A 283353-nucleotide genomic window follows, 5' to 3' on the forward strand; every position below is an offset into this window, starting at 1 on the left:
CATTGGCACAGTATAGCGGGGACGTGGGTCTGTGAAGGGAAGGGTGTTGCACACTGGGCGGCCACACTCAGTGTGGGTCTCACGTGTGTGAGGGGGAAATGATAAGCTGGGGGCCAGGCCTTCCCCTACCCTGTCCTGGTCTACCAGTTCTTGAAGGGCGTCTGCCCACCATGGCTGTGGGGCCCCTCAGATCTCATCAGACACCCGGGGAACTGAGCCTACCTCCTGCTCGCCTTTTCCTCCCCTCTAGCCCCAGGGCTGCCCAAATCACACTTTGAGGCCTCCAACCTTTAGGGTTGCCTCCCTTGGAGGTTCCTGGCTCTTCCTATGGAACTTCATGTCCAGTTCCAGCTGGGGCTCTTTGAAACCCTGTCTGGCCTTTTTTTCCCAGGGAGCTGGCTCCTGCCTCTGTCCCCTGCTGACCCAACTCCCCTGTCTATGGAGACTCCCCTCTGGCCTGTGGGGATGCAGGCTGGAAGCCCTCTTGTGGTAGCAGAGCCTGAGCCCAAGGCCGACTGCCAGGAGGGGTGGAGGTGGTCCCAGGAGGAGGGCAGCAGAGATGAGGAGCAGGGAGAGGGAGCCAGGCCCACAGCAAGAGCCAGCAAGAGCCTGTGACCCTGAGGATGTTACGGTAGCTTGACTCCCGGGGGCTCTGGGTAGGGCATACGGTGCCTTTGAGAGTGTCCTTTCAAAGGACAGGGAATTGGGGCATTTATCACCTGGGTTTCTCCCCCACTGGTGGAGCTCACCCCCAGGGGTGTTAATGCCACCCTCCTCCTGGCAGACCCTGCAGTGGGCAGAAGTGACAACTGGTGCTGTTGTTTAGGGAACAAGCCCTGAGTCAGAAAAATAGAGACAAGGGCAGGCTCTGGTTTGAGGTGGGAAACAGCTGCCTACTGTGGAATCATCCACCATTGTTGCAGTCTAGGTGGCCAAGAGATGTCACCAAGGTGCCAACAGCCATGTTGTTCTCGTCTCATACTTGTGCCATCATCCTGTCTCTCATGGGTGGTGAACCTCCTTTAAAACCTCACATACGAGGTGGTTCTCAGCTGCCCACCCATACCTGAAGGGGCTTAGAGGCTCCCTACACTCAGGGAACTGACTTTGGTTGGGCTACTTATTGGGGGACACCCGATGTCCATTTCTTTGGGCATTTCTCTTGGGCTGGTCAGATGCTCCAGAGAAAACTTTTCTGTCTCCATGACTCTGCCTGAATGTTTTATGGCTGGAATGGAATGGCACGCAGCCTTTCCAGATTGGCTTCTTGCAGTTAATAATTCGCGTATAAATTCCTTCGTGTCTTTTCATGGCTTGACAGCTCATTTCTTTGTAGCATGGCATAATAATCCATTGTCTGATGTATTACGATTTAGTTATCCATTCACCGGCCGAAGGACATCTTGTTTGCTTCCAGATTTTGGCAACCCATGAATACAGTCACATGGACATTTGTGTGCAGGTTTTATGTGGACATGAATTTTCAACTCCTTTGGGTAAAAAAAGGAAGGAGCAAGAGAGGAAGGAGCCCCCAGATGCAAGCACTTCTCAAACCTCTGCCCGCATCACACTGCTAATGTCGCTGTGGCCAAGACATGCCTTGAGACCAAACCCAGATTTTGGGGTGGGAAAGTGTTGTGGAAAGAAATCACCTCCACACGGGTTGTATAAGGAGTGCCAAAGTCACATTGTTAAGACTTGTGCCTCCTGGAAAGGGAAGAATTTATGGTCATCTTTGTAATGAACCCCACTTTGGTGAGTGATTTTTTTTAATTTATTTTTTCACTTCTAGGAATATTTTTATTTCATCCTTCCACCAACTCGACAAATATTTGTTAAGCACATAACCTGGCACAGAAACCAGTCCAGGTGCTGGGGATACATTGAAGGGTACAAAACCGAACAAAACAAAACAAACAAAACCCCACAAAAATCCCTGCCTTTGTAGAGTTTCTCTTCCGGTGAGCCTGTTAGCCTCTAATCCGTCAACTGCGTTGGTGAGACCCGCATTTTAAGGAGTTATCACCAATAGGGAAACCAGCAGGTTGCCTGAGATGGTGGCAAAGCAGTCAGTAGTGGGATAGCATGATGGGGGTTGGCTTCCAAAGTCCAGGTTTATATTTCCCACAGGTGCTCTGTGGATTCATAATTTTCAGTGATTTCTGGACATTATGATATTTATTTTTAATTTTTTTGGTAGTTGTAGATGGACAGAATGCCTTATTTTATTTATTTATTTTTATGTGTTGCTGAGAATCAAACCCAGTGCCTCATACATGCTAGGCCAGTGCTCCACCACTGAGCCCCAGCCCTAGCCCATGATGCTTTTTTTGATTATACTTTGAAGTGTTTCAGGCAGCTGGCAGTTTGGCTTGCCGTCATGCAATTTATTAAGGGCCTGAATAGGACAGAAAGGCAGAACGTTGGATTTGCTCTCCCTCTTCCTGTTGATGGGAACCGTGGTCTTTTCTGGATTTTGGTGTTGCTGGTTCCTAAGTCTTTATGCTCAGACTGAAATCTACATCACCAGTGTTTGGTCCTTGGGCCTTAAAACGGCACAACTGGTTTTTGGGGGTCTCTGGCTTGCAGAAGGCAGCTCATGGGACTTCATAGCTTGCATAATTGCTTGAGCCCATACAGGGGCAACAGGTAAGCTGGGATTTCACCCTCTTTTCTTTCCCACTCTCCCACCCCCAGCCCTTTCCCAAACCTGGAATTCCTGGCCTGATCAGGGTCAGCATCTACCCCACCTCCAGGCCCTTGCTGTGTCCGGCATGGTTCCCAGAATCCTCGGGAAGTTTGTTAGAAATGCAGAACCACCCCCAGGGTCATCATAATGATTTTTGAATTCTTGATGCTTTGCTGAAAACAGCACATGGCTTGATGGTGAAGAAGAGCGACAACAGAAAGAGCCATTGGATTAGATGGCTTCAGAAACTTCTTAGTTCAAACGGCCAAGCAACAGGAAGTCTATCATGATAAGTTCACTTATTCGATTTATTCCACAAACACTGAGTGCCTGTCGAGCACTAGGGGTAGAGCAGGGAACCAGAGGGATGCGTTTCCAGCTTGGTTAGACTTTCTATTCCAGTGAGGGATGAATGGCAGGGTTGAGACAAAAGATGGAATCATGTGTGATGATGAAGGAAATGAATGAAGTGTGGTGTGACCAGGAACGGAGGGAGCCACAGGAGGGCGAGGACAGGGACAGGAAGCCTATGAACTGTGGTGGAGAAGTGAGACGGAGCCTGGACAGCAGGCTGCCCAAAGAAGTCCCCTTCTCTGTTGCTTCCTCCTCCTCCCTTTTCTATTTTTAGGTCAGTGCATCTCAAACCTGAGAGTATGTAAGATTCCCGGGGATCGTGTTAAATGGCAGGTCTGTAGGACTGGGGTTCTGCATTTGTTTTTAGTTCACCCCACTCCTACCCTTTGTACTGGGAATTGAACCCAGGGCCTCAAGCATGCTAGGCAAGCACTCTACCACTGAGCCACAGTCCTGCTGGGGACAATGTCAGATGAGGAGAGTGTGGTCAGGAAGGAAAAGGGCTGCCTGAGATCACTGTGTGTGTGATAGGACCAGAGCACGGACACCCTTGCATAACTTCTTCAGTGCAAAATACCTCATGTGTGGCAGGTAAGACCTACTGTGTGCCCCAAGGAGTCCACTGGCTGGTGGAGAAGGAAGCAGAAACAAAATGGTGGACACAGAAGCTTGCAGAATTGAGGTGCAATAGAGCCAGCATCTGGGCTGTGGCGGGGTGATGAGGGTAGTGGGTGGGTCTCAGAGCTGTTTAAGAGGAATCATCAAGAGGGTGAGGCCCAGAGGGTGACAGAGGAAGAAACTGCTCTGGCACCCATGAGTTAGGCATGTGTGAGGACACAGACAGAAGTGTCCTCATTGGGATGGAACATGGAGGAGGAGCAGGTCTGGGATGGGGAGTTCACCTTTGGACCTGCTCATTTGAGGGGCTTTGGGCCAGGCAAGCTGGAAACTCTTCAGGAGGCCAGAAAGCAAGTGGGGGCAGAACTATAGAGTGCTCTGTGGATGTGCTTCCAAAAAGAGCAGGTGATTCCCACACACCTCAGGGTGTATTAGCAGACACAGTACAGGTTCACCTGTCTTGTATTTTTCTTCCTTCCTTCCTTCCTTCCTTCCCTCCCTCCTTCCTTTCTTTTCTTTTTTTAGTATTGGAGATTGAATACAGGGACACTTTACCACTGAGCTACATCCCTAGCGTTTTTTTTGTAAATTTTTTTATTTTGAGACAGGGTCTTTCTAAGTTGCTGAGGCTGACCTTGAACTTGCAATCCTCCTGCCTCAGGCATCCCCAAACCCCAGTTACTAGGATAACAGGCATGTACCATTGAGCCCAGTTCCTTTTTATTCTGGTTCTAGGAATGGAACTCAGAGGTGCTCTCCTACTGAGCTACCTCCCAGCTCTTTTCATTTTTTAAAATTTTGAGGTAGGGTCTCACTAAGTTGCTGAAGTTGGCCTTGAATTATGATCCTTCTGCATCAGTCTCCGAGTCTCTGGGATTATAAGATATGCCACAGAGCCACAGCCTGAATCTACAATTTTATAGAGCCCCATGTGCTTCTTGAGTATATTTGAGACATACTGGCTCTTACCATAGACTCAATCTTGGCTGCACATTTGAATCACCAGAGCATCTAAAGTATTCATGCCTGGAATGTGTATACCCGGTTCTGATCTTATGGATCTGGGGTGAGGCCCAGGTCTCAGGACTTTTACAGCTGCCCAGGTGAGTCTGATGTATATCCTGAGTGAGGACCTCTGCCTCTCAACCCACCTTAGACCAACCAAACCAGGAAAGTGAAGGTGACTTGCCGGGTTGCATGCGACTAAAACACTCAGAGGTCACTCCAGGGGAACTGGGCTAATTGGGCTGCGCGAAATAGCCACACAAGAGACAGAAATACCTTTTTATTTTTCTTTGGGGGTGCTGTGACGGCTTCTCTGACCTTAAGGGTCCACAGCAGAGAGAGAGAGAGAGAGAGAGAGAGAGAGAGAGAGAGAGAGAGAGAAAACAAGCGAGCACAGGTGCTGACCCCTTTTATTGAGGAGAAGCTATTCAAATGAGGCAAGGGGTCAGGTTTCAAGGGGGTTAGTCTAGCTTCATGATATCTGCTGTCAGCAGGTGGACTGACATCTAGGTAGGCCACAACCAAGGGCACAGTAAGAGAAGGGGACACACAAAAGGGCATTTCCATGGAACATTCTATCCCAAACAGGGCAAGGGGTAATATTACAAAGGAACAGGTGAGCATAGCTCCACCCATGGGGTATAGGAAGGCACGCCCATGCAAGAGACACAGTCACTCGCACCCTAAAGATCAGGGCAATCGTCAGAGTGACCAACAATGCCGCACCGGGTCAGAAGGGGAGACAGACACAGTCACGTGCTAGTCGGTCTCCCACAGTGACTGACTTTGTAGAGAGAAAGGAGAAGAGTCCTATCACCTTGCACTTGGAAGCCTCCAGTTGGAAACCAGCAACAAACCCCCGCTGTGCCTGGCAGGAGCTCAGGGTGATGAGGCGGGCTCTCCATGAGGCGGGCTCTCCATGAGCCATGAAGATCTGCCTGGGAGGTATCTAGTTGTTAAAGTTTAGCAGCAGCAAACCCTCCTGGGGTCCTACTACCTGCCAGGCCCAAACAGAACTGTTGAGGTGAGGATTCTGGGGTGCTCTCAGGCCTCACCCTGAGAAGTAGTCTATAGAGGAGACTGTCCGGGAACAGAGGGAGGAGGCCCTACCATGCCTAGGGAGAAAGGGAGAGGAGGTTTTCTGGGTAGAGTGTTGGGCCCTCCTCCCTCTTTTGCCTGGAGACAGGAGCCATAGAAATTAGGTGTATCAATTCCAGGGTGTGCCCAGGAACCCCGTCATATCAGGGACAGATCAGAATTCAAGATGTATTCCTTACCACCTGACTGCTTAAGCTGGCCCTTGGATGGGTGATGTCAGTATTACTTGGGAGCTTGTTGGGAATGCAGAATCTTAGCCCTGCTGGGTCTGACCTATGAGATCAGAATTCCTGGTTTAACAAGACCTCTATGTGATTTGCAGGCACATTGGTCTAGAAAGCCTTGGCCTAGGACCACAGAGACAAAGTGAGGCAGAACATCAAAAAAGGCCCTGACTGTCCCAGGGCTTCCTTGCTCCTCTGAGTGGGTCAGCTCATGATTTCTTTGCCTGGAGAGCCCTGGAAGAACCTCTGGATGTCTAAAGGCAGCCTGAGCCAGACTCTGCCCAGGAGGCCTCCTGGCCCCTGGCTTCCAGGACCTCCTGCCCTGCACTGCCCTCTGGTGGTCATAGTGAGTCATTACTGCCTCACAGTGCCACATCAGCAGCAGGACACAGGAAAGGAACTCAGTCTGTAGCTGGTGGAGGAGGAAGGACTTGCTTGTTACTGTCCTCTGACATTAAGGCTCTGAGTCCCCCAAGAACAATGACAGGAGCAGTTTTGAAAACTGTTTTAGCAGCATGATGACAACTCTGGGGTGAGGCTGGTCTTTCTCCTGGGCGGAAAGCCCCCGTGCTCATTGCTGCCTTCAGCTGTGGGAAACTGCTCAGAGGTAGAGCATGTGCTAGGGAGGAGGGACAGGAGCCCTCTGTAGCAAGGACGTGCAGGTGAGAGGTCGCCCTCTCATGGTTGCAGGACTTGAGCAGTGTGGTGGAGGGTCATTACCAGGCTGGGACCTTACCCCTCAGGCTCAGGTTTCAAGCAGTGTGGAGACTTGACTGCATGTGCATGGTGCATCGGGAGGCTGCAAGGACCCTGGGGTTGGCACACTGTGAGCTGAGGGACGATGAGGGGCCACAGCACAGTTCCCAGAGCGCTAGAGAGCTTCACATAGGTCAGGCTTTGGTGGTGTTTTAGTCAGCTTTTTCTCTGCTGTGACTAAAGGACTCAACCATAACAATTGTAAGGGAGGAAAAGTTTATTTGAGGGCTCATGATTTCGGAGGTCTTAGTCCATAGAAGGTCGGCTCTGTTTCTTGGGGCTCAAGGTGAGGCAGAACATCATGGCAGAAGACTGTGGCGGAGGGAAGCAGCTCACATGGTGATCAGAAAGCAGAGAGACTCCACTTGTCAGATAGAAATATATACCCAAAGCCACGCCCCCTCCAGCCACACCCTAGCACTTCAGGCACCACTCAGTTAATCCCTGTCAGGGGATCAGTTCCTGATTAGGTTAAGGCTATAACCCAATCATTTCTCCTCAAACCTTCTTGCCTTATCTCACACGTGAGCTTTTGGGAGACACCACGTCTCAACCATAACAGGTGGAGAAATGCAGACACACTGCCCACATCTCAGAGAGAAGAGGTGAGCCCATGCCGAGAGCTGTCTGGAGCAGATTTGGCTGTTTGAGTAAGAATGTTGTGCAGAGACTTAACGACCTTGTGATGGTCCTAGAGATGTGACCCTAGGCCCTCCCAGAGGTCAGAGGCTATGTTCTTGGCCACATCCATGAAGCAGCCTGACTCCTGCCCTGCCCCATAGCTGGCCTCAGCTGACCACTCCCTGAAGCTGCATTGCCACCAGCTCATCATTACCTGGACAGGAGTCCAGGCCTCAGTGCTGGCTCTTTTGTGACTCACAGAACCATCTGATGGAGCCAGTCCCCTCCTCACACCGGGGGAGCAGGAACTTGGTCTAGAAGTCATATTACTCTGGCAGGTGCCTTTGGCTTTGAGAATCTAAGTCCATGTCCTTTTTCCAGGGGATCAACCTACCTGGAACTCCAGCCAGTGGCCCATTTCACGCCAGTTGCAGACACTTTTAGTGCCTCTTCCCTGTGCCCTGTGCATACTGGCTCAATTGCCCATGGCCAGCATCTGCAAGTCTTTTAGTTCTCTCTGGGGTGGCACTGCCCAATGCAGGCAGACCGAAGAGGCTGGGGAATTAACACCCCAATCAGCAGCCCTCAGCCGTGGCAACAGGAGTTGGTGTAGACCCACGACCTGGCTCCCTGGGTGGGGAAACCACAGACTGTGCTCTGCACCATCCCCAGAGGCCCTGGCATGACTAAGCTCCAGGCGCCTACGGTGGGAAGGGCTGGGTGATGCCCTCTTTCTCAGCTGCCCTCCTTCTCTGCTTTCCTTCCCATTCCCCTCTAGATGTTCACAGGTCCCTTCTCAACTAATGGATTTGCTCTCAAATCCTGTTTCAGGTCTGTTTCTGGGAGAAGTCAGACCAAGACAGTGTTCAGCAAGAGCACTTTAGTTCCGTCATCTTTGCTACAGGATAACAAGGAAGGAGTGTGGGTGACAGTCCCTGAGAAGAGTGTCAGAAGGGCCCTGCTTTTCCCTTGTGGCCTTGGGACCAGGTAGCAGGAATAAAGGGGTAGAGCAGCTCCAGCTGCTTTAGGGGGCTGTGAGCAAGATCCAGAAATGCTGGCTGTGACCACTAGGGGGCAGCTCTGCCAGGCTGGCCTCAGACCCTGGGGACTTTGCAAGGTGACAGCAAAGAAGATGTCCTCGTTAATGGAGCAGGCCTCAGAGTAGCGGAGCGGCTGGTGGTTGAACCTCAGCGCCTGGTGGTTGGCCTCCTGCCTGGCCTTCTCACTGTCTCCCTCTCAAAGAACTTTCTGGAGCCCATATAGTGCTGCGAATGCAGTGTGGCCATGGTGACCAGGTGCCCACCCGGCTTCAGCAGGCTGAAGGCTCTGCTGGTACATGTTATGTCTATGTCAGGACAGGTGCTCCCAGGCCAAACAGTGTCACTTGCAGCCAGGTGGAGATACCTAGGCTGACCTGAGTGGGTGCGACTGATCATGTCATACTTCAGCAACTGTGTGACCATCCTTCTGGGCCAGGCCTCCTCTTGCCACCTGCTCCTATGGGGAGGGTCACAGAAGTGAAGTGACCATCATAATGATCAGCTCATAACTGACAGTCTGATTATGATGAATAATGAATATAACAATAAAAATGATAATTGCAATATATTAAATACGATCAGTACCATTATCACCAACCCCCACCACCATCTTCTGGGCAGTGACTCTCTTTGAGGGTGATAATATTTCCCCTACTATACATATGAAGAAACTGGGGCACAGGCTTGCTCAAATCTCTGCAGCTATAGGGGACAGTGGATCTGATATTTGGTTATGTCCTGTTCCTGTTTGTCCTCCATCTTTTTCCCTTTAACAATTCCATAGCTTTAATATTCCAGTATCAAATTTTTTTTTTTTTTTGGTACCAGTGATTGAACCCAAGGGTGCTTAACTACTGAGCCACATCCCCAGCCCTTTTTGTATTTTATTTAGAGACAGGGTCTCACTGAGTTGCTTAGGGCCTCTCTGAATTGCTGAGGCTGGCTTTGAACTCATGATCCTCCTGCCTCAGCCTTCCAGGTTGCTGGGATTGCAGCATCTACATGAGGGCCTCACCAGATCCTTCAGTGATGGTAGGAAGGAATAAAGCCCAGGCTGGGTCATCTGTGCAGTCCCTGCAAGGCCCCTGCGCCTAGAGACCCTCCAGCCCTGGGCTCCAGGCTGCACCTACCTGCACCCATGCCCGAGGCCAGGGCAGGACTCTTGCGCTGCTCTCATCTTTGATGGCTTCAGCCAGGTGGGGACTCCTGCCTCTGTGCTCCTCTGAGGTGGGCTAGAGGCCACTCTCAGGGCCAGGGCCTTGATTTCTCCAGCTGTGCAATTGGATGGGAATTGCTCTCCCCTCAGGGCTCCAGTGGATGCATTTACTCTCTATGGACCCAGATGGGGACCATGCCTGTGGGGGGTCAATGCTATTTCTCTGTGGAGCTGGGCAACAGTGCTGAGGGGATAGCGTGGGGGGACTCTGAGCAGCCCGTGTCTTTCCATGACGTCTCTCGCACATCCCAACAGTAGATTCCAGTAGAAGCTGAACTATGAGCTCATTGTGGGTGGGGAGGCTTCCAGGAGGAGATGAGACCAAAACTGGTGCTATAGTCTGGATGGGAAGAAAGAAGTGGGGAGCAGGCAGGGCAACCCCAGGCAGCTCTAGGTGAGTCGGCCCTGGAGGGAGGGGCCCTGGCTGATGAGAGGCAAGCAGATCAGGGGGGAAGGGAGACGGAGGGTGAGGCGGGCTGGGGGCTCTGGTGGAGCAGGGACAGCTTGCAGGTACCTGTCTCCTGCCAGGTCTCACTCATATTGCACAGCTGGGAACCAGCCACAGGCCCCTGGCTCTTCTTCAGCCATTTCTCCAGCTCCCACTGGTTCTGCTCCGGGTTTTCCGTGGTGATGATCCTGAAAGGCCTCACAGGCTGAGAGCAACAGCTAGGTGTCAGGGCCAGTGTCCGTGCCTGCCAGGATGTCTCCTGTGCTTCCCCTGAGGGACATAGCATTAGGAAGGCCTGGAGATACCCAGCTCCCTGCCCCGCTGTGGCCGATGGAGAAGAACCCCGAGCCTCTTACCCCGTCCAAAGCGGGAGGCACAGAGGAGGCCTGAGCCTGCCTGTGAGTAGCTGCTGGGCCATGTGGGGCCCCAGACCCACAGCTGGGGCTCAGAGGAGTGAAGCTGGAGGGTGGCATAGCCTGGCTCACACACCACACCCTCTTGATGCCCTGGGTGCGGTGGGGAGCTGTGGGAGGTGGTGGGACAAGTCCTGGCTGCTAGACATGTTAGGATTGACTCTGTTGAAACTATTTCCAATGGGTTCTGACTCTGGATTGGAAATGGTGGGGAAAGTGATCAGAGACAGAGTCTTGGGTAAAGGCTGAGGACTGAGCCAGTGGGTTCATAACCAGCTCAGCTGATCAGGGGATGAGAGGATGTGGTGCTGAATTAGGAGGCAAAGGCAATGCCAAGTGCATACCCTCTAATCCCAGCTTCCTCCCTCCTCTGTTCTCTCTTAATATCCATCTATCTGTCCAAACCAAGTGCCAATATCCCTGTTCCAGGAAGTCTCAGATTTCTTTGGAAGCCTTTAGAGTGCTTTCCTCTGTGTTCCTGCGGGTGTTGCTTGATATATCTTACATGGCACCTATTAAAAGATTGGCAAGATTTTTTTTTGAGAGACTGAACAACCCCTCAGTCTGTGCAGTGTGCACCTGGCCCAAGTGTGCATGGCAATACTAAATTTAGTTTTGCTGTTGTTACTATTGGCTATCTGACCTGGGCTGGCTACCCTTCTCTCTCTCTCCCATACTAAGCCTCAGTCTCCCCTTGGGTGCGCTGAGGAACTTAGGAGTGAATCTACTGGTTCACCCAATGCCAATGTCCCAGAGTAAGAATCTGTAAACTGAGTGTTATGGTTTGGCTTTGGGTAACCGTAAGCTCTCCTTGTTTTCTGTAAAAAAAATTGAGAGTGTGTGCATGTGTGTGTTTGTGTGTAGAAAAATGTTTACGGGGATTCAAGATCCTATGAAGGCTACAAAGCCCTGTTTTTTTGTGTGTTTGTGGGGGGAAGGTGCTACCGGGGTTTGAATCAGGAGCACTTGACCACTGAGCCACATCCTCAGACCTATTTTGTATTTTATTTAGAGACAGGGTCTCACTGAGTCGCTTAGTGCCTCACTTTTGCTGAGGCTGGCTTTGAACTTGAGATCCTCCCACCTCAGCCTCTGGAGCTGCTGGGATTACAGGCGTGCACCTGGCCAGAGCCCTGATTTAAGGCCTTTTGACAAAGGAGGCAGGCCCAGGCACAGGACAGCAGGCATTGTGCCCCTGCCTGATCTCTTGTATTTCTCCAGCACAGGCCTGGGTGCACCACAGGTCTGAGGTTACCCTGCCCATTTTACAGGTGAAGATACTGAGGCAGATCGCCACAGATTCCAGCCCAACTCTTTGGCTTCCATGGCCAAGGGCTCCAGACACACCCGCCCCGTACTGGTAGAGGCCTTGTGGGTTGACTGACAGCCAGGATGGGGTGGGGCTGTTTCTGCAGCATCCTCACTACTTAGTGGCCTGGGGTGGGAGTGGGGGTGTCCTACTATCACCTGCAGCTCATTCTTCAGGTGCAGCCCCTTCTGCCAATATGGATCCCACCACTTACCTGCAGAGGAGGCTTGGAAGAGGTTCTCCAAGGTTAAATTTCAGGTGTCTGAGTGGAAGGCAGAGTCGGTGGCCAGGTAGTCTCCTCCCCCACACAGCCTGCCTTCCAGGCTCTCTGGAGTCCTGCTGCTCTGCCTGCTCCTTCAGCCAGGGCTGCCCACTTTCTTCTTCCCAGACGCTTGTACCAGGAGTTGGATCATCTCCTTGGCCAGGGCTCCCTCTCAGGAAGGGCTCAGATCCATGCAGAGGGAAGCCAGAACTTCTGAGTTGGTTTTCTGGCTGAAGTTTACCAGCTAATAAATTATCAAGAACGTAGGAATGAAACAGGGTCACAGATGCGTGTCCTTGGGTGTACTCCGTTCCAGTTCATGGGCGGTGGAGCTGGGGCTGGGGGAGCCAGAGACACCCACAGAGACAGACAGACAAAGAGATAGAGACAGAGAGACATAGGGTCAGCAAATGGCCCTAGCATGCCTCATTTGGTTGGAAAACAAGAAAGAATCAGAGGAAAGATCCCTTAGGGCGAAGAAACAGGATCCAGAGATGGCCAAGATTTCCCCAGCTGGGGTCAGTGAGCCTGCCCTGGAAAACAGCTTGTCCTTGACTTCGTCAAATATTCCCCCAGGCTTTAATCTTGTTTACTTCACCCACTTGCCGAATCAATCTTTTCTCTTCGATTAGTGCAGGAATAAACATAGGCAGGGCCCCTGAAAATCATGGGAGGCCCTATGTTTGGACATGAGAAGGACATGTGTCAACATTGCATCAAACTCCACCCCCACGTAAACACACACAGCAAATGCACACACACGTAGAACCAGTAGGTGGTATTGAGGTCAATGCCCTGGTTGTGATCTTGTACTACTGGTTTGAAATGTATTCCCATTGTGGGAAACTGGGCAGATGGTACGTAGACTCTCACACTCTTACAGCTGCACAGACATCTATAATGACCTCAAAATAAAGTTTTATATTAAGAAAAAATAGTGTTGTCAAATCCCTTTCCAAAAGTCACTTTCAAGGAAAGGCATTTCAGGCCACAAATTCTAGTACATTTTGCAAATGGGCAAGTCTGGTACACAGGCTGGTAATGAGTGGCTTCGCATAGTCCAAAGAGTGACATCAAGGAAGACACCTTGGGTGGAAGTCCCTGACACTTACTGTGCACCCACTGCATGCCAGCGTCTCCTGTCACCTTCACCTATGAAGTAGATCCTGACATGCTTCCTCAGTGACTAGAAAGGGGCTGTGCCTTGCCCACTGTGGCCTGGCAGCAATGATGGGGTTCATATTCAAATGCCAGGCCCCGAGCCCAAAGCTGCCTCCAAGCGGCCCCTCTGCCCATCAAAGCATGCCCTCCCGCCTGTCTTTGTCCCTTTGTCGAGCACCCAGGAATCATCCGGGATCCAGTGATGACACAGATCCTGCTTCTGAGATTCTGTCTCTCCTCCCAGCTCCCAGCGAGCACAGAGATCATCCCAGGTTGAGCAGAAGAGCCCTGAGTCCTGTCACCAGAACCAAAGGTGGTCCGCGGTGATGTTCGGGTTTCTAGTTAGCGGGAAAACATTTCAGAATATAAATTTCAATCCATCTTTCACCATCATTCTCATCATCAGGTTGAGTTACCTATAAATTTCCCCCTTTTCTGAGGTGAATGGGGCTTGGACTCTGGGGTGTTTCCAGTCGGTCAGTGAGAAAGTGGCGACTGTATACCAGACAGGGAAGGCCCGGCTGCCTGTCCAGCGGGGACAGTGAAATGAGACCTCTACTTAATTTATTAAAATGAACAGATGTGGGTCTGATGGCACACATTCCGGGGAGTTAGAAGTTGGTGCACTGAGTGCACCCTCGGCCCTGGAGTTCTCCTGTCACGACCCCTCCACGTGTGTGTGCCTTTGCACACTTGTGCTGGGCTGTTATCACGTGGGTGACCCGAGGGCCTGCTCTGACCTCCCAGCACTGACACAACATCCCTCTCCATCACTCTTCAAACTCTGGAAATGACAGTTGTTGGTGGCCAATGACTTCCCTAAGGTTGCTCCGTCCCCTTAGTGGTTGCGGGTAGAACATCACAGGTTTTCATGATAGAGGACGTGATCAGCATCATTGGGAATGCCCACAGCTTTCTCTGTGTTTTGGATCCTGGCTTTGAATTAGATTCCTATATGTGAGAATCCTGAGTCAGGGTCTGAAAACTTAAAAATAACTTAGTACAAGTGACTTAGGCAAGTAATTGTTAAATTAATCTCCCAAACGGAAAACAACATTATCTTTTGCCTTTTAATTATTTGTTTTTCCATAATAATATCATATATTACGTCATTTGAATGAGAATGATGAATCTCTTGTTTATTTCCCTTTAGGCTTCCTTCTCCTTCCCCTTCTTCTTCTTCCCCTTCCTCTCCTTTCCTTTCCCCTTTCCCCATCATCATTTCCTCCTCCTCCTCCTCCTCCTCCTCTTCCTCCTTCTTCTCCTCCAGGGGGATTGAACCCAGGGGCACTTAACCACTAAACCACATCCTCAGCAACTCCACCACCACCTTTTTAGAAAATTTATTTAGAGACAGGACCTTGCTAAGTTGCTGAGGCTGGCTTTGAAGTTGCATTCCTCCTGCCTCAGCCTCCCAAGATGCTGGGATTACAGGCATGTGCCACTGCCACCAGCTCTTGGGGCTTACTTCTAAGGTTAGAAAATTCTTTCCACCCTGAGCCTTAGTAACTAATCAGCAGTGTTGACGTCTGTGGTTGATACGATATATATATATATATATATATATATTTTTTTTTTTCACACGTGGAAGACACAGAGCCTTTTGGGTTTTGGGGTGAGGTGAGGCTTGCATCTCAGCACACAAAACAGGTCCTGTCTATATTTGTAGATTCCCCACTTCTGGGCCCGGCTCTTCCCTCTGAAGAGTGAAGCAGGAAGAACGGTGGCAGAGGTCACAGAGAGTGTGGCCTGCTGAGACCCTGGTTTTCCTAGATGGGAGGGGACTGATTTTTTTTTGTTGACTGGCTGACTTTTTAAATGACTCTTCCATTTTCTTGAAATTTGTCCATTGTTTAAAATTGTGGCCAAAGTCTTTTGAATAAAAATTTCCTAGAGCTATTTAAAAAAAATCACAGTATAGATAGATGCTGGTCCCAAAGTACTGCAGAGACAGAGGCAGGATGTGCACAGGTTTGAGGCTAGCCTGGACAATTTTGCAAGAGTCTGCCTCAATACAAAACAAAATAAATAAGATAAAACAAATAAAAAGCTTCCTGAAATGACACGCACATTCTTAAAAGGGACTGAAATTGCCTTGGCGTGAACAGAATGTCATCCAGTTGACGAGAGCAGACCTTAGGACAGAGATCTTCAGCTGGGGCAGTTTTTCCTACTAGGACACCTCTGGCACTGTCTGAAGACATTCTTGGTTGTGACAACTGGGAACTGGGTATTACTGGCGTCTAGTGGGCAGAGGCCAGGATTGCTAAAAATCCTACAGTACATAGTTCAGTATCCCCATCCCAACAAAGAATTATCTGGCCCCAAATGTCAATGGTCCCAAGGCTGAAAACCCCTTTCTTGGAATACATCCATGAGAGATGTATCTTGGAGCAGATGATCCCCCTGTGGACCGGACCAGGCTGGGATCAGGATGTGAGGTGGGCTATGGAGAGGCAGGTGGAGGCAGAGTGGGGAGGTGCTGGAATGCCCCAGGGTGGGGTGGGGAGGAGTTTGCATTCATTCCTCTGGGCAGCAGGAGACACTGGAGGCCTGGTGCTGGGGAGGGCGATCTTCCAAGGGCATCCAATTGCAGCAGGTGGATCGTTCTGGGAGGGATGTTCTCCTTCAACCATGCAGAGAGCCCTAGATGCCCCATCTCACTGCCGGGCTCTGGGCATCTCCAGGATGGTGTGTGCACCTTCTACTCCAAGTCTGTAACCGGGACTGGGATCCTGTGCTGTGCATCCACGTGTCTGTCAGCACCCATTCTCCTTTCTTCCCCAGCAGCTGTGGGCCTCTGGAGGCTATTTTAGGGGACCCCAGCTGCAGCCCCGTTGCCCTCCAGGTTTCAGTTGGACCCAGCAGGATATTGAGGGAGGGAAGAGAAGGAAGACTAGGAATTAATTCTTTAGTTTGGCTGCTGAAAGGGGGCTTCTCTACACAGCTCCATCTCAGGTCTCAGGTCTCAGAGAATAATGACTCCTGTCTGCCACTAGCCCTGAGTTACTGTGATATTTATTCTACGTGGCAACTTGACTCAGCTGTGGTGTCCAGATACACGGTCCATCATCATTCTGGAAGTTTCTGTGAAGTTTTATTTTTCTTTTATTAACACATTAGTTATCATGAGGGTGTTTTGATGGGGGTAACACTTCAGTCAGTGGATTTTGAGTAAAACAGATTGTCCTCCTAGTGTGGGTGGGCCTAATCCAATCAGGTGAAGACCTGAATGCATCAAAAGACTGGCCTTCTCTAATCAGGGAGGTGGTCCTAAGACTTCAACTATAATATCAGCTCTTCTCTGAGTCTCTAGCTTACAGCCCACCCTGCAGATTTGGACTTGCTAGCCTCTTTCACCCTGAAAACCAATTCCCTAAGACAAATCCTTTCTTTCTATGTACACATCCCATTGGTCTTATTTCCCCAGAGAACCCTGGCTAAAAAGGGGACCTCGTGGCTTCCCCCAGTGCCACTGGTGTCTTTGTTAGCACTGTCCCTTTTTAAAAACTCTTTTTGGGTTATGTAATCTGAACATAGCAATTTCCTGCCTGCTCAGCCACGGTCCCTGGCCTCCCTTGGAAGCCAGGGGGAGTGACCTTGGGTTGATCCTGCCTCTGTGGAGACTGCAGGCTGTTGGGGTTTATGGGAGTCGGAGTTGTTTGTTTACTTAAAGTCAGAAGAACACATTCTTTTCTCTCCCATTTCCAGGGCAGCAGGCCCGAACCTCCAGGGTGGCAGATTCATTTCAGTCTGGTTTGTGGCCAAGTCAGAACCATTTCCTGGTCCAAAAAAAAAAAAACAAAAACAAAAACAAAAAAACCCCAAAAAACAGAGGCTGAGTTTTTCTCTGTTTGGGGGAGATTTTACAACCCATTCCCATTTTAAAGGGAAGAACACTGAGGTACAGGGGTTCATGTACCCAGAGGCAACTTCTCATCTTCCCGTGCGCTCCCCCAGTGTTCTGCTCCCATCCCTGGGCCTGAACTAGGATCCTCACCAGGACCGGGCTGCATGGCGTAATGCCCATTGCCTGGCCTGGAGAGAGCCACTGGGCCCTGCTGACTTCCAGTGTCCAGGTGGGGACTTTCCTTTGTGCTGAGGCCCAGGATATCTGTGACCCAGGGGGATGCCTTTGATTCTTACAGCCAGTGAAGTGGGCACACAGATGGAGAAACGGTAGTCTGACACCTGCCCCACGTGCATGCGGGCGAGAGCTGCACCCAGGGCTGGCACCATCAGTTGCCCCTGACGGACACACATCACTTCCGAGAGGAAGCAGCTGCAGCCATCGTGGCTCTGGATTTAGAAGAGTGTCAGGTAGGGCATGCCAATGTGGTGGAGTGAGGAGGGTCTCCATCCCTTCTGCATCCTCCCAGAAGGAGAAACTCATGGACAGGCCAGCATGGGAGGGGCAAAGGGACGATTCGGGAATTCTGGGGGTGGAGTCTGAGGGATGAGCCCTTATAAGACTCTGGCAGGCAGGCAGGCAGGCAAAAGGATTGGAGCTGAGGGTCACCATGGAGGGCAGCTTCACCGGGGGTGATGTGTACCAGAAGCACTTCCTGTCCAGGGACTACCTGGCCACCTACTACAGCTTTGAGGATGGCCCGTCGCCTGAGACGGAGATGATCAAGTTTAACCTGGAGTGTCTCCACAAGACCTTTGGCCCAGGTGAACAGAGGTGGCCCTCGCCCCTCAGCTTCTTTCCAGGGACCCAGATGGGAGACAGAGAAAGAGTGTCCTGGGGAGTCCAGGCTCCTCTCAGGGCTGCAGACGTGGGGTGGGGTAGGACCCTGGGCCTCTCCAGACAACTGTATTCCTGGAGGTCCGGTCTGTCTCCCACAGACCTGAGAAGCTGAGGAGCTGTGAGGCCCAGGGCTCAGGATGTGCAGGGGAGGACCCAGCACCCTGTAGCTCCCAAACTGCTCTCCTGGAAGGCCTCAAGGAGAGGGGTGGGTGGGGAAGCCTCTCTGGATTATCACCAAGTCCAGCCCTGCTCTGAGGCCTGAGAAAGTCAAGGGCAAATGGACTGTGGTGACCTCGGGATGACACCATACCTGGAATGCATGGCCTGCTTGTGGCTGTGAGGACAGCCCTACTTGGGAAGTGCTGCATGGGGTCTCAGCCCTGTCACTAACCTGCTGGCAGGGCCCTCCGCCCAGCACCCTTGTCTGAACCGTCCGTAAGGTGGACCCATGGTGCTTGGCCATGTCCTCTTGGTTTGTGCAGTCGCGTCCTCACTATGGGTACTTGGCTGGAAAAAAGTGAGGGACAGAGAGTTGCCTGGTGGCCCAGGGGCAAGAGAGGACTTCTAGGCTACAAGGACTGATAGAGAAGGCAGGTGGGGAAAGCAGACCTCAGAGAGCAGAGAGGCGGCTCCAGCCTGGCTCTGCAGGGAATGCTGGGAGTCACGCTTCCCTCCAGCTCCAAGTGGGCCTCAACTCATTGGGGGTCTTCCCAGGTCATCTCCTCCTCAGCTCCCCGCTTTGCTGGCCCCACATTCCAGCCCCCATCAAGGAACCCACCTAGGTGGGGCTGATGACCAGGGAGTCTGAGACTGAAAGGGCCCTTGCCTGGGGACACTGCCGCCTGAATTCTTTCCAGAACAGGGCTTGGGGTTCCAGTTCCCAGTAAGATACGGGGCGAATTGTTGACCCTTTTCTCCGAGTCAGATTTCTAATGTGTAAAATGGGAATAACAGGAGTAGTTGCCCCACAGGTGGCTCTGAGCTGTAAATGGAAATTAATTTATGTCATGTGTGTGGTATGGGTCTTACCTGCTGGAAGCTGCCAAGCCAGAAAAACCCTCGTGCTGGGTGCTGCTTCCCCTTGGGGAAGGCCAGGGCGTGTGTCCTGCAGGCCCTTCTGTCTCTTTTAGGTTTCATTTCTCTTACCTAACCCCCCTCTCTCTCACAGGGGGTCTTCGGGGGGACACATTGATCGACATTGGCTCAGGCCCCACCATCTACCAAGTGCTGGCTGCCTGTGAGGCCTTTGCAGACATCACGCTCTCGGACTTCACTGACCGCAACCGGGAGGAGCTGGAGAAGTGGCTGAGGAAGGAGCCAGGAGCCCACGACTGGACCTCGGTGCTGAAATTTGCCTGCGAGCTGGAAGGGAACAGGTGGGGATGCAGCTTGGGAGGGTCCCCTGCTGCCCACCCCCCCCACGTCCTTCTCAGAGGGCTCTCTGGCCTCAGTTGTCCCTGACATTTTGAGGACAGTAGGACTCTCAAGAATGGGACCAGATGTCTTGGGGTGGGGATAGAGTAGATGGATCTCTGAGCTATAGGATCATAGGAGTGTTGAAGTGTGACATAGCCAAGTATGACCACTGAAGGCCAGGTGACAGGGCCCTTCCTCCCTCCCTCCCTCCTTCCTTCCTTCTGCCCTCTCTCTTTCCTTTCTCCTCCCTCCCTCTCTCCCTCTTCTCTCCCTCCCCCTTCCTTCCCTCCCCATTCCCTCCCTCCCTCTATTGTCTCCCCTGCCATGAGAGGCCTTTGCCCACCACCACCCTGAGCTTAGGCACAGTGAAGGTTCAACCATGCTTCTCCTCTCCTAGCTCCCTGCATCTCCACCTGAGAGAATCACTAATATGGATTACGTATTTCTCATTGCCTTGCTTTGCAAAAATAATTTTTATCACATAGTGATGTATGTCTAAACAATCTGTGCTTAGTTTTACAAACTTTTGAACTGTCAACCAAATAATCTGCTCCCTGTTAGCTTCCTGGATCTGCTTTTCATCTCCCCACACGGTATTTTTAAAATAGCCATACCACAAATCCATCTGCAGTTAATTCTTTAATTCATCCCTCCATCTCACCTTGCTGATCCACCAGCCCACACCTAGGGCTCTTCTTCCTTCCTGGGGATCAAATAAAGGGGGCTCACTGGAAGGCTCCTATCACTCCCTCATCGTTTTCCTGCTGGGGGACCAAGGCCTAGATTGTGGAAGAGCCACTGACCGGTCACACAGGGACTCAGGGACTCCCCCATCTGCAGTTCGCAGGGTGCGTGTGTGGGCAGGCGAGTTCCCTTCACAGCCTGGATGTGCCTTCCCTGAGCCCCGCCCTCTCTCCGCAGTGGCGGCTGGCAGGAGAAGGCTGAGAAGCTGCGGGCCAGGGTGAAACGTGTGCTCAAGTGCGATGCCAACCTGAGCAACCCGCTGGCCCCGGTGGTGCTGCCCCCTGCCGACTGCGTGCTCACCCTGCTGGCCATGGAGTGCGCCTGCTGCAGCCTCGACGCCTACGGTGCTGCGCTCCGCAACCTCGCCTCGCTGCTCAAGCCAGGCGGCCACCTGGTGGCCAGTCACGCTGAACATCTCGTCCTACATGGTGGGGAAGTTCAAGTTCTCCTGCGTGTCCATGAAGAAGGAGGAGGTGGAGCAGGCGGTGCTGGACGCTGGCTTTGACATCCAGCGACTCCTGCACAGCCCCCATAACTACTCCACCACCAATGCTCCCAACAACGGCATGTGCTTCATCGTGGCCCGCAAGAGGTCTGGGCCCTGAGCCAGGAGGGCCAGCACCTGTCCACGTGCTAGGGACGGATGGGTAGCATCTAATGCCCCTGCTTTCAGCACTCTCATCTTTTCTGAAAGTCTGAGATTCTAACATCCTCACTTTAGAGTTCTAAGTTTCCAACATCCTGTGTTCTAGGGTCCTGGGAGTGGAAAATTCCATTTTTCTAGTACACTAAACTATCTGACTCCCAGGGACTGTAGAGTCTCCTGGACATGGTTTCTGTCTTTACACAGGATGTCAGAGACAAGGAAGCCAGTAGATAGTGGTGTGTTGTAAATGCTTCAAATCCAGCTCTAAAGAGAGAATAGCACTGATTAGCAGTGATAGGCAATTTCTGTGGTGTGAATGATCCAACCATGGTTGATTTCAAGCTACCAGTGGTTTAACAACTCATAAAACTCCTAAAGATTTTGCAATTGGCTCTCATGAGCTGATAGGAGGTGACCTGAACATACCACTGCCTCCCCTTTGCAGATTTAGCAAATAAAACTACAGGGTGTCCAGTTAATTGAATTTTAGATGAATAACAATAATATATATATTTTTAAAAAAGAATAAGTATGTCTCCCAAATTGCCTAGTACATACTTATCCTAAATATATTTGGGTTGTTTATCTGGAGTTCAAGTATAACTGGCTGTCTTCAAGGTCATCCAGCAACCCAGATGCAGACCTATTTTTCTGGCTCCAAAGTGAGAAGAGGGGCTGCCCAGTAGCCAGTCTGCTCCCAGCACAGAGGAACTTTTGTGTGGGTTAGAAAAAGCTCTCCTACAGGTGAGTAAATGGCAGACAGGTATCTTCTGGGTTGAAAAGTTGCTCCTTGTCCCACTGGAAGGACTCTGAGAACAAGATGCCACTTCTGGGAAGACCAGTTGGAGAAGAAAGCCCCCTCCTTAAGGCCAACTTGGTCCCACCCCTGAGCACCTACCTGCTGCTGTCGTCTCCTGCCACCACCTGCACCTTTGTATGGGGCATATGCTGCAGAGCTGGCTGCAGCAACCCTGATAAGGTCTGGATTCTGGCCTCAGCCCTGCTCCATTGATCTGGGCCTTATTCCCTCTCTGTGGAGCAAGGGAAATGGGACCTCATCTAAATAATCTTCAAGAAAGTCCTAGGAGCAGAAAATCATTGATGTGAAAGTGCTTGAGAAGTAAAAGGATTTGCACAAATTGACCTATGGATATTATTTTCCCAAAGGGTTAGAGCTGGAACAGTCTTTCAAAATTGATTTTTTTGATGAACAAAAATAATACTTATTTTTAAGAATAAGTATGTCTCCCAAATTGCATGGAACATACTTATCCAATCCCTACTTTTCACAATCCAGGAAGCTAAGGGCAGTGGTTGCCTAGAGACACAGACAGCTGGTAACAGAGTTGGAAGAAGAACACAGATGTCCCGACTCTTGGTCCATTCGGTGCACCAGCTGTCTCTGGACCTGGAAGCACAGGAGTCCCCTTGCCCCATCTAGCACAGGCTTGTTTCAGCACCCATCCCCCCTCAGCATCCCTACACTTCCCAGCTTACACTTGCTCCAAGCAACACACAAACCCCAGCTCCTCTCTTCTGACTTGTCTGGAGGGGCACTGCATATGTTAGTTTTAGACATGCTCCTGGTGGAACCATCAACAGGCAGAGGAGGTAGGGGCCTGGCAGGCAGGGTCCAGGAATTGCAAAAATAAGGCCCTGATAGGGAGTTGTGAGGGAATATGAGGTTTCTGCCCAAAGCAGCCAACGAGGGGCTAGTTTCTGCAAGGTGGCCAACAGACAGTTGCCCTGGAGGAGGATTGCTAAGGAAAGGAAGCACCCCTTGTGACTTCCTTCAGTGTCAGGACTGCTCATGGAAAGCCATCTGGCCTGAACATGGGCAAAAGACACAGAGAATCCAAACACATGCCTCGCTCCCAGGGCAGCTTAGTGTGCAGAGTGGATTGGCTGCTGTGGGTGAGGTGGTGGGGAAGTGAGTCTTCAGGGGCTTTTGGTCCTGGGCCAGGCTCGATTGAATGGCTCTGCTGTGCACCTGCCACATAGCCACTGCAGATACTGTGTGCTTTCTACATGCCTTAATAAAACATTTTGTTTCACTTTAAGCAGCACGGAAACTGTGGTATGTTGGTAAAACTGTGGGGGAAGGAATCTTTAGAGGAGAAAACTTCATGTGACTTCTGTTTGGAATCAGGGTTGTTGGACTTTTATGGGTCATGACTCCTTTTATGTAGCAGTTCACTAAATTGCTGCTACATAGGGTATGGGGCAGGTTTCCGGATGTATCAGGAATGCAAACAATGCAAAACTCAACGGTAGTGGCTTCATCAATTTTTTTCCATTGAGGTTTCATAACAGTGCCAGGTATTGGTTCAGTGACTCAATGGTAACAGAGCTAGCATCTCTGCAATTAACTCAATCTTTTATCAGGGTGGCAAAATGGATGCCATAGCTCCAGGCACCATGCTTAGATTTAGATTTAAGGCAGGAAAATGAAGGCAAAAGGGACTTTATCTTAATCTCTGTCCCTCTTAGGAGGAAAGCAAAAACTACTCCAGAAGACTTCTGACAGACTTCAGTTATGTCATGTGATCCTGTATCAACAGCAAGGTAGTCTGGGAAAGGAAGCATGTCACTTTCCTAATCTCCATAGTGGAGATGGTCTGGGGAGAAGCAGATTGGCAGTCTGTGGGTTAGCCAGCAGCCAACCTCAACTGCATCCCTTTTGGGTTGAACATGGCTGGCTTTGTTTCTTCTCTCCAAACCTACTTGTCTGAAGCCCCTGGCCTCCTCCATTCCATTCCCTGTGGCATCTGCAGGAGAGCCCTCTGCTGGACAGGAGAGAGAAACCAGAACTTGCTGGGTCAACATCCTGGGCCTCTGGTGGACGCCTCCCCCAGGACCGGAGCTCCCTGGGATGGAGGTGATACCTTCATCCTGCACACATAGCTTGTGTCCCAGTGGTGGTATCATCTAACTGGCTCTGCAGGACTCAACTGCACACCAAGGGTCATTCTGCTGTCACCTGAATGCTTCAGGCTTCTTCTTCTTCTATGAGTTCCTTAGTGGGATCTTCTGCAGCTGGGCAAGGACTTGTTCTTAGAAATTGTGGAATCAACCTTCCCACCACCAATTCTAGTAAGCTGTGTCCCCAGGTGACTGCTGCTTTTTGGACACCAGTTTGGGAAGAGTAGGAGGCTGGGGAGAGGCTGAGTCCAGTATGGTGGTTGCACATACCCGTCCCCAAGCCTCTGAGGAGAGAAGGGGCCCCTCATCTCTCTTCCACACTGAGAACCTCTGACTCATGATGGACTTCTTGCCTGGTTCATCCAGGGAAAGTTTTATTCCTTGCTACCTCTCCTTGGGGGCACTTCTGACTTGGGCTCTTTCTTGCCATGTCTTCTCTACCCTCTTCACTGTGATATGCATGAATCCATCATCTTCTGGCCTCCTCTGCCCCTTTTTGGGTGTTTATTTCACCAGGGCTGATCTTGTTCAATGCCCGCCCTGGAGGCAGAGGTCAGATAACACACACATATACTAATATTCATAGTTTACTCAATCTGTTGACTAATTGCCAGTCATAGCCCCCAAAGTCCCAGAGTGGAATAAGAAGACAGATGATATAGGCTGTTGGTTACAGAATCCCAGATTCTACACTCTGGGTGGTACCCCCACTCCAGCCTGCCACTCCACCACATTAGGAGAATCAAGTCTCATGTATACCAAGCCAGACTTGGAGAGCCACTTTCACAATGATAACATAGGCTCAAAAGGATGTGGCTTTCCCAACCTCCCAATCCCACATCTTTACAGGAGTGGAGCTGGGGTGGTGGCCATATAGCAGGAAATGAGGGCCAGGACATTCAGATTTAGAAGCAAAACTTAATTAGTGGTGCAAAGGCCCAGAGGGATAATTCCCAAAGGCTGAGTCCTGAGTGTAGCAGAGCTTTAACTTTTATACATAAGCAAGTTTTGGGTACATCAAGGCAAGAGAGTTGGTGCAATTCTATTGGAGGTTGCATCTTATATTCTTTATATGGGTACAAGCTTGCCAACAGCCTAGGGACTCTTTGCTCATACAGTAAAAACTGCTCTAAGCCTAAAGGGGGACTGTTCTGGTCCACTATATCGTTCCCTGCTTCTGCTACTGCAGTTATCTGTTACAGCCACCTATTAGCCACTGCAAGCCTCTATGGTTAAATGTCAGTAAGCAGAGCTTACATATTTGCTAGTTTTAGCATTCATCAACAATTCGTGCTTGGATGAATGGTTATTCTTATTATTCTGATTGTCGAACAGTGATTGTGTGTCAATCAAAACCATAGCCTGTTAGCTTTTAAACTGCTAAAGTTGCCATTCTGTTCTTCTACAGTAAAAAGGCAAGATGAGAAGGAAATCTGTGACAAGTGACCCATGGCTGGCATCCTTTATCTGTGAGCACAGCCTCTCCCCCTGATGCATTCTAAGCCATCAGTGTTCCTTAGGCTCATGTGCAGAAGTGCGGCCTATCTGTGGCTCCCAGCTAAGCTCAAAAACTCAAAATCTATTCTTTTTCCCAAAACTCTGATAAAGGGTAAGGTCAGGGGACATGGTTGTTTAGCAGAGACATTTTAATTTGCTTATCTATAAAGGAAAGGAACAAAAGTTGGCCATCCTGGTCACAGCAGCTTAGGCAGCAGAAAGACTAGGAGACATTTCCAAATGAAACTGCGATTTCTAAAGGAAATGACCTTAAGACTTAAAGTAGTGGGTAGGTACAGGAAGGAGACAGACCCAGGCCTGTTAGAGGATCAAAGGCTGCAGGAGGTGGCTCTGAGCTCTTGCACACGTGGGTATGCTGTGTGTGGGGTAGTGCACAGGGAGACTTGAGTCGAGATCCTAATAGGAAGAACTGGAGGTTAAAGACACATGGATTGGAACAAAAGATCAGCCGCATGCCAGAGATGGCCAGTTGCCTTCCCCTGTCCGTTATATATCCACAACTCTTTCATGGTACTAGGATTGTTTGCCAGAGCACACAACTGCCCTAAACAAAGACTACATTTCCCAGTCTCCTTTGCAGCCAGACCAGGTGAGTGAGTGAGCCCTGACCAAAGGGGAGGAAGCAGACATCTTCTTGCCGGCTTTCAGAAAATTTCCTTAAGATGCGGTGCACATGGACTCTGCTGTTTATTCTTCACCCTCTGTTCCATCTTGCCACTGGGAACGTGGATGCTGCTATCTTGGGTTAGGAGGTCAAGTTCACCTGTGGTGGGGAAATGGGTCCCTAGTCATATGAAGTGCCACTAGGGACAAATAAATTTTCACCCTGTGAAAGTCATGACGACATTGCTTTGACCTTATTGTTGTTACTTAGGCAGGAATACCCAAGAAGTGGTGTTGTGTCTCTTTCAGTGCATGAGGTCCATGATGTTGACTGCCACCATTCTGGTGATGGTCACTTTGATCCTTGGTTTAATGTTGTCTGGCCAAACTTCTCCACTGTGAAGTAAATATTTCCCCCTTTGTAATTCAGCAGTACCTTACAGAGATATACTTTGATTCTATAAATATCACATATTTGCTAGTTTTAGCATTCATTGACAATTCTTACTTGCATGAATGATTATTCTTATTATTCTGATTGCCAACTACTGATTGCTAATTTTGTCATTCTTTCCACATTTATTAGTTAACATTCAAATGTTGGGAGGAAATTTCCACAGTCCTGTCTTTAAATGTGGACTCAAGAATTCCTATTTTATTCGGTGGTTATGAGGTCTGTTATTATCATTACTTACCTTCATGCACAAATTTGACCAGTAGGACCTCAGCTCCCTTATGGAGGATAATCTACTTCACTCAAAGTCTACTGATTTAAATGTTCATCTCATCTAAAAATTCCCTTTATAGTGGTGCCTAGACCAGCATTTGACCAAATAGGTGTCATGGCCTCACCAAGCTGACACATGAAGTTTACTGTCACTGGGGAGGAGAATGACACATCCATCTTAGACATAGTAGACTCATTCTCAAAGCCCCAGGAGATGCCTCTGTCCCCCTTACCTCTGCCTGGGTGGCCCCTGTGCACAGACCTGGGTAGACGCTGGGCTCTCCTCTTGAGTGTCTGGAGGTGTTCTGCTGAGAGAAAGGCTGTCACATCTCATCTTGCTGGATCCTGGCAGGACCCGGGACTCCTTCCTTCTCTAATCTTCTGTTGGTGGCCATAGGGACACTGCTCAGGAGCAGAGACTAGAAGGTGGTTGATGTGCTAGGGGGAAAGTGTGGATGAGCTGTTCCTTCATGTTGCTCAGGTTTTAGGGTTCGAATCTGGAATGACCCCAAAGGCTTATATGCTGAGGGCTGAGTCTCTTGGGAGGTGGTGCAAACTTTAGGAGATAGGGCCTTGTTGGAGCATGTCAATCACTGGGGGCAAGTCCTTGAAGGGTATATTTTGTCCACATCCCCTCTCCTCCTGGCCACCATGAGGTGAGCAGTTCTGTTCTACCGTATCTTTCCCACTGTTTTAGTCAGTTTTTTTTTCCCCCTGCTGTGACCAAAAGACCTAATAAGAGCAATTTCAGAGGAGGAAAAGTGTATTTGGGACTCATGGTTTCAGAGGTCTCTGTCCATAGATGGCTGACTCCTTTGCTCTGGATCCAAGGTGAGGCAGAACATCACAGAGAAAGAGTGTGGAGGAGGAAGCAGCTCAGGACATGACAATCAGGAAGCAGAGAAAGACAGCTTCCTTCATCATGAACAAAATATAAACCCCAAAGGCACACCCCCACCGACTTACCTCCTCCATCCACACCCTACCTGCCTACAATCACCACTAGTCGATCCCTATCAGGGGATTAATGCACTGATTAGGTGGAGGCTCTCATAACCCAATCATTTCACTCTGAACTCTCTTGCATTGTCTCTCACATGAGCTTTTTTTTTTTTTTTTTTTTTTTGTGGGGGGTGGGGGCACTTCATATCTAAATCATAATACCCACAGGACCAGGATCAAGAGAGCCAAGTGACCATGGACTGAAACCTCTGAAACCATGAGCCAAAGTAAACATTTCCTCCTTCTTTAAGTTGATTTTTTTTTCAGGCCTTGGCTGAACCACTTATTCTGACCTCTGGGTGCTGGTGGCCAGGCAACTGGGAAACTCTGCAGATGAAGTCACTAAAAGGACTTTAAAAATATTTTCCCAACCCAGCTGGTACAGACATGTTGCACCTGGTTAGATCTTGACCCTGGAGAGGGCATGGTTATGGGAACAAGCATGCATGCTTTTATTCTCTGGAAAGCCCCTGGTCCAGATAAATACCCAGCTCTGCCCTTGCCTCAAGGAACCTTGGGTTGGAGGGGATCCATTTGGCCAGTCCCTTTTCTAGAGCATCCTGTAGGAGGCGCCCCTCTATCCTCACACCGTTTTAGAAATTCTGCCCCATTGCCATGTGGCAGGCCTCACCTCCCTCTTCCAGGTCCCGTGAGATACCTCATGCAGCCTGGGCACCAGGCAGAATTCAGGGGCTTCATAAATCCTTGTGGTTAGACTCACACAAACTTAGGAACTCACTGACTAATAGATGGACCAAGCCACAGCTATATGGGGCTGTGTATGATTACACACACACCAAAACAAAACAAAACAAAACAAAACAAAAACCCAAAACAAAAAAACCAACCCCACTCCCACTCCTTTCTCCTCTGAAAGCTGTCTGATGTTGAGAACATCTAAATTGTCCTTGCAATATGATGTCCATTGAATTTTCCACTTTCTTCCCTCCTTTTCCTCTGTACATTAGGGGATTAATACATAATACATACATAGGATTATACATAATACATCTTGGATCGTGGCGTCCTGTCATTGTTGGTCTCTGCAAAGCCATTATTTATTAACCAAAGAATCAACAGAAATGATAGAACATATGAAACAAAGGCCCTCATGATACCCAGCACACTGACAATGACCTGTATTCACCTGTATGGGTTCCCCTGCCTACTGCTGTCCTGAGTCAAGTCTCCTCCACTCCCTTGATTTTATATTTATGAAGCTTTCCTGAAACTGTATTTCCCTACAAGTAATGATGCCGGTGGTTTACGTTTTTAAGTTTACACAAAGATGTTGTACTGTCTGTGTGTAGATGTGTTTTGCTATGTCTTAGATCTTGAATGTACCCCAAAGACCCCTGGGTTGAAGATTTAGTCACCAGCCTGTGGTTCTATTGGGTTGTGGTGAAACCTTTAGGAGGCGGGACCTAATGGAAGAAAGTTAGGTCATTGGGGGTGTGTCCCTGAAGGGGATGTTGGGACTCTGACCCCTCCTCTCTCTCTCTTTGCTTCCTGGCTATCATGAAGTGAGAAGCTCTGCTCTACCCTGTGCTCCCCTCCATGATGTTCTGCCTTGCTATGGTCCTAAAACAATGGAACAAAGTGACCATGAACTGAAATCTCTGAAAATAGGAACAAAAACAGTTTTCCTCCTTTTAAGTTGATTTTCTCAAGTATTGTGTCATAGCTATGGAAAGCTGATGAACACTGTAATCTTTTGGGAGTTTACTTTTTCACTCACAGCCTCGTTGCTAAGATTCAGCATGTAGTTCATTGATTTTCTGAGATGGTGAATGAAAAGGACTTCCAAGAGCGAGTAAGGCTAATGCCCATCTTGGCTAAATCTGGTTTGAAGTCAATGTGGGGGTGGAGAAATTGTATTTTCTGGGTACTGGGCAAGCATGCACTATAGTGCTTATTTATTTTGCATGCTCTGTTGGCTTATCCCTGTCTACGGTATTTGGAAAAGCATTTGTTTTTCATTGTCAGTGACTGTAGATTGCTATAGATTAGATCTTGAATGTCCCCCCGAGGCCCAGGTGTTGAGGGCTTGGTTGCTTGCCTGTGGTGTTAAGGGTAAGTAGTGGAACCTTAGGAAGGGGGCTTGAGTGGAAGGAAGCTAGGTCATTGAGGGTGTGCACTCAAAAGGGATATGGAACCCTGGCCCATCTTTTTACTCTGCTTTCCAGATGCTGCAAGGCGAACAGACCTCCACTGTCATGTGCTCCTGTCATGATGCTCTGTGCTACCACAGGCTCAAAGTAAGAGGTCCAAGTGGCTACAGACTGAAACTGTAGCTTTGAGCCAAAACAAACCTCTCTTCCCTGTAAGTTGTTTATTTCAGGTATTTCGTCACCGTGATGTGACGCCAACACACAGATACTTATAATAACTGGGTACTTATTTTAATGACCTTTTTGCTTGTAACTCCAGCATGGTTTTTAAAGAGTCCTTTGTGAGGGTCTTGACCACCACTCACACTCAGGCGGGAGAGCAGGGCTCCCATGTGATGCTCAGGGGGAATGTTCCCGCTCACGGGAACACAGTGGTGTGCAGTCAGGATGACTTGCAGAAAATCTGTGGACAAGAATGGAACCTATGATATCATCTAGTTTCTCCCCAGAGTTCTGGAAGGGTAACTTCTGGCCTTCCCACACTGACAAGATTGGCTTTTTCCCTTGACACCTTAAAGTTATTGCACCCCAAGGAGCCAGCTGTGTGTCTGGAAGAAGAACACATTCCTGCACTTCTCTTGCTTCATTGTTCCATTCCGATATGGTAGAAACTTCCAGAGCCAGGAAAATGTAGCACACACACACACACACACACACACTCACACTCACACTCACACACTCGCAGTCTAGCTGCATTTGACTTGGATCACTGATGGTTGCTGTACCAGTCTCCCGCTGCCCTGATTGTCCCTCTACAGTCTACCCTCAATGTAAGAGCCAGAAGGACCCTGAAAGAGACAAAATCTTGTCTCTCCTTTGCCCAAAACCCTCCAAAGGGTTCCCAGTTAGAGTAGAAGGTAAAGTATTTCTCTTGGCCACAGGCCTACAGGGCTGGGCTCTTGTTTTCTCAGATTCTCCGTTCCCCTCTGGCCTTCCTATTTCACAAGCCCACTGGGCTGGATGCCATCTCAGGGCCTTTGCACTGGCTGGAGTGCTCCTCCTGCAAGTCTCTGCATAGCTCACACCTTCTCCTGTCAGATATTTGCTGAAATAGTACAACATAAGCAATCTTACTTGATGAACTTTGGAAAAAACATGTAATACCTGCACCAAAATCTCCTCTATTTCTGTGCTTCCCCCCCCCATTTAAATCTGACTTTTTAAAAACATTTCTGTGCTCATTGTCTTTCTCCCCCCACCCCTCTGCTGCCCTCTGCCTGTCCCCACTCCTCTCTCTCCAAGAAGGCACACTTTTACGGTGTTTAATGCACGGTTGGCCTAGGATGTATCGGCTCAGTGGTAGAGCACTTGCCTAGCACATGTGAAGCCCTGGGTTCCATCCCTGGAACTGCAAAAACAAAACAAAAAGCAGATAAACTTCGGCTACATCCATGACACCCATACACTGGGCACAGGGAGGGGTTTAATTCATATTTATTAATGACTTATGAATAAGTGAATTTTTCTCTTTGCCCCAATTTCACCTTGCTCTCCATGGAGGGGCCTCTTCCCTCGCTTTGACTGATCACATATTTGACTTGATCCCTGGTCCCTTGAAGGTGTGACTGTCTGCCATATGTAATCTCTTACCTGAGCTAAATCTGTCCTGTGCTCTTCTTTATTATTGCACATCCATGAAGTGTTTTTGGACCTGGGACACGGGGTCCCCTGGATTAAGCATCGTGTCGTGTGCTGCAGCTCTGCCCCTCCCTGCTTTACACACATGTACCCTCTGAGCGCTCGAGGAGCCTTCTCAGAGAGCCCAGTCAGCTAAAGCAGTGGAGGCCAGCAATGATAAGCTGTCTGCCGTGTTGCAGTGATTTCCTTGGGAGACCATAGTGTGGTATGGTGGCTTCCCAAGTGCAGTACCTGTGCTCCATGGAGGAGGTTCCAGTGGGTACAAGAAGATTTTAGTTACATGCATACATTTCTGGTTTTGTATTTCCTTTATGTGATTTAATAAGCAATCAAACCCAAGGTTTTGTTGTTTTAGTGCTTGGGTATGTTAGGTAGTAGCTAACAATGGGCAGTGAAATGCACAGTAATGTCACAAAATGTCCTTTAAATTTCTTTAGGGTCTTCTTTAAACTACTTTCAAAGTGGATAAGAAAGCAAAGGGTGGTAGTTAATTTGTAGAAAATAAACAGAAGCAAAGGAACTAATGGGAAAATATGTCAAAAGAAAAGGATTAATGGGACTAACTCTTGACAGGGTCCATTGATGTTGATGTGAAGCTAGAAATTATGGCTGTGAGTGTCTCCATTTGTCTGGGAAGGGAGATTCCTTTAGTAGCCCAGGGGCACTAAGGTAACTTCTGATCAGTTACTGACTCCAGTGTCCACATTATCATGGGATTGACTTGTAGATGAAGTCCCCCTAAAGAGGAAGGCCACCATGACAGTTCTGGAGAGGACAAACTAAGTTCAAAGACCCCACCTCCTGACGTGAAGGAGGAGTTGAACACCTGATCGGCAAAGAGTGCAGCAGGTGGCACCAGGTCTCCTGGTAAACATCGAACAGTAATAAACTTGGAGACAGCGTTGTCTCCTTGTCATTCTCTGCTCAGAGACGGCTCACTCTCTCTCCCGAGAGTGCTCTCTGCTTGAGCCTCACTGTGCTCTTACTTTACTTTCACCTCACTTTCTCTTTACGTTCACTTATAATAAAGGTCTCTTGCATGACTTTTGGTGTCTGACTTCAAATTTTCTTGCGCTGGAATACAAGAGCCAGGGTAGAGTTTCAACTCCCTGCTCTCCTGTGACAGGAATACTTTCCTTTTAAGAGAAAGTTTAGAACATGTAAGGTCAGTTTAAAGAAAACCACACGTAAGTAACAGTATACATGTTGTGAGCTGAAGTGTGTCCCCCAAATTCAGGTGCTGGTGTCCCCCAAATTCAGATGCCAAAGTCTTGGTCTCTGGTCCCTCAGAAGGTGACTGTTTTTGGTGATAGGGTCTTTAAACAGACAGTGAAGTTAAAACTGGGTCATTATGGGGGGCGCTAGTCCTATGTGGTTGATGTCTTTATAAGAAGAAATGATTAGGACCTAGATACGTACAGAGGGAAGACGGAAGGACCAAGGGAGGATGGAGCCCAGGGGATAGGCCTCAAGAAATAACCCTGAGGACAAGTTGATGTTGGATTTTAGGCCCTAGGACTGTGCAGCAATGAACCTGCTGTTGAAGCCACAGTGTCTCGGCATTTGTTACATCAGCCCTTCAATTGCAAACCGCATACAGCGTCTGATGAGCAGCTGTGGGGATGGCTGAGAAGCTGTACCAAGCTCCTGAGTTTGGGGAAAACAGCACTGGGCAGACAGGGGCTTTGAGGGAACCCCAGCTTTTCCAGTCCCTAACTGCATAGCCTCCAGCAAAATCTGCCTTTCTGAATCTCAGGGTCTTGTTTTCGAGAATGAGGCTGGTGGTAGCCCTCTTGCCAGCAAGCTGTAAGGCTTGAAGGTGAGGTAACGTGTGTAAAGCTCTTGGTGCTCAATACATGGGGGGGTCTCATTGTGGGAAAGCTGGCTCCAAGGGGGCTAAAGGGACATGTCCTTTAACTGCAGCACTCAGGAAGCAAAGCCCGGCCTCCTTGCCCCATAGTCCAGGTCACAGAGCCAGGCGGGCCAGTGAACCAAGTGCTTCACTGTGGTTTTAATCTTCCACGAACAGGCAGGCGGACACACTTTCCCTTTTGTGTTTAGGGAGGTGGAGACACAAGTCGAAGCAACGACTTGTGCTAGGCCACCCACAATGACAGGCCCAGAGTCAGAGAGAGTCTGCAGCCCGTGGCCTAGCCCTGGCAGCCAAGCTCTCTCCCTGTGTCCTCCTGCTCCAGAGCAGCTAGAAGCAGGCTCCTCCTCTTCCTCCGCCCTCCTAGCCTGCTGGCTCCCAGGGAAGGGGAGGAGTTGTTGCTGGCTCTGATGCCACCGTCACCACGGCAACGCGGCCATACTGGGCCCAACGGACTAAGGGGCCTGGGGCTGCGGCCTATCGTGGCCTGGTGGGCAGAGCTGGCAGCATGGACACCCTCTTCGTGGAGGAGGTGGCCGCCTCCCTGGTCAGGGAGTTCCTCAACAGAAAGGTAACACCTCGCCCTCTCCAGAGCCCACGTGGTGGCTCCAGTCCTGGAGGGCAGCCAGTGGGGGGAGGCCTAGTACCCCTGGGGAGGGAGCGTTCCTGGCCTGCTGTCTGCTTCAGGGATGCCCCCAGGAGAGCGCCATTTTCCCAGGATGGGGGAAACTACATTTCCCAGGAGCCATTTCTGTGGTGGTCACCTGGCTTCAGCCAAGCAGGGCTGGGTCCCCCTGTCCTCTGCCCTCCCCTGGCATCCACTCTCAGTGGGTGGGCAGCAGCTGGGTGGGGAGGGGGGGTAGTTCCAGGGCTGAGCCAGCTCCTCGTGCAAAGATGGGGAAGCGGACCAGAGCCTGGCTGCCTGTCTCCATAGCCAGTCACCCCCAGGTTGTGTCCCCCTAGGTAGGGGCTTTCCACAGAGGAGCCCCAAGGGTTGAGGAAAGTTCTGGACAGTCAAACCTTTCAGCCATTTTAAGTCCACAGCAGGAATTCTGGCTGTGGCCTTCATTTTTTTTTTTTTTTTTTGTAGGGGGATTGTCTAAGTTCCCTCCTGTTTTGTCCCAGGAGAGTTTGCAAAGTGTTTACAAGTTGAGAAGGTCTTTAACGCTAATCCACCCTGACAGTGGAGATGGAGACTTGGGTGAGGAAGGCACATGCTGGTGTGTGTGTGTATTTATGTGTGTGTGTGTGTGTGTGTGTGTGTGTGTGTGTGGTGGTGGTGTCAGAGGCATCCAGTAGTTGATTCTGCATGAAGTGACTGAGAGCTATATGCTGCTGGTTCTGTGCTTATGGGGCACTTGTCTGGAAAGGAAATACACACATACACACACAAACACACACACACACACAATGTGTCAAATAGAGCAAAGAGAAAGGACTTTGAGATTAGATGGAAGAGGTTCAAGTACGTGCTACTAGTTTTCAGTGTGACCTGGGCACATTACTTGTGGCCTCAGTGTACTTATCTCTAAAATGGGAAAATTAAGACTCATGTTTCACAGACTCATGATGAGGGTTAACAATAACACACAGGCAGCTCCTAAGCATTATATCTGATGAGTAGATACAATGCACACATAGGAATTTAACTTCATACCTGCTTCCCCATCTTTGATACCCACCTGTTTTGAAAGTGACTTTGTGGGCTTTTTATAATTTGCTTTATTTTGAAAAAAAATTTAAATGCATTTAGCGTCATTGTATCTGCTTTGAGCTTCCATCACCAAATCCTGGCTGCCCCTTGGATTATCTGTGGCACAATTTAGGAGGTTGACCACAACCATCATTTAAGTTTGGACTAAGCGAAACCTCATAGAAGGCTTCCTCATGCCCTTTCTTTCCTGGGTACAAATGAAGCCCATAGTCCTTGCTGACAGCCAAGGGTGCCCTATAGCTGGACCTCAGGTTACCCTCCAACATCATTTCTTCCTTCCCCTCCAAGTTTTCCCCTGATCTACTCAGGGCCACCCCAAATTCCATTTCTTCCTGAGCGCTTCTCAGCTGACTCTGGCTGGACTGATCCTGGTCTGTGTTCTCTCTTTGCTCGTGTTATAGTCAATACATCTGCCTGAATCACCTCCTAAATGGGGCCACAGAGCTGATCCCCAAAAAGGATGGCACCTTGGGAATTGTCCAGTCCTCCCAGATTCCTGATTTCCATGTTTTATCTGTACACACTGAGGTCCTGAGAGTCGTAAGGTGTTGGCCCCAGTCACTTAGAAAGTCACAAGAGCCAGCTGCAGCCTAGGGCTGTGCTTTTCTCAGCACTGTCTGCTCCAGGGCAGAGATCCTGAGCTCCTCACAGGGCTCTGTATAGGCAGGTACCCAACAGTCTTGACCAAAAGAATTCCCAGGGTGCTAGGCACCTTCTAGATGCCTGTTTGTTTTCTCAAATCTTTAAGGCAGTCCTGAAAGAGAGGGAATTACAGCATTCCTTTTCATGCAAGACTGTTGTGAGACCAAGAGGCCGAGACACTTGCCCTGGGTGAGTAGGTCAGACCACATCACTCCTCTTCTCAAACACTCCACCGGCTTCCCAGCCTCAGTAGGCTACATGGCTCCCCATGTTCTGGCTGCCCCCTTGGACCTCCTCTGCCATGGCCTCCACCACCTTCCAGCCATGTGGGCTTGCTTGAACTCGCCAAATATGGTCTTTCCTCAGGGAGACTCATCACAGTCTTCAGGTGACACGAGCATCCAGAGTTGACACTTGGGTCTGTGGCCCCGCTGTGGCAGAGATATGCCTCCCTCTGACCTCTGTTACCATTTCTCACAGTCACGCCCTAGGAGTGTCTTTACCAGCCCAGCATCCTTTCCATCATTTCAGTTCCAAGCATCCCACCTGTTCTATGTCCAGCTCTTCCCACTTCTCCAGCCTCTCCTGCATCTGATTCCATTGCTCTTGGCAACCTTTCATGGTCCCCCAGCCCTACCGCCGCTCCTCCCATACCTTATCCACCTGTCATTAAAATTGCCTGCTCTATGATAGGCTCAACCCCCTTGATCTTCTCTCCCTTTGTTGTACTCCCCTGGTCTGGGTAAAATTCAACTCGGTTTACTCCATGCCTGCACCTGCAGAGCTGAGTGGTACTGGAGAAACACACCTCCATGTTGATAGCATCACTCTAAATCTACAGCCACTCACCCCTGAGATTCCGCAGAGGTTCCAGTCCTTACAGGAACCTCTTTCTCTTACACCTTCTTTCCCTTCAAACCCATAGCTCCTTCCCCATTTAATTTCTCAGAAAACAGAAGCAGTCATGAGAAATGAGCTATGTCCTGCAAGCTCCCACCCCCACACTTCCTGACCTTCCTGAGCCACGCTCTCCATCCTGTTCCTGTGAAGAGATTCTCCAGGCCCTGGGCAAGAACATCCCTGCGAGGGAGCCTGCTCCCTGCCGCATCTCAAGGACACAGCCCTAGTGATTGCCACCGTGCTCTTCTCCACACACGTTCCTTCTCTGCTGAATATGCACACACTCCTGCAGGACCACACCTTGACCCCCAGTCCCCCCAGCTACTAGTCTTTTTCTTCTCCTTTTTATAATGGAACCTCTAAAAAAACTGTGTATGCTCTGATTCTAACCCTTCTTTCCACTTTCCCAGACTCATCTGAATCAAGGTTTTTCTCCCACCAATTGATGGAGACCACTGTCAAGGTCATCAGTGACCTCTAAACCCCTTGCCTTTTTTTCTTTTTTGGTACCAGCATTTGAATCCAGGGATTCTTAACCACTGAGCCATATCCCCAGCCCTTTTTAGTATTTTATTTAGGGACAGGGTCTCGCTGGGTTGCTGAGGCTGGCTTTGAACTTGTAATTCTCCTGCCTCAGCCTCCTGAGCCACTGGGATTACAGGTGTGCACCACCACACTGGGCTCCTTGCCTTTCTTTCTTTATATTTTTTTAAATTAATTTTTATTTTTCTGTGAGAGTGGAATGCATTATAATTCTTATTACACATATAGAGCACAACTTTTCATATCTCTGATTGTATTCAAAGTATATTCACACCAATTCGTGTCTTCATACATGTACTTTGGATAATGATGTCCATCACATTCCACCATCATTTCTAACCCCATGGCCCCTCCCTTCCCCTCCCATCCTTCTTCCCTATCTAGAATTTGTCTATTCCTCCCATGCTCCCTCTCCCTACCCTACTATGATTTATTTAGCCTCCTTATATCAAAGAAAATATTCAGCATTTGTTTTTTTTTTGGGATCGGTTAACTTCACTTAGCATTATCTTCTCTTAACTCCATCCATTTACCTGCAACTGCCATGATTTTATTCTATTTTATTGCTGAGTAGTATTCCATTGTGTATACATGCCACATTTTAAAAAAATCTATTCATCTATTGAAGGGCATCTAGGTTGGTTCCACAGTTTAGCTACTGTGAATTGTGCTGCTATAAACATTGATGTGGCTGTGTCCCTGTAGTATGCTGTTTTTAAGTCCTTTCAGTATAGACAGAGGAGAGGGATAGCTGGGTCAATTGGTGGTTCCATTTCTAATTTTCCAAGAAATCTTTATACTGCTTTCCACCTTGCCTTTCTTGATCTAACAATTGTGCTCATCACAGTTGGTTGCAGCCTTCTTCTTGGCTTCTGAGAGACCACCTGTTCTTGGCTTCCTCCTCCTTCTCTGGTGGCTCCTTCTCAGGTCTTTGCTGGTCGCCCCTCCTTTCTCTGACCTGTGCAGTGCATGCTGGTGGCTCAAAGACTCAGTCTGTTGCCCTCTTCCCTTCCCTTTCTTTCTCTTCTTCATTCATTCTTGAGGCGTCTCATGCAGTCTTATGATTCCAATACCATCAATGTGTGCTGACAATTCCTAAATGCCTATGTTTAGCTGCTCTCTCCCTGAATCCTTTGAATTTTTTCCAACTTTGAGTGCTGCATTTCCACTTGGATGTCTAATTAGCATCTCCATTTGATATATACAGTGATGTTCCCACTCACAACATTCCCAACGCCAAATTGTGAGTTTTTCCCCCAACCAGGTCTTCAACTTTTCGGACACCAATTGAGTTTCCCACAATTCAGCTGCATTCTGACACTAGAGTTAGTGTAGACCCTGCAGTTAAAGACACTTATTTTCCTCGTGCCCCTCACATCCAGCCCATCAGCCCATCTGTTGGCTTTACTATCAAAGGGCATAGAGAATGCAGCCACTAATGATGCAAACACCCTGGACTAACCCTCTTCCACCTTTCATGGGAATGGTACTGTTCAGTAGCCTCCTAAATGGTTTCTGCTTAATCCCCTGCCTCTTATATTCTATTTTTAACCTAGCAGCCAACGTTCCTTTAAAAATGTTAGTCCCCTATGGTTCTGTTTTCAAATCCTCCTATATCCCATCAGAAGCATGGCGAAGATAATCTTTGCTTACCAGGCTCTGGGTGATCTCTCTGATCTCACCTTCTGAGACTTTCCCTATATAGCTGTGAGGTTCTAGATGCATTGGCACTTGCAGCTGTCACAGGGCCTTTGAAGCTGCTGTTCTTTGCCTGGAACACTCTTCTCCCAAGTGTCTACATGGCCTGCTCTCTTGTTTCCCTTCCATCTCTGCTCCGTTGTCACCTGATCAACGAACCCTTTCCTGATCACCTTTTATAAAATAGCAACCCTTCTCCATGCCACTCACTGCCTGGCCCTTTCTGTCTCACTACTCATATTATATATGTCCCACCCCCAGCATATTAGACTTGTCTTTTCCCCCTATAGAATGCAAGTTGTATGAGGGTGGGACTTTGATTCGTTCACCTCTCTGCCTCTAGCAGTTGGACTAGTAGACTAGGGGTTCCCTTCAATTCATAGATGGGGAAGTCAGGAGACAAGAGTGAGCTCAGGAATGATGCTCAATGAAACACTGTGCCTTGTCTTTGCATTCACCCTCCCTGTTCTATTTCCACAGTGGTGCGGTGAGCCGCTGCCCACAGTGTGCGTACCATTCATCAACGGTCTGCTTCCCACAGACTGTGAGCTCTCCCTCCTTCTGTACCTCCTGCATCTAGGACAGCCTGGCACACAGCAGGGCAAATGTTTGTTGAGTGAATGCAGATTCAGTGGCTGGATGGGACTGAAGGCTAGTTGACTCCTGAGAGCACCCTGGGACCCTACCCTAGTGGTTTTCAAATGTTGGTGTGCATCACAATGGGGGAGAGTAAGTGAACCTGGATTTGGTGATTGGAACTGTTGCTGAACATAAAGAGATATCCATCAGAGAGGAAGGCTCATATAGACCGTTCTTTATCACTTTATCAGTGAGGAAGCCATGGCGCAGGCCTGATGAGATGCAATGGTTGCTTTGAGGCCTGCCTCTCCTTCCAGTGGACACTCCCTCCTCATGCAGCCTGGCCACCTCTTTTCCACTGCACACATCCATATTTCTTTGGCCCTTCCTAGGTGCTCCTTTTCAATCTTTGGTTCAAGGTCATGTGTGTACCTCGTTTCCAAAATTGACCATCTTACCTAAATGCATGGCAAGCAGGGGGTTGGTCTTTTATGTGCTTTCCCAGCAGGTAGAGCACCAAAAAATTCTGAACACAAAGGCTGCGGGGAAGTCGAGGCTTGTCTAGTGTTGGGGGGTCCGGGATCCATCAAGAGCAAGAGATACTCTTGACCCAGGCTGAGCCCTTTGTGAGGATGTCCTCATCCTGCAGCCATGCAGGTCATGGTGGCTGGTGAAGAGGCAGGCAGTGGCTGCAAAGGAAGAACCCAGGCTCCTGCTGGGGACAGGGCTTCCCCGACTTATCATTGCCAGAATCTAGGTTTCTGGGCATTCAGGGTGGGATGATGGACAGCAGCTGTGCTGGTGACCCAGTGAAACTTTCACCCTGGGCTCCCCATGGGCCTGGGTTCCAGAATCATAAGCTCACAGGCTGCGGGGGTATCAGACCTGCTATATGATTCCACTATGTGGTCATGGGTCCCTCAACCCTGCCCCCTCCTAATCCATCTCAGGGGTGAAGGGAGTGAACGTTGGCCTTTTGTTATGTTTTTTTCTTTCGTTTACTTTTGAAGTTTCATATTCCATAGCCACATATCTACAGCCAAACTCCGGGCCCCCTGAGTTGGTCTTGGGTGAATCAGTTACCTGGATGTCACTCCTTACCTGCTGTCCAAAGGGCTTGACTGGTAGGGAATCCATGGTGAAGCCCGATGGACCCACAGGGCTACTGTAAGGAAATAATAGCTGTGAGGCTGGGTTATGTAAAAATGAATTCTTAACTTGCAATCACCTCATAAAGGCTGGCCAGATGAGGATGATCATAATCAACATCAGTTGGTTTTTGTTTACCCTGCGTCAGAGAACGGAAGGTTTTGATTTAACTTGAAGAAGAGTGATTCAGCCTTCTTCCCTCAGGGCTTAAAGAAGACGTGTGTGATCATGGACCAGGAACGCCCACGCTCTGATCTCAGCATAAACAGCAGAAATGATCTCCGCAAGGTTTTGCATCTCGAATTTCTCTACAGGGAGAACAAGGTGTGTGCTTTTTTAAGGAGTCGCTTGGAGCTGTGGAACTGAGCAGCACTCATGGGCCTGCAAAGATGACAGGGGTCTCAGGGGACTCCTGACCACCACCGCCCCCCGAAAAAAAAAATGGTGAGAAACAGCCAAAGCCAGTGCTGGCAGGGCCCACGGCTCTCAGCCTGGGCAGCCCCGTACTGCCCAGGGGCGGGCTGCGCTCCTGTGGTTGTTTTGCACTCATTTGTTCCGGAGCCTCTGGCTGTGCCCAGCTTCAAGTCGTCTCCTGTGCTCCCTCCTCCCAACACGAGGCATATGAGGCTATTTTTAGCAAGGCTGTACTTAATAATATAGTATTCGGTTATACTAAAATTTTCCATTCCCTGCCGGTGTAAGACTTTCCTTCTTGGGTTCTGAGTAATGCCTTAGTCTGCAGTGTACTGTGACATATCATTCAGGCAAAAGTGGGAGTTGGGTTCAGCTTAACCTAGGTGCGTTGGAGTTGGGACAGCAAGTGGCTGGCTCTTCCTTGGGTGGGAGGGGGCTTCCCTGATTCCCCAGCCTCAGTCCTAGGCACCTGCTGTTACTGGCTTTCATGGTGCCCCTTGGGTTTCTTTTGTGTGTGTTTGCCTCCTGGGTAATAGAAGAGTCGAGTGCTTCTTTCATTAGTATCTGTTTCCCCAGGCAGCCAAGGTGGTGACAGCCTCTGTTTACTGTTGTGTCCCTGAACTTCATGTTATCATCTGATGACGCAATGAGGCATCCCTTTGTGTTTGTGGAATAAATGAACGAGTAGAGGGAAACGCGTCTATATGAGGGAATGAAGCCACAACCCCGTCTTAATTAGTAGAATCTTCTAATTCAAAGAATGGGCTCTCGAGAATATGTTGCTCCGGGGTTGGGTGGAGTCAGAAAGAAACTTGATTGATCATGTATCAGAATTTTAAAAACAAGGCAATACAAAGACATCTCATGCAGAAGTCCAATATACAAAACAAAGAAAGGAAGGCACCTTATTGGAAGTGGGGAGGGAGGTCCTGCCTTCTGGGCTTTCTGGGTCAGACCCCCAATGCCCTGTTAAACAGTTTTTAAATCAGTGATGTAAGGGGATCCCTCCTACCTCCAGAGGGAAGCTGTGAGCTACAGAAAAGTGGCCGTCCAGGTTTCACGGTCAGTTATGGGGTACGGATTCCAATTCCCAATCCTATCACAGCAAAGGTGGTCAAGCATTTATTTATTTCTTTTTAATTTGTAATGCTTTTTTTTTTTACACACAAAATCTTAGCCGATTGGATTGTTATAGGGATGAGATCAAGGCTACTCCTGAGACACCTAGTGGGACCTCCAAACCACTTGGAAACCATCTAAATATGTATCGTGGGCCAGGAAGGGACTTAGGCCAGGTTTTCCTCAACAGAGCAAAGAACGGACTTTCAGGAAAATCCATACACCCCCACCAGCTGGCCTCAACTCACAGGTGCACCCGGTTGCCAGAAATTCTCATGCTTGCCTCTGAGGAGCAAAGGGTCATAGCATCAGAGGCTCAGTAAAGACATCACAGAGATGGCCTTCATCCTCTGCGTCTTGGGGTGACACTTACCCCCTTCGTTTCCTGTATGTTCCTGTTTACTCTTCTGTGAGCCATTCTGGGCAAGAAAACTGCTCACCCAGGCAGCAGATATCCCACGATCCTCCGTCTGCTGGATTCTGAGGCAGGAGAGTGGACTGTGCAGTTTAAGATTTTGCACAGGGGTGAGGTTTGTTGCCCAGAAAACACAATTGTCTGTTCTGATACAGTGGGATTTTATGGAAAATCACTTTTACCTAATTTATCAGAAGTATCTGTGCGATTCAAGTGATTTCTATTTCCTTACCATATTTAGCCTCCCTAAGATAACTGTTGTCCTAAGCTACTTAATATGTTTTCATCAGACTTTGGTAAGTGCCCTGATTATCTGATTTAAATAGTAGTCATTAGCTGGGATACAATGAATGAGAGTCTATATTTTACAGAAAAAAATGTGCTCATTAGTCTGCTTGTTGCATGCTAATTTTGACATTCACTCAGCCCAAAGCAATGTGATCCTGGAAAGCCCTATAAATTTAATGTTAATATTCCCAATAACTTGCTTTTCCCCCCACTGAGTATATGATAGATTAAAATGCCGTGGAAAATTGAGGTTTTGAGAAATGGTGTCTAGATTCACATAAACATAGGGTGTGTCTGTTGTGAGCCAAGTGATGTGAAAACCCTGATGTATAATTCAGACCCTCCAGGGCCCTCAATCTTCCTGATTGAGAGAAAAAGCATGCAGGCCGAAATAAGTTAAACAGATTAAATCTTTCCCTCATCTCTCTTCATTGTAAGCTTTAGACTTTGACAAATAATCTTTTTTTTTTTTTTTTCATCTTTGGTCTCCTACTAAAACAATGAGTAAACAAATGCCATTATTTCATTCCTCTGATATTAACCGTCTGATAAATCTGTTGAGTTTGGTCCTGGTCCATTGGCTGTGGGTCTGAGCATTCTGCGGCGTGGATCACAGGAACAGACAGGAAGGAGCTGACTTGCTCTGAGGGTGCTCTCGGCTCCAGGTGCCTGTCACATGGCTCACCACTCTGATTGCATGACCACTGGGCCCAGGTCAGGCCACCGCTCAGCAGGGCCTGGGTGGTTCCAGGTTCATGGGGTGGTGACTGAGGCATGGCAGCTGCTGAGGCCATCCGGTGGCTTGTGGCCATGTCTGTCCAAATCACTAGAGGGAATTTTAGGAGAAATCAGGGCTCTGATTCTTGCTATTTTGGCTTAGAGGGCCTCAGTGTGTCATGAAAATCTATATTTCAAAGAGAATATTTTAGTGCAGGCAGGGCTGCACTATCATTTATTTACAAAAACTGCTACTAAAAGTCTCATTTGTTTATTTATTTATTTTAGGGTTGGAGTGTAAACTGAGTCAATCTGACTGCCTCTCTCTGATTTTCATGTTAACCTTCTGTTCCAGTGGTCTCTAATCGCTGGTGTTTGGTGCTAAAGGGTTAGGGTACATACTAAGAACCCCAAGTGCTTATGAATCTATTAGTTAGTGTCCCTATGGATTAAGACTTTGTTTAAATTGAAGAATATATATTTTTTCTTCTTTTTAAATTTTTATTTGTTCTTTTTAGTTATACATGATAGTAAAATGTATTTTGACATATCATACATATATGGAGTATAACTTCCCATTCTTGTGGTTGTACATGATGTGGAGTTACCCTGGTCATGTATTCATATATGAACATAGGAAAGTTATGTCCAATTCATGCTACTGTCTTTCTAATTCCCATCTCCCTCCCCTTCGCCTACTCCCCCCTGTCCAATCTGGTGAACTTCCACTCCTCCCTCTCCCCACCTATTGTGAGTCAGCATCTGCATATCAGAGAGAACATTTGGCCTTTTTTGGGGTGGGGGGATTGGCTTATTTCACTTAGCATGATAGTCTCCAGTTCCATCCATTTACCAACAAATGCCATTATTTCATTCTTCTTTATGGCTGAGTAATATTCCATAGTATATGTGTATCATATTTTCTTTATCCATTCATCTGTTGAAGGTCATCTAGGTTGATTCTATAGCTTAGATACTGTGAATTGAGCTTCTATATACATTGATGTGACCTTGACACTGTAGTACACTAATTTTAAACCTTTTGGGTACATGCCGAGGAGTGGGATAACTGGATCTAATGGTGGTTCCATTCCAAGTTTTCTGAGGAATCACTGCTTTCTAGAGTGGTTGCACCAATTTACAGCAATGTTTGAATGTACCATTTTCCCCACATCCTTGCCAACATTTATTGTTACTTATAAAAGAATATGTTTTTTATAAAGTTGTTCCTAGGAGAAAAATACTAAGAGATTTACTTGGGTAATCCTAGTATGATTGTTCATTGAATTGCCAGAGCCATGCATTGGATGTTAGTTTTTCTGGGATAGAAATGTTGTCTTCACCTTTGCATCCCTGCCCACCCTCGGTGGGTGCCTGGCATATGTTATAGGCAGCCAGCTCATATTTTCTGAAAGTATATACAAGCGAGTGAGAAGTTGATAAGCTTATTTCAAAGAACTGGAATAGCTACTTTCCCACCCTTCCTTCCCTGGAAGCTGTTCACATAATTAATGTTTCTTTTCTTCTCTCAACGATAGGCAAAAGAAAATCCTCTAAAAACAAACCTTGAACTCATGACCAGATATTTTCTGGATCACTCTGGAAAAACAGATAACAATTTAACTCAAGAAACCCCGATCCCTGCACTCTCAGTTCCAAAGAAAATTAACAAATTGCCGTTGAGATGCTCAGAGACCAAGCTGGTAAATATATATGACCTTTCAGATGAAGACGCAGGATGGAGAACATCATTGACAGAAACAGGCAAAGCCAGGTATCTCTTCCCATTTACTCTGTGTATTAGTTTCCTATTGCTGCTATAACAAATCACTGTATACTTAGTGGGTGTATTGGTAAGGGTGGGCCCACAGCATATAGAGATACTCCCCAATTTGCAATGGAGTCACATTCTGATAAACCTGTTATAGTTTAAAAAAGTCCTATCAAAAATGCATTTAATTCACCAAACCTACAGGACATCATAACTTAGCAACACAGGCCACTGTGGAGTGTTGGTTGCTTCCTCTTGTGATGGATTGTGAGGCTGACTGTGAATTGAGCCTTATTGCCACTGCCTACTATTGAGAGAGCATTGTACTGCACATTAGTAGCAAAGATCAAAATGCAAAAATTGAAGCATGGATTCTACTTAGTGTGTATCATTTTCACACCATTATGAAACTGAAAACTTAAAAGTAGAACTGTTATAGGCTGAAGACCAACTATCTATCCATCTATCTATCTGTCTATCTATCTATCTATTTCAAAATAGCTTTGTTTTAAGGAGCTGGCTTATGCAATTGTGGCAAGTTTATAATCTGCAGAACAGATCTGAAGGCTGGGAACTCAGATGAGGTTTCGTGTACAATCTTAGGAATTCCTTCTTTGGGAAACCTCAAATTCTGCTCTTCAAGTCTTCAATGGATAGAGCAAGGCCCGCCTACACCATTGAGAATGATCTGTTCTCCTCAAAGTCAAATGGTTAGGAATGTTAATTGCATTTACAAGCCACCTTCATAGCAACATCTACACATAAGATGACTCAACACCTGGGCACCAGAGCCTAGCCAGATTGACATAAAATTCAACCACCCCAGTAGCATAAAGCCATGGGAATGTATTCCTTCACAATTATAGGGGTCAGGAGTTCAAAGTCGGTCTCTCTGGGTGAAAGGCAGGGTGCCTGTGGGCCCAGCTCTCTTTGTAGGCTCTGAGGGAAATTCCATTGCTTGTCCTTTCTTAGCTTCTGGAGGTCACCTTCGTTCCTTGGCTCATGGGCCACCTGACAGCATGCCACTCAGACCTCTTGCACCATTACAGCCCCTGACTTTACCACTAACTTTGATTCTCCCATCTCCTTCCAAGAAGAACTCCAGCAATGACACTGGGACCACCAGCTAATCCAGGGGGATCTCCCTATCTCAAGATCCTTAACATAATCACTTTGCAGTGTATCTCCTGACAGGGTAAAAGGGCACACAGACACACACATGCATATGCATACGGGCCCTTTCACCAGGTCAGGTGACAGATCAATGGATTCCAGAGATTGGGATGGGGACACCTTTGGAGTACACATTATTTGATTTCTCACACTCCGTTTCAGATATCTCTGTGATGGGACCCTGCTGTTTTCTTCTAGAGGCCAAGAGTATGGATCACTTTGGGATGGAGAATACTTAAGCTTCACATTGCCTAACTGAAATTCTGTGATTGATTAGGTTCAGGGGCTTTCTTTGTTACACTAACTTACAACCCTCATACCCTGCATGCAGTCAGTTTGATTTTTCTTAAGCACAGAATATAGTATTCTAAAAGGCAATTAAACCCTGTAGAATTAGAGAGGATCTAAAAGATCAGGTCTCTTGGAACTCTTTTGTTTATTTATTCTAATTAGTTATACATGACAGCAGAATGCACTTCGATTCATAGCACACAAACGGAGCACAATTTTTCACTTCTGGTTGTACCCAAAGTAGAGTCACACCGTTCATGCCATCATACATGTACCTAGGGCAATGATCTCTTGGAACTCTTGAAGAAAGTGAATTGGCATTCTTGATGGAACCTATTTTCTTGAGAACAGTTACACTAACGTACAACCCTCATACCTTGCACGCAGTCACCGATAGTGGATTTAACACTACTACAACTGTCATATATGGCATGGGGTCACCAGTCATGATTTCACTTCCAGGAAATGGGTCTTTTGTTCTGATTGGCAGAAAAGCATTTCCTTTCCTAAGAAAAGCTGGATCTCCAGGCACGGGTGTTTGGCTGCCGAAGGGCAGGGACCATCAAAAACAATTCATTCAATGGTTCAGATGTGAAAGGTTGTGATGGTGGAATGAAGAAGGTGGCCTCTCCCTCAAAGGCATTTATTCAGCTGGGAAATTAAATATTTCTGGTACAGTAAATAAATAAATAGCAGCAAGAAAATGGATGGAAAGTAGTTGAAGCTCCTGAGTCCACCCAGGTACCCAACTCAACACCTGGGTGTTCCCCTTCATTCCTTCTTCTTGCCATTTTCTTTGAGCTCTGTCAGCAGGTCTTTGTCCCTGATAATGTTAGTTGCTTTGCCCCTTCCCTGCCCAATTGCAAGGGTCTCACTTCACATTTCCCATCCCCTTTCCCTGCATAACTCCTGTGGGCTCTGCCTTGGCCTCTAGGCCTCTGGCCATCTTCTCCTTGAACTGAGATTGTGAGAGCGTTTTCCATAAAACAAGTGTGGCCAGGCCACTCCCCACAGCTTCCAGGAGAAAACCCCATCTCCTTTGGATAGTTTGCAAAACCCTACCCATGACCAGCCCCATGGCTCATCTGAGCACATCCCACAAGCTGGGGCCTGGGGCTCTCTCTTGGGGGTCTCCTGTTTACTCAATCCCTTGACTCAGGGCTACCCTTCCCTGAAAGCCCTTTTGCATTTCACCAGGTGGGTTCCAGTCCCTTCCTGTGCTTGCTATGCCCCAGTCACAGCATGCACGACTGTGGCTGTCATGTGTGACCCAGGGCTTGGCGTAGAGTGGGTGTCAGTACCCACCCAAGCCAGTACAGTAAATAGGCGAGCCTACCAGGAGAGCACTGGCTTTGGAGCCCTCCTGGGTGAGGTTCCTCTTCACCTGGGTTTCTTGCTTTGTCTTAGTCTTTCTTGCTTGCTTTGTTCTTTCTCACTCCTTGTTTGCTCTCACTGTCACCTTCTTTTGTTTCTCTCTCTCTCTCTCTCTCTCTCTCTCTCTCTCGCCCTCTGATTCTCTTTCTCTCTCTCTAACACATGCACACACACACACACACACACATACACACACAGACATACATTAGTACACATATATATGTTCCCTCTGTCTCTCAAGATAAGAAGCCACAGGCACACCTGCCCTACCTTCCCTTAACAGCTGGGGAATGCCAAGTTCACCACGAGCTTTCTCCACCCCCTCAGAGGACTACAGTGGGGCTGTATCCCAGGGCTCTGGTTTCCCCCTATCACACAGGTCCGGAAGACCAAGGATGTTCTTTTGTTTTAAGGCCTGGAGGGTTCCTATTATGGATCATCATCTCTGGCTTTATTTGTTTGATTGCTGGTCTTATTTTGTAAGCTGAACTTGCCCTGATACCAAAAAGTATTTCCTATTCTTGACCTTTCATGAGAAGGCTCGGGATCAGCCCCTATTTATGCGCGGGCTTGCTCCGAGTGACTGCTGACTGTGGACTTTCTTGTTGTTAATGGTTCCTCCTGGGGCATCTGTATTAGTGGAAATATTCCTTTTCTGCAGACATGACAATCTTGACGGGGATGTCCTTGGTCATCTTGTATCATCCAAAAGGCCCCACCACAAAAGCAAGCCCGTGCACTTGGTTGCAGGTGAAGGCCCCGCTTTGGTGTCTGCGTGGGAGAGGATGGACAAGCTTCACTCTTCAGAGTCTTCCGTGGACATGAAGAGGACAGGAGAGAAGACGAGGCCAAAGTCGGGTCTGATCGTCAGAGGCATGATGGCTGGGCCTGTGGCCAGTTCCGCACAGGTGGGGCTGCTGCTTTTTCTCCTGTTGTTAGAATGGGGAGCGAGAACTGGGCCGGAGGCGCTGCCTGGGCTTATCAGGGCAGCCCCAGGACAGCCCAAGAAGGGGGAATCTGTGCGCAGGGCAGGAAGATCATCTGCCTCTGTTCTCTCCCTGCCTCTATAGTCAATGACCTGTGGGTCCTTGGACAGGCTTCATCTCCTTCCCATCCCTCAGTTTACCCCTCTTGTAATGAGTAGGACACCTACTATTTCTTTACAGAATAAAAACACACAATCTCATTTCCATCTTTGGAATCCAGGAGAAGGGGACCTCCCCACCTCCAAAGAATATCTTCTTTAAAAAGATGATAGCTCAAAGGGAGTACACACCCCAGTCCTTACACTCTCAGTTGTTCTGATTTTATTTTTTTCTCTTTCAAAAAAGTTGCATTATTATATTATAATCTCCTTGAAGGAAGGACTGTGTTATGTTCTCATTAGACAGGGAGATGACACTGAATGAGAGCACTCATGTAAGAGGAATTTGAAAAACATTAAGTAGCAGAAAAGCAAAGCAACATCAAACAGCGGACTCCAGGGGCAGCGTGAGTCGTGTCCGGGAACCGGAGCAGACTGAAAGAGCACCCGTGGCCTGTGCCCTGCCCGATCATTCACCTGTGTGTGTGAATGTGGCTGGACATGCTGGCTCTATTCTTTTAACCCATTTAGGGTGAGGACAGAAAGAAGCAGGTCCTTTCCCTGCCCCTGCCTGGGTCCTGTGGGATCTTTCATCAAGGCTTTTATTTCTCTTGTCACGGAGGTGTCTGAGGCCCCCTCGGGCTCCGGGATCATGCATCTTGGTGTCCAGATCAAGGGAAAGAGTCTGCTCCCCTCTGTGGGGTTCAGGCCACACCTTGATGTCATGTGCCATCCTAGGTGACTTGTTAAAGAGAAAGAGTCATAAACTGCTCTGTGTCCAGAATGAAGGGGCTAGGAAGGTGAAGAGTTTGGAGAAAACTCTAAGATGGAGATATTTAATCTCAAAGTCTCACTGGCAGAATGGAAGAGGTTTCCTCAAATATAGGAATAGCCTCCTGCTTAGACCCAGGATGGCAAATATGTGGCTTTTGGACTAAGTCTCTGTGGTGCTGTGCCTGCAGCAGACATTATCAGTTGACCTCAGTTCTCTCTTTCTCTTTCTCTCTCTAATCGACCATGAACGAGACTTTAGGATCTCCTTGGTATCGGAGGTAGTGGCTCTCATCAGATGGATTGGAGTGGCATCTTTGATGAGCCTTATTATCCATCTTGGGTTTAGTCCATAAGCCTCCTGAGATCAGGGAATGCCATCACAGGTGTGTGGAACCCCAGGTGTGTGATGCTGGCCTTCGTGGAATTGAGTGGTGTAGACTTGCTTGGTGACTCCAGAGAACACAGTTGGCCCTGTGGATCTGAGGATCTCTATCTCTCTGGAGCCGCTCATCAGTGGACCAGGTTGTTTTGGAAGAGACTGGTCTAGTCGTGTTAAGGGCAAGCTACTTAGTTCATGAGATAGGGACAAGGAGATGTCGACTTGTCTGGTTGCAAGTTTAGACCACAGCATTAGTTCTGGGACTTTCCAGCCTCAGGATCTTTCCAGCCTCTTATGCTCTTAGAATTACTGAGGAACACAAGAGCTTTTTTTTTTTTTTTTTTTAAATGTGGATTGTGTCTGTTGACACTTATTTTTATTAGAAAGGAAAACTGAGAAATTAAAAATGTTCACTTATGAAATCATTAAAACAACAGTAGTGAACATATTATATTTAACACAGTGTATTTTTTTAATGAAAAAGTGATATTTTCCAAAATGAAAAATTATTGAGATGAGTAACATTGTTTTACTTTTTTTTTTTTTCAAATCTCTTTAATGTCTGGCTTATAGAACATAATTCAAGCCTCATTTTTGCTTTTGTATCTGGTCTGTTGCAATGAAGTGTTTTAGTTGAAGAATATGAAGAAAATTTGGCTTCAGATAAACAGTTGGAAAAGGGAAAAGGTATTTTCATAGCTTTTTTTGAAAACTAAGATATTCTTCTTTGATACTACCCGAAAACTATACAGGCTTTAGTTTCTTTTCTTTTTTGGGAGGTACAGGAACAATTTACTACTGAGCTATATCCCTAGCCCAGTTTTAAAAACCTGGCCTTGAATTTGCCACCCTCCTGCCTAAGCCTCTAGAGTTGCTGGGATTGTAGGCATACACCACTGTGCCTGGAAAAACTATAGATTCTTAATATGGAATCTTAAACCATATCAATAAACTTTTTATTCTTTATCAATTTCCATTGATCTGTCTTGCACTTTGAATATTTTGTCCCTGCATGATTTAATAATGTGATGCATTAGTCATTTGGAAAACATTACTGAGTTATACAGATCTTCCAATCATGGACACTTTTAATTATATAAAAAAAAAAAAATTGCATGAGAAGAATTTTTAAGTACTCTGAAGCCCTCATGCTCACAGTGGCAGATACAAGTTTTCCAAAATCCCAGTTTTTACCTGGCAGCTAATATTTTATCACTGACAACAATGTACCATTTGTTTGCCTTGATGTGACAGGCTCAGTTTTTTTTTCAAGAAATGCCTGCCAAATACCCAAATCTGAATCACTAGTCTGTCAGTGATTCCATGAAAATCAGCGAGTTTGCTCACACTTTAGAAAGCTGCCCAAGCGCTGACCACCATCCTTCACACTTTAGCAGAATGTGTAGGCATAGTTCCTATTTGGTCATACAGAAGATGGAAAAGGTGTGTGCTGCTCTGTCTAGATTGAATAAAGTCAACAATATTTAGGTTTCACCATGGATATTCTTAAGTGAAATTTGCATTGTGTTTATTCACTTTTATTGCAAGCAGATGGTGATGGAGAATACCTTGAACACCAGTGAAATTTGATGTCGCTGCCTTGATTCATGCTCAGGGCCAACAGTTTCCCTCACTATTGCTTTGTGTGTAAAGTCAACACCCTAAAAAGGCCCAAACATTACTGTCTCAGTCAGTTTTCTATTGCTCTAGCAAAATACATGATGCCGGTTAATCTATAGAGAAAAGAGATCTGTCTAATCAGCTCACAGTTTTGGAGGCTGGGAGTCCAAGGTGGGGAGGGCCTATCTACTTGAGCCTTCTGGCTGCATCACGACAAGGTAAGTGGCATTGTGACAGGACCACATGTGAGAGAGGCTGCAATCATGGAAGAGGGATTCAGAGGAGGTGCCAGGCTCCCTTACGACAATTCATTCTTGCAGGAATTAATCCAGTGCCATGAGACAAGGGTGTCCATCTCTTAAAGGGTGGTGTCCCTGTGACCTCATTACCTTTTGCTGGGCTCCGCCTGTTAAAGGTCCGACCACCTCAATACTGCCACACTGGGGACCAAGCTTGCAGGCCATGAACCCATGGGGGGTACACTGAAACCATAGACAAACCACAGTAATTAGTATGCACTAATTTGAGGACCAATGGACCAGGTGGTCACCAAGGTCCTGTCCCACCACCACATTCCAGCCAGTCAGTGTTGTGCAGTTGAGATGCTCTTGTAACTGTGAGGCGAGGGAGGTGGCTGGACTCACCTTACCACATGGTGTTTCTGCAAACTTCTCCTTATAGTAATTGTTTTGGAAGGTGAGGTTTTCTCCTGGGGCTTCTGAATCCTGTGAAGGACATGGAAGGATAGGTTTCCAGATTTCCTGGAAGGTGTTTTGTGTTTTGGCCGTATTTATTGGTTGCTCAAGAGAAAGAAGCCCAAGTGTGCCAGGCATTTCATCATTTTTTTACTCCTACATCAGCTCTGCACTGAGGGATAAAATAAAAGGCCAGAAGGTTTGAGTCTCATTGGGAATGGTGACTAATGTCTCATCCTAGGGAGGATGCCCCGGGCAGCTTTTAGAGCAGGTTTATAGTGTCTGGTAATTTCCACTAGGTCAGAATGTGACAGAATTAGCTCTCCTTATTCCAGCCCAGGCTACCATTTGGCCCTGAATTATTTCTGGATGTGCCGAGAAGTCCTAAAATCAAAATCAAGGAAAAGTCTCGTAGGTTTGTATTTGTCTCTCCCCACCTAATGGATCATGACAGGAGTTCCCATTTCCTTAGTTAATCATCAATAGGGAAGCAAGGACATTTCAGTGGACTCCTTTGGAATTTCTTCATTTTAAAAATTAAGTGCACCTTGAATGCTTGTGAGGCACTGGCGACTGAGCTGAGAGCTCTGTGGACGCCAGAGAGGAGTGAAGAATGGCCTCTGCCACTCCTGATCTACTGTTAGGGGTTGTTGACACCAGATGGAAATGGGGAGGGGGGGGCAAAAGAGGGGGCACTCCTATGGACTGCTATAGTACAAACTAGAGCCTCATTTAATCTGTATCAGGATTTCACAGGAGGTAAGTACTGCTGGCCGAACATCCCTCACCCAAACTTGTGGGCCTGCTGGGTCTTGAGATCTCGAGTGCTTCTTTGATTTCAGTAAGGAAGCTCAGCGCCTGGATCACAGCCATGTAACGCCCCTGGTAGCGGGATTTGCATTAGTGTCCCATAAGCAAGTACACAAGGCTTTCCGTGGCTAAGCATTCAAGTCACACTTAAAAAGACTAGAAGAAACCTCACTACCGTTGAAAAGCATCTGCCACGGGAATCCAACAGGAACTTTCATTTTCTGAGGCTTTAGGATTTAGAAATGGCAGGTGATGTACCCTGGACTGGTTGTATTACATGTGAGGACGTGAGGGACAGAGAAGTCCAATAACTGTCACAGGTGATCCAGCTGGTAGGTGGGGATGCAGGAATTAGAAACTAGAGTGGCAGCTTTCCCTGTCCGCCCACCCGCTGTCCATCAGGGGTATGAAGGAGGCCCGGGTGCTCTGGGTTTGTGCAGGTGGGGTGTGTTAGCCTGAGGATCAGGGCAGGAGTGGGGGCCAAAAGATAGGCAGGATTTTAGGGAAAAGAGTTGGTGACGGGGACAGACATTCCTGGGAGAGGGACCATTATGGGCCAGTGGATGAAGTATTTTTCCAGCTCCCTTGGAAGGGGACCCTCAGTGCCTCTATCCTTCCCATCCCAGGATCCTTTACGAAAGCGCTCTCTGAGGAGGTCCCCAGCCCCCAGCAGCAAGACCCACGCCCAGGAGGAGGAGAGTGAGAAGGTGCCTGAGCTCTCCACCCATACCCCAGCCTGTGCAGCCTCACAGAACAACTCAGCCTCCAGCAGAGGCTCAGTCTCCAGGAGCCCCCGGGGCCCGCCCAGTGAGCCATCTATGGAAAACTGCAAGGCCACTCCCAGCAGCCCTCCCCAGACTCCCCGCGCGGGACTGTCCCACTGGGACAAGACCAGACCAAGAGGTCTTTCAGAGGACAGCCCAGCAGAGAACGGTCCCATCGAGGAGGAGAAATCGCCCATGAAGTTGTACCTGCCTGGTGGGTTTTCCAGGGTGACCCAGGAGAGGCTGGAAAGAGCATTCAAGCGGCAGAGCAGCCAGCCCCCGCTTCTCAGGTGAGCACGCCTTGCAAAAAGGTGGCGCCTTTTCAAAAAGAAGTGCCACATCTCACGTGTCATCCAGCTCCTGATGGCTTCCAGGAGCCCTTCTTTTTTTTTAATTTCTATTTTTTGGGTATCAGGGGTTGAACTCAGGGGTACTCGATCACTGAGCCACATCCCCAACCCTATAGTGTATTTTATTTAGATACAGGGTCTCACTGAGTTGCTTTGCGCTCAATTTTGCTGGGGCTGTCTTTGATCCTCCTGCCTCAGCCTCCTGAGCTGCTGGGATTACAGGCATGGGCCACTGTTCCCAGTTCCAGGGGTCCTTCCTATCCTAGCCAGTCTATGGAGTAGGCAGGGCAGGGTTGATTACAGTCAACCAGGAAAGGAATGGAGCCCAGAGGTTGCACATCTGGGAAGCCTCAGGGCAGGGTGGTCTCCCTGGTCCTTCTCACCTCTTCCCAGAGGTGAAGAGCCTTCAGCAGATGGTCCCCAAACGAGTAGTGACACAGACTGCTGCCTAAGATGAGAGAGATGGCCTGTGTTTCTAGATACAGCCACAAATTATATCCAATCAAGCTCCTTTCAGGCATTATTTCTATTGCTTTTACCCTATTCTTTTTGTTTTTTTCACAACAGGTCTGGATAATTCCTACACTGATTTTTAATGTTAAACCAAACTTACACTCATGGAATAAACCCCACTTGGATATGATGATCTCTTCCTTTATCATTGGGTTTGATTTATTAATAAGCTGTGTAGAGTTTTTGTGCACAAGTTCAGGAATAAAACTGGCTGACAGGTTTCTCCTCTTGCAACAGCCTCCTGGGATTCTGGCACCTAGGTTATGTGATCAGTGGTCGCTGCTTTTCTGTTCTCTTGGGGCTGGGGCCGTTGCTCAGTGGTAGAGTGCTCGCCTGATATGGATCTTTAATAACTCATTCTCAACTTTCTTCTTTTGTAATATATTTTAAGACTGCATTCCTCTATATAATGCTTTGTCCGTAGCCCACAAGTTAATATGTTATATGTTCATATAATTTAGCTAAAATATGTCCTCATTCCCCTTGTGATTTCTTCTTTGACTCAGAGATTATTTATACATGTATTGAATAATTCTAATCATTAGGGGATATTTTTCTGGTTATCTTTTTTTTGTTTGTTTGTTTCTAGCTTGTTTCTACTCTGGAGATATAAATGTATTTTTTAACCATTTCAGTTTTTGGATATATCTGTTGAGATTTCCTTGTAGAATAGTCTATATTTAAATCTTATTTCATAAGCAGCATATACTTAAATTTTTAATCTGGTGTGATTTTTAAAAATTTTAATTGGAATAGTTATTATATTTACATTTTTCTTTTGCTTAAAAACTCTCTTTAGTGTTACATTTTTTTGACCTAGTTTTTGTTTGGAAGTGTTTTTGTTTTACCTTTACTTTTGAAGGTAGTTTTAATGGGTATAGAATTCTAGATGGATGTTTTGGTTGTTGTTGTTAACACTTTATGTCACTCCATTGTTTTAGACCTTCACCATCAAGGTTGGTAAATCAGTTCAGTTTTATTGCTCTCCTAGAGGTAATGTGACCTCTGACTATTGGCCTATCTCCAGTTTTTTCTAAAACTTTTTCTTTTACTTTGATTTTCAGTGGTTTGACAGTGATGTGGTTTTCTTTGATGTTTCTACTTGGGATAGATAGAGCTCCCTGAAGTTGTGAGTTGATATTTTACATCAGTTTTTTGAAAAAGTATTGTCTATTATCATTTTATTTTTTAAATTTTTTTGTTTCTTTGTTTTTTTTTAAATCTTTTAAAATTTTTTATTTATTTTTTATTATCATTGTAAATACTGTTTTTATTTCATCCTCTCTCTTTTCTCCTGGGACTTTAGTCAAAACATATAATAGATCTTTTTACTGTGTTTATGCTCTATAACTTTTAAATATTCTTTTCTTTTTTTTTTTCATTTTTTTCTTCCTTTCTGTACTTCTGTCTGGGTATTTCTCTTACTCTACTTTACAGTTCATGTTTCTTCTCTTCTATGATGTCTAATATGCTGTTAAACTTATCAAATACATTTTCAGTTATTTTATTTTTCTATTCTTGAATTTTTATTTTTTAAAAAAGATTTCAGTCCTTTGTAAAATTCTCTTCATCTCCTTTATTTTATGGAGCATATTTTTTATCTTAAAACCTCAGTTACCTAGTAACTCTGATATCTGGATCAGCTCTAAGTCTGCTGTAATGGTTGACTTTTCTTTTGCACTACGATAATTTTGTCCTATTCTTTTGAGTTTCTCATCATTTTGATTGAATTCCAAATGTTGCTTATGTGTAATTAATTTAATATATTAAATCCCCTTCCTCAAAGTGGATTTAATTTCCTTTTGGTAGGTAGTAATCTCTTGCTCATCTTAAAACATCTTCTCTCATTTTGTCGTTTGTCTATAACTTTGTCCGTCATGTCATTTACTGAACAGAAATCTTTAACTTTGACATAACCAATTTCTCATTTGGCACTTGATTTATATTTTTAAAGTTTACTTTATGAAGTTCTTTCTAGAAGTTAGATTTCAGTGATATTCTCCTGTTTCCTTTTTCTATTAACCTTGCAGTTCCAGCCTTCACGTTTATATATTTAATCCTTTATCTGCTGGGATGAAAAGATTCTTCTATTTTTTTTCTCAAGTGAGACAGTTTCTCAGCACCTTTCCCATGGATCGTGAGGCTCCTTCTCACTTCATTGAGCTCTGTGTCTGAGCCTCCTAGTTTGTTTCATGGTCTTCTTGTCTTCTTCCTCTGCCCTCCTTTCTGAGCCACATGCCCCCACTTTTGATTGCCTGGCCTTGTGGTTATAGCTAGGTATCTTGGTGGGGCCAGTCCTGCTCCTCCTGTTCTTCGAGGGTTGGCGTAGCTACATCAGGTTCTGATTCTTTCCAAAGGCCTTTTTCTATTTCAGTTGGCCCAACGCAACAAGCTTGTTCTGACTAGAGGGAGAATCTGCTGGATCCCTTGCTGGGAAGGCCCTGCTCCCAACCATCTCACCACCATCCCTTTCTTGTCTGTACTCAGAGTGGTTTTCTTTGAATGTCTTGGCCTCCATCCTGTTTGACGGTTTTCATGTCACCTGTCATTACTGGAGATTCTTCTTCTATTTTTGACCTCCATGAATGGCTACAGGAGTCAGGAAAGCAGGGAACTTTTTATTCCCTGCACTTAGACCCGTGCCACAGTGATGCTCAGTCTGACCTTGACCAATACCACCACTGTGACCCCTGACCATAGACAGAGCAGCAAGACCAGGAAACTTCAATAGTGGCCTATTTTGGACAAAACACTGTCTTTTAGGTAAATTTATTCATTTAATTCTTATAAATTAGTTCCATGTAGGAAATGCCATTATAACCTCCATTCTACAGAAGAGGAAATTCATTCAGAGAAGTGACTTTATTTGCCCCAGTTTATTTACACATCTAGGAAGAGACAGGGAAGGCATTTGAAACTAGCAAACTGGCTCCGGAGTCTGGGGAATACATGAATTAATGGTGCCACCTCTCTCCATGTGTAAAAATCCTCTGCACAGCCTTCAAATGGTGATCGGCTTCTGCTTGAACGCCCTAAAGACGAGGAACTCACTGCTTCTATGGCACTTTTGCGTGATTCAAACTATTAAAAAGTCTTCTTCAAGTTGGGTGCAGTGGCTCATGCCTGTAATATCAGTGACTCCGGAGGCTGAGGCAGGAACATCACGAGTTCAAGCCAACCAAAACAACTTAGTGAGGCCCTAAGGAACTTAGTGAGACTGTTTCAAAATAAAATATAAAAAGGGCTGGGGATGTGGCTCAGTAGTTAAGCACCCCCTGGTTTCAATCCCTGGTACCAAAAAAAAGGGCTACTTTACACTGAGTTAAAATCTTCTTGCCTCTGATCTCACTCAAAGAAGCTTGTTTTGCCCTTCAATGCCAGAACATGTTTACTCTGGAAAAGGGAAAAAACATCTTAAACCAAACAGGTGGGGGTGCATTCTCAGTCTGCAGCCATTGCATCAGGTGAGGAGCTCGACTGACCATTGCATCAGGAGGCCTGGGGCTTTAGTCTTTACCTTGTCTGCACTTGTCCCCACACTCTAGTTGACACTGGTTTGATCATTTTCTTTCTGAGTGTCAGTGTCTCTGGCTGTAAAATCTGGTCAGTGGTAGATGATTTCCAAGCACACTTTCAGCTCACACATCTTGCTGGCCTGAGATTCTTACTTCCAGAGTTATTCTGTACCCTCTGTATGAATCAACACATATATTTCCTGAGTACCTTCTGTTTACAGGGCACTTAGGAGGTATGGCACAGGGGCTCTGGAGTCTGACAGCCTGGGCTGGCAAACCAGCCTGCTGTGACTTTGGACCAACTGTTAAACCTTGAGAGATGGTATGAACTTTGCCTTCGAGGAAGAGGGTAGAGGTGAAAGTGCTTTCTCAGCAACTCTGCCAATCTCAGGTGAATGTCACCAGGGATGTTTAACATGTTCAGTAGTGTTGACCTTAGTGCTGATCAATCAGCACTCATCTCTGTGACTTCTTTTCTTTTTAAAAACGTATTCTCTATTTGGTAGGCATCATGCTGAGCATGCATATATTTTTATTTTCTCATTTGCTCTTTCTAATAATCCATTAAGATTATTATTGCTGTTGTTTTTATGGGGGGGTTTGCATTAAATAGTTTATTTTCCTCCTCCCAGGTTCTAAGCAAATTAATGAAACAAAGGATCTAAGGAGATTGGGGCTAGATGTGGAATCTTTGCAATTGTTGAAGGCTAAGAGAGAGGAAGAGTAAGTTGTGACTGGCCCAGGGCAAGGCAGCCTTCTGTAGCTCATCACAGGCTTAGGGCCAGTCCCCTCCCATGGCTGCATGGTGGGAGGGCCAGCCTGGAAGAGGAGCTCACTCCTGAGAGGACAAAGGGCCAAGCCTAGCATGCTCCTTTATTTTAACTCAGTTCATCCATCAGATAAGTCATACTTCCTCTCTTAGGGTGGAGTTAATGAAGGGGAGGAAAATGACCAGGAGAGGTAGACCCATAAAACTCTCTCCAAACTCCCAGAAATCTCTAGGAGTTGGCGATAATCCAACAATTATTCTCTCTATTTCACAGAAACAGGAAACTGAGGCAGAGAATTTAAGGAACCTGACAAGGTTCTGTCTGGGTGGACGCAGATCTAAGGCTCACATTTTGGAGGGTAGAGTACAGAGCTCGCTCTCGTCCCTTACCCAGGCATCTTTTTGCAGAGCACAGACTATACCTACACCCTGCGCCCTTGATTTGAAACCAGGGCTCAAGCAATCCCACTTGCTCAACATCTGCACTCCCTGTCATCCCCAGCCCCACCCCATCAGTGTCCTTTAATCCCCTGCTGTTTATTTAATCCAATTTGGTAACCTGGGTCTGTCTGAGTCCTCGTGTGTAGTGGGTCCTGGGAGCTCTGGCAGGTGAGACAGACACATGCATGTATACTACTTCTAAAGCACAAGAAAGTACACCCGACTTACCATGGTTCCATTTGTGATTTTTTTTTTTTGACTTTATGATAGCACAAAAGCAACATGCATTCAGTAGAAGCTGTACTTAGAATTTTGACTATCTAGCTTTTCTGGGCTAGCAATATGCAGTAAGATCCTCTGTCTCAATGCTGGGCGGTGCTGGTGATCATGAGGGGAAACAGCTGGAGCTCAGAGGTGCGCTGGGTTGCTGTCCTGTGATGCTCTGTAGTTTAGGTGGATTAAATGCATTTTTGATTTGCAATGTTTTAATTCCAGGATGGGTTTCCTGGATGTGCCCCGTCATAAGTTGAGGAGCCCCTGCACAGTGAGATGGCATTGGGACTGGCTCACACACACAGCACCTGCTCCATCTTGCTGCCCTGGGGAAGCTGAAGGGAAGGTAGCTACTTCCACCAGGCTGGGCCTTGCATCAGGCTCAGGACAGCCATGGAGGGCATACAGGGACAGAGGCGGGGGAGTGTGAGCCTTGTCCTGGAGGGAGGTTGCAGAGCTGATTTGCAGAGGTTGCAGAGGACATGACCTGCTAAGATGTCAGGAGACATGACTATATGTGAAGTTGGGCCTCCTGGCTCTCATTCATTAGGTCCGACACCAGGAACTGAAGGACCATTTTCTGGTTTGATTTTTGTTTCTCTTCTGTGTTCTTTGATATCAAGAGATGCTAGAAAATATGTCCCTTGGGCTCCCCACTCTTGGGGTTGTAGCTGTTTGGGGACATCTGTCTCTTGTCACTGGCTCATCAGGGTTGCCTTCTTGGGTTCCTCCCTCCACCTCTGAGGATGGGGCTTCAGATAGTGTTTGAAATTAGGTGCAGGCTGCAGGAGTTCCCGCCACTGGCTCTCTGCTCAACCTCCCACGTTCCAAAATTGAAAAGGCTTGTTGTCCTTCCTTGGGTCTCAACCTATGGGAGATGGTCTCTGCCACAGAAGCCCAGGGTCAATGCCACTGGACAAACCTGAACCCTCTCAAGTGGCTTATACTAGGTGCCTTGGGACCCAGGGGTACCAAGATGTGATGGCTCAGGTGGGGACGCCGAGACTTGGAGAGGGGCATAGACCTCTCCTGGGTCACATGGGCCATTAGTTAGGAGAGGGGACCCAATGGCCTGACAGCATAGGCAGATATGGGGTGTGTTACTTTTCTATTGCTGGTGTTACAAACTGTCATAAACTTGAAGACAACACGCATCTGGTATCATACAGTTCTGGAGGGCAGAGGTCTGAGATGGGTCTTACTGGACTGTGGTCAAGGTATCGACAGCCCTGTATTCTTCCTGCAGGCTTGGGGTAGAATCCATTGGCTAATTCTCCTCAGGCTGCCATCCTCTGGATCACCCCCTTCTGCTTCCCCCTTCCACTGCTCCGGACCCTTGAGATGACACTGGGCCTCCTGAGGAACCAGGCTACTCTCCCCATCTGGTCAGCTGATAGCAGCCTTGATTCCATCTGCAGCCTTATTATCTCTTTGCCATGCAGCCAAAGTGTTTAGGAATTATGGGACTAGGATGGGGACATTTTTAGAGGAGGAGATTATTATTCTACCTACTACAGAGGGCAGCTGTTTCTTGCTGCATTAAAAACATTGTGTGTGTGTGTGTGTGTGTGTGTGCGCGCGCGCGCCCGCAGTTTTTAAAGTGTCCACCTTCTGTCCTCTCGGTCTTCCTTCCTAAGACTCCCAGAAGCGTTTTTGTGGCTTGACCTTTTCCAGGGTTTTCTCTCTGACGGTATTAGCTAACTCTTTTTTAAAATTTGGGCCCTATGTGGGCCAGGAAGCAGAGAAACCTACAGCCACGAGTTCCTAGGGACAATAGGAGTGGGCAAGGGCAGCATTCTGGCTACCAGGCTGCCATGGTGGGTCCAGTGAGCTCAGGGTAGCTGTGAATTTTGTGAGTATTAATGCATGGATTTCATCTCAGGCAAAATTGGATATTTTCTCAGAATGCAGCTTTCAAGTCTGATAGAGTCCATGGAATGGAAGTTTAAGGTCATTGGACCCCCGCCCCCACCATTTTCAATTGAGTGCTGTAAAAAGCAGAATGGAATAGATGCTCCTTCAGGGTCTACTTAAATTCTTAACTTCCTAGGCAGTAGGGCTGGAGAGGCCCTGAGACTCTACGCCCTTCATTTGGTGGGTGAGGAATAGAGCCCCAGAGAGCGGAGGGGAAACCATTTGGGGCTTGGGCAGGTGCCGAAGGGCCTCCGTGAGCTCTGCTTCCACTTTCCAGTTAATGCTTCAGCTTCTTGGACTCATTACAGCCTCCATCACAGCTGCCAACAGCCCATGTGTGGTGTCCTGTTCATGGAACAGCCCTCCTGGCTTTGGGTAGGCTTGCTTTCAGATCCTCAGTTCCTGAGGAAAAACAAATCAGGGAAGAGTGATAGGGAGCCCTGGGTGGGGCTGCTGCTTTATAAAGGGGCAACCAGGGAAAATCTTTCAGCAAAGGGGACACCTGAGAGGAGGAATCCAGAAGGAAGACAGGGAACAAGCTGTTGGATCCATGGGAGCAAAGGGGAGGAGGGGCCAGGGCTTGCAGGGCAGCAGGTGGCTTGTTTGCTGTTACCGGAGCAGAGGAGAGAGTGAGAGAGGGAGCAGGGTTCAGGGTCAAGGGCCTTGGAGGCTGGGAAGCTTTTGTAAAGGGTATGACCCCTGGGGCATACCCAGGGGTCACTGGAGGTCGAGTAAAGGCAGGCTGTTATGCAACCTGTGTTTCCATAGGATTCCTTTGGAATGGACTCCAAGAGGCAAGTGTGGAAGCAGGGAGACCCATTAAAGAGGCCTCTGCCATAGTCCAGCAGAGAGCTGATGTGGCTGGAATCAGGGCAATGATAATCCAAGTGGTAAGACACGGACTAGGGTGTAGATTGGTATAGGAGATTGAACCCAGGGTGCTCTACCACTGGGCTGCATCCCCAGCCCTGTTTTAGTTTTTATTTTGAGACAGGATCTCACTAAATTGCCCAGGCTGGTCTTGAACTTGAGATCCTCCTGCCTCAGCTTCCTGAGCCTCTGGGATTACAGGTGTGTGCCACCATGCCTGGTTTAGGATGTTGCTTCTGTATCTACCCATCTCCCATTGGGATCTGCCCATGGATTAGATGTGCTGTGTTAAAGAGGAAGTAAAGATGACTCCACTTCATTTGTCTGAATAGCTATAGGAAGGAGGTTGCCTTTCCCTAGAAAGGTGAGAGATGGGGAGAAGCAGGTTTAGGCGGGGCTCATGGGCTACAACCTAGCCCACACCTCTGGTCCATCATGCTGCTTGCTATTGGTCCAGTGGTGTTTGTTGACTGGCCTCTGTTATTGAGGCCAGTGAGCAGAGAGCTGTCCCATGGTTCTCTATGCAGGCACTATTGCTGCTGTTGTGTCAGGATGGTCCCCTTCTGGCCTTGGGGTCTTCTGATGCTGATCAGAGACTGTCTCTCACACAAGGGCTGTTACTAAGGCTCCAGGTAATTGGATTTCTACGGTTCTTCTCTCAGGACAAGAAAAGAAATCCCTGCCTTGCCTTGAAGTCAAACACTTATTTTCCCTGCCTGCTGGCTGAATTCTTTCTTGATCAGGGTTCTGCGTCTCTCTGGGCCCCTGGGCACCTGTCTGTACATGAAACATTGGGTGCACTGCTCTACAGCTCCTTCATCTTGTACATCCCTTACTCTACCTTCTACACATGAACTTGGGCATACCTAGGCTAAACTTCTGACTTCCCTGTGACCCAAGCATCATGATCTTATCAGCCGACCTCTGAGGCCCATCTTGCTGAAAGATGAGCATATACACCAGGCATGGTGACTTTGGAGTCCCTCCTAGACTGTGGGTGCCTCTGAGCTCCTATAGGTGCATAGTAAAAATGCTTTGGGGCTTAGCAGCCTGGCAGCTGCATAACCTAGAACATGCGGGTCTGTTGCAGGAGGCCAAGTGACCTGTGTTCCTTGTCTCAGGGCTTTGAGTTGGGAGGCAGGCTGATGGGTGCAAGGTTACATTCTGCAGTCTCTGACCCTTTGCCTATCACTTGCTAGATAATTTCTACCTTTGGTCAGGTTCCCAAGAATGGTGCTTCTCAGTGTGGTCAATCCTGGCTCTGGAGTCTCTACCTCTCCTGGGAACTTGTTAAAGATACTCCTTGTCTGACTAACTGAGCAAGAATTTGGGGGGTCAAAGCCAGAAACTTATGTTTTATACAAGGTTTTACAAGCCCCCTGGGTGACAGAATATATGCCAAGGTTTGGAAATCAATGTCCTGGAAGTATATTCAGAGGCATGTGTTTCGGGGGGGATGGAGGAAAGTGGAACAGGGCAGGGGAAGGAGCTCAGCAGAGATGTGGGGGCTCAAACAGTCCCATGGGAAGATATGGATGGAGCATGAATTGTGCTAGGGTTGCTCCCACTTTTAAGCAAGGGGGTGAGTTTTCTGTCCCCCCATGTCAATCATTGGTTATGGGCTGCCTAACCTGTGGTGGGGTGGGCAGTGTTCAGCCTCCTAGGTGATTTGGGGGAAGGATAATTCTCCAGAAAAGGGTGCAGCTCTGAGCCCTTGGCAGCTTATACCAACAGCATCTGGGTGTGCCAAGTCCAAGGTATCTTGACAGGACACCAGTGGTTTCCACCTCTGTTCTCACCGTTTCTTCTATACTCATCCAACCCCCAGGTGTTACAAGAACAGTAAACAAGCTGCAAACCCCATTTGTGGATGTCACCTTTGGTGACATAGTGCATAGGATCACTGGTGAAGGAGGTCAAAAGACAGGCCAGGTTTAGACAGCAGAGGGGTTGACTGGGACAAAGCCCATTTCCAAGTTCATTGCCTGCTTCTCCTGCCATGACACCTGCAGCCCTATTTGCAAGAGTAATGTGTTTTACCTATTGCTGGCTTTGTGTCTGGGTCATGTCCCATTGTGTCAATGAGACAGGAGGTGACTCTTGAGCACCTCTTGGTGTCTCAGCTCTGCCAGGCCCTGGGGATTTGAAGTATGAGCCAGCTCCCTGCCTCCAGAATCCCAATGTGAAGCTCTATGGGATTGAGTGGTAAATTGCAGCTGTTCTGGTTTGGATATGAGGTGTCGCCACTCCCCCCCAAGATCTTGTGAATGAAGGATTACTAAGAGGTGAAATGATCGGACTATGAGAGTTGTGACCTAACCAGTCCATCCTAGTTTCGATGGACTGTGTGGTAACTGTAGGCAGGTGGGGTGTGATTGGGAACGTTCCCTTGGCCCTTTCTCCCTCCTCTCTCTTCTTCTTCCTGGCCACCCTGAGCTGAGCAGTTGTCCTCCATTGGGTCCTCCCTACCATGATGTTCTGCCTCATCTGAGGCCCAGAGCAATGGAGCTGGCCGACCGTGGGCTGAACCTCTGAAACTGTGAGCCAAAATAAACCTTTCCTCCTCTAAGTTGTTCTTGTCAGGTAAACAATGGAAGACCTAACACAATGGAAGACCAGGGAGCAGTTAGGGGGTGTTGTTGAGGGGGCAGGAGAACCTGGGCTTGGGCAGTTAGTGTTAGATGCAAAACAGTTCCTTGTGAACTGGTCACATTGAATGATAAATTGCTGTATGTTTAGGTCACAGACCCAGGACTAGGTTGACTTACTGATTCTGCTGGGGGGGGTCTCTGCAACTTTGAAACAGCCCTGGCCCCAAAGCTTCAGTGCCTCTGCCTTTGTCCAGCCAACAGTCAATTCCGGGAATTTAAATCCGAGGTTGTGAGGGGAATGGGAAAATAAACAAGGAGAGATATGAATTACAGTGGATGGGGTAGAGAGAGAAGATGGGAGGGGAGGGAGGGGGGATGGTAGAGGATAGGAAAGGTAGCAGAATACAACAGTTACTAATAGGGCATTATGTAAAAATGTGGATGTGTAACCGATGTGATTCTGCAATCTGTATTTGGGGTAAAATTGGGAGTTCATAACCAACTTGAATCTAATGTATGAAATATGATATGTCAAGAGCTTTATAATGTTTTGAACAACCAATAAAAAAAATAAAATAAAAAAAAATAATAATAATTTAAATCCCTCTGACGTTGAGACACCTGGCAGATTTTTTTATTTTTGCAGGAGCCTGGACAGTAGGTGGCAGCAGATCCTCATCCATCCTCAGGATTCTAGGGACAGTCTGGCTGCCCTTGCATAATCTCATTCAGCAGCACTCGGGAGGCCTGGTTTCATAAGCACGGGGTGGGTGGAGGATGAATGAATCCCAAACCCGCCTGAGGCCTCCAGTCCCTCCCAGGAACCCTCAGATCAGGAGCAGAGGCCGCAGAGGCACGCCTGCCACCATCCTGAGGGGGAATGAATACCACCAGCTGGGGAGGCTTAGTGGAGGATGTGGCATTTGTGGTTTATCGATTGCTCCCTTTACTGAGCATCTTGAGTCTGACAACATCTGTACCACATGGGAGAAGTAATGGGTAGAACTTCCATTTTAATTTGTCTCTATACATTATCTGGACTTTATGTCAGACTATGGAGGTTCCAAGTCGGCTGCCTTTTGAGATATGCAGAATACTTGTTGCTGTCCCACCTTCCCGCCATCCCATGGGAACACATGGCCTGCCTGGGCGCAGCCTCAACTTCAAAACTTGTTCTAGGGACCTCTCTTCTGTGGCAGGTACAGCTTCCCTGCACCACACATGTTTTGTACTTGGCCCATTCATCTCCCCACTTCTCAGCCTAGGGCTACATTTTACCCTACACGTGTGTCCCAATCCATAGCACAGCGCCATTCCCCTCTGAGAGATGAGTGGGGACAGTGGGAATGGTATTATGCAGATTCTTTTTTCTGGGTGCCTTTTTTCTCACTTTAAGATGCCTGTCTGCTGTTCTACCAGATAGCTTCCCATGGGCCCTGGCTATTGGAGGTCCCCAACAGAGACCCAGATAGAAGTCAGTAGGTGAAAGATGAGGGTGAGTAAGTGAGGCATGTAGCATGCAAATTTAAGGAGACTGTCACCCCCAAGGTTCTTGGCTGCAATGGGGAGGGAGCACCCAAGAAGGAGGGGCCCTTGAAATTCTGCACCCCAGGGTCCTTGCTTGTCTTATCTTCATCCAGGCTTAATTCTTCTTCTATATTGTTCCATCAGTATCATAAACAATGCTCAAGGTAGAGTACTGATTTAATAACTCATCTTTGCTTCTATGAATTTCCTGAGGTCTGGAATGGGGCCTTATTACATTGTCTTTCCCTAGCAATAGCCCTGAGCTTGGCAGTAACAAGTACTGAACAAATGAGAGAATGCACCTGAGCAAGGAGAGTGGAAGGGGAAACTTTGCCGATCTGTCTGGGACAGTATCATAAAACCTAAACTGGCACTCTCTCTAATAGAATTGGAGCAGTTAGAACTTTATCCTTGGTCTGCTTGTTGGAATTTCTTAATTTATTCATTCATTTTCTTGTTCATGCATTCATTTACTCAACTAATCCAATTAACCAAACTGCCGTCTCTCCATTCAACCAACGAACCAGCCAACCAACCAACCAACCCACCCACACATCAAACTGTGATGTCCCACATTTAAGTCATCTGGAATGTTCCCTTCTTCAGGTCCTGATCACTTCCCTGTTCCTGTACTTCGATTCTCGACACACGCCATACTAGAGAGAGTTGACAGGCTACTTTGTTTCTCCTGCTGGACTGTCAACATCTGAATGCGGGGATGAGTGGTCACTGACCCTACCTCCTTTAATGTGGCTCAAAATTGTTCCAATAGATAATGGTGGAGGTGCATTACTGACCTCACTAGGAATTGGGTTGGGGAGTGAAGTATGAGGTCTTTCCCTCACTCAAGAAGCTTACAGAAGAGCAGGATTTGTGACTCAGCAAATAGGAAGGGTCATCTAAAAATGGCGGCAGTATCTGTCCCAGATAGATAATGCTACTTGAGGTGCTATAGGATCTTAGAGGAGATGGTTTCCTGGATGAGGCAGGGCTGAGCTGAGCCTCAAAGGCCGAGTGGCATTTGAAGGTGCCAACAGGAGGCCAGTGACAAGTCTTTTGCTGGGTCTGGAACATACTCATGGCTCTTCTCCGCTTCCTCCTAGCCTAAGATTTGGGGAGAGAAAATTGGGCCTATATCACTGGGGTCTCATCTATCTCTGAAGACTGAGGCAGCTTTCTTTTTCTCCCTCAGCCCTCTTCTTGAGGGCCTGCCTTGGATTCTGCTACCTTTGCAGGCATTTTGGATGATGTACAGTTATGGTGGGCCATGGAGAAAGTGGCTAAACTCAGAGCTCCCCACAAGGATCGGAGAAGGGCATTGGGATTAAAAAAAAAAAAAGATAGACATTCTTGTTCCTATCCTGAGCCTAACAGATGGACCGGATACCCTGGGCTCTGGGGTGAAAGGAGCTGAACTCTTTCCCCTGGAAAGTCCTATCCCATCTTGCCGGAGTTGACACCTTCTCTCATGATTCCTAGCTGGTTTTCCCAAATGGTCTTCCTGGGATGGAATTCTGCTGTGACTCACTTTCAAGGCCCCACACTGGAAAGACGGCCTTTGAAGCTCACTTCTGTCAGGGGTGTTTGGGGCAAAGTTCTTCAAATCACAAAGATGGCCTGCCAGGGTAACTTCCTGTAGAGCTAGCTTCTGCATGTGTGCCTCATTCCAGAAAATTCTGCTTTGTTTTCTCTGCTCATTCCACAAGAAGTTACTAAAGCCATGGGATTTCTTTCATTTCCTGTTGAGGCCAGTTTTGTGGCCATGGGGCTCTCAGAAGTGGGGCTTTTTCCTGACAGAGTAAATAGTTTTTGATCTCAGTCTAATACATGGTATTTAATTTTGTTCAACTCAACAAAGCATTTATTGAGTGCCTCTTGCTTGTTCAAATGGTGTTGGGGAGCCCCTAGGAGGCTGAGACAACTGTAGACATGCATGCCACAGGATAGGGGGACTGGGGGGAGAGGCAGGTGACAGGGGGACATGGCAGAGCACCATACAGAGAGTCTGGATTGCATCCGGGGTAGTAAAGCTCTTGGTTCTACCTAACAGGCCCTGTTAAAAGAGCTTTAGATGTAGTATCTTATTTAATCCTGTCACCAACTCCAAGTGGGGTATTGGATCTACTGGACAGGTGAGGAAACTGAGGCACGGAATGTCCAACAAGTGTGCATTGATGCAGGCTGTCTGGCTCGAGAAGATTTCTGAGTCCACCATTATCTTCAGGCCCTGCCTGGAGATGGAAGTCCTCTTGGGGAGCTGAGCAAGGACCTGGAGAGAGAGAGAGAGAGAGAGAGAGAGAGAGAGAGAGAGAGAGAGAGAGAGAGTGAGTGTGTGTGTGTGTGTGTGTAAGGACCTGGAGGAGAAGGGTCTGGCGCCCTGGACAGGTGTCTTAGGAGCCAAGTTTTCTACTGTAGGTAACAGAAATAGAAAGGTCTTCTGCATTTTGGGTTGTGCTGTGGTTGTTCTCTTGCCTGAGGGAACCATGCTTCAGGAATAGTCATTTCAGGGCTGATGGCTGGCAGTGGGGCCCCAGCCTAGAAGGCAGGCAGGCTCTGACCTTACTGCCGGAGGACTGAGGAGGCAGGGATCTCAGAAGAGGCCACAGGATGTGCATGGGGTACAAGGAAGGTTGTGGGCCTGTAGGAGAGGGGCTGGGCACACAGCAGGGATGGGGGACTGGAAAGGGGAGACACTGGTTGGATCAGGAAGAGAAAAGGAGCTTGTTTGTGGACACTTTCAGAGAAGATTTTTTTTCTATAGGTCCCAGGGAACATCAGCTGAGATGCTGGGAGAGGAGGGCCTTTGGGAGGGGCTGGCTTGTGCTAATAGATGAAATACCTGGATGGGTGACAGTGCCACAAGTGATGGATAAAGGTGCCTTGGCTAGAATCCTGCAGTGGGGGACCCATGGGCTTGGTGTGGGACAAGGAACAGTAGTGGTCAGAGTAGGAAGAGGACTAAGGCGTCCTGAGTCCAGCTCAGTAGAGGTGAGGGGAGAGACAGTCTCCAGGAAGTAGGAATTTGGCAACTTTGGATAGTTAGGGGAGGTTAGGAAGGTCACTGGGTTGGTGTCAGGGGTAGGTTGGGGGATCCTCGTTGGCTTTGGAGAAAATACTTTGAATAGAGTCCTGGGAACAGAAGGTTGACAGTTGCGTTGAGGAGTAGGAGGGATGAGGACACACAGAATGGGAGCCCTTCTGAAGAGCCTGAAGGAGAAGGGGAGCATAGGGACCAGGTGGCAGCTCAAGGTGATAGAGTGTTAAGGGACAGGGCCCTTTGCTCCCGTGAGATGTTTGGCAGCCAACGTCTGGGCGCTAGCAGCAGAGCACAGAAATCTGCCATCCGCAGACCCTGTGGGGAGGCTGGGTGTGTGCTGGGGCAGGGTCCGTGAGGGGGCAGCGCCAACAATACTGGATCCATTATCTGCCGCCCAACTGTAATGATGGGCCTGGGGCATGAGGAGTTCCCAGAGTGCCTTTCAAATTTCCAGTGAAAGAGTCAATTCTGCTCAGCAGAGTTTCTGAGTCAACTCCGAACTTCAGTTCAATTAGGCAAAGCTTTGTTAAGTCCTTGAGAACTGCTATTTGGGAAACATTGCATCTTATTGTATTGCTGGACTTTGAAACTCAGCTCACCATCTTTAAGATGTTCAGTAATTCTTGGGGCGGTGAGATTGAAAGGGCCTCGGATTTAGAAATGGAACAGATTGGGGTTCAAATCCCAATTCTGCCACATATGAACAGGGTGACCTTGGGCAACTTGTTTTTTAACCTCTTTGTAGCTTCGTTTCTTCATCTAAAGGATGGGATGATAGCTGGGTATGTAGCGTGCTGAGCATGCTCATGGCTCTGGGTTCCATCCCAGAACTGGGTGGGAAGTGGGGTGGCGGGTGGAGGGGGATCTAATATAATATATATATATATATAAAGTGTTTGGCCCACAATAGTTACTTTAATAAATGTTAGCCACCTCCCTTGCTCTTTTGTTAATCAAAACACCCATTATAAAAGGAAAGGAATGGATTCCTGAATAGATGGGTATTCTAGAGGGAAGAAGCAGGTTGGCAGATCATGGAAGACTGTGTCAGTTAAAGAGGAATAAATGTTCAGATTCACCGTGAAGCTGTGGGCAAGGGAAGTGACAACCTGAGTTCCTCGTCCCTGTGACTCTGGGCAAGTCTCTCCCAAGGCTCCAGGCACACAGTAGGTCCTCCAGGAACATTTGTGAATCAAATAGATTGGCCTTCCTTGGGGCATTTCCTCTTCTTTGCAGTGAAGGTCAAGGGGAAGCAGGGTCTACTTGAAAGCTCTGGCCACTGGCACTGATGTGCCCCCTCACCCCTTCTCTTCCTGAAGGCCTGCCCCTGCCTCGGACACCAAGGCGTGGACCTCTGTCTGGCCTTACTGCTTCTGCCTCGGGTCCAGGGCTTTGTTGGCTTCTGTGAAGGGGCAGGCCAAACGGAGAGCCTTTGAGAGGAGGCTGGTGTTCCTATAAAGTGACAATTTGGCTCCCTGTGGCCTCTGAGTCACTGGGTCGAGCCTCTCCTCCTTTGAGTACAAGTTCTTTTGAATGGGAAGAAAAGACAATGGAGGCCCCAAAGGTGTCAGGGTTGTAAAGTGGACTCTGTACTTGCCCCGTCGGAGGCCCGGAGGCTGTGTTCCAAGTCTCAGAGTCACTTCATTTTTTCAGGTCCATCTCCTCACAGAGCAGCGACACTCTGTTCACATTCCACAGGCTGCTGTTAGGAGGGAAAATGAATTTACAAGGGCATTTTGAAAGGTGCCTAGGAGCCAGTCCTGGAGCTGCCAAGAAGAGCCATCCACTCCACAGACTTCTACAACCCAGAGTCTCCCCAACTCCCCCACCCAGCTCCCCAGTAAATCTCAAGTTGCTTTCTAGCCTGGAGGTGGATGATCAGAGATTCTTAAAAGTCAGTGCTCCCCAGGAGTATATTAAATGAAGAAAAGAGAAGTCAAAAGTATCCACCATAGACATAAAACAAAAGCAGATCTGGTCAATTTAATATTTAATAAAGACATTACAACTGATTTATTATTCTTCTTTTTGAAGAAAATAACTCCAAAAGGGCTCATGCCCCAGTTGCAGGGACATGGGAGAGCTTAGACAAGGCTCCTAGTTTGGAAAAGTGTTGTCATACAAATGAATCCCACGTAGATTATGCAGGAGAACATCCTCGTTCTTTGGGGTTCAGGGGTGGAGTGTCATGATGTTGCAGTTTGCTTTCAAATGGTTCAGTAGAACAAAACCCCAACCCCCCACAACCAGTTTGTGTGTGTGTGTGTGTGTGTGTGTGTGTGTGTTGAAAAAAAATGAGGCAGATATCAACTGTCACTGTAACTGGTATGCATTGTATTGTTGCTTGAATTTCCTTATTTTTTCAGTTTTCAAAATAAAGTAAAAGTAGAAAACACACAGAATAGATAGAGAAAATGAATAGTTCATTGAATCTCTCTCTTGTCTTTCTCTGGTAAGGATCATAAAGAGATGTAACAAGGTCAGAGTGTGTGTCATGAAGTGCTGGAATCTGAGTGGGTTGATGGAGTATAACACGGGCTGGCTTCAGAAACTCTCAGGAACCCCCGGATGCAGCCCAAGAGTACAATTATGGTAACTCCTTCCTTGGTTACATAGGAGCATCCGCAAGTCCTGTGACTTCCAAGGAGTCAGTAGCTATCAGAGAATCGACAGCACTCACATATTTTCCAGATGCACAGAAAGCAGCTCTCTCTTTCTGTGTTGTCTGGTGCTGATTCCCAACCTCCCTCCCCAGATCCAGCACACCCCATCCACCCTGCTAGTATTTGAATCCTTTCCTGACCCTCTGGATGTTTTCTCCAAACCCCTGATCCTTTGATTACACCCACATCATGAGGTTCAGTGTGACATTTCCAACAGGAGACTGCCCGATGTGGTTCTAGCTGCCTCACATGGTTTTATATTTGTTCTGGAAAGAGTTCCAGATACCTTTGGTCAAAGCTCTTCCTGTTGGCTGTTTTACTGGGGCTGCTTCTCGCCCACATGATCCAGAAGGAGCTGCAGTCTGTAGGTCCCTGCACATGACCCCATGGGAAGGGGGACCCTGGCTGGAGGGTGCAGCTTGGAGAAGCAAGGACTCCCAGGGAGTTTGCAGGTTGCTTCCGGCCTCAGCCCCTGTCACTTAGATCCGTGTCACTTGGGAATCAGGGACAATAGAACCTTGCTATAGGGTTTTATTCTGCTTTTTTTTGGAAAGGAAAAAAGGGGTTGTGTTGCTTAGGTTTGTTTTCCCCACTCTTAGGAAATCAGAGTGTTGGGGATCTGGGAGGGAAACCTGCCCTTGTGCTAAAATGTTGAATACCTCTGTCCTGACACCTTCATGAAGTCAGTCTCGTGTTCCCCTGCTTTAGGGCTCATGGAGTTTCAGCATTGATTTCCCCCTTGAATGGCTGGATTCCCACCTGTGATCCTTGGTGATCCTCCCACCTGCTGGGCTTCCACTCATGAGCTATCTGTGCTGAGCACCTGGAAGCCCTCTGAAGGGCAAGAGGCTGGTAACCTCAGGTGAACAGGAAGGGAAAGGACTCCCAGTCTGGGATGCAAGGACTCTCGTATCCCATTTCAAGTGAAAATGGCTGCCAGGAGAGGCATAGGAGGCAGCCTCGCTGGCTCTGGGACACATCTAATTTTAGTCCAGGGTGTGCTTCTCTCAAGCTGGCCCCCGGCTTACTCATGGAAATTCCACGGCTCTTGGGTTTAATGTGTGAGTGGTGTAATGCTCAAAGTTTGCAAAGCAACGCATTTCTCTCTCTCTCTTCTAAGAAATGCTCAGAAAACAGTCAGTCTTCTGTGTTTTGAGAGTAGGTCAAAATTTCCTGGAGATTCCTTTTCCTTGATGGGCAGTGTGGGGTGGATGGAAGAGCAGCCATAGGAGCCAGCCTTGGTGTGGCTTTTCTCTGTCCAAACTAGGGCAAGACAAGAGAATCACAGAGTCTCCATGTCTGAAAAGACCTTGGGTCATCCACTTGGTGAAATGGGTCATGGACTCTGGGGATTCATGGGTCAGTAGGATAAACTGATTTAAAAAATGCCAGAGGACTAAGGTCAGGTTCAGAAACAGATTCAGACACCCATGAAACTTATGCAATAGGGGTGGCCTCTTTAAGGGAAAGAATAAAGAGGTATCTCATTTTTGCAAATTTTCCAAAAATGCAAGACCATGTGAATACATTTCCAGATTGTCTTGGAAGGGAAGGTCCCTGAAGTGTAAGCCCCATTACCTGTGTGGTACAACAGAGATTATTCAGGTTATTATCTGCTGGCAAAGAAAGGACATTAAAACAGTTTCAGAAAACTTTTAAAAGTTGAAGTAGGAATAATCTTGAAATAAAGGGCCAACTTTTAAAATAGTGAACCAGTTAAGCTTTTTGAACCGTTTTGCTGTGTTGTTTTTTATTTTCGTTATGTGGTTGTGACCAGTGTGTTGTGGACTGGTTTGTGGACCACCGTCCACTGGTGGGCATGGACACTCTTCCCAGCCTCAGTGTCGTCCTCTGTAAGAACAGGGCTAGCACATCCCTGTGCTGCTCTCCTCACACGACATTTGTGAGAATTAAATTTAGAAATGTGCTCTGCAAGCACTTGGGAAAGGAGAAGGTGTTTTCCAGATAAACAATTAACTATTGTAAGGGCAAAACTATAGTACATATTTAGAACCCCCAGAATGTCACAAAAAGGGAAGTTGAAGCCCAGAGAAGGTGCACAGTTCCCAAGGCCACTTGGAGAAAGTCATGAGCTTCCAAAAAATAAGTTGTGTTAAGTATGTGCATCTTGACCTTTCTCAGAGCAAAGGGGCCGATGCTCCCCTCTTTCTGGATGGCTATGGGGCCAGCGCCGGACCCAGAGAGTGCTGCTTCAAATAGGTCGCACACAGCTCTTTAGTGAGTGCTGGGTTAGGGGAATGTTTTGTGAGTTGGAAATGAAAAGACTTTATCCTTGCAGTTGTTCTATGTTCCCCTTCGGCCTGTTTAACCAAATAGAACCTAGATGGGTTGGATGTTGGATGGGACTGGGAGAAAACCAGCCTCTGTCTTGGTGTAGATGTCTTCCATGGATATCTTGGTTGGCCTTTATCAGGACAGCAAAGGGCAAGTGCCCCAACGTGGTTTCTCTTGGTGGCTAAGCAAACATGTCCATGTAGCTTTCCTGTCCATGTCGCCACTGGTGGCCACTCTTACCTACCTTTTGGGCAGCCTGTCAGAATCTTCCCTTTCAAAACTTCAAGGATGACTTTAGACTCCTTGGGACAAGGCCAAATTCCTCGAGGCAATCCTTTCCATCTCAGGGAGGCAGGGCTGGGAACCTTTGTCCCTGGTACAGACATCCCCATTCCTTACTCCCTCGAGGCGGGAGGTCAAGCTTTCCAGGAGCCCCATCAGAAGCAGCCACAGTGATCCTGCTGGCAGGGTGTGCGGTTTGGGTTCTGCTTGCACCTGGGACCTGCGTGGTATGGGTCACATCTCCAGCAGTGGCCATGGTCTTTAGGATCATCCAGCATTTCATGGTGGGTGGACGTGGTTGACCCTGGTAGCCCATGCTAGCGGGCAGAGGGGTGGTGAGACAAAGATGGAGGGAATTGATGGGCTTGCACCACTGTGCTTGGTAAGCTGCCTGACTGAGGTGGAAGAATGCTTACTCCATGAACTTGGCATTGTCCTAGGGATGTACTCTGTAGATGACCACTTTTTCCTCAAGAAGATATTTTTCCTTGGGTGTGACATCACCTCTCCAAACATGCTCACTGTTGAGCAACTCCTGCCTCTGGCACTGGTCACCTTGTGGAGCTGAGCTCAGCCACACCCAGGAAACTTCAGAGATATGGGCTGGGAGGACCACAAAGTCCTGCTGGATTGCATCTGCCTCAGGGAAGAGCAAGGGACCTGTCCTAATGCATTTTGGGTCTTAAAGAAAATGCAAACAGTGTCTCTAACATCCAACCTGGGATGCATGGAAATGAACTCAGCTGAGGGTCTGCAGCCTGAAACCGTCTGTCTGGCTTTGCCTCCTGCCCAGAGGGCCTTGGGAAAGCTCTTCCCCCTGTCCCATCCCCACCAGGTCCAGGGCTGCTGGGTTAGACTCAGTGATCTGGATTGGCTTTCCAACCTTCCAGCTGGATGTGCTACATCTCAGGTGAGCTCTGAGTACTCCTTGGTTTCCAGAGGGAGCACTCACTCAGTATGCTGAGGCCTTGAGCCAAATTGGAAGAATGGGAGATTGATTTGAGGGAAGGTCATACCTAGTACAGTCTTGTTTTGCAAACTGTGTGCCCTCGAAGGAACCCTCTGAATTGAAGCCTAGGGTAAATTTCTTCTGTGTTCCTGGAATGTTCCAGAAGCCTGCCTTGACTCACGGAATGGATACACAGGAAGGAGAAGTGTTGGACATGGTTTCAGATCTTGCTCTGGCTCTGCATACTTCTTGTCCAGGGAGTGTGCCAAGGCCTGTCAGGAGGGACACATACGGAAAGAGAGTTATGCTGAGAAATCATCACCCCTGAAGAACAATGGTGCAGGAGGCTGAGTACAGTGTGTGTTCTCTCCAGCTCGATGGCCCCAGGCCGATGGCTTTTCCAGGAGAATGCAGGGAGAATGCAGGGCCATCAGTGGTCCCTGCCCCCCAATCTGTCCTCACCCGGCGATCTCTATCTTTGTCAACCTTCGTCATCATGGACCCGGATAAGAGACTTGGGTATGCAGCGTAATTCCCAATTAGGGATTTTCAGTAGTTTCAGGAAGATAATTTATTTAGGTTGAATTGTTAAGGCAGATTGTTTTTACAGTATTCCAAGCAGTGAGCTTTCTCACAGGAAATATCAGACCAGGCAATTATAGTCAGGTTTTCCACATCCTTAAAGAGCAAAGGAAAGAGAGAGAATTAAAAAAAAAAAAAAAAAAAAAGAGAGATTCCTTTTATTTTATTTTATGAAGGTCAGCAGTCAACAGTTGGAGAACTGGCAAGGCAGGGTGTCAAACTGAGCTCTGTTAAAGTCCCTAGGCATCATGACAGTGAGTGCCCACAGTGACAGCTCCGTGGCCTAACCCCTAATGAGATCTCATGGTCTTCATGACTTGATTTTAAAAATGTCTGCAGATTAAGGCTGAGGGAGGTGGAAGAAGCCCCTCTAGAAGCCTGGACACCTCCCATCCGCCGGGCTGACCGCCCAGAGGTGAAGACACTGGGGGGACTTCCTTCCTCTCCCCAGAACTTGGTATCCTTGTCGCTAACACCAAAGGTCCTGCTAAGTGACTTACCAGCGCCCCCAAGTCTAACCACACCCCTGTCCCTTGTCTTACCAATAAGGGGCTTGGCTGGGGCTCCATAGGAAGCAAAAGAGAAATGGGAACAGGAAAGTGAAAAGAAAAAAAAAATATCATTCCTTCTGTGGAGAACGTAGATGTTTTTAAAAAGTCCCTTTCCATCAACTAAGCCTTCAGGGATGCTACTCAGAAAGGCTTACTGCTTCTCCAGCGTTCCTGAGGGCTGTTGAAATGCAGGGGGCTGTGCATAGTTCCTGCTGGGAACACAGGGAAAAGAACACCATAAGCTGACCTGAGGCACCTCTGCAGTGCTCAGGAGGGGGGGGTCTGTAGGGTCCAGGATCACTAGATACTATGGTCCTTACAGCCTCTCAAAGATGGCCCATTCAAGGCAAGGGGAGACTCAATTATAATTTTCAATGGCCTGTTGATATCCATCTTCTCTGGCAGTCATTGGTCCCTTGCTTGTTTGATCCTCTGTTGGGAAAGCTGGACTCTGGCCTGTGGGCTCTCAGGTTTGCTTGTCTTTTTGGAGAGCCTCAAGGGTAGCTCCTGTATAACATTGAGCTCTGTGGGTACTGGGCATGCTTATCTTCTTACCACCTCTAGTGGGGGTCCATATTTATATATGCACATGTGTCTATCAAGTAAGAAAAAGCCTTCCCCTACCTTGGGCTGGCTAACTTATTATTTTTCATATACAGGTACTTGTTTTCCGCATCTTTGGAGATTATTTTGTACTTTAAAATTTCCAAACTGTTGATGTCAATAATATTATTAGATTTTCTACTGCCCTTTTATTTTTGTTGTTCATTTATTTATTTATTTTATGGTGCTGGTGATCCAACTCAGGGCCTCACTCGTGCCAGGTAAGACAAGAGATCCCACTATTGTACGGCCCCCTCCGCCCTTTTCTCAAATATTCTTACTCTACTCTTTGGTCACGATTTTCTCCAAACTCATGGTTGGTGCAGTTGTCTGTGGTTTTATTTCTATTTCATAATTAGGTGTACAAACATTAGGTTTTTGGAATTGAGGTCATACTAGAATGTTCTCAGCAGACATGTAGCAATTACAGGGAGTTGAGTACTAGTCTCAGCGTGTACTTGATATATTAACGCATTTGGTTCTCACAACCATCAGAAAACTAATGTGCAAAGGAGCCTGACCTTAACCTTCCCTGTGGCTGGTACTGCAGGCTCCAGTGTCCAAGGGCACTACATTCAGAATGCAAATTGGGGAGAGTTTCCTCTCTTTGGTGAAACATATCAGTAAAACTATTTGTGTGTATGTTGCATATTTTGGGGTGGGAAATGGGAGTGGATTTTAAATTAATTTTTTTAGACAAGGTATAGATATTTTGTTTTGTTTTGACTTTTTTGAGACAAGGTCTTACTAGGTTGCCCAGGCTGGTCTCAAAGTCATGGGCTCAAGTGATCCCCCACTGGCAGTCTCCTCCTGGGTAGCTGGGACCACAGGTATGTGCCACCACACCTGGCAGTGATTTTTAAAAATGAGTACAGATGGTTTCATATTTTCTGTTTGTTCTTGAATCAATTTTATGATCCTTCTAGAAAATGGTCCAGCCTGTCAATTTTCAAATGCATCGTTTGACCTTATTCATATTCTCTCTTCTTACTGAAAACCTTCTATTTTTAATGTTTGGTTTTATTCTTCCCTTGCACTTTTAAGATCAGTAATCATACCCTCCTTTTCTCGTAATCAATTTCATCAAAATTTTGTTCTTTATTAGTCTCTTCAAACAACAAGTTCTGAGGATTGCTGAATCTATTTATTATTAGATTTTTTTCCTCTTGTGTTTATTTTTCCTTCCTTTCTGTTCTCTTGGTTTGCCCTGTTGTCCTTGGGAGTTGGAAGCCTGGCTCCTCACTTATTTTATTTTTTTGGTACCAGGAATTGAAATCAGGGGCAATTAACCACTGAGCCACATCCCCAGCCCTATTTTATTTAGAGACAGGGTTTCACTGAGTTGCTTAGTGTCTCACCATTGCTAAGGCTGGCTTTGAACTTGAGATCCTCCTGCCTCAGCCTCCTAAGCTCCTGGGATTATAGATGGGTGCCACCACACCGGCCTGGCTCCTCACTTTTGACTCTCTGTAATTACAGGCCTCTCTGTGCTGTGTGTTCCCTTCTATTTACCACCTCAACTGCTTTCCACAAGATTTAATAAGTTATGTTTTTAATGCTGACTGCATTGAAATGTTTTCCAGTTTCTACTATTGCCTCTTTAAAATTTACTGATACTTAGGTTCTTTTGGGGACAGTGTAGAGGAGCTCTGTCTTTATTGCCACATCTTTTTAAATGTCTTTATAATAAAAAATGCAGTTTGAAATTTTTTGAGATGTGATTTGTTGCCTGCTGTATTACCAACTTTCCTAGGTATGCTGTGTGTACTTGTCAAGAATATGTCTTATTTAACAGTTGAGTTTATTGGATCAAGCTTATTATTTTGATGTTCAAATATTCTTTATTCTTATTCATGTTTTTTTTCCTACTTGATAGATTATTTGATGAGAGAGACATGCTAAAATTTTCCATCATGCTCATAGATTGGACGGGTTCATTCTACTTACTTTTTGGTTCTATGTTTTAAGATTCTGCTGTTAGGAGCATGGAGGTTCATGGTGGCTAATTTTTCCTATTGAAAATTTCCTTTTGTTTTTTTCTGTAATTACTAGAGGTTTTACTAATGTTTTAATTCCAAAAATATTTTAATCTGAATATTTAAATTAAATAATTTAATACTTAGCTATATGGGCTTCTAAGTGGCTGATGAAAATGTGGCATATTTCTTTCCCAGGCTTTTCAATGACACTTTTGTGTCATGTGTCTCTTGAAATAGCACATAACTAATTAGAAGCAAAAATCTCATCTGAGCATCTCCATCTTTTAACTGCAAAATTAATTGATGTTTATAGCAGTACAATTTCATAGGACCAAGCTAATGGAGCCAACCTAGATGCCCTTTGACAGATGAATGGATAAAGAAAATGTGGTATATATATACACAATAGAGTATTACTCAGCCATAAAGAAGAATGAATGGCATTGCTGGCAAATGGATGGAACTGGAGATTTCATGCTAGGTGAAATAAGCCAGATTCTGAAAAAGCAAAAGTCGAATGTTCTCTCTGATGTGCAGAAGCTAGTCCAAAATAAGAAAAAAAAAAAAAAAAAAGAAAGAAAAGTAAAGTGTGTGTGTGTGAGGCAATTCCACCAAAATAGAAGAAAGATAAATGGGGTAGAGGAGGGGATTGAAAGGGAGGGAGGAGGGGGAGGGATAGGGCTGAACAATTCGATGACTCTGACCTCACTTCTCTGTGTGCATATATGAACACACCACAGTGAGTCTCACCATCTTGCGCACCCACAAGACACAGTGGGAGAAAAAAAACCAGTAAGTAAATAGCAGAAAGATCAGTGAGTAGTGGGAAAGGAGTGGGGGAGGGAGGAGGGTAGAGAAGGGGCAAGTACTGGGGACCGAATAAGAGCAAATTTCATTCCATGCTTTTACAATTATGCCAGAGTGAATATTAAAGTCGTGTAAAACTAAAAACACCCAATAAAATATTTGTCTTATCATTACTCATATACTTGAATTCATTTGTCCTGTTACATTTTATACTTTCATTCTGCCACACTTTTTCTTTATTTCTTTTGTCCTCCTTCCTTTTCTTTTGAATTGGTCACTTGAAAAGGAACAGGTGAGTGGCATTTAGTGCATTCTTCCTGTTGTGCAACAGGTCCATCTGTCTAGTTCTGGGACATTTTCCTCTCCTCTGTTGGGCATTGTCAACCCGTCCCTCCTCCAGTCCTCCCTCCACTCCTGGCAGTCTGTGATGCTTCACAGAAAAGGAACCATCTCAGATAATATGTGACCTTTTGTGTCTGGCTTCTTTTCCTTAGCCTACTATGTTTGAAGTTCATTTGTAGCAAATATCGATTATTTCATTCCCTTTTGTGGCAGGGTAATATTCCCTTGTATGGATAGATGACATTTGTTTATCCACTCATGGATCAATGGACTTTTGGGTTGTTCCACCTTTTGCCTATCACAGATCATGCTGTGAACATCTACGTGCATGTATTTATATGAGGCCTGATTTTCATTCCTCTGGGACTAGATACTTAGTAGTACAACTGCAGAATCAGGTGGTAATGGTTAACTTTTTTTATGAAGTTTTTTTTTTATTATTAGAGCATTATAGCTATGTATACCGTTGGGTTCATTTTGAAAAAATTATACATGCATGGGATTTGATTTACTCCATTTCAGTCCGTGGTGTTCCCATTTAACTTCTGTCCTCCCCCACCCCCTTCTCCTTCTTCTACTCTGTTGATCTTCCTTTCACTCATTTGTTTATTTATTTATTTTCCATCCGTGATTTGTGCATGTACATAAGGGTGGAATTCACTGTGGTATATTTACACATGCACATAGAGTGATTTTGTTAAATTCCTTCTGCATTTCCTTCCCTTTCCAGCCCCTCCTCTCTTCCTCCTGATCTCCTTCCTCTACTCCACGGATCTTTCCTGTGTCCTTATGATATTCAATCTTCTCCTTTCCCTGTTTTTTCCTTGATTTTGCTCTAGCTTCCACATATGAGAGAAAACATTCGACCCTTGATTTTCTGAATCTGGCTTATTTCACTTAGCATGATGTTCTCCAGTGCCATCCATTTACTGCCACATGCCATTATTTCATCCTTCTCTGTGACTGAGTAAAACTCCATTGTGTATAGTGACCACATTTTCTTAATCCATTCATCTGTTGATGGGCAATCAGGTTGATTCCGTAATTTGGCTACTGTGATTTGTGCTATCATAAATACTGAAGTGGCTGTATCACGGCACTCTGCTGATTTAGTTCTTTTGGATATATACTGAGAAGTGAGATGGCTGGGTCATATGAAGGTTTCATTCCCAGTTTTTTGAGGAATCTCCATACTGCTTCCCAGAGTGGTTATGTAAGTCATTGTTGTGTATAGGTAATTGAACTGATTTGCAGTTCTCCCAACAATGTGAGTGTACCTTTCCCGGTACATCATCGCCAACATTTATTGTTGTTTGTATTCTCGATGATTGCCGTTCTGACTGGAGTTAGATGAAATCTTTGTGTAGTTTTGATTTGCATTTCCCTGATTGCTAGAGATGTCAAACATTTTTTTTTTTCATATTTGTTGGCAATTTTTGTTTCTTTAGAGAAGTGTCTCTTTTGTTCCTTCTCCTGGTATTGGCACACTGTTTGAAGGAATGCCAAACTGTTTTCTAGCAGCACTTTCTTGTGATTAACTGGTCTGTATTTTTTCTTTTCTTTTCTAATTTGGAAAATGTACATTATGTTTTTAGGGTCTTAGCAGTTATTTTTAAGATTTCGATTAGGATTAGTTGCTGTTGTAATTATTCCTGTTGTTTTTATTGTTTTCTCATTATCATTCAGGTTTATTTAAGTGTCTAGAGTTTCTTTTCTCACCATTACTCCTATTGTAGGCTTTCCTTCTAAGTTCAATTTCCTTCTTCCTGAAATAATTAAGCCCTGTAGCAGTTCACTTGGTAAAGGTCTGTGAAAGTAAACTTCTTTTGTCTTTGCCCCCAAATGTCTCTCCTCTGTCCTTATTTTTAAGGATATGTTGGCTGGGAATTTCCAAGTTGCCTGTTATGCTTTCTCAGTTCACTGATGATGTTATTTCATTGGTTTACAGCCTTTATTGTTGCTACTGAGGTCTGTTATGTAAGTCATTGTTGTTTATAGGTAATTGACCTTTTTGCTAAGATTTTTCTCATTCTCTTTGATATTCTGGTAGTTTTGATATGACTTGTGTAGATATGTGTTTATTGTTACATGTCTCATTGAGGCTCCGTTTGTTTCTGTGAGGATTCTTGTCTGGAAAACTCTTAGCAATTTTGTTTTCAACCTTTTCTTTTCCAAAATCCTCTTTATCTGTCCTTCCTTGTAAATGTACATTGGGCTTCAGTATTTATGTATTTAGATATACACACATTTTTGATGATCGTTTGAAAGTGAAATTCGGGTATCATAGCATTTCACCTGCAAATATTTCAGCATGTGTTTTTTTGTGGACGAGAATATTCTCCTACACAATCACAGTATAATTGTGGCACCCAAAAAACTTCACGTTGATTCAGTAGCATCATCTAACACATAACCCATAACAAAATTCCTCCCAAACGTCCGTCCCCTAAGTGTTCTCGGACTTATTTTTTTTTTTTTCAATCTAGGATCCATTCAGGGTTCACCCATTGTTTTAGTCGACTTGCATCTCAGATCTATTTTAATCTCATATAGTTTCAGTTTTTTACCAAGAGTGTTAACTTATTGTCTGAAGGATGCTTATATTCTAGATTTGCAGGTCTGTCTCCTTCCTAGGTTTACCTTAAGCACTTTCTGGGCAGAGATATGTGCTGCTGTGTCCTTCCCATCATGTCACACCAGGAGCTCCTAATGTCACTTTGTTTTATTCTTGGTAATACTAAGTAGGACCACTCATAAGGTGGTGAGGGTCAATGTCTTCATTGTCATACGATAATTTCCCCTTTGCACTTAGTAATTCATAACTTTCAGAATACCTTGTTCCTCAAACACCTTTCATCTAGTGGTATATATTGATGATCTTGTTCCATAAAGGATTAGATTGGTATAAAATGGTGACTTTTCCCATTTACCCTTCCTTCTACATTTGGTGATTGGCAGTGTTCTGTAGAGAAGGACTTTTCTGTTCTCTGTCTCTCGCACTCTCCCTCCATATTTCCTTCTCTCCTCCGAACGCAGAGGAACAGGGCCCTTCCTCCTGTCTGTGTCATGTTAAGAGCTGATGGGTTCCTGCTGAACCTTCAGGAGGCAAGAGCTTGAAAGACCTTCCACAAGACCTTGACCAGGGCACGCCACTCCTTCAGAGTCCCTGTGTTCCATGGTGAGTAGAGACCTCAGGCTTTGCCCATGGTACAGACCAAGAACCTGAAACCCACAGAGGGTAAGTGACTTGCTCAAGGCCATGTAGAGAGGGGAGAGCAGGGACAAGAACCCACGTCTCCTAGTGGCACTTTTAATTTAGCCAAGAACTCAGTCACTCAGGAATTGAGTCCTGTTCCTGTGTAGGCCTGAACACACTGCCCTAGCCCCAGCTTCTCTCTGTGGGGCACAGATCCGGCTTCTCTCTGTGGGGCGGAGACCTCAGAAAGAGCAGGGTGTCTGCTGCCTGGGCCCCAGGGACTTTCTAGACACACACTTTGACACACATCTCTGGGCCGTCTGCACAATTACACTTTGAAAGTGCATTTGAACCCCTTGATTCTTTTTGTCATTGTTGTTCATAATAGTGTTCACTCAAAGGCAAGAACATGCTTTTAAACTGACCTTCTAAACTCAAAGCTTACACCATAAAGGGACACATGAAAAGAACAATAAGCACAGTCTCCATGGGTAAATGTCACTTGAAGGCTCCTCCGGGGAGCTCTATGGGAAACAGGCACAAAGCTTCTAAGCTGCCCTCACAGCTGATGGATGGCCCTCTGGGTGGAAGTCTTGTGACCAGGGAGAGGCCCCGCTGTTCCCTCTGCGCTGGGAACATCATCCCCACCCTCTCCATCATGGCTCAGGGCCACCTGCCTGCCTTCAGGAGCCCAGGGAACAGTAGGGGTGGTTGCATTTTATCGCATGGAAGCTTCTGGGCAGGAGAAAGACATGCAAATAGGAGGAGAGAGGAAAGTGGAATATTTGAAGCCAGCGGCCTGACCCAGGGTCCTGGCTCTGTCACTTCTGAGTCGTGAGAACTTGTGTAAGTCACCAAGCTTCTGTGAGAGTCACTCGGGTGTCCAACACCCATTCATGGAACACTGGCCACAAGCTGGACCCCCGGGACCTGGGAGACCAAGAGAGTTCTTTCTTCCTCCATGGTGACAATTCTTACCAGGGGTTTTACTTGCTCCTCACTGCTGTAGCAGATTACCAGTGGCTTTACACTAGAATTTATTATCTCACAGTTCCAGAGGCTGACGTCTGAGATGGGTTACAGGGGATGAAGGAGCTGGCAGTCTGGCTGTGCTGGAGCCTTCTCACCCCTGACACCTGCCTGTCCTCCTCTGCCTGTGGCCAGTTCCTCTGCCTACAAAGCACAACACTCCTGTCTCTGCTATTATCATCACGTCTCTTTCTCTTCTGTGTCACATCTTCTGCCTTTTTCTTATATGGGTCTTCAGGACTCCATAGTTCCCTCCTGGAGAATCCAGGATGACCTTCCTCCCCATCACAAGATCCTCCACAATCCCATTTGCAAAATGGCTTTTGCCATGTGACATTTGCAGGCTATGGGGATTAGGACGTGTGTATCCTCGGGAGCCAGCCCACCACACCACGTCCTGTGCAGCTTATGTCTGTTCATCGTACACCTCTGGGTCTCCCCTGGGTGGGGAGATAAGCCTGCCTGATAACCCCACACAGATACTGGGAGGGTGAGTGAAGAAATGAGTCTTGACATGCTTTGGAGTTGAGAAGGAAGGAGGGAACATTCCAGGTAGGCTTTAGGGGATTAGTATGAGCTTGTCAAGGACATTCTACATGGAGTGAGCAGCTTATGGAAAGGTATAGGGGCCTGGGCTCAGATACTCAGCATAGAAGAAAAGCAGGTAGAGTAGAGTGGCCCAGAGGGCGATGAGGCTGGGCAGTAGGTGGCCAGGTCATGGAGAGCCTTGGAGGATACCCTCATGGACTGGGTTTTATTTTACAAGGAAGCTGTATGTGTGGTAGTTATTGCCATTATCTTAGGAGTCATTGTTTGAGTTTACACCTGTGCTGCCATTAATTTGCTATGTAATCCTGGAAAAATTACTAAACCTCTGTGAGACGCTGAAATATCTGCTTCGTCAAGCTGTTCTGAGAAGGAGATGAATTCTGAGGTTTGCAAAGCACTTAGCAGAGTGCCTGGAATGGTGAAGGGAGCCAGAAGGGATTTGTTGTTGTTCTTATTTTCTTAATAAATATAATCATCATTGTTAATGGCAATGGTGGTGGTGATGGGGAACCCTTGGAGCATTGCAGCCAGGCTGCAGTGTCGTGGTCAGACGTGCTTCGTAGAAAGATGACCTGTGGAGCTCTGGGGGGCTGAGGGGTGAGCCACACTCGTGGTCAGAAGAGCAGCAAGGTGAAGATAATCCGGGTGAGAGATGAAGAGGCTGAGAGCATCGGTGGGTTTGAGGGAGACACTGGTGGACGTGGGGTGTCCATGAGCAGTCTTTGCCCCTGTTGTCCCATGCCTGTATTAGAGGCCATCTAGTGCTGTTGCCTCTGTGCTCGCTTTTCTGACAGGGACACTGAGGCACAGCAAGGGGATGGTGCCTTGCCTTAGTCTCCAGATGAGACCATTCTGAAGGGACAGGTTAGGGGGCTCAGGTCCCCAGCCAAGTGTGGTGCAGAGGCTTCTGGTCACGTGCAGCTCAGTTCTTCCCCATGGCCATGGGCTCCCTCCCCCATGCCCCCACTCCTCCATGCCTTAACCCCTCTTTCCAGCCCATCCTCCTCCCACACCCCATCAAGAGCACCTGTAGACTCCTGGAGGTGTTGGACTGAGGGGATTTGGGGTTTTAAGGGAGGAAAATGGCAGGGCTAAGTGGTGAGGTCTAGTGGAGGGTGGGGCTGCCGGGGAGGGAGGTGGCCCGGGTTAAAACCAGTCCAAGAAAGCAGGAGTCCAAAGCAGCACGTGCTCACGGGTTGAGGACTGGATGTCCTCTGTGGTCTTCCATTCACACCCTCCATACATCTTCAGGAGGAAACCGGTTCAATAGAGTGTACTGTGGCAAGACTCCGATTGTTACTTCAATCATCTCTTACCCGGCACAGATGTTGGAGGAAGAGATATTTCAATGCCACGTTCAAAAGAGCCGTCATTTTGAAACATAGTGAATGGCTTTCAGAGAGTGATGTAATGATGTAATGTTGTTATTTTTAATGGAGTCTTTAAAAAAAATTATTTTCCTTTAGTGTAGATGGATGCATGCTCCAGGACAAAAATAATCTAAGGGAGCGACCATACAGGTGGACCATGTTAAGGAAGCAACAGGTATAGACTCAAATTTACAAATCAGAATCACAGGTCAAATTTTCAGATAACAGAGGGTTAGATACAGGGCAGGTTCCTTTAAATGTGTTGGTACATCTCAGAGGTCTCATACCTGGCAACTGACGACTTTGCAAGGACACTCGGGGAGAGAAAACAAACAAAAAGCTCATAGAGATTAGATGAAAAAAGTCTGTGCAATGATTAGAAGAACTTGATCTCTTTGTGTGTCTCCCTGCAGTATTCATAGTGACATCAGTGAAATGCGTTGGCATTCAGGGCTTGGCAGGTGTCAAATGATGGAGCTGACTGTCCTATGTTGGCTGGTGTGGGTGCCTCTTTGTGAGAACACAGCATTGACAGGCACCTTGGAGGCCATTGGGTGGTGTCATGCACATGGAGCCTGTGCTGAGAGAGGGGAAGCCACACTCTGGGTGACCGGGCCAGGGCTGGAAAGAACCCCCGCCACTGGACTCCCACCAGCATTCCTTCCAGTCTCCTCTACTGTTTGCATTTCTCTGTCACTCCCCAGCACACTGACCTTTTCTTTTTTCCAGGAAATATCAACCACTGGCGTCTGACAAGGTGGATGATGACCTGGGTGCCCTGCAGCTTGGTAGGTGTGGCCAGTGCCTCTCTGCTGTGCCCATCAGAGTCCTCTCTGATTGCTCTGCCTGGGGTGGTGGGTGGTAGGTGCTCTCTCCTGGCTGGGGCGGGGCCCCCTGTCATGTCTCCTGGCCTCAGGAAGCAGGGGCAGGCTTCTCTCCTCTCTGTCGATGTCTTCTTTGGCTACTGACTTTCTCTCCTGGAGAAATCCTTTTGGGAAAGCTGGTCACTTCTGGGTGCAGGCTGGGGTTGTGGGACCAGGGGAGCCCCTTCTGCATTTGCAGTTTCTTTTAAGACCATTCAGAACCTACTGAGGTTTTCAGAAGACAGTTCATGGTTAAAATAAGAGTATTGCTCTGCCTGGAGAGATTCATCCTTTTTAAAAATTTATAAACAAGGGGGAAGGAGACAGAGAGGGAAAGGGGAAGAAAGAGCGAATGAAATGGACCAAATTATCCTAGGCACATGCACGAAGATACCTCAATGCATCCCAATTTTACATGTAACAAGAAGGCATCAATTTAAATAGAAGTGCCTGGTGTGGTGGCGCACACCTGTAATCCCAGTGGCATGGGAGGCTAAGGCAGGAGAATCATGAGTTCAAAGCCAGCCTTAGCAACTTTGTGAGGCCCTAAGCAACTTGGCAAGACCCTGTCTCGAAATAAAAAATAAAAGAGCTGGGGATGTGGCTCAGGGGTAAAACACCCCTGGGTTCCATCCCTAGTACCAAAAATAAACAAAATAAATAGGAGGAAGACTATAGAGGAAAGGAAGGGAACAGGGGAGGGAGGAGAGAGGAAAAGAGGTAGTCCTGGGGATTGAAATGGAAAAAGCTGTGTTATATGCATTTGTGGCTATGTCAAAATAAACCCCACTCTTGCGTATACCTATAATGCACTAAAAAGTTTATAGACGTACTATCGAGGTATGGAATACAAATACCCAGGTGTATAAGGTGCACACACCCTCAGCGTTCAACCCTGGGCATTTCTCGTGAGGATACATTTGCGCAACTGCCCTCTGAGATCAAGATAGGGAACGTTTTTTTCCACTCTAGTTTTGAAGCAATTTTTTTCTCCCTCTGCAATTCTGTACCCTCCAAGATTGAGGGCTTGGCAAAAGCCACTGTAGAACTAAGGACAACGGGCCAAGGACTGGACGGGAAGGGATGGACTCCCGTGCTGTCGCCGCTTGCTCCCCTCCTGGAAGCCAGCCGGTTACCTACTGGGCCACTCTGGCTGACGAAAGCTATTCTCACATGCTTTTCTTCTCCATTTTTTAAGCATTCCCTTTTAAGCTGCAGGAAGAGAGCAATGCCCCCGTCAGAAGTTCCTCGTGTGAGACGTGCGCCTGACAGTCTGCTTTGATCAAGTTGAAAGCCAGGGGCAGGCCTCTGAACTGTGCAGGCAGGGCTTTGTTTATTCTGCTTAACTCCCTTCAGAGGTAACGGAGCCTCTGAGTTTTAATCACCAGAAATGGCTGGTGGGGATCACTGGGGCCTACCCAGGAAGGGCACGTTTCTGAACCTGGCTGTGCGCAGAGTGAAGGATGGAGACAGGAAGCCCTGGCATTCAAAGCCTTCTGGGAGGTGCTGTACTTGAAGATTTTCTGGTGAAAGCCACTCGTGTTTGGACACAAAGCAAAGCAGCTTCTGGCCTTCAGAACCCAGAGAGCATCTATTAGAAGGAAGGCCTTTAGCATTCTTAGAAGCCAGGTGTTTGAAGTGTGAGTGTGTGTGTGCACGTGTTTCCTGAGACAGGCAGACACCCTCTGCTACTGACTCAGCTAGAGGTATAGAAAAGGAAAAGGGAAAGAGACCAGTGGACCCCATCACTAAGAGTGTTGGTGGAGTTTTTTTTTTTTTTTTTTTTAAGTACTAGGGATTGAACCCAGGGGTATTAACCAGTGAGCCACATCCCTAGCTCTTTTTATTTTTTATTTTGAGACAGGGTCTCCCTAAGTTGCTGAGGCTGGTTTTGAACTTGTGATCCTCAGCCTTCCGAGCTGCTGGGATACAGGTATGCCACTGCACCGGGCCCCACTAAGAGAGTTTATGGGAGACAGAAGAGTAGAGTTGGATTGGGGGAAGGGGTTGCCACAGTGGTGTAGAAAAAGAATGTTAAATTTGGTTACTGGCATGGCATCCCCTTCCCCACCCTGATGCATTTTCTGTGGTTCAATTCAGTAAACTTTTGTTAGCAACTCCTGCCTGCCAGGGTGTGGGCGAGGCTCCACTGAGGGCAGACCCAGGTGAGCGAAGGACACTATGCCTTCTTGGAAGACAGAGTTGGGTGGGACCAAGGAGGAGAGGTGTCTTCTCACAGCAGTGCATGAAGCACATGAACAGTGTGCTTGGCTGCCTCAGCAGACATGGAAGCCAAGTCCTGTGGTGGGTTCTGGAAGTTTCCATAGTGAGGTGGCATTTAGATTGAACTTAAAGGATGGGCAAGGTCTTGCCACATAGGCAAGGGGCAGGAACCGCATGGGCAATGGCTTTTGGGGGGGGGGGGAGAGAGAGAGAGAGAGAGAGAGAGAGAAAATGAATGAATGGCTGGAAGAGAGTGACCTGGAGGGAAGTGGGTGGTTGGTGGGGACGAGGCTGGAGAAGACTGGGGAGGCAGAGAGGACTGTTTCTGTGCTAAAGGGGTGCACAGGAATTTGCTGGGCAGGAAGGAGCCCTTGAACATCTGTGCTGTGCCTTTAGGGCTCTATCTAATTTAGATATAGGATGGATTTTAGGGTAAGAAACCGCACACTGGAGACTGGAGAAGGGCTCTTGGGATAGTCCAGAGATGTGATGAGGCCCCTATTCTTTCTGGGAAGACCTCTGGGTACTTCAGGGGTCTGTTCAAATACCATCTCTATGGGACTCTTTGACCCTTTATGGCAGAATTCATTGTCTCACCCCTAAAACCTTGCACTCGTTCCTATTTCTGCACTTGACCCTGTTATGTTATAAGTTGGCACTGTCTCCCTCCGGGCAGGGGTGGTACTTCTTCGTCTCTGTACCTCCTCTGTCCCTCACAGAGTCATCCGAGAAGCACCCGAGACACTGATTCCCGTAGCATTGGAGGAAGGAAGGTGGAGGGCACACACAAGACATTCCGGAGGCAGAAAAATCCAGAGGCAGGAGCAATGCCGGGTGGGAGAGAGTTGCAGTTTCAGCCTGGGGCACTGGTGGAGGGCGATGGGGTCCTTTATCAAAACCAGAGCCTGGCAGATGGCTGAGTTTCTGATGTTGGATGCTTCTAGAACATATCTTGACCCACTAATATAGATGTCACATTCAAATTGCTCATACAGGAAAAGAGCTACGTAGCCCATTCTCTCTGTAGAATCCAAAGGATGAGCATCTTTCTCCTTGGTATCTTTGACTCCTACTTGAAATACCATATATATGTGTGTGTATATACATATGTACATATCATATATATATATATATATATATATACATATATCTATGTATACACATACACACAAAAAATTTTTATTTCATTTTTATTCCTCCACAGGGTAGATAAAACCATTTGTATGGGAAAACAAAAACCCTTGCTTCTTTCCTTTTCCACCAGACATTTATATGAGAACCTTAAAAATAGCATTTGCAAACCACTGGCTTTGTAGCTGGTTCAGTTGGCTTGGCCAACATGTCATTCCAGAGCGCTTTGTTTTTCCCTTGCACAGCGGTCTCGCCACGTCTGGGCCTGAGGCCTTCTATGTGGTCCTGAACCCGCTCCCTGCACTGGGCCAGTTCCTCCCTGTAGAAGCCAACGGAGGCTGCCTGCCTCCTCTTGCCTGTGCTTCATGGAGTCGGCTTCCTTGGGCTCCCAGCCTCCACCCCGGACCACTCTTGGCCTAGGGAGAGCGTGTTTCAGACTGGGCCTCCTCCCTGACAACCCCAGACTAAACAGAAGCCTCCAAATAGGCTTACATACCGCCGCTTCTGTGCCATCAGGAAGTAGCCTGGCCCGGTCACCACCAGGAGACCTTCTGGGCCTGGCAGTCACTAAGGTTACTCTGCCCCTTGTCTGGGGCCCCAGGTTCCCAGGGTGGAATTAATTACAGATCTCTGTTCTTCCAGCCAATGGTCTCCATGTCAACCTCTGCAAAATTCTGCCCATCAGCCTCCCTTCTCCCTCTTCCTTTCTTCCTGCTGATTTCTCTTTATCTTCACCAACCACTGTCTCTGGAACTTCTTCCTCCAGGAGCGACCATTGCTCAGGCTTTGCCTGTGTCTTTTTCGCTTGTGTATGTATTCTCACACGTGTGCGGCACTATAGCTACATGGTATTGTGTGCCTTGCTGGGTCTCTGACTTTCTCCACTGGGCACCATGTTGTTAAGAGCCATTTCTGTTGCTGGGTGAAATGAAGACATCTGTTCTTTATTATTTCAAGTTCCTTTTATAAAGCTATGGTCACACAGGGGTTGGGGTTGTGGCTCAGTAGTAAAAGCACTTGCCTAGCACGTGTGAGGCCCTGAGCTTATCCCCAGCACGGCCAAAAAAAAAAAAAAAAAGAATAAAAAAGCTATGGTCACAGGATAGCTTTTACAGAGATTCCCATTAAGATGGCGTCTCATTTAAATTCATCTTCTTGTGTAAATTCCAGACCTTTTTTGGAGAGGCTGTACCAGGGATTGAACTCAGGGGCATTCGACCACTGAGCTACATCCCCAGCCCTATCTTGTATTTTATTTAGAGTCAGGGTCTCACAGAGTTGCTTAGCACCTCACTTTTGCTGAGGCTGGCTTTGAACTCTTGATCCTCCTGCCTCAGCCTCCCAAGCTGCTGGGATGACAGGCGTATGACACGGTGCCCAACCCAGACAACTTCTTTTTTTTTTTCAGCCCAAAGGTAGAATCTGTCTCCTCATTCACCGAGTATCAGGCATTTGCCTTGTGCTATGGCTAATTCTCCCCTATGGGAAATAAGGAGGCTATAGAGGAAGATATAAGCTATGTGTCCTGGGGATATTGACCTGTTGACACCCCCCACTCCACAATAGGCCCACTCTAGCTGCATGTGTAGGGGACTGCATTCACAGTGCCCAGCCTTGGTGGCCCCCAGGAGTGCATCCTGCTCAGATCTGCCCTGCTCAGCTTCACCAGCACACTTGCCTTGGGATGGTTTCTCCCTGGGTCCCCTATCTGAGTGCTCTGGTAAATACAGTGGCAGTATTAGAAGGGCCGGTTTTGGGGGGCTGGGGGGAGGGTTCACCCAGCTAGAAATTTACAGGCTGGTGCTGCTGAAGACTTTGGCGGAGGCTCTCAGGGCCTCCGTTGCTCCAGCTGTAAGAGGACTATATCTGAAATCTGGCTTAGCATCTCTTCTGGCAGGAGATCCAGGACAGGTAGGAACTTAGGATGGCTGAATGGTTAGCAGTCGGCCTGGGTTTATATCCTGATATCCTGTCTCTGCCACTTCCCATCTGCCTGACTTGGGGTCAGTGACTCCCCAAAGTCTGTCGTTGGGGGTATTCATTTTATTATCTTGGGCTGAGGGTGCAGCTCAGGGGGAGAGGCTTGACTGGTGTGCATGAGGCCCTGGATTTGATTCCTAGCACTTAAAAAAAAAAAAAAAAGCACGATTCTTTTATTGGGCCATTATAGGGGTTAGGCGACACAATCCAAGAGGCCAATAATGTAAAGCACAACAGTAATAAACTATGACTAGAGTTGTTTTTGCAGAAACGTTTCAATTTCTTTCCTAATTCTGTCCTCCTCGCGTTTTTCTCAGGGTGAGAGATGTGTGCATCGTGTCTGCTGTGGGTAGGAGTGCCTCTGGGCTAGGCTTTTTCTTGGCCGGGCTTGGTGGCTCGGGTCCTAGGCACTCCATTCATGCTGTATCCCCACGTGGCATTTCCTAGTGGACCCGTTGCTAAGTATCACCCACCGGTCGTGTCCTTGTGGCATAACCAGGGAGGGATCGTAACAAGGAACGAGGTCCCTCTTGATCTGCTTTCTTTCCTTCTGCTGAAGCCCTGAGGCCTCTAGCAGAGGCGGGGTGGAGGCTGTAGGAGCCATCCTAACCCCCAAACCTTCTCTGGACTTGTCACACAGCACCATTGACTTTATGTTCTGTTCTCTGTGAGTCATGACGTGGTGTTTTTTTCTCCCCCACCCAGAGGATGTGGATGATACATTGATAAAGGAAGAAGTCATCCTGTCCCCAGCCCCATCAGTACTCAAGCTGCAAGTAGCATCAAAGCCAATTGACCTCTCTGTAGCAAAGGTAGGTGTCAACTTGGAAGTGTCAGGAGAGTTCCACGTTAAAATACATCCTGATATGGCTGCGGTGATTTTGATATTTTTGGTGCAGTCCTTCTCATTGTAATATCTTGATCATTGTTAAAATGGAAATTTGGGTGTGATGTAGAAGATAACCTTACTCAAGGGTCAGGAAAATGGTTCAGGTCCTGCTGAGCTTCCCCTAGATGGAGAAGGGTGGGTTACGCCCGCCCCGTCCAAATACCACAGGACCCAGTTCCTTGTGTGGCTCAGAGCGGCTTTACCGCATCCCTAAAGGACACCCCCAGAGTGGGTGGGATCAGGATAATTGTTCCCATGAGGTTGGCTCTGATCCTAAGCCACCCTCCCACACTGGGCTCTGGCTGGGTTGCTATGAGGGAAGGACAAGGAGGGCAAACGATTCCTCAGCACTGTCCAGGTTCACGCCTGGGGCCTCCTGATGAGGTCAGTGGTCACAGGACACAGGGTGCCCGTCCCTGGCCTTAGCGCCTGCTCTGCAGGCTGTCCTGGACTCCCTGCTGTGCTCAGCCACCAGCATGATCTCACTGCTCCCCCTGGCCAGAGGCTGTCCTTCATGGGCCTTTCAGCCAGGATCCAGGAGGAAAAACAGACCCTCCTGGGGACACAGCTGGCTTCCTTCTCTTCCCATTTACTACAGATTGACTCAGCACACAGGTCACAAAGTACAGGGTTTTCCTAGAGGTTTGTCCTTTCCTTTTCCATCTCCCTCCTCTCTGCCTCCCTTTCTTTCCCTTCCCAGAGGATGGAGACACACTTCAGGAGCCCCAAAGCGAGGAGTGGGTGCTCTGGCCTTATAACCACAAGGCCAGAATTCTTTGCAGAGGGTACTCCCTTTTGGGGTCAGACCTAAAGATCATGTCCAAAAGCAATGAGAAAAGGGGAGGCCGACAGAGAAGGCGGCTCAGGACCCACGGCCTCCACGGCAGGTAGAGCCCAGGATTGCAGGCTGTGGACTACACTGTGCTGAGCCTGAATCACTCTGTGGCTCAGATAATGGAGATGGAGGTTAGCCAGAAAATCCAAGTCCTTGTAGTTGCTAGGTTCTTGAGAAATGAGAAACGCAGTTTAAACACATGGGGGATTGTAGTTGGCACAAGAAAGGGAACTGGCCATGAAAGGCAAATTCATACATTCAATGTGTGTCATGGGCCCACATTTGGTGACACAGAGGCTTCTGCCATAGAGATTTCCTTACACTCAAGGAAAGAAATAATCACCAATTCTAGTGGAAAGTATTTGGAGACTATAGAAAAAGCCTGACCTGAAAGTTGGCTCAGGAGTGTGTTGGAGAATCTACCTGTGGGTCCCTGAGGCTTCAGGGTCCCCTTGGATCTAAAACCATGGCCATGAGAGGGCAGTCCAACATGGGGGTGGGGAGGCTCTGCCTTCCCCTCTGAGGGTCTGACAGTGGAGAGGGGTGGGTCCTTCCTGGGCTCTGGACTATGGAGCTTGGGTTGACGGGAGGTGGACAGTGAGCTCAATATCATCTCGGAATCTAAAGACAGGACTCTGAAAAATGAACGGGCTGCTGCCTTTGGAGCCCCTTCTTGGGGTGGTGGGGTGTTCAAGCAGAGTTCACTGAGGATCACTCAGAGGTGGCCCTAAAGGGCTAGACAATAGATATTTTTTACTTTGCGTGACCCATGGTCTTTGTTGCAAATACTCATCTCTGCTGTTGTAATGTAAAAGCAGCTGTAGACAAAATGTAAACAAATGAGCACCTCTGTGTATCAATAAAACTTCATTTACAAAAACATGGGGGCCAGATTTGGTTTGTGGGTTGTAGTTTGCCAACCCCGTACCACAGCACTGGTTCTCAGACCTGGCTGCAAAGTGGAATCACACGGAGGCAGTTTGAAAAGTACTGATAGTCGGGCAGGGGAGGTGGCTCGGCGTGGCATGTGGGGAGTTCTGGGTTTGATCCCCAGCATTACAAAAACAAAACCAAAATAAAAAACAAAGCTGCTGATACCAGAGTCCCTCACTCAGGAATTCAGACTTAATTGGAGGCAGGTTTGTCAACTTCTAGTCTTTCCTATAGAAGTTCAGAAGACTTCCAAGTCCCTTGCAAAATGAAAATCTTGTGTTTCAAGTCCTCTGTAAGGCACCTACGAAGATCTTGGCCCATGTCAGCACAGCCTTGTTTGGCTTACAAATGTGCAGAGGTGAGACCCTTAGGGCCGGGTTTCTCTTCCCTCAAATATGAGAAGAATGGGCTTGCAAAATAAAGGGAGCCCAGCTAGTGAAGGCACTGCCCTGCTATAATTTGAGTCCAGCTGAGCACCGAGCACTGCAGCAGTGTTTGCTTTTAAAACAACCAGTAAGACTTTCTCCTCTCCACAGGAAATAAAGACCCTTCTGTTTGGTTCTTGCTTTTGCTGCTTCAATGAAGAATGGAAACTTCAGAGTTTTTCCTTCAGTGAGACGGCTTCCTTAAAATATGGCATTGTGCAGAACAAGGCAGGTTGACCTTCGGGTTCTCAGGGGGCTTTCCGCTGGGTCACCATGGTCGGGATGGGGACATCCCCTAGCTGGGGAATGCCACAAGCCTTGGCTGGTTTATCCAGGGCTGGCCACTTCATGTTGGACAAGGTATCACTTGGTGCAGGAACTTCCCCGTGTGACTGGTGGGGTGAGAGCTGGAAATCCAGACCCTCTTCTTAGCAGTCATTCTAACCGAGCACCCACTTGCTAGGAGTGGTCCTGGGTGAGGGGGAGCAATAGGAGGCCCTCAGTCTGCTCTGGTGCACTGCAGGTGCTGTTGATGCTGCTCAGTTCCACAGACCCTTTTGGGAGGTGCTACAGGGGATTGAACTCAGGGGCACTCGGCCACTGAGCCACTTCCCCAGCCCTATTTTGTATTTTATTTAGAGACAGGGTCACTAAGTTGCTTAGTGCCTCACTTTTGCTGAGGCTGGCTTTGAACTCACGATCCTCCTGCCTCAGCCTCCTGAGCTGCTGGGATTACAGGTGTGCACCACAGCACCTGGAAATTTCATGTTACAGTATGGGAGGCGATAAAGTCACACCTGGAGTGCTGAGGTGACTCACAAGCTGAGCTCACATAAGCAGATGCTGCTGAAGGGGGCTCATTGTTAGCTGAGGTAGTCAGGAAAGACTTCCTGGAGGAGACGGCCTTTAGGATAGGTTTCAAGGGCTGGGTAGACAATTGTATAGCCTGTATACATTGAAGCATTTCCCTGGATGACAGGAAACCTATGGTGACACCTGTGGCTTCACACCTAGCTGGTTGTGAACAGCTAAGTTCCTCCCCTGGCACATTATAGACTAATCCCTCCTCTGGGGGGCCTTGTTACCCCCTCTCTGTGACTCAGGGTCAACGTTGACTGCAGACAGTCACATGTTAGGGTCCTGTTTGTGAGGGAACAGAGCAGGGGGTGCTTGAGCCCTGTAACTTGGGGCTGGGGGCTGGGGAGGTGGAGCAGAGCTCTGCCCTGGGCCCCTTGACCTTGGTGGTAACACGCGCTTCTCTGCAGGGCGGCCCCTGTGGGGTTCTGGCGGCCGTCCAGGGCTGCGTGCTGCAGAAACTCCTGTTTGAAGGCGAGAGCGGAGCCCGCTGCGCGCGGTAAGTCAGGGTTCATTCTGGCAATAGCTTCCTTTCCCAAGGCTTCTCCGGAGCATCCAGAACAAACAAGCAAGGAAGCGTGTGTGTTCCCTGATATTTCCCGTCTCCTGGAGGTCACGACAGGAAGGGGTCACGGCAGTGAGCTAGCAGGGTGGTGCTGGCCGTGTTAAATGGACGTGCGGGCATTCGTTTCTGGGCGCGGGGAGGATTGGAGGGCTCCCACATGCTAGGCACTGCTGGACAGTGTGGAAATGGGGCCTGCTGCCTCCTCGGAAGGGTCGATACCGTCCACACCCACGTCGATCTGCTGATCCGTGACCAAGTCTAGGGCTCCCCTCCCTCCCACGTTATCTCCCCTCTGCCAACGGTCAGAACCACACATTCCAGCACGTGGCTTCCTCTCCCTGCAGCTGTTTATTTTCCATTTTCCATGCTAAGTGCTTGCACCTGGGCACCCCCATCTCCTCCCCATCTTGCTGGAACACCTCTATGCAGGCATGATGGACGCCCGGGAGAACCACATGCATATCTCCTCCCCAGAGATGCACCATGAGGTAACCCTGTACCATGGTTGGTGCCAAGAGCAAAGGATGGGTGAGGTCCTGGCCGATGCCAGAGGCTGGCGAGGCCTCCCAGAGGAGGTAGCGGTCATACCATCTCCTCTTTGCATCCCAGTTCCTAGCTCATAGCAAGTCACCCCAGAGTTACCCCCACTTCTAGCATTCACCCTTTGTTTTTCCTTGTAGTTGAAAATATTATACATACAATTAAAAGACATTTTACTCTGATACCTGAAGGAGGAAGAGAGTCCTTGATTCCCCTTCACACGCGTCCTTGAAGGTATGCAATTTCTCAAGAGAGAAAACATTCCCAGGAGTCCCCTTGCTCCAAGTTACAGTCCAGTGGATTCTGAAGCCATAGCTTAGCTCTGCCAGTTCCTGAACTTTATTGAAAGATCCTTGCTCTTTGAAATAAGTATTAAAGAGCCTTTTAAAAAGAAAAAAAAAATCGGGTTAGGTCTTAGGTGTTGTTTAGATAACAGGACCCACTCCCCTTTACTCACAGGTGCCTGGGAGAGATTCCAAGCTCAGCTCTCAAAGGAGACACATTTCCCCAGCATGAATGATTTGACCTTGACAGGGTCCAAATGAGGGGAGCTTTCCACACTTACCGTTTTATAATTCTTCAAATAGTTTTACAAGATAATAGTCAGGTGGTTTCTGTCAAACCCAAAGGAGACTGCTAACCACAGGCACAGCCGCCATTGCAGGATCGCACCCCTCTTCTTGTGTCTCTTTGCTTCCCACCCTGGTCTGTGCAGGGTCCTTCCCCTCTGCCAGTTCTGGAAGATTGGCCCAGCAAGATGATGGTGGGCAGAGACTCCCGCCATTCATTCCTGGTGAGACCAACACAGTCCTCAATGCCCAAGAACACTCCTGACTGGGTGGCATCTGATAAGTGAGAGTCCTCTCTCTGGCTGACTTCAAAGGGTGCAGAGGCTCTGTGAGCACACGGGCCTTTCCTTCCCTCCCTTTTCTAATTTGCCCTGAGAGAGCGTGCAGAGCATGCCTTCCAGGTGTTTGGCAGGGCCCAAGGAGACACATGTGGCCTTCCCCTTGTGGCACTTAACGATTGAACAGGACAGGCGGTGAACGGGGACATGCAGGCTGCTAAGGGGCCACCCAGACGTGAAGTGGGTGAGTGCAGGCTTCCTGCAGGGGCACATTTTTATCTTAGTGATAGCTGAGGGAGGAACACAGCCTTGGATTCCCCATCACACACATCCCTGCACACTCTGGACCCCCACCCCTCATCTCTTCCCCTCCTCCCAGGCAAACACCCTCAAGTCTTCCAAGTCGGCAGGCCTGTGTGCTCAGATGCTCTGCCTGCCCGCTGCTCTGACCTTGCCCCTTGCCTGGTGACCCCAGTTAGGATAAACCAGGCCCCGCCTCCGGTAACTCCACCAAGCCGCATCCTGTTCCTCAGTGACCTTACCTGTCACCAGGTAATGTCTGTCTCTTCTTTCAGCAGAATACAAGTCCCACGAGACTTGTATTTGGGTTGCCTGTTCTACAGCGTGTCCCTGGCATGTAGCCCAGTGCCTGGTCCACGGGAGAGGCCCTCAGGATTTTTGTTGAATGAACACATGGACTGATGAATGAGTTATCCAGACAAACAGGGAGGGGAGGCGGCCTGGGCCTGGTATTCCAGTAAAGAGAACAAGATGTGCGAGGGCCTGGGGGCAGGGAGAAGAGCAGCTGGTAGCCTGGGGTGGCCTGGTGGTGTTTGGAGGGGCAGGGTGTGACCTGGGGCTGGAGGGTGGGATACAGCTGGGGCTGCCAGAAGGGCTCCAGGCTACGATCTTAGAGCCAGTTTACAGCCAGTCTTAGAGCCAGTTTAGAGCTGAGGAGAGATGTCCCATGACTCATTTCAGCCCGAAGCCCCTTCTAAGTTACTTTTGATCTTCAGCTTTGACATCGGGGAAAGTCATGGATCACTTCCCAGTAGTCAGGATGGAGCATTTCAGTAGGAAGGACCCATTCTGCCCAGGACCTAAGACTGGCTTGATTCCTTGTCACCCACCATCCCACTCCATTAAGGGATGCTGAGCTCTACTTTCTACACCAAAGAGGGAATGGGGACTTATGGGGACTTGGAAGGCAGAAGAAGCCCATCCAGCTTGGGGGAGCAAAGGGGGCTCTGGGTAGACAGAAAACCCTACTAGGCTGTGAGAAGGCATGTTCTTTTCCACCTCCCATGGCTGGCCAGTCTGGCTCCTGCTATACACTGACCCAGGCCTCAATGTCTATGAACAAGTGTCTGTTTATGCTCCTACTAGGCAGTTCCACCAGGGTTCTGCTGGGGAAGAGTGGGGGCTGCAGAAATGTGGCCTTTACCCCTGGGGCTCCCCATCTGCTGAGATCTGGGCTAGTCTGGTTCGCAGTCTCAGAGGTCAGGTTGCTTGTGTCCGTGTGTGGAGGACTGTGGGGCTCAGTAGGGTCCTGTGGCCAAGAGGGTGCTCAGGGGGGAGGAGGGAAGCTGCCACTGGGGTTATGTGATGTGTGACGGTTGCACTTCCCGACAGCTGGGAACTGGGCGGGAAGGCTGCCTGGCGGTCCTGGAGGAGACCTTTGCCAAGCAGCTGGTCAGGGCCGCCTTCTCCTCGAAGTCTGGAAGAATTCATGCTGTCCCTTTCCTTGGGGACCTATAACTCTGGGTGCTGCTTGTATCCCGCCCCCTGCCTTGCATCCCCGGCCTCTGCCGCCCCCAGGCCACACACACAGGGTGCTGCATCATGTGGGGTGAGCTCTGCAGGCCTGAGAGGTTTGGGTCTTGAAACCCAGTGACAGGGAGGTGTGGGAGCTTGGCTTAGTCCCTGCACTTTCTGACAGAGCCTGAGGGCACTCAGGGAGAGGTGGCAGATGGGGTGAGCTTGGAGGTCCCCGAGACCCTCTGTCTGACCCAGTTAGGACTCCCCTCCTCCTCATTGGTGGGTTGTGGGCAAGGGGTCCAAATGCCCTCCTCTGCCCTCCTACCTGCATCTCCTCCTCAGCTCCTCTCCCTGGGCCTGCTAGAGGGGCTGGAGGCAAGTAGGGAAGGGAGCAGAGCCCTCTGGGGGCTTGGGTTAGGCCAAAGGCTGGTGGATGAGGGGCTGCCTGGGGCCAGGTCAGAAGTCACAGGAGGTCCTCACTGCCAGATGTGCAAGTGCCCAGGAAGTGGGAGGAGGTGGGGGGGGGAATGGGGAGGCACTTGGGACCTGGATTATGGTGGGATGAACAGGGATCCCACTTTGCCACCCGTGAGTTAGGAAGTCATCTCTGGCCTAAACCCGACTCAAGATGAAAATACAAACAGAGCCCTTTGAAAATCTCCATGGGCTGTGTAAGCAAGACCATTGCACTGGGCGGACCATGGACCAGATGGGGAAACTGAGGCTCTGTGAGGGAGAGATGCTCGCTCAGGGTCACGCCTAGCACCGTGGCAGAGCTGAGCCGGCCCAGGAGCCTTGTCTATCACACCATGCTGCTGTCCCACAAGGGCCAGAGAGGGTAGGGGGGCAGAGGCTGAGGGTCATGGGTTTGAAACAGCTGATGACTGGGCACCCTCTGGACTCTTGGAAACCCAGGGTGGCTCTGTTAGTTGTTGGCAGAGACTGCCTTTTGCCCTATTAGCAAAAAAAAAAAAAAAAAAAAAAATCAGCCCAGTAGAAAAGAGAGTAACCGCAGAGGCGCGTGGGCAGGTGTGCTGGTACCTTCCTCCACTCCAGCTCCACGGCTCCCACCGACCTATTTGGACTGCGTCGATATGGACAGATCGGGCCATCCGGGTTCCTCCATGGGTGGCATGTGCTGGGCCGATCTTGAGGCTTCAGCCGCTCCCTTTACACTTGGAAATTCCAGGATTTCAGTAATGATGCAGCTTAAAAAAATTTTTTTTTAAAAAAGGAGGTCAGCACCTCTGCTGTGTTCGGGACACTGCCTCCCCGTGCAGACCCTGTGGTCTGCAGACCTTGAGGACAGGGAAAGGGTCCTGTGGAAGTGGAGCAGGGGATGCGCTGGCACCTCCAGGGAAGCCATGCTGAAGTAAAGGTCTCTTGGCCGCCGCGCTGTTCTCCTGCAGGACTGTCTGGCTTCATTAAGGCTCATCTATCAGGCTGGCAGCCCGCCTCCCTGCCATCAGCCAGGCAGAGCCGGGCGGTCGGCCACGGTGATTTTCCACTCGGGAAGGGCTGGAGCGGCTGGGCTCATGGGAAGAGATGAGGTCTCAATGCCCTGCAGGCCTGGAGAGGGCCCCAGACAGGGAGGCCCTGCAGAGGCCACCGCAGCTGGTGTGGTGGGGGGGAATCCAAGGATGGCATCCTCTTACCCCTGCTTTCCTCTCTGAAATGGGACTGAAGGCTCAGAGGAGGGAAGGCACTTGTCCTCGGACCCTCTGGACATTGGTGGTAGAGCCGGGCTTGGAACTCAGGCCCTGGGGCCCCAGGCTAGCCATCTTCCTGCCTTCTCTTGACCCTGGGAGGGAGCAGAGAGCAAGGACTCTTGGGCTTGCACACACTGGACAACTGTCTCCTGAATTTTCTATAGACTTCATTTCCATAGGCCCATCCGAGGGGACAGGTGAGGCTATTTTGAGATAATTGGGGTAGAATGTGTCTTCCCTCTCAAACACTCGGACAAACTCGGGACATATTATGGCCCTGCCCTCCCCCTCCCAAGACAGACCTCTTCAGGCTGCACTTCTCTTGGAGGAATTGGACTCTTGAAGAAACTCCTCCCCGCCTAAGAGCCAAGCCAGGCGCCAGATTCCTGGTAGGAGTGTGGCAGATGGGTGTCAGCCACACAGGACCTCCACAGTCACCAAGGTGTCCCTGTGAAAGCTACAGCGAGCTGTGTGGTGAACCTGGAGTGTGTGTGGTACAGGCAGGCTTGGGTGACTTCCACTGTCACCGCCTGTGGGACAAGAACTTGTGCCCTCACCCTCAGCCCTGTTGGCCCTGGGGTAGGTTACATGACAGATGGCAAGACAGGGTGATGCCAGGGCCATCTGACTCAGTGCCCATGTTTCCAGGTGAGCATGGAGGCCAGGGTGGTATGGGGCTGCCCCAGACCTGTAAGTCAGGAGTCAAACCCGGGCCTCTCAACTGTCCAACCGCTGCACACCCCAGCTCTGCTGTTTCCTGGAAAGTCACGTCTCAAACAGAAGAAGGGGAAGGCCCAGGAAGGGTGGAGAGGTCGGAGAAGTTACTCCACGGAAACTAGTGGAAAGAGGGATTTAGGAGTAGAGACAGGGAGGGTCAGAGGGGCGGCGAGCAAAGCCCCCCAGATGGGGAGCAAGAGCTCTTGGTCGTGTGCTGAAAAGACAGGCTCTGAGGCAAAGGGACATTGGCTCCTGAAACCAAGTGCCCAAGACAGTTGGTTCTGCTCTCCTGGCTCCCTTCCCTCCCTCCCTCCCTCCCTCCCTCCCTCCCTCCCTCCCTTCTTTCCTTCCTCAGTGTTTATTCTTTCCTAGTTCTTACCAACAGTGTGACCTTGGAAAGATCAAGTGTTGGGGCCTCAGTTTCCCCATTTTAAAAGGGGATGATAAAAGGTCTTACCTCATGGGGTGCTTTCATGATTTGATGTCATGATACAGAGCATATAACACCCACTCAATATGTGTTGGCTTTTATTTTTTATTTTATTTTATTTTTTGAGAAAAAAGGAAAAGAAGTTTTATTGCTTTTCTAGCAAAGGAGAAACAGAGGGGACTCCTGTCCCAAAGGCTGATTCTACCCATCAGCAGGAACAGGGGGCTTTTAAAGAGGTGATCCGAGGCTGCATTCCACAGGGTCTCTGTGGTGCGTTGGCTTTTTAGACCTTCCTTGTTGCTCCACTGACGTTTCCAACCGAGGATGACCTGCTCCGGTCGGTGGGCACAGAGAGCACAGGGTTCGGAAGGCTTCCCTTGATTTCAGACATGGAGGTTTTGCAGCACAGGTGTGAGCCACGCGCACCTTTGCTCAGCTCCTACCCAGGTCAGGTGTTCTAATCTGGAGCAGTGGCTATGCCAGGAGGGCTGTGTTGTTGCCAGAGGTCCCCTCCCTGGACACACAGTGAGTAGGCGTGACGGGGGCAGGAGGGAGCAGGAACGCTGGCGGGCACCATCAGCAACAGCTCAGCTGTGGACAGGGCCCAAGAGCAGGATGGATGTAAGACTCAGATGTGCGATCGACAGGACGTGGCAGGACATGGAATGACCCAGGGGATGTCAGAGACCACATTTGTGGGTTCTGATTCCAAAGAGATAAACGTCCAATTCTTTCTCCTTTGTCCCACAAGCTCTGCTCTCCTGGCCCTCTTGTCCTTGGCGTGGCCTCTCCTGAAACCTAGAGCAGTGTTTTCTCAACGTTGTTTTCCTTATTAGCGGGTGACCTGGGCCGGGGCTCCCGATAGCTCGGGTCGTCCGGTTTGGCGATCGCACCGTAACCGTTTCCTGTGAGGAACACGATGGGCTTCCTGAGCCCGAAGGAGCAGGCAGTGTGCTGGTTCATTTCCCTGAGTGCCTGAGTGCCCGTCTGAAGGGTCTCCAGGGGCAGGAGCTCGGGGCCAAGTTCACGCTGGATGCTGGGGGTCTCCCCTTCTGTGGATTTGACCCAAGCGGGGACTTGAGTTTTTTCACTGGACAATAGTGACAGGAACTGTTGGTGCCAGGTCTCGAGTCAGGGGCCTCCCAACCATCATCTCATTTAAAGTTCCCAGCACCAGCAGAGAGGAATCACTGTCGTTGCCCATTTCTGGATGGGGAAACTGAGGGAGCTGGGGTCCTATCGCCTCTTGTTTTACCTTAGTGGGGCCACAACAGCTTGTCTGTGGGTCCCTGGCTCTATGTCCCAGGCACTGGTCAGCGATGGCTTGCTGCTCACCATGGTGGCTATGTCCTGGTCTCCTGATTCCCTTCTTCTGCCCTGGACAGGAGGGAGAAACGCCACTACTGTCTCCCTTACACACTGAGGTATGGAGCTCAGAGAGATTTGGTGCCTGGAAACCTGGGACCCCCCACTTTGCACTCCTCTGACCCCAGGAGAGTCTTCATCAAACCCCTTTGTCTGTTAGGAAGAGAGAACCAGTCACACTAGCTTTTGTATGAATTTAGAAACAATTCCCAGCCTGCAGGAGAAGGCCAGACAGAGCTCTAACAAGCCCTGGAAATGTCAAGTGGAAAGAAACATCTATATTTGGTTGTCTCCCATCCACCCTCTCGTTCCCTCCACACACCAGGAACCTCTTAGTCACCATTTTTATTGCAAGAGAGCTCTGTAATTGTGTGTGTGTGTGTGTGTGTGTGTGTGTGTGTGTGGTGCTGGGGATTAAACCCAGTGCCCAGTGCCTTGTATATGCTAGGCAAGCCTCTACCACTGAGTACATCCCCAGCCCTTTCAAATTTTTTTTTTTTATTTGGAGACTGTGTCTCACTAAGTTGCCAGCCTGGACTTCAACTTGCGATCCTCCTGCCTCAGCATCCTGAGTAGCTGAAATTTCAGGCGTGCTATGCCGGTTAAAGTTCTTTTGTGCCTAGACTGTGCCCTGCCTGGTCTCCTGTTCTGCCCCACCCCTCTGACCCTTCCTTGTTGGCCTCCCTGGTACCACAAATGGACCTCATCCTTGGCTACTTGCCCCTTCTTCATCTTCTGTCTGGGAAATCTGTGCTGAGCCCCGCCCCCCTTCTGTAGTTCAGTGGGCCTGACAGTTCCACCTGGGGATCCACGTGCACCCCTTGCTCTGTAAGTCAGAGGTGCAGCGTGTCACCGCCCACCACATCTGCCTCCTCCAGCCACACGCTCCTTATTTCGGCTGGTGGCACCAGCGTGTAGCCCAAAGCCACAAGGGTCAACCTGCCTCCCCCTCCCCCTCCTCCCACACTCTGTATCTAAGCATCCAGCAAGCCAGGCTACACCACGTCTCCTGTCCTGCCGGCACCCTCCGGGCCCTGCCAGGTCTCCTGGGTCCCCTGCTCCAGTGCCTTGGCTGCCTCCACCAGCACCCGACTCCTGGGTCCTCCCTGGCTCTCATCCACAGAGGGCCTTCCTCCCCGGGCGTGGCCATGAAGTTCCCAGGCTGCAAGTGATCCTCTGGGAGTCAGGGGAGAAGAGCCATCTGCACAAGGGCCGCCTGGGCATCCCCATGGGCTGGGCCGCCTCTGCTTCTTGTGCCGTGGGCGTTGACGCATTCCTGCTTGTCCTTCTTGTTCTCAGGCAGCTGCAGCCTTCAGACACCCACAGGACCCGCTGCCTCACCCTGGCCATTGCAGACATCCTGTGGCGGGCTGGGGGCCGACAGAGAGCTGTGGTCGCGCTGTAAGTGGTTCCAAGGGCCACGCCAGCCGCGGTGGCAGGCAAGCTGTTTGCAGCTCTCCTGTCTGTGGGGTGGATGGACTGTGTTTGGGGAGCCCAGGGATAGGCCAGGGCACAGACCCTCTGCACAGCTCTGCTGACTGCACGGGCTGCAGCCCTCACCTGGGAAGGTATGCTCCTGTCTGCGCAGCCTGCCTCCTTGGGAGCTCTGGGAGCCCCTGAGAACCTGTGGCCCAGGTACCCACTTCCCCGCTGTATTCCCGGGGGCCTTAGAAACAGCCCCTCAGGTTGACCCAGCTGCTCTCCCTGGTCCCCCCAGGATTGGCATTTCCCTTGAGAGGTGAGCAGAGGATGGTGGAGCCCAGCCCTGGATGCTGTGCCCTGACCCACCTGGGCTCTTCCCTGTGGCCTCCGTCCTGCCCCACACAGTCCGCAGAGCTCACTGGCTGCCTCTTCTCCTCGACCCCTCAGAGCGGAAGCATCCCTTTGTCCTGGCCCTACCACTGAGGACATCCCCAGCCACAAAAAATTTCAATTTTTTTAAATTTGTGGCTTAACTTTAGCAAAGGAAGTAATTTTGGGGGCTAAGAAGCACACTCTGGGGTGCATGTTGGTCACTGTAGCATAGGGTTTATGAGAAGGAACTCTCTGAAGCTGTTGCTCGATGGCTATGTGACCTTAGGCAGCTAACTTCACCTCTCTGTGCCTCATGTTTACTTGTTTAGAAAATGAGGATGATGGTAATGATTACTTAATAGGATGGTTGTGAGAACTAAATGAGTCAGTATAAATAAATAATATGCAATAAATATAATAATATTATTCATCTGAATCATTTATCAGTATAAATTGGTGATAAATAATAAATATAAAGTGCTTAGGACAGCGCGTGGCATACACTAAGCATCACAAAAGTAGAGGTGAGATATCATCGTCATTATTGTTGTTGATGACCTTTTTAAAAAAATTTTTAATTGTAAATGGACACAATACCTTTATTTGATTTATTTATTCTTATGTGGTGCTGAGGATCGAACCCAGCGCCTCACACATGCTAGGCAAGCACTCTACCACTGAGCCACAACCCCAGCCCCTATTACCTGTCTTGTACTGTGTTCCAGGGAGCTTATTAACCTAGGCCCTTAGCATCTATTGCAGCAGCTCTAAGAGCAGATGAGGTAGGAATTGTATTTCTGCCTGTTTTAGAGATTCAGAAACAGAAGCCCAGAGAGGGAAGGTGGCTGATCCATGGCCACACAGCAGCTAGTGGTACAATGGGTCCCCAATCCGAGCCCTACACTTGTCCATGCCACACTGCTCTGCACACCAAGGGAAGTTAACCAAGGGGTCGCAGAGAGGAGGCTCCAGAGGCAGAGCTGGGATCCCCCATTAGTGGACACGAGGGCCAACGTTGCCAGCCAACATTCCCGTGGGCAGGCAATCCTCAGTTGTGGTGGGAGTCAGGCTTCCCACTGCCAGGGTGTGGGTTTGGCTATTCCAAGGGCACACCCTGCTCTTTTTTTTTTTCATTCTTTCTTTTCCCCCCTCCCCCGTGAGTCCCCTGGACCCAGGCTAGGAGGTGAGTCTGCAGCAGGGAAACCCGAGACACCTTTGGCTCCTTCTGTCCTCGGCAGCCACCTTCCATTTGTCCTCAGGGGAAGGCACATGCGGTCCTGTGCTGGCGGGAGGGCGTTCTTTCCTGGCAGAGGACTCACGCACCGTCTTTTCCTTTTTAGGTCTTCGGGAAGCGAGCAGTTCAGCCCAACAGGGAAATACAAAGCCGACGGAGTCTTAGAAACAGTACGGCTTTCTGGAAAGTTATCACGCAAACTTTGGCTTTGTTTGGGGACTGTCTCCTTTCCTATAAGTAAATCCTCCCACAGCTGGGGATGCCCGGGCCCTTCCTGCAGCCCGTGCCCACCGTGTCCACGCCCCCCGGGTTGGGGAGGGGACAGAGGTGTTTGGCTTTGGGGGTGGGCGGCTGCCAGCGCTGGTTCTGTGGCCAGTGACTCCCGACACCTCAGGGGCGCGCAGGCCTGGGGTCCCCAGCAGCCTGTACACAGCACCCCGGGCTGAGCCCCAGCCCTCCCCCAGGTCCCTCTTCCTCTTTCTCCAGCCTCTTTTCTAAGACCTGGGGGGTGGGGGGTACAATGGTGCCAGTCTGCAGAGGGGAGGCAGTTAAAAGGTGGGGAAGGACTTTGATAGCATGGAGCTCCTGCCACGAAGCCAGACGTCCATGGTACAGAGTGAAAAAATGGGAAATGTACTGTTGGTTATTTTGAAAATACAAAAGCTGTGAAGTTAAAAAAAAAAAAAAAGAAAAAGAAAATCCTGCCGTCTGTTTAGAATCTTCTGTTTTTACTTTTTGGCACCAGGGATTGAACTCAGGGGCACTCGACCACCGAGCCACATCCTTAGCCCTTTTCTGTATTTTATTGAGAGACAGGGTCTCACCAAGTTGCTTAGCTCCTCACTTTTGCAGAGGCTGGCTTTGAACTCGTGATCCTCCTGTCTCAGCCTCCTAAGCTGCTTGGATTACAGGCGTGCAACACTGCCCCTGGCTAGAATTTTCATTTTAACCCACTTGTTTTATTTGACCTAGCTTTGGGCCAATGTGACCCTGGGACCCTAATTAAGGGCCTCACTTGGCTAATTTTTTTTAAAGCGTTTTTTTTTTTTTTTCCCTCTCAGACCTGCCTGAGTAAACAAAAGGGACTCATATTTGCTGCTTTCCAATAACTCTGGACCTGGCCTGTTGGGCTCCCCTAGCCTGGCATTGTGATTTGGATGTGCTAGCCTCCTCAATCCCCGGACTCTTCTCAGCTATGACTGGCATGCAGGGTGCAGCCCTCCCTACGGCCACGTGCAATGCTGGGTCCTGTGCTTAGTCCCACAACCTGCGACATTCTTGGGGTTCTAAAGGTGGGCCCAGGGCTGCTGCTGGGCACTCACCCCCAGAGACCCTGGCTGTTCTGGGAAGCCGTGAGTTGCATTAGATGTGGGGCATGTCCCAGCGCCAGCTCTGCAGGTTGCTACTCTCAGCCTAGGGAGGGTCACAGTGGGGTGTGTAGTGGCTGAAGCCAGGGCCACAGGCTCTGACCGGGATTGGGATGGGCTTGGCCCCGAGGAAATGGCAGCTCACAAGTGTGTGTTCCTTCCCAGCTCACACTGCACAGTCTGACCTGCTACGAGGAGCTGGTGACTTTCCTTCAGTACAGCATTCATCAGGTATGAACCGTGGCGTCTGCTTGTGGGATGGGCAGTGTTGAGCCTTCTGGTTTCATTGTAGGAGAGATGCTGGTGACCTGGAGCTGTCCTCTCCATCAGCCAAGATGGCAGGAGGGCACGTGGGCCTCTGGGTGGTGCGTTGAGGATGATGGGTGATGTGTCTGGAGAAGGGTGGACTTGGGGCAGGGGTTCCAGGCTCTCCATCGCATCCTCGTGGGCTGGTCATGGACACAAGTTAGCTTTGGGGCTGCAAAGAGCAGGGCTAGGACTGGTGGGGTTGGAAGAAAGAGAAGCAGCAATTAGATGGTGGCTGCAGAGCTGTCTCTGTGTCCAGGAGCAAGCACCCTCCTCTGGAGCTCTGTGTTAATGGGTGTGTCCCGGGACCAGCTGGGAGAAAAGGAAGTGGCTTCCAAGTCAGGGTTGGAGGGCAAGCAGTGCCCATGGGGACACTGCTTGGGACAGGACCTCATCTGGTGTCCTGGGGAGGCTGGATTGGCCCAAGCAGGGACCCTGCAGTGTCCAGTCTGTAAACTGTACAGCCACTCTCTACTGTGAGCTAGGAGGGACGTGGCCAGGGTCAGGAGCAGTGCAGCCAGAGGGATCTTGGAGTTCCCAGTGGGGCTGTGGCAGCCTGGCTTTGCAGAGGAGGAGGTTACACTCTCCAAGGGCAGAGGACTCGGCCTCCAGAGATAATTGGCCTGAATTTGGATCCGGGTTAGCTCCCTACTAGCTCTGAGGCCTCAGACAACACATGGAGCTCCTCTGCCCCTCAGTTTCTCCTCTGCCAGACATGGGGAATAGCGGCATCTGCCTCAGGGCCTTGTGTAGCATGTCAGGACTTGAGCAATGTCCTCATTCATTGTGGGCGTCCATTGTCACCGTGGTTTAGGGCCACCTTGGGATGGGCGAGCCATAGACATGTAAAAACAAGAGGGAAATCTTACAATGTGAGCTAAGACCAGGAGACTGGACCCCCCTGCCTTCTTGCTTGCCCACATGCAGCCTTGCAGAGGTCCCTGGGTCTCAGTTTCCTCATCTGGAAGGTGAAGGACTGCAGATTCCAGCTCCAATAGAGGTGGTCAAGGAGAAACTTAAACACCGGGAGGCATGTTTTCCAAATGGAGTATAGGCAGTCTGAATCAGCAGGAAGGGGGCCCCCTGTTAAACCCAGAGTGCACCTGAGAGACTTATGAACCCAGTGTGGGGACTCCACCAGGGTGGCCAGGACTAAGGTCACACGTGTCACATCCTCAGATGAGGCAGGGCCTGGAGCTACCTAGTCAGGCAAGGGAAGTGATTGCTGAGGCTTATGGGGCCAAGGAGAGGCTCCAGGGAGATCATTCCAACGGCCCAAGTTTTGGAGGTCTTATAACTGTCCCCAAAGGTTCTGGCTGCCCAGCAGTGCTAGGGCCTCTGTATCCCTACCTGTAACATGGGTCTCACCCTTGGCCTGTGTCCCTGGGTTTCAGTGAAGCCTAGGCATGAAAATGACTGTGAAAGGGACTTGGAGAGTATGGCTGCTGCAGGGAGAGAGACACTCAAGGCCTCTGGCCTCGAGCTGTCCATCCCTGGCCAGCTTTGGCTCCCTGCTTCTGCCGGTCCATTCAGTATTTGGCCCTTCTCAATCTGGCAGCCAGAGTCTCCCCCTGAAGCTTGATTTATGTTTTTGCTGGAAGCAGCGGAGCTGCCTCAGCACTAGGTTCACCAAATCCATTTTTCATGGGCTGGGTCTCAGAGGGGCTCCTGGTGCCAGGCCTGGAAATGTACACCAAACCGTCTCTGCCCAAAATAAATAGCCTCCTTGCTGGGTTTTCATTACCGCTCACCTCTGGGTGAGGTGTCTGGCAGACCCCGGGCTGGCTCAGGGATACCCCCGCCCCCACGGCCCACTGAAGTCCTTTGGAGGGCTCAGGTCTCTCCAGGGCCGGAGATCTGGGGTGGAAGAATGGCCCCTTCTTCCCGAGTGGCACCAGACATGGTTCCGGCCCCTAAGTGAGGTTTCCGGACCAACTGCCTGCCGGGGCTCGCCTTTCCAGCCGGCGCCTTGCCCCGTGGCCTCCCAAGTCTTGGCAGCTTGAATTTGATGAGATAATTTTAATAAATGTTTTCAAAAGCAAAATGGAATATTGCTGCCATTCACTGTGTTCTGGCAAGGGCAGGAAGCCCCAGGTGGGGTTCATCTCCCCAGCCTCTGCAGAGGGCTCAGGGTAAAGGCTCTTGAGGGTGGGCCAAGGACTGGGCAAATGCCCACCCAAACCTCCCCATAGTTTCACAGCCAGCTAGGGCTCACCAGGACTTCCGTGTCCTTCCTCATCTCAGTCCTGTGGTCTGTAGGTATCACAGGCACGTGGAGGGGAGACAGACCTCAAAAGTACCAGGGCTTCCCCCAAACAAGGTGTGGGTCCATGGCAGCAGTGCGTAGGTATTCCAGAAGGAAAGGCCAGCATGCAGGTCAGCAGCAGAGCTGTGTCACAGGTCTGCAGGTCCAAGCCCCCCCACCCCACCCGCAGGTGTGTATCCTCTTTTGCAGGACATCCACATAACTCTGCAGTGGTCAGAACATGTCTGCAGACACTGGGGAAACTGAGAGTAACAGAAGTGAAGCAATTGGGTTGAGATCACAGAATTAAGGGAAGGGTAATTTAAGATGGACGTGGATCCATTCATTCATTCATTCATTCATTTGTATTTCCCCAAACTGGGCTCTTCTAGGCCCTAGCACAGTGAACTTGCCCGCTCTTGCTTTAGGGCCTGTGCACATACCTCCCATGCTATGAGTGGTGTTCACTTCTCTTCTGATTCCTGGGGTTTGTATTTAGACATCAGGCCTCCATAATACCTTCCTTGGGCCTCCTCCCTCCCTGAGCTTGATGTCTGTGGATATGCTCCGTGGTGTTCCTGTGCTTTGCCCCTTCTGTCACTTGGGCTGGTGCATCCCTATGATGAGGGGATCTGGCTGGTGAGACCTGCCCAGGGTCTGTCCTGTGGCCACCTGATGGGAGGCTGTGAGTCCAGGAGCCCCCCAAAGAGTGTCAGGCTGAGGGCTGGAGGTGTGTGGAAGGTACTCACTTCTCTCTCCTTTCCCAGTTCCAAGCAGGCCCCTATGGATGCATCCTGCTCACCCTGTCTGCCATCCTGTCCAGGTCCCTGGAGCTGTGAGTATCTTTCTCTGTCAACTCCCTGGGCGGGGGCTATCTGTGTCTCCCTGTGCCCCTTCCCCAGAGCCCAGGGCAGGGCTTGGTGCTTAGTGAGGCAGCAGAGGAGGGGAAGCGCTGGTGGAAGAGCAGAGCAGGCCCGTCCTACATATTCCAAGGTCCCCTTCTCTGTGGTGTCCCCACTTATGCTGGGCACAACTCAAGAGGGACCTCTGCAAGCTTGCATGTGACTGCTGTGTGCACATTTAAGGCTCTCATCCTTGCTACTTGTGCAGGGGTGGACAGTGAGGCTGAGACCTGGGAAATGGCTGCAGACCCCGAGTTCAGGGCAGGGTCTCTCTGTAGGCCAAGACTGTCCTGCAGCCGCCAGCAGGCTACTGGGAGTCCTGGGCGGTACCCAGAGGGAGAGGTAGGAATGCCAGTGGCCCTGACTTTCTTCTGCTGGACCCCGGGCTCCTAGGCTGCCCTAGAGCTGAGCCCTTCCATGAAACTGATTCCCTCGGAGCCTTCTAGGCCTCTTGTCTGTATTTACCACCTGGGCATCGTCCCTAGGGAGCACAGCAGGAGAATAGTACAGGGATAGTTTTGTAAAGTACACTTGGTGGTGGCATCACTTGGCAGGCAGGCAGAGCTTGAGATGGAGACCCAGAGGAGGGGACTTGGGAAGGTCCAAGGTCCAAGCACCTTGGGAAGGTGCTTTATAGGGAAGATTTCGGAACGACTCCCAGCAGGTTTGGGAACTGCAAAGTCCCTGGGCAGCTTTGAGGTGCACAGGCAGGAGAGGCCCTGGCAGAAGGACATGTTTGCCCTCCTGCCCTGGCTGGGCCCCGCTGGCCTGTGGCTGCTCCCCCAGGGTCTCTGCTGCAGGCGGGAGGAGGACTGCGGGGCTCTGTGGGACCTCGTGTGCTGGCCTGCCTGCTGCCTGCTGCTACTGACCTTATTAAATCGGTGTGTGCACAGCGCTTTCTAATGGCATTTTTCTTCTAATCCTGCCATAATGATATAATTCATTCCTGGCGTGAGCTCACGTGCATGGAGACCATAAGCCGCCGGCCCTCTCCCTGAGCCTGGTTTGCTAATCCCTGGGCTGGAGGTGTTGGGGGGGGGGGTTGTCTTCTGGCCTCACTGGGGAAGCCTGCACTCTCAGGTGGGCCAGGCTTGGTAGTGCTGGCCTCAGCTTCCCCATCTGTGCAGGGGACCTTCTGCCCTGCGTCTGGGCTCCGAGCTTGAGTGATCACAAGCAGTCTATTTATGTGCGGTCTCCTGTGTGGAGTCTTCTCCTTCTAGATGGGGCCTTGATGCCCCCTGTCCAGAACACTCTTCACATGGGTCAGAACTGGAGGACTTAGGCCACTGCTGCCCCTCCCTGTCCCATCCAGTGGAGCTGGGCAGCAGTGGTGCCCTGTCCAGATTGTGGCACCTAATGGGCATCAGGGTGGGGAATTCTGCCCCACAGCCTAGACTGCACAGCCTCATGTGCATGGCCTGAAGTCACAGTCCTGTCAACACACACACACACACACACACACACAGAGGCATAGACACACACACCGACACACATAGATACAGTCCAGCTGCTCCCTCAGGGCCCTGAGGACCTACTATGGGCCCTGCAGCAGGTATCCTGAGGCTCTGGGTGCAGGCTGGGCCTCCTCAGGCCTCTGCCTTCCAGAGGACCCAGATAGAGACCTGTGTGATGTTGGCTGCACAGGTTGGTTGTCATTCCTCTGTCTCTCGCCTTCCCCTTTCCTTAGAGGACAATACAGAGGAAGTCCTATTAGCAGTAAGGATAATGGCAACCAGCATTATGAAGCTCCCTGTGTGCCCAATCCTTTTCTTTGAACCTCTTGATCCTCCATGACAACCAGTTAGGCGGGTGCCACTGTGGTCCCCATGGCTTAGGGCAGGGAGTGGTTCCCCCCAAGGTTACACAGCAAGTGAACCTGACAAACAGGGTTCCCCCAGGTGATCTGGCCCAAGCCAGAGCTTTTGGTTTGTGCTTAACAGAGCTGAGCCTGGGAGTAAGACAGGTTCATTAGGCCTGGTCACTCCTCGGGCTCTTTCCTCGGGGAACCAGGTTATCACGGCTCCTGCAGGGTGGGAGCCTTTAGCAGTGGCTGCTGCAGGACCATGAGCTCGTGTGTTTTCCTATATTTTCTTGCCTCTGGCTTGTCTTGGTGTCCCAGGTGGAGGCTACCAGGCCTCCCCAGTAGATGCAGCCATGAGGATATGCCAGCCAGCTGGGCGTGGAGGTGCACACCTGTAATCCCAGAGGCTCAGGAGGCTGAGGCAGGAGGATTGTGAATTCAAAGCCAGCCCCAGCAACTTAATGACGCCCTGAGCAACTCAGCAAGACCTTGTCTCAAAATGAAAAAAAAAAAAAAAAAAGGGCTGGGGATGTGGCTCTGTGGTTAGTGCCCCTGGGTTCAATCCCTGGTACCAAACAAACAAACAAAAGGATGTCCTGAAGTTCATGGTGGTCCTCTGTGGTGATGTGGTGAAGTGGCAGGTCCTTCCTGAGCATCAGTGGGCTTCCCGGGCACAGAGTACCCTTGCTTGGTTGGACCCTGCTGAGGGGTAGATGGAGAGACCCAGCTAAGGACCTGGGGTAGAGGCAAACTTGAGCAACCAACTCTGATTTGTTCAAGTTCAAGAAAACATTTTGTTAGACTGAGGGCTTCAGGTAAGAACTCGACCTCAGGCCACCCAGGGGTCTCTGGGGCTGCTGCAGATCTGAGCTCTCTCGTGACCACTGTGCTCATGTCCACAGGGCTGCTCAAGATGGGGCATCAGCTGACCCTTCCCCCACCTGTGGTCCAGGGGTTTCCTGAGGAGGAAAGACAGGGATGACAATGAGCACAGGGACAGCGGCAGCCCCAGTGCTGGCCAGATCCTGAGAGTCCCCCTGAAGCCACTTCACATAGCACGCTTACATTCTTGGCACTCATAGAGGTTTCCTGTGAGGAAGGCATCCTCTCACCTTCCTAAGCGGAGTCCCTGCAAGCATCCTCTCCCTATTATAAACCAGTCACATTGCACAACCACGTGGGTCCCTCTGTCCCCTGGCACCCCACCTTGGCCCTCTGAAGGCTTCCTGTCGTCCATGGCGATGAGGACTATTCCTGAGACTGGGAGACCCACTTCCGGCCTGCTGCCTCCTGGTGAGCAACAGGCAAAGGCCTTTCTTATGGACACTGAGACTGGCAGGTGCCAGTGTCATCCTGCTCAGTCACCGTGTGACCTGTGCAGAGACACCCAGCAGGGTGGTGCGTCACATGAAAGCTTGCACTTGGTGACTTTGATGTAGCATCAGGATGTCTGGGTTCCCCTTCTCAATTCAGCTGCCCACAAGCCATAGGCTGACTCAACCTGTGTCTTAATTCTTTATTTCCAGAAGGACAGGGTTGGGCTAGTACTTTTTAGACTCCTTATTGTGAAAATCTGATTAGTTTTAAAACATCTATTTAAAGGTCAAGGAGTTAAGAAAATGCAACAGGATGACTTTGATGGGTGCAGATGTGATAGGGACGGGGAGGCCCCTGACTCCCAATAAGGCATCAACCTGCCCCCCGCCATGGCCCAGGGACCCCTCTTTGGAGAAGCCCCAGCTCTACAAACAACCCAGCTTCAAAACCTTGGGAGCAGATGATCAGACTCTCTGTGGAGTCCAGAGTCAGCTCTGCAGAGAACCCTTTGATGCTGCTTCCTACTGGCCTGTGATTACTTTGCACAGTAGTTGAAAACATGTCCTGGGAACCCAGCGAGATAGCAGAATCCAAGATCAAATGCTGTTCAGCCAGGGAGAAACGGAGTGGAGGGCTGGGCAGACCTACCTGATCCCTCCAAATGCAGTGTGTGTGGATGGGTGACATCGCGAGACTTGTGGCTGGATGGGAGGTGATGTGGGTGTGGATGGTCAGCTGGAGATTGGTGAAGGGTGACATGATTGTGAGTGTGTGACAGAGGATCTGAAGCCCGGAGGCCGCCCTGCACCAAAGTCAGTGCTCCTGGCTGAAGGCCACTCCTAAGCCAGAACAGAGCCAGGGCCGGGTGCCATGGCAGATGTAGTCCCCGCCGAGCACAGCCCAACCACTCCAAAGAACAGTCGAGAACAGGCCTTTGAGGTTTGTTTACTCGGGCTGTGTGCAGAGTCTTGCAAAGGGTTTATTTTTTTTCCACTTGATTTCAAGCCGTTTATTTTCTTTCTTAAGATCTCCAGTTGCTTACAGTAAATCTCATGCCTGATTTCATGTTCTTCTTGGTCTGCTGCTTCCCCCCAACACACATGGATAGAGCCTTCCCCAGGGAGCTCTCACAAGCCCAAGATGCTCAGGGCCCTGGGGGTCATGGCCAGCTCTGAGACAGGACCGGGCAGCCCAACACAGGGGGTGCAGCAACCCCCCGGGGGGGCACCCAGACCTGGCCTACCGTAGACTGATGCTCACGGGTGGCTTGGGCCTTGGTTAAGAAGGTGGGGAAGAAGCTTATGTAGAAGGCCTTCCCCATGCCCCTCGGCCTTCAGTCCAGTGACCACCCCAACTGCCCAAAGGCAATCTGAAAAGTCCACAAAGGATGTTAGCTTGTTATTGGCTGAAGGGTTGGGGGAGGACCCGTGCAGCATCTGCACCATGGTGACTTGCTCTCAAAACTCTTTTGAGAGATTAAAAACAACAGGGACAACCAACCAGTTTCTTTCTTTAAGGAAATAGCCCTAAAATGGATGACAACTATGAGAATTGGTTGCAAAAGAAAGTGAAAGAAACTCGCTTCTTACCAGTGCAACCAGAAAACAAAGCCACTGTTATCAAATACCTGGACTTCAGGAGTGGCTAGATCCAGGAAGTACATACTGTGCCTGGGATTTGTGTCCCTTCTCTATCTCCTCACTATTCTCCCCTGAGTCCCAGCTGTATTCTCAGGAAAGCCTCCTGCATGGGGACTCCAATAACTCCATAGCCTGCCAGGTGACAGGCACCGGATGCCATCACCATGGCTGGGCCTGGGCTGCACCTATCATGGGACTTCTGCAGGAATATGGCCCTAGACTGGCTAGGAACTGGGTGCTTGGAGTCAGGAAATAGAGGTGCAGGAGGTTTCACATGTAGGAAATGTAGGATGTGGGTTTGGAGATGGGCTTGAAAGAGGCCCCACAGGCTCTTTTCAGAAATGGAGGAAAGTGACCACCAAGATTTTCACTCCAGAGTGGAGGGGGTGCTCACCCATTAGAGGCCACCTGGCAGGGGCTGCTGGCTGGGGGTCTGTGGTGTGAGATTTCTTCAGGGGCAGCCATCATTGAGAATCCCCAGTTCTTGTCAGTTCCAGATGTGTTGTGCTGAACAGAAGGGGGTGCTCTGCGGTGTCCTTGGAACCCTGCCTAAGCTTTTCCATTCCCACAAAAATTAGGGTGTCAACAGAGTCCCCCACACCAGGAGCCCTGACTCGCAGGCTTGGTGGCCCTCTCTTGCCCGGTTTTCCCCATCACACATGAGGCTGGATCCAGTAGGCAAGGACCCTTCCTCCCCTGTAATAAACCAGAGGAAAAGGACTTCCTGAGTGAGCTCCAGCCCCATCGTAACAGTGATCCAGGTGATGGGAGGGTCCACGCTAACACTTCCAGCAAAAATGTCCCAGACCAACATGACAGGTGGAGGGGAACCTGTGTGGATGTCTGTCATGGACTGGCAGGCGCCCTCCTCAAGCCTTACTTCCTTCTGCCCCTCTGCCCACAGGTCCCCCATCAGGGGGGCACTATGGACCTTCTTGCCCTGAGCAAAGTGGTGGCTCAGCCAGACACAAGGCCCTCACTGCCACCCTGGGCTTTTGCAGTCTTGTGGCAACCCACAGGACAGGCCTGCAGGCCTAGGACCATCATCCCTCTTTACAGATGTGGGGACATGGAGAAGGGAAGGGTGAGTTAGTGGCACAGCCCTATCACCCCAGTCTAGTGGCTTGGTCTAACACCCTGTGCCAGCATCACCATCACCGGACCGGAAGGGGAGGGGTGATGCCTGCCACTCAGCAGGGTTCGCCCACATAAAATGGAAAATGAGGCCCCCAGTAGGCCTGTACCCGACTGGTGCTAGACCACCTCCTCGACCCCCTTATGATTTCAGCTGGCGGGGTCTGCTCTGAAACAGGCCAACACTGCTGGGCAGGTCCCCAGGCTGCTGAGAGGGCAAGCCACAGCCAGCGAGTGCACCCTGGGCCCAGCTGAGTACAGTCCTTCTCATGGCCCCAGCCCCAGGGCTGTTTGGAGGGGCTCATTCCCACACCTGAGGAGGAACCAAACTCAGGCCACTCTGGGGTTAAGTTGCAGGGCATCTCTTACCTCTGACCACTCACCTAAGGACTATCGCTTCTTGTTCCATGAAGGGTTTAGATGCTTAGATAAGGACAATGGGCCTTGGGAGGAGGGAGATGCAGGAACCTTCTAGAAGGGTTTTCTGGGCCAGATCTGCCTGAAGTGTGCTGGTGGGTGGCTCACTTCCACCTGCCTCCACCCCCCTCCTGGGCCCAGCTTCTGGAATCAGTCTCACGGGGCCTATGAAACCCACAGCCTCTCCTGGGATGGGGGTGGGAAGCTCAGGGTGGGGGTGTCATTTGCTTTGTGCACTTGTGTGCCTCATTCTAGGCTCCAGGGGACCAGACAGATATGACATTACCTGATCTCAAAGTCCTTGCTGTCCCGAAGGACAAGACAGGTGCATGGAGAAGAGATGGCATGGGCTCTTGGGAAAAGGGGGACTAAGGAGAGGAGAGATGAGCATTTCTGTCCCTCCTCTTGATGGAGGAGGAGGCACTAGGCAGGACTCTGAGGGGTGGGCAGCAAGGGTCTCGGCAGGTAGCAAGGACAGAGTGGGCACAAGCCACTGGTGAGGGTTTGCAGAGATTGATTGTGTGAGGTTGGGAGGGGCGGTCCCGGAGTTGGGGAAGATGGCAGGTGTTGAGGGAAGACAGCTTGGGAAGGGCTTTTTGGCCAGTGGCTGTGGAATCTGGGCTGCTCCTCTCTTCCTTCCTCCAGGCACAGTCTCCCACCAAGTTCTCACTGCCTGGACAGGGGGATTGACATTGAGCTCTCCAGCCCTGGAGCTGTCTGCCCTTTGCAAAGCCTTCTCAGGATCTCTTCCAGCAAGCCTCAGGAGTGGCTATTGTTATCTTCGTCAGGGAAAGACACACCCAAGGGCTCAGAGATAGAAAGCAATTTGCCAAGGCCATGCGGCACAGGTGGCAGAGGGGCCAGACACCCAGGTCTTCTGACTCATTGTCCCTTCCCTCTCTGCCTTCCTGGGAAAGCAGTCAATATCCGCTCTCTCCAGACCCTTTTCAGATATTCGCAGCTACATTTCAACCTCTTGGAGGTCTCGATTTATTCTGGGTTCTTGGCTGTGATACGAATAGTTAAGGTTGCAGGAATCATGACCTCTTGGTCATTGTTTTCTTGTTTTCATGTTGTTATCGTAGGAAAAAGGAAGTAACATTTACCAAATGCCAGATGCTTTATATAGTTCATCCCATCCAGTTCTCACAGTGATCTCTAATAGCAGGAGGCGTCCTCATACCCATCAGGCAGGTGGGGACACCAAGGCTCTGAGAAGGGGACAACCTGTAAGTGGCAGCACTCGGGTTTGAGCCCAGGGCTCCCTGCCTTTAGAGCCAGGTTCTCTTGGTCTACCACAGTTGCCCTTTCATAAGCCAGACGCTCCACCTCTGCAGCTGGGTAGGGAAGTGCTGTTGGGGTATAGCCTCTGGGAAGCCAGATTAGCTGATGCAGTGGGACGTAATTGCTCAGGGCTTGATGTCCCAGTGGACAGGTGGAGGCAGGTTGGGTCTTCTGGCTAATTACTGCCTATGAGAAGCTGGATGTCTTAAGATCAGAGTCAGGAACCAGACTCACTTGTTTGCATCCCAGAGGGTCCCCGGGGATCCTTTGCTCTAGGCCTCTGCTTCATCTAAATGAGGACTCAGGCTGAAAAAGAGGTGAGGACTTGCCTGAGGTCACTCGGTCAGGCCAAGGCCGAGCTGCCCACTGACACGCCTTGCGGACATTTGTTTTAGGTGAGTGGCTAGACACTGGCGCCATGCTTCTAGGCCACTTGGGCATATTTTTCTTCTTATTCAGAAACTTGTGTGCCAAATGCCACGTTCACACGGGGAGGCTTTTAGGTGAAGGGACCGGCCAACGGGAGCCATGGGCAGTGGAACCTGGGTGGGGCCTCAGGGCTCCTGGGCCTGCCTGGCGTCTGTCCTTCAGCTTTGTGCCTGCCTCGGGCTGTTCAAGAGTCCCCAGGACTGGCCTCCAGGGGAACTGTGAAAAGGACCCCCCTGCCCACTAGAACTGGGTGGTAAGTCGGTCCCGGGGAAGAGACTGCCGTGGTTTGTGGCTCAGGAGCCCAGAAGGGTAGGAGCCCAGAGCTTGGGGGCCCCTTGCATGGTTTCAGCTTCTGCTCCCAGGATGCGTGGAACCCAGAGGTTCCCCTGAGAAGCCACAGGGGCTGGTGGAGGGAGAAGGTGATGGGCAAGGCCCAGTACTGCCTCCAGCTAAGTAACACCACCCTTCATAAAACAGGCTTCTGCATATAAGATTTCATTTAAAGAAAGGGCTCTGAGTCTAAAATGACATTGGAGCCACTTGTACAGGTGTCGTAGGCCTGCCGTCACAAAGTGCCACCATCTGGGTGGCTTAAGCACAGAAATTGATTTCTTACACCTCCACAGCCTGAAGGCCAAGATCAAAGTGCCAACAGGCTTGGTTCCTACTGAGGCTCCCCTTCCAGGATTGCAGATGGCAACTTCTGACTGTGTCTCAGGTGACCTTTCCTCTATGTGTGCACATCCCAGGGGGATCTCTTTGTGTGTGCAAATTTTCTTAGACACCTTGTCTTATAAGGACACCAGTCCCATTGGATTAGGACCCACCTTAAGAGCCTCATTTTAACTCACTCACCCCTTTAAAGTCTTTATCTCCAGATGCATAAGCTTAGGTATGCTGGGGTGGGGCGGGGACAGGGACTTCAACATATTGGACAGTTCATGCCAGTACACCTCTCATCTTGTCCAAGACTCTGATGTTCCAGAAAGAGAGACTGAGGCCCAGGGGCAAGGGGTTTGTGGCCTTGCAGCAGGCCAGGGCTGGAACTAGGGTCTGGTGCAGATCCTGCCTGCAAGCTGACTGCCCAAGGACTCCTCGCGCTTAGTACGGCAGCAGCTCCCCTGGGGGAGGCCTGAGCATCCACATGTGCCAAAGTTGTAAATCTCCGAAGCCACGAGCCACTCCTTGGCGTCTCTCAAGTGCCCTGATGTGAAATACAGATGTTCCTCTCTTTTAAGATGCAAGCACACGTCTGAATTTCCCATCGTGTTTGCACCTAAGGATGCAATTGCCATTTCCTCCCATTGTCCTTTCTGCTTGTCCCTCTGCTCCCAGCTGACGCAGGCTCTCAAGCCCGCTGGGTGAACACGCGGCTGTGAGCTTATGAAGATCGGACCGCTTCTGAAAACTGCGGGTGGCCTGAGGCCAGCGATGCTTATCGGTCCACCCAGGACTCCTTTGAGGTTATTTTCTTCTCATCAGAAGATGCTTGTATACGCTGAGGAGAACGTTTCCATCAATTCTTCTGCCTGATCTAGCGCCAGCCGAGTTTGGTGCTCCATGAGTCACCCTGGCTGGCTCCCTCCCAGGCCTGCTGGGCTGTCTCTGGTGGGTCAGCCCTGAGGGCCTTCCCAGAGGACCCCACGCCTTTGCGGTCTGCAGTCCCCTATGACGGTGCTCCCAGGCCATCTCATGTGGGCCATAAACCTTCCTCATTTGGCATGGTCACTAAAAACCACAAGAAAGCATTATCTCTGCAAGTATTGTGGAGGCTGAATTTCTGAAGTTTGTCGGGAAAGGATACAGGGCCAGGGTGTCTGTTTTAGTTTTGTGAGCTTATGGCAGACCTTGGATCTAGAGCATAAATTGAGACCAGGTTCCCCTTCTCTTCCACCAAAAAGAAAAATGAGCGGTCTGATTGCTAAACCCTTCCAACCCCTGGTCACCGCGCAGTGCTCTCTCTGGGGTGTGGATAAAGGAAGCGGGCCAGGGCCGGGATACAGTGATGGGTGGTGGTGTGTCCCCCAGGGCCGTGTGCAGTGGTCTGGGAAGCAGGCACTTGGGACTCGCCTGGCCCCCAGAACCCAGCTCTCTGTGCTGCTCAAAAGAGTAATTCCCAATTCCCAGGGGTCCTAGAGGGTTGAAGGTGCATCTGCTGGATGCAGTCGGGAGACGGTAGCTCCTTTACTCTGTGCTGGTTACATGGCTCCGATCACAAGAATGCTTTGTCTCCTGGAGCTATTTAGCTTGAGGTCTTTGCTGCTCCTTTTAGGAATCACGTGCCACAATGGGCTTCCCAGCATGGTGACAAGCTGAGGAGGACTCTGAAGTTCAGGGAGGGCTTTTTGCCTCCTAATGTTCATCACTCACTCCTCATAGGGGACAGGGTCCCAAAGATAGGACACATCCTGAATTGTTCTGTCCCCACTGCTGCTCAGCCCTAAAATTCATTTCTTGTGGTTTGAGGAACTTACTCTGCCAAAGGGGCTTTTCAGTCTATGCCTTTTGGAGAACCCCCTTTTGAGGAAGGAGCCACAGGGGTAGCATGGAGGGGCTCTAGGCTTTGAAAAGAGACTGCCTGGAGGCCCTGGGCCCAGCAGCTCTGGGCAAACCTTTTTATTTTTTCTTTCTTCCTTTTCTGTGGTACCGGGGATTGAACTCAGGGGCCCTTAACCTCTGAGCCACATCCCCAGCCCTTTTTTATATTTTATTTTGAGACAGGGTCTCATTGAGTAGCTTAGGGACTCACTAAGTTGCTGAGGCTAGCCTCAAACTTGCAATCTTCCTGCCTCAGCATCCCGAGCTGCTGGGGTTACAGGCGTGTGCCACCGCACCTGGCAGCCAGCCTCTTTTTGAAGCCCCCATTATCTCCCTGGGTCTTGTGGAATGATGCCTGCGTGGTACTCGGTACGGGAGCTGTAGCACCGTTGTTTTGGAATCTGAGAAGGCTGTATTGGTCTATTTTCTATCGCCAGGAACGCCATCCCGCAGACTGTGGAAGTTTTAATGAGAAGAGGTTTATTTTGATTGATGGTTCTGAAGGTCCAAGGTTGAGGGCCACATCTGATGTCAGCCTCCTTGCTGGCAGAGTCTTGAGGAGGTGCAGGGCATCACGTGGCAAGAGACAGGGAACGTGTGCCTGTCTCTTCAGGTCTCCCTCCTCATATAATCTCCAAGATTCAATTGTGGTGGCTCCACCCCATGACCTTACCTAATCCTCATCTCCTCCCAGAAGCCCAGCCTCTAAATCATAGCTGAATTAAGTCTCTACCCTCTTAATATAAAAGGGAAATTAAAGGTCAACACAGAAACCCACGGGGGACACACTCAAGCCATAACCAAATCATCACAGAGCATTCGAGTCTGTTCCTTCCTCTTCACAGATGGGCGACTGGGGCTCAGAGATGGGAGAGGTTGCCCCCACCCCTACTGTTAATAGCAGTAGTTGGGATGTGAAGGCAGGATGTTGGATTCCCAGCACAAGGGACTTTCTGCTGTATCAGTCTTCTCTCGCCATCCTCTGGTGTGGCCAGAGGCCTGGGGAGGCCAGAATGGAAGTCGTTACCCAGGGAACGGGGTGATTGTGGCTCAAGAAGGCCTGGGTTTGAGCCCAAATTTCTTTGGAGCAGGGGCCACCTCTGTAGACAACGCTGAACACAAGATACGCAGGTTCCCACCCAATCTGGAACCCTCGGCCTGGGGCCTACGGGGAACACCCGATCACCCAGTGAGGTTTGCCCTGGAGGCTTGGGTCAAACAGAGGCTCCTTTCTGTGTTTTCCAGGGTTCGCCAGGACTTTGATGTTCCCACCACCCACCTGATTGGAGCACATGGATACTGCACACAGGTCAGGGGAACTGTGGGGCCCAGGGGCAGCCTGGAGGTGGTTCTTCTTCCTCTATCCGTCTCTCCTTTATCCCTACTGATACCCTCCCAGTGCTTTGGTGTGCCGACCTCTGCTGGGCTTCCTGGTCATGGAGACTTGGAAAGAGAGCTCAGCTTAGCTTCTCTTTGGGGAGTACTTGCTGTGCTGTAATCTGTGTGCTTGGACCCACGCAGAAGAGGTGGGATGGAGATCCAAGTGCTGCCCTGCCCAGAGCCCAGGCCACAGGGAGCAGTGCCCCTGGCATAAGCTGAGGACCCTGGCTCCAGATGGGGAGACAGCAGCAATGACACCCTTTATGTTTCTACAGGGTGTTGTCTTCATGACTACCCTTCCAGCTGCATTTCTACAAAGGGACCCCCAGGAGGTCTTGACGGGGTGCAGGAGAGACCCTGAGCACAGTTGCTTGTCCTGGATCCTCTCAGTCACTCACATGATACCAGGAAAGGAAACAGCTCCAGATCCAGTCATGTGAGCAGGAAGACTGGCAGCTAAATCCCAACCCTAATTTCTATCTGTGCTTTTTTCTGCATGGCGAGGGCTCCCACAGTGGCCACATGGACCACAGGGACCTCTGACTCTCAGTTCACACAGATTCAGCTGGATCTTCCAATCCGGCTGAAGACCCAGTTGTCCTGGGGTCCTGACTCACTCGTGCCCAGCTCTGGAACTGTGCCTGGTCACTATGCAGGTGCAAGCTTGGGGCTATGGTTTGTCAGTCAGCCACAGAGGGATGGGGTTGGCTGTTGTCCTCCTTTCTGGGAGAAGGTCTCAGGGGACAGGCTGCTTGGGGTAGCCCCACTCTCCCTCTGAGTGCTTTTCTACTCCATGGGAACTTCTCTTTGCAGAGGGCAGAGAGTGATGTTGGCCACAGGTGGGTGGCCATCACGTGTTGGCAGAGGATGCCAGACCAGAGTCTGGGGCTGGGTTCAAGGACTGTTTTCTGTTACACTCACCATATGAGCTGGGACATCTTCTTCCCCACCCCAAGCTGCTTAAGCTTTGACGTGCACACGAACCCTCGAGGGTCCTATTGTAGAGCAGGCTTGGATTCAGAGCATCTGGGCTTGGGCCTGAGGCTCTGGATTTCTAATAGGCTGCCCCAGTGCCCATGGAAAGGCAATGCTGCCGGTTCACAGACCACATTTTGAATAGTAAGGAAGTAGATGGGGAGTGGGAGATGCCCAGTGCTCCTTTCTTCCCATCTCAGGAAGGCTTTCTGCTAGGTGGAAGGTTCTGGACACACCCTTGATTAAGGAGCAGGGCCCTTTTTTCCTGTTGAAAACCAGATGGAAAAAACTTGAACCTGCCTGATCAAGGCTGTACCCTTCTGCCCCTGAGGTGCAGTATCTTAGAACAGATATTTCCTCCAAATTCTTTTCTCATTTCCTCTGCTAGGTCACAATGAGGCCCCTTCGTATCTCTGTCCAATGAGGACTCCCTCAGTGGCCATCAACCAAGACCTCTTTTACTGTCACTGGGGCAGGGGTGTTGGTGTTAACAGAGGGATTTATTAACCCCGGACGTTGTTTTCACAATTCAGGGGAAAACACTTTCATAAACTCTGCCATTTAGGAAAGGGCGGCCGTGGCCATTCCCACGAGCAGCGAGAGGGCTGCCTGCCCGCTTGATTCATGGGCGGTGCCAGCCCTGGTGGAGGTGGGTGAGACTGAGACCTGCCTGCCCAAGTGCTGGGGCAGCTTGCTGGACTCCTTCCCCAGGGGGCAGTGGGCCCTTGGAGGCCACCACCCTGCATCTTGAATGCATGTCCAGGCAGGGGCCTTCATGAGTGTAACGAGGGGTGGGGACAACTGAAGGGAAACCAGACAGATGTTCAGAGCCAACAGATGTGGGTGGAGGTTCAGTCCTGGCGCCCACTGTGTGTGACCAGGGCAAGTCCTTCTGCATCTGTGAGCCTCGGTTTCTCCATTTCTAAGAGGAGGTTGGACAAGGAGGCCATTGCATAAAGAAGGTCCCTTCCAGCCACAGTGATCCACCCTGGTGCAGGGGACACAGGCTGAAGGAGACTGCAAGAGAAACAGCGCTCCTGCTGCAGGTCCTAAGGTCATGTGCTTGTTGCCGGGCTGGATTGAGGCATTAGTGATGGGGCCACCGAGTACATAATACCCAAGGCAAGGTGAAGATGGGCTTCCCGCTGCCCCCTGCTTCTGCTCTTCCTGCCCCTGAGACATCTTGCCCTGCCCTCTCACCTCCACTGAGACCTTGCTGTTCCTGGTAGATTCAAATAAGCCTGGAGTGCAGGTGGCCCTGCAGCACTGTTTTATTTATTTATTTATTTATTTATTTTTGTATATTTTTAAATTTAGAGATAGGGTCTCACTGAGTTGCTTAGCGCCTCGCTTTTGCTGAGGCTGGCTTTGAACTCACGATCCTTCTGCCTCAGCCTCCCGAGCTGCTGGGATTAAAGACTTACCCTACCGTGCCTGGCAGTTTCCTGGTTTTACGTATGGCTCTGCTTCTGGAAGATGCTGTTGTTGGGGGAAGCTGGGTGAAGGGCACGAGGAACTCTATGAACTCTTTTTATGACTTCTATTGAGTCTAAAGTTATTTCAAAATCTAAAAGTCTATTTAAAAATTAACATCCCAGAAGTCAGTCTACAAAGCCACTTTTACTCTGTCATGTGGCCTTGTGTCCTGTCCATCTGGGCCCTGGAGTGCTCTACATGCACATTTTTTTAATAGCCCCAGTCACATTCTGTGTCATGCTTCAATCCCATGGGGACACACCTAACCCCCACCCCAGTCTGGACTGAGAATGGAGTCATGTCTTACCCTCCTGAAGTTCTCTCCAATGGTGTGGGTACTAGAACAGGGTCCTGTGTACAGTGGTGCTCAATGAATGCTTAGGGAATAAAAGTTGATGAGTGCCTGAGTCACTTAGATGAGCAAAGATGGCAACTTTCCCTGCAGGGCCTGCCTCTGATTTCCATCTCTCTCTCCTTGCTTGCTTTCCTTCTCCACCCCCACCCCCTTTTTTTTTTCCTTTTTCCTAGTCTCCCCTCCACAGCTGATTCAGAGACTTGACGTGGCTTCCCCTTCTCATCAACAGGAACTTGTCAATCTGCTCCTGACTGGGAGAGCCGTGTCCAATGTTTTCAACGACGTGGTGGAGCTGGATTCTGGGAACGGGAACATCACCCTCCTCCGGGGCATTACAGCACGTAGCGATATTGGCTTCTTGTCCCTCTTTGAGCACTACAACGTGTGCCAGGTACCCACACACTCATGTTCTCCAGACCCTGGGGAGCCTCGCTCCCTAGAACTGACAAGAAAAGAGCTCAATGGCAGGGAAGGAAAGCAGGACTGCCCTTCCCAGAGTGGCTGGAATTCAGGTCCAGCCTGAGTCACCAAGGATCTGGGAAGACGTGCAGTTTCCCTGCTGTCCAGTAAAGCACGCAATTCAGACCCAAAGCCAGTTGATGCTGAGTTCTGAGGAAGACTGTCTGGAAAGTACCTCTAGGAATTTATAGTGTGATTGTGGGTTGGCCTTGGCTGCCTCTGGGCCGTGTGTGTGTGTGTGTGTGCGTGTGTGTGTGTGTGTTTATGCGTGTGCACATGCACCATAGGAATGGGGGATAGGAACTTGAGGTCTGAGGCCTTGTATTACTTTCTTAGGGTTGTCACAACAAGATGCCACAAACTGGGTGGCCGAAGCAACAGAAATTCATTCTCTTACAGTTCTGGATGCCGTAGGCCTGAGATCAAGGTGTCTGCAGAGCAGGGCTCCCTCTGAAACCCAAAGGGAGACTTGAACCTTGTCTCTTGAAGTTTGGGGTGTTTTTTTGGCAATCCTTGGTGTTCCTTGGCTTACAGATGAATCACCTCAGTCCCTGACTCTGCTGTTCCACAGTGGCTTTCTCCCTGTGTGTCTAAGATTCTCCTAAGGACCTCAGTTGGATTAAGGGCCTACCCTCCTATAGGAGAACCTCATCTTAACTAATCCCATTGGCAGTGATGCTATATGCAAATAAAATCCCATTCAGAGGTCTCAAGTATCTTCTGGGGAACACTATTCAACCTCTAAGAGGCCTCACTGGGTCTCCCTGCCTCCTATCTCACTGAAGCCAGGGTCTCAGGTGCAGTTGGACAGTGTGTGATGACTGTACCCTCCAGGGAATGTGGACAGGGGCTGAGGAGGGCTGGCCGGGGGTTCACTGACCCTACCTGCTTGTCCCAGCTGCCATATAACCTTCTTTGAGCCCTGCTTTTCGTGACTGTTCTGTGGTGGATTATATGGGAGCATTGTCCTGAGGGTGGCAGGAGCTCTGCCTCTGCCTGCAGGTTCTTGGAGGGCTGAGCTAGGTCTCATGCATCATGTGTCCCAGAACCAGGACACAGAGACCCTCCTGATGGGAGCATCTGGAGAATGCTGGGAGGATGGATTTACCAGGTGGGAGGGGACCAGATTTTCATCCCACCCCCCTGCATAGCCACAGGTTCAGGTGTGCTGTCCCTTACTAATGAACCACGTGGTGCCACACTCTCCCCTTTCTGGGTGACATTCCCCAGCTCACAGAATGCAGAATTGTGGGATCAACCAAAGGCTGGGGGGAGAGCAAGGTGGCTCCTCCTGATTGTGCTGGTGTCGGGAGGGAGGCCAGGAATGTGGCCACGCGGCTAGTGAGGAGTGCCAGGGTGCAGGAGCATCAGACCCCGAGTGGACTCCCAAAATCTTCAGCCTGAAACTCTAAGAAAAGTGACCTTGGCCAGACTTGTGGACTCTCACCACAAGTCCTCATTTCATTCTTGCTGCTAGGGTGTTGGTTAAAAAATAAACTGCTTTCTTTGGGTCAATGGAGGGTAATTGATGGGACTCTCAGCCAAGATCATCCTTCCCCTACAAAATGGCGGAAGACATCCAGGCCCTCCAGCTCCCTTCCCTTTTTGGATTCCTAGGATCCACATAGACCCTTTGTTGTCCTTCCCTTGGCTGAGACTGGGAGTTTCATCTCCCTGCGTGAGAGGGTGTCTGGCAGACGTTGCTCAAGTCTGTCTGTGTGCGCCCTGGTCCAGCCACCAGTGCTGCTGGTCTGATACTGGTGACAGTCCGGCTGACTTCAGCTCCTGTCCCCACTCTTCCCAATCCTGTCCTTTTACGGAAGCCAGCGTGTCCTTTAAAAACATAGATCCAATCGTCTCGTTCCTTTCTCAACACTCTACCTCGGTTTCCCAATCCTCTGAGAATGTTATGAGCTCACTGTGTCCCCCTAAAACTGCCTAGTGAAATCCTCACCCCCAGGACCTTGGAATGTAACTGTCGGTGGAGACCGGGATGCAAGGCAGTGATTAAGTTAGAATGCGGTTCCTAGGATGGCCCTAATCCAAACGACGGGTGTCATCATAGGCAGAAGGGACTAGGACACTGAGGGAAGGCCTTGCAGAGACACAGGGAGAAGACAGCCATCTATGAGCCAAGGCAAGAGGCCTCCAGATCTAACTCAAATACCTCCTCCATCAGACTTCAGCCTCCTGAACTTGGAGAGAATAAATGTCCATTGCTGAAGCCGCCCCGTCTATGGTATTTGTTAGCCCAAGCTAACTGATACAGGGACTAAAATCCCAACATTCCCATGACCCTCACAGCCTATCCCTGCCTTCCTCTCACCTCACCCCATCGAACTCTGTCCCATGGGCACGGGCTTAGGCCACACTGCCCACCACCATCCCTGCTTCCTGGGTTCCTTCCTTCCCATTTCTGGGCCTTTGCACCTACTCTACCTTGCACCTGTCTTGCTTTTTCTGCTCTTCAAGTTTTTGGATTAAAAGTTACTTCCTAAAAGGAAGGGCTTTCCTTCCTTCAGCCTCACTCTGCCTGAATCAGGGTGTCTTCTCGTGCCCCCCACTCCGTGCACCTCTTGCCACTGTCATTCTCCATATCTCATTGCTTTTAGGAGGTAAACGTTCCCCATGTTAAGCATTTCTGAAATGATAATGTATTATTGCAATTGACAGCGTGCCAAGTGTGGTCAGCTTTCTGTCTTTCTTAGTGACACAAAAAACTGTGGCAATGCCGAGCATGGTGGCACACACCTGAAATCCCAGCGGCTCAGGAGGCTGAGGCAGGAGGATCACGAGTTCAAAGCCAGCCTCGGCAACTTAACAAGGCCCTAAGAAACTCAGTGAGACCCTGTCTCTACATAAAATATTTTTAAAAAGGGTTGGGGATGTGGCTAAGTGGTTAAATGCCCCTAGGTTCAATCCCTGGTACCAAAAAAAAAAAAAAAAAAGAAAAGAAAAGAAAGAAAGAAAGAAAGAAAATAAAAGTGGCCAATCTGGTGGAGTCATAGATTCAACGAGGTATATAGCACAAGCTCATTGTGGGTTAGATTATTTGATTCCTCTCTGTTATCCCCCTTAATCTGGTCAGTTCCACAAGGACAGGATTGTTCTTGTTTCCTTCCATGCTGTGTCCCCACTGCATAGCACAGTGCTGGGGATGAAAGTGTAGATCACAATGAGCAAGTGTCGCCCTTATGGACACAATGGTTATCCCTGCAGCCCACCTGGCTGTTGGTCACTCACAGCTTCTGCAGATTAAGACTTACCATTTGAAAGCAATCTCTGACTGTGCGCAGGCCCCTCCAGGGGGAAGACTGGACTATGCCGTGGGGAGTGTGGCCCCTTGCCCCAGCCTTTGGTTCCCTAAGAATGAGAAGGAAGCAGATTTCATCTCTGGAAAATGTTACCCACTTGGAAGGGACCTCCTGAATGAGAAAACTCATTGACAAACTCTTACCCTTAACCTTTTGACAATTATTTATTTGTGGCCAGCTGCCCTGGTGTCCTCAGTTGGAAAATTCAGCGGGGCTGATTGTGCAAGGGCCTGCTCCCTGCTTGGCTCGGGGCTCTTTTCCTGCCAGGAGGGAGCGCTGGATCCTGTCTTCCAGGCTCCCTGTTTGCGGGCAGTGCCAACTTTGGAAAACAGGACAGAAACCGAGTTGGTAGAGGGATTTGTGATTTCAGACATCTAATTCCCCCACACCCCACAAGGAGCAAGCCCTGAAGTCACTTGAGGGCCCAGTTGGTGAGGGGGGAAGGGATACTTGGACAATAAGAAAGTGAGGAGCACATTGTGAAAGATGGCCCTCCTGCCCTCTGGAGGAAGCCACTTTAATGGACAAGTCTCACTGGGACATTCTGAGCATGGCTTCTCTGCCCCTGCCACCTCTAGCCCAGAGTCACCTCTGAGTAGGGGCTGCCCAGCCACTCTTCTGTGTCAGGCCCTGGAGAAATTATGCCTTTCTCTTCACTGGAAAAATAATTCCCATTCTTTCCTTAATCCACAGGCAGCGGCTGTAAATACCTGAGCATGCAAACATCTCCCTGGGGCCCGTGGGGATTAGGCCTGAACCAGCCTGGACCGTGGCGTACACATGGAGGAATGAACCCGGGCCCCTGGTGGGGAAAGGCGCTGCCCAGGGGACTCACAGGGAACAGGGAGAGAGCTTGAGGGGCAAAGCTGACCAGGCCCTTGGGGGCCTCTCCCCTTTGCAGGGAAAATGGTGGCATTGCGTTGCAGGACCTGCTGCCTGCTCTGTTTTCTCTGCCATGAGATTCCCTGGCTTGGAACTTTTTAGAGAATCCCTCACCTGAAGGAAGTTTCCACTCCTTATTCTGGAACTAACCCAACCTCATCTTTCTTGCTCCTGTACTGAAGCAAGGAAGTGTCCCCCCTGTACCTCCGGTTTCTCTGGCCGTTCGTTCTTGGCATCGCCCACAGACTGATCACCCAGCCCCTTCCCTCCCGACTCCTGCGGCTCCCAGTTCTTCCTGTCTTTGAGGCACAGTTCGAGTTCAAGTCCCATCTTGCTCAGAAGAACCCTCGTTCATCAAACCACTCACACCTGGGCCCTTGCTGCTAGGGTATCATCTGGCAGGCTGGTGGGTGGGTGAGGCATCACGAGGCAGGGGATGCACTGTGGTGCTGTGGCCCAGGAATCTGGTTGCCAGGTGATGGGCCCCTGGGATCTGCAAGGAGGAAGTGATCACTGCCCCCTGATTGGGTAGTTTGGGTGATACAGGCTCTCCAAGGAGAAGAGAGCTGTAGATGATGGATAGAGAATGTGAAGGCATGGGGGCTTGGTTAGCAAGAGAAGCCTGGCAAGAATTGGTTAGGAAGTCATTGCCATGGTCCAGTGAGGCAGGGGAGTGGACCTGGAGAGGAGAGGTGGGAGCGAGGGAACTAAAAGATGCAGCATGGGCATCACCCTGAACTACTGGACATGGGGGGGGGCGAGGAAGGGATGATGCCCCTGTTTCAGGTCTGTGAGCCGCCATGCTGGGGGGTGGGGCAGCTCTGGGCAACTGACCAGTGGTGCTACTAGCAGGAATGGCTCCCAGCAGAGCACACATACAGGATTGGGCCTCTCTGAGGTCCATCCTGCCCTGGTTTGGATTAAGAAGCCCCAGCTCCTCTCTCTGGGGATGGCAGGTTCCATCAGGCCTCTCCCTTCTCCAGGTTGGCTGCTTCCTGAAGACCCCACGGTTCCCCATCTGGGTAGTGTGCAGCGAGAGCCACTTCAGCGTCCTCTTCAGCCTGCAGATGGAGCTCCTGTCTGACTGGAAGGCCGAGCGGCACTTTGACCTGTACTATTATGACGGCCTGGCCAACCAGCAGGAGCAGATCCGGCTGACCATCGGTGCGACACCCCCCAACCTGTACCCTAAAGGAGCTTCAAGACCCCTCACAGACACCAGACTTCACATCCCCCCTCAGGATGCTCGAGGACAGTGTAGACTTGGGTGCCAGGACTGGGTGATCAGAGAACAGATCTTAGCAGGGCCCCTCCAGCTGGAGGGATCCAGGGATGACCTTGACCCTTGATAGCATCAAGCATGTAAGGTGAAGTGGAGGCCACATGGGAAGAGCCCCAAACACTTTGCTGACAAGTCTGGATTTATTCTTCAGGCAAGAGGGAGCCATAGGAGGTTTTGTTTGTTTGTTTTTTTTTTGTTTTGTTTTGTTTTTAAGGGAGAGAGAGAATATGAATCTTTCTTTGTAGATGGCTACAACACAATGCCTTTATTTTTATGTGGTGCTGAGAATCGAACCTGGGTCCTGCCCGTCCTAGGCGAGCGCTCTACCGCTGAGCCACAATTCCAGCCCCCATAGGAGGTTTTAGAGCAGGGCATGATTGGATCAGATGTATTTTTATTAAGAAGATTTTGGTAGCTGAAGTAAGGCACAAAACTGGGATAGAGACTGGACAATGAGAGGCCTGTGAGTTGTCCAGGTAAGAATTTAGGGCCAGCCATGAAGGTGGATCCAGTTGGAATGGAGATGAAGGCATAGGTACTCAGAGGGTCAGGTCCCAAGAAAGTTGTCAACGCTGACCACAGGTTAAATGCAGAGCCCTGGAGTGACATGACTATGCCTCTCTTTCTCCCTCCTCCCCAGATACCACCCAGACCAGCCCCGAGGACAGCCACAATGACTTTGTCCCTCCCCTGGAGCTCTGCATCAGAACCAAGTGAGTCGGGCATGGCTCTGCCTTTTGAGCCTCTTCCTGAATGACCGGGAGGTGTGGTGGTTGGGTGCGTCAGGCCTGCAGGAAAGGAGGAAGGATTTCCAGATGGTTCCAGGCCAGAGGACTGGGGTAGGTGAGACCACTGCAGGCTGGAGAGACCCAGTGTTCTGGGGCTCAGGCGTAACCAGATGTCTTCCCTTGTCACCATGGCCCAAGTGGAGACATAAGTGACTTGCACGTCCCCATGGTGGGATTCCAGAGCCTCCCTTGAGCAGCCACTTGGCCTGACGAGTGCTGTCAGGCCTGAAGGAGGAGGGAGAGCTGTTCACTGGGCTGGAGCTGGAGGCTGAATCCAAAGTGGAAGGGGGGATGGCAGGGGCTGGTCCAGGCAGGGTGTGGCAGGAGGTGGCCTGGAGCAGGAGCACCCTCTGCTCCAGGAGGGGGTGGAGAGACAGCCTTGGCCACCATGAACACTGAGCAGAGGTGCTCCTAGCTCAGAGGCAACTAAACTAGGGACTCCTCCACCCAGCCCTCCTGCATTTAAGGGGAGGGGAGGGGAAGGCCTAGTTCATGGGGCCCGGTGGAGGCCATGTTCCCTTCCCTCATGAGTTCTCTGAGGGGCCCCAGGGCTGGGGCAGTGCTCTGGAGGGGCCCATGGGTTGTAGCTGTGGGGAACCCCCAGCTCTCTGTGGGTGGCAGGCCCTTGTCAAAGCCTGGGGGTAATGACAGGAGGCCTCAGTGTGCAGAGGGGAGAGCAGCTGGGAGGGAGGAGGTGTGGACGCTAGCTAGGTCCTTCTTCTAGGGAAGCAGCAGACACTGCAGTGGTGATGAGGTCTGGAGCCAGGCTGCCTGGGTCGGACCCCTGGCTCTGCAGCTTGCCGGAGGGGCGCTGTTGACTTCACCTCTCTGTACCTTGCTTTGTCCTCTGTCACATCACTAATGCCCTCTAACGTTCACTCTCAATAGGATTGTCTTAGCCACTCATGATTCAGTGTGGCCTCACGTGGAAACTCCGTTTTCCTGTGACATTGGGGGTGGGGGGTGAGGACACCACCCAGGCCCTGAGCTTCTGACTGCCTGAGGTCCCGATGGCACACCTGCAGCCCAGGGTCTCCGCCCACCTGTGAGAAAGAGAGAGAATGCCACGTGCTCAGGGGAAGTCAGGAAGGGGAAGTGGGAGGGATGCCCCCGTCCATCTGTCCGCTGGTGCCCGTCCCCCACTGGGCCAGGGACACAGCATTCTTACAGGGTCATGTGCCGGAGCTTCTTTCATCAGAGGATTAAGGGCGCACGCAGGTCACTGTCCTTTCATGTACAAAGCCACTCATTCAGGGTGATGAGAGAAGGGGAAAGGAGATGACCCTGGCCTGGGCACCTTGTACAGAACAGCACAGGAGGCCACAGAACACTCTTCCTGCAGGGGGGACTCAGGGTTCAAATTGCATCCTGGTCATAGCCTCTGCCACCTCCGGACTCTTGGGGCCATTGATGGAGCCTCCATCTGACTGTGTCTCTCTACCCCTCCCATGGCACACCAGCCCCTCCATTGCCTTTCTGGGAAGTAACTCTTCTTTTGCCAAAGGCCGTTCCACTACGTGACCACCTGAGTACCCCCCAGTATGGGCCCTGATTGGATTTCTTAGGCTCAGCCCTAATTGGTATTCATTTGAGAATGACTCGGGGTGGTGCCTGTCCCAGATGAAAGGTGGCATGATGTGGAGCTCAGGCCAAGCTCAGAGGATGGGCATGGGCCTTTTCTGTCACCTGCCTCTCTCCTAGGACTTCTTCCCTTCCCACACCAAACTCACCATTGCCCTGTCCCGGTTGACAGATGGGGAAGTTGGAGAGGCTGCTAGCATCAGGGAGTGAGCCTGGGCCTGGGAATGGATGGTTCAGGCTGCAGCTTGGCTCTGCCCTCACCTCTGCTCACAGTCATGGGCTTGGACAAGGTAGAGCTTGGCATCTCTTCCAGAAATGTTTACCAATTCGCATCACAGAGGCAAAATAACCCTATTTATGTAGCACAGAGTTAGGGACACCAGGTCTGGAGACTCTAGTTGTTCCAGACCCCACCCAGCTCCAGGGTGGAACCTAATATCCATTGATGACTCTCCAATTGGAAAGTCTTGCTCCTGAGCAAGGTCTTCAAGCTTCAGAGTCAGCAGAATTCTCTGGAGAATGAGTAAAAACACAGATCTCTGGGCCCTCCAGTGTCTGGCTTGCATGACATACTAGGCCAGGGGAACCTTCTTCCCAATACCAGTTTTCTTCCTGTTTTACGTCCCCATTGTGACCCGCCATGATGGATCCACTGGGCCATGATGAGATCTTTCCTTTTTTTTCCTAGTAATTCCTAGAAAATTTCCTAGTAATTCCTAGAAACACTGAGTGGTGAGTGAAGAGTGGGTTCCTGGGTCCCCTGCCCCTCTACCCATCAGATAACATGCTGCTATGATGGAAGACAGCAGGCTGGGTCTTCTGGAATCTTATTCCGAAGGGGTATATTACAAAGCCTTTGAGTTTTGTTTTCATCCCAGATTCTCAAATTGCTCAAAGGAGAAATTGGGGAAAGTGTCTCCTATGTCACTGTGAGGACCTGCTGGAATGGGTCTTGTCTTTGGGGCTGGCTGGAGGGACTCCTGCTGCCTGTAGGCAAACCCACCCCACAAAGTGGGTATACGTGGTGCCATGCTTTTGCTCAGTATCTCTAAGGCCAGCATCTGAAAGCTCATGGCTGTCCTATCTGTCCTGCTGATGGGTTGGGTAGACAGACAGACCACCTGGTGGGCCGATAGGTTCCTCCTCCTGTTACTTCAGCCCTGGGAACCTCTAGGTTGGAAGAAATGGCTGGATAAGAATTGATTCCTGCTCTTGGAGGATTCATAGTTAAATGGAAGTTAAGTTCAACATCAGTTCTGCTCTAATCCAGAGGAAGATGCACCACCCACTCTTAAACCCAGCTCTGCTGCCCTGCAAAAAGCCCCGACTCACAAATGACCCAAAAGAATACATCACCCAGCTGGCCATCTAGCAACTTCCTGGAATCTACAGAAATGTCCTTGGATACCCTCTGATATAGACAGAGAAGTGGGGTCTCCAGAATGGAGGTCTGTGTCCCAGCCACACTTCAATCATGAACAACTCAGTGTCCCAGCCCAGTGGAAGGTCACTGAGCGGGCAGTGTGTCCTCCCACCACCTGGCTCTGTTGCCATGGAGACATTGCACAAGCCCAGACTGCTGTGTTTGCCTTCGGAGAAGAGCATCCTAATTAGAACCATCCCTGGGTTCCCATGCTGTCGCTGCTCTTTGGCATGATGCATGTCTCCACCTCAGAAAGTCTCGTTATCTTTGCTGTGTCTGGAATGTGGGACATTGCTGTCCCCTCCACCTGCTGTTCTCCAACCATGACAGCAAACCTGACTCATTTAGGGTCATTTCCAAACAAGACAACACGGTGACCTCTCTCATGCTTCCATCCTCTCTGGAGTGAGAGAAAATGAAATAATTGTCAGCTGTCCAGAGAGAAAAGGAAAGAACTCACAACTGGGCTGGGGCTGGAGCCCACATGTGTCTCTCTGGAGGCTCAGACATGAAATTGAAAATGGAATTGCAGCTGGAATCCATGCCCTTGAGGGCCTGGGGCAGAGCACCCACCTCCGTCAGTGGCCCCTCCACCCACTGAGGAGCCCTGGCTTCTATCTTCATGGTGACACCCTTGCCTGAGTCCCTGTTCACAGCACCTCTAACCCATAGGAGGGACACTCCCTGGGGTTCCCACTGCTCCATTGTCACACCAAGTACCATCTGATACCCTGCTGCCTGCACATATCCACCCTGCCCTGTTTCCTGGCCTCAGTTTTCCCACCTGTCAGTCATGTCAGAATCCCTTCCCGGAGCTGTTATGAGGTTGAGGGAAGAACTCTAGAAGCAGTCCCTCTCCTTTGGAGACCACAAGGGGCTCTGCACATGTCAGGGAGGCAGAAAGATCAGGTAGTGGTAAGTAGGGCAAGGACCTGGGAAGAGGCGAGAGCAGGGGACAAGGGAGTTGGCAGTGGGCCGTGGGTAGGGTTTTGTGAGCACTTAGATCAAAGGGAAGGAGAGTGAAGTGAATGAAGACCCAGGTTCCCTGGTGGGTGCCGTGGGGGGCAGTGGGCTGCAGAGCAGGTGTCCAAGAGGAACAGCGGGTATGGATGGGGCATCCTTGTGCCATAGTAGCCCTGGGATGGGGGAGACCAGCTCTGTCCTGGGTCTGATCCTGGGGAAAAGGGGTCCCCAGGTAACCTGGCAGCCAGAGGAATTCTCAATTTGATCCTGCAAGGGAGCAGGTTGGGGAGGAGGATGGCCGTTCCAGGCAGAGGGTGGAGCGTAGGCCAAGGTTCACAGGTGAGCAATAGCCCAAGTAGCTCATTCTAGAACCTTCTTTGGTTTCAAATGGCTAAAGCACAGGAATATAAACTTGCACACAGGCCTTGTATCTCCATCAGTCAGGAGCTTTGAAAGCAGGCCTGCTCTCTCCTTGTGGATCTTATTAGGTATCTTTCCCCCAGTGAAATCCATCAGTTTTATCAATACTGAGAATCTGTGAGGGCAGGTAACGAATCCTCTGTTTGGAGGATTAACCCTGGGAAGGAAAGGGCCTCATTTGTAGCCACGATATGACCCTCTCTGTGATGCTGGGTCCACCTAAGCTCCAGGGACCGTGACATTTCCACCAAACTCAACCTTGAAGCAGGTGGTCCTCAACAGAGTGATTTGGCAAAGTTTGGGGGTGTTTTTGTAGTTGTCACATCCAGGGACAATGCATGGACTGATCCCCACAATAAAGAATTGTCCAGCTCAGATGCTCAAAGTGCCGAGGTTGAGAAACCCTGCTCTAAGCTGTCATGCTGTCAGCCACCTCCAGAATTAGCGCTGGTGAGCGAGCCCTGGCTCTGATTCTGCCTCTTCCGCTGTGCGCGCAGACTCCTTTCCTCCCCCTTCTCCATCATCCCTGATTGCTGTTGGTTGCATAGGAAGAGCTTTTCTTCCTTGTCCTTGTCATTGATTCACAGACATTCAGAACAACATCTGCCGTATCTCAGCCCTTTCAATTTTTAAAGACGTCTTTGATTTTCCGCTATCATTGCAAACTGCTTCTCTCTAGTGCTATTTCCTGCCTTTACACCTGTTGGCTAGGCTGGGAAGATTAGTTACCTCTGTAAACAGTCTCAAAACCAAATACAAATCCAACAGTCTGACAGTCAGGCTTAGTGACTGATGTGACATGAATGTTTTCTAGGGGTAGATAAGTATAACTCACCCTGCAGTCATACTTATAACTGCACATTTTGCCAAGATCCAAGAGGTTTAAGGACTCTTGGGAGGAACTTGGGTTTGCCTGCAGAGTGGGTAGGGATGGAGGGCGATATCAGTGAGGACCCTGAGGACAAGGCTGAAGGCAAGAATGTCATTCTCCTTTCTGCGTCCCTTCTGTCACCCTCTGGGGATCTAGATTCAGGAGTGTTCCTAGAGCCTGAGTCTTCTATGCTTACTTACAAATCTTAATTGAACAATAAAAGCTTTCTAATGATATACTTCAAAACTGCAAAGACAATCAACAGGAACAGTTGAACAACTGAACGTCTCAAATAGCAGGGTGGAATCCATTAAACCCTGCATTATGTTGCTGTAGATGGCTGAAGTACCATTAAAACAGATGTAAGAGATCAGCCCAGTCCTCAGGAACCTGAGGATCAGCATGAAGCCTTCCCTGGCTGTCTTACCTCTGGTACCTGCTCAGTTGTGCAAGTCAGAGCAGTGGCCATTGTCCCTGCTAGGTGGACTCATATTAACTCCCCTGGAACATCATCAGACTCCAACCCCAGGTAGCACCAGCAGCAGGCATTTACCACCCAGAAGCAGTCTCACTTTTCCAAGCCATGTCAAGTTGTCTCCAAATACAGTCCCAGGGTCTCTTCTTCAGGCAGTGAAGATGAATGCTCTGATGCATAGCTCAGCCCCAAAGTACCTGATAGATTCCTCTGGATCTGTCTGACACGTGCAGAAGCTCAAGAACTAGTCTAAAGCACCTGGAGACCACACAGTCTCTTAATTCTGCCTGAGAAAGAAAAGAGAAGGGAATTCAATGGAAGACTAGGTTATGTGATAAAGATGGAGGATGTTGAGTCTATGATGAATCATTACTAATAGTCATTCTTTGGTGTCTACAGAGGTTCAGTTCCAGGACCCCTTGAGGATACCAAAATCAAAGGATGCTGGAGTCCTTTCTAAAAACTGATAAAGTATTTGTATACACATCCTCCTGTATCCTTTAAATCATCTTTAGGTGACTTATAATACTAATACAATGTTAATGCCATTTATATAGTTGTCATATTGTACTGTTTATGTATTAATTAAAAGATAAAGAAAGGTTTGTACATGCAAGGAAAAATGCAGTTTCCTTCCTTCCTTCCTTCCTTCCTTCCTTTCTTCCTTCCTTCCTTCCTTCCTTTCCTCCTCCTCCTCCTCCTTCTTCTTTTATTTAGGTACCAGGAATTGAACCCAGGAGCACTTAACCACTGAGCCACAACGTCAGCCCTTTTTATTTTTCATTTTGAGACAGAATAATTCTAACTTGTTTAGGATCTTGCTAAGTTGCTGAGGCTGGCTTTTGAACTTGGGATCCTCCTGCCTCAGCCTCCCAAACCACTGTGATTACAGGCATGTGCCAGCTGTTTTTTTCTTTCTTTTTTTTCTTTTTCTTCCCTCTTCTTCCACTCCTCCTCCTCCTCCTCCTCTTCTTCTCCTCCTTCTTCTTCTCTTTCCCACCCCTTCTCCTCTTTCTTTGATCCTGGTTGGTTGAATCTGCGGATATGGAAACTGTGGATGAAGAAGACAACTGCACTGTCCCCGCCCAGTGCTCTCAGGCATTCTGTTGGGAAACACAACAGTGTGACAGTGTTACTTAGAGAGAACCTGCTTGCTCCCTGACTGCAGTTTCATTCTTAGGGACACTAAACTGCTGGCAGCTAAACTTTTCCAGGCAGGTATACAATTTCATAATTTCAGTAAGAGAGATGGCTTTCCTTTCTTCCTTCTCCATGGTGGTTAGGATTTTTACTTTAATCCTGATAGCTAGTTCTGCACAGGTGCCTCTACTGGGCCACTATTCAGCACCACTAGAAAGCAGCTGGGTCCAGATGTACACAGATCACTTACATCAGCTGAGGCCAGAGTGCCAGGCACCAAGTCACTCCTGTAGCAGGAATGAATGAGTCACCTGCCCTCTGTCTTCTTCATCACTCCCCAAGGTCCTGGGTGTATTTTAGGTTTTGAAAGCAACATTTCAGCTCCTTCCCCAAGATCTACACTTTAGAAAGCATTTATAAATCCCAGTCTCCCACTTGGAAGCCCAGCACTGCTGTGGAGCTATGCAACCTTGGTGGCCTGGTTCATACAGTCTTAGGTTCTGCATATATAGAAAATACCCAAAACCAGACTGACATAAATTCTCCATCTGCTGGAAATATGATTCTTCTTGAGTTATTTCAGAAGATCAGCATCACGAATTAAAATCAAGTGTTAGGAAATTTTATTCTCTCCTCTATAATAATTTTTATGTTGGAACTGAACTACTATTAACTTGTTTATCACCCTGGACTCTAGTTTAATTCTACTTGGTGCTTCTTAGGCTTCATAAAGCACATTTAAAAAAAAAATCTGTTATGTTCCTGTGGTGCTCCTCACCCTTCCCAAGCTTCCTGTGGCTCTTAGAGGAACTTCCAGAATCCTTACAAGGCTCTGCTGGGTCCCCGGTCCCCTCTTAGACCTCTCTCCCATCTCTCTGGGTTTCGGTCACTGGGACCCTCCTGTACTTTGGACATCCCAGGCTACCTCCATATCTAAGTCTGCACAGGTGCCTCTACTGGGTCACCATCTGGCACCACTGGAAAGCAGCTGGGTCCAGATGTGCACGGATCACATCAGCAGAGGCCAGAGTGCCAGGCACCAAGTCAGCCGTAGCAGGAATGAATGAGTCACTTGCCCTCTGTCTTTTCCATTGCTCCCCAGGGTCCCAGGTGTATGGGTGTATGTGTGCTTTGTAAAGGTATGGGGGGTGCCGGCCGTAGCACACCCCTGTAATCCCAATGGCTTGCCTATAATCCCAGTGGCTCGGGAGGCTGAGGCAGGAGGATCACGGGTTCAAAGCCAGCCTCAGCAACAAGGAGGCACTAAGCAACTCAGTGAGACCCTGTCTCTAAATAAAATACAAAAAAGGGCTGCGGATGTGGCTCAGTGGTCAAGTGCCTCTGAGTTCAATCCCCAGTATCCCGCCCCCCCAAAAAAAAGAACCCAGTAAGGGTATATGGGCTGTGCGTGAGTGTGGAGGGGCGAGGTGGGCAGGGTGGAACTGGAAGTTCTGAAAGCCTCTAAGACAAAACAGGACAGGGCTCCTGCCAGGGGCCCTGCATCTCTAACTCTCTTTCTCTGATTGATCCGTCTGTAGGTGGAAGGGGGCATCCGTGGACTGGAACGGCTCAGAGCCCATCCTGTGACCCTTGGATGCATCTAAATCCTGTGGCTCCACTGCTCATCACTGGGGTGACTCCTGAGACCTACCTGGGCCTCAGCGGCAAGTCTCTGAGAAGAGCGTCACCCCCACCCAGGCCAGCATGGCTATGGAAGCCTACAGGGCCTCTTGCCCCTTCTGTGAAGGGCTGCCCAGGACTGTGAGACAGGACAGTGTGCTGCTGAGTTACCTCCCAGCTGACTGTGACTGCCAAGGACAGGAAGGAGGCCACCAGTGGCTCCGCTGCCTTTTCACTCCTCTCTGGTTTCCCACTGGGTCACCCCTTGCCAAGGCCTCTGATGAGGGTGGCTCTGGGGACCCTGGTTATTTCTGGTAATTGGTTTTCTATAAAGCAAGTATCCAGCCCATGCAGAGGGCCAAGACTCCTCTATTCTGTGCGTGTGAAGGGAGCACAAGGTCGGGCTGTGATCCTCATGGGGATGGGAGGGAATGGTGGAGGCCCTCCTGGGTATCGTCTCCTATCAGAATTCTCTAGGATGGGCAATGCCCTCTGCTCCAAGCTGTCCAGTCTGCTCTCTCCTGTCTTCCTCTTCATCAACACAGGTCCAAGGCATCAGGCTACATAGACTGTGCTGCCAGGAACGGCCTAGACCCCAGGGACCCCATTCCAGGGCATATCTAGATAGTCCAAGAGGCTCCATGAGGATGGGTGGGCCTGGGGAGGCTGGGCCTGGTCTAGTGGATGTGGGAAAAAGAGCTGTCCAGGGAGGGGTCCGTGGAGCTAATGGGATGGGGACACTCAGAGGAACCGGGTGTGGTCCCCTATGTGGCTATAGGGAAACCTGTTGGGGCAGAACTGATTGAGTGTGTGGGTAAGGAGAGTTTGGAGCCCCTCACATTCCAGAGCAAAGATGGAGTGGCTGGATGGGAAGAATGCCATCCTCGCTAGTGAAGAGAAGCAGTTGGGTCTGAGCCTTGTTATTCCATGTATATCCCAAGGGCTTCACAGAGGAATGTGAGAGAATGTAGAACTGCAATGGGAGACTGGCAAGGAAGCTGGGGGACAGAGAGGGTCGAGTTGTGTCAGAACCAGAGTCAGGCACTGCTCTGTGACGGCTCATAAGAACCGGGTGGAGTTAAGGGGCCCAGAGGCACAGCACAAGCCCCCAGGAGTTCCTGTCACATGGCTGTCCTCTTGAGAAACTAGGAACAACATAATGACAAAGCCCGCCTGGAGCCGCCCCATCCCTGTATCTGACCCTGTCTGAGCCCAGCGAGCACCTTAGCCGTCTCTCTGGGCCATGCAGAGGTAGGTGTTTCCACATGGGGACCAGGAGGCACATTCCTACTGTCTGCTGTGGCCCAGAGAGAGGGCTAGGAGAGTTGCGAACATTGGACAGCAGCCTGTCCCCAGCCTCTGTGTGCCCTGACGGGGCTTAGGACACAGGCTGGTCTGGGGCTGTGTCCCTCTGCAGTGCTGGCTAAAAGGAGACCCCTTTGATTTGGGGAGCCAGGAATGAGACTGGCGTTTGGTGGTGACAGCTACAGAGTTTGTCTTGTGTTCCTGTGGATGGGGCACGTGCTGTGGCCTGGCTGTCAGTCTTTGGGGAGAGGCAGGGAGGGGGTCAGCCAGGCCAAAAGGAAGTGGGAGGGCCGGGACGGCTTTGTTCAGGCTGTGCAGAGGCCCCAGAGGGGTTTGCTATGTAAACGGCAGCAGCTATTCCCAGCAGGTTTCCAGCAGAAATGCTTCCTATATGTCCCCGCAGTGTTTGTGCCATTATTTTCCTTGGCCAGGGATGGGCCGCTCCAGCTGAGCACCCGGGCTCAGGAAGCCAATTTCCCTGCGGCCGTCTTATTTATCGACCTGGGGAGGAGAAGTGTGTCTTTTCAATGAAACTCACTTAACCTCCTGGCCAGGGTCTCCTTGGCAGGGCTACAGAAAACAAACTGTTCCCAGCATTGCTTGAAAAGTTCAGTTGCAACAAAGTACAAAGCAATGACTTTTCTAGAAGCCTACATGCAGGTGTGCTAAAGCGTGCCGTGTGCCCCCTGGAATGGAAAGTAAGCAGAGCCTAGCACCTCCTTCTAGAAGCTACAACGAATCCATAGTATCACTACCAAACACGCAGGTACATGCCCACCCCTCCTCACCTCTAGGCATGCTCTATTTGGGGTGTATTATTTTCTAGGGACATTGTGAGTAGGCTTTGGAGGGGCAGATTATATTAAAATCTTTGCATTCATGGACATATTCATTAAAGGTCCATAGCCTCCATTTTGGCCTTGAACTTGGAATTAGAGGATCCAGCTACCCTCCAAAAATGTTAAGAACCATATCCTAGAGTTGATTGGCTTTCCAAGGGCCAGTCCCAGGCTCAGCTACTCCATCTCTACCGCCCACGCACTAGGGACCAGTGTATTGAACATGCTGACCTCAGAGTACCACCAGAAAGTGGTTTTATTCTAATTACTGCCCAATGTATTCTCTCTTTCTCTTCACTGTTTCTTGGTCTCTGGAAGGTTATATAGCAGGCCATCATGAACAGTAAGGGACCCGTCTACCTGACATTTAACTCCAAACTCTCCTCAATATGAAGCTCTCCCTCACCCTGTGGCAGTCATCTGGGACAGGAAGTTGTGGCTGCTTGGACACTTTCTCGCCTTGCCCCAGGATTCCTCCCAGATCCCCAGCAGCCTCTAATAAAGACAAAGCACCAGATCCTGGGAGCTTCCTGCGGGGAAAAAGGTCAAGGAAGAAGTTTTCACCTGGGTGGTGCAGCTGTACTGGGTGCTACCCTGTGTCTGCTGGCACGCACATAAACAGTGCTGCTTCCATTTTTTCTAAAGGGACCTTCCATGCTAGGGATCTCTCTTGAGCCGGGGCACAGGGGTCATCTTCCATCTGCTGCTTATGGTAGATTCTCTGCAAGGGACAGCCTCCTGTCTATCCTCTTTGTAAGACACCCAAGTCTCCCTTCTGCAGGACCCACATTTGGACCATGCAAAGCCCTGGCACATCTCTGATCCCTGCACTCTGTAGGCTGGACCCTGTTGTATGCTAGGTGCCTGTCAGGAGCAGCGCCATCTTGGCTTCTCCCCTCACCCTTTCCCAGATGAGGCAGCCACCATTTTTGCAAGAACATCTCACATTTCATGGGAGCTCAGTTAAGTTTCCAAGCAATTCTCTTGAAGCTTCCCTCACTTGGCTTTAGGAGGTGAGATGTACCTCCCTTGTCCCCATAGCTGGAGAAGGGGCCCAACACACCGAGGCTTCTCTCCAGAGAATTCCTCACTAGCTGCAGGCCCTGCCAGCCAATAGTGTCTTCACCTTCCTCATGGCTGGGAGGTGTTATACACAGAGCCAGCACAGGCAAGAAGAGGAGTTTCCAGAAGAAAGACAAATATTCCCTGGAGGTCAGAGCTGGGCCAGGGCTTAGGGGATGTCCCAAGACAGGGGTGCATTCAGATTCCACCTTACTGCTCCCCAGAGTCTGCAAGTCTGAGCTCCAGGGGAAGACAGGGACAGAGGCAGGACCCAGACCATCCACAGCACCAGCCCTGGAGGAAGGGCTGTGGGGTCCCAGGCTCTAGTGAGGGCTGGGGAGTGAAGGGATGTGGCTACCACAGGTCCTCAGCTCTGCAAGCAGGTGATGGTGCTGGAAGACCCTTCTAGTCTGCTCTGCACTCTAGTTTCACCAAAGTGTGGTCCTTAGAGCAGCAGCAGCATCACTGCCTAGAGCTTCTTAAAAAGGCAGCCTCTCAGGCTCCACCCCGGGGCCTAGGGAGTCAGAATTGGCATTTTAACAAAATCAGTTGAATTAGGGTCAAGCTTAAGAAACTCGGCTCTAGGGCTTGTGATTTTCATGAAGTACAGCAGGACGCACCAGAGAGGTGCCTTGTAGGCACGCCAGCAAGAAGCCACACCAAGAGCAGGGGGTCGGGACTAGCTAGATCCACCACTTCTACTGCGTGGCCTTGAGTACTCCAAGGAAGCTCCTCCCGGCCTCGGTCACCTCATCTGTAAGGACGCAACCTCACAGGGTTGTCGTAAGGATGAAGTGAGTTAATACATTATGAAGCGCTTAGCGCAAGGCCTGGCATGTCACAAGGACTCAATAAATGTTTGCTGTCAGTCTTTCCAGTGGGGGTGGAAACTCCTTGGCAGAGGTTGCATCTAGTCTGGCCCTTGAAGGACAAGTGGAGAACTGGAGAGAAGAACAGTCCAGTGGGAAGGAACAGTGAGAGCGGAGAGGTGATGTCCATGATGTCTGCGAATCTCATCCTGGGAGAGCAGAGACTGGGAGACTTGGAGGACCAGGAGTCGGGCAGAGGGCAGATGCAGGGCCTAGATGGTGGATGGGAGTGGAACGTTTTCTAGAGAGGAGACCTGTTCATAGCTCTGCTTCAGACCTGGCAGAGGAGGGACACACAGGGGCAGAGTCAGGGAGTGGATTGAGGGGCTACTGTGTCCACCCAGGAAGGCAGCATAAGGTGACAAGTGGGGAAAGGATGCAAGAGAAAAATGGCCCATGGCCTTTGCCACCCTGTGGATGATCCTTACAAGGCCACGGAGACCTTAGAGCATCCAAAACATTGCCGGAGGCCATCAGGCTGCCAAGTCTCTTTGCAGGTATTTCTCTCCGCTTACCAGAGTCCTCCCTACTCCGGAATCATGCCCTAACCCTCATGGGGCTGTGGGAGCTGAAGTTACCAGGCAAAAATGCCAGGCATTTGTGATAATGGAGATTGCTTAATGCAGACTCCAGGGTGAGGGGGTGGGCTGGCTGGAAGGCGGGCAGTGGGCAGGCAGACTGCCCATAGCCAGGCAGAACCCTGCCGGGGTCTGCGTAGTAGGCAGGTATGTCTGCACTTAGCAGCCTCTTAGGCACACAGAGGGCTCAGGACCCCACCAAGCAGGCTGGTAGCTCCGGGGTTCCTGAAACCTGAAGGCTGCCTTTCCCTTCATGCTCCTCATGGTGTTTTATTCCACTCCCTGCCCGCATACGCAGTTACCCATTCTGTATCCTCCTCCAAGGAAGTCACCGAAGGCCTTATCTACAGATGGGGAAACTGAGGCCCAAGCAGAAATTCCTACTTAAGAGCCCTCCTGGAGCATTTTTCTTTCACTGGGGTCTTTTGGAAACCCATCTACCACACGGTCTTTGGACCTGAGGGATAAATCTGGTGGGGGACCAGAGGTGGCTGCCAGTCCTTCTTCCTGCTTCTGCTGCAGCCGTACTTGGGCTACACCCACCCCAGATCACAGCAGCGGCTTCCCTAGCGGGTGCTTTGCTGCTGAAGGCTTCCTTGGTGTTCTCGGATGCCCCTGCCCTCTGGCTCCCACGTCCATCCCACAGGCCCAGCTGCGAGCCCCTCCTTCGGGAAGTCCTCCCGGATCACTCCGCCACAAAGCTAAGCTCCACCCTCAGAGCGCCTACAGGATGGTTGGCTCCTCTAGCAGCATGGCAGATCCTGGTTGGTGGGTGTTGACCTCCGGTCACAGACGCCCCCTGTTGTCACACATACACCAACACACAGGCACACACCTCTGTACAGCAGTTTCCTTCTTCCTGGGCTCAGGGATCCTCCCTCCCCCCTCCCCTCAGGTACCTGTCCCACCTGGGATGAAGCCCAAGGTTCACACTGCCTCCTGGAAGGAAGCCCCTCCCCTGCCCTGTCCCACTGCCCACCTCCAGGCTGACAGCCTCAGTCCCTGAGTGTCTGTGGGAGGCGCTGCCTGAGGTCTCCAAACCGTTGGTTCCGGGTGTGGTTTTGAGATTAAACCTGGCGCCTTTCCTGTGGCCCTTGATAAGGGTGATCCTGGGTGCTTATCAGGCGTTTTCCGTTTTAGGGCCTTTTGACGTCTGTCAAAAGACCCTCCCTGTTGCGGAGCCTTCAGAGTTCTCAGTGATAAGCGCAGCAGTCGGCCACCTCCCTGTGGCCCGCTCCCTCTGGGGATACTTGAGACACTTGTTGTCAACACCATCCCCGGGGACCTGCCCTCTCTGCCCCAGCGCAGGCACTGAGCCTGGGGTACTATTAATGATTACATCAGGACAGTTGTGTAAACAGCAACTCGGTGCCTGGGAACCCGAGTCTAAAGAAGGATTGTTCAAGTATTGATTGGCCTCCCAGCCCCCTGTCCCACAAGCTTCTTTTTTTTTTTTTTATTGGTTGTTCAAAACATTACAAAGCTCTTGACATATCATATTTCATGCATTAGATTCAAGTTGGTTATGAACTCCCAATTTTACCCCAAATACAGATTGCAGAATCACATCGGTTACACATCCACATTTTTACATAATGCCCTATTAGTAACTGTTGTATTCTGCTACCTTTCCTATCCTCAAGCCTCTGACGCAGATGATTCTTGGATTTATTTGGGGCGTAGAGCTCAGAAGAAGGGACCCAGCATGGGCTGGAGCAGTCAGGGAGGCTTCTGGGCAGGGAAAAGATTTAGGCCCAACCCTAAGGAGAGGAGTGGGGAGGAGGGGCAGAGGGCACTCCAGGTGGGATGGACAGGGGCATGACTCTCAGGGGGAGGGGACCTGGGGCGCCTGGGAGTCACGGGAAGATTAAAGTTGTAGGACTGAATCTTGAAGGGCCGAAGAGCTTGAACTTCCTCCTGGGAGCACTGGGGAGCCATAGAGGGCTTCAGAGCAGAGCAGTGGTGGATCCTAATGTTTTCTGAAGACTGAATAGCCACAATGTGGAGGGGAGATCAGAGGGGAGATGCTGGGGCCATGGAGAGGAGGAGCAGGTGGGAGATACCCCGGTTTGAGTGATCCAGGAAGGTGGGAGGACTGGTCTCGGATCCCCCCAGTCTCCCTGCTTCCCAGCAGGCTGAGCTGGGCCTCCAGCAGCTGGTCCCTCTTTCTGCTCCTCTGTCAACACAGGGAGCTGCAGCTCTCTGAGACCAGCCGACACAACCTCCCTGCCTCATGATGAAGGTTTCCTCCATCCTCTGGCCTTGGCAGACCATGAAGGAGGGGCCTGAATGCGAGGAAGTGCCAGTCCTTTGTTCTGGCTCCGGCCATGGCTGGACCTGTTGCCCATTGTTTTCCATGCAGTTGGTGACCTTGGGCATTTGGATTGGACCGTCTTGCTCCCTTGGGCCACTGCCGACTGCACCGTGGAAGACAGCCAGGCTGGCAGGATAGTTTTCAGTCCCTTGGTGGCCTTGGGTAGGGTCTCTTCCCATGGGGAGACTCAGTGTCTTCAGGGTCTGGGACCCCATCTCTGGCCATATGGGGGTTCCAGGGGGCATTATGAAAGTGCTCATCTCCTGGGGACCCAGGAATCTCTACCAGGCAGGAAAACGAGCTCCCAGCCTTCAGACACATAGATCCTCCATCCTGCAGCCTGGCCCACCTGGGCCTGTGGGTCACAGACCCGAGCCTGTCTGTCTGCTGTGGTCACTTGGGGGCTTAGGGGGGATTCTTGCTTCACCTGTGTGCTGTTAGAAAAAAAAGAATGTGTTTATGAGCTGGTCCCTGGAATTTGACCTTTGTTCCTGTATTGTGTCCCCCAAATTACAAAGCAAATGGGCAAAATGTCCTTTCTGGGCCTCAGTTTCCCCATCTGTAAAATAACAGTAATAATAGTAGACACCTTATAAAGCCAGGGTGAGGATGAAGAACAGGACTTGGCAGCTACTACATGCCCAAGAGAGGGTGACTCCTGTCCTGAGACCGGCTGACAGAGTGCTGGGGCTGGAGCAGCTCAGCCTCACTGAGACCCAAGAAGTGTGTCTAAGAAGGGTGACCATGTCGGAGGCTGGGATGGAGTGAGGCCCACTGGACCTCACCCACTGTTGGCTGACCCCTGGAGACTGACCCACCCCTAGAGCTCCCCAAACCCTCATCTGAATAGCAAGTTCCTCCTCTCCCTTTCCCAACTCACACCAGCCCCACCTCTGCTCCTGGGCCACCCTCTGGTTCTCCCTGACCCTATGCTTTAGGTGATGGGACAAGGTGGCCTTATGTCTCAAGGTGGCCTTATCCCTCACTGTGACCACTGTGACCACTCAGAGATGGACCCTGGGGGCAGCAGTGGCAAGCGCTGTATGCAGCCCCTAGAGGGCTGGCACTCAAACTTCCCTGGTGACACAGGAGGAAAGTGAATCTCAGAGAGCCCGGGTAGTCACCCAGGGCCTGGGGCGAACAGGTGGCAGGTGCTTCCTCTGGGCTCCCCTGCGTCCTGGAAGATTTGCTGAGGTTCTGGAAGGTCTCGATACAGGGCGGGACTCCCTACGGCCCCGCCTCCCCTATCTTCCCTTATTTCCTGAGGGCCTCTGGAAATATCTGGAGTGTCTTGGTTTCTATACCCACAAGCTATTGTGTAGGAGCCCAGCCTTTCCTTCAATTCAGCCGTCTCCCCGAGGGTGAGCACCCAGAAGGAGTGATGGATCGGCACCCCTGTCTGTCCCACCCAGAAAGAAGCTGGCCTGGCCAACTGAGGTGCCGCCTTCCAGCTGCAGGGCCGCCTGTGAACCCCTTTCCTCTTGTCCCCCAAAATCATTGCAGAGAATACCAAGGGCTTTTTCCATCTTCCTGGTTAAGGCAGGCACACCTTGGATTTATTTGTCTAATGATTTTCCATTTCCTTTTCTGGAAAACCATCAGGATCATGCTGCTTTTACCACAAGGAGGCTGGGAAGAGAGGGGCACCTCCCTGGGAAGATGTGGCAGGGAAGGCCCGGAACCCAGGCTTGGGGACCCAGCTGTGTTCAGCCTGCACTCCGTCAGGCCACTTGTCATCCAATGTACCTGTGATACGAGTGAGGAACCCCGGCTGGGGTGGTGACTTCCCTAAGGCCCCTTAGTGTTTGGTTTCCCAGGTCTGTCCTCTCCCTGTCCTGCCGTGGCTGTGTCCACTCTTACCGTCAGAGGCCTCCTCATAGCCTGAGCCACGGCTTCCACTCCAGCTCCCACTGGGACTGGCCTGGGTTAGGTGGGGGGCTCCCTGGGGGCAGAAACTACATCATTGCTCCAAGGCAGACCCAGGCGTCCTCCTCTGCCCAGACCAGAGAAGGGGGAGCAGAGACTGCCCATGGCTCTGCTTCAGGTGGGGAGAGGAATCAGACTCACACCGGACATCCGGGGAGCACAGGATGGCGAGAGGGCCTGCCATCTTCCTTCCACTACTCTCTCCCTAAGGGTCAGAGCTGGCCATGGGGAGAGGGGCACTGAGGGAGACTCCCCTGCCCCTGTGCCCTTGCCATGGCTTGGAACCCCTGCCATGCCACCCCCTCCATTCCCTCCTGCCTGGACCTTCCTCTCCCCAAACCTCCTCCCTTCCTTTACATAAACAGACCTGTATGCCACATGCCCTCCTCCAAGAAGCCTTTCCTGATTACTGGGAAAAGGTGGGGCTCTTCCGTTGCCCACAAATCTACCACACCTCTTCCTGTGGCTTAGACCTGGGTCCCAGATGCCCCCCCGATCCCCCCAGAACTGCATGGTGGGGCACCCAGTAGCAGGTTTTCATCATTGGCAGGGACACTTGAGCCCGTTGGCATCTGAGTCAGTAAGAGATGGCAGGACGGCCCCCAGGCTGGGCACCAGAGGCCTGGTGTTATCGGAACCGTGACTGTACATCAGCGATGCACCCTACTCAAGTCTGAACCCTTCCCATAGAAAACCCTGCTGTGCTCCTAAAATGACCGACAGGCTTTCCAACTCTCCTGGCAGAAGTTCTGCCAGGTCGATTCCCTGGACAGCCAGAATCAGGAAAAGCCTTTCTACTCGGGACAGGCAGCTGTCTGTCATCTTGGAGGAAGAGCTAGTGAACGCCTCTTTCTTGCTGTGGCTCTCAGGAAGCTTAGGTGGAAAGTGATGCTCAGTGGCCATCTCTGTACCAGGAGTAGCTTCCTTTCTCTCTTTTGTTTTCACTAGACTGTGACTCACCCCTTATGGTCTCTTATGGCACAAAGTGTGGTGCAGAGACCAGCAGCAGCAGCAGCACCCAAGATTGTTAGAAATGCAGAATTCTTAGATGTTACTGAGACTTAATGAATCAGAGACTTCAGGGAATTTAAGTTTCTATAAATGTCTGAGGAGCACGGGAGAAATCCTCAGATGCCTTGGGAACAGAGGCGAAAGGTCCATCCTGATGCCTCCCCTCTTCCTCCCCTGACTCTCTGACCCAAGGCTTGAACTCACCCCTTCCAAACCAGCCCTTTCTCTTACTGGGCCCCGATCTCCGGCAGGTCAGATCACTGAGGAGTGTGGGACTTCTGCCCTCTTTGTGTTATTTTCTGGAAGGATGATGGTGGCCATGTGTCCCAGGTCAGGGGATTCTCCAGGAGCTGCCTGTCTACCTCCTCGAGGACTAAGGTCACACTTCTCCAGTGCCACTGGGGCAGGATCACCATGCCATGCCATACCATGCCATGCTGGGGCCCTGCACTGCCACCAGGGTGAAGCAGGAACAGGTAAGCCCCAAAGACCTGCAGTGGACCTCCTGAGAAGTTGTCCCCCCAAGGGGATGGGCCCTCGGGTCCCTGCTTCTGCTCCAAAGAGCCGTCACTAGACGGAGGGTGTGGAACACTGGGAAAAGTGGCAGCCCTGCTGGGAAGTGACATGGGGGGGATGACCCTCTAACCATCAGCACTGTACTACAAGGGGATAGGTGGCCTGAAAAGAAGATGTCACTGCCAGGGGAAGTACCCACATAGGGCCCAGTGGCCGTGTGGTAGGGATTCACCAAGGAGATTCCTGGGTCTGAGGATATGTGATTTCAGGCAGCCTTTGTGGTTCTTTCAGATCCAAGATTCTGTGATTCAAACTCTGCCTCCTCTGGGAAGGCCTCCATGACTTCTAATGCCCTCACCTACCAGCATTTCCCTAGTCAGCTCACAACCTTGCCCTGGTCTCTATTTGTGAGTTTACAAACCCACCAATCTGGGGACCATGGCCTGTGTTTCCTTGGGTCATCTGTCCTCTGATTGGCAGGGCAGGGGTGGCGGGGAGACCAAGGCAGGCATGTGATGCAGCCCCCCTCTCCTGAGTGGCTGTAAAACTGGCCAGTTCTAGGGCTTCCATTCTTGGGCCTGAGGGCCTGAGAGAGGACCCTCACCTGGCCTGGACTGCAGTTATCCTCCTCCATTAACCTGCATCTGGCCTGAGCACTTGGACTTCCTGAGTTCAGACCCTGCAGCTCCAACCCTGCCAGACCTGGCTCTCTGAGGTCCCAGCGATGTCAACCTGGAGTGGGGAGCAGGCAAAGAGGAAGGAGGAAGTCCTGCCTTTCTGCTGTTCCCTGCGTGGTGCTGCTGGGTCTGTGGGGCGGGAGGGCAGGTTGAGGCTGCAGGACACTGGGGTCACATCAGCCCATGCCTCAGTTTCCCTTGGTGCAATGGGGTCTTAATGACCTGAAGGGCCTGCTGTTCTAATGCCCTGGGAGTTCAGAGGTCTCAACACAGGTGATGGGAAGGCCCTGCCTGGAAGGGGCAGGGAGTCCATGGGAGGTAACTTCCCAGGACCTGTGGGTGGAGCTGTGGGGCAAGGCTGGGGTGAAGCTGCCATGCTGGTGCTGGGGACTCAGGTCCCCAGGGGCCATAGCAGGGGGCCATGTCATCATTTTCTCATTAGGCAAGACAGCGATCTGCCTGTGTGAGATGATCTTGCTGGCCCTGTGGGCTCCAGGAATGTTGGCTTCACATGAATAGAATCTCCAGACGGACACTGAGGGAGGGGTCTCTGGGTGGATGGGGGCAGGGGCCCTAGCATGCACCCCCGCCAGTCCGGCCCCTAGCATCAGAGCATCCAAAGAGACAAAAGAATGAACAGGGGTAGCCCAATAGGTGGCCCTGCCCTGTCCCTCTCCGTGGAGGTCAAGCACACCCTCCTGACCCTGGCTGCCTAGTAGGCTGGCACAGGGCTGATTCCATTCTGCCTGAGCTGCCTTGCACCCTGAGGCCTGCTCCCCACCTGGTTGTGTGCAGAGAGCTGTGTCAGACCCAAGCCCATGCTCACTCAGGGTACTGTCTGGAGAGGAAGAGAGACTAGCCAGGTAAGGTGTGTCCAAGAGAGGGACATGGAGCAATGTGGTCACTCGCTGCCCGCTGCTGCATGTCCTGCCCCAGCAACTCCCCACGTACAGGAGCTCCAGGAAAAAGAGATAAGATGAAGGAGGGGCTTGGATTATGAACAGCATGGGAGAGGCAATAACTCAGTGAGTACTCAAAGGGGACAGGGAGACAGGGGTGCAGGTAGCAGAGGCAACAGTGTGCATGGTGGAGGGTTTCTGAGGTGTCAGTGGGTTAGTGACCACCACGTGTGTCTTCCTCTATGCACATATTTGTGTGTGCATGCATGTGTGATATTTAGTGCACATGCAGGGTGTAAAACTTACATGTATGCATGCATGCTTGCATATGCATTATCCATGCATACGTCCTTGCATGTGAAAGCATGTGTTGTGTGTGTGCAGGTCCTGCTCAGTCTGGGGAGGAGAAAGAGACAATCAGGCCTCTATTGTGACCCATGAGGCCAGACTCAGACGGACAGGTAAGGGGGACTGAGGACCCATCCTGGAGGAGAGGAGGGTTAGGGACACCATCTGTCCCCAGGAGCTTGTTGAAAGAGCCAGCAGAGCACAGCTGGAGTGTCCACCTCTTGCTCCAGGCTGTGTGCTCCCAGCTGTCGGGGGTGGTGGTCAGGGCTGCCTTACCATTTTTGTGGGCCTTGGGTTCTTTGGCTTCCATGGACTTCTTCCTCCAAAAAGATATTAAAAATTAAATTTTATTAGCACATTGACCTAAAGATAACTCTATTACTCCTAGTGGCAAGCTTGTGAGAAGAGTGAGCGTGGTGTAGAGGAATGTCACCACAGAGCTGATGCCCTCCAGTAAGAGTTCACCGTGGACCCCTGAGGGCAAAGGAGGCCGCCTGGCCAGGGCCTCTGTTCTGCCCACTGGAACTCTCTGGGCTTTGTACCCTGGAAATGCCAAAGAGCCAGAGAGTCTTCAGTTATTGGAAGCCCCCAGCTTGTTCCAGCAGAAGGCCCCAGGGGATCCCTCAGAAGATAGAATTAGGCCAGGAGGTGTGGGAACAGTGTTCAAGGAGCACAGTAGTCCTGGATGGGGGTGGGGGTGGGAACAGGACAGAGGAAGTAGTTAAATAGTGACAGAGGCCAAAAGACCCAACAAAAGGATGGATCCAACACCAGGTCCAGATGGCATGGGGCCTTCAGGAAAGGGGCATGAGCAGGTCAGGGACACATTTTACCCGTTGGTCTGGAGTCCCTGGACTGGCCGTGAGCACCTGGACATGGCCTGTACAAACAGCTGGTCAGGGTGGGGGAGCATGAGAAACCTTCAAAGGTGAGCAGACAGCCAGGAGACTTGGGGACGGAAGACCATGACTCCCTGCTCAGAGATGCGAGCAGACCAGGTCCTGGGACCTGGGGGAGAAGACCATCTGCCCTGTGGATCCCTAGTAGCTAGCTCTCCAGGCTTCTTGGTTCCTGGTCAGGGAGAGAGAGCCCTTTTCTGTAACCTTGCTGCATAGTCTAAGAAAGAGGCAGCCTCCTGCCCACCAAAGAAGGGAGGGCGAGGAGGCAGCTGGGTGTGGCTACAGATCAGCCCTGCGACAGGGGCCCAGTCCTGACTCCACTCTGACCCATCCAAAGCCCCCCGGGGCATGTTACCTCTCTTCTCCGAGCCTCAGTTTCCCGGTGCACAAAACCAGGGTATGAGAGCCAGTGCTATCTAGCTCCTTCTTCCGATCTTGCTGCTCGATAACGTAAAAAGGCAAAGAGAAGAGACTTTTTGAGAAAGCAGAAGGGAGCAGGAAGGGAAGCTGCACCGGCCAGGCCCAGGGGAGAGGAGGAACCCAGTGTGAGGAAGTGTTCTCAAACCACTTACACACAGGACACTTCCTCCCAGAGAGCACTGTCCCGCCCTGCCGTCTCCACGGGTGTGGTCTGGCAGCCCAGCACAAAAGCCACCAGCAGCTTTTTCTGCAAGGGAGGGATGCCTGACCTCCCTCCCGGGCCAGCAGGGATTCCCACTTGCAGGGCTGGGCTGGGGAAAATGTGACTCTGCACATTCGTGGAGGACCTTCTCCAGCCCCAGATGGGTTGGGGTGGAGATGGGGGAGGACAGCCCTGTCTCCTGGGGTGACCTCATTCAAGTTCAGCCTGACTTTTGAATCTCTGCTTTTGTCCCTGGACACGGTACATGAAACTCCCGTAGGCCCCAGCCAGGCTGATGGCAGCATTTTCCTACCCTGTCCCAGAGGTTCCTCCTCGGTGGCATCAAGAATTGTGGGATATTGTCGTAGAGATGCTGGTAAAACATCAAATCAGAAAATCCTGCCTTCCAGAAATAGGTGTGACATTGTGCCCCACCCCTAGGACAAAAAGCCTAGCTTATTGCTCAGGGCAGCGTGGGTGGGGGCGAGGGTGGGGATGGGGAAAGGAGACATGAATGGGAGGCAGTCGCCTAGAAAATTATTAAATTGTTCCCTCTCGTGATTCACTGGTGGCCCCGCTAAATCCGTTTTTGATTTGAGAGAGATCGTGTGACACCTAAATGTTTGAGAGTCATCTGCCGGACAGGGAAGAATTCACATGCTTGGAGAGGTAGTGTCCATCTCTCAAGAACACGATGGTTGGGGACACAGCTTCCCAGATCATCCCTGGCCACACTTAGCCCTGTGGTGAGCTCTCTCAGGATGGGGCATGGGGAAGAAGAGGCCCAGGCCTGATTCTAGGGCCAGCCTCACCTGTGGGGCAATTTGGGACCCCCCAGGCTAGGCTGGGAGCCTGGCCTAAATCGAGAGTGCTGTGCAGGAGCTGGTGCATCTGGGAAGGAGGAGGGCCAGGCTCTGTGACAGGACAAAGTGTGGACAGTGACACCCAGGCACAGTGAGCCAGGAAGCACAGACCTCAGGGTGGTGCAGGGAAGGTGGGTGCAGCAGCCATGTTGGGTGGTGAGTGAGGAGCCTGGGGCCTAGGTATAGGAGCTGAGTTGGAACTGGCTCCTTTTGAAGTGGCACCCCCTTCCTCCACAGAAAAGTCTGAACTGGGCTTCTCCAGAAATCTTCACCATGGCCGATTTTAGGACTGTCAGCAAAGGACTCTCTGCAAAAGAGTTCAATGTAGATAACCTTCCTGTTTTCCTGATTCCCTGTTTTACTTGGCCACTGGCTGAGAAGATACCAGCAGTCCATGTGCTGGACACCCCCTTACTAGTTTTTCACAAACATATCTAGTATAGTACTTTATAGAAATGTGCACACAAGGCCTCTGGCCTCGAGATGGGCTTCACAGAGATATCTACATTTTTAAGATAAGTTACCAGTGGGCTCCATGGTAACAAATGGCAGGGAGAGGAAAAATGGGGAAAAGAAGCTCTCCCCTTCTCAGGTGTTGTCCTTGAAGAGTTAACTTGCCCAAAACAGTGAAAGAAAATGCTGCTTTTATGTGAACTTCTGCAGACTGTGAACATGTGAGCCCCCCCCCACCCCCCCTTACATGCTGGGTATAAAACTCTGAAACTACCTGAACTTGGGGTTCAGGGGTTAATTGATTACAGCAAAAGCTGTGCCCTCTGAGCCTGGCTGCAGCCAAATAAAACTGTTTCTTGCTCCTCTCTCCCTACAACACTTTCAATCCTGTGTGCTCTGGGCCTCAGCCCTTGCTCCCTCCTCCAGGGTTGGAGGGGCTGTCCTTGCTGCACGAGAAAGATGACCCCAGACTGGTACTAAGTTTCTGCTATGGCCATGGCCTCCTGAGGGCCAGGGCTGCCTGGCTGCATAGAAGCAGTGCCCTGTCAAAGAGGTTATCAGAGAGAGCAGAAGGCCCTGGTCAGGATTCTCAGAAGGTGGGCAGCTTTCTGATATTGACCACCCTTGGGGACTGTCCAGTCTTCCCATTCCCATCACTGCTCTCTGCCCCGATCCAGGAAAGTGATTCTAGAAAACGCATCCAAGTTGTTGGTAAGCAGACGGTGACTGGCTGGCCACACTTTCTGCTGCCTGTGTCCCCTCCCACCCTCCCACTCCATCTTCTTGGTGGGCCTCCCGGAGGGAATGAAGTCATTGCTTTCCATAACCGGGCAAGAAATCCCTGCTGGGTTCAGAAATAGGTTCCATTCCCTGTTGGCCCCTCTGTCCTGCACTCAACAGAAGTTTTAGGTTGGTGACAGCCATGGCCACACCCATGGGTGTCTTCTCTTCACACAGCCTGAGATTTGGACCCTTTAACAGCATCAGGGACTCTGTCCACCCACCTCTGGACAGAGCCCCCAGTGGTCTCTGTGGAGATGGCACATGAACCATCCTGGGAACAGCCAGCCCTCCCTGGAATGAGGCACATCTGGAAAAGCACTTGTTGAGATAGCTGCGGCCAGCAGGGCCTGAGTGGCCTCCAGCCCCGCCCAGGTCTCAAGAGCGGGGTGGAAGGGTGGGGGGTAGAGGGCACCCCCCCCCAACTCCTGCTTATTTAGCCTGGCTCAGGCCGTGGGCTGTGGGGAATGGACGGTGCCTCTGTTCATGGGAAGGATACTGGAGCCAGCACAGGATGAGGGGACAGTGTCTGACAAGTTGGGACATATTGGAGGAGGGGCTGAGATGGCCATGGCACCCTGCCTTGGGCCAGAATTCCCAGGGCTGTCTGGGACTGGCCACTCTCCCAGCTTCTCTGGGTGCTCATCTTGAACCCAGGCTGCTTTGCTCACCCAAGTTTTTCAGGGAAGTTGCAACTCACTCCCCCCTCACTCCTGCCCCTCACCCTCACCCCTGACCACCCTAGTCCCTCCTGGGGTCTGCAGCCTCAGCCCTTGTACTTCCTTCTGGGCTAACAGAACTGGGGCAGGTAACCAGGTCCCTGGGGGTTTTCAAGGGGAGCGGAAAAGAGAGCCATACTAGATGGAGACCCGGATCTATAAAAAGACCGCTCATGGGGCTGGAGTTGTGGCTCAGTGGTAGAGGGAAATGGTCTCGCCTAGCATGTGTGAGGCGCTGGGTTCGATCCTCAGAACCACATAAAAATAAATAAATGAAATAAAGGTGGGCTGGAGTTGTAGCTCAGTGGTAGAGTGCTTGCCTAGCATGTGTGAGGCACTGGGTTCAATTCTCAGCACCACATACAAATAAATAAAATAAAGGTCTATCAAAAACTAAAAAAAATAATTAAAAAAAGACCGCTCATGCTTCTCTCTTTAGTTAGATGAACAAAACCTCCATGTATGTTTGTACCAGACCAATTAGAACAAAACCATAATCAACTTTGATGTCACCAGATTCAAAGACCCACACAATGTGCCCACACAGTTTATGGCCAGACTCTAAACAAGAAGGAACATTTTGAGCTCCAAATATCAAATGTTTGACATGGGATTTGATTTACACAAAAGCTTGCCTGGGAATCTGCACTTGTCTTCCCAGGAAAATCCTATATACAGTCAGGTCAGTCCTAGGTGTATCACTCATCTCTTCTCAGGGACAAAGGGTGTCACACTCTGCCTTCAAGGTGTGAATATCTTTGTTTTGCCATCCTTTAATAAACCTTTGCTTGTGAGTTGCTTTAGGTGCATCCTGAGAATTTTTTTCCAGGCGTCTAAGTTAAGGACTGGACAGGCTGAGTGGAAGTCCTGCTGTCCTCTCAGAAAGCCCTCCTTGGACCCTTATCTAGTGACACTCATTGGGGGCTTGGGCCCTGGGATTAAGTGGTCCTGGGTTCTAATCCCAGCTCCCTCTTTCCTTGGCAAACCTCTTACATCATAAATCTTCCAGGGCTGTGGTAAAGATTGGCCTCAGCTGCATGCCGTTTGCTTTCATTCCGCCTCCTCTGGTTGGGCTGAATGGTGACAGACCAAGGAGAAGGCAGTGGAGGAGTCTGAGAACTGCCTGAACCTGAGGCTCCAGTCCCAAACCTTCCTCTTTCCCATCAAATGCTCAGGTCATGGCGGCAGAGGCCCCTGTGCATTATGGGAGGTGGGGAGGGAGGTCCACCTTAGCACTTCTAGGGACCCCTGCATTCTGAAGGCGCCTCCTCGTGTTAATAATGCCTCAGCTCAAAGGTATGGCACTATCCTGGTGGCATTAGGGCAAAAGCCATGCTGGCAAGGGGAGTGGTGTGGCTGGAGCATCGCCTTGACAACCTTCAGATGGTGAGAGGTTAGTAGTGCATAATTTGCCTGTGCAAAAGTGCTTTCTTAGCTTGACTCATTACCTTGGTCCCCTACCTCCTGCCCTTTTCCCCAGCAGGTGAGCCCCAGCCAGACACACACACACATGCTCCCTGGTCATAGTGCAACCAGCCATAGTCCATATAGACTAGGAGCTCACATGCCAGAATAGAAACTTCATGAAGACAAGCTGCTGATCTGTGTGACTTGCAGCCATCTCCCCAGCCCCAAGAACAGTGTTTGGCATGGCAAATATCTGCTGGGTACATTAGTAAGTCTCAAGGGACTCTCACCCGCATGCCCAGTAGCACACCATGTAACCTCAGCTGCACGGATCTGGACCTGTGTGGACAGTGTCACAGGCTCCTGGATCATGCATGGGTTCACACAGGCTCTGCTGATGGCTGTGTGGCCACACCAGCCTCTGGGTGTGGGGCTAGTTCTCCCCACCTCTTTTCTGGAGTCCTCTTGCCTGGGTCCCTATACCTGTCAGGGTCAGATCTTAGCCCCTGCACTGAGTACATTGTGAAAGCTGAGAGGGAGCCCCTCAGTGGACAGAGTCAGAAGGAGAAATCCTAGGATCCTGAAGGGAAATGGTCCCATTTCAGAAGAGTCTGGCCTGAGGGGTGCCACAGTCCTCTGGGACTTACTAACATGTCCAGCAAATATCTGCTTAGCCTGAATACCTGCCTAGAAGGGGGAACAGGGTTGTCCTCTGAAGACTTGGCAAGAAGGAACCCCAGCCTACAAAGAGAGCGCTGGTTCGATGCCCCTGGAGCTGACCACAGAACATACTAGAGGGGCTGTGCCAAGGCACAGGGCCAGGGGCCAGGGGCAAGAGGAAGCCTCCCAGGGCATGGAATGCTGAGCCAGGGCTGCCCAGAATAAAGGATGTGGGGGAGGTTCCGGGAAGCGGCCCAGTGGGGTCAGCTCCCTCTCTCAGAGGGTTAATAAGCCACTGATTACCTCCGGCTGCCCAGGCTGCACGAGCAGACAGGGCCTGTGGCCTCTGCAGTGACATCCCTCCTCTTCTTTCTGGTCTCAGGGGCACTTAGGCGCATGGAGCTAAGCACAGGCTTCCCAGCTGGCCACCTGCTCCCACAGACACACCCCTGTGATCCCTGGCAGTTCACCCTGAGTGCCAGGGCTTCAGCCGGGCAGAAGAGTGGCCAGGGTCATTCTCTGCAGCACGGATCTTGGACAGGAGGCACACGGCCACCCATGTGTACCTCCCTGTCCTGCTTCTAAAGCATGTTGAACTCAGAGACATCCTTTCCCTCTGGTAAGTGGGCAGGAACCAATGCTCCTGATTAGGACTTGGTTGGGGGAGTGGGAGGAGAGGGGCCTCCCTGATGGCCAAGGAGGGACCCTCCCTGCGGGCCTGGCTTGCCTTCCATCATGCCTCCGCGTAAGGGTGCCTGGCTGGCTCTGTCGCAGAGTCCGGATCCTTGCTCAGTTCCTTGGCTGCCACTAGGTCTGCTGGCTGGGGACACACAGGGCACAGGCTGGATTGTGGGGTCTGCAGCACAGCTGCTCCCCTCCCGCTGCTAGGGGCTTGGATGGCGCTTCTCCTTCCTCTCATCTTCTTTCTGCTTCTTCTCGGCTCTGGGTCCAGCCCCATCTCTCTGCAAACTCATCTCCTGGCCTCCTGCTCTTCCTGTCTCAGCCCCGGCCTGTCTCCCTGCCTCTGCCCAGAGAGCTTTCTTTCTCTTCCACTTTAGTACAACTCTGTTCCCTGCTACTCTGACTTTCATATTCTCTCTCTCTCTCTCTCTCTCCTCCCCTCAGTCTGCATCTCCCAGTCTTTCCCTCTCTCTGGTTTCTGAACTGGGCTCTCGTTTTACTATCTCCTTGGTGACCTGCTAGCTCGATTGCCTATGAGAGGAAAGTTCTAAACTGTCCCCATTTTCCCCTACCTACCTTCAAACCATTGGTTCAAAGAGCTGGGTCTTCCCAATGTCCCTGTCTGTTTCAGGCCTGCTCTTGAGACAGCAGGGAGAGAGGCCAACAGACAAGCTCGCTGTACTTTTTCAGTCCCCATCAACTGCAACCTGGCTGGTGTGTGTGTGTGGGGGGACATCCCTAAAGTGATATGCAGTAGTTGGGCCCAAACTGGGGTGTGAAAGACCCAGACTGGATCCCCGGAGCGGCCAACTTCAGACTCTGTAATGCCACTCTGCGGTGGGATGGGGATTCCAGGCAGTCGGGATCTCGGTGCCCGCCTCCAGGGAGGGCAACGTCCACCCACTGAGTCCAGCCTGCCCACCCCGCCCCCTTTGGAGCCCCGGCTCTGCCCTCAGGCACCCCCTGAGCTTTGCACACTGGGCGGGGACACCTGGATTTCTCTGGCCCCCTGAGTGGGGCCAGCTTGGAGGAATTTCCCAAAGCCTATTAGAGCAACGACTGCCTCCTGCCTGCCTCCTCTGGCTGGGCAGGGCTGAGGGCGGAGGGAGAAAGGGAGGGAGGGAGGGGGAGAGGAGGAAGGGAAAAAGTTGGCAGGCGGACAGCAGAGCCCTGTCTGCATCCATCGCAGAGAGGAGGCCCGTGCGGTGTGGGGCGGGCCAGGAGCAAGGAGAGGCCTTCCTCCCTTTGTGCTCCCCCCGCCCCCCCAGCCCTATAAATAGGCCCAGCCCAGGCTGTGGCTCAGCCCTTGGAGGGAGTTGAGCACCAGGCAGCCAGCGGTCTCCGGCCAAGCCCCCTGCCAGCATGGCCAGTGAGTTCAAGAAGAAGATCTTCTGGAGGGCCGTGGTGGCTGAGTTCCTGGCCATGACCCTCTTTGTCTTCATCAGCATTGGTTCGGCCCTGGGCTTCAATTACCCAGTGAGGGGGAACCAGACGGCGGTCCAGGACAACGTGAAGGTGTCACTGGCCTTCGGGCTGAGCATCGCTACTCTGGCCCAAAGTGTGGGCCACATCAGCGGTGCCCACCTCAACCCAGCCGTTACACTGGGGCTGCTGCTCAGCTGCCAGATCAGCATCTTCCGGGCGGTCATGTACATCATCGCCCAGTGCGTGGGGGCCATCGTCGCCACTGCCATCCTCTCGGGCATCACCTCTTCCCTGCCTGACAACTCGCTTGGCCGCAATGATGTGAGTGGGGGACCCCAGGCTGGGGGTGGTTCTAGAATGGTGCAGAGCAGGTACTGGTGCCATCCTCTACCCATTGCGCAGATGGGGACACTGAAGAATGGAGAGGACAAGAGGTTGCTGGAGGTCATGTAGAGAGCTGGGGCTGGAACTCAGCTATGTTGCGGCCCAGGACATGTTTTCTGCCAAGCACTGTGGGAATCAGAGAGCCAGAGAAAAATGTCGTGCCAAAGTCCCCTGCAGAGACCTTAGTGTGAGGAATGAGCTCTGAAGGCAGCTAACTTCAGGCTGTAGTTCTTCAACCCTTGACTGTAGTTTCTTGGCCCTCCTCAGTCCGGCCTGGGCAGCTGCTCCCCTCTCTGTAGCCCTGCACCTGGGCAAACTCTACCTGGCATCCCCAGCCAGGCTGAACGAGACGTCTGCATGTCTGCAGCCAGTTCTGCAAGTGTGTGTGTAGGGCATCCTCAGGGAAGCCCCCCACACTCCCACAGGTCCCTAAATCAACTTCCCCTAGGAAGCAGGGCAAGCGCCCCTTTCCATTCCTCTGCCCCTGGGAATCCGGGAAAGATAAAGGAATGAAAACTCTCCTAGGGTCTGTTTGCAGGTCGTTTTCCTGGATGGCAGTGAGGGTAGAAGGCAGGGCTGGCCCCACAGTTCCTGGGTGCTGAGGGGTGTGGCATATGTGTTTGTGTATGTAAAGTTGCAGGTGTGCATGTGTCTGTGGGCATGGGTCTCTGAGCCTGTGTAAGCTGTGTGCACATTTGTGTGTGGGAGTGAGTGTGTAACAGCATGTGCCTGTTGCTCCTGGCTTGGAGGACAAACAGATGTTAGCAACTGGGTGGCAGTTGCTGAAAATAATCACTCCCGGCTACTTAGCACAGCTAAGTGGCTGTTGGTGGCGGCTGCCTGCTGTCACAGACCTGGGCTTTTCCAGCTCCTCAGCCAAGTGCAAACACTGAGTGCCCTTGGGCCTCAACAGGGGACAGTTTGGCCTGTGTGGCTGCTAAGGCTTGAGGGATGTCTCTGAGGCAAGTAGGCAGTGGGTGGGGGGCACCCTCGCAGGAGGGAAAGAGATTCGGAGCAGAGAGGAGGAACTCAGGATAGAGGAATGAGGCTGCGGGGCTCAGCAGGGCAGGCAGCAGGTGCAGGATGTCGGGAGACAGCAAGGGCTCCTTGGAGATGGCAGCGGGCAATTACAGTCCTCTTGTGTCCCAGTCAAAGTTCAGGTCTTGGTGCCAGCAGCCAGGGAGGCTGGGTTAAAGTCTGGTGCAGAGGGAACTGGCGTGGCCCTGCCGTGGGGGATTAGCACTTCTTGTGTCACAGTGACACCTCACCAGCCCTCTTTTGAGCCAACCTCTGCTCAGCCCAAGATTGAAGATTAGCTCTGCAACTGGAGTTTAGACTTTAGCCAGGGAAGATGTGGCTGCAGCAGGTGTAAGGAATGGAGCTGGGGGAGGCTATGCCCCTCCAGGCTTCTGTCTCTCCAGCAGGAGCAGAGATGGGTGACCTCGGGTGCACAGGGTCAAGTTCATGCTGGGTAGGATGGATGTAGGCCCCACCCTTTTGCTTCTCCGAACTCAAGGTCCAGGCAGGACCCACAGAGTGGCTGGAGAAGGCTTTGCATCTCTAGTATGGGCATCTGAGGCAGGGGCAGGAGGGTGGGGTCCCTTATGCCCTCTCTGGCCTCCATTTTCCAGAGTCACCTCAATACCTGGGCTGGGCAGGTTGCAGATGGAGGAGAAAATGGAGCAGCCTCATGTGTGGGGCCCCATGTTGGGCTAGGAGGCAGGTGCCCTGGGTTTAAGTCCTGTCTGCTACTAACTGGTTGAGTTTCCTTGGAACTGACGTCCTAAGGCTCAAGAAGGAGCCTCGGTCTGGTAACATCATTGGCTGTGCCCAGGCTAACTGTTTCATGTTGGCTTAAGCTAATCACCCAGCCCAGGAGGGTTTGGTTAAGAGGAACCCCCTCAGGGTCAGTGCTGAATGTAAGGGGACTAGTCATTGTTGTGGGGATCTGGTGCTGCCTTGTTCAGACAATGGTCTTGGGGGTTCAGGAACACACGTCTAGGCTTAGAAACAGAGAAGGAATGCCCTCCCCAAAGAGTTTCCCCCCAACACTGGCCCTGGGGTCTGGCGGAGTCTTGGTGGCCTCCCTGACTCCAGAGGGTCAGAGCACAGTCATTAGAGCAGGTGACACACTCTTTCCTCCATGCCCCCGGGGAGGCTCTAGCAGCCCCTCTGTTCCCTGGCTCCACCCTGGCCAAACCTGGGTGGGGTAAGTGGTTGGCATGGAGATTTCCAAAGAAAATAGGGGAAAAAATGTGGCAGGAAGTGGTTGGGGTGAGTCAGGGGGTGTCCTCCGGGGACAACTTTCTCAATTGAGTCAGGGCTCAGTATATACCCTAGAAAGACCACAGCCTCCATCCAGCCTGTAGGGTCCTGGCTGGTCCTAAAAGCCAAGCCCCAATTTTGGCTAAGGGTGAGTAACTCTGAGGCTGACAGTTACCCTGGCCTGTCTCTGCCCTGACCCCGTCACTAACACCTATGTAAACCTTCACAACTAACTAGGCCTAGGTGACCCTGGTTCTGATCCATGATGGGACACAGCAGGGCGTAGCTGGCTTGGGAAGTGGAGGATGCCGAGGGCCTACAGCACTGGCCAGCTGTTTCCATTTTTCCCCTCCCGCCAGCTCCCTGCAGCTGGGGTTGCTAGGTGCAAGTGCGGGGCTGGGTCAGCCAGAGCCCACAGGCCTGGGGCAAGATAAGCCCTGTGCACAGCTGCCTATGATAGAGGGCAGCAGGCAGGTGTGATAAGAGGTGTCAAGGCGGGCCTGGGAACTTTTGAACTGGTGGGAGGATCAGGAGGGCTTCAGGGAGGAGGAGCCCCATGAACTTAAATGTGGAGATCTCCCCAGAGAGGGAAGGAACTCTAGGTAGAGAACTGTGTGTGCTCAGGCAAGGGGGCAGTGGAGGCCATGGCTTGGGAGCATTGGGTGTGGCCAGACTGGGGGTCAGAGTTGGAGTCTGGGGTTCCAGAGAGTGGTGGGCTCCAGATTGAGGCCAGGGTCTGACAGCATGTAGAGGGACTGCATTCCCAGAGCCTGTGAGTTCAGCCACCCTGGAGGCTCAGGCAGAGGGAAAACCTAACTTCTTTGGGACCATCTCTCAGCTCTGCTGATTTGGGGCCTAAGTGCTTGGAAAATGCTTCCACCTGTTGCTTCAGGGCCTCAGTCCTAAATGCCTCCTCTTCCCCAGGGTCCTGGGCCTCAGTTTCTCCAGCGAGGCCCCTGCTGCTTCCTCCAGGGCTTAGGTGTGGGCTGCAGAAAGGAAAACCAGAGTTCTAATGATCCTGCCCGGGAGAGGCTGGGGGCTGGCTGATGGTGCCCTAGCTGGGACGTATAATTACTGTTTCCAGCCAGAACCAGATGAGGGGGAGGGCATGGAGAGGTAGGAGCTTTGCGGCGGAGACTTCCCTCACTGTGGAAAATTCTGAGGCTGTCTCCCCCAGTAGAGCCCTCCCAGCAGCCTGGCCAATGCCAGTGTCACCCACCTGGATGCTTGGCCCTAACTAGGCTCACCCCGGGAGCCCCCATCCAAAGGGGCAATGCTCAGAGAGGGCACCCCACCCACTGGGGTGCCTTGTTAGGGGAGAACTTGCCCCCACCTCTCCCTTGGACCCCAGCCCCCTCTGCAGGTCAGGCAAGCTTCCAGAAGTGTGGGGTGGGGCTATAAGCTCATCACAATCCAACTTGGCAGTCCGGCCCAGCCAGACCTCAGGGCCCAGAGAGAGCCCCCACTTTGTCTAGGGCCCCACCCAGCAGGGATCGTCCAGCATTAGCCCACTAGGCCTTTCCCCAGGCAGATCCTGGGAGCTGGCTAGGGAGCTGTCCTGAAGGTGAAGGAGTCTTGGGTTCTTGCTGGCAGAGGCTCCCTGGGGTCCCTGAACCCTACCCTGTAGGAGCACCAGTGAATCTGGGGTCTTCCAAGCAGCTGAGATTGGAGCCTCACACTTGAAAATATGGACAGGAAAATGTTCCTGAGACCCTATGGGTGGTCAGGGTCCCCTCAGTCAGGCCTCTCCCTGGGGACGGGAGGAACTCCTCCCCTGCAGTGGCATGGTGCTCAGGGACATAGGGAGGAACTGTCTGCACTCATCTAAGTTACTGTCCAGTGAGGTGGGCACACCCCAAGGCTGGAGCCCACAACTCAAAGATGGCAGAAAAGGCTGGAAATGTTTGTTCTCCACCCCTGTAGCAGTTCCTCTCAGTGCCTGACATTCCAGTCAGGGATCCTTTCAGCAGCAGGTTTCTGCTCAGTGTAAAGAAGAATTAGTTTTCATTTGGGAAGCAGCTGCTTCTAAGTTAATAAGCTCCCTGTCCCCAGGGGTGGGCAAGATGAATCTTCTCAGCAGGGAGGTTGCTCTGGAGGTGCCTGGTTTGCAGAGCTACAGTGGAGTGGCAGGGAGGTTCTGTGACATAGGATCTGGGCTATGTCTGAGACCCGCAGAGGGGTCCTGCACTCAGGTTTCTGAATCTTGGCCTGGAGGGTGCCAGCCCGAGGTCAAGAGGGAGAAATCCTAGAGACTGCCTGGGGCTCCGGCCTGAGCCAAGGCCTCCATTTTACTACTGGGGAAACTGAGGCCCATAGATGCATGGAGACCAGTCAAGTTGCTCAGGGGGTTATGTCAGGGCAGGACCGTCCCTCCCGCCTCCTGCCTCTCTGTCCTTGATTGTTTTCGCTGCCTGGTGCACACACTCATGCCGCACAAATATACACACTAGTACATATGCATGTGGCACACACGGGGGGCACACAGGAGACTCACGGATGGATGTCCCATTCAGGCCCTGGGATCCTGGGGGGGGGGAGGGTTCTTCAGTGGAGCCTCTTCCTCTCCCTGCCCTGGAGTAAGGAAAAGGAGGAGGGAGGGAAGGGGGAAGCCATAGCTTTGTTTATTGTTTCTTGTCAGGAAGATGAAATGGCTTATGGGAGCATATAAAGGGCCCTTTGAGACTTGCTGCTTCTCACTTAAGGGGGCTCCTTCCCTTCCCCATCATCCACCTCCCCAGCCATTAGTGGCACCTGCAGTGTGTAAGTGTCACCAGACATGCATGCAAACACACGGTGCTGCCACCTGGGACCTCACACTGTGCAGACCCCTGCCATGCAGAGCGTGTCTGGCTAAGAGCTGGTGTCGTGTATGACGTGGTTCAGGGATGGGTCAGGCACACTTGGCCAGTACCTGACCAGTTGGTCTAAATGTTCCTTGTGGGCTTAAATAAAGTGCTTATCCTCTAATTTGGGGGAGCGGGTTTTTTTCTCTATTCCTTAGATCAAGCTTGTTAATTCTGTTCAATTCCTCCCTGTTCCTGTTATTAGCATTTTTGGATGGCTTTGTTCTCCAAATTTCTACGGGAGGATCGTTAAATTTTTTCACTCTGTGAGTGGATCAATCCAATGCTCCTTGTCATTCTGTCAATCTTTCCATTGTTTATTTTTAGGCCACAGTGTTTAGGGCACACAGGATTATGGATTTTTGTAGTTCTTTGACAGATTTTTTTAATTTAATTATTATGTAATAAATCTCTCATGCTTTAACAAAAAAGAGAGAGACTCATCCCTGGACACGTGGTTCTCAGTAGATACAGCAGACACTAATCAACAAAGACACACAGAGCACACGAAGCCATGGACACCCCCATATGCACGTGTGAACACTCACAGAGGTGGCACCGTAGGGCCCACAAGGCTCCCCTCCCTTCCCAGTGCTGAATCCTGCAGGCTCTGGGCGGGTAGAAGAGGCTTCTGTGTCTCCAGTTCTCTTTTCTTCGAGAGCAAATGCTCAGAGCCTGAGCCAGGTCTGGCTCCGAAGCCTGCTGCTTCCCAGGGATGGGGTGCCAGGGTACCCAGGCCAAGTTGGGTGCTCTGGGTCTTAAAAGCTACCCTGTCGGCCTGCCCATGGGTGGCAGGGAGGGTTCTGATCCCATTTCATGGTGAGGTCAGTCTTGGGCTGTTCTGGAGCCTGGGACACACTGGCAGTCTGTGGAACTAGCTTCCCAGCCCAAGCAAGGAACAACCAGCTCTCTCGATGGCCAGCCAGCTGCCTAAGAGTGTGGAGTGGCACCTGCAGGGGGTGAGGATCCTGGCTTTGCTTTCACCTCCCCGGGCCTCCACCTCCCCTCTGTCATCTCGCTGAGCCTCTGCACACACCAACTCATAAGGCCCCAGAGTCCAGTGATGGCTCTATCTTCTTCCAGCTAGAAAGCAAACACAGGTCCTGCATCCAGAGAATTCCCTGGAGCCAGTCTGCCTCTAGAGAAGCTGGGAGGTCCAGAAAACTAGACTTTTCTGCCACTTCTGTGAACACACATGGAGCTCCCCTCAGCTGGTTTGGGCAGGGCGCTGATGGAGCTCCCAACCAGAAGGAGATAATACACCCACCCCCTCCCTGGGGAACACTGGCTTCTCTTCCCAGGATGTGCAGAGTTCAATGAGGACATGGCAGCATGGGGCCAAAGTTAATTCCAGCCTGGGACCCTGGAAAGCCTTCCAAGGCTTGGAGCTGCTGGTTCTGAACGGGGCCCAGAATGATGAGCTGACACGGGTTCTAGGCTTGGTTGGAGAGTTTGTATATTTCTGACACTTCTGAAGAATGGTGTGGATTATTCTGTTATTCATACTGGCAGCCAGAAAACTGACTGTTAGGTTTTTACTTTAATCAATGTAATAGAAGAACCAGGCCAGGGAAAACTATGTGGGAATGTACAAACACACACACACACACACACACACTCACACACTTCCAATTACAAGTGACCACATATGATATTGGTCCTCTTTAAGCAATTGTTTCAAATTCAATGGGTTGAACACAGTCACCTAGGGCTCTAATCTTTTACCTGCTCTTTCCAGGACGTCAAGTTTCCATAAGCCTTTAACTGCCCCTTCCAATGATGAGTCATTAAGTTTTCCCAGATCTGATTAACTCAAGTGCATTCGGCAGTCGAAGAAAGGTTCAGCAGATATTGAAGGAATCAGGGGAGGCTTCCTGGTGGTGGCGGTGTGTTGGAAGAGGAAGGTGCCAGCCCTATGATTCTCCGTAGTCGGAAAGGGGGTTCCTTGTGGAGTTCACAGGCCAGGTGGCTGCCGCTTCAGAGCACTGGGCCTGGAACCAGAGCTGTTCTGCTCACTTAGCATGGAAAAGGCTGCCTTTGGGCAGGGCCAGGGACTCTCAGACCTGGTTAAGAACAGAGAAAGAGATAAGTGCATCTGTGAGAAGGGTGGGATGGGGAAGCACAGGAGCCACTTACAGCAATGTCTCCTTCATCCTCGAGGAAAGGCTGGTTTCAGGATTCCTGCCAGCTAGCAATTAGGCCGGCTCTGGAGAGCAGAGGCAGGAGCAAAAGAGGAGCCTGAAGTTCACAGTGGGCTCAGGCTCCCAGGGTGAGTGTGGATGAACCTGTCCTCACAGCTCCCCCCTGCCAAGCCATCCCAGCTCCGGGGAGGCCTGTCGGTAGTTCCAGCTACCCTCACTCCCATCTCTGTACCCCTGTGCAGGGCAGTCTTTTCCCCTCCTGCCTGTCCCCAAATCCTGTGGATATGATGAGAAAGAACCAGAGCAGGAGCCTCAACCACCACCACCCTGACCCCTCCTGCCTCTGCAGCCCTTTCGAATGTCGGAGAATGCCCCCATTGCCTTTGAGACTTCTCACGGCTCTAGAGGGGACCATTAGATCCATTTTGCAGATGCAGAAACTGACGACCAGAGAGAGTCGGTTCTTGCTCACATTGCCAGCAAGTAAAACAGCCAGACCCCGAACATGGGGCTTCTGCTCCCAACAGCAGACCTTGGGGTGGGAAGAGAAGTGGGCATTACCCTGAGGGCTGGCCAGCCAGAGGGGATGGAGCTCTGGGGTCAGCCAGAAAACACCTAGAGCTGGGGCTGTGAAGCAGGGGAGGGGATGTGAGTCATTCCCAGCCAGTGTTGCAGACAAAGGCGGGAAGAGAATTGTTCTTTGTGCGGTGGCCTCGGGCAGAGCTGGGAAAACCTCTGGAGTTGTGGAGGAGGTATGCCCCCCACCTAGGATTTTAGAGAATCCTGGGAGACACCCCCATGCTCTCAGGCTGGAAGCTAGGAGGTGAGACTTCCATCTCTGGCTTGTTTGGACAGAGCGGCCCAAGTGGCACATTTGGGCATCTTTGCAAGTGAGACTGTCAGCGTGGTCCACCTCTCTTGCGTGGGTGCACCTGGTCCCGGGAACCACCACATTTGGAATAGGTGCAGGGACTCCATGAAGAGGGGTCTTCCTGTGGCAGCTGCAGGGAGAGAGAGGGCTCCGATGACCTCATGGCAGCTTTTATTCTCTTCTTTTTCCATGAGTCATGTTTCTAAAAGTGGCCCAGGAGCAGTGGCAGCCAGACTGTAGTGGCGGGGGCCTATGTGGCCAAAGAGAGGGAAGGCAGGGCCAGGAAAGAGAGAGAGAGAGAGAGAGGAGAGAAGGAGGGACGAGAAGGGCAAGGCCAAAGGCAACAGGAGAGACAGGGAGTGGGACAGCCAACTAGAGAAAACTCTCAGCTGGGTGTGGTGGGACACGTCCTAATCCCAGCTACGCAGAGGCTGAGGCAGGAGGATTGCAAGTTCGAGGCTAGCCTCAGCAACTTAGTGAGACTGTCTCAAAATAAAATAACAGAAAGGGCTGGGGGTGAGGCTCTGTGATAAGTAGTCTCTGGTACTAAAACAAAACAACACTCTCCAAGCTCGGGGATTTTCTGATGTAGCAGGACATGGGGTAGAATGTTCTGGACTTTGGAGATGAAGCACTGTTCACAAGGCCCTCCTACCCACTTGCTTATCTTCTTCTATGAAAGTCCCTGATGGTCTTCCCCTGGACCTGGGACTCGCCCCTCGCCCCTCCCCATCCTTGGCTATTCGAGGATACAGGAGCCTGGAAGTCACTGATGCAGAGACCCTGCCCCACCCAGGCCTTGGGGCAGAGAAGGGCAGGGTCCAAAAGCACTGGGGCTGCTGAGCAGGAGCTTCATCAACAGTTGTGAGAGGGGACAAGGCCCTATTGCCACTACCTGCCCTGGTGCCTGGGTGGGGTCTGGCCCCTCTAGGCCCAGTGAGGAGCTGAGGTTCTGGTCTTTTGTGCCTGGTCCTGGGAGTCCTGGGGGTCTCCAGACACAGTTGCTGCCTGCCCTGCTCACTGGGCCTCCCTGCCCCTCTCCCTACAGCTGGCTATTGGTGTGAACTCAGGCCAGGGCCTGGGCATCGAGATCATCGGCACCCTGCAGCTGGTGCTGTGTGTGCTGGCCACCACCGACCGGAGGCGCCGTGACCTTGGTGGCTCAGCCCCCCTTGCCATCGGCCTCTCTGTAGCCCTGGGACACCTGCTGGCCGTAAGTGGGGAGCCTTCCCAGATGGGGTGGTGGTGGGGAGGGCAGGGCCAGGGCAGCTATGGGACCCCTGGGTGGAACTCCTGCCATGGGGTGAGGTGATGGGCAGTCCAGCTCTGGGGGTGCAGGTGCCCAGGAGAGGGACCTCCGACTCTCGTCCTTCCAGGTCTGATCATCCCTTCTTGCTGTACTTCCCTGATTGTTCTTTCTCTCTCTCTCTTCCCCCACTCACCTCTGACCTTGTCGCTTTCTTGGCTCCTCTGATTCGCCCCTCTCCTTCCCTGCAGATCGACTACACAGGCTGTGGCATCAATCCTGCCCGGTCCTTCGGCTCCGCCGTGCTCACCCACAACTTCAGCAATCACTGGGTAAGCCACCCACTTGCCAGGGAGGGTGGAGGAGGGTCTCATTTGGTGTCACATGGGGAGTCTGACCCTGCCTTTATGGTGTCCTTTCCCATCGCAGAGGCTCTGGGAGATATCCAGGGCAGAGGAAATCAGGAAACTGAGGCCTGAGATGAAGGGGTTGGTGGGATCAAATGGCAGAAGGATTTAGGCCCAGCCTCTGCTCTCCCGGCTTGGACCAGCCCCCAAGTCCTCTTAGCAGCATGGTGGGGAGCCTGGGGTTGAATCCCATTCCTGCTATTTTCTTTCTTTCTTTCTTTCTTTCTTTTGTACCAGGAATTGAACCCAGGGGTACTTACCCACTGAGCCACATCCCCAGTCCTTTTTTATATTTTATTTAGAGACAGGGTCTCACTGAGTTGCTTAGGGCCTTGCCAAGTTGTTAAGGCTGGCTTCCAATTCACGATCCTCCTGCCTCAGCCTTCCGAGCCATTGGAATCACAGGTGTGCACCACCACACCCGGCTCCATCTCGGCCACTTCTGATTCAGTGTGAGCTACCTTCTTAGTGCCTCGGTTTTTTGAGCTGTGAAGAGGGCATATGGTAGCTTCTCCCTGCCAGGGTCACCAGGAGCAGGGAAGGACTCCCTGTCTCTAAGCTGACCTCAGAACAAAGGAAGTGCTTTACAGTTTTAGCTCTAATTATTGCTGATGGGTGTGTTCCTGGCCAATCTTTTTTATTTTATTCTGTATCTGGGGCCCTTCTAAGGCTGGGGAGGTGGGCAATGAATGGCCTTCCTCAGGAAGTGTCTGGTACTGAGTCCCCACGAGGCAGGGGGCTGCCTGCTACCACACACCCTGGCCTGTGCTCATTCTGGGACACTGGAACGTCCCCAGGTTGGGATCAGCCCTGCCCACCTCTATCCTGGACACAGAAAGGAGAGAGCCCATCCACTGGGGTGGTGGGAGAGGATAACTCAGGAAAGCTTCCCAGGAGAGGGCCTTTGGTGGAGCTTCTGAGACCTGACCAGATGCCCACTGAACACATCTGCTCTGTTTCTAGATTTTCTGGGTGGGGCCATTCATCGGGGGAGCCCTGGCCGTGCTGATCTACGACTTCATCCTGGCCCCGCGCAGCAGTGAGCTCACAGACCGCATGAAGGTGTGGACCAGCGGCCAGGTGGAGGAGTATGACTTGGATGCCGACGACATCAACTCCAGGGTGGAGATGAAGCCCAAGTAGAGAGGGCCTGGCGCGGGCATCCGAGTGGGGGGTGGGGCAGGGACGGGCAGAGGGAGGGGAGGGCTGAGATCCATATCGTAGACACTCTGACAAGCTGGCCAAAGTCACTTCTCCAAACATCTGCTAGACCTGTAATGGTCAGGCCTCGTCTGGGGCATTTCTATTTCTTTCTTTCTCTGTTTCCTGGCCTCAGAGCTTCCTGGGGACCAGGTTTACCAATTCACCTACTCCCTCGATGCCACTGGAGGAGGTGAAAGAGAGGGACTCACCTGCTAGTTGTCCCCTCAGAGTGTGTTAGGAGGTGTGCCAGAAAGTCCCCCCTCATCCCAAAGTTGCTCACCACTCAGCTGCCGCAGGTGCCGAGTTTCCGCCATCATTGCCTAGTGCCTTGGGCACAGCCCTGCTGCTTCTCCCACGCACCTTGCCCCCCAGGGGTGCTTTGAGTGGGAAGAGATCTCAGTAGATGCAGTGGGGAGGGGAGAAGCTCCAGACAAGCTTTGCTTCTTTGGCGTGGCTTGCCCCAGGGCCTCCGCCTTGGACTTGCTGCCTGGCTGTGGGATTGTCCTTATCATAGGGCCTCAGTGATCTCTATCTGTGCAGTGGCAAGGACAGGGAGCACCGAGTGGGTTCTGTAAGGGTAGAACCCCATGGGTTCTAGAAGGCATTGTCTAGACCAGAGCATCACTTCAGCTACTTGCCCTATGCCCTTTCCCCGAGTCCAAGCCGGGTCCACATGTCTGTGTGCTGTATGCAGGTGCAGGCAAGCTTTGAAGGAAAGAGGGACAGATAGTCCAGGTCATTGGAAATGCTTGTTCCCCATGGAAGAGTGTCCCCATGCAGGGTCAGCTGTTACAGAATGAAGACCTGGAGAGGGTGAAGGAAGAGTGCCCGTGTTCCCTATTGGGTTTCAGTTGGTCTTTCCAAGTACCCCAGTATTGACTGGATCATTATGTCACCTCTTCACTTTCTCTTGCCAGTGTCGACACAGGAGAACATCATGTGGGTGGGGGCTTCGTTAAGAGCACTTGGGTTTTCCAAGCCTTGAGGATGGAATGATCCCGATGTGGAGGCAGATTCCCTTGGTGGACTCAGGGTTTGCAAGTCCCACTGATCCTGAGCAGGGACGACAATGCCCTCCCTTGTACATGAGCTTGTAATTAAAGGCATTGTGGGCAGCTGGGTGACCCACACAGGCATGCTGTGTGACCCCAAGCCACTGCCTTTCTTCCCTGTTGGCCTGGAGGACAGAGGTCAGCCTTGACCTGATAGCTCCTACTATAGCTCCAGGACAGTCAGAGCAGAGTCTTTTGGGGACCTGAGTCCATTCAATCCCACCGGGAACAAAGAAGTTTCACCACTGTGCCCTTAGCCATGATGCCAAAGGAAACCAAGAGACACAATTATGCAGGTATTTAGAAGCAGCAGGATTACCAAGAGGCCCTTAGTGTCCACCAACACATCACATCTGAACACTCTCTTCTTCATCCCCTAACAGGAACCTTTAAACAATTTAATAGATAAGGAAACTGAGGCCGCAGGTCCTACAGCTAGATAATGATTTGGTCATCCTTGCAACCAAGGCCATGTCTGGCTACTCCCTGGACTGTAAGGTGGACTCCTCTTATTCTCAGCTTCTCAGTTTGTGCCTGGGCAATGGCCAGGGACCAGGAGGGGTGAGGGTTGTGATGGTGGGGAGGGACAGACCCACCCCTGCCTGGTTCTGTCTGCTACATGTCAGGACCTTGCATCTGTCTGCTCTGCATATATGTCTCTTTGGAATTGGAATCTTATTATATGTTAAGAAAATAAAGGAAAATGACTTGTAAGGTCTTCTGACTTCCTGTAGTCTGTTTTGTTTTGTTTTGTTTTGGTGCCGTGTCCCTGCAGGGCTTCTCTGAGTTTGTGAGGAGACTGGTCCCACTGCTAGGGACCCATCCTGCCCTCCTGCCCTCAGAATCCTTGGTCTCAGGGATGGACATGACTTTACCACAGGACCTCCTCAAAGGGACCCAGAGTTTCTCTGCCACAAACAGGGAGACTTCAGGGGCCACAGGGTTGACTTTGAAGTTCTGGGGGCAGCTGAGGGGGGCAGGGGTTCTGACCAGTTAAATGGAAGCCATTTGGGGTTCTGGAGGACAGAAGGGATGGAGAAAGCAAGACTGAAGTCTGACAGTCCTATGAGCCCTCTCTATTCTCCTCAGATGAGGGCCCAGGAAACAGCAGTCTGCCAGACCACTCTTCTCCTTCCCTTGGCCTCTCTTGAGACCCCCACCTGCACCTGTGCTATGTCCTGGGCCCACAGTCTCTGCCCCAGAGAGCTGGGGCCCGTGGGTGAGAGACTGGCTCATCAGGGTCAGAAGATATCAGTGCTACGTTGAGCTGAGACCCGGTTCCTCCCATCCCCACCCCTACCACACACACATGCTTAGGCCTATTTTCTCAAAGGGGGCCAAATCTACTGAAAAATTAAATGCCTGGCAATAGGAAACAGGCAATGGGGCAGCTTGAGGCTTCCTCTGAGGCTCAGAGTCTGAAAGGCTCTAAGAACCATCAACCTCATGAAAATCTCTGTAGGCACATGGGCATGTATCACCATGGGTAGAGATCCGTGGTGGCTCCTGCCTCCCTCTGTGGAGGGCTTGGCTGATGACATTAGGGAGAGTTGGTCAGGTAGAGCCAGGATCACCCCAGGGAGGGCTGAGACAGCGTGGTTGCAACAGGCTTTCTTATTTCGGTGCACACTGGGTCGCTGGGCTGTCACAGCCTGTGCAAACTGCCCCAGTTTCTCCCAGGTGGAAGATGGGCTGGTGTGAATGGGAGAGGCACCATCGGGTTGCAGAGCACTGTAGAAGCTAGTGCCCTGCAACCTGGCCCTGCCTGTCAGGCTGTGCCGAGTCTCTCACAGCCCTTCCTGGCTTGTCTCCTTGTGTTGCCCTCTCCTCCCTCCCACTGTGAGGGTCTCGGCTACCTCAACCCTCACCCCTGCACATGCACCCCAGCTCCACCTTAATCCCTCCTCCATGCCACAGGAGAGCCTTTCTTATTGCATTGCTTCTAGGAGTTATGTCTTCTAGAATTCTAGACTCCAGAGGTAGGGCCTGAAGAAGAGGCCGGGAAGTGGTGTTTCAGGCGTTCCTACTGTGTGTGAGGAACCTCCCAGTGATATAACGTGCATTGTCCCCAATTTTCATGACAAATTTGGAAGGTGGAGAGGTTCACATTTATAGAAGTTGTTGAGGTCCCTGAAGATGAAACAATTTTCCCCAGGCCCCACAGAATTGAGAATTGAAACTGTTCTGTGTGGCTTCAAAGATTGGGTCTTTCCCATTATGCCATGGAGTGTTTTGTTGCAATGCCCCCTGTTACATTTAGCTCTGGGCCAGCGGAGAAGCCAGGCTATTCTGCAGCTGCAGACACTGCTGCAGAATGGTGAGAGGGAGGAATGAGGGAGGAAAAGGACTGGCTCTAGAGCCTCTGGCATCAGAAGTCCATTCATTCCAGGGCTGGCTAGATATGGTGTCCTGAGACCTATCGGCCCAACCAAGCTGAAGCTGCTTCCCTAGCATTTGTCCTACCCCTCTCTCTGGTAGCAAAATAGCTCCTAAACTTGCTCATACACCAGGGTTTATGAGAAATGGAAGGGCAAAGCTGCACCACCAGGCATAATAATGCACTAAAACAGGCCTCAGCTACTCATTGGGCCTAGGCACACTAACTTTGGGATGAGGCTGTTCCAGATTCCAGCCACAACCCAGGGGCTCAGTGTTCCTGGCCCCTATCTTCCTGGGGGTATTCCATCTCTGTTCTGCTCAGATTCTATTTGGCCCAGTACAGAGGAGAGAATTTGTGGAATAACTGGAATGGGGTGGGGCTCCCTGGACAACTAGAATCCTGTCTGTTTTGTTCATCAGAATTTAATTGAGAGTGCAAATTTCCTGGAAGTTTCCAGGACTCAACCTTTGTCCCTGGGTGGCTAAATATTCAAGCAACTGCCCATGTGAGGTGCCTTGGTGGGGTGCACCTCACCTTTTGACTGAGTCTCTACTGAGATTGACCACAATCATTTCCTCTGGCAGATTCCTCCAAGGCCCAAGTTTGAGACTTGCACATAGGGGTGGCTCAGCCAGCCCCCTAAAGTATGCCCTCTACAACTGGCTTACAAGGAAGCAGGATGTAATCCACCAGTCACCGAATCCTAGAATATTTGTCTTTTCATTAAACTCACAAGGGCAGAAAAGCTGCAGTTATACAATTGCCCCACCTATTCTGAAGCCCCTTAGGAACCTTGGCAAGTATGGAATATTTTCCAAGGAACATCAGCCAGAGCCCTGAAATGAACATTCTTATCAGCTTGAAGCTGGCTTTCAAGCACTCTGCCAATCCATCACAGGTTCTAAACATTTTGAAATCTGGGATCCTTGGAGACCCATATTTTCCTTCTTGATATATCATGTTCTCCTTCAAGATCAAGAGGATACCTTTCTCTGTGTGCTGGAGAGGTGCTGAGAGGTCTATGGGGAATAAAATGAATCTCCGAAGGCATCCTGGACAGGATCAGCCAACTGGTTGAACATAGATGGATGGAGCTTCCATGGGGTCAACCGCCCATGACCCTGGCCCTTACTTCAGTGCCATTATCCATCTCAAAGTTCACATGGGCTCAAAGAGGGCCCGCATGCAATTGGGTGGGCAGCTTAAGAAAGTCACTTCCCACTCTGACCCCAAGGAACTCTGAGGACTTGGTAGGTGCAGGAACGGCTCTCCCCCTGTTGGTGTTTCCAGGCTGGTCCTCAGTATCCCTGAAATTATAGCCGCAGATTGGGCTGGAAAAGCACTGGAGGGATTGGTGCCAGGGCCCCCACCCACAGCACGACCAGGCCTGTGTTGCCCGCTAGGATTTTTCCATCGCTCCTGTAGGGCATACCTCCACTGGTCAGAAGCCTCTCAAGGAGGGGACAGTGATTAATGTTTTATGGACGAGCTGCTGGGCATGATGCCTTGTTTTCTTTAGGTTTAGAATACAATGAGGACGATGAGTGGAATTTGCTGCTGAGCAGGGGACCTGGGTGAGGCCATTCTTAGGGCCCAAGGACCCAAAGGTGGCGATGTTTACTGTCCTTAGTTCCCAAAAGGGGGCAAATGCAAAGGTAGGAAAGGCAGTCCAAGCTCTTGCTCGCAGGGATGGTGTCATCGGCCCGCAAGAGAGAGTCAGTTCCTACTCGCATCTTGGCCCCTGTGTGCAAAGGGGCCTATGATTAAGGGTCTTCAGTGGACTCTGTGAGCTCATCCTGCCCAGGTGACTGACTACTTGATTCCAAGAAAACAACTTTCTTGGCATGTGCGATGTCATTTATTTTGCTGTTCTTTCTGGCATAACTTTCTGGTGTGGGGTGAGAGCACAACTCATCGGTAGTTATACAGGCTAACGCAACCTCACCTGTGCTTAAAATAGTGAAATACTTCTGGGTGAAAGAAAGCATTCAATTCATACGAGAGTGATGTCCATCCAGTGTTAGAAATAAGTATGTGTGCGTGTGTGTGCGTGTGTGTCTCTGTGTGTGTGTGTCTGTGTTGGTGTGTGGGGACAACTTAGCCTGTCATCCTCTGACCTGTTCTAAGAACCTCCCAAGTGATTCTCACTCACAGGATAGCTCTGATTTAGTTTTGGGGACTTGCATAGACCCAGGATTCTAAACTCTGGAAACCTTGCCTGCAACTAAGCTGGCCATGCAGTTGGAGGCTCGAGAAATGCCCTCTGCCCATAGTTGCACTGTCTACAATAGACATCACCGTGGGGTGCCACACTCAGTTTACCTGCCACCAGCCTGCTGCCCCTGTGGAATATTGGTCTGAGGAGGCCAGCCTGGTGGGGATTCATTACAGGGGAATTGGCACATGATTTTCAACTAGTTACCAAGTAGGCAAGAGATCCATAATTTGGAAAAGAGAGTCATCTATTCTTCCTCTGTAACATGAGAGAAGGAGAGGAAGAGAGAGACTTGATAAAGGAGTCTAATCCACTAAAAGCAAAACTAAAGAATTAAATAAGCATGGGAAGCATTCTGAAGCATTGGGGACCAAGGAATATACTGAAAGTCTTGAACATTCTGAAAGGGACCAACGTATCTCTGACACCTTACTTGACACAGCTTTCTTATTTTTTAAGTTTAACTTATACTTTTTACAATGCAACTCAAATAGATATAAATAACTTATGCCTCTAAAGAAATCAAACAGAAAATAAATAAAATAAATAAAACCTACAAAACCAAGAAAATTTATTTTAACTATGGAAGTTTAGGATTGATGGCTGGGGGTGATATCCAAGCCATACAAAATATTGATATATTTTGAATATCACTTGGGCATGTGTGTGTATGTGTATGTGTGTGTGTATGTGTGTGCGCCTACCTTTGTGTGGGGGTCCAGTTCCTCAGAGAGTGCTGTCAAACCCATAAGTAGGGACACCCATGCTGAATCCAAGCTGACTAGAACCAATTTAGGGTCTCCTGGAATGTGCTGGTGTTGTGCTTGCCTCAAAGTCCATAAGACCATAAGACCACCTCACAGCTTTTTGGTCAGATATTTGAGTTCCAGAGACCTTTTTTGGTAGGGGGTAGGGCAATAGGGATTGAACTCAGGGGCACTCTACCACTGAGCCACATCACCAGCCTTATTTTGTATTTTATTTAGAGACAGGGTCTCATCCAGATGTTTAGTGCCTCGCTTTTGCTGAGGCTGGCTTTGAACCCTCGATCCTCCTGCCTCAGCCCTCCTGAGCCACTGGGATTAGAGGCATGTACCACCGTGCCTGGAAAAAAATCTTCTTTTAGTCTAGCTTGAGTTTTTTAAAAAATGTTTTCCTGCAGTGCTAGGGTTTGAATCCAAGGCCTCACACATGCCAGGAAAGTGCTCTGCCACTGTGCTACTTCCCTGGCCCACCCCCCCTTTTTTTTGAACATTTTTAATTAGTTATACATGACAGTAGAATACATTTATGCACTTTGATATATTATACGTAGATGGAATATAACCTTCTCATTTTTCTAGGTATACATGTTGTAGAATCATATTGGTCATCAGTCACATGTATACATAAAGAATGTCTGTTTTGTTCTACTATCCTTCATATCCCCACTTCCCCTCCCCTTCCCTCCTTTCACTTCTACCTAATCTAAGGTAATGCTATTCTTCTCTACTGCCCCCTGCCTTATTGTGAATTTGCATCTGCAATTGGAGAAAACATTCGGCCTTTGGTTTTTAGGGATTGGTTTATTTTGCTTTAGCATGATATTCTCCAACTCCATCCATTTACTGGCAAATGCCATAATTTTGTTCTTTTTTAAAGTTGAGTAATATTCCATTGAATATATATACCACATTTTCTTTATCCATTTGTCTATTGAAGGACACCCAGGTTGGTTCCATATTTTAGTTATTGTGAATTAAATTTTGTTTTGAGACAGGATTACACTAATTTGCCCAGGATGACCTTGAACTTGCAATTTTCCTGCCTCAGCCTCCTGAGTCGCTGGAATTATAGGCCTGTGCCATTATACCTGGCTTAACTTGAGTTTTTGAACAATAGGTGGGCACCTACTCAGACTCAGTCACATCTCTGGTGCTGAACGATGGCAGTGATGTTGGCTCTTCTTGCTGGGAAAGCAAGTCCCTGGGAATCTCTCCTCTTCCTTGCTTGCCAAATCAGGCCAATGGTACCATCTTCTCTGCAAGATGTGATGTCTATACTCAGGTCTCTTCTTGGATGATTATACAAAATACCATTTTTCTTTTATTAATGAGAATTATTTCCAACTAGAAATGTCTCATACATTCTAAATTCGGTAGGAATGCTGGCAAGCCCTCTCTGTTTTCATTGATCATGCTCCCTCAACAGATGTCTCTTGCAGTCAGGCACTGGAAGATCATTCCCTGTCTAAGAAGGCAGGGTCTGGGCTGAGCTAGTTTCCTGTCACCCACAGGACAGGGGACAGGGCCTCTCAAGTCCTACCAGTCAACTGCCAAGCTCATACTATAGCTCTGCAGCCGGCATGCAGGGTGTTGGTTCCTAGCATTCTGAAGTTCTGGGTCTCACAGCAGAGACATGGATGCACAGGAATTTCCTGGTCCTTCTTATACTTTCATATTTTTGTCTCCTGCCTCAATTTACCCTGACTCTCTTCCCAGCTGCATCTCTGCAGACCTGAAGCAGCATCTCTGCCCCATGCCCTGCAGGAAGATTCCAGGGCCTTGAGGTGAGATTACTCTGTTAAACTGTTCGTGAAGTTCCCAGGAGTCATCGATGCGCCTGGATTGTGGCTGATGGGCCAGTGGCACCTTCCACCCGAAACGAACTCCAAGAATTCTGAGGCTGCCAGTGGCCTCCCTGGGCTGGGAGGGGCAGCTGCATCTGCCTCCAGGAATGTGGGGCCTAGAGACACCAAGCCCAGGAATACCTCCGTGGAGCCGAAGCTTCACTTCCAGAAAGTTCGGAGGGCTCCGGCCCCCTGCACCCTTCCCTCCTTCTCCCTGTGTGTGAAACCATCCCAGCTGGCCCTCAGAGAAATCTTCAGGGGAGAAAAATCCTAGAGAGTGTAATTTGAAAAGAAGCTTAGCAGCCACGCCACAGGGGTTTGGGCAGAGGCACTCCTGGCCAAGTCCTCGGCGGCTAAGCGTCAGTAGGTCCAGGAGGAGGTCACCTGCCCACTCTGATCCCCACAAAGTGACAACCCAGCACCTGGAGCTTAGGGCTGTTTTTCACGGCTGTGAGATATGTTTGGAAACCACATTACCCTCTTGGAGTTTCACTGTTTAAGTTAGCATAGCAGAAACTCTGACAAGCCCTGTTGTAAAAACTCACTTTATTTAAGCCAGTGTTCAAAGTGGTCCAAACACAGAACGCTCTTTTGGAAATAACTTGGAGTACTATTTCAGAGCTCTGGTTTTCTATCAAATACTTACGATAAGTGCTGGCCTGACACTATTCCTGAGGGCCCCTCTGCTTTCAGATTTCCTTATTTAAAACTCAAAGTGGTTCTGTTTATCAAAACCTCTCCTGGAGCAGCAGGGTGAGGGAAAGGGGGGGCGGGAGAGGGAGAGAGAAGAAGAAGAAAGAGGAGGGCTTGGGTGGGCTGGGTGCAGTCTTGCAGTCTGTGAGGAGTGTGAGGACCCTCCTACTTGGAGTGACCCTCCCTGACCAACCCCTGTCCTGCCATGCTGGGGAGCTTACACAGGGGCCAGCAGCAGGTGTCAGGCATTCTGAGAGAAACTCGCCCCCCCTCCAGGAACGAAGCCTCCATGAATCATTGACTGTCCTTCCCTCGTGCAGGAAGCAGCTGGGCTGGTGTCATGCCAAGCTCCAGGAGCTGCGGGCAAAGGTGGCACAGGCAGGGGATGAGCCCACACTGAGCCTCGCCTTGTCCAGACCTTTCACAGATGGACCCATTCGGGGCCATTTCAATGGTCTCAGCACCTCAAGGCTCCCACACAGCCTGAGCCACAGCCACGGAAGTGCAGTGCCCTCTGCGAGGGGTGTGGCCAGAGCTCCAGGCTCCCCCTCTGCCCTCCACTCACCAGGGCACCTTGCGGGAGGCTTTTCTCCCTCAGGGCCTCAGTTTCTCTATTCGTACAATAGAAATTGAATTTGAGGGTCCCTAAAAATGCTCTCAGGTCTAGGAAGTTGCCTAAAAGTTTCTCAAAACCTCCTGCCTGGAAACAGCCCAGGAGTGGGCCTTGAGGGCCTAGTCACTGGGACCCAGCTCAGGTCTCTGCACCTGCCCAGCTCTGTTGTTAGGGATGCACAGAAGACGGGGGACTCTGGCCTTTCCTTGGAAACTCTGGGGTGCCTGAGATCTCCATGACCAGGAGTATGTGGAGCCCCTTGGTCTCTGTTTGCCTCTGCGAGGTGCAAGCCGACACCTGGGGTCAATGTGTAAGATCCTCCCCATTTTGCCTCTGCCCCATTGTGGGGCCCTGGGCAGCCAATCCCCCCCACTTATCTCTCTATAACCCTACACTGGGAGGAAGGCCTGAAGTGGTTCACTGCAGGCTTGCCCCTGGTGGGGTCCCTCTCTGCCCCGGCTACAGGAAAGATGGCCAGTCCAGGCCCACACAGAAGGCCAGCGGCAGCCCTCGCAAGCCCGGGTATCATTCCACACGCCTTGGGCTTATCCCATAGAAACAGTGTCCGGGAACCTCAGCCCAACTCTTGGGGAAGCTGCCAGGCCCCGTGCCAGGGCTTAGCACTCCCAGGGAAACTGTTTCCAAAGCCCCGCCCATGGCCCACATCCCTGTCCACTCCCCTGCTGACACTAATCCTCTGAGGGCCCTGCAGGACAGGTTCTAATGGTTGAGAAGCTGCCCCTTAGCAGGCCGGGATTGGGGTAGAAGCTGCCTATTGGCACGGGAGTTCTGGGACAGCTGTGTCCATAGGTAGAGGCTTCTGGTACCTGATGGATGACATTACAAAGCCACACATGCTATCTTATCTGCTGTGCTGGGGAGCTTGTACGGGCACCAGCAGCTGGAATTGGACTTTGAGAGAAGGTCCCCGGGAAAGGAGCCTCCATGAATCATTGACTGTTCTTCCCTAGAGCTGGAACCAGCCTGAGCAAAGCCCCACCCATTATAGATCTGGGAACTCCAGACCAGAGAGAAAGCACCTAAATCACCTGGGGCTTAGTCCCAAATCGAGCACTAGAGTTCCAGCTGCCTGCTCTGGCCCACACCTCTAGTTTCCTTTGGCTATGGGCAGTTCTTTTTCAGGCCTTTCCCTATCTCTGGGGAGCAGCCCTGCCTGCTTCCTGCAGAGGCCTTTAGAGCCAGGACCGTGCTGATCATCGGCTCCCCACGTTCCTGTGCTGACCACAGTCTTCTCTACTCCCCAGCCAGCTGCCTGGCACCAGTTTCTCCCCTGGCACCATGAGTCCCAGACATACCAGTCATATCGGGTGGGGAGACATTTGCTGAACCCAGGAGAAGAGAAGGGTGTCTAGGAACCCAGGCTTCCCAGGGTGGACCCTGTAGGGAGTCCAGGGATGCTGTGTCCCCAGGTACCAAGTGAAGGCAAGGGCTGAAGGATTTGCTGGGGAGGGGTGGAGCTGGGATGCTCTGAGCATGCTCATTAGGTGTGGCACTCTGGGTGCCTGTGAGTTAAGAACAGAATCTGGTCTTTGGGGGCTGGAGATCCCTGATTTGAGCCTTCAGAGTGGTCAGTGAAGGGACAAGAGGAACCCCATTTGCAGTATCCTTGCCCGGTGTGTTCTGCTGTGCAGAACTTTCTCTGTACCACTTTTCTTGATAATCATAAATAAGCTGAGAGTTAGGGATTCACTCCTTCATTCATTCTATCAACATTTATTGTGTTTGTACTATGTGTCAGGCACTGTTCTGGATGCTAGGCATTGAGCAAATGAGACAATGTTTGTAATTTACAGATAAATGATATATCAGAGAAGTTAGGCAACCAGCCAAAGTTTGCACTACTGAAAAGCCAGGATACAAAGCCAGGGCCATGAGGTCTAGGACTAGACTTTCCATTTCTTTATTTTGGTTGGGCAAAAAGCCTTTGCAGTAGAGTGGAGAGAACCTCAAACTTGCCTTGCTGTGTGAGTCAGAGCAACTCACTTCCTCTCGCTGGGACTTCACTTTCTCAGTGGCCTTTGAGAAGCAAAGGCTTTGGGTAAGCAGTCTGAAATTGCTTCTGGAGGCAAAAACAAAAATTAAAATTTTATGAGAATAGCTATCTATTTTTGAGAAAGTTCTACACATCAGATCTTTCCATATCCACAGGGAGACATTGAAGTTTCCTGAGCAGGGAGAGAGATACACCAGAGCATCTCTGAACTCCACTTGCCCCTGGGCCCCTCCCAGTTCCCCAGGACCTCTCGTTCTTGGGTTATCAGGGGAAATAGCTGAAGCTTTGGACAAACAGTCGGGGCAGGCAGGGACACCGGGACATATGGTTTATAAATAAGGGGGTTGGGAGGGGTGAGTATAGAACAGGTGGGAAGGGAGAAGACTGGGCTGCAGAGCCAGGAGAGGCCTCAGGGGACATCCAACCCCTTCCACTGCCCTAGAGAGCCCCCTCCTCAAACCAGTACCCCTGTGCCCATCTCCAGGCTTAGCAGCTCTGAAGGAGGTACAAGGAACAGGAGCTCTGGCCCAGCCTCCCAGACCCTCTTGGAGGGGAGGGGACCAGGGCTGTTTCCCCCATGAAGTCTTCCAGGTTGAATGCCCCAGTGCACATGACCCGGCCACCTTGGTGTGCAAACAGAAATGCAGGACCTCAGGAAAGAGGGGCAAGGGACAAGGCAACTTCCTGGGAGGAAGGGTTTGGGTGGGGCAGAGATGGGGGCCTCCTATCTTTGGGAGCTTACTGTAGGACAGGGGCTCTGGCAGATGTGCCACCATCCTGAGTTTCCTCTGAACTCAGGCCCTAACCCTCCTACCTGGGACACTGTGACCTCCTCCCATCCCAGTGCACCTCAAATTTTTGTTTCATTGAAAAAAATAAAATACTTGTTACTTACACAATAAGACGTGGAGCTTGCAGGAAGGTTTGGTGCATGGACTCTGGAATCGGAGTGCCTGGGCTGGACTCTGGGGTCTGATACCAGCTGTGCCATCTCCAACCATCCCTGGTGACTCATTCCTCATCTGCCAAACAGAACCTGCTTCATGAGGCTGCGTTAAGGACAAGATGAGCTGATATATGTAAAGTGCTTATAAAGGCACATTGTAAGCCCTATAAAATTATTGATTATTAGAGATTTAAATGATATAATTTAATAATGTGATAAACACCCATTGTTCAATCTACAAAATAGAACATTTCCAAAGTTCATATGTAGCTATGTGCCACTCCCTGTTCTAATGTGGCAGAAGTTTTTTTTTTTTTTTGGAAGGCGCATGCTGGGGATTGAAAAACTCAGGGGCACTTGAGCACTGAGCCACATCCCCAGCCCTATTTTGTATTTTATTTAGAGACAGGGTCTCACTGAGTTGCTTAGTGCCTTGCTTGGGCTGAGGCTGGCTTTGAACTTGTGATCCTCCTGCCTCAGCCTCCCGGGCCAGGAGTTTTTTGTGGGGAACTTATAGTCCTTGTTTCCTCCCCGCAACACCCCCTCCTGGGGAAGCACAGCCTTCAAGACTTCAGACTCCACACCACAGAGCTAGCCCCTCCTCTGTCTCCCAGCCCTGGAGTCCCAGCTCGGCCTCTACCCAGGCCCAGGGCCACATTTTGTGGATGCTGCCCCTTCTTCATCAACACCTTGTCCTGGGAGAAGCGGCTGGCCAGGGGGCACTGGCCTGGGCCTGTGTCCTGGCCTTGCTTCTGACTGACTGCGTGACATTTATGGGTGGGGGTCTCCTGCCTCTCTGGTCCTCAGTCTCTACCTGTAAGGGAATGGGTGAAGTAGTTCCCCCTCTGCAATCTCTGCAGTCTCCCAGTCCTTCCTCAGCCTGGAGGGGCTGCTATGCCTACCAGGAATGCTCAGAGAGTGGGCAAGGTAGAATGGGATTCGTGGGGTGGGGGCACACCGCTCCTTGTTCCCTCCCAGCTGGGGCTCTGGAACACCACTGCTCTGGGGGCTCTTCTCCCTCTGTACCTGGAGTTTGTGTGCAACAGCTGCTTTAATGCCAAAATAAGCCCACTGCAGTTTTCAATCAAAATCTTAGTGAATGCCAGCAGGCCACTTGGGTTGCAGACAGCAACCAAAATCCTGGGGGCCTGAACTCCAGGCTTCTTTCAAGAATAATTTCCTATGCAAACCGGCTCCTTCCGTTCTTTCTCTGCAAATTAGAGGCAATTCTCTGTGCTGGACACATGCAAGGATTAGCTGGGTCTGTACATTTCACAGTGGCACTCAGGTCAGGCCTGGCGAGAGAAGGCTTGTTCCAGGGCAAGGGAAGGAGGGCAAAGTCTGAGGTGAAGTTTAAAGTTTATAAAGCTGCCAGTTATCCATGCACAAATCAAAGCTTCAGTCTTCAGTTGGAGGAAAACAAAGTGATGCATTGTTCTCACGTTTCCTGGCTGAAGACCAGGGTTCCTCCTCACCCTGCCACCCACACCTTGCCTCGCCCTCCCCCACCCCAGCAGGTGTTCTGCAGTGCTATCTGCAGGGGTTTGGTCTGCAGTGGGAAAGAGGCATTTGAGCACAAACCAGGGGCCTGGTGCTGGGGTGGGGTGGGCAGCCTTGGGGTTCAGGGGCAAGAGAAGACCCTTAAATAATGATCCCCAAAGAGGAATAAGAGATTCTCTTCCTCACTTTCATCATTTCTGTTCAGTTGAAAATTTACTTTGGAACTGTGAGATTGACAGTCTTAATAGAAGACTATTAATAGAAGAGATTGACTTGCCAGATCCCAAAGAATCTAAGTATCATTATCAAGGGTTTCCTAAGGCCCTTAGCCCTGGTTCTCATCCTGCTTGATCCTGGCCAGAGACTAGATCTTTCTTAGCCCCCTGCCTCATTTAGTGTTGCTGTATCAATATATCTGAGGCTGGGTAAATTATGAAGAACAAAGGTTTGTTGTTGACACTTCTGGAGGCCAGGAAGCCCAAGGTTGAGGATCCTGCATCTGTCAGAAAATTTTTGCTGCATGGTCCCATGGTGGAAGGTAGAAGGGCAAGAAGACACACACGTAAGAACCAAGAGGGGAAGGGGTTGATTAAATCAGGAACTCACTCCGGTGGCAATAGCATTTCATGTCCTCATCACCTCTCAAATGTGCCACCTTTGTACACTGTTGCTTTCTTGATTTGGTTTCCTGCACTTGAACTTTGGGGGACTCATTAAACTATAGCAGCCCCAGACTTAGCCCTCAGCTTGACTCCAAGTTTGACCTTCAACTCTAGCCCAACACACACTCCAATAAATCCCAGGCTGAGCTTTGACCCTGGACAGGAACTGATCTCCAAGTGACACACCTTGGAGTGCTGGGGCACTGCTGGGATGAATGTGAGAGTGGCCAGTGGCTGCCGAGCCACAGCTATGTGAGGGCTGAGGATGGGGCTTCTGTCTGAGGTCCCAGAGCCCCTGCTCCTCCTGCAAGACTATTTCTTTCCCCTGGAGGAAGACAGTGCAGAGGGACAAGCAAGGAGTGAAAACAGACAGGGATTGGGATCATTCTGTCCTTGCCCTGAGTCTCTCTAACTCACTCCAGAGCAACAAGAGAATTCTGGGCTAAATATCCAGAAACAGCTGCTCTCCAAGGACCACCAGCTCTCAGCTCCCAGTTCCCAGTTCAGCCCCCAGCTGCAGTGGGTAACAGGCTGTAGTTCCCAGCGTCACCAGCAGGGGCCTCAGGCACGAGCCTCAGGGAAAGCCCCGGGCTCAGTCCCCTGTGAGTCTTTTCCTCCAATTAAAATACTCAAGAGAACTTGTCAGGTTTTGCCACCAAGGAACCACCTGCTTATGAGATGCTCAGATGGATTTGACCCCGAAATCTTAATATTTCTCACCCGGGAGACAGAGAAACCCTCATACTAGCTACCATCAATTTAAAATTTAATTTTAATTATAGAAATAGTGTACAAAATTTTTTTTCTTGAAAATTAGAATATTAAGATTAAAAATAACTTCCCTTGGCCATTATTGATATTCCACATTCCCTGTCTCTTCCTCTTTTTCCTGTTTCTTATGATCTTTGATATGGGAACTTCCAGGGATTGAAAAAATACTTTTATATACACAGGTACAGGCTTTTTAAAAATAATAAAATAATTCCACATACCCTCTGCAAACTTTTTTTTTGCTAAAACATATATTTAATAATTTACATATTATAAAATTCACCAATATGTGTACAACTGGCTGCATTTTAACAAATATGGCCGATAGCATAACCATCATTATGAATTGCTGTGTAAAACATTTCTAACATCCCTGAAACATTCCCTCCCAACCTTAGCCCATTTATAACCCTTGCTCCTGGGCTCTGGCTTACTCTCACCTTCTTTATGTTGCTATAGTTTTACTTTTTCTAGAATTTTGTATGGAAGGAACCATGACTTCTTTCACTTAGCGTAAAGCTTTTGAGATTCATCCACATGGCTGAGTGTGGATAAGTGGGTTCCTTTTTATTACTAAGCACTATTCCATGGTATGCATATGGCACTATTTGCTAATCTATTCAGCAGTGATGGATATTTGGAGTATTCCAGGTTTGGATTATTGCCAATAAAGCTCTTATTATGAGCATTTGAATACAAATCTTCATGTGAATATGTTTTTGCTTCTCTTGGATAAATATGTACTTAGAAGGAGGGGTATTGGCTGGGGTTGTGACTCAGAGATAGAGCACTTGCCTAGCATGCTGAGGCACTGGATTCAATCCTCAGCACCACATAGAAAATAAAGATATTGTGTCCGCCTATAACTAAAAAATAAATTTAAGAAAGAAGGAGGGGTATTGGATTGTATAAGTGTATATTGACTTATACTCAACTGATCACCTGTTTTCTAGAGAGAGTTTATCATTTTGCATTCCAGAATTTTAGATGCTCCACATTTTTGCCAAGACTTGTATTGCCAGTTTTTTTCTAGTGGGTTTTTTCTAGTGGGTGGGCTGTGGCATGTCATGGTGAAATTTATATTTCTCTAATGGTTAGTGATGTTGAACATCTTTAAATGTGCTTATCTGCCATTCATGGCTTCTTTGGATAAGTATCTGTTTAAATCCTATCCATTCTTTTAAAATAAGGTTGTTTGTTTTCTTATTATTAAGTTGTAGGAGTTCTTTAATAGTCTGGGTCTGAGTCCTTTATGAGGTTTATGTGGCTGCCTTTTCTTAACTATCTTTTTCTTTAAAAAACCCTTTTTATTTGGGGTGAACTTCAGACTTACATAACAGTTGCAAAAAATAGTACAGAGAGTTTCTTTAATGGTAACCTCTTACATAATGATAGTACAATGATCAGAACTAAAGAAATTAATATTAGTATGATGCTATAACTAAGCTATAGACTTCAATCAGCTTCCATTAATGTCCTTTTTCTGCCCCAGGATCCAGTTATGTCTCTGGTCTCCTCTAATGTGTAATAGGAATTTTGTTCAGCTTTCTTCAAGCTGTTTGCAGATGCTTTCTTATTGTTAGATGGAGCTTATGGATTTGGGAGAAGAATACCACATGCCCTTCTCATGACATCATATCCGGGGGCACATCCTATCAGCATAGTTTATTACCTTGATTGCTTGGTGTCTGGTGGATAACTCTGCAGAAAATATGCGATTGTTTCCCCTGATTATGGGGATTGAATACAGAGCCTTACTTTTGCTAGGCAAGTGCTTTACCACTGAGCTACACCTTCAGTCCAAGATAACAGTTTTTCTCCTTTTGCATTTAATGAAACTTCAGGAGAGGCACCTTGAGTAGGCAAATATCCTTTTAAACTTTTGCATTCTTTGGTGGGTTTTCTAGCAGCAATTGCTACTATGGTGTTCTACTGGTGATTTTCTACTTCCCTCATTCCAGTCACCTTTATTAATTGGAACCCTTTTGCAAAGAAGAATTGTCTCTTCTCAAATCACCTAAGTGCATCCATGTGAACTCATGGATATTTATTTTATTCTTTGGGTTGCAATTCAAGACATCAGTATTGGTTTGCCCAACTGGCTGGACTTTGCTGTTGGGAACTCTTCTCAGCTTGTCCTGTTTTTGTTTGTTTGTTTGTTTGTTTTTAATTTTTTTTTGCCATTCCCCCAGATTCTCCTTGACTCTTTCTTTACTTTCTTTCTTTCCTTTTTTTTAATTGATCACTGGCATCATGAGATGCTCCAGGCTTATCTTGAATTATTCCTGCCCAGCCCGGAATCAACACCTCTTCAAGCAACCCAGATCTTCTTATTGAAGAATGGTATTTAGAGACCAAAATCTGGATGCCAGTTGCTACAGGGTTGCCACTGGTTTTAGGCCCTGTAATAGGACAGAGCTAGGAATTATATGAATGTGTACAAACCCATTCATATGCCAATTCTTCGTTGAGGATTTTTTTTGCATTTATTTTTGAGAGATAGTGATCTCCAATTTTTCTCCTTTTGAAACATCTTTGGTTTTAGTATTAGAATAATGCTGACCTCATAGGCAGGAATGAGAAATGTTCCTTCCCTCATTTTCCAAAAGAGATGGTAAAAAAAAAAGGCATCATTTCTTCTTCAAGTGTTTGGGAAAATTTACTAGTGAAACCATCTGATCTTGGAGTAGGCTGATTTGGAAGTGATTTTTTGAACATCGAATTTCTTAACTACATACATGCCTCTTCAGGTTATTAATTTCTCTTTGAGAAATTTTTACTAATGTCTTTCAAGAAACAAGTCCTTTTACTATAAGTTGTTGAATTTATGGGCATAAAATTTTTCATATTATTTCCTTAGTATGTTTTCAATGTTCTTAGGATTTCTAGTGATGTTCCTCTCTTTTGTGGCTGATAATGGTAAACTTGTGCTATTTTTCTTTTTTTTTTTAAGGCACTTTACTAAATATTTATCAATTTTATTGATCTTTCCAAAGAATCAGCTTTTGGTTTTATTAGCTTTATCTGTTGTTTTTCTGTTTCCTATTTCATTGATTTCTGTTCTAATCTTTATTATTTCCCTTCTTTGGCTTCTTTTCCTGTTTCTTGGGGGTGGTACCTTAGACTATTAGCATTGCTATTTTTTCCAGCTTAATATAAACATTGGCTGCTATAGATTTCCCTCTAGGCATTGCTTTAGCTGCATCCCAACTATGATGTTGACATGATAATTTTCTTATCAATCAGTTCAAAATATCTACTGATTTCCCTTATGATTTCTTCTTTGACCAAGCAGTATTTAGAAGTATAATTTCAGATATTTAGGGATTTCCTTGAAAATTTTTTTTATTAGTGGTTTTGATTTAATTCTGTTATGGTTAGAAAAATTATATGATTTTAATTCTTATGAATTTATTAAGATTTATTTTATATCTCACAATATGTCTATCTTTTTGAAAGCTCTATGTTACTTGAGAAAAATAGGTACTCTGCTGTTGTTTGATAGAACATCTATATATGTGTCAATTTTGTCAAATTGGTTGATAGTGTTGTTCAAGTTGTCTATAACCTTATTTTTTTTAAGTGAACTTGTAATTTTAAGATAGTTTTAGATTTAGATTTATAGAAAAACTGCAAGGATAGTACTGAGAGCTCTTCATCTTTTTTTTTTTTTTGGTACCAGAGACTGAACCTGAGGTGTGTTTAACCACTGAGCCACATCCCTTACCCCTTTTATTATTATTATTATTATTATTATTATTATTAATTTTGAGACAGGGCCTTGCTAAGTTGCTGAGGTTGAGCTTTGAACTTGCGATCCTCCTGCCTTAGCCACCGCACCAAGCAGTTTCCTCTATTTTTGACATTGTATGTTAGTATGGCGATATTGGTCACAACTAATGAACAAATAGTGGGATATGATTATGTGAATATTTTATTTAGATCTACTTCATTCTCATGCAGTGTCCTTCCTCTGTTCCACTATCCCACAACAAGCCACCACATTATACTTGGTCCCCATGTTTCCTCAGTCTCCTCTTGGTTATGGCAGATTTTTGGATTTTCCTTGCTTTTGATGACCTTAGCAGTCCTGAGGAGTACTGGTCTGGTATTTGTACACTGTAGTGATGCCATGGGCTGTGTATTTTTTCCTTCTTCCCCCAGATTCATATGTCGAAATCTCAACTCCAATGTGATAGTGTTTGGAGGGAGAGCCTTTGGGAGATGAATGGGCCATTAGAATTCTCAAGAATGGGATTAGTGACATTATCAAGGAGACCCAGAGAGTTCCCAAGTCCCTTTCCACCCTGCAAAGACACAGTGAGAAGACGGCTGTGTATGAACCCAGCAGCAAGCCCTCACCAGACACACCAGACACAGGATCTGCAGACACCTTCGTCTTGGATTTCCCAGCCTCCAGAACCATGAGAAATACATATTTATGGTTAAAGCCACTCTGTCTATGGTACTTTTGTTATAGCAGCCTGAATAGCCTAAGGCAAATGGACTTGTCTAATGTTTTTTCTCATGTTTAAACTGAATTTATGGGATTTGGAGAAAAAGACCACAAAGGTCAAGTATTATTCTTGTCACACCATATCAAGAGTAGGTACTAAAAATATAATTTGCCATTGTTGATATTAACTCTGATCCCCCCTGTTTGCCAGGTTTCATCATGATAAAGTCACTCCTTGCCCCTCCCTTTCTGAATTGTACTCTTTGGAAGGAAGTTGTTAAGGGAAACCCACATTTAAGGAGAGGGGAGTTATGTTCTACCTTCTTGAAGCTGGAGCATCTACGTAATTTATTTGTAAATCTTCTGCACTGGTCGTTTGTCTATTCTCCCCATTTATTTATTCAATCATTTATTTATATCTGTCTGGATTTGTGGTATATATTTTATATTTTGGTTATGATCCAATACTACTTTATTAATGTCATTGTTCAGATCTTCCTGGCTTTAGCCATCGGGAGCTCTTTCTGTGGACCCCTGCCTCCCTTTGACATAATTCATTATTATGGGACTTTCGAGTACTTCCTGACTTCCTGGAACCATAAAATACTTCAAACCCATCTTGTCTATTTCCTGCTCCAGTTCTGAAGTCAGTTATTTTTTAAGGTCTCCTGGTTCCTGGTAGTTCAGACATAAGTCTTGGACACTAGGTGTGCTCATTGCTATTGGGGGTCTCACCACTTCTAGGGTCAGAGAGGGGGAACTGAAAGCTTAGGCTATAATTTTGGATTTGCCTTCTTCTTTTAAAAAATTATTTGTGTATTTTGTTTTTGCATTTTATAGCTCTGTATTATGTATCCACACATGTAGATTGTTATGTCCTCCTCAGGTACTGACCACTTTATCATCATGAAATGTTTATATCGATACCTGTTGTTATTCTTTGTTTATTTTGTTTTATTCAAAGTTTACTTTGTCTGATATTAATGAAGTCTCTCTGGCTCTCTTTCAGTTACTGTTTATACAGTATATCTGTTTCTTTTGTTTAACTTTCAACCTATCTGTGCTTGATATTTAAAATGGATTTCTGACAGGCAGCATGTAATTGAGTCTTGATTTTTCTTTGAATCTGACAGTCTCTTTAATTCGGGAGTCACTTATAATTAATTTCTTGGTTAGGATTGTTGGGTTTACTGCTGCAACTTGGCTCTCTGACCTTTATTTGTCTCATCTGACCTTTATTTGCTTCATCTTTCTTCTTTTCCTTTAAAACAACCAGTCGTTTATAGATGATTCATTTTATCTCCACTATTAATTAATAACCATATCTCTTTATTTTATTTTCTGAAGAGTGGGATCCCAAGGAATTTCATCTTGAACTTGTAACAATTTACCTGAAGACTGTATTATACTGCAATAGAATAAGAACTTTAGAACCATTTACTTCCTTTTTCTTTCTCTAATTATTTTTTTGGTAATTTTCATACTCTTTACTTCTTTATACCTCCATAGTACATAACTATTACTTTTGCTTTAAGCAATCAATTATCTCTTTTTAATTTTTAAAGTTGTGGTAAAATATTCATTACATAATACATATCACTTTTTGAACTAATTTTTAATGTATAATTCTGCAGTATTAAACACATTCACATTGTTATGTAAACATCACTATTTCTAGAACATTTTCATCATCTCAAATAGACCCTGTACCCACTCAAATAACCATCTCCCTGGGTTGGGGATGTGGCTCAAGCGGTAGCGTGCTCGCCTGGTGTGCCTGCGGCCCAGGTTCGATCCTCAGCACCACATACAAACAAAGATGTTGTGTCCGCCAAAAACTAAAATAAATATTAAAAAAAAAAAAAAAAAAAAAAGAGCGGAGCAGGAGGGACCAGGTGCTTATTCCATTTAAAAAAAAAAAAAAAAAAAAAAATAACCATCTCCCGTTCTCCCATTGCCCCGGACCCTTGAAATTCCCATTCTGTTTTGTGCCTGTGAACTTGCAAGTGAGATCTCTCATACAATCTTCAGTCTTTTGTGTTTGGCTTATTCTATTAGCATAATGTATTCAAGGCTTACCTGTTTTGTAGCATGAAAGAGAACTTCATTTATTTTCAAGGCTAAATTATATTTATTGTAGATGTATATCACATTTTGCTTATCCATTTATCTGTTAATGGACACTTGGGTTATTTCTACCTTTGGCAATTGTGAATAATGCTGCATGAACATTGGTGTACAAGCATCTATTGACATCTCAGATTTCAATTCTTCTGTGTATATACCTAGAGTAGGGTTGCTGGGTCACATGCTGATCTTCCATAGTAATTGCTCCATTTATGAACCAACTGGCAATGGTTTTCTTCATCCTCATCAACACTTTCATTTTTCTTGAAAATTTTATAATTAGCCAGGTGCAGTGGCACACACCTTTAATCCCAGTGGCTCAAGAGGCTGAGGCAGGAGGATTGTGAGTTCAAAGCGAGCTTCAGCAAAAGTGAGGTGCTAAGCAATGCCTGTCTCCAAATAAAATACAAACTGGGGCTGGGGATGTGGCTCAGTGGCTGAGTGCCTCTGAGTTAAATCCCCAGTATGCCTCACCCCTCGAAAAATAAATAAAAATAAAAATTTTATATTTATCATAGCCATTCTGGTAGGTGTGGGGTTCTATAATATTATGGTTTTAATTGCCATTATTCTAATGACTATTGTTGTTGAACATCTTTTCATGTGTACCTGATATTTGGAGAACTGTCTGCTCAAGTCCTTTACCCATTTTTGAATTGGGTTATTGAGCTTTTTTTTTTTTTTGCTAGGTTGTATATGTTCTTTACATACTCTGAATAGTAGTCATTTATCAGATACGTGACTTACAAATATTTCCTCTCATTCTTTAGGTTGTACTTTCACTTACTTGATAGTGTTCATAAAGAACTTTTGTACATAAAGTACAAAAGTTTCTAATTTGGGTGCCATTTACTTTACATGTTTTTTTCTCTTGCTGTCTGTGCTTTTTGGTGTCTGACTTGAGAAACCGTTGTGAAATCCAAGGTCATAAAGATTCTACTTTTTATTTTCTCCTGAGAGTTTCATAGTTTTAGCTCTTAAATTTAGGTCTTTATCCCTTTTGAGTTATTTTTTACATAGGGTATGTAGTAAAAGTCCACCTTCTTCTTCTTCTTCTTCTTCTTTTTTTTTTTTTTTTGCATGTGGATATGCAGTTTTCTCTAACCATTTGTGGAAAAGGCTGTTCCTTCCTTATTGAAGGTCCTTGGCAGCCTTGTCAAAAATCAGTATGTGAGCACTTATGTTTGGGTTATATTTCTTCCATTGACCCATAGATTTATCTTTGTACTCGTATAACATTGTTTTGCTTATTTTAGCTTTGTAGATTTGAACTCCAGAAGTATGAGACCTCCAACTTTGTTTCTTTTCAAGACTGTTTTGACTTTTGGGGCCCTTTGTAAGTCGATATGAATTTGAGTAAGAGGTTTTCTATGTATGGGGAAAAAGTCATTGTTATTTTATAGAGATTGTATTGAGTCTATCCATCACTCTGGGCAATATTGTCATGCTAAAAAATCTTCCAATCCACGGATAATCTTCTACTTTTGTTAAAACTTCAATTTCTTTCAGCAATTTTTTGTAGTATTTTTTAAAAGATTTTTATTGTTGTAGATGAACACAGTACATTTATTTATTTTTTGTGGTGCTAAGGATCAAACCCAGTACCTCACCTGTGCTAGGCAAGCACTCTTAACACTGAGCTACAACCCCAGCCCCTGTAGTATTTTGTATAAAAATGTTTCACCTCTTTTTTTATGCTATTGAAAATAGAGTAGTTTTCTTAACTTTCTTTTCAGACTGTTCCTTGTTACTGTACAGAAGTACAACTGAATTTTACATGCTAATTTTGTATTCTTAAACATTGAATATGTTTGTTAACTCAAACAGTTTGTGTGTAATTTCTTTAGGGTTTTCTATAAATAAGATCATATTATCTTCAAACAGTGATAAAATTATTTTTTCTTTTCTGATTTGGATACATTTTATTTCTTTTTGCCTAAGCCTTTCATCTACAACTTCCAATACCTGAATACAAGTGGCAAAAATAGACATCCTGGCTTGTCCCTGATCTTAGGAGAAAAACTTTCAGTCTTTTACTTTTACAAATGTTGAGTAAACTGTGGGTTTTTTAGCTACGCGGCCTCCATGATGTTAGGAAAGCTGCCTCCTATTCCTAATATATTAAGTGATTTTTCACTTAAACGGGCAATTGGACTTTGCCAAATGCTTTTTATGTGTCCTTTGAGATGGTCTTTTTACTGTTGTTCATTTTGTTAATGTGATGTAACTCATTGATTGACTTGCTCTATCCTTGTGTTGTTGGGATAAATCCCGCTTGGCCATCTCTTTTATATACTATTGAATTCGGCTTGCTAGTATTTCATTTAAAATTTTTGCACCTCTATTCAGAAGGATCAATTATCTCCTAAACTATAAAATGAGAAAAAGGGGCTTTTACATCAATCATCTTCTGACCATTCCCAGTGTTTTTTTCATCCTTCATGTAATTGCAAATATCTATCTGTTCTAATTTTCCTTCTGGCTTGAAACACTTCCTCTAGTGCAGCTCTTCTGGCAATGAATTTTCTTGCCTTTGATTTCTCTTTAAAACTCTAATTTTGCCCTTGGATTTGAAATAGATTTTCACTAATAAAAAAATTCTGGTTTGAAAGTTTTTCTCTTTGGTACTTTAAATATATTTCTCCACTATCTTCTGTCTTGCATAGTTTCTGATGAGAATGTGCTGTCATTCTCATCTTTGTTCACAACATATATTTTTTGCTTTGATTGCTGACAAGATTTTCTATCGCCAGAAAGATTTCTCTGTGATACTGATTTTCAGTAATTTAATTATCACATATTTTTGGAGTTTTTCTTTGTTTATTGTTTTCCTCTCCCCTTCTGTGTATAACTTTAATCGTACATGTTGGTCTTCTTCATATTTTTCTACAATTCACTTATATTCAGTTCTTTTTTTTAAGTAGTTTTTTTTTGTTTAGTTTTTATCTAAATTTATATTTATTTTCTCCTTCTGTGTTTCATTCTGGATGGTTTATGTTTTGATATCTTCAACTTCGTTCCTCTCTCTGTTCCCTGGTGTCTGGTCTGCTATTAATCATGGCTGGTGGGTGTGTTTTCCCCCTTGATTTCAGATAGTGTAACTTTAATTTTAACAAGTTGAATTTGGGTTTTTAAGTAACTTCTTGTCTACTCACCATGAGTATGTCTCACTCTACCTTCAACGTGTTGAGCATGTTTGCTAGTGTAATTTCCCATTCTTGTGGTTGTACATGATTGTTTTCATATCTTCATCTGATAGTTCCATCATCTTTATTATTTCTAGATCTATTCCTACAGATTGAGGTTTTTCTTGTGGCTATGAGTTATATTTTCCTGTTTCTTGGCATGTTCAATTTTTTTATCAAATGCCAGTCATTGTAAAGTTTGCATTGTTGGTTTATGAATTTTGTTTATTTAAGAGATGCTGGCTTTTTCTTTTCCTAGTGAAGTTATGTTGTGACTCCTTTTTAGGTTTGCCCTTAAGTTTTTTTTTTTTTTTTTAATTTTTTATTGTGGGTTGTTCAAAACATTACAAATTTCTTGACATATCATATTCCACACTTTGATTCAAGTGGGTTATGAACTCCCACCTTCACCCCATACACAGATTGCAGATTCACATCAGTTACACATCCATTGATTTACAAATTGCCATACTAGTGTCTGTTGTGCTCCGCTGCCTTTCCCATCATCCACACTCCCCCCTCCCCACCTCTCCCCTCCGCTCCCCTCCTCTCTCTCTACCCCCTCCACTGTATAACCCTGAGGGTCTCCTTCCATTACCGTGCAATTTCCCTTCTCTCTCCCTTTCCCTCCCACCTCTCATCCCTGTTAAATGTTAATCTTCTTCTCCTGTTCTTCGTCCCTACTCTGTTCTTAGTTACTTTCCTTATATCAAAGAAGACATTTGGCATTTGTTTTTTAGGGATTGGCTAGCTTCACTTAGCATAATCTGCTCTAATGCCATCCATTTCCCTGTAAATTCTATGATTTTGTCATTTTTTAATGCAGAGTAATACTCCATTGTGTATAAATGCCACATTTTTTTTATCCATTCGTCTATTGAAGGGCATCTGGGTTGGTTCCACAGTCTTGCTATTGTGAACTGTGCTGCTATGAACATCGATGTAGCAGTGTCCCTGTAGCATGCTCTTTTTAGGTCTTTAGGGAATAGACCAAGAAGGGGAATAGCTGGGTCAAATGGTGGCTCCATTCCCAGCTTTCCAAGAAATCTCCATACTGCTTTCCAAATTGGCTGCACCAATCTGCAGTCCCACCAGCAATGTACAAGTGTACCCTTTTCCCCACATCCTCGACAGCACTTGTTGTTGTTTGACTTCCTAATGGCTGCCAATCTTACTGGAGTGAGATGGTATCTTAGGGTGGTTTTGATTTGCATTTCTCTGACAGCTAGAGATGTTGAGCATTTTTTCATGTACTTGTTGATTGACTGTATGTCCTCCTCTGAGAAGTGTCTGTTCAGGTCCTTGGCCCATTTGTTGATTGGGTTGTTTGTTCTCTTATTGTCTAATTTTTTGAGTTCTTTGTATACTCTGGATATTAGGGATCTATCTGAAGTGTGAGGAGTAAAGATTTGTTCCCAGGATGTAGGCTCCCTATTTACCTCTCTTATTGTTTCTTTTGCTGAGAAAAAACTTTTTAGTTTGAGTAAGTCCCATTTGTTGATTCTAGTTATTAACTTTTGTGCTATGGGTGTCCTATTGAGGAATTTGGAGCCCGACCCCACCGAATGTAGATTGTAGCCAACTTTTTCTTCTATCAGACGGCGCGTCTCTGATTTGATATCAAGCTCCTTGATCCATTTTGAATTCACTTTTGTGCATGGCGAGAGAAAGGGATTCAGTTTCATTTTGTTGCATATGGATTTCCAGTTTTCCCAGAACCATTTGTTGAAGATGCTATCCTTCCTCCATTGCATGCTTTTAGCCCCTTTATCAAATATAAGACAGTTGTACTTTTGTGGATTGGTTTCTGTGTCCTCTATTCTGTACCATTGGTCCACCCGCCTGTTTTGGTACCAGTACCATGCTGTTTTTGTTACTATTGCTCTGTAGTATAGTTTGAAGTCTGGTATCGCTATACTGCCTGATTCACACTTCTTGCTTAGCATTGTTTTTGCTATTCTGGGTCTTTTATTTTTCCATATGAATTTCATGATTGCTTTCTCTATTTCTACAAGAAATGCCGTTGGGATTTTGATTGGCATTGCATTAAACCTATAGAGAACTTTTGGTAATATCGCCATTTTGATGATGTTAGTTCTGCCTATCCATGAACAGGGTATATTTTTCCATCTTCTAAGATCTTCTTCTATTTCTCTCTTTAGGGTTCTGTAGTTTTCATTGTATAAGTCTTTCACCTCTTTTGTTAGGTTGATTCCCAAGTATTTTATGTTTTTTGAAGATATTTTGAATGGAGTGGTTGTCCTCATTTCCATTTCAGAGGATTTGTCGCTGATATACAGGAATGCCTTTGATTTATGCGTGTTGATTTTAAATCCTGCCACTTTGCTGAATTCATTTATTAGCTCCAATAGTTTCTTTGTAGAGCCTTTTGGGTCTGCTAGATATAGAATCATATCATCTGCAAATAGTGATAATTTAATTTCTTCTTTTCCTATTTTTATGCCTTTAATTTCTTTCGTCTGTCTAATTGCTCTGGCCAGTGTTTCGAGAACTATGTTGAAGAGAAGTGGAGAGAGAGGGCATCCCTGTCTTGTTCCAGATTTTAGAGGGAATGCCTTCAGTTTTTCTCCATTCAGAATGATGCTAGCCTCAGGCTTAGCATAGATTGCTTTTACAATATTGAGGTATGTTCCTGTTATCCCTAGTTTTTCTAGAGTTTTGAACATAAAGGGATGCTGTACTTTGTCGAATGCTTTTTCCACATCTATCGAGATGATCATATGGTTCTTATTTTTAAGTCTATTGATGTGGTGAATAACATTTATTGATTTCCGTATATTGAACCAGCCTTGCATCCCAGGGATGAATCCTACTTGATCATGGTGCACAATTTTTTTGATATGTTTTTGTATCCGATTCGCCAGAATTTTATTGAGGATTTTTGCATCTAGGTTCATTAGAGATATTGGTCTGTAGTTTTCTTTCTTTGAAGTGTCTTTGTCTGGTTTAGGTATCAGGGTGATGTTGGCCTCATAGAATGAATTTGGAAGTTCTCCCTCCTTTTCTATTTCCTGAAGTAGCTTGAAAAGTATTGGTATTAGTTCTTCTTTAAAGGTTTTGTAAAATTCTGCTGTATACCCATCCGGACCTGGGCTTTTCTTAGTTGGTAGTCTTTTGATGGTTTCTTCTATTTCCTCAATTGATATTGGTCTGTTTAGGTTTTCTATATCCTCCTGACTCAATCTGGGCAGATCATATGACTTAAGAAATTTATCGATGCCTTCACTATCTTCTAATTTATTGGAGTATAAGGATTCAAAATAGTTTTTGATTATCTTCTGTATTTCTGAAGTGTCTGTTGTGATATTGCCTTTTTCATCCCGTATGCTAGTAATTTGAGTTCTCTCTCTTCTTCTCTTCGCTAGCATCGCTAAGGGTCTGTCGATTTTGTTTATTTTTTCAAAGAACCAACTTTTAGTTTTGTCAATTTTTTCAATTGTTTCTTTTGTTTCGATTTCATTAATTTCAGCTCTGATTTTCATTATTTCTTGCCTTCTACTTCTTTTGCTGTTGTTTTGCTTGTCTTTTTCTAGGATTTTGAGATGAAGTATGAGATCATTTATTTGTTGGTTTTTTCTTTTTTTAAGGAATGAACTCCAAGCAATGAATTTTCCTCTTAGAACTGCTTTCAATGTGTCCCATAGATTCCGATATGTTGTGTCTGTGTTTTCATTTATCTCTAAGAATTTTTTAATTTCCTCCTTGATGTATTCTATAACCCATTGATCATTCAGTAACCTATTGTTCATTCTCCAATTGATGTATGCTTTTTCCTTCCTTCTTTTATCGTTGATTTTCAGTTTCATTCCATTATGATCAGATAAGATGCATGGTATTATCTCTACTCCTTTATATTGTCTAAGAGTTGCCCTGTGACATAATATATGATCTATTTTTGAGAAGGATCCATGTGCTGCTGAGAAAAAAGTGTAACTGCTTGATGTTGGGTGGTATACTCTATATATGTCAATTAGGTCTAGGTTATTAATAGTGTTATTGAGTTCTATAGTTTCCTTATTCAACTTTTGTTTGGAAGATCTGTCCAGTGGCGAGAGAGGTGTGTTGAAGTCTCCCATGATTATGGTGTGGTGGTCTATTAGACTCTTGAACTTGAGAAGAGTTTGTTTGACGAACATAGCTGCACCATTGTTTGGGGCATAAATATTTATGATTGTTATGTCTTGTTGGTGTATGGTTCCCTTAAGCAGTATGTAGTGTCCCTCTTTATCTCTTTTGATTAACTTTGGCTTGAAATCTATTTTATTTGATATGAGTATGGACACGCCTGCTTGTTTCCGAAGTCCATATGAGTGATATGATTTCTCCCAACCTTTCACCTTCAGCCTATGTATGTCTTTTCCTATCAAATGCGTCTCCTGTAGGCAGCATATTGTTGGGTCTTGTTTTGTGATCCATTCTACTAGCCTGTGTCTCTTAATTGGTGAGTTTAAGCCATTAACATTTAGGGTTATTATTGAGATATGGGTTGTTCTTCCAGCCATATTTGTTTATTTCTGTTACTAAACATTGTTTGTTTTCCTCTTTGATTATTCCCCCCCCCCTTTACTGTCCTACCTCCCACTGTTGGTTTTCATTGTTATTTTCCATTTCCTCTTCCTGTAATGCTTTGGCGAGGATGTTTTGAAGAGATGGTTTTCTAGCTGCGAATTCTTTAAACTTATGTTCATCGTGGAAGGTTTTAATTTCATTCTCCATCCTGAAGCTTAATTTCGCTGGATACACAATTCTTGGTTGGAACCCATTTTCTTTCAGTGTTTGAAATATGTTATTCCAGGATCTTCTAGCTTTCAGAGTCTGTGTTGAAAGATCAGCTGTTATCCTGATTGGCTTACCCCTAAATGTAATCTGCTTCCTTTCTCTTGTAGCTTTTAAAATTCTCTCCTTATTCTGTATGTTGGGCATCTTCATTATAATGTGTCTAGGTGTGGATCTCTTATGATTTTGCACATTCGGCGTCCTGTAGGCTTCTAGGATTTGGGATTCTGTCTCATTCTTCAAGTCTGGGAAGTTTTCTTGTATTATTTCATTGAATAGACTGCTCATTCCTTTGGTTTGGAGCTCTGTACCTTCCTGTATCCCAATGACTCTTAAGTTTGGTCTCTTAATGTTATCCCATATTTCTTGGATGTTCTGCTCATGGTTTCTTAACAGTCTTGCTGAGCTGTCTATGTTCTTTTCCAGTTGAAATACTTTGTCTTCATTGTCTGATGTTCTATCTTCTAAGTGTTCTACTCTGCTGGTAGTATTCTCCATTGAGTTTTTAAGTTGGCTTATTGCTTCCTGCATTTCTAGGATTTCTGATTGCTTGTTTTTTATAACCTCTATCTCCCTGTATAGTTGATCCTTTGCTTCCTGGATTTGTTTGCGTAATTCGTTGTCGAAGTGATCTTTCATTGTCTGATTTTGCTGTTTAATGTCTTCCTTGATACTCCAGATCATCTGAAGCATGTATATCCTGAATTCTTTATCTGACATCCCATCTGCTGCAGCTGTTACCTCTTCTAAAGTTGCGTTGACCTGCATTGCTTGTGGTCCTTTCTTTCCTTGTCTTTTCATACTGCTTGCGTATCTTTCCTGCAGGTGCGGGCGGCGGCTCTGCTCTCTCCTTATTCCAATTGGGGTGTCGTGGCTACCACGCCAGCAGGTCACTGGGCCTGTTCTGGGAGCTGGTGGCGGCTCTGTTCTGCCCCTACTCCAATTGGGGTGATGAGTGTACCACGCCGGCAGGCCACCGGGCCTGATCCGCTGGTCGGTTGCAGGTTTGCCTACCCTGCAGGCGCGGGCAGCAGCTCTACTCTGCCCCTACTCCAAATGGGGTGACGTGTCTGTCGTACCAGCAGGCCACTGGGCCTGTCCCGCTGGTCGGTCGGAGATCTGCCCACCTTTCGGGCACGGGTGGAGGCTCTGCTCTGCCCCTACTCCAATTGGGGTGTCGTGACTACCTCGCCTGCAGGACGCTGGGCCTGTTCCTGGCAAGGGAGGCGACTCTGCTCTGTCACTACTCCAATTAGGGTGGTGTTTGTACCACGCCGGCAGGCTCCTGGGCCTGATCCGCCGGTCTGTTGTAGGTCTGCCCACCTTGAAGGCGCGGGCGGCGGATCTGCCCTGCCCCTCCTACCATGCCTGCGGACCCCTGGGCCTGATCTGCAGGTTGATCACTGGTTTGCTCACCCTGCGGGCACGGGTGGCGGTTCTGCTCCGCCCCCACTCCAATTGGGGTCACGTGACCACCACACCGGCAGGGCCTGATCCGGGCGTGGGAGAAGGATCTGCTCTGCCCCTACTCCAGTTGGGGTGACGTGTGTACCACACTGGCAGGCCACTGGGCCTGACCCGCCAGGCTGTCACAGGTCTGTTTACCTTGCAAGCGCGAAGGGCGGCTCTGCCCTGCCCCTCCTACCACGCCCATGTACTACTGGGTCGTGGGTCTGCCCACCTGGCGGGTGTGGGTGGCGGCTCCGCTCCGCCCCCTCTCCAATTGGGGTCACGCGGTCACCACGCTGGCGAGCCGCTGGGCTTGCTCCGGGGGCTGGCGGCGGCCCGGCTCCTTCCCTCTGGCTCGAGGACAAATTGAGGAGACTTGGGTGACTGAGCCTCACCCCCCTTACCAGGAGACCAACTGCTTATGTCACCGCTGATATTGATGAAGATCTCTCCTCCACCGCTTTCTGCTGACATCAGATCTCTGCCATGTTGGTATCCTATGCGAATGGCAGCATTCCGTTCCCCTTGCCGGGCAACCCAAGCAACGGGTGAGTCCTGACCGGCCCTCAGCAGGACCCGGACCGAGACGCAGTTTTCGCGGGCTCCTAGCCCCGGTCCAGGGAAGTTCTGGGAGCCGGAACTCGGCCGCTCCGTGCTCGGTGTAAGCTCCTATAAGTGTAAGCTCCAAGAAGCAGTCCCCGCGGGCTCAGTTCCGGGAGCTGGAATTCGGCTTCTTAGTGCTTGGTGTTTGCTCTGATAGTAGCAGGGTCCAAGAAGCAGCCTCTGCAGACTCCGCAGCCCTGAGCCAGGGTGGTTCCAGGACGGTTCCGGGAGCCGGAACTCTGCCCTTAAGTTTTGTTAGAGTAGGTCCAGAGCAGCCTTACTCTAGGCTAATTTTCTTCAACTACTACAGCATTGCTATTGCATATTCATGCTCTGTGAGTTACAAGTTCTTTCCACTTGGCTGGTCAGCACACAAGATGTCCTCAGTCCTATGAGTTCCAAGAATTTCCTTCCTAGTCAATTGCAACCTTTTTTCTGCAATCTTGGTCTCTTTACACACATTCTTAGTTGGTGTCCAGGCAAAGCCTGAAGAAGGGGATGGTGGGAAGACCTCTTTGCAGAACTGCAAAGCCCTGTCTTTCTGCAGCAACTACTCTCTAGTATTTTGCATCACAAATTCCACCCAGAGTGGCCTTCTCAATCACAAGTCTCCATCTCCTTTACTCCTCAAGACCACTAGCCTGTGTTTAGGAGGCTCCTTTTTGAACTGTGGACTGGAAGTAAACTGGTGCATAGGGTTCAGCTTATTTGTTTTCTAATATCTACAAATCCAATGTTTTAGATATCTTGTTTGCACTTCTTGTTACTGTAGAAGGATAAATCAACCTCTGTCACTAAGTTTTGGCTGGAAGCAGAAATTCCTAAAAAATACACACACACACACACACACACACACACACTGGGGATTGAACCCAGGGTCACTTAATCACTGAACCACATCCCCAGTCCTTTTTTATACTCTGTTTAGAGACAGGGTCTTGCTGAATTACTTAGTGCCTTGCTAAGTTACTGAGGCTGACTTTGAACTTGCAATCCTCTTGCCTCAGCCTCCCAAATGACTGGGTTTACAGGCATGCACCTGGTCTCAAAATATATTTTTTGATACAGATTTAGCTCATGATTTTGCTACCCTGATTTTTTTCCCAGTGCCAGAGGGTTGAGCCACATTCCAAGTCCACTATAGGGCATAATTTTTAACTGCTATATAGTATTATATTGCATGAATAAATCAAAATTTGTTTATCTAGTTTCTTATCATTGAGCATTTATATTGTTTACTGGTTTTTATTATATTTTATAAACAACACTGCCCTCCAGAGACAAATATTCAGAAATAGAATTTCTGGTTACAGGATTCGTTCATTTATAGATGTAATAGGTAATTATTGAATTATTTTTCCAAGTAGATGAATAATATTAACTCCCAACAAGAGTATGTGAAAGTAACTCCTCACGTTATCTTCATAACATCATATTATCAGACACAAAAATTTTAGGCAATGTGGTAAGTGAAAGTGATAACTTATTACTCTTTTAACTTTCATTTTCTTGTCTATTAGCGATGTCAAGCACTTCTTCACCTGTTCTTTGGTCTGTGTATTTTACTGCTTTTCTGGGTGACCTGTGGATATTCCTTTGCTCCTTTACCTATTGGATTATTTTTCTCTTTATTGTGGATTTGTAGATATTTTTAAGATGTGTTTTTGGCACCAAGCCTTTGTTTGTTACTGTTGGTTGCAAACATTTCTTTCAGTTTGCAATTTGCTTTTAGTTTCCACCTATGGTATACTTTCTTGAGCATACATGATTTTTAATGTTGATGTGGCTAAACTTATTGATTTTTTGATATAGTCTTCATTTTATTATATAAGAAAGTCTCCTCTAAGATGATAAAATAAATTTACATTTTTTGAAAGGACCTTATTATTTGTTATTTTGCAATTAGGGTTTTGGACATTTTAGAATTTTTTTTTATAAACGTGAGCTAGAAATCCAATCTTATTTTTTTCTCTACAAAGAGTCAGTATTTCCAGCCTCATTTTCTGATAGTTAATTTATTTTATTTTTAATTTTTTTCTTGGAAGTAGTAGGAGGATGGTTTTATTTTTTATTTGTTCTTTTTAGATATACACGGCAGCAGAGTGCATTTTGACACTTTCTACATGCATGGAGTATAACTTCCCATTCTTGTGGTTGTACATGATGTGGAGTTTCACTGATTGTGTATTCATATATAAACATGGGAAAGTTATGTCCAATTCATTGTGCCATTTTTCCTATTGTTACATGCTACCATATGATTGTCCACTGGGAGCCGGGCTCCTTATGAGGTACTTTATGTGCCTTTCCTTGTCTACTTATCCCACAAACTCTATAAGGTACTACCATTATCCTCATTTTTCAGAAAGGTTAAATAACTTCCTCAAGGAATGATGGCTAGCAAGCAATGGAGGCAGAATTTGAAAACTACATAAATATGGAATGAGCTAGAGATGGGAGATCTGTGGGTTATTCAGAAAGATAAGCCTGGGAGGATTTGGTCGAGCACAAACAACTAGTTAGATAGGGTTTATTAAGCTCGTTCCTATTGATCATGGTCTGGATAATTCTTTACATGGTTGTGGGGTGTTTAACAGTGTCCCTGGTCTCTGTTCACTATATACCAAGAGCTCCTTGCCTTTCTTCCTCCCCATTCCCATTCCCTGGTTGTGATAACAAAAAATACCTTCAGACATTGCTGGGTAAAATTCCCACTGTTAAAATAATCACTTAACAGTATTCTCATTATGAAGAACCACTAATTTAGATAATATTAACGGTTATGAATTATCAATATCAATTATTAACCATCATTCATGCTAATGATATTGATACTGATTATCAATGGTCATTTGCCATAATTTCTTTCTGGTGCTGGTGCCTGTTTGTAGCTGAGGGACAGAAGGCTCTTGGTTTCCCTTTAAGTCACAGCTTCTCAGCATTCTCCTGGCTCAGCCTGCAGTTCCTTGCTCAGTCTGCCAAGAGGGGAGTCTGCTTCTCCTTGAAAATGTGCAGAGCTCAGGGTGGCAGGCTGCCTGTGCCAGGCTTGGGTGAGCTCAGGAAAACACGTGTGCAAGGAAGGGCAGGGGGCTCTGGGGCTTGGAATGGTTTCACATTTTCTTTTCAAAATATTTTTCTACATTTTGTTGACAATGTATAAAAGTGGAAAAATTAAGCTCTGTTGATGTCAAACAATCCAGCTGGGATTTAGTGTGGTGAGGAACCTTCCACATTCATGACATGCATCTGCTGTAAACATGTCTGGTATTTCCAGCGTCCAGCCCAGCACCCTCTGTGAATGGAGAGCTGCCCATGACCACCAGGACCCATTGGCTCCTGGAACATTCAGGGTCTCCAAAATACCGTGCATGATCCAGGTTAATTGAGAACAGTGTCTTTAGTCTGGTCCATTAAGATTTTAAATCCATTGCATTTTTAAAAATCTAAAACGATGATAAAAATGACCAGGTGGTAAATATCCAAAATAATTTGGGTGGGAACATGTAAGTCTGCTTTCTCAAGACACCTATCTTGCCTGATTCAAGATGGCCTAGTTCCATGAATCTCTTTTCGAGCCTCCTGATCAGTCACACTTTCCCCTCTTGCCTTGAGGATTGGGGGAGAGACTTTAATAAGCCCCATGTGATGTCAGGAGCCTTGACGTGCAGATGTCTCCTCCTCATTTAGGCCAGCATCTGAGCCAGGTGACAAAGCTGGGTCCTGCCAAGACAATACATCCTTTGGACAACCTAGGTCGGCCCTTCATGATTATTCTTCCTTCTTAAAGCTCATCCCAATTCTCCAGTCCCCACTGCCACTACCCCACCACTACTGGATCTGCCCTTTGGGGGGTCCCCCAAGCTCTGAGCTCACCCTTCAGCCTTGTGGATGAGGCTGGGAGCATTGGCTAACTTGGGGGCTCCCTGAGGGCCAGCCCAGGACTCCTTCCTAGTTTCTGAGGTTCTTTCCTTTTGAGGTAGGCAGTGGGGAGGGGTCTCCAGTTTAGGCCACCCTATTACTGGGCTCAGAGAAGAACATGGTAAGCACACTGACCAACTGGAGCAAGAATCATCCTGTGGTTGTCACCTCTCTGGGCCCTTGCTGTCAGGTCAGACTCAAAGTTAGAGGCAGAGAGGAAGAGGTGGGGCTGGAGCTGCGCCCCTCCCTGCAGAGGACATGGAGTCTCCCCCAGGACTAGGGCTGAGTGGGGAAGAGTGTGCTGCAATCTTGGTGAATATTCAGGGGATGTGTCCCTGTGGCTGGCTCCTGCCTATGCAAACAGTCACCTGGGAAAGGAAAGCAGACAGTCTAGTGGCAGTAGCAGGGAACAGTTGGGGAGGGAAGCAGGACAGTTCAAGAAGGCTGGCCGGAGAGAGCCCCTGCTGAGCTCCAACCATGGACAGCTGGATGTGGGGTGCCTGCATCCTCTGCCTGCTGAGCCCATTAGGAGTCGTGAGTAGCCAGCCCAGACCCTCCTGCCTCTTTCATGGGTTCCAGATCTGGGAGCCATGGGGCATTTGGGGGCCCAGCTGGAGATCCCTTTGTCCTTCTGCAAGGCAGGAGTTCTTCCCTGTGGCTTGGAGAACTTCTGATTTGCTGGCTCCCTCCCCCCTGTCCCTTCCCGGGCATTCTGCTCTGGCTACTAACAGTCCTTCCTAGGGTCAAGCCTAGCTCACCTCCCTGTTGCTTCTCTTAGGGTCTGGCTGGGCCTTCTTGGGGTCACAGAGACTGGCCGCCCTGGAACTGGGGCTACAAGATCAGGCCCTCCCCTTCATCACCCCAAATCTGCTCTTTCTCTAAGCCAGGTGGGCCGGCTGCTTCCACACATTGATGTAGATGGTCCCTGTGATGGTCCCAGACCTTCCCCACCCCCATGACTTCTTCAGCCATATTCCACTTTGGTGGCCTCCTTTACAGAGGGTATGGCCAGGGACCTAGTGGGGCCTGGGCAGTTAATGCCCACCAGCCGTTCCTGTCCTGATATTTAGAGGACTCTTCCTGTCATGATGCCCAAACTGGAGAAGCTTCTGGCAACCGACCATTGCTCCATGGCCTCGGAGACTGGAGCACGGGATAACAGGACAGAGAGCCAGCCCCGAAGTGCTACAAGTTCCCAGCTGCTCTTCCGAGTCACTGAGAGTGACAGCAAGGACTAGGAGGAGAGTCATGTAGTCCTGAGTGGGGCCTCACATGACTGAGGGCTTCTCCTCCCTTACCTTGTCAGGGGGCTGTCACTTTCCCTAGCACCTCCCTAGGGCATCTGGTCTTAGGCAGACCAGGCTTTTTCATAAATCCTGGAACCATGAAATTAGCTGTGTGACCTGGAGAAAGTCCCCGCTCCTCTTCCTGAGGCTCCCTTATCTCTTTTGTAAAAGAAAATTCCATCTGTTAATCAGGGCTTTGCACTGAGTGGGATGTGATTTGACGAGGGCTGAGCATGGGGTTGCAACATGGGTCCCTTCTACTACTGGCTCCTCCTGGGGTGGGGGACGTCCCCTTCCTCCCAACTGCGTGTGCCCAACTATGAGAGCTTTCTTTTTAGGAAGGTACCTTAGACCAGTAGGGGGTCATTCAGCAGCTGGAATGTGCATCAGTATCAGGACTAGAACTAAATCATTGTCTCTCAGAGTGGGCTCCAGTCCCCAGGGCCCCAAGGTGAATAGCAGTCATTGATGGGGAGGCCAGGTGTCCAGGGTGACGGATTGTCCCTTTAAGTGGGTAGGGATCAGTATGGTGTAAGTGGGGTGATTCAGCAGGAGCATTTGGGTAAATCTCAGAATAGACCATCTTTTCAGCCCCATCTCTTCGTCCCTCCCTGAAATCTCCACCTGGCAGCTGGTCCTCCCTTGGGCTTCCCTGAATTTGCTCCTTCTCTTAGGAAGTATGGGGCTTTGGGTGGAAGGCTGTTCACCTTGGGCTCTGGTTCCTACACAGACCATAAGAAGATGTCCTAGGAAGGGACAGGGGTTGCAGACAGTGGAGTAGGAAGGACAGAGATTGACACTTTCAAAGCACTGCAAGGTGACAGGATGCCTGTGTAAGAAAATCACTCTTATGTATTTGGGGCTCTGACCTGTTGGTAGGTCAGTTTTCATTTCCCTCCAGTCTGGGGATGGAGAGTGTTAGGAATTCCTGCCTTTGACTCCCAGCTCCCTAGAGAGCTAGGGAGTCTCAGAGCCACCACAGATTTCTGCACATGCATGGCTCCATCCTGCTTGGTCTCCTATTGGTTGATGAGGCTCAAATTCAGAAATACTGCTAGATTTCCAGAAAAACAACTTGTTTTCCAGATTCCTGAGAGCATTCCCTGTGGTCACTGGGAAGCACCAGATTCTGGGAATCATCTAGATTCTGGGAGGCTCCTAAAACTGAAATCCTTCATGTGTCTAAGCCACATGGGAAGGCAATTATCTTTCCGTCCATAAACTCACCCACACACCCACCCTGATATAGCACCTCATTCATCCACCATGCATCCAACCATCTGTCTCTTTATCTGTTTGTCTGTCTTCATCATTCAGCACAGCCATTATCCACCCATCCATCCATCCATGCATTACATTCATCTGCTTCTTCACTTTAGCTATGTACCTGTCCATGTGCTGATTTGTTCATCTGTACACTCTCTATTGTGTGTGTGTGTGTGTGTGTGTGTGTGTGTGTGTGTGTGTGTGTTGCTGGGGATAAGAACCCAGGGCCTCGTACATTCAAGGCAAGCACTCTACCAACTAAGTTATATCCCCGGCCCCATCTGTACAATCTCTGACCTTCTATTTCTATGCATTTACTTATGTATCCCTGCCACAGTATTCCTGAAAGCAGAGCCTGAGACAAAGCTCAAAGTCAAACATGGTTTTCAGTGGACTAAGATGGAGGTATTTGGTGGATCTGCATTTCTGGAAACTGCAGGGGAGAGTCCCTTCCCTTGCCTTTTCCTTGGCTTGTGGCCCCTTCCTTCATCTTCAGAGCCAGCAGTGTGCAGCCGTGTAGTTTCTTTTTTTATTTTTATTTTTTGGTGCTGGGTGATGAACCCAGGGCCTTATGCACGCAAGGCAAGCACTCTACCAGCTGAGCTATATCCCCAGCCCCAGGGTAGCTTCTTTACATCTCAATCTGACCCCCATCACAACTCTGCTGACTCTGACCTCCTGCATCTCTCCTATAAGGACTCTAGTGACCACACAGGCTCACTCCAATGATCAAGAATTTATCTCCTCCTCTCAAGATCCTCCACCCAATCACATCTGCAAATTCTTTTCACAATGCAAAACCGCAGCACCCTCCTGGGCTCTAGGGATTGGGATGTGAATATCCCTGGGGGCTACTGTTCTGCCTCCCAAGGTAGCTGATGCAGACTTGCTTCAAAGGAGCAGGAGGGCAGAGTGGGGGCAGGCGGGAGGGGGCGGGGGGAGGGGGGAGGGGACAGGGGGGAGGGGTAGGGGGAAGGGGGAAGGGGGAGGGGGAGGGGAGGGGATGGGGGAGGGGATGGAGAGGAGTTAACACAGGGAGGGAAGAAAGGCTATTATAGGGAGTGACCTGCTCACTGCTGTATCTCCAGAAGCATTTTGTTGAATGTGCCTCAGAACTTACTTCCATGGGACGGAAAGGAGAAGCATCTGTCTAGACCTCTGTCCCTCCATCCCACCTTCCCTTCCTTTCATAGGTCTGAACATCCATCCAATACACACGGAAGTCCTGTGATGCAGGCCCGTGTTTAGGATGGAGCCCAGAACTGAATCAGGCTTCATTTCTATCTTCAGGTCATTTGAGCCAGGACTCAGTGGAGCACAGGTGGCTCAGCTCATTCTGTTAACTCTTTCCTGCAGGTTCTGGGCCACGTGCACCCAGAATGTGGCTTCATCGCCCAACTGAGAGAAGATGAGAGGGCCTGTCTAGAGGCAGCAGAGGGGACTCCCAACACCTCCCTGAGTACGGGGCCTGGGGGGAGAGGTGCTATCCCCAGTTCCCTTACCTCCTCCAGCCTGGCTGCTCAGCGTGCCGGGCCAGCCGTCTACCCTGTGTCTCCCATCTCCCTGTCTAGGCTGCCCTAGGACCTGGGACGGGCTGCTGTGCTGGCCGGTGGCAGGCTCTGGCGAGTGGGTCACCCTCCCCTGCCCTGCTTTCTTCTCTCACTTCAGCTCAGAGCCCGGTGAGGACCCTGGGTGGGGTGGTGGAGGGAGGTGAGGTGATTTCATCTGAGGGGGTGGTGACCCATCTCTGGCTTCGGGTCCAGGCAGACCGGGATCACAGTGCCACCCTTCCTGCTTCTGGCATGACCCTGGGCAAGTCCCTCCACCCTGGTCCCCTACTTGCTGAACAAGAACAAGACACTAACCTCACAGGGGGAGGGAGGACCAGAGGGTGGAGTATGGAAGTACTGGACTTGAGGCCTGGCATCAAGCAAATGTTCTCCAGCCGTTAGCGGGAGAATAGCAAGTCTGTCTCCCTGGAGATGCTACCCGCTGTCTAGGATGAGAGGGGGGATGGCACCTGCTGTTCTGCCTCACTCCCTCTCTGGAGGGGACAGTCCCTCCAGGATTCTTTCCTACTCCACTTAAGATGTTGAGGGCCTAACTCACCACTCTCTGCCCCTCAAGGGCACCTGGGAGGCCACAGAGGGAAGACCCCAGGCTGTGTAGCAGGCAGGCTGGACCCCGAACCCAGGCCTCTCAGGGACCTCACCCTCTCTCTGTCCCCAAGCGCAGCCTGTGCAAATGCTACCAGGGGCATCAGATGCTCCAGGGCTCCTCCCACCCCTCCTGGGGGGAGGGGGTGTGCTGTAAGCAGAGCTTCTTGCTTCCCTCCCAGGGGCTGTGAATCGGGATTGCACCATCACCGGCTGGTCAGATCCCTTCCCACCGTACCCCGTGGCCTGCCCAGTGCCCTTGGAGCTGCTGGATGAAGAGGTAAGAGGCTCCTAGCCTCTTGGAGGAAGGGTGGTTATGGACATCTGTATGGGTGACAGACTGCACAACTGGGCATCTGCCATTCTCATTGCCATCAGCTGGAACATTAATTACAGCAGTCGCCCAGCAGCAGGCAGTGAAGAGTCGGGCAGAGAAGAAAGTCGCTTGCTAATTTGCTCAAGGGTGACACATGGGCCACTTTGCTTGGAGGGAGTGGGGCGTGGGGAGGCAGATGGGCTGGCTCCCATCTTTTTGGCAAGCCCTTCTCTGCCTGGCCCTTCCAAGAAACGGAAGCTCCTAGAAGCACCGGGCCAGAGACTCCCCTCCGTGGTCCTCCGTCTGTGGGACAGTGTCTGTAGGGTGTGGGTGAGTGGGAGGGGACTCGGCCTGGACGTGATGGCAGAGACCCCCAATTCCAGACAACACATCCCACACTGTGCATAGAGCAAGGCGCCTTGTCTACACTCAGACCCCGTTTCTCCCCGCCCTCAGCTCTGAAAGTTAAAGCAGGCGTGTGAGCATGTTTCCAATGAAAGAACTGCATCAGAGAGGGGCAGGGGCTGCCTGAGTTGCACAGGAGAGCTCAGTGGGGGATCAGTGATGGGGCTTCTGCTCCTTCCCTTTCCTGCATCCTCCATCTCAGGGCCTGGGAGGGACTCTGATTGATCTGAACACCCAGGCACGGAAAGAGCTTGTCCCTGCCTGCCCATGGCTATGCCTTGCTGCCCTGGCTGTCCCCTTTGTATGGGGACATTGTGTTCCCAAGCTGATGAGCACACTGGTTGTCAATAAATAGCCAATTTCCTCATGGGCTTTTGTCATGCCCCACGGATGGCTCTCTGCTGCGCCTCTCTGTGCCCCTAAAGCAGCCATGGGTGCTAAGCACCTCCAACCCTCACCTCCAACGTCAGTAGGACAGGGGAGGACAGTCTGCAGGCAAAGCCTCCAAGCACCGAGGAGCTTCCTGTGGTGCCCAGGGCCCTCTGCCCCAGATGGGGAGGGCTGGGGTGGAATCACTCATCACCGAGCCTCCCCTTCACCAAAGGCTGAGACTTGGTCTCTCCCCTTCCCAGAAATCTTACTTCTCTACAGTGAAGATCATCTACACCACGGGCCACAGCATCTCTGTTATCGCCCTCTGCCTGGCCATTGCCATCCTGGTTGCTCTCAGGTTTGCCATCCTCACCACCTTCAAGAACCTTCAATGGCTCCCTGTTGCCCAGAGGACCAAGTCGGATTCTTTGCCTGGCAGTCAGGAGGTGCCCAGATCTAGGCATCATGTCTGTTTCTGACCTTCCCTGCCCCTTCCCCACCACGTGGACCATGTCTTCACACACCAGAACCCCCTCCTCCAGCCTTGGCTCCTGTGGAACTCGTGATAGCAACACCTTCTTTCTTCTCGGTGCGCTTACATCTGCCCCAAGTTCAAAGCCCTGCTTCCATCTGCTTCCGAGGACTCTTTTTGCCTCCTGTGTTCAGTCCTTCTCGACTTCTTGTTCCAACCCTCTGAGGCTTTTTTTCTGTTTTAATGACTCTCCGGTGTTCAAAGTCTGAGTCCCACATGGGCCTGTGCTGCCATCTGCTCTGGGGCTGAGTCTCTGGTCACCAGGACGTGCCCACAGGCAGTTCGCTGCCATCTCTGCCCCTGCTACCCCGACTGGAGCTCTCTGAAGGCAGTGATTTCCTCTGTTCCTGCACCTCTGCTGCACCCAGGGCCATGGTTGGTCACCTGACCTGCAGGGCTACAACTCCAGGTCACCCGCTCCACTTATTTCTGCTTGACTTGCTTGGATTCAGTGCATCTCCCCCCAGCCCAGCCCAGCCCAGCCAGACCCCTGTTGTAGGAAGCCCAGACAGGTGCCCTCGCCCACCTGACCTCCCGTTCCTCATCTCTCTCTGTCCTTCCAGGAAGCTCCACTGTCCCCGGAATTACATCCACACCCAGCTGTTTGCCACCTTTATCCTCAAGGCGGGAGCAGTGTTCCTGAAGGATGCCACCCTCTTCCACAGTGACGACACCGACTACTGCAGCTTCTCCACGGTAAAGCCCGGGGGAGGGGCAGCCTAGAGAGCACTGTGCCTGCCCTGCGGCTGATGGCAGAGCAGGAAAGGGCCCCTCCCCTTCCTGCCCCCAGCTCAGGCCCCCTCCCCAAGCCCTCCCGGGACCACCGTGCCCATCCACGCCCCGGCTCATCCTCCCACCCCACTCTGAGTCCACACTCCTTTCCAAGGTCCACCCGCCATAGTTCTTGCTCTGCCCAGCCTCTCCTTTCTCTCCATCTCATTTCCCTACCTCCTCTGTCCGTCTGTGGCTGGGCAGAGCTGGGTCCCTTCTTCCAGAAGCACACACAGAGGGGACAGAGTGCACACACAGAGCTGGGGACTGCCAGGCAGAGAAAGCTGAGAGCTGGCAGAGAATGAGAGAGGGCTTCAGGGAGGAGGTGGCTTTGGAGCTGGGGCAGCAGCGACAGGGAGATGGGGAGGAAGAAGTGTGGACATGCTCTCAAAGATAGGAGAGCTGGGACATGGCCACGAGGCCAGAAGTCCTAAAGGGCGGTGGAGGAGCTGGGAGAGAGGCTACCCCTCTGCCCTGGGGCTGAGTCTCTGGTCACCATCACCGGGACACTCCCACAGGCTATAGAGGCTACCGAGGGAAGCTGGGTGCAGGGCTCGGGCTCAGCATCTGCAGGGTCTAAAAGTATACGGAAATGAACAGATAAGTGAACGAAGAAACCAACAAACAATCTGAATTAATTAACGGAACAATGAATAATTGAAAATAGTGAGCACTTATTATGTGCCGGGTATTGCACTAAGTGCTTTAGATGTATGATCTCCTTTCATCTTCAACACGCCTTGAAGACCGGAGCATCACTTCAATCCCATCTTTGTCCACGAGGGGAAACTGGCAAGGCTGCCCAGCAGCACAGTGGGGGAGCTGGGCCTGAACCACGGCCCCTTGGGCCCCAGCAGTGATGCTGTAGTTCACCACACGCCCCGCCCCTGACAGGGGTTTAAACTTGAACCCAGCCTCTCTGGATCCCAAATCTGTGCTCTCAGCCACCATGTGATCCCACCACAAGCCCTCTAGGGAAGCTCAAGCAGTCTCATGGCCCAGGCTATGGTTGGGGGTGTCTGGAGGTTCAGGGTCTCTTGGGCAGAGCTGGGTCCCTCCTTCCAGAAGGAGGTAGAGGAGATCTGGGTGCTGGCTGCAATGAGGTCTCAGCTCTAAAGCACCCAGGTCTCCTGTCCCCAGGTCCTGTGCAAGATCTCTGTGGCCACCTCTCACTTTGCCACGATGACCAACTTCAGCTGGCTGCTGGCTGAAGCCGTCTACCTGAGCTGCCTCTTGGCCTCTGCATCTCCCAGCTCAAGGACAGCCTTCTGGTGGCTGGTCCTTGCTGGCTGGGGTGAGTACCTGGGGCTATTCTGCACCCTGGGGGAGGAGGAGGGCTGGGAAGGCCCAGGGCGCTCACACAGAGGCCCTTCCCCCCGGTGGGGGTGACTGCAGTCCCAAGAGAGGAAGAGATGGGCCACAGTCCTCCACCAGGTGTTGGCGAGCAGGACTGGATCCCTGGACCCTGGGCCCTTGTCAGGTCCAGCCGTTGAGGCCAGCAGTGGTGGTGGGAGGGGAGGGAGGATCTCAGAGCCAAGGATGCAGCCCCCCTCACTCGGGTCTCCTCTGCACCCCACAGGGCTTCCCATGCTCTGCACTGGCACCTGGGTGGGCTGCAAGTTGGCCTTCGAGGACATTGCGTGAGTCTGAGCAGCCTCTCATTACACCCACACCTGGGGATCTGGGGTGTGGAGAGGACTGTCAAGGGAAGCAGCCTTTCTCCTCCAGAGTAGGAAGAGAAGGAAGAGGAGTTCCCAGTGTGGGTGGGGCTGGGAGGTGGGGAGAATGTCTGCAGATAACCCAGAAGGGGCAGTAGCCCTGGCAGAAGGGGCCCAGATTGCCAGGGTGTGGGGCTGTCAGTGTGTCCTCTGGAAGTTTATGGGCCACCAGGACGAATGTCAGAGAAGTCCATTCCTTCAGGTGAAGAGAAAGGCTGAGCCCAGCCCCAAGTTCCAGAACCACTGGGGCTTCTCTTTAGAAGGCCTATGTGTCTGAAAAAGAAGATAAGGTGGGAGAGAGGTGGGGTGAAAGACACCAAGGAGAGGAGCCCAGGAGTAGCCAGAGGAGAGAGGAGCGGGGTGCATAGGTTCCTGCAGAAAGGGAGCGCCCCCATCAGCCCTGGCCTGCCCTCTCCCTAGGTGCTGGGACCTAGACGACAGCTCCCCCTACTGGTGGATCATCAAAGGGCCCATCATCCTCTCTGTTGGGGTCAGTTCCTGGGAGCAAGGGTCCTTTTGCTTTATTCAATCAGCCTCCTTGGGTCCCCCAAGGGGCTGTACACAGCAAAATGCAACAGGAAACACCTCCAGGCTGGGAATCGGGAACCCTGGGTCCCACCTCCCCCTGTGCAGATTCTCTGGGTGTGGGGTCCCTGCCTCAGGATCAGATTCCTTGGAACAGGGACTCCAACAACACGCATGCTTCTAGCTTGGAGTCTCCAGGAGTCTGGGGTGCTGCTGGCTGCTGATTACGCGCTGTGGGGCGAGAGGCAGGGGTGGGGTGTAGGTGAAGCCTGTGCAGGGGAACAACCACTCCGGGCTCCCACTTGTAACACAGGACGGCAAACTCTATTTGCATGGCGCTGAGGGAACGAGTGAATTTTCCCCAACTTAGCAATTGTGCAAAGTGATGGCATCTGCTTTGAGGCAGAGAAGACTCAGAAGAGACTGGAGGCAGGTGGCAGGGCCTGCCCCTCCCACCTTTGCTGCCAGGTCTGGAGAGGGAGGGGACGTAAGCCTTTCATGTCCTCTGAAGACCTCACGTGGGAGCCCTAAGTTCCAGACCATGATCTGGGCACATCCTTCACTGGCACATCTCCGTGTCTCAAGGATTTGGGGTTTCCTGTCCCCAAAGGGGCTAGGGTTCCTCCTTAGGCCACCCAGTGATGCCCCTGACTCTTGCCCTCTCTCTTCCTGCACCTCGTTTCCAGGTGAATTTTGGGCTTTTTCTCAATATTATCCGCATCCTGCTGAGGAAACTGGAGCCAGCTCAGGGGAGCCCCCACACCCAGTCTCAATATTGGTACCTTAGGGGGTGGGGTGGGGTGGGAGTGCGTGCCTGCGTACACACAAGCTCATGCACCTTTGTGGCTGTGTGTGTGTGTGTGTGTGTGTGTGTGTGTGTGTGTTGGGGGACCCGAGGGAGGGCACGGAGGAGATTTCAAGCGGTTCTGTCTCATTCAGCAAGTGCTCACAATCCCAGCACTCTCCTCTTTCCTATGTCCTCAGAGACAATAGATCTTGTCCCTGCCCTCCAGGAGACCACAGCATGGGAAAGATGGGGGCCTCCCAACAGCCAGTTACCATGCCCATTAGGCGGAAGAGAGCCGGGATCCATTTCTTCAGGGGCCTAGAGATGGGGATCTTTCTAGACAGCAGGGAGAGGGGAGTCAGGGAAGATGGCCTGGAGGGGTGGTCTTTGAACTATATTTTGAAAGATGCATGGACTTTGGAATAAAATGGGACAAGAGACCTTAGCAGAGGGTACAAGAATAAGGAATCCCAGCATGAGTTCGGAAGGATGGGTGTCCCAGGTGGCTGGTGCCCAGGGTGGAGTGGGGACGCTGTGGAAGTGCGAGTGGGGAGAGCCGACGCCACAGTTTCTGACCCCAGCCTTGGGAACCTCGTGTTTGTCTTCCCTGCAGGCGCCTCTCCAAGTCGACGCTTCTCCTCATCCCGCTGTTCGGAATTCACTACATCATCTTTAACTTCCTGCCCGACGATGCTGGCCTGGGCATCCGCCTCCCCCTCGAGCTGGGACTGGGGTCCTTCCAGGTGAGGGTCTCCACAGGTACTTTCTTCCTCCAAGTACTTGAGCAGGAGGCCTTGGCTAGCTTCCTGATAGGGTGAGGGCCACTACTCTTCATCTATTCAACTACCCCCTGTCCATCTTCCATCCATCCCTTCATCTCCCTGTTCTGTCCATCTGCCCACCCACCCATGCATACATTCATCTCAGCTATTGAACATTTATTATGTTTTCATATTAATAAAGGAACTATTAATATGAATAAAGAAAATCAAGAAAAGCTGGTCAAGGTGTCACAAACCTTCTATCCCAGTGACTCGGGAGGCTGAAGCAGGAGGATCCTGAGTTTGAGGACAGCCTTGGCAACTTAGAACCTTTCTCAAAACAAAAAATAAAGGTCTGGGAGTGTAGCTCAGTGATAGTGCACCCCTGGGTTCGATCCAGGTCAGAGAAATGGGCTAATAGCACCGTCCGGGCAGGCTTGCTACAGCAATGATACGGAACAGTGTGCCTGGCAAACAGTAAGCGATGAATGCATCTAAATTCCCTTTTGGCAAACACCTGGCCCAAGCTGCAGCCTGGGGGTGATGGGGAGAGGGTAGTAGCAAGACTGTGGAGGCCTTGAGGCCAGGCCAAACTGTTCTTATGGAGTCCTTCCTCTCCGGTCCCACAGGGATTTATTGTTGCCATCCTCTACTGCTTCCTCAACCAAGAGGTATGTGATTCTTCTGGCTCTTCCTTGCTTATTGGGCTCCCACTGCCACTGAACCTAAGCTCCCCCACCCACCCCAGCTTAGGCTGACTCCTGTGATCCTTGACTCCTATGATCCTTTGTGGGAGTCTGTGCTGAGCTCCTTGATCAAGCGGAACCTGAATGCTTTCTGTAAATATCGTTCACCCATTCCTCCTCTGAGCGGGGCCAAATTCTACTGCCTGTTCAATAGGAGGGACAGGAGGTCCTTCAGGGGTCAAGGGAGAGAGGGGGAGGGAGTATGCCAGCTCCAGGGAGAGATGGTCAGAGAGAACAGACAGAGGAGTTGAGAGTCAGAGGCAGACATATGGAGACCTAGGGACACAGAGTCAGATTCAGACAGAGACAGAGAGGAAGATCCAGAGCAGAATGTGGGAAACAGAGAGCACCTAGAGGAGACACACAACTGGACCAACCAGAGATGGAGGCAGACACGAATAGACAGACCCGATGGCCCGGCTGCTGTGCACATAGAGGCACGGGAAAAATGGCAGGCGAGAGTGAGTGACATCCAGAAGACCCTGCGAGTTCCTGCCCTTAGGACAGTTTTGCTCGAGGGAGAGATGGGAGAATTTAGCTCTGAGCAGCTACTCCAGTCCCCTCTGCTGGGTGCGTGGTCGGGGTCGCGGGCTCCCCCTGGTGGCCATGGGTTTGCTTCGCAGCCCTGCTTCTAGTGGAGAGCAGGCTGCAGGTGCCCTGTGCCACTGTCTACCCGCACCTCTGCAGGCTAATGCTTCTTTCTCCTTGGCTCCCTGGGCTCCCAGTCCAGCCTCTCTGAGTCCCCCGAGCCTTACCTGGAGTCTGTAACGTAGACCCAGGCCTGCAGCGTGAGGGTGTGGCGGTTGGTGGGGGCTCAGGGCGTCCTGGGGGTAGCCTCTGCGGAGGCCAGTGGGGTCTGAGAAAGGAGTTCCCACAGGTAGTCCTGGAGGGATCTATCCCAGGAAGCAGCGTTGGGGACCGGACGCCGCTGGTGATGGGGAGCTTACTACCCACCAGCAGTGCTCTCTGTCTTCAGGCAGCTGTGGGGTGACATCCTTCTGTGAGCAAAACTCTGCACCCCCTTTTATCTTTATCGCAGCCCCAGCTCGGCTCTGCCAGGCAGGTCCAGTCCCTCAGCCCCCAACAGTCCCTCGGAGATGTGAAGATACAGGCAGCACCCGCCCCCGCTGGGGCCCCACCCCTGACTACATTTCTTTCATTTCTCTCAACTGCAGCCTCACACAGAGCTCTGAGTCCTCTCTCCCTTCCGCCATGTCCTCAGGACAGATTCCTACATTTGAGCTCACAGAATCGAGCCTAGTGCAGGGGTGATTAAAGTCACCCAGGGAGGACAGAGTAGTAATTTGGCAAGGACACTCAAGAAAGCACCCATAGGTGTGTTTAACTGGACCCAGACACAGGCAGTGCTAAAAGGCAAAGACAGAGCTTAAGGCAGTGGTCAGCAATACTCAGAGGAAGGAGGAAGCAGTATTATCCAGGGGCATTACCTGCGGTCAGCTGTGGCTTCTGCTGCCCTGTGTGTGCTTTTCCTACAGGACCTCTCCCTGCACCCCCAGTCTCATTGGGGTAAGCAGTGGAGTGGCCATGGGACCTTCCTAACATCCTCTCCCTTATCCCTGGAGGTGAGGACTGAGATCTCACGGAAGTGGCATGGCCATGACCCTGAACTGCTGCCAGCCCGGAGGACCTGTGCTAACTGGGCGATGCCTTCCCGCTCAGGGGCGAAGGTGCTGACGTCTATGTGCTAGGTGGGCCACGTCGTGCCTGGAGTCCATCCCTGAACTGGGGCAGCTACTCACCAGCCTTTGGAGGAGCAAGACCATCCTTCCTGCCTCTTGGCTTTTCTCTAGGTCCTTTTATGTCATTGCTAACTTCCTTGATCTGTGTCTCTTCCCAGTAGGTCCTCTCCCTCAAGTCTGGGGCCACAGCCCAAGGCTCCAAGGAGCCCATAAACTTATACCTGAATAGATACATGCTCCAGTGAACAATGTGCCTCTAAAGGGGAGAGCGTCTCCATCCCCTATTTGAATTTCCGGTGCAGAGTTGCATTTATCATTTCTGAGTTCATGCTGCCTTATCAGCATTTGTCTCTGCAGGGATCCTCATGTTTTATTAATTTTAGAAATGGATTCTCTCTGTTCCCACCCCACTCCCACGCCCCTCCTCCCACAGGCAAAGAAGCCAACATGTGCAATGAGATTCTTTGTGTTTCTGTGTCTCTTGCAAAACACGGAGTGTTTCTTGTGTTTCTTCTGAGAATTTACATAAATACTATTGGTTATGTGCTTCATCCTGCTTTCGTGTTTCCCCGCTCAGCACTGTGCTTTTGAGAAATCCACCCACGTTGCCATGTGTGTGTCTGGTCCTGTTTGGCCTCATGGTGCCACATGGGGCTGTTGTCACAGGTTACCCATCCCCCTCCCTCTGGGTGGACATGCACCTGATGTTCCCTCTGGACTGGTTGGTGTGGGCAAGCCTTTCTCTGGGACTCGTACCCAGGAGTAGGTACCTAGGACACCCGTCACGCCTCTTGTTGACGTGACATATTGTGTGTCTGCAAATTGGCGCTCCCGCCAGCAGCTCTCCAGGTTACGAAACACCTGCAGCCCCCGACACGTGGCACTTGCAGCTCGTTCGTGTTGGCAACCCATATGGATGCACGGTGGCCCCCCCATTGCTAGTCCTATGTGCATTTCCCTGATGTCTAACAAATGTGAGCATTTCTCCTTGTGCCCATTAAAAACTTCTTCTGGAAATTGCTGAGCCTCCTTTCCTGACCTTCTCTGGGGTGGAGATTCCTCTTCTCTAAGTCCTTTACACCTTCCTGAGTCCCAACCTGCTGCCTGCTGCCCAGTATCTGCTGAGGGCTCCTTTAAAGCACCACATCCACGCCATCCACCCCGCTCCCATCCTCCTCCTTGGCAGGAGCAAGGAGAAAGAAACCAGGGTACTGTCCTTGGAGACCTGAGAGTCCAGCCTCCCCCTCCAGCCTCTACCCACCAGGGCTGATTGCTGGACCTTCTTGGGTTCCTCTTGCCTCTGTGATCCCCTTGAGCCCTTTCTGCACGAGATTCTGCTTGCCTTCCATGATATTCCTGGATCATGGGCTGGGCATGGCGGGTTGGGCTGCTGGCACACAGGTGTGTGTACTAAAGGGCACTGGTGGACACCCCTCTGCTCATAATCATGAGGGTTCCTGTGAAGGAGGAGGTGGCCGTATGAAACCCGAGGTCACATGGCTGCCCGTGATGCCCAGATGCCTAGCGCCTGCTGGTGGGACAGACGTCAAGGTGGCCCAGTCTCAAACCCACCGTGCATTCTTTCCTTTAGTGTCAGATCATAAAAGTGATCCCACTTATCGCAGGTGATCCGGAGGTTGCTTCAGTCAACTTCTCGTCACTGCGACCAAAGACCTGACAAGAGCCATGCTCATGATCTCAGAGGTCCAGTCCCTGGTCAGAAAGCAGAGCATCATGGTGGACAGGCCTAGTGGAGGAAAGCAGCTTGGGACACACCAGCTGGGAAAGAGACAGAGCTCTGCTCACCAGGTGAAGCCAGAATTAAAGACAGGCAGTTTGTGTAGAGCGGTAAGCAGTTGGTCCAATGGAAAGAATGGAGGCCAGTTTGGGTCCCGGAAATTGGAGACTGCCCCTGAGGAATGGAAATGTCAACGTCTTCAGAGCCCTTCCTCCACTCTCACCAGGATAACCTGCCCCTGCTCCAACCTGTGGCTAAGGTAACCTGTCCCAGGGATTGCCCCTCCCGACAGGGCTGCTTCCTGCCTGGATCACTCCATTTGGCCCCTCCCCCTGCCCATCTGCTTCTCACCTGTTGGCCATTCCACCTGGGCCACCTCCTGGGCCTAGTCAGGTATTCAGGAGGGGGAGAGATAAAAGGGAAGAAGGCAGAAGAACCAAGAAAGTCTAGAGTATATAAAAGAGGCAGAACACCCTCACTTCTTGGGATACCACTATACCAGCCATGGCCCCTCCTCCCTCCCGGGAGAAGCCTACTTTATACTAACTTTTAAATTAAACCTGCTTCATATGCTTGCCTTGACTGCTTCTCTAATGTTCAAACCTCAACATGTGGGGAAGCAGAACTCATCTCTGATAACTGGAGGTATCACAGGGACAAAACCCCAAAGTCATGCCCCAGGGATCTACCTCCTCCGGCCACCCCCCTACCATATCAGTGGATTAATCTACTGATTAGATGAAGATTCTCATAACCCAGTCATTTCACCTCGGAACATTCTTTCATTGTCTCATGAGCTCTTGGGGGACATCTCATATCTAAGTCAGAACAGAGGGATAGAAGGGATTAAAAAGAATATAAAAATCAACCATGATGTTATTACCCAATGACGTTCACCACGGATATCTTTATGTTTCCTGAAAGGTGTTTTTTCCTTCATGTTTTAATCAGCTGTTTTTGCTGCTGTGACCAAAAGACCTAACATGAACAATCAGAGGAGGAAAAGTTTACTTGGGGGGTTCAGGGTTTCAGAGGTCTCAGTCTTTAGAAAGGTCAGCTCCATTCCTCAGGCTCCCAGTGAGGCAGAACATCATGAGAGAAGATATGGTGGAGGCAAACAGCTGGGAAGGAGAGAAAGAGGCACCAGTAAGGAGAGAAAGAGAGGGTTAATTCTGCTTTAAAAGGACAAAATATATACCCCAAAGTCAGGGCTCCAGGGACGACCTCCTCTTGCCACACCCCAAGGCATTTAAACACCTAGTTAATCCCTATCAGCAGATTAATGCACTGATTATGTTAAGACTCTCTTAATCATCTTACCTTTAAACTCTCTTGCATTGCCTCACACATGAGCTTTTGGGGGACACCTCACATTTAAACCCCAACACTGCATTTTTGACACATCTTGCGATTATAATACATTTCTAAGTGTGCATCTTGTTTCTATCCTTTAAAATAACATGCATTTCCTACAAATGGTCAGTAAGCACATAAAAGAATGTTCAATAGCATGAGTCATCAAGAAAACCCAGATCAAGATCACAATGGGATATTGTTTCACCCCTGTGAGGAAGGTGAAAATGGGAAAAAAACAAACAAAACAGTAACAAGTATTGGTCGGATGTGGAGAAACTGGAGCCCTCACACATTGCTGGTGGGGAGGTAAAATGGTCAGCTGCTTTGGCAAAAAGATTGGCAGTTCTTCGAAAAGCCAAACTTTGAGTCACTTAGCAAATGTAGTCCTAGGTAGATATATAAGAGAACTGGAAATGTGTGTCTGCATAAAAACTTTTCTGTGACTATTCATAATGGTCAAGAGGAGGAAACAACCCAATTATCCTCCAACCGATGAACGGATAAATAAGACACGGCATGTCCACACAATGGAAAGCTAATACCATAATAAAAAGGAATGGAGTGTACCATGCGTGAGCCCTGGAGATGTCATGCTGAGTGAAAGAAGTCAATCACAGGGGCCACATATGTATGAGTCCATCTATATGAAGTTCCCAGAACAGGCAAATCCCTATAGAAACATGGTAGATGAGAGGTTCACAGAGACTGCGGAGCGAGAACTGGGGAGTGACTGTCGAGAGTGATGGTGTTTCTTTTTGAAGCAACAAAATATTCTAAAGTTAGTAGAGATGGTTGCAAATTCTGTGAATATACAAAAAAGATCACAGAATCATGCACAGTGAAGGGGTGAATTTTATGGTATATGAATTTTATCTCAATAAAGTTGTGATTTTTTAAAAAAGTAACTGAGCTGGCTACAGAACAATCAGACATTTTTTTCTGCTACAGACTTGTAAAGTCTATATAATGTTCTTTATTTACCAATTATCATTTAGCAAACTTTCAGTTGGTGAAAATCCTTGCCATTTTTATTAAATACCTGGGAAGATAGATTTCCTTGCCTACAATTTCAGTGTACACCTTCAAAAAGAAAAAAAGAAAAGTTCAGAATAAGCTTTGAGATTTTCAGAACTAATTCCCCTAGACCTAGAATGCTTTAGATAATGCTGTGCATGTGATGAGTCTTATAATACCCAAATTGCCTCCCAGAAAAGTCAGTCTAGTGGATTCTTGCTCAAATGGTGTAAGCGTGACAGCTTTTCTGCAATGTTATTTATCATTCAAACCATCTTGGTCTCTCTTGAGTTTTAATTGTTGGTAGAGATGTTCGAGTAGTGGTGTTAGTGGTTGGTGTTAGTTAATGATAGTGGTTAATTAGTGGTTAGTGGCTACTTAAAATTTTGTGTTAGTAGTTAGAGGTTCATGTTAATGAACGTTAGTGGCTAGTTAGTGTTGTTGGTATTGGCAGAAGCTCTCTTTGTGAATTGTGCATCCCTTCCCTAGATATTTCACTATGGCTACAAGTCTACCTTTTGTCCCCTTCTAGTGTCACCTGGAACTTCAATCTCCTGCCACTTCTTTACTCTCTTCCATGATGGGGGTCTGTGAACTGGGGCTTGGTCCACGGATGCAGGGTCCTGGAAGATCCCTTGATTGGCAAACGCTTCCTCTTCCAGGGTTTAGGCTTCCCCATCTCTAGGGGGAGGAGGTTGGTCAAGAGGAACATCTGTGGGATTTTGAGAGAGGACACTGGATGGCAGGTTAGAAGCTGGGTTGGAAGAGCAATGCTCATTGTGGCCACCAGGTGGCAGACGAGCTGCAGCCAAGGTCCCTGGCTGGACCCCCGGCAGCCTGGATGAGGTCCTGACACTGGAGATGGACAGAGCCCTCCCAGGGCCTGACCTGTGGCTCAGCCAGCCTAAGGGGCTGGTGGAAGAAGAGGCGCTGCTTTGGCCATCAGGGAAGAGGGAGAAAAAAGACATCCTCCAAGTCCTTCCCAGCCCCAGTCTTGGGGAGTAAGAATCAGGCAAGAAAAATGAAGACTAAGGGGACAGAAGCAGCTTCCTAGGGGCCTCTGGGTCTTTGTGGGAAAGGCATCCTCCTCCAGCCAGCCTGCCCTCAGGTTCTGAAAGGAGAGAATTTCCCAAGGGCAAGGCAGGAAGGAACCCAGCTTCTCTCCGTGGTGCTCTGGGCTCTTCCACACTGTAGGTGGAGGAGGTGAGATGACAGGGAGGGCCGCTCTGGCCCTGCAGAGCCCCGGGGTTTCAGAAAGATCTGCTGGGTTGAGCCAGAACCTGAAGGGAAGTGAGAACAGGCATGTGGGGTGCAGCGACGTGGGAGCCCATAAGACAGGGCATGGGCAGGGGGTGGGCAGGAGCAGTCAGGAGGGGTTTCCTGGATGGGGGACTCGGGCTGGTGGGTGGGCCTTCGGACCCCAGAAAGCCAAGCTGCACAGGGGCCCCTCCCACCACCAGCTGGGCAGGAAGCAGGAATGTGTCTGTCCTCAGCCTGGGGAGCCCTGCTGGGAGGAAGGGTCTGGCAGGATGGTGGGCTGCAGAGCCAGGTTTCCTTCTGCCCAGACTCTCACAGTATCCATTCCCGTTAGGGCTCGGGGCCTGCTGGGCCATCCATCCTTTCATTGGCCATTTACCAAGTTCTGGCTCAGGCCTTTCTAGAGTCTGGAAATTCAGGGATGTCACCCCATTCCAGGGGACAAAGGTCTGCTTAGGGAGGGTGTGGGGTCAGCTTTATGTGCCAACTTTACCAGGCCAGAGCATGCCCAGATACTTGATTGACATGAGTTCTGGGGGCATCCGTGAGGACCTTCCTAGGAGAGGTCAGTTTGAAAATTGGTAAGCTGGAAAACCAGATGGCCTTCCCTAATGTGGGGGCATCATCCAACCTGTCAAGGGTCTGGATAGAATGAAGAAGAATAGATTGGGGCTTGCCATTCCTGACCATTGGGCTGGAACATCAATCTGCCCTTAGCATTCCTGATTCTCCGGCCTTTGAATGTACCCCTCATGCCTCCGAGGGTCTCCATCTTGCAGGCAGCAGTTGACTTCTCAGACTCCCTCATTCCATGAGCCAGAATCACACAATAAATCTCTTTTTGAGGGCTGGGCATGTAGCTCAGTGGTAGAGCACATTCCTGGCATGAGTGACACCCTGGGTTGCATCCCAGAACCACACAAATAAAACGAAACAGAAAAACTCCTTTTAGAATAGGTATGCTGTACCCTGCAGCCTGAGCCCCCTCATCCAGGAAGCCCTCCCTGACTGCTCCTGGACATATATTAGAATACATCTGTCCTGTTTTTCTAGAGAATCCCAACTAGCCCAGAGGGCGTCAGTCAGGGCTCTCTGTTTCAGTGTTGGCCACTCTGAAAAAACAGGACATGTTCATGGCCCTTGGTGGCCCCCCCAACTCCAGGAAGGCCAGAGCTCAGGTGAGAGGCAGGGTAGCCAGGAACAGCACACACCCCACACCTGGGAGCCACTGTGGCCAGGTCCCCACTGTTGGTCCCAGACACAGCTGCTCACACCAGTCATTCTGGGGACAGAATGCCAGAAACGCCACATGGCTGTCCTAAAAAGCCAAACTCCTCCACAGTCACACTTGCCAAGAGCTCACATCCACCTGGCACCAGCTTCCTCTTACTGTTTTCTTCCAACCCAAGTTTCTACCACCGTCAGGCACAGCCTGGGCCGTGACCCTGCCCAGGGACTGCAGGGGCCTGGGACAACAGGGTTCTCGTCCTGTGGCAAGCTCCTCAAACGTAGGAAGGACATTCAGAATATGCTGGCCAGCCACAAGTGTGGCAGGTGTTTATTTAATATAGGGAACAAACATGCCTCTCAAACAATTGCATCCTAATAGCCATGAGTACACAGAAGGGGAGTCAAATGTGGAGGCATTGAGAACAAATAGCAGGAAGACCAAAGCTAGTATGAGAGTGTTTTTAAAAAAAAATAAATCCTGGAAGAAGGGATATCTTACCTGAGATTAGAACCATGAGTAGGAGTTGGCCAGCTGAAACCTGGGTAGAGGAAACGGCAGGCGCAAAGGCCCTGTGGTGGGGAGGAACTGAGCATCTGGGGGAACTAACTAATGACTAAAGTAATTAACAGTGGCTGGAGCTCAGGGAGAAAAGGGGAGAGGATCCTGACACCATGGTGGGGTTGGGCAGTACCCAGATCATGCAGAGCCAGGAAATCTGTGCTGAGGAGGTTTTACCTCCACAGCTATGGGAAGTAAGTGATATAATGAGGCTCCTATTTAAAACAAAATGAAACTTCTGGCTGGTATGTGAAGGCTGAATTTCAGGCAGAAGCCTCAACAGAGACGTGGGCTAGGATGATGGGGATTGAAAAGGTAAAGATAGGTTCAAAGACGTCAAAGGGTGCTGAATGAATGTGTGAGCTGAAGAAGTTTCCAGAAGCTTTCTGGAATGAGTGGAGGTGGAATGGAGCAAGTGTTAGGGGGCAGAGCAGCCGTCAGTACCCACAGCGGGACGCCAAGGAGCAGCCTTAGCGCAGAGGAAGCCTGGGCTCCTCCCTCCTCCCTGGCTGCTCCTTCTTAGCCTCCTTGGGGGCTCTTGCTCTTCTGTTGGCCTTGGGGATGTTGGGATCCCTCCAGGCTCAGGCTGATCTTGTGTATATCCTGCTCCTCACAGGGTGGTCTCTGGAGGCAGAACTAGATTTGTTGGATAAATACTGCGAGTGAAGGATGGGGGGGTGGGGGCCCCAAAGCAGGAGGGCGTCAAGGAGGGAGGAGCACCCTGAACCCAGCGGCAGGGGGCAGTTGCAGATGGGGTGTGGTAGGGGAAGCGGGGCAGAGGGACCCTGCTGCTGACCCCGCTCGGAGGAGTGCAGAGGCTGGAGATGGTAGTGGTAGAATAAGCCGGGGGACATGCGGGACAATTGTCAGCACCGATGGCCCAGCTCCCCCCCTGCATGTGAGGGCAACTGCTCTCTGGGAAGGGGGACTTGGAGTATTGTAGATGGGACTGGCCCAAAGGACGGGGGCACAGAGATGTCACCGTCTTTGCAAGAGAGCCCTTGTGCATCCGCCATGGTCCTGGGGTCTAAGGTGGAGGGGGCCGATGGCATGGGACCCAGAGCAGGGGTGTTCAGGGCAGGGTGGGTGGGGTGCTGAGGAACAGGCCTCAGTCAGGGCCCTGCTAGCGGGGAAGGGTGGTCCCTCGGAGGAGGAGAGAAGGGACTGCAAGGACAATCAGTGACGGGGTATTGGTCTGGACATTGCTGTCACCCAGGAGGAACTCTGGGCTGAGAGACAAGGAAGACTTGAGCCAGAGTTTCCTGCCCTTCAGAGAAGACTTCAGAGGGTCGGGGATGGCAAACAGCGAGGCTGGGGCAGGGCGGGGTGGCCAGGAGCAGGAACATGGGGCCTGGAGCTGGGAGAACCTGGGACAGGCAGCAGAGGTCCTAGAAAGGCCAGGCCCTGGTATCAGTCCAGCAATGCGACCAGGGCTTCACCTTGGACTTCTGACGCAGCCAGAGGCCGGGTCCCCGGGTCCTTAGGAACAGCGCTGCCTTGGAGAGAGAGATGCAGGCTTTGGAAATGACAGGAAATGGCAGACTCTGTTATTACTATTGTTTCTTTGACAGTCGGCCTGGCTCACTCACCAGGGTCCTCGTGCTGTGGACACTGCTTCTCCGGATGGCTCTTGACCCCTCTCTTCTCTGCATCTGTCCCCTTAGGAGGCCCCAGCCTCAGCAGCACAATGATGGATCAGCACATCAGGCCGCTGCCTCATCTCTGTGATACCAAACATCTGGGTCCCTGGGCTGGCCAGAGGGGCCGGAGCTCCCCACTCGGCGCAGACGGCCAACCACCCTCATGTGCTGGTGTCCCCGCCCCTCCCTCTCTTCCCTGTCCTTCCTCAGGGCCATTCTCTCCTGGAGGAGTCCCCTCCCAGACGGGGTGCTGTGCATTTGAGGGGAACTCACGGGAGGGGTGGGGGGGTAACAGGTGGGTCAACATAACCCAAGTGCACAGCCGCTTCCCGCAGGCGGCCCTGGGAGCAGGTCAGGGCCCCAGGCTCCCTCCCTCCCTCCCTCCCTCCCTCCTCCCCTCCCCCCTCCACCCCTCCCTCCCAGGCATTGCATAAGCCACGCAGCCCTGTGCTCATTCCCATGGTTACAGGACTGGGAAAGGCTGGCTGTGTGGCATCACCATGGCACCGCGTGGCCCATGGCTTTGATGGGCGTGGCGCTGGCATGGAGGAACTCTGGGCTCTGTCTGGACAGATGGCTGCCAGGGAGGGCCCTCCCGGCTATCCAATGGCCTGGGGAGTCCAGAGAGGTCAGGCAGACAGCCCAGAGCAGCCTCTGGGGAGGCGGGAGGGCCCTGCCTCCTCCCCACTCCTCTCTCAGTGGCCTAACCCTCAGCCCAGAGGCCTCAGGCCACACCAGGGCCACTGCAGCAGACCCCTCCCCACCAGGTGAGGCCCCGGCGGCCTGGCCCCCAGATGGAGCCCTGAGTTCTTGGGAGCTCCCGACTCAGTCCTCACCCTCACCAAGGGCAGCGGGGGTCCTCCCCCAGGGCTGTGGACCCCAGCCCTAGCCTCCTTGGTCTTTTCCACCAGGGCTGGGCCCAGGGCCTCCACAGAGTGGAGAGCAAGGTCAGCAGAACCCGTCCTGCTTTGGGGGACAGGTGTGGATGCAGAGAACAGGGACCTGCGTGATCTAGGCCGTCTGGACTGTGGGCAGATGTCAGAGGGCAGCTGGGGGTTAGGGCAGCAGGGAAGTGCTCCCAGGGGAGGCCGTGGGGTGTGGACTAGAGAAGGAGGAGGCCAGGGAGGAGGGCCACTGGTACAAACGTGGGAGCCGGGCCGCACCCTGCTCCATGGAACCCGGTCTCCCAACAGCGGATCATCTGTGAGTGTGGAAGTCTCTGCAGGCTTGGTTCTGCATTTGCCGGGACAGGAGGGGACCGCTGGAGAGGGTGGGCGGTGGTCAGAGCAGTCCCCCGCAGGGAGCGGGGCATGCAGGGCTGGTGGCAGCCTTGACCACAGCAGACCTCCCCACAGAGCACACCAGAGACGCACAGCAAGCCTGCCCCAGACCCTGTCCCCGGCCCGCCTCCTCCTCCACTGCTCCTCAAGGTTCCTGTGGGGCCACCAGCCAGCGTCCCAGTTCTGTGAATGTCACCCAGGGAAAGCCACCCTCACCTCTCACCAGACTCCGTCACCTTCCTCCCCTGTGCTCTGCCAGGCCACACTTGCCTTCTTGATGTCCCCTGAGCCCTGGCACCTAGGCTGATTTCAGTCTAACTACCACTTGGGACACTCTCCTCCTAACACTTCCCATGGCTGACTTCTTCAGCTCAGCCCTGACTCAGCACCAATGTCGCCCTCCCAGAGAGGCCTGTCTTGAGCGCCTAGTGACGTCATTTGACATCACTGTCATAGTGCCCAGTTTTAGTTTCTTCATGGCACTTAGAAGTAACTGCAGTTGATTCTCACCCTCTGTGGTATGTACCGTCTATGAAGTCTCCACGGACACTGTTGCAAATATAGAATTACTGCTCCTAAGGGACATTTGGGGTGAGGTTCCTGTGAGTCACTGGTCACGGCATTTCTGTTAACTGGGTAGCACATAGCCCTGATTTGCATGTGTCTGTTTATGGACACTTTATTTAATGCATATTATTGATTCATTAGCATTAACCTCATGGCCAAGCGGCATTGTGGCGTGTTGAGCAAAGGTTATCTAACACACCTGTGATGTGCCTTACACAGGGAATGCCAGGCAGTACCTCATCCTTCATCTGGTGGTCACTTGGAATTGAAATATCACCAAAAATCACAAAAAAGTGAAGAGGACGGTGCTGGCTGGACTGCTTGCTTACGGTATATAAACAAGGACAGGGACACTTATTTACAGTAGGAGAGCTGGAACAGGAACACAGAGTAGCCCTGCCCTTGCTTGACTGCAGCTGGGGATGTGTGTGTCAGGCCACTTAAATTTTTGGCTGCTTTGCAAACACTTAAGAATGACTGGGAAAGCACTGTGAGTACTGACTTTGGATGAAGTCACTGAATTTAGAGAATTAACTTTGGGGTGAGAGAGCGGGTGAACTTGCAAATATGAAATCTGTGAATTATGAGGATCAACTACATGTAATTGATGTGCTTTCATGTGCATGGTCGTCCCTGTCTTAATTACTGCTGTAAATACAGCATTTGAACAAGGTCATGGACAAGATCCATGGTACTCATCTGTCTTAGCCTGTTTGAAGTGGCTATAACAAAACACCAGAGGTTTAGTAATTTGTAAAGAAAAGAAGTTCTTTCTTTTCTTTTCTTTTAAATATTTTTTTTAGTCGTCAACTGGCCTATTCATTCATTTATTTATATGTGGTGCTGAGAATTGAACCCAGTGCCTCACACATGTTAGGCGAGTGCTCTGCCACTGAGCCACAACCCCCTGCTTTTTTTTCTTTTCTTTCTTCTTCTTCTTTTTTTTTTTTTAGCTCATAGTTCCAAAAGCATGACACAAGCAGGTTCTCAGCTCTGCTGAGGGCCCCTGGTGCTATCACAACATGGTGGATGGCATCATGGTTAGGTGCACACGCGGGAGGGAGAGATCACACGGTGAGACAGAAGGCAAGAGAGAGAGAGGAGACAGTAAAACCTGCCTAAAAACAATCCGTTCTTGAAAGAACCAATTCAGTCCAAGAATCCAGCATTAGTTCTTCCTAAAGACAGTCATGGCCCACTAGATCCCATCTCATAAGGGTCCCATCACCTCCACACCACCACACTGAGAACCGGCTTCCAGCACGTGACCTTCTGGGGGACACACAAACCACAGTCATGCCAAACCAATATCCAATAACTATTGACTGGTCAGCCTGTGCACGCACACTCACACACGCACACACACACTCACACACACACTCACACACACTCACACACAGTGCTTAGGAATTCTCAAGGCAGAAAAGATGGGGAGTCTCTTGTTCTCGTGGCACACTTGGAGGGGGGGAGAGAAGGAGGACGCTGGCAGGAGAGTTGGTGGGTGAACGCTCTGTCCTGAAGCTCCCTGTCCTGGCCCACTGTCCCCTCGCCATCAGACCTGTCACCCAGCACAGGAAGGTATAGGGCTCTCCCTGGTAGGAATGGGCAGGGTCACAGGAGGAGCCCAGCTGAGGATCTCTGGGTCCCAGTAGTGAGACAGCGGCGTGTGCGAGAGCGTGTGTCCCGAGGGTGCGGGCACGTGTGTGAGCATGTGCCCAGGCCCTGCCCCGTGAGGCCTGCTGCCTCCCCAGCAGCTGGAGCGCTCGCTGTACTGACAGGGCCTGTAATCACGGGAAATTACTGAGCCCAGAACTAAAATTAAGGCTGCTGCCGCCGCCACCAGACCTGTTTACTGAGCCAAGCGCCCGGAAGAGGCTTCAGGAGGAGGCTGTGCTGGGGGCAGGGACTGCTGGGGATGGCAGGGATGGGGACTGGGCAGGGAGGCCATAGAGAGAGGAGCAAACCCCTGGCCTATTTGGCAAGTCCCTTCCAAGTGCGGGCGATTGGCAAGCTGCACGTCTCCTGACCCTCCCCGCGGCCCTGGGAGATAAGCAAGGCCCCCTCCTGCACCGTGGGAGAACCGGGCCTCCCAGGCCCAGGAATGCAGCTGGGTGAAGGCAGGCTGTCCCGTGGGAAGGGGCAGGCTCTGGGCCCTGTGTACCCAAGTGGGAAGGGACCTGCAAGGGCTCTGATACTCTGGTTCTCAGGGACCCCCGCGTCTCTCCAGGGAAGGAGCAGTGACTGAGCATCCAGTTGGTGGAACCCTGTGCCCTCCCAACCCTATGGACTTGTGCCTCCCCCTTGTTCACAGGGGGGACCTGAGGGAGACCGCAGGACATTGCACCCAAGACTGGGACTGGAATTCCCAAGTGAGGGCATTCCTGACATCCTGTGTCCCCACAAAGACCCATCTGTGACCTTGAGAATCAATCTCCTCCTCCTGGTCCCCTACCAGTGAGGACGGGGTTCATGAAGGAGGACGGGGTCTGCTGAGGGGCCCCAGCTGGGGCCTGGTGAGGACAGTGGCACTAGACACACGTCCACCCTGCGGCCACCCTACCACTCTCTGGGAGAACCTGGCTCATTGGCACAAGGGCTGTGGGGAGAGAAAGCTCAACCCTGAGACCCCATATGGCATTTGTTGGCCCAGGACCTGGTGGCCTGTGGCCAGAAGGCAGGTGCTTCTGACTGAGGAATGAACATGATCAGAGTGACAGGCACTGTCCTAGGACCCGGACACACACACACACACACACACACTCACACACACACATACACATACACTCATACTCACACACACACTCATACTCACACACACTAACTCACTCACACTCACACACACACTCATACTCACACACACACATGCACACTCATACACACTCACACACACACTCGTACTCACACACATACACACACTCACACACACTCACACTCACACACACTCATACTCACACACACACTCATACACACACTAACTCACTCACACTCTCACACACTTCCACAGACACACTCACACACACACACACACGCTCCTTAAAGACCCCTTTGAAGAATCACCATCATCCCCGTATTATAAGGGAGGCTTGATAATTTGCACACGGCTGCGAAGCTGGGAGACAGTGGGCCCAGGACATGGCAGCAAAGATTCTGCACTAACCACCGAACCATCTGGCCTGTCTTGGGTCCCAAAGTCCTAGGTGCTTAGATCATACAAGGCCTCCCATGGAGCCAGGCCTGGCCCCCTCCCCACGCCCCCAGCAAGGCTCCAGGTCACAGGAGCAAGACACTGCTTCCAATCAGACCCACAGAACCCCCCAGGTCCCCGAGGGAGGGGCTCCTTGGAGCAAGTGACCAGAGCCACAGGTCAGGGTGTAGAAGAAGAGAAGAGGAGGCCCAGGGAGGGGGTGGAGAGGGCCAGGCCCCGCACCTGGTCTCAGCCTTCCTGGGGGGGAGGGGGGGCTCAGAGGCAGACAGTGAGGGGGTGACCCAGGAGACACTCGGACCCAGATCTGAGCCCAGTTATGATCCCCACTTGACATTGAGCAAGCAGGTGAAGCTCCCTGGGCCTCAGTTTGCTCATCTGGGAAGTGGATGGATCAAGCTACTTCGCCAGGCATCTTCATCGCCCAAACCATAAGGCCACGGTCACACTGCACGTGCAGATCTAGGTTTGGCTCTGCACTAGGGGTGGGAGGTAGCAGAGGAACTTCTGGGTTCAGCTTCATAGAACACTCTGGGCTGGCTGGGGGACAACGCAGGAAGCAAAACAGGACACAAAAGGGAGGAGACCGGTTGTAGGACTGATGCTCAAACTTTGTTTTCACGGCCTCCCCCCCCAGTTTTTCCTCTCGACTCAGCACAAACAGGCCTATGTATATAAAAATGAAACATATTTCATGAAACAACACTTAGCCTCTTGCTCTATTTTCTATTCTCTTCTAATTTATTAAATATATTAAATTTTAATGAGTTTGGTTACAACTCAACACAAAAGAGATTAATGAGCTGATATGAAGGGCCAGCCCTGGGTCTGGGAACCCGTGCGCTTACACCTGGCCCGTCTCAGCCTAGTCCAGGTGGCGTGGGCTGGCAGAGTATGTCCACAGCACTGTGACTGTCTTCTCCAAGTCCCTCAAAGGCCACCTAGAGACCCAATAAGCAGACCCAGTAGGTAGACGTCCAGTACTGGTGTCCACCCCGCTGAGAGGCTGCTTCAGATCCTCTCAAAAAGGGACCTTCTGCCCAGTGGAACCATCCCCAGGGCTGTGGGTGGTGAGCTCCTACACTGGCCACTCGGGGTGGGGGGCAGAAACCAGATGGCTGCCCACCAGGCAGCCTGTGCAGCATGAATCTGGGAAGGACACCCCCTCACTGCCTCTGAGCCCCCCCAGGAAGGCTGAGACCAGGTGCAGGGCCTGACCCTCTCCACCCCTCCCTGGGCCTCTTCTTCTCTTCTACACCCTGACCTGTGGCTCTGGTCACTTGCTCCAAGGAGCCCTTCCCTCGGGGACTTGGGGGGTTCTGTGGGTCTGATTGGAAGCAGTATCTTGCTCCTGTGACCTGGAGGCGTGGGGAGGGGACCAGACTTCAGGGAGCAGGCCTGGCTCCACTGGGGTGCTTGAGCAACCCTTGGGCCTACACACCGCACCCCCCAGACCGTCACTTCTCCCTTCCCCTGTTCCCCACTCCATCCACAGTGGGCGGCCCCAGGGCAGAGGGAGGACACATTCCTGGCACAGGGAGGAGAACCACCACAGGAAACCACACACTCCTTCACAGAGCTTCTCGGAAGCCAGCAAGGCCGCCCCTGGGGCCTGGCTCCCTCCCTCCCAAACCTGGCCCAAGATGTCACCTCCAAAGCCAGGATCAGCCCTCAAGCATGACAGGTCTCCCACTTCCAGCCTGACCCTTCTTAGAAGCTTGGGGTTCCAGAGTCAGCGCTGAGAACCTGGAGTTAATTAGACCTGGGTTCAGGCCAAGGTTGGAGTCACAGAAAAACATGGTAGCCAGTCTCTGATCCATCCCCCCCACTCCCCCTCCCCCAAGGAAAAACCACCGTGATTCAGAATAAATCCTGTTATTTGCCCAGCCTTCTACAAGCCACTCCTTTGACTCAAAGTGAAGTGCTAAGAGCCTTACAGCAGCCTACATCAGCCTGGGAGGGCTTACCAGTGCCATCTCCCTGGATTGGCTATGTTTTTCCTTGGCTCCACCCATGCTGGCTTCCTTGCTGCTCCTGCCCCAGGGCCTTTGCACTAGTCATTCATCAGATACCCACATGGCTAGGCACCCTTCAACCCAGCTACAGCCTCTGACACATCTTAAGCCACTTGCTCACTTTGTGACGTTCTCCTTGTCACCTACTATTGAAATGTAACATTAACGGACTCATCTTGCTTCATCATTGGCCTTTCTTCCTTGGCATGCAAGCTCCATGCAGGTCTTCAATAGGGTAGGCATGAGAGAATGTGGACATACTGGTCATAGACACAGAGCAAGGTGTGTGGGTAAGCAAAAGTAACCACGATGGTTTTGGCACCATTAGGAACACACAGATAACCTGGACAGAAGCAGACCTCAAATGGATCTGCAAGCTTTCCTTTATTCCTCAGCAGAGTCAGTCAATCAGACACGGGAGGGGCTCGCTTTCTGGGTTGAAAAATGGCCACGGGTAACAGAAGGGGTTTGAGTTTTACAGTTTGTCATGAGGGTGGTTTAATTATTGGAAATGGAAGCAGGCCATGTTGGCTTGGACAGTCAAGGAAGAAGTTGTCAAAAGCCTGACTGACACTCATCGTCACTGGAAAAACCGCAGAACTTGGAGTTGGTTGCTCATCTTCTTTCTCAGGGATTCAGGGTCTCCTACAGCCTCACTCTTTGCTTTTCTCCTTCTAGGACTCAGCCACAGGGGGAAAGGAACAAAGTCCAGGGCCCAGGTGTCAGCCATCTGCCTCCCCCCTTCAGGACCCGCTGTGGTTGGGAAGGAATGAATGTTTGCTTTTATTTTTTCCCCTCGGAGCCCATTGTTACTGGGAAAGGATTTACTGAGAGAGGATTAATGGTGGCCTTCCTCCTCCTCCTCCTCCTCCTCCTCCTCCTCCTCCTCCAGGTCAGACAGTTTGGGGCAGAGTGTCACTTCTCTGTCCTGTTGGTTGTTATTTTCCTTATTCTTCCATGTGAACTTTCTGGGCAATAGTTTCCTATTGGGATCAGAATATATTGGGTTGCGGTGAGTTAATGAGTTAGGACATCTTGCACATTGTAAATGCTTCGTAAGTCATTATGACTGGGAGTTTTTTTACAATATTAGAAGAAGAGGAGGAGGAGGAGGAGGAGGAGGAGGAGGAGGAAATGAATTAAAAGCAAATAAAAATAGGCATAAAGGGGTCCAGAATTCTGGTTCCTCCCATGACTTCCCCGAAGTTTCTGTATCAAATTCTCTGCAACCGCAGTCACCTACAGACATCTGTCTTCCGTGCTCTGGCTTTGCTCTGCGCCTCTCTCTGGGTGGGATCCAGCTCTGATTCAGGGCCTGGCTCCTTCCTGACCTGCTACGCACGCGCTTACGGCAGCCTGGGCGCCTGGCCCTGCCGGAGGAGAAGCTGCACAGGGAGACTGGAGGCCGAGAGAGCCCATTTGCTCTCCGGGAGCTCACGGCCTGGGAGAGGCAGTGACATGGGTGACAGGGAGGAAACCCAGTGACCATGGACACCCACAGGAAGAGAGAGAGAGCAGCTTGTGTTGACCCTTCAACTTTCTAGGGCCGGCATGTGAGTCTGCAGGTCATCTTGAGGTTCAGGGAGAGCATGATCCAGAGGGTGTCCTCCATGCTGAAAAGTGGCACCCACACGTTGGTTTTCATGGGTTGCTCTTCCCAAGGAGGCAGGAAGGCAGAGTAGAGATCATAAGCCCATTTGACACATTTTGCAAGTTTAACTTTGCCTTGGTTACTTAGGACTCAGAGAGAGGGCAAGTGACTTTTCCATAGTCACACAGGAGCTGAGACCAGGTGGCTCCTGCTGAGGCCCTGTGGTTACTAGACGTGTGTTCTTCAAAGCCCCTGCCTGTGTTCCCAGGAGAAGGCCACAGTCCTGACCCTGCTAAGCCTGCATGGCTCCTTGGGCCTGTCTGGGGCCCCACGCCCAGGGCTGCAGGCCTCGTGGGGCTGGCTGGAGGCGTGGGAGTCAGGGCAAGAGCAGTTCTCTCTGGAGCCTTTGCAGGCCCGGCCAGCGCTCCGCTCCCCTTGTGCTTGTCTTTCTTCGCCCCTGGGGTGGACAGTTCACCCTGAGCAGTCCTGGGGAGGACCACAGCCCACCCTCTTGGGAGAGACTCTCCCAGGGCTCCAGAAAGCGGGTCTGTCGAGCTCGAGGAGCTGACAAGCTTTTTCCTGCTGGAATAGAGAAGAGGAGCTGAGGCCTGCAGAGGAAAGGGGCCTTCCCAGGTCCAGGGGGGCCAGGGACCAGGACGGGTCTGAAGTCAGGACTCTGTGTCACCATCAGGTCTGAGGCCAGTGGCTCTCTTGGGTCTTCGGTGTGTTCCTTTGGGCAGCATCTTGCACTCCTGGTGTCTGGCGAACCTTGCATAGCTCCCATGACAGGGCACTCACCACCCTTCTGAGCTTCCTTTTGGTCTCTCTCCATTTCAGTTCTTGTCCCTGGACCCCAGCCTTCAGGGTCAAGTTCTCAGACCCTCCCTGCTTTTCTGCCCGTGCTCCTAAGGACCTTCAGGGCTGTGCCCACAGATGGAACACGGCTCTCCCCACGCCCACTCCTCCACCCTCCATGTACACCAGGGACCTGCGGCGAGGTTTGTCATTTATCTATTCAAAAATTTTTATTGAATCTCTGTTGTACTATGTACCAGGAACTGTTCCAGGCCCTGGGAATACACTGCCGAACACAAACAAAAATATCAGACCGAAAAGACTTGAACGGTTACTGACTCTGACCCCTCACTACCCATGATGAAGCCTCTTGCAGCTGCGAGACCCACGGCCAGAAGGGCAGACGGTCAAGGCAATAAAGACAGATGTGCAGAGAAAAGGGATTTGAAACAGGAGTGGGACAAGGCGCAGGGGGAACGCCCTCATCCACCGGCGGCCTGAGGTTAGGCACGGTTTTTCTCCACCAGGAAATCACAGGGATGCTCTTTGACCCCGTTCAGGACACGGAGGCTGAGGAGCCCTTGGGAACAGCTGGAACATCTGTTAGCCATCTTCTCCCACAGAGGAGGACTGGGCCAGGACTCCTTTGGGCAGGGATGGAGCAAGGAGGACAAATAGATCCAAGGGGAGGCCCCCTAGGTCTCTTCCTGCTCCAAAAGCCTAAACATGGCCCCCAGGGTCTGGGCAGCCTGGCCCCTCTGCAGCTGCACCACAAGACCCTTCTCACCCAGCCCCGCCTCTGTCCAAACTCTCTGTAGGCTCCCTCCTGGGAACTGGGCTGTCCCACAGAAACCCCAGTAAGGGGCAGGGGTGGGGGTGGGAAGCAGGAAGGGGAATGTTCTGGGCCTAGCAGGAGGCTTCCTACAGGAGGGGTCATGGCTGAGAGGAACTAAAATCTTTGGAGGGAGGAGCAGGTAGTGGCAACTCATACCCTTAGAGTGAAGTGACTCCCTGCCCCTGCTACTGTGGGTGGCAACTTGAGGATGGGCGGTGTCAAGGGCTTACTTGGGTCCCCCTCCCAGATTCCTATGCTGAAGGACCCCCACCCCATGCTGGGGATTGAATCTAGGGCTTCACACGTGCTGGGCAAGCGTACTCTACCCATGAGCTGCGTTCCCAGCCTGATGTGGGACCCTTAAAGAGGCAATTAAGGTAAATGAGCTCATTAGGGTGGGCGCTAATCCAATATGACTGGTGTCCTTATAAGGAGAGTAGGATACAGATGGACAAGAAGGAAAAACCATGTGAAGCAACAGAAAATGCCTGTGTCCAAGCCAAGGAGAGGCCTCAGAACAGACAACCCTGCCAATACCTTGATCTTGGACTCCTAGCCTCCAGAAGTGTGAGGAAATGGATTTCTGTTGTGTAAGCCATCCTGTCTGTTTGGCTATTGTTATAGCAGCCCAAGTTAACTCATACAAGGGTGAAGCTATTTCAGTATGGCACTATCCTTTGAGTTAGGCATGGATGCTTTGGATTCATGAGGATACCCCCACTGTCCGGGTATTCTGCCAGGAAAGAGACAAACACTAGGGTCAAGGTACATTGATCTGGGGACCAGAGAGTCCCAGGACAGTCTCACTCCATACCTACATCTCCGGTTGCCATTCTGCCTTCTGAATCACTCTGCAACGAAGATACCAATCCAGGATCCCTCATTCACACTGGGGGCTGTTAGATTTGGGAGTTGGGGAAGACGACTGGTGTTCTCTGGTAACCACCGGCTGATTCCTGTCTTCTCTTGAGACAATTCCAGCAAACTTGGACAGCACCCAGGGGAGATTTAGGCAAGAGGAAGGAAGAACTTGCTGTCAGTGAGAAGGAGAAAGGTGACCAGAAGAGACACAGCTGGCCGTGGAGTCTTCTCTTCGGGAGGCCAGTCTCAGCAGGCAGGGCCTTGCATGCTTTCCAGAGGTAGGGCTCGGCTGGGTGCTTCCTGGGGCTGTGTGGTGGGAGACAAGACACTCACTCCCAGGAAGCCCTTGCCCTCGTTTCCAGCAATAGGATCTGAGTTCGCTACATCAGGGTGTCAGTGGTGGTCTAGTGAAGGCAGATGGCAGCCAGAAACAATGTGACCCGCATATGCCATCTCTCCTAGGCAATGCTGGAACTTGTCCCCAAACAAACTCCTGACAGAGCTAGGGGGCATTCATGCATCTCACATAAATCTAAAGAAAGCAACTCAGTGTAAAATTGAAATGAAAATAAGGAAGGGACCATTACTTGTCTGTGCCCTTCACAACTGTTGGGTCTCTGTGGATCTCTCTGTTTCTGTTACCTGGGAACTTACGTGCTACCGGCTCCTTCTGCATCCTTCCGAGAAGGCCCCTGCTGACTGGTCTATGTTTACAGGTTGGGCGGAAGGTGAGAGAGAGAAGAGGCAACCCGGTGGCTGGAGTAGCCCTGGGGAAAGACAAAGAGGGCCTGAATTAGGGAAGGAGGGATAGATTGGGGGTCACTGGTGACCTCCAATTCTCAGCTACCTGCCTGTGGGGCTGCAGGGCACATCCACGAGGACCCCTGTGTCCATTCATCCGCCACCCCTGGCTGAGGTCTTCCTCTTCCCCAGAGGATTCTGGGAAATGTTGTCCCTCCCAGCCTTTGGTCCTCAGAGAGGGGGCTGGGCGGGTCTCAGGCATCCGGCCTGGCCCTCGCCACTCCAGACCCTCCCCACCCTCAGCCCAGGCAGGGCCTGTCACCAGGAGAAGGATAACCCTCCCGTGTCCGAGTCCTCATTTCACTTGCAGTTGGGCACTAATCCAATTGCTGGCTCTAACCTAATTCTCCATTGTTGCTAGAGTCCTTTGCCTGCCGATATTAAAACTCTTTTCATTTAATTGTACAGAAGATGGATCCTCCTCAGCCATCAGGTGGTAAATATAGAATAGCTGATGTGTAGCTCTAATTTCTTCCCTGGCAGGCCTCCTGCAGCTCTGAGTAATTGGGGACCAAGATGCACTGAAAGGAAGGAGACCGGAAGGAGGGACAGGGAAGGCAGGGACCTTGCCATTGTAGGGAGGTCACAGGTTGGAGGGAGTTAGATCTGCGGCCTTGACCCTGACAGCATGTCCTTTTCTACAGGGCCAGTTCTTTCTCTCCCGAGCCCCTGGTGTCACCTGGAGTCCTGAAGTATTTCATGAGGATCGGGTGTTTCTGAATGAAGGTGGCCAAGTGCTGCTATCCCCCTGTGAAGACTGGGAGGGCTCTTGGGATCCCCCAGAGTTGGGACCTCCAGGGAGGGGTGGTCCAGAGAAGCCCCTCCATCTTACCCAAGGGGAGCGCCTGAGTCTCTGAGCAAAGTCCCCAAGGGGCCCCGCTGAATCTATCTACCGTGCTCCTTTGTGATGACCACCTAGTCTTTTTGTGTGGTGGCCACATAAGCAGTAGTGGTGACAGAGGGCAGGCATCTTGATATCTAGTCCAGGGAGGAACAGTGTGTGAAACCTGGTGGCCACTGTGTGTCCCCACAAGAGGGGACCCCATCAGCAAGCTCAGGGTCCTCTTCCATTGTTCTAGAAAGGGCAGGGTCCCGGACCAAGATACCAACCTCACAACTGGCCACAGAGAAAGGAGAAAGCATCCCAGGAAAGCCCCTGGTCAGCAGACGCTGGCCTCTTGGCGGCTTGGGCCTGACTGTATGACAGTAGCTCCCAGTTGCTCACAGCTTCCAGGATGCCCTCCTGCTCTGGAAAATATGGAACCTACTCGGTCTCCCAGAAAGAGGTCTGCAACTTCCTCCTGGTGAACACACTCAGCTCCCGGGACCTCCGAGCTCCACCAGCAAGACCATCGATGGTCCCACGCTCCGTGGCCTGGCCGTGCTCCCCAGTTGGGCTTCCCTGACCCTCACCTGCTCAGCCTATCCCACCCGCCCTGCCCCTCGCAGGCTGGAGGAACCGTTTCTCCCCCCAGACTGGACCTCAGGCAGCCTCTTCCTCCCTTCCTTTTCCTCCTGACTCAGAATAAGACATAGATCCAGCCCCCCATGGGGCTCCTCTCTCCTGAGTCCTAGGAGCACTCCCAGGGTCCTGTCCCTCCTGGCCCTGCCCTGTAAGGCCCCTCTGGGCAAGCCTGCTCTCCCTGACCCCACCCAGCAGGGCTCACCAAAGCTGCTCCCTCTCCCCCACTGACACTGGGTTCTGTTCCCTCCCCTTTCTCTATCTGCTGAGCCAGGTTCCCCTCTGGGCTTGTGTAGCCACAGGGTCCCCTGATCAGGAGGTGCTGAGGTAATATAAGTGGTTTCTGAGACCCCAGCCTGGAGTCTCCTCAGTGCCCTTTTCTTTAGAATCCAGAGCCTAGGCTGCTGACCTGAACTGCAGACCCCTCCCCTTGGTGGCCTTTCCATTTTCTGAATAAACAACAACAGGTATGTGATTGCTGAAAACACCAGTCTAGATGGTTCCAGACACAGGCTCCCTGAAGGTCAGGGTCAGAATGGCCAGCACAGCTGCCCAGTCCCCTCTGCTCAGGTGAGGAAACAGACCCAGCAACAGCGGGTAGAAGGGCATACTTACCCAGGCTCATGTGTCTCCATCTGATTTTGATCTGGATTCTAGACATTTCAGTTCCTGTCATCAGAATGACGGACAACTTACTAGGATGAGGGTCAGGATGATAGGGCTCTGAGAAACTGATGTGACTCCATCTTTGAAAATAAATAAATAACAGCAGCTTCTACCTCAAGGCCTGTCCCAAGGAAGGGGGCGTGACCCTTGTCCTTGGAAAAACCCACAGAGCACTCCTAAGCACATACCCACCCTGCTGAGTTGTTTGTCTGTAAATAACAGGAGAGGTCTGAGGTGCCAGGTGTCCCTGACTCAGTTAGGCTAGGTGAGGACCCATAGCAACCCCCCTAGCAACCACCAATCAGCACGAGACAGGGAAAATACCTGGGATGCCAGATGACCCCCCCAGTAGTTTATGGTGGTTGATAACATGTTAGGAAACCATGTAGTTTAGCATATACACCCCTCATGGCTTAAACCAATCAGTTCAAAGGAATCCCCTTCTTGTACTAACCAATAATCCCTACCTGACTTGTTCCCGCCAGTGAATGTGCTAATCAATGTTAAGAGTTGTTATTTGATTTTCCCGCAGTATGGAATGATTTGCTGTGTGATGTTGTGTCGCATGGAGTATCCCCCCAAAACCTATAAAATCTCACTGAACAAAGGACTGGGACTCACTCCTGGGGACCGCTGTGTCGGAAACGGTTGTGAGTCCAGGCTCGAGCTTGCCATAAAGACTCTTGTGTGATTACATCAGATTCGGCTCCTGGAGGTCTATTGGGGTCCCACGAATCTGGCATTAGTACCAGTTCCAGTTCTGTCCTCTGCCAGCTATGTGATGTCCAGCAAGCTACCCTCTCTGGGCATCAGTTTCCTTGTCTGTAAAATGAGGATGACAGTGGTTTCTGTCTTGTGAGATGGCACAGCAAGCCACTGAACAACCCTCTCAAAGCCCCAGCTTAGCATCTGGCAAGTGGTAAGTGATAATTAGTTATCACACAAAATTCAGCTCCACCAGATCACGAATTTCCCCTCAAACCAGTGTGGACCGTTATGAGCATTAGCTCTTCAAGCAATGAGCAGGCATTTAATTTATTCCCTCAGAAAATGGAAGGGTTCCGTGCCAAGGGACTACTTGGATGGCTTTTTTCAGAAAGAGAAGGTTGTACTGATGTCTTTTTTTTTCCCAGTACAGGGCAGGGACAGCAGTGTCATTCCACTCCATTTGAGACTGCCCCCCAGGAAGCAGAGGAAGTCCCAAAGTCGGGCTGCTGCTGGTTCTTCCCTGGAAGGGCTCCAGAAGCCCAGGGCAGCCCGGACCTCTGCCCCCTGGCCCCAGGCTGCGCGCAGAGGGAGCCCCGTGAGAACCCAGCTCTGCATCCCAGGAGGCTCAGAGCAATGGCTGTGCCCCTACCTGGGTCCCCCAGCAAAGATGCCAATGTCCATCAGGGCCAGGGTGGGAGGGTGTCTTGGCTGCTGAGGGGCAAAAGGCCTGGGGTTCCCCAAACTCCCAGTACAGGAGCCCCCTTTCATCCCCAGAGATCGTCCCAAGACCCCCAGTAGACACCTGAAACCCTTTTTCATACTGTTTCTTTTTTTCTTCACCAGATGCTCACATGGTTCATTAATCCATCTGCCTGTCTATCTGGGACGCTAGCATTTGACTTCCTGCCTTGGTAAAGAAAACTTAGATCTCCCATCTCCTTCCTGTCCCCCTTCCTCCCTCCTCCCAACTTTCTAAATTTGTTGCTATGGAACAAAAGCAACTCTCCTTGTGTCCTAGGACTGTGAATTCCTGTTTATACAGCTCCTCCTTATTCCAAAGTGAATTACCACCTACCCCCCAGCCCCAATGTATTGCATTTTTAAATATTTTTTTCTAGTGCTCTGTCTCTGCCACTAGCCTATCAATAATAGTCTCCATCCAATCAAAGGCGTCTGTTTCATGGATTGACTCTATTCTCTTGTCTTTATCTCGACTCGTGATTTGTTGGTCCTGACACTGAACCCTGTTCTTAGGACTTTCACTCGTATCCTGAAAGTCACCTTCAGAGTTCTTCTGTGTTGGATCCCTCGGTGTCCCCAGTCTCTCTTCTTTCTCCTTCTTGGTTTGCTCCCTTGTTTGGACACAGGGAACGACATTTGCAGTCTTTTTACATCCGAAATGTGTCACACTTGATTGATGGATTCCCAGAGCACAGATGTCTTTGGTGGAAACTCTCCCTCAGAGTTTTGAAAGTGCTGCCTGTTATCTTCTCACACCCAGAGCTGCTAGAGAGTAGCCTAATGCCCTTATGTCACTCTTCCCACCCACCCCCTCCCTCCCAGGTACTCTGGCTGGAACCCAGGACCTTGAGAGTGCTGAGCAAGTACTCCACCTCTGAGCTGTACCTCAGCCCCAATGCCACTCTGACTCCTCATCCCCTGTGAGCTGCATTGTTAGTTTGGAAGTGCCAAAGTCCTCCTCATTTTAATCCCTGTTTTTGTGGGTGCACTTGCTTCGCCCACTGTGCCGGGCAGTGAATGGGTCCTTTTATTCTAGAAACCCTGTCTGTCTATTCTGATGAGTTAGTTTGTTTATTTATTTATTTGTTGTTCATAGACCTTAATTTTATTTTTTTATATGTGGTGCGAATAATCCAACCCAGTGCCTCACACATGCCAGGCAAGTGCGCTACTGCTGAACCACAGCCCCAGCCCCATCTGGTAAACTTTTATGGGTAATTTCTTGGATAATTTCTTAAAATTGACAATTCCTTTTTTTGTTGTTGTGTTATTGGTTGGTTTTAATTTCCAAGAGTTCATTTTCTTAAAAAAATTTGCATTTGTTCTAATTAGTTATACATGACAGTAGAATGCATTTTGATACATTATACATAAATGGAGTATAACTTCTCATTCTTCTTGTTGATGATGTAGAATTATACTGGTCATGTAATTATATATGCACATAGGGTAATAATGTCCCATTCATTCTACTATCCTTCCTACTCTGATGCCCCCTCCCCTCCCTTCACTCCCCTCTGTCTAATCCAAAGTACCTCTATTCCTCCCTAGCCCACTCCTCCCCTATTGTGAATTAGCATTCACATGTCAGAGAAAACATTTGGTTTTTGTTCTTTGGGATTGGCTTATTTTGCTTTGCATGATATTCTCCAGCTCCATCCATTTACTGGCAAATGCCATAATTTCATTCTTCTGTAAGGCTGAGTAATTCCCTATGTATACCACAATTTCTTTACCCATTCATTTGTTGAAGGGCACCTAGGTTGGTTTCACAGCTTATCTATTGTGAATTGAGCTGCTATAAACATTGATGTGGCTGTGTCATTATAGTATGCTGATTTTAAGTCCTTTGGGTATAAACTGAGGAGTGGGATAGCCGGATCAAATGGTGGTTCCATTCCAAGTTTTCTGAGAAATTTCCATACTGCTTTCCATATTGATTGCACCAATTGCAATCCCACCAGCAGTGTATATAGTGTGCCTTCCCCCCGACATCCTCACCAACATTTATTGTTGCTTGTATTATTTTTAAAAAAATATTTTTAGTTTTAGATGGACACAATTTCATCTCACTCCAGTCAGAATGGCAATTATCAAGAATACAGTGGGCTGGAGTTGTAGCTCAGTGGTAGAGTACTTGCCTAGCATGTGTGAGGCACGGGGTTAGAACCTCAGCACCATGTAATAAATAAATAAATAAAGTTAGGAAAGAATATATATATATATTAAAAAAAAGAATATTTGTCTGGCCAGGTGTGGTGGCACACACATCTGTAATCCCAGGGGGTTTGGGAGTCTGAGACAGGAGAATAGCAAGTTAGCAAGACCCTGTCTCAAAATAAAAAATATAAAGGGCTGGGAGCTGCAGCTCAGTGCTTGAGTACCTAGGGGACAATCCCCACAATGTAGGGAAAAACAAATGTTGGGCTAAGAATGTAACTTGCTTGCCTGTCATGGTGAGGCCCTGGGTTCCATCCTTAGCACTGCAAAACAAACAAACTAATCATAGTTGTCATTATTGTTGTCGATTTTGTCATCTAGTCCCTGCATTGCCTCCATCTTCTTTGATGTTTTAGTTAGCTTTTTTGTTACTGAGGCCAAAAGACCTGATAAGAACAACTTAGAGAAAATGTCTATTTTGACTCGGTTTCAGAAGTTCCGTCCATGGTCAGTGGACTCAGCTCTGGGCCCAAAGTGAGGCAGAACATCATGGCAGAAGGGCATGGTGGAGGAAAGCAGCTCAGGACAAGGCAACTAGGAATGAGAGAGAGAGAGAGAGAGAGAGAGAGAGAGAGAGAGAGAGAGAGAGAGAGAGATCTCCATTCACCACTGCAGACAAAATGTAAACTCCAAAGTCATGCCTACAGTGACCCACTTCCTCCAAGCACATCCTACCTGCCTACAGTTACCACCCAGTGAATCCATTAAGTGGATCAACCCACTGATTATGCTGTAATTCTGGTAATCTAATTATTTCCCTTCTGAACATTCTTGCATTGTCTCATACATGGGCTTTGGGGAGATACTTCATTTCAAATAACCAAAATATTTGGCCTTTTGGGCAGTTTTTGTTTGGATCTCAGTCTTTGATATTGGGGGATTTTGTTGAATATCTGAGGATCCTGGACTGCCCATCAGAGTTGCTGATTCAAAGCCCAGGGTACCTGGGCAGGGCTGGCTTTCTGATGGGCTTCAGAGAAGCCTGCCTTTTTTTAGGGGACATCCAAAGGTCAGATTTTGTTTATTGTCAGGTCTCCTGAGACAAATCAGCAACATGCCTGAGTGGGGGGACACTGCTCTTCTAGAATGGAGGAAGAGTCGGGGAGAGGCATCCAAGAGATGCTTTAGAAGCAAGGACTTGTTTTCCTCCCTCCTTCCGTCTCTTCCTCCTTTCTCTCTCTCTCTCTCTCTCTCTCTCTCTCTCTCTCTCTCTCTCTCTCTCTCTCTCTCTCTCTCTCCTCTCCCTCCCTCCCTCCCTTCCTTCCTTCCTTCCTTCTTTCTTTCCTATGTACCTACCACAAATTCTTTCCAAACTTCCCAACAAAACCTAATTTTGCCAACACCCTCAGATAATCTATCAGCTCAAGTGTTTCTTTCCTTTCCTTTCTTTTTCTTTTCTTTCTTTCTTTTTCCTCTTCTTCTTCTTCTTCTTCTCCTCCTCCTCCTCCTCCTCCTTCTTTTTATTTTTTTTTTCTTTTTTTTTTTTTTTAATTTTTTATTGTTGGCTGTTCAAAACATTACATAGTTCTTGATATATCATATTTCACAATTTGATTCAAGTGGGTTATGAGCTCCCATTTTTACCCCATATACAGATTGCAGAATCACATCAGTTACACATCCATTGATTTACATATTGCCATACTAGTGTCTGTTGTATTCTGCTGCCTTTCCTATCCTCTACTATCCCCCCTCCCCTCCCCTCCCCTCCCCTCCCCTCTTCTCTCTCTGCCCCCTCTACTGACATTCGTTTGTCCCCCTTATATTATTTTTCCCCTTCCCCTCACTTCCTCTTGTATGTACTTTTGTATAACTCTGAGGGTCTCCTTCCATTTCCATGCATTTTCCCTTCTCTCTCCCTTTCCCTCCCACCTCTCATCCCTGTTTAATGTTAATCTTCTTCTCCTGCTCTTCGACCCTACTCTGTTCTTAGTTACTCTCCTTATATCAAAGAAGACATTTGGCATTTGTTTTTTAGGGATTGGCTAGCTTCACTTAGCATAATCTGCTCTAATGCCATCCATTTCCCTGTAAATTCTATGATTTTGTCATTTTTTAATGCAGAGTAATACTCCATTGTGTATAAATGCCACATTTTTTTTATCCATTCATCCATTGAAGGGCATCTAGGTTGGTTCCACAGTCTAGCTATTGTGAATTGTGCTGCTATGAACATAGATGTAGCAGTGTCCCTGTAGCATGCTCTTTTTAGGTCTTTAGGGAATAGACCGAGAAGGGGAATAGCTGGGTCAAATGGTGGCTCCATTCCCAGCTTTCCAAGAAATCTCCATACTGCTTTCCACATTGGCTGCACCAATTTGCAGTCCCACCAGCAATGTACAAGTGTACCCTTTTCCCCACATCCTCGCCAGCACTTGTTGTTGTTTGACTTCATAATGGCTGCCAATCTAACTGGAGTGAGATGGTATCTTAGGGTGGTTTTGATTTGCATTTCTCTGACTGCTAGAGATGGTGAGCATTTTTTCATGTACTTGTTGATTGATTGTATGTCCTCCTCTGAGAAGTGTCTGTTCAGGTCCTTGGCCCATTTGTTGATTGGGTTGTTTGTTCTCTTATTGTCTAATTTTTTGAGTTCTTTGTATACTCTGGATATTAGGGCTCTATCTGAAGTGTGAGGAGTAAAGATTTGTTCCCAGGATGTAGGCTCTCTATTTACCTCTCTTATTGTATCTTTTGCTGAGAAAAAACTTTTTAGTTTGAGTAAGTCCCATTTGTTGATTCTAGTTATTAACTTTTGTGCTATGGGTGTCCTATTGAGGAATTTGGAGCCCGACCCCACAGTATGCAGATCGTAGCCAACTTTTTCTTCTATCAGATGGCGTGTCTCTGATTTGATATCAAGCTCCTTGATCCATTTTGAATTAACTTTTGTGCATGGCGAGAGAAAGGGATTCAGTTTCATTTTGTTGCATATGGATTTCCAGTTTTCCCAGCACCATTTGTTGAAGATGCTATCCTTCCTCCATTGCATGCTTTTAGCCCCTTTATCAAATATAAGGTAGTTGTAGTTTTGTGGATTGGTTTCTGTGTCCTCTATTCTGTACCATTGGTCCACCCGCCTGTTTTGGTACCAGTACCATGCTGTTTTTGTTACTATTGCTCTGTAGTATAGTTTGAAGTCTGGTATCGCTATACCGCCTGATTCACCCTTCCTGCTTAGCATTGTTTTTGCTATTCTGGGTCTTTTGTTTTTCCATATGAATTTCATGATTGCTTTCTCTATTTCTACAAGAAATGCCGTTGGGATTTTGATTGGCATTGCATTAAACCTGTAGAGAACTTTTGGTAATATCGCCATTTTGATGATGTTAGTTCTGCCTATCCATGAACAGGGTATATTTTTCCATCTTCTAAGATCTTCTTCTATTTCTCTCTTTAGGGTTCTGTAGTTTTCATTGTATAAGTCTTTCACCTCTTTTGTTAGGTTGATTCCCAAGTATTTTTTTTTTTGAAGATATTGTGAATGGAGTGGTTGTCCTCATTTCCATTTCAGAGGATTTGTCGCTGATATACAGGAATGCCTTTGATTTATGCGTGTTGATTTTATATCCTGCCACTTTGCTGAATTCATTTATTAGCTCTAATAGTTTCTTTGTAGACCCTTTTGGGTCTGCCAAGTATAGAATCATGTCATCTGCAAATAGTGATAATTTAAGTTCTTCTTTTCCTATTTTGATGCCTTTAATTTCTTTCGTCTGTCTAATTGCTCTGGCCAGTGTTTCGAGAACTATGTTGAACAGAAGTGGAGAGAGAGGGCATCCCTGTCTTGTTCCAGATTTTAGAGGGAATGCCTTCAATTTTTCTCCATTCAGAATGATGCTAGCCTGAGGCTTAGCATAGATTGCTTTTACAATATTGAGGTATGTTCCTGTTATCCCTAGTTTTTCTAGAGTTTTGAACATAAAGGGATGCTGTACTTTGTCAAATGCTTTTTCCGCATCTATCGAGATGATCATATGATTCTTATTTTTAAGTCTATTGATGTGGTGAATAACATTTATTGATTTCCGTATATTGAACCAGCCTTGCATCCCAGGGATGAATCCTACTTGATCATGGTGCACAATTTTTTTGATAAGTTTTTGTATCCGAGTGGCCAGAATTTTATTGAGGATTTTTGCATCTAGGTTCATTAGAGATATTGGTCTGTAGTTTTCTTTCTTTGAAGTGTCTTTGTCTGGTTTAGGTATCAGGGTGATGTTGGCCTCGTAGAATGAATTTGGAAGTTCTCCCTCTTTTTCTATTTCCCGAAGTAGCTTGAAAAGTATTGGTATTAGTTCCTCTTTAAAGGTTTTGTAAAACTCTGCTGTATACCCATCTGGTCCTGGGGTTTTCTTAGTTGGTAGTCTTTTGATGGTTTCTTCTATTTCCTCAATTGATATTGGTCTGTTTAGGTTGTCTATATCCTCCTGACTCAATCTGGGCAGATCATATGACTTAAGAAATTTATCTATGCCTTCACTATCTTCTAATTTATTGGAGTATAAGGATTCAAAATAATTTTTGATTATCTTCTGTATTTCTGAAGTGTCTGTTGTGATATTGCCTCTTTCATCCCGTATGTTAGTAATTTGAGTTCTCTCTCTTCTTCTCTTCGCTAGCATGGCTAAGGGTCTGTCGATTTTGTTTATTTTTTCAAAGAACCAACTTTTAGTTTTGTCAATTTTTTCAATTGTTTCTTTTGTTTCGATTTCATTAATTTCAGCTCTGATTTTAATTATTTCTTGCCTTCTACTTCTTTTGCTGTTGTTTTGCTCTTCTTTTTCTAGGATTTTGAGATGAAGTATGAGATCATTTATTTCTTGGTTTTTTCTTTTTTTAAGGAATGAACTCCAAGCAATGAATTTTCCTCTTAGAACTGCTTTCAATGTGTCCCATAGATTCCGATATGTTGTGTCTGTGTTTTCATTAATCTCTAAGAATTTTTTAATTTCTTCCTTGATGTCTTCTATAACCCATTGATCATTCAGTAACCTATTGTTCATTCTCCAAGTGATGTATTCTTTTCCCTTCCTTCTTTTATCGTTGATTTTCAGTTCCATTCCATTATGATCAGATAGGATGCATGGTATTATCTCTACTCCTTTATATTGTCTAAGAGTTTCCCTGTGACATAATATATGATCTATTTTTGAGAAGGATCCATGTGCTGCTGAGAAAAAAGTGTAACTGCTTGATGTTGGGTGGTATACTCTATATATGTCAATTAAGTCTAGGTTATTAATAGTGTTATTGAGTTCTATAGTTTCCTTATTCAACTTTTGTTTGGAAGATCTGTCCAGTGGTGATAGAGGTGTGTTGAAGTCTCCCATGATTTTTGTATGGTGGTCTATTAGACTCTTGAACTTGAGAAGAGTTTGTTTGATGAACATAGCTGCACCATTGTTTGGGGCATATATATTTATGATTGTTATGTCTTGTTGGTGTATGGTTCCCTTGAGCAGTATGTAGTATCCCTCTTTATCCCTTTTGATTAACTTTGGCTTGAAATCTATTTTATTTGATATGAGTATGGATACTCCTGCTTGTTTCCGAAGTCCATATGAGTGATATGATTTTTCCCAACCTTTCACCTTCAGCCTATGTATGTCTTTTCCTATCAAATGCGTCTCCTGTAGGCAGCATATTGTTGGGTCTTGTTTTGTGACCCATTCTACTAGCCTGTGTCTCTTGATTGGTGAGTTTAAGCCATTAACATTTAGGGTTACTATTGAGATATGGGTTGTTCTTCCAGCCATATTTGTTTATTTATGTTACTAAACATGGTTTGTTTTCCTCTTTGATTATTTTCCCCCCTTTAGTGTCCTACCTCCCACTGTTGGTTTTCATTGTTATTTTCCATTTCCTCTTCCTGTAATGTTTTGCCAAGGATGTTTTGAAGAGATGGTTTTCTAGCTGCAAATTCTTTTAACTTTTGTTTATCGTGGAAGGTTTTAATTTCATCTTCCATCCTGAAGCTTAATTTCGCTGGAAACACAATTCTTGGTTGGAACCCATTTTCTTTCAGTGTTTGAAATATGTTATTCCAGGATCTTCTAGCTTTCAGAGTCTGTGTTGAAAGATCAGCTGTTATCCTGATTGGCTTACCCCTAAATGTGATCTGCTTCCTTTCTCTTGTAGCTTTTAAAATTCTCTCCTTATTCTGTATGTTGGGCATCTTCATTATAATGTGTCTAGGTGTGGGTCTCTTATGATTTTGCACATTCGGCGTCCTGTAGGCTTCTAGGATTTGGGGTTCTGTCTCATTCTTCAAGTCTGGGAAGTTTTCTCGTATTATTTCATTGAATAGATTGCTCAATCCTTTGGTTTGAAACTCTGTCCCTTCCTGTATCCCAATGACTCTTAAATTTGGTCTCTTGATGTTATCCCATATTTCTTGGATGTTCTGCTCATGGTTTCTTAACAGTCTTGCTGAGCTGTCTATGTTCTTTTCAAGTTGAAATACTTTATCTTCATTGTCTGATGTTCTGTCTTCTAAGTGTTCTACTCTGCTGGTAGTATTCTCAATTGAGTTTTTAAGTTGGCTTATTGCTTCCTGCATTTCTAGGATTTCTGTTTGTTTGTTTTTTATAACCTCTATTTCCCTGTGTAGTTGATCTTTTGCTTCTTGGATTTGTTTATGTAATTCATTGTTGAAGTGATCTTTCATTGTCTGATTTTGCTCTCTGATGTCTTCCTTGAGACTCCAGATCATCTGAAGCATGTATATCCTGAATTCTTTATCTGACATTCCATCTGCTGCAGCTATTACCTCTTCTAACGTTGAGTTGACCTGCATTGCTTGTGGTCCTTTCTTTCCTTGTCTCTTCATACTGTTCGCGTTCCTTTCTACTTAGTGAAACTGTTGTGCTATTGAATTTTCCCCCTATATATTTATATTGGTCTTGTATAGTTGCAAAGTCTCCCTCGCAGGCGCGGGCGGCGGCTCTGTCCCTCTGCGGGCCGCTAGGCTTGTTCTGTGGGTGGTCACAGTTCTGTCTACTTTGCAGGTGCAGGCAGCGGCACTGCCCCTCTGCAGGCCTCTGGGGCTGTACTGCCAGTGGGTCGCAGGTCCGCCTACCTTGCAGGTGCGGGGGGGGGGGGCGGCTCTACCCTTCCTCAGGCCACTGGGCCTGTTCTGTCTCTCGGTTGCAGGTCTGGCCTGTTCTGATGGTGGTCACAGTTCCACCTACCTGGCAGGCGCGGGGGGTGGGGGGTGGCTCTGCCCCCCAGCAGGCCCCTGGGCCTGCTCTGTGCGTGGTCACAGTTCCCTCTACCTTGCCGGTGCAGGGGGAGGGGGCGGCTCTGCCTCTCAGCAGGCCGCTGCTCCTCTTCTGCCAGTGGGTCGCAGGCCCGCCTACCTTGCAGGAGTGATTGGAAGCTCTGTCCTGCCGCGGGCCACTCGGCCTTTTCTGTCGGTGGTCACAGTTCCACCTACCTGGCAGGTGCGGGGGGTGGCTCTGCCCTTCAGCAGGCCGCTGGGCCTGCTCTGTGCGTGGTCACAGTTCCCTCTACCTTGCCGGTGCAGGGGGAGGGGGCGGCTCTGCCTCTCAGCAGGCCGCTGCTCCTCTTCTGCAGGTGGGTCGCAGGCCCGCCTACCTTGCAGGAGTGATTGGAAGCTCTGTCCCGCCACGGGCCGCTGGGCCTTTTCTGTCCGTGGTCACAGTTCCACCTACCTGGCAGGCGCGGGGGGTGGGGGATGGCTCTGCCCCTCAGCAGGCCGCTGGGCCTGCTCTGTGCGTGGTCACAGTTCCCTCTACCTTGCCGGTGCAGGGGGAGGGGGCGGCTCTGCCTCTCAGCAGGCCGCTGCTCCTCTTCTGCAGGTGGGTCGCAGGCCCGCCTACCTTGCAGGAGTGATTGGAAGCTCTGTCCCACCGCGGGCCACTGGGCCTTTTCTGTCGGTGGTCACCTGGCAGGGGCGGGGGATGGTGGGTGGCTCTGCCCCTCAGCAGGCCGCTGGGCCTGCTCTGTGCGTGGTCACAGTTCCTTCTACCTTGCAGGTGCAGGGGGAGGGGGCGGCTCTGCCTCTCAGCAGGCCGCTGCTCCTCTTCTGCAGGTGGGTCGCAGGCCCGCCTACCTTGCAGGAGTGATTGGAAGCTCTGTCCCGCCGCGGGCCACTGGGCCTTTTCTGTCGGTGGTCACCTGGCAGGGGCGGGGGATGGTGGGTGGCTCTGCCCCTCAGCAGGCCGCTGGGCCTGCTCTGTGCGTGGTCACAGTTCCTTCTACCTTGCAGGTGCAGGGGGAGGGGGCGGCTCTGCCTCTCAGCAGGCCGCTGCTCCTCTTCTGCAGGTGGGTCGCAGGCCCGCCTACCTTGCAGGAGTGATTGGAAGCTCTGTCCCGCCGCGGGCCACTGGGCCTTTTCTGTCCGTGGTCACAGTTCCCCTACCTGGCAGGCGCGAGGGGTGGGGGGCGGCTCTGCCCCTCAGCAGGCCGCTGGGCCTGCTCTGTGCGTGGTCACAGTTCCCTCTACCTTGCCGGTGCAGGGGGAGGGGGCGGCTCTGCCTCTCAGCAGGTCGCTGCTCCTCTTCTGCAGGTGGGTCGCAGGCCTGCCCACCTTGCAGGAGTGATTGGAAGCTCTGTCCTGCCGCGGGCCACTCGGCCTTTTCTGTCGGTGGTCACAGTTCCACCTACCTGGCAGGCGCGGGGGGTGGGGGGTGGCTCTGCCCCTCAGCAGGCCGCTGGGCCTGCTCTGTGCGTGGTCACAGTTCCCTCTACCTTGCCGGTGCAGGGGGAGGGGGCGGCTCTGCCTCTCAGCAGGCCGCTGCTCCTCTTCTGCAGGTGGGTCGCAGGCCTGCCTACCTTGCAGGAGTGATTGGAAGCTCTGTCCCACCGCGGGCCACTGGGCCTTTTCTGTCGGTGGTCACCTGGCAGGGGCGTGGGGTGGGGGGTGGCTCTGCCCCTCAGCAGGCCGCTGGGCCTGCTCTGTCCGTGGTCACAGTTCCCCTACCTGGCAGGCGCGAGGGGTGGGGGGCGGCTCTGCCCCTCAGCAGGCCGCTGGGCCTGCTCTGTGCGTGGTCACAGTTCCCTCTACCTTGCCGGTGCAGGGGGAGGGGGCGGCTCTGCCTCTCAGCAGGTCGCTGCTCCTCCTCTTCCGGTGGGTCGCAGGCCCGCCTACCTTGCAGGAGTGATTGGAAGCTCTGTCCCGCCGCGGGCCGCTGGGCCTTTTCTGTCCGTGGTCACAGTTCCCCTACCTGGCAGGCGCGGGGGGTGGGGGGCGGCTCTGCCCCTCAGCAGGCCGCTGGGCCTGCTCTGTGCGTGGTCACAGTTCCCTCTACTTTGCCGGCGCAGGGGGAGGGGGCGGCTCTGCCTCTCAGCAGGTCGCTGCTCCTCCTCTTCCGGTGGGTCGCAGGCCCGCCTACCTTGCAGGAGTGATTGGAAGCTCTGTCCCACCGCGGGCCACTGGGCCTTTTCTGTCGGTGGTCACCTGGCAGGGGCCTCCTTCTTCTTTTTAGATATGCCCTTTATCACCTCCTCTTCCCACTGAAAGGGCTGCCCTCCGTATCTAGAAATTTTTCAAGAACTGTCCTTTCCATCTTCCTGAGGATTTCCTTTTCTCCTTTTGGTTGACTCCACTGTGACCATGATTCCAATGGCTTCTTATTTCTTGGCTAAAATTTTCCTTGTTCTGGTCTAGCACATTCTCCAAGAACTTTCGAAGAAATATATGTAGGAGGTGAACTTTTGTGAGTTCTTGAATGTCTGAATATGTATTCATGTTATCTTTTATTTATGCTTTGTTTTGTTTTCTTGGTGGATAGTTTGGTTAGGTATGGAAGTCTCGGTTGCAAATAAATTTCTCTCAAAGATTATGAAGGTATTGCTCAGTTGTCTTTGAGTTCCCAGTATTTTTGTTGAATCTGATGCCATTCTAAGTCTTTTCCTTTGTACATGATCAGTTTACCCCCTTATTTTAGTTTATTTCTATCCCTGATATTTGGCATTTCATGATTAAACTTGGCATGGATCTTCTGTGATTTGTTCAGATTCATGGTGCTTTCAAAGCAGAGACTCCTTTCCTTGAATTCTAGAAAATCTTGTATCTTCTCTTGGAAAAAAATTTTTTCTTTCCATTCTCCCTGCTTTCAGTTTTTGGATCTCCTGTTAGTAAAATGTTAGACTTTATGATTAGGCACTTCCATTTTATAACTTTTCTCTCTTTTAACTTATTTTGTCTGTTTTTCAAAAGGTGTTATCAACTTAAATTTCAGCCTTTCAGTTACATTTTTTAGTTTAAGCTATCATATTTTTCTTTATACCTTCCAAGAACTTTGGCTTATTTTCTGGGTATTCCTTTTAAAAATAACATTTGGTACTTTTCCCCCTGTGCATCTAGTGTTCTTTATTAATTTTCTGAGGATTTAGCTAGATTTCAGTTTTTTCTCACTACTTGTCTGTTTCGTCTACTTCTCTTCCTCTGTCTCATCCCTTTCTCATTTTCCTCTGCCTGTCCCATGTCCTTCATGTTGGAGGCATTTCTAAAATATCTGGGGGTGCTTGTCAGGAGTCCAAATTTAAGATAGAGGCACCAACCTCCAACAAAAGAGTCTGTGCATAAACGGAACTTGTGCTCAGGTGGCAGGTACAAGTGCCAGTATCCAGGTCTTTCCTCTTTGTCTGGTTAGTTTTTGCACAGAGGAGATCTGTAAATTCCTTTTGCTATATTTACCTTCTGCAATTGGAGCAGCAGGGGGAGGCTGGAGTCCCACCCTTCTGTGTGCAACCCCCATTTTCAGTGTGGTGACTCATCCCCTACCCCCAATCCACAGTCCCAGAGTCACCACAATCTGAGATCTCTAAGTTACTTTCTCCCGAGAGTAAATTTTCTATGCTCAGCTAGGTGAGAAGGGGATCTGGGGGCCAGGGGACAGGTCTAACTCCTTTTCAAAATGACACGCACCATGCATGCCCATGTGTCCAGCCTCTCTCCTCTTCCAGAGGGATCTAGAAGCCCTGGGTCCTGAGTCCTTGAGGCATCAGAGCAGAACCTGCTCCGTGTTCCCCAACACCAGTCACTTGCTTGTTGTTCTTTCCCATTGTTCCATCTCTGATTGCTCTGCCTTTGTCTGTCAGCTTAGTGTGGGGAATATAAATGAGCCATTGTCACTCTGTAGAAGTCCTTTGAAGGCCATCTTGATGGGGCAGCATGAACCCCCTGGCTCCTCTGCATGCTGACACCTGATGCTCCTATCTAGCCTGGACCTCTCCTTGGAGGCCAGATCATACTTTCTTTTTTTTCTTTTTTTTAAAGAGAGAGCGAGAGAGCGAGAGAGTGAGGAGAGAGAGAGAGAGAGAGAGAGAGAGAGACAGAGAGAGAGAAGTTTAATATTCATTTTTTAGTTATCGGCGGACACAACATCTTTGTTTTTGTATGTGGTGCTGAGGATCGAACCCGGGCCGCACGCATGCCAGGCGAGCGCGCTACCGCTTGAGCCACATCCCCAGCCCCAGATCATACTTTCAACTGCACCATAAACACACTCACTGGTGTGGATAACAGGCTGCTGCATCCATCAGACCCTAAGCTGATCTCCTTCCAGTGTCCTGCAATAGTGAACCCCTGCCACTCACCCTGTGGACAAGGGGCAAGGCCCACTGCACCACTGCATCCAGCAGGACAGGCAGCCATCACATACCAGGTGCCCCACTTCGCCTGGTATCTAGTCATGTCTTGCTACTGCCTTGTTTTTGTTTTTTTTTTTTTTTGTAGCAGAGATTGAACCCAGGGATGCTCAACCACGGAGCCACGTCCTCAGACCTTTTTATTTTTATTTAGAGAAAAGGTCTCACTGAGTTAGCTTAGAGCCTCACTAAATGGCTGAGGCTGGCTCTGAACTCATGATCCTCCTGCCTCAGCCGCCCGAGTGGCTGGGATTATAGACATGCACTGCCAAGCCCTGCCCATCCCTTGCTTCTTACCCTGAGGACACAACACTCAAAATATTGCATGTCCTTAGAGTTAGGCCCAGCTCTTTTCCCTGGCTCTTCCCCATCTCTTCTGTCTTCTGACTTCTGCTCACCTCTCCTCTTCCTGGGCTCTCTTCTTTGTCACTTTTCAGTTGCAATGTCACTCCCTCCAGGAAGCCTCCCTTGACTCTGTTCCCACCCTGTCTCACCAAGATTGAGGAAACATCCAACTCTGTCTCCATCTTGCTTCAAGGTCCTTACCTGTTGTTACCTGTCTGTCTTTCCAGACTGGGCCATCTGCTCCGTGAGGCTGGCTCAGGACTGTCTGCCCAGGGCTATGTGCACCCAACTCCCTGTCTCCCCAGCCCAGCTCAGTGCTGATATCAAATGCATGCAGATTTGTTGAATTTATAAACTAATGTCATCATTTGTGAATGATTTTATGTAAATGATATGTTTCATGTGGAATTATGTAAGCTATAGATTAATGTTTTAACTTATTTAATGTGAAATACTTACTAAATTAATGAATCAATGCATGAATGAGGGAAGTTCATCTGATCTGGGCAGGGGCCGGTGAGCCTTTTGTCTGAAGAGGGACAGGCTCTGGAATTTGTAAGTCAGTTCGTTCTGGTCTTGGGGGACCCGGATCTGCCCGTCACTGCAGACTAAGGGGAAGAGGAGTCTAGGTGAGCCATGACATTTCTTCTGCTGCATTTGATGGGCTGGCAACTGCCCCTTCCTGGTCCCTCTCTGTCTTCCCATCACAGCTGTGACCAAACCCAAGGGAGGCAGATCCAGGGCGGAGGGATTGGGGTGGAAGCTGACCCCATGCACGAGCCAACTCCTGCCCCTCCACCTAGGCCTCAGAGAGGTGGACCCACCTTAGTGGGAGGCCAGCATGCCTGGTCAGTGCCTTCAGCTCTTCCTTCATTTCTCCCTGTTGCCCCCCACAGCGGGGTCTCTAAAATAGACATCATTTCCCAACGCCCCAGCCACCCACCTCTCACTAACCCCACCATCCCTGCCTGCAGGAGGTTAGGCTTCGGCATGTCTGGCCTGGGGGTCTTGTTGGGACCAGGTTTCACTTGTTCCCAACACCTGGCACATGGCCTGTGCTGGGTCAGCAACACAGGAACACAGGATGTTAAAAACGAGAAGCTTTGGAGTGGCTGCCCCGTCATGGAACCAGAGCCCCTCATTCCTTGGAGTCTGTTTTCTCACCTATAAAGTGTGTGTGAAAACAATATGAGCTCATTGCTGTACTGATTAACACATGTATGTCTGGCACACGTGATCATGAAGTAGATACTCAGGAACCATCTGCAGGGTAGAAGTGCGCCTGGTGCTGGGGGTGGGTCCTCTCTGCTCTCTGGACACCTGCCGCCTCCTTGCTGGTCTCCCTGCTTCCCCTGACCCCTCTTTATCTGCCCTCTGCAGAGGTTTGAGGAGCCTGTGCCTGTCTTGGTCCCTGCCTCCCCAATCACTTGCACATGTGTACACACACACACACACACACACACATGCGCGCGCGCGCGATCACAGAACACACACATGTGTGCACATAAACATGCCCTTCCTGTGTCCCCCTCTGCTCCCATCTCCTAGCTACCTTCAGTTCAGGGACAAGTGCCCCACCAGACTCCCCACCTGGTTACTCTCCCGGAGAGCTCCCGAGGAGACCCCATCCTAGCATGGGGTACCCGAGACCGGAATTGTCAGTTTACCTGTGAGCTCCCCATTAGTCAGAGGGCAACTGGAGCCCTAGATGGGCCTCAGGAAGAGATGTTAGCCACACAGGGCTTAGTGGCTTCTTTCAGTCTTTTCTACTTCCTGCCCCAAACATGCAGCAGGGGCATGGGGACAGGAGGGGCACAGGAAGGCAGCTCTTTGGTCTGACTTGCTGGCTGGGCCTTGGGCACCTCCCGGGCACAGGTCCAGGTATGTCTGCTTCCACTCACCACCTCCACGCCCAGGCCCTTTCTTCCTTCATTGCGTACCTTTGAATTGAAGCTCTGGGGGCAAAGGTGAGAGTGAGGTGTCCTGTCCCTATGGAGCTTCCATTCTAAGGGCCATTACACACACCATGCTCTCCACGACCACCCAAGTTACCTCTCCAGGGGAGAAGGCCGAGGACAAGAGAAGGAAACAATTTGCTAACAGGAGCCAAGGTGGAGCTAAGACTGGTTCTCTGCTCGGGTGTGCACACAGGAAGTCCCTGAGGCTGGCCTTCTCCCATCGCCCAATTACCTTGACCTTCCCCCGCTGTGTCTCCATCCTTAAAGATGCTCAGGCCCTTTTACCTGAAAGGATGGGCACGAGGGAAAGATGCTGGAGAATGACGCCCTGAGCTAACAGGCCGAGCGGGCAGGCAGCAACCATGCTGTGGTCAGGACAGGCTGTGTCCAGGGTTGCTCAAGGAGTCTGTGTCGCCTCCCTTCTTCACTTGGGGGGTTGCAGAGGGGTGGTAAATGTTCCCCAACACCAGCCTGGCTCTGGGAGGCTTGAAATGCCACCATCAGAGACGTGCTCCTCAGGCCATTGAAGCCTCATCAGTCAGGTGTCCCTAAATGTGAAGGAGATCCTGAGTGCTCCACTTGTTCGTGGTGGGGGACTGGGTGCAGGGAGTGGAGTGGGAGGGTCCAGGGCACCAGAGAAGGAAGTTCTTGTCTGAGGTCACACAGCTGGAGCCAGGCAAAGCCAGGAAGCTTGGACTCTTGGTGAACACATGGCCCAGGACTAAAGCTTGTCCCCTGGGCCATTTTACCCCTTCCACCTATGTTCTGCCTGCCACCTCTAGAAAGAGATGAATAATGGGGACATTGCCAGGACACCTGTAAGGGGTCAGTATATATGGTAGAAAGGAGCTGCTGCCCCAGGAAGGAAAATGAAGTCCCACAGAACATCAGCCCTCACTTACTCTCTGCCTCTGGCCTGGTGCACAGTCCCCAAGTTCGCAGTTATTGTGCTTCTACTGGGGGGATGTGGAGAAGGGGCAGCACGTGGGGCTTGTCCCCTCCCCCTTGCCATGGTCCCAATGCCTGGCCCTCATCCCCCTTCCCTCTCAGAGGAGGGTGGAGTCTTCACTGTTGTTTTGCAGTGTTTTTGGTATAAAGGGTGAACTCTGGTTGCCATGGCAACTCCAGCAGAGGGAAGGAGGAGAGGGCCCGAGGGGGTTGGATTCATCAGCTGGTTCTCCAAGTGGGGAGCTGTGGAGGACTCAGGCTGGAGGTCCAGAGAAAAAAGACCCTCGCCCAGGAAGGCCCCTCTGTGGCCACATCGTCCCCGCCCAGTCCAGCTCCGTGCTGACTTCTGCACCTCACAAGCGCGCTTCCTCTGGGGGTGAGGCATGGACCTCCCCAGCAGCCACCTGAGGTTTTGGTCTAGAGAAGGCTATGGGTGAGAAAGGGGTGAGGAGGACCCCCAGAGAAGCGTCCACAGACTGGGGAGTGGTGTAGACCCCTCTGTCCTGCTGGGACGGCAGGGAGCTGCAAGAGGGACAGGAAGTCCTCTGAGTGGCCTGAGAAAGTAGAAATTAACCTCCAGAAACCTCAGGCCAGGAAGTCCAATAAGAGCACAGACAGGGCCAGGCACGGGATCCTCAAATGTGCTGCTGCACTTTACAGTGCCAGGAAGAGGCTCCTTTGGCTATTTAAAAACAAAACAAAACAGAACAAAAAAACATGTCCTCTCTTGCTCCAGTGCCATTTCCAATTTATGAGAGTGATGCAGTGGACAGAGAAATCATTTTCTACTAAAATGACGCACAAGCCCAGTGATCAGTAGCAACTGGTGTCAGGGGTGGGAGGTGATGGGGAGTGGGGAGGACTGTGGCCAAGGGGAGGTTTCGTTCTGACGAACAGAGCTGCTGATGACTGTGTGGCCGTGCCAGCCCAATGCTGCCAGATTGTCAAACATTCAGAAAACGCCAGAATCCAGATTATGTGGATTGAATTTCCCGGACTTCTACCTTTCTACGTAGTCCAGTCTGTGTTCCAGTTTCCTGTGCCCACCTTGACCAGAACTTCTCAAGATCACAGATGAGGGGACCCCTGCTATCCCTTAAAATGGACCAGGCCTTTAGAAGTGACCCCATTTGCCAAATGCTACTGCATATGTGGAAACGAGACCCAAATGGGTTAGACACTGGCCGAAAACATCCAGTAGGTTAGTGCTAGGGATGCAGCTGGAGGTACCTAGGGCAGACAAGCAAAAGGTCCACCCAAGAATGCACAGGATCCTAAAGTGCACCACAAGAGAGAACTAAGGGGTCTCAAGCCTGATGGCCATTTTAGCTCACAGTGTTGGCAAGGACAGTGGAACAAGCAGGGCTTGGGTCCATAGGTTGCATTTTACCACATATTACTGGAGAAATCTTTGCCTGCTTTATTGGATGAAGTCTGAGGCAGGCCCTCTCTTCTCTATTCACTCCTAGGCCAAGGACAGGATGGTAATTAACACCCTGAATCCATTTAACAGCACATCTTTTCCCTTGCTCACTTGGGTCTGGAACCTGATGTGGGTTGGCTTTTTTTTTTTGTCCTCTTTGGCCATCTCCCTTCCTCTAGCTTAATAGCTAGTTCCTGATCCCTCCTGGGTGGGGATGGGGCAGGAGGGCTGGCAAGAGAAGAATCTTCTGGAACTGACCTTGCACTCTCTGGACCTGGCAAGTGGGTAAAATCAGCTCCTCCTCCGTAGAGTCCAGTGGGGGCCTCTCTACTCTGACCCCCTGGGGAAGGAGATGGTATCCATCACAGGCAGTAGTGCCCAGTCACAGATCAACTCCCAGCCACAGGGACGTGCAGCAAGTCTGGGCCTTTGGAAACACCTGATGTGTCAGATGCATTATCCCTGGTGGCTTGCTTACTGGGTGGCCTTGCTTAAGACCCTGTGGAACCTCTTTGGGCCTTAGTGGGCCTCCTCTTTAAAATGAAGCCTTGGGTAAGGAAGACAGGGAGCACCCGGGTCCTCTGAGGGGCAGGAGGCAAGCCAAGAGATGTATGTACCTGACTCACCACTGGGCCCCAAGCAGAAGAGCAAAGCCTCCTCTGAGCTGCTGAGGACTTTGAGTCCATGTTCCCACCAGAGTCCTTGGAGCTCCTCTTTCTGCCAAGGGGTCCCCTCCCAGCTCCTGTGGTTTCCTGTTTCCTGCCTGAGGAGGCAGAATGTCCTGGCCCCCACTTTTACCTACATGTCCACCCCTCCCCGCCAGGGCTAACAGCACTTGCAAGAGGAGCAGCTGGCTGTGGTGAGGGTGGGGACCCCTGGGGGTTGTATGAAAGGGGTACACCTTTGGACTTTCTTATCTTCATCCTTCATCTCCCGACACCCCCCTACTCAGCCCTAGGCCCAGCTGATAGGGAACTGGCCATGGATGATGGAGGGGGACTCCAGAGGGTCATGTCAGTGCCTGGATGTGGGGTTCAGGGGTGCAGGGTGAAGGGCACAGCTGGGGAGTAGTGCTGGTGTTGGGTGGAGGGGACTTTGCTGTGGGAGATAAATGAATGGGTGGGGGGTCCCCAGCTGGTGAGGGAGGACCCCGCACCTTCCTTCTGTCCCAGAGAACTGGGAGTCCCTAAACTCTAGAGTTTGGCCATACCGGCTTTGGGCAGAGGGATGGCAATCACCAGGCGTCCCTATTCGGTCTTCAAGCCTCAGCACCAATGTCATTACGGGTGGGAAGTCACAGTGTGGTGAAATGGATCAGGTCAGGGTTCCCTTGGCACCTCTGCATGATTTCCAGAGAGCAGGCTCACTCCTTGGGATCCCTCAGGCCTGCCGAAGCCTCCGGGGCAGCTGGGGAAAGGACCACTGTGCCGGTCCCCTCCTTTGCCACCTGGGGCACAGGTCACGTTCTTTTCACCTCAATCCCTGACCCATGACCTTGTACCCGCACAGAACAGACATTGCATTAATGTTTGCTGAGTGAAGGGTCCAATGCTCCGGTGGGAGAGGGAGCAGAGGGCCAGGACTGAGAGGGGCTCCCAATAGGTGTCACTTCTGGCCAGCAGGGACTAGTCTGCTTCTCTGTAGGAGATGGGGGAAGGATGTTTGAGATAAAGATCTGCCTGTCACAGTGGGGCATCTCTGACCTACAAACTGCATCTCAGCAGCAGGCCGCTCAACCACCCTCACATCCTGCACTGGTCTCAGAAGGGGAGCTGGGGTGTGTGGGAAGGGGCAGGTAGTCACACAGAGACTTGGGGACAAGCAAATGGGAGAGAACAAGGAGGAGAGAGCCAGAGACAAATCCCGGTGGTAGAGGGTGGGAGGCAGGGAAAAGGAGGGGTGGGGATACTGGGAACAGGAAGGAAGACGGGAACAGGATGGTGGAAGCTTTCTTTTTCCCATTTCTCATCCTCCAGCCTGACAAAACCGCATCTTCCCGTTGGTAGTGCATGCTAAAGTGACTCCCTCAGGAGTGACATCCTGGGTCACCAGTCCTCTGAAAACTGGGTGAGACCATGAACTTCTCAGTTTGTTGATTCCCCCTTGGGCTCCAGGGCAAGGCTGAGCAAGGCCACTCAAGGCTCACATCCTCTGTCCTCAAGTGTCAGATCCTTGGAATGGGCAGGGTGGGGACTGGGCACTCTGTGAGGGAGTGCGGCCCAATGTGTATGGGGGATCAGCTTTTGGGGGGGCTCAAAAACCTGCCTGCTGCTCATCATGTGACCCTTTGACAGGTAGTTTAAGTGTCCTCACCTCAGTTTGCCCAGTATAAACCAAGGATAATAAGAGAGGCTTCCTAGGGAGTTGATGTGAGGTTTAAATGAGATGATCCAAGCAGGGTGCCAAGCCCAGGCAACATAAGACATCCATAGATATGTATTATTGTTCTTCTTTTTTTTTTTTTTTTTTTTTTGGAGGTACTGGGATTGAACTCAGGGACACTTGGCCACTGAGCCACATCCCTAGCCCTACTTTGTGAGACAGGGTCTCACTGAGTTGCTCAGTTTTAGCACCTCAGTTTTGCTGAGGCTGGCTTTGAACTCGTGATCCTCTTGCTTCAACCTCTCAGGCCAGTGGGATTTCAGGCATGTGCCACCGCACTCAGCTTCTATGTTCTATGGTTATGGGGGGTTCCCTGAATGCTGATGCTGAGACAGACAATAGGCAAACATTTCACTTCTGCATACCTGTCCCCTTATGCATACCTGTCCCCTTATGATCCTGGCTCAGGATGGTGATGGTTTCTAAGCTGGACATGGTGGGATAGCAATGGCTTCCAATGACCAGCTTCCTCCTTGGCTTTTGAAGATGTTCCCATTCTCTGAAGGAGGTGTTAGTGTCCATTGTACAGATGAGGAAACTTAGGTTGAGAAAAGATAGGTGGTTTTCCCAGGGCCACATGGAGGATCTGACCAACTGGGGCAGCCGAAACCTTGTGTGTTCAGGGAAGCCCCCTTTAATTCCGGCTCTGGGAAGAGAGCTAGGTGGTGTGGAGGGCTTGGGACAGGGGAAGACAGGGAACAGCCTCAGTTCCTTCCTCACAACCCTCATTACTTGTCCCACTTATTGCTTCTTGCTGGTTTTGAACAGCAGGGACCAGCTCTTAATGCCACAATCTCCTGTCTGCTTGAAGAGAAAATTGGACTAAAATGGCCCGGTGCTTTCATCCTACGGTTTGGAAGGGGAGGCGATGCACAGCACAATGGGCAGAAGGGGAGGGAGAAAGCAGCTTCTGAATCAAGGAATGTTGGCCTGGAAGGGCCTCAGAGGCTGCTGTCCATGCCAGGCAGACACGTGGAGAGGAGGGGAGGCCAGAGTCCAGCTGGGCCCCAGGCCTCTCATCTGCAAGATGCAGGCTAGATGCTAGAAAGTAGGCCCAGGACCACTGGAAGTTTTTCCCCTGAGAAAAGTAGAAATCATTACTTAGGCCAGGTCAGGACTGCCGGAATGAAGTGGCCTTTCAAGATGTTGGAGGATACCTAGAGGAAGGTCTCAGATAAGCATTTGGGGCCTGCTGACAAACAGATGGGGCTTTAAACCATCAGAGAGAGGGTAGAGGAGAAGGTTGCTCAATTCGGTGGGCGTGGGGGTGAGGGGACATCAGAGCTCCCTAAGGGGACATCTCCAACTACTCAGTGTTCTTCCACAGGAATTGGGCTCAGTTCCCAACCTAGGTGCTGCCTAGGAGTTACTAATACAACTGCCCCACCTTAAGGACAGCCCCTATTGAGTGGGAGGCAGAGGGGGAGAGGCTGAGGGCAGCGGGGAGGGGCTGGAGTAGGAGGAGGGAGGGTTATGAGGCCGGTGGGCAGGCCCAGTGACCAGGAGGCCATGGGACTTCCCAGCACAGCAAGGGATCCACTGAGAGAAAAGTCCAGATCTCAGAAGCCCAATTAGGCCTGCCATCACCATGCCCCCCCAGGTAGGCTGGGGTCTCCAAGCCGTCCTGGAAGGAACGTGTGGCACCCTATGGCCCCAAAGCCCAAGGGAGACTCTCCTTGTCTTCCTGGGATGCTGAAGCTGACTCTGCAGCTCCTACCCTCTCCCAAGACATCTGTCAGTGGGTCCTACCTCTGCCCACCTTCCTCCTTTCCTCTCTTCCTCCCACATTCAGAACTGGAGGATGAGCTCACCACAGTCCCCTCCTGGGACTCTTTTTTTCAGGATGCAAAGAGATATAAGCTGGATCCCAGTTGTGTGCTGAGGTGCAGACCTCCTGAATGGGGGTATTCGATGCCTGGGCTTGGCAGTTAGACTGCTAGTGGGAGGCTCAGGCCGGGAGTAGACTGTAGTGACAAAGTCCACCAACAAGTTGGCCCAGAAGGGCACAGGATGGGGGAGAGGGGATGGCTCTGTGCCCGATATCACCGCAGCGGTCAAAGGTCAGCACCCCAAACCATGCCCATGATTGATGGAGGCAGTTAGCATCCTTATAGTGGGGTGCTGATAACAGAGTCTGGTAGGGGGTCTGGTTTAGGCAAGAGGGCTCTGGGCAGTCTGAACAGTGGCTAAATCACCCTTGCAGCTGGTGGGCCTGGAATATTGACAGCTCGCCTGGTCTATCTGCCTTCCTGACTCCTCCAGGAGTCTTTGTTTGCCTGTAGCACAGAGGTCGTATAAAGCTGAGAGAGGAGGCCCTCAGGGCTCCTGACATTGACATCCCTGGTTCCCCAGACCAATGCGCAAATCTTGGGTCTTAAAGGCAGAGGGTGAATGCTTGCCTAGAGAGAAAATGGGGCCCTGGCTTCCATTATAGCAACCTCACCAGGTAGCATCCCCTGAACTATTACTTCCTGTGCCAGAACAGAGTTCTACCAAGTTCTACCAAGGGAGGCCGACAGTAAGCATCAAGAAAGCCAAGGGCTTTAAACTTCAGAAAATGTGCTGTCCAGTGTGGCTTCTAACCATCTTTAGCAGCAGGGCTAGAATCTTACTCAGAAGCTTAATAACTACAACAGATCAAAGTGGAGTCGGTCTGATTGCAGTGAGGGGGTGGTGGGCCTGGGGCCCACTAATTGGCCCCATCCTCCCTGTCCACCCATGTCAGCCACTAGCATATCCTTGATTAACCCCTGGGGCTCTGACTAGCATGGCTTGAAGAAACACCCAGGGCCTTCACTCTCTGCCTCCTGTGTTTGGCCCTCCTGTTGTACAGACCCGCACACAGAGACTGGAGAAGGAGGAATCGCTCCACAGGGCGCCTGCGGCGCAGCCAGGAACATAAACCCAGTTTTCTGTATCCAGGCCTGGTTTCTCCCAGCTGCCTGATAGAACTCCATCTTCCTGCCCGCTGATTGGATTCCAACAGCTCTGTTTTAAAGAATAATTTTATTGTCCTCATTATGCATTTCAATATTCTAAACCACCTTCCATCTGCTTTGGAAGCAGGCAGAGGAAACTGTGAAAGTGCAATGTAAACTCATCGGGCTCCCCTTTGCTCGACTCTGGCCTCTGCTCTCCTGTGGGAGGAAATAAAAGAGGGTAAATCTGGCCCCTTATTTTGACAAGGTCACTGTTAGGGTGAGGGGCCAGGGACAGAGGAAGGTAGTAATGCATCCACTCTGGGAGCTGCAGCCAGGATTGAGAGGAGAGCTGGCAGGCCTCAAGGGTCATGTAGGGGTGGGGCATTCTGGCCAGCTGCGGGGTGCGAGCAGGTGATCTTCATTTCCTGTCTCCCAGCCTGAGTCGTTTAAGAAGACAGACTGTCACATTATGGTTGTGAACGTCAGCAAGTTTGCTAACTTCTCTGTGTCTCAGTTTCTTCATGTGCAACGTGATGATAAAACACTTAGCTGATGATGATGCCGGATCACAACACCCTCAGGTGGAGAGTCCACTATGGTGTGAGGGCACTGCCCAGCACCCTCCTTGCCTAAGGGTGAGTCCTTGAAAACCTGATTAAATGGGGGTGTCCTATTGCAGAGGAAAGGTGTCTGGCCCAGAAAACAAGAGACTTGGAAGTGGGATCCTCATTCTGCCACCAAGGACTTTGGGCAGGTCTGCATCTTGTCTGAGCCTCAGTTTTTGCATCTGTAAAGTGGGCAGCATTCCACCAAACACAGCTTGCTGTTGTGTGTGCTAGATGAAGTAGATGAATAGCATGTTTATCCCTTTCCCTGGTATATAAGATTCAGGGAATGTTAGTTTCCCTCCCTAAAAGGACTAGCAGGAAGTCCCTGGGTAAAGCATCATGACCAACTCCTCCTTCGAGTTTGGGGAGAATTTGGAGGTTGCAGCACCTGCAGCTACTGGAGATGGAAGCAGTTGGAGAAGCCAGGCTTAAAGGAAGAGACGTTCATTTTCATTTGCTAACATATTTCCTGGATATGAGCTACTTCTGGGTCTTGGGGCAGGCAGACATGACCCACAATGTCCTTGCAAGGGTGGGGAGGGCAGGTTAAAAATGTTCTCTCCAATGAACACCATGACAAGTAGACTAGAAAGGGTCACCTGGTGGGCAAGGGACTTTTCAACAGGGAGGATTGTGTTTATTTTTTTCCCATTGGGGTGTAAGTACACTGAGATAGAGGACATATAGGCATGCCAAATAGATTGACGGGCATCCCAGGCAGAGAGACTCCATGGGAAGCCCAGGGGCAGGAAACTGTGAGGGGTACAAGGTTGAAGTCATAATTTTTTCTTTGCAAACAGAGGTGCTCTGGATCTGTAACTTGCTGGCTGCTGACCTCCTCTCTGGGCCACCCCATTCTAGGGGGAACAGCATTCTTCCTGCAGGAGTCCCCAGGTCTCTTTGCCTGGAGTCATGTCCAAAATTCCTGCAAAGCAGTAAACCATGCAACCAAGAAGAGTCCAATTCTGAAACAGAGATCAAAGCTCTGAGCTGCATGGAAATCGGAAACCTGCCTGAAATCTCACAGCAGGTCCTAGGAGGTTCAGGGAAGCCAGCAGGGAGCCTGAGCAGGGCCAGCCATGTCCCTGAAGGCTTCTGGGCGTAGGTGATGCTGGTGGAAGAGAAAACCATGCTAAGGTAACGGAGATGGCCACTCACTTCCTACGGCAGATCATTGCTGGGAGTGCTCCTCAGATGGCTTCTCGCTAAGGAGCCAAGCCTCTTCCCAGAGGCTGACATGTTTTGTTTTCCCCAGATGGGGATAATCAGCCTGTTTTCGAGTTGGGCTGACAGCTCAGGCAGCAGGCGGGGGCTGGGCGCGGGAGGCCCCGGGCTGCAGGCAGCTCCTCGATCCCTCTCTTGGGAGCAGATGCTGCCTGTGTGACAACCTGGAGCAGGTGGGGATTTCCGTTTGAACCGCGGAGCGGGTTATGGAGCAATTTAGCTCAGTTATGTGAACCCAGAGAACCAGTCCAGCTCCTCTCCTGATTTAATTTATGCCTGAGTGTCAGAGCCGAAGAGCAGCAAGCCAGCCTTCCCCTGCTCCACAGGAAGAAGCTCTCAGGATCCATGCCTTGGGCTGTTCTGGGTATTTCCAGACCTTGTGCAGAAGGAGGGTGGCCTGGCTGTCTCTCTGCCTCCCTTTCTCTGGCAAGACTTCCATTCCTTACTGCCCCCCCCCACCCCACCATCCCTGGTTTCCCCAGCCCTGAGTTTCCCAGCCTCTTACTTTAGCCCTCCTCAGGCCTGTGTATAGGCTCCTCACTGACTCAGGTACTGGGGGGAAGGGGCAGAGCCCTCCTGCCACCCTTGGGACCCTTGGAGGACAGTCCTGCTTGGAGGCCAGGACCTAAGGCCTCCACCCAGAGAAGAGTGGGTTCCCTCTCATAGGCCAGTCTCTGGAGGTCCTAGCCAGGCCCCATACATGTTCTCTTCTCCCCTTCCCTAGCTTCAAGAAGGTGAGACCAGCTCAGAAAGAGCCTTTCTGAGGAGCTTGAGCCCTTGTCCTATCCAAAATACTTCTTGTTTTCCTCCTGTGGAACAAAGGTGTGGACTGACCATTTTAAGAGATCAGTCAGCCCTCTGGCCATCGGCCTTGCCCACCATCTGGGTTCCCAACCAAGACTTATCACAAGAGCCCACCTTCCGCCTCATGCTGTGTGCTCTTCCGGTCCCCCAGCATCCACACCTGGAGTGGGATTCAGGGCCACACAAGTGTGGCTACTCCTTAGAGTGAGGTTTCATAGGGCCATTTAATGGCACCTGAGGTATTTCCAAGGGGGAAATTCAGTTCCCCAGAGGAACCCAAGTGGGACCTGAAACCAGGCCACAGAGACCTGCTCTTTTGCCTGTGTGTTCCTGGATGCAGCTCCCGAGGCCATCAGAGCCCAGGGAAGCGATGGCCTCTGGCTCTGACCTCAGCTCTTCACCACCCTCTGTGGGTACCAGGCCCTCCACCTCTCTCCACTCAGGTTTCACATCCACCTCCTGGGTGTCCCTGAGACCCCAGCAGTGTGTACATGAGGTAGTGGTCCCCAAGAAAGGCACCTCTGGACACTCTCCTTCCTGCCCCAGCCATCTGGCCCTCAGTAGCCATGTGGAGTGGCCATCCTCCTCCCTGGTCTCCCTGGCAACACAGAGCTGCCTGCCAAGCCTGCTGCCAGGGCCTGGCGCCCAAGCACATCTTTAGTGCCACACAGAGATGGCTGATGGCAGGAGCCAGGGTGAGGCCCAGCCTCCCCAGCTGTCGCAGAGAGCAAATCAGACAAAGGCTGAGTTGGCAGAGGAGGGATGCTAGGGCCAGGGGGCCTGGGAAAGTAGCTGAGAGGCCTCAGCAGCACTCCTCCCACCTCATGTAACCAACTCTGCCCTCACAGTGACCCCTGCTTTCCAGAACGCTCTCTTTGGAGTTGTACAGCCATGGACCTCAGTTTCCCCATCTGTCAAGGTGGAGGGGTCAGGCCTTCAGCCTTTTAGATTAATGACCTGAGACAAGAGCCCAGGCTGTATGTCAGAGGCCTGTGAATGGGACAGCCTTCAGATGGCTAATGACCATTGGACAGCTGCCTACACTGCCCCTGCGGCTCTTTGGAGATTGTATGTCTCAAGGGCATTTATTACAAATGTCTCCAGGACCATTTGTTCCAAGGTCAGAAACCACCTCCCACTCCTTACTTCATGCTGCTGGTAAGCATCCTTCCACGGGGCTGGCTTTGCTCTCCCAGCTTCTCCCAGGATTGACAGGATGTTTTAGATCACAGCCACTTTTGCATTATGGCCCCGATTCCTCCCCTGTCCTAGAGAGGCAGAAGCTAGAATTGCTCCTGGGAGGGGGGACCAAAGGAGGACTGTGCAGAGAAGAAGCAGCTCTGAGCACTGCTGCTTCTGCCTGTGAATAGGTGAGTGGGTCCATGGCAGAGGAAGGAGGTGCTTTCCCAACTCTAGCAGATTTCCAGATCCAGGGCAAAGATCCAGCCATACCCTGCTCCCCAGCTGGGTCCCATGGGTGCACAACCAGGCCTGTGACACCAGTGGGGGCCCCTGCTGTAGAGGGGAAATCCCTTGGGTTTAGGGAGCCTGCACCAGCAGGTAGCCGCATCAGCAAGGACACTCTCAGCCTCGATGGCCCCTTAGTATGAATTACAAAGATGCCCTCTATTGGCAGACACGGCCCTACAGAGCACGGATTTCAGTCACTCACACCTCCACAGGGTGTCATTGAACCTGAATTGCTGTCCATAGCAGCCTGCCAAGCAGAATTTGGAGAGGCAGTGACTCTTTTACCAAATACTGGAAAATTCAAGGGAGATTCCTGGCACAGTTGCATGGGAAGGGCTTTGTTGACCTTGAGCCTGAGACCCTGAGGCCAGAACAGAAAGGGCATGGGTCCCTTCCATGAATACTAAATGAAAGCACCTACCCTGGGCCCGGCACTATTTCAGATGCCGGAAAGAAAATGCACCGAGTCCTTGTGATCCTGGGGCTTGTGTTTTAGAGGGAAGAGACTAGAAAAAATATCAGTATGATGAGACTGACAACCCAGGAATGGATGGTCAGTGAACAGCAGTGTTAGATTAGGGGACAGGAAGTGACTGGCAAGGCCCACAGGGCTTTAAGCTGAGAACTGAATGGTAAGAGTGGGCCAGAAAGTGAAGGTCAAGGGGAGGAGTATGGCAAGTCAAGGGAGCAGCCAGGTGAAGGGAATGCGATTGGTCTGTCCAGGAACTGAACCAGGAGGCTGTGAGGACTGGAGCCGGCAGGTGAAGAAGGCTGGAGAGAATGGCCCTGGTAGAGGACAGACCTCCTTGCCATCAGCCATGGTGAGGAGTCTGAACTCCACCCTTCATGTGATGAGAAGCCATCAGAGGAATTTCCACAGAAGAGACTGTCAAACAGTGATTCCCAATGGATGTGCCCCTGTCCCCCTATTTGGCAATGTCAAGAGAAAGTGGGTGGTGCTGTCGGGTAGAGGCCAGGGATGATTCTCTAATGCACAGGACTGCCCTCTTCCCCAGTGAAGAATTATTTGACCCCCAAAGTCAAGAGAGCTGGGTGTGAGAAACCATGCTATCAATGTTGGTGTCCCCAGTGCTGGCCCTGGTTCTTTGTGGATAACCCAGGGTGATGTGCCCCTATATCTGGCTCTCTATATATACTCTGGGTTCGAATTCTTTCTCCATCACTTTGCCCCAGAGCCAATGGTGCAGAAGTTGAGAAATTCAGCTGTAGAGGAAGAAGGGAAGCATCCAGACTGTTTTGACCTGTGCTGTTACATATAGTTGCCCCAGGCCACACATGGGCTTCGATCACTTGCAAAGTGGCTAGCAGAGAGGTGCTGTGAATGAAAACTACAGCCTGGAATTCAGACTTGACACAGCCAAAGGAAGGCAAGATATCTCATTCATAATTTATACTGATGATATTTAGGAAGGATAATATTTTGAATATAGTAGGCTAAATAAAATAGATCATTAAAATCAACTTCACTTGTTTCTCTTTCTAATGTGGCTACAAGGAACTCTGCATTGCACATACGCATGGATCATGTCGTGTTTCTGTTGAACAGGGCTGAGTCAGACGCTGAGAATCTTGATTATTCAGGTTCTTATGTGCAAATGTCCTGGAAAAAGTGGTTTCTCTGAGGAAGGGTCCAAGGAGTCCTTGGAGAGGAGGGGAAACTCAATTCAGGACCTGCTGGGTTCTTAGCAAACATGATGAAAAAGAATTTCTTCATGCACCAGAGGCAAAGACCGAGGTTTATTTTGGAAAGTAGATACATATTCAAGGGAGGATGCAGCTAATCTCAAGACAGATGTCTTTTGGGATAAAGCAAGGAATAAGCATTCAAGGGAGAATATTGGGCCATTTTGAGGAGGGGAGGTGCATTTTGGGAGTTCCTAACGCTTTTAAGCTTTTAAAGGAAACTTGGTGAGGGGTGGTATGAACGGTAAGCTGGAAGGATACCAGTCTGGTAGTCTCAAGATGGGTTCTGGTGATCTGGTCGATCTTTGAGTCCTCGGGCTGACATGGTCTTCATTATCGGATCAGTAGATGGTGCTGGAAAAGTCCCTAAATTACAAGTTTTTTAAAATGTCATCTCTCCTGACTGAATCTATTCATTGGGGATGGACTCACAATGCACAGGTAGATTTACAGATTTTTCAGGAATTTGGGAATAATAGCCTGGGGAGACTAACTGAGGGAGTGAGAGACCTGGAAAAGTATGTAGAACTTTAAAGATTTTTATTTCCTCATCCTTCCTTTACTTCTCCTTTCTATTTCTTATTTCTTCTATCCCATCCCACAAGCATTGCTTGATTTTTACATACATCACTTAATTTTCACAACAAGCACCTCAGGGATCTATTGCTCTTATCCTCCCTTTATATATGAGGAGGCTGTGGCCCAGAGAGGTTAATTAGCTTGCTCAAGGCCACACAGGTAATAAGTATGAAGCTGGCTCCAGAGTCTGAGTGCTTAATCACCTCCCCTGAGGATAAAGGTTTGGCAATGGTGGAGATGGAGGGAAGAGATGATTCAGAATCTACACTGGCTCCTCAGAACTCACCGAGGGAGTGAGCCTGGGGAAGTATAAGGGAAGAAAAGGAATCAGAATGCACAGAAGAATTCGGATGTGAGTAGCTACATGGAGAGGGAGGCCATTCACTGAGATTGGAATGCTGGGGGGAGGCACAGGCTTGGAGAAGGAGCTCAGGTGTTCTGTGATGGTCCCGTTACCTGGGGGATGACTGTGGACACCCAACTTGAGATGTCAGGAAGTCAGCTGGATTTGCAGAAAGACAACAGGGTAGAGGTAGACTTTTGGGGACCTGCAGGACCTAGATGGATTTAAAGCCATAAAGGGTGAGGACAGATGTTGGAGAGGCTGCTCAGGTTGGAGCACTGGAATGTACCAATATTCAGAGAGTGAACCATGGGGAAGGAACAGGTTTGGGGGGCTGAGAGAGAAGCCAGGGAGTCCAAAGACAACCCAGAAGGAGAAGAAGATATCCTGTAAGGCTGGTGTGGTCTGTGTGCAGACTCACGGAGCTGCCTGTGAACCCGTGGCAGAATGGAGCAAAATGGTAAAAAGAGTGCGTTGGCCAGGGGCAGGATAGCTGGCCAGCTTCAAGGGCCCCCAGAGTTGGGTGCTCCATTCCCGAAAGCCAGGGAGGAGCTGTGTCTGGTGGCCCCAGCTAAGGTGAGAAGAAGGCCCTGAGATTTGCACAGGTGACCCAGACAGCCATCACTTGGCAGCCGGGAAGGCCTTCCTTAAGTCTATTCAAGGTCCTGCCGGAAGCTAAACTCAGCAGACCCCTGATTAACATCCTCCTTATAGTTAAAAACAGAAAAATCTTTTTCTCCCCACCCTCTTTTTTTTGAGGGGGTACTGGGGATTGAACTCAGGGGCACTCAATCACTGAAGCCACATCCCCAGCCCTATCTTATATTTTATTTAGAGACAGGGTCTCACTGAGTTGCTTAGTGCCTTGCTTTTTTTTTTCCCTGACTTTTATTTAATCTAATTTATTTATCTATTTATTTTATGTGATTCTGAGGATAGAACCCAGTGCCTCACACGTGCTAGGCAAGTAAGTGCTCTACTACTGAGCCTTAACCCAGCCCAGCACCTCGCTTTTGCTGAGACTGGTTTTGAACTCACAATCCTCCTGCCTCAGTCTCCCGAGTCTCTGGGATTACAGGCATGCGCTATTCGCAGGGCCCCCAACCCTTTCTTAAGCCTGTCAATCCTTTCTCCCTGTCTGTCCCTGATCACTAAATCTCTCCGTCAGCAGCTTCTTTTCAACCGCTCTGCCAGCAGAACCAAGTGCTTTGTCAATGAAACAGCACTTTGGGGGCAAACCACTCCTACTTTCTTAGCCTCTGGTGTTACAGGAAACAGACTGGTCGAGAAGCACAAGCAGCACTCAGAGAGGAGAACTCCAAAATTTATTTTATGCAGCAGGCCTAGAGGAAAAACAACTCCAAATTCTGAGCCCCTATCCACAATTATTCACAATGATATAAACTTTCTAGTCTACCTGATGTACAGTTGTGCATGGGGTTTCTAGCAGGAAGCATGTTTTCAGAAGCAGAGTGTGATATGGGGAAGAACTGGCCCCTCTTACAAGGCCTTCCACAAATCTCTAGCCTTGGGCCCAGAGCCTCCACAGGTGTACTTACACTTTAAAGAGGAGTGGTCAGACACCCAGGGGAAGTTATCTACCATCTAACAGGTAGGACCCATCAGAGTCAATCTGGTTCCTGGAGAAAGGCTGAGAGAGGGGAGGGTAACTGACCCCTTCCCCCAGGCAATGGTTTTTATAATTTTTATTATAATTTTTATAATTTCATTTCACAACCAGATCTGGTTTTGCCATCACACTGGGAGACGTTTTTCCTCCTTACAACAGCACCATAAGTTCAGCTCTGGGCTCTGATAAATTTGGGGATCAAGACATGTAGGGATAGAAGCGTAGAAACTCTGATCTGAGCTTCTCGTGTCCTGCCTCTGGTCCCCAAATCTTCCTATCCCTACCTCCCTAATTGTCTCTCTGAGCTGATCTGCCAGGTCGCTGTGTGCAGGAATTATTGTTCCTGGCAGCCCTTGTTCCTGGTTGGGCGATGTGCTCGCCGTGCCACTTGACCTGGCTTCTCTCCTAGTCTGCCCATTCTTGGCTGTTTGGGACACCCCACTCCTGGCCTGGCCTGGGTTTGGCTCTCCCAGTCCCTCATCAGAACTGCCATCCCAGCTCACCCAGGCCTGTCTGTCCCTGATCACTAAATCTCTCCGTCAGCAGCTTCTCTTCAACCACTCTGCCCGCAGAACCAAGTGCTTTGTCAATGAAACAGCCCTTTGGGGGCAAACACAGGAAATTAAAGACTCTGTGCCCAGTAAGAAAATCCATTTTTTTTTTTCATGGATTTCTTCAATCTGATTGCTTCAGCTTCTGCCGAGTGCCTGGAATCTTCTGGTCATCAGTCACACCTGCGGGGGCTGGCCAGGGGGAGGATGTTAACAAGAAAGGGCTTTGTCTCAGATTCCATCATTCACAGTTCATGCCATGGGGCCACCAGGGTGTCCTTGGCAGGAGATGACCTTCAGATCCTCTGTCCAAGGCTGACACCTTGAGCGGATTTGTGGATGGCCAGCTATGAGGGAGTTTGTCCTGCCAAGGCACATCCCACCAAGCTTTGAGATTCTGAGTATAATGTGCCAAGAGGAGGACTTTCTGCAGGGATGAGAGAGAACCACCCATCATGTGTTCTAGTGCCAGAAGGTTCAAATTATTCTCTGTCTACAAAATGAGAGGGGTGGATTGGAGGGTGGTTAAGGTCCCTTCCAGGTATCATTTATTCAACAACATGAACAAAGCTCCAACCATGTTCCCGAATTTTCAGAAGCCTCGACTAATAGTGTACAGGGACCCAATTAAACAGACAGAAGTGCCTTCCTTTTACCTCTCAGGGACAACCACTGCTCAGACACCAGGCTCAGACAGCAGCCCAGCAAACAAGCTCACTGGCCTGGATGTCTGGAAGCCTGTGCCATCCAGGGGCTCAGGCTGGCGTCTCTGCTCTCTGAGGACTTCAAGGCCTCATCAAGGACACTTCCACAGAGTGGCGAGGCTGTGCACACAGAGGGGGAAATGTGACCACCAAGATGGCGGGTCAGGTGCTGAGGAAGGAAGGTGAGAGCTGTGGCTGGGTGACGCCTTCAAGTTGCAAGAGTCGTGTTGTCATGTCCCGTGGGGGATCAGGATCTGAGGTTGCAACTATCCCTGGGGGAACACTCTAACTCAAGACTCTGGGTAGTGGTCACAGTTCAGGCAGTAGAAAGGCAAATCTCACAGGGCAAGAGGAGCCACCGGAAGGTGATCTAGAAGGGCGCAGGCAGTCTAAGAAAGATGGTGAGTGAGGAGGTCGGCAGCAGGGCCAGAGAAAAGGAGCATGGAGAGGGTCTTCTGAGGAGGTCAACTTCCTGTTTGACAGAAGTACTCATGGACACAAGCAGGGGACCCAATCAGACACTTCCGTACTGGTGCTCTTCAGTGGGGTCCCCAATAGAAAACCTAAAACAAGAGTTGTGGACACGGGGACACCAATCAATAATAGCGAGGAGTGCCTGGACAGGAGAGGAGATAAGGAAAGGAGGGAATTTCTATGATTCCAGGAATCATAAAAAGAACAGGCAAAAATTCCCCCCACTGGATCCCCAGTTCTGCGGCCCCTTCTCTTTGGAGAAGTCTATCTCTATATCTCTGTCACCTTTACAATAAACCCACTTCTTCATTACTATCCCTGTGTCCTGTTCATCGATTCCTTGCCAAAAGGAGACAATGAACCCAACACCCCTAGACAGTAACAAACCTGGCTCCAGGGGAGCAGCAACAGTAGAAGATGGGGAGCTAGAGAACTAGGATACATCAGGGTAGGGACTCAGTATTCAACTGTCCAAGGCTGCCAGGCCTCCTATGCCTGGGCACCTGGGATCCAGGATTCCATCCGTATGTGTCTGTCCATATGTCTTAGTCCATGTGTGCTGCTATAACAAAAATAC

General features: G+C 49.9%; 4 protein-coding genes and 4 long non-coding RNA genes across 12 annotated transcripts; 4 read left to right on the forward strand and 4 right to left on the reverse strand.

Annotated features, from left to right (window-relative positions):
• Positions 1-6943: 6943 nt before the first annotated feature.
• LOC124080185 (uncharacterized) lies at positions 6944-12695 on the reverse strand. Of its 2 annotated transcripts, XR_006847621.2 has the most exons (4): positions 12006-12689; positions 10136-10274; positions 9536-9961; positions 6944-8862 (listed from the first exon to the last, which is right to left on the reverse strand). It is a non-coding gene; the product is annotated as an uncharacterized LOC124080185 (long non-coding RNA). The 2 variants fall into 2 exon arrangements; XR_009225093.1 differs by having other exon boundaries at positions 9536-10274; positions 12006-12695.
• Positions 12696-17692: 4997 nt separating this feature from the next.
• On the forward strand, positions 17693-22830 carry Inmt (indolethylamine N-methyltransferase). The gene is given in 4 exon segments (XM_046426044.2): positions 17693-17888; positions 19133-19340; positions 20302-20523; positions 20525-22830. Coding segments are annotated over 4 exon segments (789 nt in total). The 5' UTR covers positions 17693-17734; the 3' UTR covers positions 20730-22830.
• A 10764-nt stretch (positions 22831-33594) lies between these two features.
• On the forward strand, positions 33595-143357 carry Mindy4 (MINDY lysine 48 deubiquitinase 4). Of its 4 annotated transcripts, none has more exons than XM_046426028.2 (18): positions 33600-33792; positions 40651-40770; positions 44938-45173; positions 48670-48916; positions 53997-54424; positions 87861-87919; positions 94034-94140; positions 96522-96638; positions 97676-97764; positions 106496-106597; positions 108331-108394; positions 109757-109822; positions 112910-112977; positions 124850-124913; positions 128020-128181; positions 133429-133609; positions 134368-134440; positions 142927-143357. In XM_046426028.2, the coding sequence occupies exons 1-18, from the start codon at positions 33730-33732 to the stop codon at positions 142973-142975; spliced, it is 2295 nt and encodes a 764-aa protein (XP_046281984.1). In that variant the 5' UTR covers positions 33600-33729; the 3' UTR covers positions 142976-143357. The 4 variants fall into 4 exon arrangements, 2 of the variants coding, with proteins under 2 accessions (XP_046281985.1, XP_046281984.1); XR_009225086.1 differs by adding an exon at positions 34312-34422 and having other exon boundaries at positions 33656-33792; positions 133429-134440; XR_006847612.2 differs by having other exon boundaries at positions 33596-33792; positions 133429-134440.
• Positions 134102-138520, reverse strand: LOC124080168 (uncharacterized). Its single transcript, XR_009225088.1, has 2 exons — positions 135684-138520; positions 134102-135558 (listed from the first exon to the last, which is right to left on the reverse strand). It is a non-coding gene; the product is annotated as an uncharacterized LOC124080168 (long non-coding RNA).
• LOC131423472 (uncharacterized) lies at positions 140989-149095 on the reverse strand. Its single transcript, XR_009225087.1, has 2 exons — positions 148641-149095; positions 140989-141351 (listed from the first exon to the last, which is right to left on the reverse strand). It is a non-coding gene; the product is annotated as an uncharacterized LOC131423472 (long non-coding RNA).
• Positions 149096-149102: 7 nt separating this feature from the next.
• On the reverse strand, positions 149103-156782 carry LOC124080219 (uncharacterized). Its single transcript, XR_006847632.2, has 3 exons — positions 156607-156782; positions 155629-155668; positions 149103-150409 (listed from the first exon to the last, which is right to left on the reverse strand). It is a non-coding gene; the product is annotated as an uncharacterized LOC124080219 (long non-coding RNA).
• A 6909-nt stretch (positions 156783-163691) lies between these two features.
• Aqp1 (aquaporin 1 (Colton blood group)) lies at positions 163692-176991 on the forward strand. Its single transcript, XM_046426045.2, has 4 exons — positions 163692-164182; positions 173414-173578; positions 173863-173943; positions 174982-176991. The coding sequence occupies exons 1-4, from the start codon at positions 163799-163801 to the stop codon at positions 175159-175161; spliced, it is 810 nt and encodes a 269-aa protein (XP_046282001.1). The 5' UTR covers positions 163692-163798; the 3' UTR covers positions 175162-176991.
• Positions 176992-211687: 34696 nt separating this feature from the next.
• On the forward strand, positions 211688-225550 carry Ghrhr (growth hormone releasing hormone receptor). The gene is made up of 13 exons (XM_046426048.1): positions 211688-211744; positions 215119-215221; positions 215334-215441; positions 216101-216198; positions 217272-217369; positions 218107-218239; positions 219455-219608; positions 219894-219954; positions 220453-220522; positions 221244-221335; positions 221958-222087; positions 222735-222776; positions 224435-225550. The coding sequence occupies exons 1-13, from the start codon at positions 211688-211690 to the stop codon at positions 224558-224560; spliced, it is 1272 nt and encodes a 423-aa protein (XP_046282004.1). The 3' UTR covers positions 224561-225550.
• Positions 225551-283353: the final 57803 nt, after the last annotated feature.

The sequence above is a fragment of the Marmota monax genome, unplaced genomic scaffold (assembly GCF_021218885.2).
Source record: "Marmota monax isolate L192 unplaced genomic scaffold, Marmota_monax_Labrador192_F-V1.1 WCK01_AAM20220418_F8-fsc00133, whole genome shotgun sequence".
NCBI lineage: Eukaryota > Metazoa > Chordata > Mammalia > Rodentia > Sciuridae > Marmota > Marmota monax.

Bases quoted from the DNA above. Each gene is read 5' to 3' on its own strand.
- Ghrhr (XM_046426048.1), top strand. From the start codon at position 211,688: ATGGACAGCTGGATGTGGGGTGCCTGCATCCTCTGCCTGCTGAGCCCA. The intron at 219,609-219,893 runs GTGAGTACCTGG...TGCACCCCACAG, and splicing joins GCTGGTCCTTGCTGGCTGGG to GGCTTCCCATGCTCTGCACT. The intron at 219,955-220,452 runs GTGAGTCTGAGC...CCCTCTCCCTAG, and splicing joins TTGGCCTTCGAGGACATTGC to GTGCTGGGACCTAGACGACA.
- Mindy4 (XM_046426028.2), top strand. From the start codon at position 33,730: ATGGACACCCTCTTCGTGGAGGAGGTGGCCGCCTCCCTGGTCAGGGAG. The intron at 97,765-106,495 runs GTAAGTCAGGGT...TCTTGTTCTCAG, and splicing joins AGCGGAGCCCGCTGCGCGCG to GCAGCTGCAGCCTTCAGACA. The intron at 133,610-134,367 runs GTGCGACACCCC...CCTCCTCCCCAG, and splicing joins GCAGATCCGGCTGACCATCG to ATACCACCCAGACCAGCCCC.
- Aqp1 (XM_046426045.2), top strand. From the start codon at position 163,799: ATGGCCAGTGAGTTCAAGAAGAAGATCTTCTGGAGGGCCGTGGTGGCT. The intron at 164,183-173,413 runs GTGAGTGGGGGA...CTCTCCCTACAG, and splicing joins ACTCGCTTGGCCGCAATGAT to CTGGCTATTGGTGTGAACTC. The intron at 173,944-174,981 runs GTAAGCCACCCA...CTCTGTTTCTAG, and splicing joins ACAACTTCAGCAATCACTGG to ATTTTCTGGGTGGGGCCATT.